This window comes from Mastacembelus armatus, chromosome 5, assembly GCF_900324485.2.
Source record: "Mastacembelus armatus chromosome 5, fMasArm1.2, whole genome shotgun sequence".
Taxonomy (NCBI): Eukaryota; Metazoa; Chordata; class Actinopteri; order Synbranchiformes; family Mastacembelidae; genus Mastacembelus; species Mastacembelus armatus.
The window spans coordinates 15,472,422-15,760,779 of NC_046637.1; the positions used below are offsets into that span (position 1 = coordinate 15,472,422).

Here is a 288,358-nt window from a genome sequence, read left to right on the forward strand (position 1 = left end):
TTTCTCATAGTCTGGGAGTCCTTCATGTGTTTTTTGGCAAACTCTATGCGGGCTTTCATGTGTCTTGCACTGAGGAGAGGCTTCCATCGGGCCACTCTGCCATAAAGCCCCGACTGGTGGAGGGCTGCAGTGATAGTTGACTTTGTGGAACTTTCTCCCATCTCCCTACTGCATCTCTGGAGCTCAGCCACAGTGTTCTTTGGGTTCTTCTTTACCTCTCTCACCAAGGCTCTTCTTCCACGACTGCTCAGTTTGGCTGGACGGCCAGGTCTAGGAAGAGTTCTGGTCATCCCAAACTTTTTCCATTTGAGGATTATGGAGGCCACTGTGCTCTTAGGAACCTTGAGTGCTGCAGAAATTCTTTTGTAACCTTGGCCAGATCTGTGCCTTGCCACAGTTCTGTCTCTGAGCTCCTTGGGCAGTTCCTTCGACCTCATGATTCTCATTTGCTCTGACATGCACTGTGAGCTGTAAGGTCTTATATAGACAGGTGTGTGCCTTTCCTAATCAAGTCCAGTCAGTTTAATTAAACACAGCTGGACTCCAATGAAGGAGCAGAACCATCTCAAGGAGGATCAGAAGAAATGGACAGCATGTGAGTTAAATATGAGTGTCACTGCAAAGGGTCTGAATACTTATGACCATGTGATATTTCAGTTTTTCTTTTTTAATAAATTTGCAAAAATTTCTACATTTCTGTTTTTTTCTGTCAAGATGGGGTGCTGAGTGTACATTAATGAGAAATAAAATGAACTTTTTTGATTTTGGCAAATGGCTGCAATGACACAAAGAGTGAAAAATTTAAAGGGGTCTGAATACTTTCCGTACCCACTGTATGTATGTCATCAGCATACAGACATCATTCTATACACATTTGTTGGCCATCCTTGCAAATGGAATTTGCAGTTGTCAAAAATAGATTGTGATATATTGCTGCAAAGCATCATGGGATAGATATGAAGTACATAGTTTTCGTTTAACAGTGTGGCGACTGACAAACGTATCATAGTTTTCTGCTGTTTATTTCAGATTTAATGGCAAAAAGAGGAAGAACAAAGATATCCAGAGCGGTTACCGAAGGGAACGTTCTTCATTCAATTCCCAAAGCCCAGAAGGATCCATGATGATTTGACTCAATGAGAAAGAGAACAGGACAATCTCAAGACTGAGAAAGCCAAGTGCTGTTTTTATGTGAGCTGATTCCCAAAACATGAAAATAAACATATACATAACATGGGTGCTCACTGTATTTTGTTTAAGGAAAAAGGCCCACATCCAGGAATGATAAACCAATATTAGCAATGCTTACAGATGAATAATCACAAAAGCATCAGGAGCAGAAACTGAAAGTTTAAATGTTTGACACGTGAATCATTAGTAAGTCATTTTTTTTAAAGTAGTAATTTTTATTACATGTAACAGTTTGTGTTCCTACATTTTAAATCAATGAATGTCCCCATGTTTCCAACAAACAATGTGGTTATTAAGACATCTTTGCCAAAAGTGTTTAGGAGGTTTAAGAATGTGAGATGCTCTGTGGAATGCACAGAATTTTGTCAGACTACTAGAGATTATGCCCAGCAAGAAAATGTTTATTTCTCTATAAGGATGACACCACAATGAAAGCACTGATTGCTGTCACCCTGAACGGTGCTGCATGCTATAACTCATGAAGTGTAAGTGATGTGGTGGAGATTTTTGAGAAATGTGGCATTCTAGAGCACACTGAACCAGGAAATGTTCTGCTTGTGGACAAAGCGTTCACTGTACTGTAAAGGATCTACTTTGCAAAGACAGGCTACAGTAAAAATTCCTGCATTCCTGGGTAGAAATGTAATGATGCATCATCAATTGGTTAAAAATCAATTCAAATGCGTTAAGATTTTAATCAATTTGAATTGAGATAAAAATACTCAGTGTAAATTTTAAAACAGTTTAGGCCATATTTTCTCCTGCTGTTTTGTCATTCTCCTGACAGAACTGTAGTTCCATGGGGACAGAGCTTGTTGCATGTATGATGTCACTATGTACGTCGCATTCAGTGTAGATTTCCGTCCAGACACTCACAGAACTAGAGAGAATGTCGGCAGCAAGCAACTTGAAATAGAAGATGCTCTGACCAATTTCAAGTCAGCAGTGTGGCAAAATTTCGGCTTCTCAGTATTGTAATTGTGACGACCACAAAAGTGTTGTATATGTGTATTGTGTATTTGTGTAAGAATATTCACAATTATTGTTTTTTATTTGAACACAAGTTATTGTATTTTATTTTGGAAGCAAAGTATCCCAAGGGTTTGCATTTCAATGTGATTTTCCTTCAAAGTGAATTGTGTAGTGTTTGCTTCATGCCAACAGGGGGCAGGGTCGGGTGACGGGTTAGCTGCGTGAATTGTGAATTATTCTCATCACTGCAGAGAGCTCGAACCTGACACGCTGTCTCCTCGTTTCTCTCCTGTGTTACAGGTGGGTAACTGTACAAAAACACCTCAGGGCTAGGATTTAGCAATGCTGAAATGTGTTTGGGATAAGAATAGACTGTTTTAGTGAAGCCGTTTTCGTTAGAGCCTGTTTTTGATTTTGTTGGTAACGAGTTTGAAACGAGAGGGCAAAGCCCGGCAAAGGAACTGTCTTCCGACAACGTACACATGACGTTAGAGAGCAAGTCAGCTCAACACACACACTTTCCCATGTGCATATGAACACAAAGATATTTTATGAGCTTGCAATGTTAACGGGCAACGGTTAGCTCACTGTGTGTTAGCTCCCCACCATCGTTTGGAAATGTTTTGTTACGCAATGAGTTTAGACAAAAATGGTAATAGTTGAAATGAGATTTGAAGGTACATGTGGAGTACTTAATGGTTCTGAGCATGATTTGCAGTACTGGATTAACGTGATATTGATAAAACATCGTGAATGGAAGTTTCTAAGTATCTTTAAACATAGCTGGTGAATATTACTATTGTCTTTATATTTCATTTTGACAGATAGAGTAAAATACAGGCACGAAGAGTAAGTGAACATGCATTTGGTGATTAGAGATTTATTTTATTATGGATTTTGTATGGACATGTACACTGCAATTCATTGAAATGTTAAAAGGACATTGAATATGTAATACGTGAAACATAAAATGACTCTTAACAATAGAGATGCATTCGCTGGAGAACAGTCTTAAATAAATCACTGCAGAGAGCTCGAACCTGACACGCTGTCTCCTCGTTTCTCTCCTGTGTTACAGGAGTCAATCTGTTCACCACGGTGCCGTTGCCACGGTACCCGCTACATAAAGCCTATAGTGTTGTTGTGCCTTGTTTGGGGTGTTCTTTGGGGAGTTGGAAGGGGGAGCTAGAGGGAGATGTGACGGGTAGGAGAGGAGAAGAAGGGGTGTGTGTGTGTGGGAGAGAGAGGGAGAGAGCTGTTCTGTTGTGTGGTGAGTTAGCGTGGCTACGGCTAGAACAGTAGCCTGTTACTTGGTCTGTCCAAAAAAAAAAGAGTAAAGAAAAGTTGAATGAAAGGGCGTCTGCCAGCTGTGAATGTAACAGGGCATTACATTGGTGTCAGAAGCCAGAGATGCGGTCCACGTCAATAGATACGCACAGCAGAGTGCTGCCTGAAGTTTGCTCCCTGCTACAAGCAGCCACATGCAGGTAAAGAGGGAAACGAATGACTGTTTGATAAGCATCCCTGAAGATTTTGTTATCAGGCAGCCCATTAAACCGCCGACACTGCCCAGCGGCCCGCCACATGGCCCTCAAGCCTGTGGGCAGATGACGGCTGAGCGGTTTGACCGTGTGGGTGAACGGAATGTTTGTGATTCAGCCCATCGTGACTGGCGCAATATCTCTGAAATTCTCTGACAAAGGCAGCTGGGATGCTTTCCAGGCGCAGTTCCAGCAACTCCAGGAGGCCCACTCCCACCACCTGCTGGGGGTGTGGCCAACCAGGCCACACTTTGCGCTACTGCCCGACCTCCAAAGAGAAAGTGGGAAACGGCTGTAAGGCGGATAGCACGGCCCCAGTAACCCTGGCAGTTGAACCGCATGTTCTGTTTAGTGGTCGACTGATATGGGTTTTCTCTAACTGATACCAATGCCAATATTTAGAAATCAGGGCAGCCGATAGCCGATATATGATGCTGATTTTTTTGGCTGATTTTAATTTTCCCCCTTCATCTCACAAGGTATAAAAGTGCCCAAGAATAAAAAGTGTATTATTGTTATGTTTGTAGTATTTTTTTTCCTTGCTTTTTCTGCTCCCATGCTCAGCAACTTCTGGCAGATATTGCACTTGGCCTTCCCTGATATTGGCTGAGTGAAATACTGCCATACTGGGTTCAACTTCTTTTCATTCTTGTGATTGGTATCAGAGGAACAGCGTTAAAATGGTTCCAATCCTATTTATCGGACAGATTCCAGTTTGTTCATGTCCATGATGAACCTTCCACACGCACAAATGTTAGTTATGGAGTTCCGCAAGGCTCCGTGCTAGGACCGATTCTGTTCACCCTGTACATACTTCCTTTAGGATATGTCATTAGGAAGCACTCTATTAATTACCACTGCTATGCAGATGACACATATCTATCTATTAAACCTGTTAACACAAACCAGTTAACCAGACTTCAAGCCTGTCTAACTGACATAAAGGCCTGGATGACCAGTAACTTTTTACTTTTAAACTCAGAGAAAACAGAAGTCATTATATTTGGGCCAAAAAATCTCAGAAATAACTTTTCTAAAATTATAGCTACTCTAGATGGCATAACCCTGGCCTCCAGCACTACTGTAAAAAACCTTGGAGTTATTTTTGACCAGGACATGTCCTTTAACTCACATATAAAAGAAATCTCTACAACTGCATTCTTTCACCTGCACAACATTTCCAAAATTAGGAGCTTCCTGTCTCAAAATGATGCAGAAAAACTAGTCCATGCATTTGTTACCTCAAGGCTAGATTACTGTAACTCATTACTATCTGGATGTCCCAATATCTCCATAAAAAGCCTCCAATTAATCCAGAATGCCGCAGCCAGAGTCCTGAAAGGAACTAGCAAGAGAGATCATATTTCTCCTATATTGGCTTCTCTTCATTGGCTCCCTGTGAAATATAGAATAGAATTTAAAATCCTTCTTCTCACATACAAATCCCTTCATAATCAAGCTCCTTCATACCTTAAAGACCTCATAGTACCATATTATCCCAATAGACCACTTCGCTCTCAGAGTGCAGGTCTACTTGTGGTTCCCAGAGTTTCCAAAAGCAGAATAGGAGGCAGAGCCTTTAGTTATCAAGCTCCTCTCCTGTGGAACCAGCTCCCAGCCTGGGTTCAGGAGGCAGACACTCTCTGTACATTTTAAGGCTAGACTTAAAACTTTCCTCTTTGACAAAGCATATAGTTAGGGCTGGCTTCAGGCAACCCTGAACCATCCCTTAGTTATGCTGCTATAGGCCTTGACTGCCCAAGGACCATCGGTGCACTGAGCTCCCCTACCCTAACCCCCCCCCCCCCTTTCTTTTCCCCTCCCCTCTCTTCCTCTCCTCCCACCTCATGTATATTCCACCATTGAATGTCACTAACCTTGTGCTCTCTCTCTCCCCTAGTTTGTGCTCTCTCCCTCTCTCTCTGTTCTCTCTGTACCTTCTGCAGGTGTCCCTGGTCCTGGAGCTGTATATCGCTGATGTGCAGTTACTGGTCCCACCAACCTGCAGTATCTATTTGTTGTTTATTGTTGCTGTTCTTTTTCTCTCTGCTCTATCCACTCACCCCAACCGGTCAAGGCAGATGGCCGCCCAAACTGAGCCCGATTCTGCTGGAGGTTTTTTCTTCCATTAAAGGGAGTTTTTCCTCTCCACTGTCGCCAAGTGCTTGCTCATAAGGGAATTGTTGGTTTAGTTTTTGTAAAGTGCCTTGAGATGATTTGTATTGTGATTTGGCGCTATACAAATAAAATTGAATTGAATTGAATTGAATTGAATTCAGCCATCAGACTATAATTTAAATTAAAAAAAACACTGCTATAATTCAAAGGGCCATAGTCTAAGAATATGTGTAAACAAATATGTGCAACAAGTCATTTGCATGTGAAAGTAGAAACGTGCAGTTCAGACAAAACTTCAGGCTAAGACATGCAGATTAACTTTCCTCATTAAAAGTGTATTTTTTCGTGGGAGCATCGTGCCTGTGTTGCGTGTCGGACGCACAGACATTTATTGAGGAACGTTATCCTGCGTGTTTTAGCGAGAATATTCATCTGAATTTCTCATGCGTTTCTACTTTCAGATTTGTTGCACACATGGCGGTCAGCGTCAATTCTAATACGCTATAATGTAATTATGCGTTGGAAACGAATGGTTTTCAACAGCCATCATTAGCTGAAGCCGTGTGTATGCGACGATATAAATTTAGCCGCTTGGCTTGTTAGCATGTTTTCGTACCCGTGCCTACAGCCTAAACTACAGCTCGCTAACAATACAGACCAGACTCGCTCTCCAAAAGTAGCTTCATATTCAACCAGTGAAATGTATAAGGCTAAATTAAAAACAAAAGATAAGTACTTTCATACCGTTTTTGGACGCTTTTCAGCTCACTAAACACTGGTGGTGACAATCTGCTTGTAGCAACACATCTTTACATGTTCCACAACAATGCTTAGCTGGTCGCAGATGTGCCTGCCTATGAATCGGCCAAATGTGCAGTGAATTCGGCCGATGCCGATTAATTAAAATGTGCAAAAAATCAGCTGATTAATCGGCTCTGCCGATAGATCGGTCGACCTCTAGTACTGTTAAGAGAGGCGGGTGGGGCTGGAGCCCCGCAAGTGGATGCTGCAGAGACTGTGGGCGGGACGGAAACGGGTTGTGGTTGCCACGTCCCAGTGCAAATTTTTTTGACTATTTTAGGTTTTACTTTTGACTATTTATTTGAATTTATTCAAATATATTGAAAAAGGAAACCATATTCTGAAAATATCTAATCTTAATCAATTTAATATTTGAATAAGGCTTATCAGCTTTGGGAAAATTTATTCCAAGACTGTGAAAATTTAACAGACTAATATAAATCAGTTTAAGATAAAACATTTTCCTTGTTACTTACACACAAAATTTAAAAAAAAACAAAAACCTCAAAATATAGGGCCCACATATCCAGATATGGCAAGAACAATTACTTGCTTTGCATTTCATATAGCTTTAGATACATAAGCTACTCTGAAAATGTACTAAACAGCATCCAACATAACCCATTTGGGAAGCAACAGGACTGAGGCTGAGAAGGATAGTTCACTGATAAGCTTAAACTTTTTCAGCCTTTCATTAAAGCACTGGCCACCCTCCTTGTATTCATCTCTTCTTTTTCTGTGAGGCTGGCCTATTTACCCAAGAATAGGGATGTAACGATTCACTCGACTTACAATTCAATATGATTCACAATTTTAAGCTCCAGCAGCTGCAGAGCTTTCTCTGACAGCCTGTGGAACACATACTGACGCTCGTTTTCCACTAGATGAGGAAGAGTGCGGAATCTGGGGTCCACTGCAGTGCACTCCAGTAGGTGGTTGCATTCCCCTGTGTGTCTGTCCAACAGGTTGCTCAGGACGGTTTTCTTCATGACATTGACACTGTGGTGGAGTATTCCTCATTAGGTAACATACTGAAATACCACTATGGCCACAATCCGTGAAAGGTCACAATCCGTCCACTGCGACCCATATGGCGTGACCCGGGGCACACTCACTCCTGCTTGAGTGGCCAGGTTTAATGTGTGGGCAAAACACTTAATATGCTGTGCCAGTCCAGCTTCCCTCACTGCAACGTCCATATTTCTCGCATTATCCATCAGACGAGCCCGCATTTTGCCCTGTCCAGCTCCGATTCAGCCACAGCATCCTTTAATACTAGCAATGTTGGCCCCTCTGTGCCTTGCAAAAAGAGTACATGTTTGAAGCACAAAGCTAACCATTTCCCACCCTGCGGTGATAACATGAGCCGTGATTGTAATGTAACTCTGCATGGCCCTGGATGTCCAGCAGTTGGTTGTGATAGCGATATGGTCTGCCTCTCTTAGGACTTCAACCACTTGGGCTTTGACTTCCCTTTAAAGTTCAGGGATCATTGTCTCTCCTCCTGTGCAGAACTCCTTTGTCCCGCGACCGGAACTCCCCTCCCTCTATACCGTGCTAGCCTGTCCCGATGAACAGCATCCTCCCCTTTCCAGACAGCTGCACCCTAAGGACTACCTCCACTATTTTCTCCAAGACCCTGCCCGGCCCAACCCAGTGGCAGTCCAGTTTCGGGCAGCGGCCTTTTTTTCACTTGGGGGAGTAGATCAGACCGGTGTGTGAATCTCCCGGTCCAACTTCAACAAAGTGGGTGTGCAGTCTGTTGCTGGTGGTTTGCGGTCAGATTGGCTAACTGCTGCTGAAGAGTGGGGTTAAAGCGATCCACTAGCCCGTCACTTTGTGAATGCAATGGTGTGGTGCGAGTCTTTTTTACAGCCAGCCGCTTGCACAGGGCCGCAAAGACCCTGGACTCGAAATTCCTGCCCTGGTCGCTATGCATGAGATCCGGGGCACCAAACCAGCTAACCATTCCCTCCAATAGGGCATCTGTCACCGTCTCTGCCTTCTGGTCCAGTATGGTGTAAGCCTCTGGCTATTTTGTAAAATAGTCCATTGCACAATGCACATAATTGTTTCCCCTGTCTGTCACTGGAAAAGGCCAGTGGATAATATCCACTGCTACCCTTTCCATAGGTGCCCCTACAGCTTGCTGCTGCAAGGGAGCGTGTGACCTGTCCCTAGGCCCCTTGTAGGCTGCATACTCATCACAGCACCTACAAAAGTCCTCAACATCACAGCAGTGCTGACCCCAGTAAAATCCCTGACACAGCCTGCATAGGGTTTTAGAGGCCCTGAAATGTCCTGACCCTACGCTTACATGGCAAGCCCCCAACACTGCATCCTGCAGGCCCTTGGGGTCCACCACTTGCCACCTCTCCTCCCCCATGGCGGGGTCCTTCCATGCACGCTCGAGCATCCCATCCCATCCAATCGCAATATCCGCACCCGGCTGCCGCACACGGGCACCTTGAGAGGGCATCCGCATTCGTGTGTTGGGACCCAGGCCGATGTGCGATTTTGAAGTTGTAGGATTGCAGCTCTTCCAGCCACCGAGCAATCTGTTCCTCAGGCTCTCTGAAGGAAATAAGCCACTGTAATACAGCATGATCAGTCCAAATAACCAAAGGCACTCCACACAGGTAGTACTTGAAATGTTGGACAGCCATCGCCACCGCCAACAGTTCTCTCCTTGTCACACAGTAGCAACGTGAAGACGGGACTGAAGTACGCCACCACCACCCTGCGGGCCAACTTGTGCTAACGCCGCCCCCATTTCAATATCACAGGCATCTGTGCCAGGGTGAATGACAATGCGTGATCCAGGGGCATCAGCTCATAAGGGTTTTGCTTGCTCATAAGGGATTGCTAGCTCATAAGGGATTTGTTGGGTTTTTGTTTTTGTAATGTGCCATGAGGTAATTTATATTTGATTTGGCGCAATACAAATAAAATTGAATCGAATCGAATCGAATCAGCACGGGGGCACTCACCAGGTCCGCTGCAGGGTGGAGAGTGCCTCCTGGCATCCAGCAGTCCAAGAAAACGGCTGATTCTTCTGAAGAAGCCAGAAGAGGGGGGCTCCAATGCAGGAGAATCTCCTATAATAAGACGCAAAGCCAAGAAAAAGTCTTAACCCTATGGGGTCGACAAATGCACCGGTGCGTTTTGTGGCAGCTTCTCCTGATAAAAGGCCGAAACAAACTTAAATTACTCCATCAATTTTGATCGTACAGATAAAAGCCATATATCATTCGAATCTGTAATGGATCTAGTTTTAGTTGTATACCCTCATAATAACAACAAAATGCTGTGCTTTTGTTAAATAAAGAAAGCAGACAGGGTGTGCTCTCTGTCTTCTCTCTCTGTCATCTCTCTTTACAGACACGTAAATAAAACAACCAGAATCTCAGCGAAAACCTCTCATAAAAATAAGAAATATATGGCTAAAAAGCTTGAAATGTCTTCTGTTAAATGAAACTATTCAAGTTGAAAACAAATCATCACTTTTTATTTAATCCATATGAACATAAGGAGAAGTACATTTTCTCCTGTCTCACCTCATTAAAGCTAATTTGAGCGCGCCTCGCACTGAGTGCACTGTTCATATGGACATAATCTGAGATGAGTCAGTAAATTCTGTGCACGCCCCCGAGAAATTACATAAAACGTCAAACGAACATTTGGATCCGCATTGTATTGTATTGTGTTGCAGTAATCCCTTCTCAGCCACATTGACTGAAAGGCTCATTATGCGTCTTTGAGTGCGTCTTTGTCTTCTTAGGTAAATCACATGACTATTCATACTCAGACACACCTTCCTGCATATGCCCTTTCTAAGCAAAAAGTGTCTTAGAAAATTTAAATCATTGTATTGTTTTCTATGAATGCGTGAACAAGATGACTTTCACATCATTGTGAAGCAGGCAGGAGTGCCTTGTGTATTTAGATGATGTTCTTATGCACGGGAACTCTTTTCAAGCTGCACTGGACTCTGTACAACAGGTTCTGGGAAAGATTGCCGCTGTGGGCCTGAAACTGTCACTTCACAAGTGCCACTTCATGCTGAAGGAAGTGGAGCTCTTAGGTCACAAGGTGAGCGGGGTACAGTGTACACTGCAGGAAAAGGTTCAAGCCATCCAGGACTGGCCGGTTCTGAGCAACAAAAAGCACCTTAAACTCCCATAAAGTTTGTTTTAGAGCTAACTGTTGCTGACCATCCAAACCCCGCGGTTCCTCTCCCAAATGCTCTGGACCGCCTCAAGATGCCTCTCAGGTAGTTGTGGGACTGCGACCTCAGGGGGTGGCGTGTCATACCTGTGTGCCTCAGGTGCCATAGTTTGCTTCTTCAGGTCCTAGGATGATGTTACCTCTGCAAGTCCTGCTGTAAGGGCAGAGGGCCAACCCAGAGGGTTCCCCACGTGGGGTGCAAACAATCCTCCCGGCAGCACAAGCACCCCTGCCTGTAAGTCTAGAATGCCTCCAATGTGCTTTAGGAAATCTAGGCCCAGGACACATGTGTTCCTAAAATCAGCTATCCAAGCCGGGAATGTTAATATTCCCCAGCGTAAAAGCAAAAGTTCATTGCCCTTTCATGGCAGCCTTCTGGCCAGTTACTGTCTGCAGTTCGACCAAGTTCAAGTCAACCATAGTCCCTTCCGGCACCATATCCGGTCTCACCAAGGTGACTGTGGACCCTGTATCTGCTAGGGCCATGCAGGAAATATCCCCACCCAGAGTTTCCATTAGATTCCCGCAGTAGAGCAAATCAACCCAAGATAAAACATATTATAAATATATATATAAAAAGACGATACATACCTCCAGCAGATGCGATGATATTGTGGAGAAGCCTCACCGCAACGAAATGGATGCGGTAACCTGACGGAGTCACGCTATTTTGAAATCAAATGTATTCGCTGCAGACGTCCTGATATACACGCTATTGAATCGAGGAACAACGACGCACGATACTGACGGAAAGATCATCATGGTTTTTCCCTACAATGCTGCTAATAAAACAAGCGTAGAAAAGGCCCTCAGCCGCCGTCTGCAGTAAATTTTACATACCGCTACAACATGACACAAACACCCTCACCCCAAGCATCGGCAAGCGCGTCCAACGCCACAAAACCCACAGACATAGGTATGACAATAGGAAAATTGCGCCGCCCGGTTGGTGGTGGAGAGCATGACGACGATTTTAATGGGTTAATTATCGTTATGACTGTCCCATAAATAACGGCCATAAAAAGTGACCCCCCCCCCCATTATAGCCCCCCGCCACAATAACCATTATATACTACTGTGGGGGATTTTTCTGTGATGGGGGAGAGGGTGAAGAATTGAATGTGGATTGTGGGCATTTAAGTATTAGGTTGGCTGGAGGATAATTTTTTTTTTTCCGGGCGCGCGAAGGGTAAAGTTTTGGTAGAGGTGGCACGGAAATGTCCCTGTGTGGTGAACGTGCTTGGAGGTGGTGGGAGGGGTGAAGGTGAGATTAAAAAGTTGCTATAAACTATATGTAAGCAGAGAGCATGGAGGGAAGAGGAGGAGGGAGGCCAGCGCTGCGGAGGTTTACTCGAGTGTTGAAGGGCAGAGTTTTTGTCCGGGATCAAGAGCGGGCTACAGCTTCAGACTATGGATCATGAAAAAGTTAAGCGGGAGAAACTGGAAGAGAACAAAGTGCAAAGAGGGCAATGATCCGGAGCCGAGTGCGGTACTTTTAGAGGGGGAAGGAAGACGGGGTTCGTTTTTATAGGGCTGGAGTAAGTGAGGCAGGAGGGAGCATATCTGCGTCGGATAGGAGATGAGGAGGGTGAGGTATTTTCTGATGCGAGTGGGGATTGGTGAGGGCAGTGCCAGGGGTTTGTTAACGACTCTTTTTAAAAAGCAGGGGGTGCGTGAAGGGGAGCCTTGGCAGAGCATATGTCGAGGCATTGGTATTGGTGGTTAAGAATCTTCCCGGGAGTTTGATGAGTCTGTAGTGATCCTGGGCTGTTATCGCCTGCCCGACGTAGCCCGGCGTATCGGACTTTAACCCGGTGTCAGGTCAGAGCGGAGACCAGAGTTGTTAAAACAGCCTAGATGTTTTTTTAATAACCCCTGATCCTAAATAATGGCAAGCCGCTGAGGTCCCACTCTTTTTAGAGGGTGGGGGGTTAGAAAGTTGGGGGGGATGTCATAAATGTGAAGGGTGCTTGGGCTGTGACGCCAGATTGTCTGCGGGATTCGGGTGCAGGATACCGGCGTATGGCACACAGAGCTAAAAAACGGAAATTTTGGAGATGTTGGAGAGGTGTGGTTGGCCGGGGGAGTGGGTAGACTTGGGGAAGAAGGGCGACCGCAGCGAAGACGGATCGGGAAGTCCCCGCATTTTGTGCTTGCACGTGTGGCCGGGACGCCTGCCCTGAAGGAGGCAAAGCTTGCTTACTGGTACAAGTTTTTGGTCGCCAGGAAGGTCAAAAGGCCAGCAGCGGAAGTGCACTGGGGGAAGGTGTTTGAGGGGAGGGATTGTACACGGATATGGAAGAATCTACACGGCACTCTGTATGGGCATCAGAACTTTAGCAACGATTTTAGAATAAGGCATAGGAAGATTTTTATGGGGATTGTGCTGCACCAGAACGACAGGGACAAGTTTGAGAGAATGTGCTCTAGGTGCCGGGTAGATGACGAAACTTTAGAGCATTTGCTGATGGGATGTTTGTCTCTACAGGGATTTAAGGGAAGAGTGAGAGTTCTTCTAGAGACGAGATGTCAGGTAGTAATGGAGGAGGAAGAGGATTGGGAGCGGATGTGGGCCTTCGGACTGACGGAGAGAACGAGGAAGCATAATGTAGTGTTGGTAAACTGCTTGCTTAGCATGGCGCGAAGGGCAGTCATGGTTGCAAGAAATTATGCCCTATTTGAGCAGAAAATGGTTAATTTGGAGGGGATTTATAAGTCAATGGTCACAGCTCATTTGGGGGGGGGTTTTTGAAAGGAGGGAATGGTTTATGGGAGTGTTTGGAGGGAAATCTACATTTTGCAGGGTGACACAAAGGCACAATTTGGAGTTGGATTTTGGGTTTTAGGGGGGGTGCACTGCTTTGGGGTATGGGGGGGTGGAATGTATAGTACAGGGGGGGTGGGCATACTGTTGATCGCATTGGGAGGATGGGATGAGGGAGTGGGGTGGGGGTTTTTGGTTTTTTCCGTTGTGTGCTTGGGGTTTTTGTACATTGTGTGGGTTGGGGTGGAGGGGGGGAATTTTGTGTGGGGGGGCGGGTTTTGGGGGGACGGAGGGGGGGAGGGAGTGGGGAGGGCCTGAAATGGATTGTTGAGGATGCTGTTGATCCTTGTGTGGTTTTGGTTTTGTATAATTGGGATTGTAAAGTTTGTAAATAGGTGTAATGCATTGTAATGTCCTTTTGATATTAAAAAACAACAAAAAAAAAAACAAAACCTGCACCCGATCCCGTCCGATCTCGGGAGCTAAGCAGGACCGGGCCTGGTTAGTACTTGGACGGGAGACCGCCTGGGAATACCAGGTGCTGTAGGCTTCTCTTCTTTTGGGTACCAGCTGGAAAAAGGCGGTGGTTGGGGTGGACGGGTGGGAGACACCGCTCAGGGCTTTCACCCGGGAGACCGGGGTTCGATACCCGCCTCCAGCAGATGTGAGAAAGGCTCTGCAGAGTAATTAAAAAAAAAAAAAACAGCAAACCAAAAGTACATTTTAATACTGGGAGACACAGCAGATACCCATCTGAAAATGTGAAGTGTGGATAAATGGATGAATTCCCAAGAAAAAACAACAACAAAAAAAATTCACTCACTTGCAGGCAAGCCAGTGTTTAAAATGTCAGTCTGCATGAACAATTACCGCCTACGGCCACACCGTTCTGCCAGAGCACGTGACGGTTTGGTGAGGAAGTGAAGTGAGCTGTCTGTGTTGACTGCGGGTTTTCAGATTTTGTTCCCGTTTGTGAGGAAACCAGAGCGGGGAACGAAATAGTAGGAGAGAAGCGGAGCCGGGAGTTGCGGCTGGCAGCCCCGGCCTGTCCCGGGGGGGGGGGATTTTTCCGATGTTTGGTGGCGGAGACGGACAAGGCGCCTATGTGACGGAAAGCGCGGAAATGGAGGTTCGGCAGGTGGATGGAGAGCAGAGTGGTGGAGGTCGTGCGGCAGGAGGAACAGCGGAGGGAAGCAGCAGAGGCGTAAGGAGTTCGGAGGAGTGAGGGAAAGGTGTGGCGGAGAGCACGGCAAGTGCAGCGTCTGTAGAGAAGGTGTACAGTAAAGAATTGACGGTTTTGGTGGAAATCCGCGGCGAAGAGAACGTAACGCCGATGGAGTTAATGAAGAGTATCAGAGAGCTGTGTAGAGGGATTTTGGCGTGCAGATGTAAAAATGCACGGCTGTATGAGGTTACTATGAGCCATCCGGTGGGGAAGAGGAGGCTGCTGGATGGTCTGAAGATTGGGAGTACGCAAGTGGTTGCAAAGGACATAACGAATGACGAGCTGGTGGTCTCTTTTCTGGAACTGCCGGCTTATATCAAAGACGAGGAGATTGCGGCGAAGCTGCAGGGGTGGGGTGTGACTGTCGCTTCACCGATTAAGAGGAGAATGTGGCCGGGAACAAATATAGCGGACGGGACACGATTTATGAAAGTCCGCTTTAATGACAGGGTACAGTCGTTACTGTACTCCACGAAATTCATGACGGCGGAGGGGGCGGAGTATTTCAGGGTAATTCACGACCGGCAAACACAAGTGTGTAGGCTGTGTATTCAGCCAGGACATATTTTCAGAGAGTGCCCGGAGTTCCTGTGCAGAAAATGCGGGCGGCAAGGACATTACGCGAGAGAGTGTCAAAACTGGATAAAGCGGTGTGAAATTTGCCACAATAACGAGGCAAATTGCATATGCAACTATAGTGAGGAGCAAGAGGAGGAGGAGGACGAGGAGCTGTTCGGAGGGCCGCGGGAAGAAGACGAGGAGGCAGAGGAGGAAGAGGAGCGTGCGGCGGAGGACGGGGAGGAGGAGGAGCAGTGGCTGGTTTCGACGGAGGTGGGGGCGGTGCAGCGGCGGGAGGATCCGGGAAGACGACGGCAGGAGGAGGAGGGGCTGGGATCCAGCCTGGATGCGGCATCTCTGGACTTATCGTGCGGTGCAGAAGCCAGCGCAGGGACCCAGACGGGGAAAGAATGGAGGGAACGGTCTGCAAGGACTGAGGTGCTGTCCACTAGTTGGGCGGGGTCGGGTATGGCACTGAGCCAAAGCCTGGATTCGGAGCTGGAGAAGGACGAGGGGGTGGTTGAAAGAGACAGGGGGAGAGGGGACTCGGGAGCTGAGATTGGGCAGCTGAGAAAAAGAACCACGGGCGGGGGGAAAAGGGGTAAAACTGATAAAGAGGAAGAAAGTGGGGGTGATAGAGACATGAATGGGGATGCGCTGTGGAGAATTCTTCTTTATTTTTTGTTGCAAAGTATGGTAGTGTCTATACTGTCTTGGAATGCAAATGGGCTGCAGAACAAAAGGAAGTTAAATGGGTTCATGACACAGCTGCGTAGTGATATGGTGTGTCTGCAAAAAACTAAGTGGGATGAGGGGGCGGTGAGGGAAATAGAAAAAGTGGCATAACAAGGTGTTGGTGGCAGTGGGCCCTCAGGGTAAGGCTGATGTAGCCATAATGGTCAAAAAAATGCAGGGTGAGTGAGGTGACGTGTGTACAAGGGGGAGGAGGGGAGGGTGTTGGTGGTGGATGTAATCTGTGACAGCCAGCGGATCAAGCTGATGTCAATTCATGCTCCGAATGAGGACTCAGCTAGGAGGGATTTCTTTACATCACTGGTGAAATGGTGCACGCACACCACAATTATTATGGGGGACTGGAATGTTGTTTTGGAAAAGCAGAATGTGGGGGTTCACAATAAATATGGGAATGATGTTAGCAGGAAGACAGTGTTGAACCTGATGTCAGCAGGGAAATTAGTTGACGTTTGGAGGATGCTGCACCCTAACATAACTGCCTTTTCTAGGCGGCAGATCATTTTGGGGAAAATGAAGCAGTCTAGGATTGATTTCAGCTTGATCTCAGATGACTTGATCAGGAGGATGGAGAGGTGTGGCTATGAATTTAATAGATGGAACGATCACGCGGCAATGACGTTGGTGATGGGGGAGGGGAAGGGAGCACGGATCGGGGGGCTGTGGCACTTTAACGTCAGTCTGTTGCAGGATAAGTTGTTTCAGGCTAGGATGAGAAAGTTTTGGTTGGATGTGGGTGTGGAAATGCACTATGTGGAAAACATGTCAGATTGGTGGGAGGGGGTCAAAACTAGGATAAAGAAAATTTGCATAAATTATAGCAAGCAGAAGGCATGGAGGGAAAGGAGGGAAGTCGAAGTGCTGCGAGAGCTATTAACGAAGGAAGCAGTGAAGTTGGGAATGGACCCGGATTATGGTTGCCAGGCTTATCTGGAACTGAAAAGCAAGCTGGATAAATATGAAGACAGCAAATGCAGAGGGGCGATGATTAGAAGTCGGGCGAGGGACATACTGGAGGGGGAGGGAAACAGGGGGTTCTTCCTAGGGCTGGAGAGGGTGAGGCAAGAAAGGGCTTATTTGCACCAACTCAGGGATGATAAAGGGGAGCTGCATTCAGACTTAGTGGGTATAACGCGCACGGTGCATAGGTTTTATCAGGGTCTGTTTCAGAGAGAATCTGTTTCCTATGAGGCAGTTGAGAAGGCGCTGGCAAGTCTCAATAAAACAATTAGTAAGGCAGGAAAGGAGGATTGTGATAGGGATATAACGCTGCAAGACATAGAACATTTTTTAAAAAAAATAAGAGCCCTGGGATAGACGGTTTGTCAAGTGAGTTCTACCAGGCATATAGGCAGCAGCTTGGTCCTATTCTGTTGGAGGTGTTTCTAGAAATGGAGCGTGCACAGCGCCTCCCCCTCCGTCCTTTACGCAGGGTGTCATCACACTCATATATAAAAACAGAGAGGAGAAAGAAAATCTCGAACATTATAGGCCTATCAGTCTGCTAAATTCTGATTACAAGATCCTGGCAAGGGTTTTAGCATCGCGGCTGAAGTCAGTAGTGGGGACAGTGGTGAGTGAGTCGCAATCTTACAGCATTCCAGGGAGAAGTATTGTGAATAATATCCTTACAGTGAGGAGTATTTTTGGGAAAATGACCGGGGGGGGGTGTCTTTCTCAGTATTGACCTGCAAAAAGGTGGAGCGGGGGTTTCTGCAACAGGTGCTGCGGAAATGTGGTTTTGGTGAGCGGTTCAGGGCCTGGATTAACCTGCTGTACAGTAATGCAAGTAGCTGTGTAAAATGTAATGGCATATTAACAGACAGCTTCCGACTGGAACGGTCAGTTAGGCAGGGGTGCCCTTTATCGCCGCTGCTATACGCACTGGCGGCGGAGCCCATGTCAAGCTTGATTGAACAGGACGAGCAGATTCTGGGGATAACAACGCCGTGGGGGCGGCAGGTCAAAATTGTCCAGTTTGCTGATGACGTAAGTGTGATGGTGAGGGATGGTAAGAGCGTGGGGCGGGTGTTGGAACTTCTGAAGGTCTACGAGAGGGCATCGGGAGCAAAAGTTAATATACAAAAATCTGAAATTCGGGTTTGCGGGGGGGTGGAGGGTGGAGTGGATTGGGGATTTAGTCAGACAGAGGGGAATATGAGATTGCTGGGAGTCCAGATAGGCCCGGACTGTGTAGCGGCAAGGGACGCTACATGGGAGGATGTAATAAGGAAGATGCAGAATCTATTAAATAGCTGGAACAGAAGGCAGTTAACAATTAAAGGAAAAGTTGTAGTGGTGAATACACTTATAGCGTCTAAAGCTTTGTACACAATGCAGGTGTATGATATGCCAGGGGCCGTTCTAAGGAGAATTCAGACTGCCATCTCGAACTTTCTGTGGATGGGGGAAAAGGGTGGTGGTGGCGCACGCGACATTGATAGCAGGATATGAGGAGGGCGGTTTGAAATTAATGGATTTTGAGGCTAAGAAGAGGGCTTTCAGATTGAAATTGATGCAAAACTTCTTGTACGGAGAGTTGTCTTATGGGTGGAAGGATTTTTTCCACCATGACATTGACTCTTGTGGGGGGAGTGGATTGTATAACCTGTGTGCTAATGCCTCGGTGCAGAAATGGCAACACCTCGAGCCGGTGTTTAGGGAAATGATGGAGGCTTGGGTACAGGTCATTGGTCATTGGTAAGCTGCCAAGTTACCTGTAAAGCACAGATTCTGGAGCAGCCTATTTTTAATAATTCGCGGATTTTAAAGGACGGCAGGCCGCTGCGAACAAGGCTGCTAGAGGGGTGGGGGATATGTAAGTTGGGAGATGTCATGACGCCGGAGGGAGTGTTTGATGTGCGGCAGGCGACTAGAAGTGTCAGATGGCAAGGGCCTACATATAACAAGTGGAGACTAGCTAATTTCTGGAGGGTGCTGGAGGGGTGTGTGCCGGTAGAATGGGTGGAAAAACTGAGGGCGGATGGCGGGGAGGGGGGGGGACCCTGGGGTCCCAAGGTTTGTGCTATTGGGGCTGCCAGGGGCACCGGCTATGGAAGAAGCAAAGACTTCCTATTGGTACCGGTTTTTCGTCTCCCAGTGGAGCAGGAGGCCGGCGGCAGAAGCACGTTGGGCGGCTGTGTTTGAGGGGAAGGATTGCAGAAAGGTTTGGGGGAACTTGCATTGCAGATTTAATGGTCACCAGTGTTTCAGCAACGACTTTAAAATATGGCATAGGAGGGTTTTTACAGGGATTGTGCTCCATCAGATGGATAAGAAGAAGTTTGCCAGGGCATGTCCCAAGTGTATGGTAGAGGATGAAACACTGGAACACTTGTTGATGCGCTGCAGGACTATACAGGGGTTTAAAGCGGCAGTGAGGACTCTTTTAGAAACTAGATGTGACCTGGTAGTGCAGCTGGACGGGGATTGGGACTGGTTGTGGGTTTTTGGCCTAACGTAAAGAAAACCAAAGTGCAACAACATTCTGGTTAATTTCTTGTTGAGCTCGGCAAGGAGGGCTGTTATGTTGGTAAGAAATTATGCCTTATTTGAGCAGAAAGGGGTGAGCCTGGTGAGGGTCTACCAAAATATAGTGAGAGCCCACCTCAGTGGATTATTTCAAGAAGACAGAGATTGGTTTCTGGGAGTGTTTGGTTGGTTTTCAACATTCTGTGGGGTGGGAGAGGGGAACGAGCTGTTATTGGATTTTGGGTTTTAGGGTGGGAGGATGGAGGGGGGGTTTTGAAGGTTTGTTTTGTGAGTTGATGTATAGGGTTTTTTTTGGGGTAGATGGGGTGTTGGCGGTTTCATATACTGTATGTTTTGTATCGGTTGTAAATGCAGTACTGAATTGTTGATAAGGGCTCTTTCGTTTTGGGGGGGTGGGGTTTGCAAAGGAATGGGGTTTTTTTTTTTTTTTTTTGAGTTGATGGGAGGGTTCTCGGGGGGGGGGGGTGTTAGGGGTGTTTGTTTGAATTCCATGTATATTGTATGTTTTATTGGTTGTAATGCAGTACTGAATTTTTGATAATAAAAAACAACAAAAAAAAAAAAACCTACGCCCGTTCCCGTCCGATCTCGGAAGCTAAGCAGGACCGGGCCTGGTTAGTACTTGGATGGGAGACCGCCTGGGAATACCAGGTGCTGTAGGCTTCTCTTCTTTTGGGTACCAGCTGGAAAAGGCGGTGGTTGGGGTGGACGGGTGGGAGACACCGCTCAGGGCTTTCGCCCGGGAGACCGGGTTTCGATACCTGCCTCGAGCAGATGTGAGAAAGGCTCTGCAGAGTAAAAAAAACAGCAAACCAAAAGTACATTTTAATACTGGGAGACACAGCAGATACCCATCTAAAAATGTGAAGTGTGGATAAATGGATGAATTCCCAAGAAAAAACAACAACAAAAAAAATTCACTCACTTGCAGGCTAGTACAAGCCAGTGTTTAAAATGTCAGTCTGCATGAACAATTACCGCCTCCGGCCATACCGTCCTGCCTGAGCACGTGACGTTTTGGTGAGGAAGTGGTGTGTGCGCTGTGTTTTGACACAATTTTCGGCGTTCTTGGTGGTTTTTTCCGAAAAAAAATCAGAGAGGGACACGAAGCAGCGGGAGAGAAGCTGAGTGGGGGGCTGCGAACAGCAGTCCCGGCCTGTTTTGGGAGGGGGGGGCCCTCCGATGTTTGGTGGCGCGGTCGAAGCGGCCTGTCATGTGAGGGAGACGGAGGAGATGGAGGCTCGACAGGCGTGTGGAGAGCGGAGGGGAGAAGGGCAGATGACGGGAAGGAGTGAGGACGACAGGAGACGAGAGGACGACAGTATCGGAGGACGAGGGAGAAGCGGAGCGGAGGGTGTGGCGGGGGAAACAACGGCGGAGAAGGTGTACAGCAAGGAGCTCACGGTGGCGGTGGAGATTCAGGGGGAAGAGATCGTGACGCTGATGGAGGTTATGAAGAGCGTCAGGGAGCTGTGTGGAGGAATCCTGGCGTGTAGGTGCAAGAATACGCGCACATATGAAATAACAATGAGCCACCCGATTGGGAAGAGGAGATTATTGGACGGTTTAAAGATCGTAAGTACGCAGGTCCTGGCGAAGGAGATAACGAATGATGAGCTGGTAGTTTCGTTTTTAGAGCTGCCGGCTTACATTAAGGACGAAGAGATCCTGGCGAAATTGCACGGTTGGGGAGTGGCTGTCACCTCGCCGATTAAGCGGAGAATGTGGCCAGGGACCAACATAGCGGACGGGACGCGTTTTATGAAGGTCCGCTTTAATGATAGAGTACAGTCGCTGCCGTATTCAACGAAATTTACGACGGCGGCCGGATCGGAGTATTTTCGTGTAATCCATGATCAGCAGCTCAAGTGTGTCGACTGTGCATACAACCGGGGCACATTTTCAGTGAATGCCCGGAGTTTTTGTGCAGGAAATGTGGACGACAGGGACACTACGCTAGGGAGTGCCAAAGCCGTGTGAGACGTTGTGAGATTTGTCACAATAACGAGGATAACTGTATATGCAACTACAGCGAGGAGGAGAAGGTGGTGGGGGGACCTGCGGCGGAGGAACGGGAGGAGATGGAGGACGAGGAGGAGAGCACGGAGGACGGCGGAGCGGAGGAGGAGCAAGTGTTGACTCTGGTACGAGGGGGAGGGGAGGGGGAGAGATCGATAAGACTGGAGGAGGAGGAGCTGGGCTCTAGCCTGGACACTGTCTCAATAGGGCTGTCATATGATGTGGAGGGAGGGGGGGGGGGGGGGGGGGTGAAGAAAGTGTGGCAGAGGGAGGGGGGGATTTTGGGAACTGCTGAAATAACGCAGGTGAGGAAAAGAGCTACGGGGGGATGGCAGGCAGGTCAGTCGGATAAAAGGAAGAAAGTTTTACAGCAATAATGGTGCTGTCTATTTTTTCTTTAAATGTTAATGGGTTGAGAAACGGGGGAAAGCGGAGGGATTTCATGGAGCAGCTGAAGGATGATATTGTGTGTTTACAGGAAACAAAGTGGGATGAGGGAATTGTCAGAGAAATAGAGGGGCAGGGGAAATATGTGGTGGTGACTGGGGAGGGGGGGAGTCGGGGGTGGGTGGATATAGCCGTTTTGGTAAATGCACAAAAGTTAGGGGAGGTGAAGTGTGTGTATAGGGGGGGGGGGTTTTAGTGGTCGAGATGGAGTATGCGGGTCAGAGGATCAGGGTGGTGACAGTGCACGCGCCAAATGAAGATTCAGATAGGAGGGGTTTTTTTAAATCTTTGGCAAAATGGTGCACAGCGAGTAGTATATAATGGTTTATGTGGCGGGGGCTATTAAGGGGGGTCACTTTTTATGGCCGTTATTTATGACAGTCATAAAGATAATAAACCATAAAATCGTCGTCACGCTCCCCACCCACCGGGCGGCGCAATTTTCCTATTGGTCATGACGTTACTCATGGGCTGTGTCAGTTACGTTGTATAAATGTAGGTGTATGTGGGTCATTCAGTATGATTTTATCTAAGTTCGACATCGAGCAACCATGGGCAGCAGCGGAATCTCTAGTGACGTCGTTATCAGGGGCGGATGCGGCGGTGGGCGCGTCGACGGAAACGGTGACAGGGCGCATGCGTCGTGTGACCTAGGTACGTGTCCCGCGATCATTCCTGGCGCGCCAATCAAACGTCGTAGAAGGCATGTGTCTGACGATGCTGCAGGCCCCCGCGTTTGGCTGTACGAGGGTTCGTTAGGGTATGTTTACGAGTTTAAATATAGTGAGGGGAGGGTAGTGTTTCTCGGGGAAAATGTGTGTACCGGGGAGCGGTGGGGTCAGGGAGGGTCGCGGGCTATGACTGTGGAGGACTGGATGATATTTCGCACTGAGATATGTACCGATCTCAACCACCGAGGCGCTGAGAACGATACATATGTCATACAGTGGGCCAGTCCTGACAGTCAGCAGTTATTCAGGGTATTTGCCAATCGTTTTGATGCGCACGCGTCAGATTTCATTCTGATAAGGGTGTGTGATGACAGAGAGCAAATCGTATCGCGGCGTAACCATACAGAGTGGGACATACACCCATATCCGGTGTGGTCTGGCGACAATATCTCATGGTTTAAGGACTTCTATTTTATCCAGTGGGCTGACTGGTGGGGTCTGCAAGATGTGTTCGCCAAGATTGACAATGCAATCGGTGAGGACGAGGGTATCTCAGATGGTAGTGGGGTTAGGAGATGCTTGCTTTATGATGACGTGGAATTTCCTGAGGAAATGTGTCTCTCGCCTGCTGAGCAAGGTGCGACCCAGAGCCTGTGAGACAGGACGGTAAGAATCTGCAGACCTATGCGGGGGTCAGGTGTGTGTGTGTGTGTGTGTGGTCAATAGTGTTTAACGTTGTATTTCATATTTCTAAAAAATAGAGATTGACGGGCCCATGACTCTGGAGGCGGAGCAGGAATTGTATCGCTGGATTCACCCAACATCAACGCCGCGCCCCAGAGATGAAGAGGAGTCAGCGGCCTTTGTAAAGATGATGGAGAATGGAGTGGTGCATTTGCTGTACAGAGCGCTAGCTCAATGCTGGATCGACCGGGAGAAATGGTGTCGGGCCTGCGAGGTTGACTGTCTGTCCCAGGAAAACCACGAGTGTCTTTACGGGTTCCCTGCAGAATTCATGGAGCGTCGTTTTGACTTTGTTTTGGAGAAGCTGTGGTCGGCCCGCTTCATTCCTGCTCTCGATGCATACCTGCGCAAGAATGGGATGGCTGTCGAAAACGCCAGGATCGCAGGGGCTGCTGAAGTTATTCTGCAAAACCAAAAGACCTCAGAGAAACGCATCAAACCTGAAGAAGTCTGGGGCTTCAAGAATTTTGCTGAAATTGAAAATCTGTCAGTCCTCGTGGACACCTGGGCCGCAGGGGTAGTGTGAAAACAGCATTGTACCATGTCTATCCGTTGTTATTGTGTTTTTTTTCATTAAACGCCACTGTATTCATTAAACACCTGTGAAGCTCTCCATCATTATATGTTTTGATGTTTGTTCATTCATGGTGTATGTTTTATCATATAATACTGTCTGATATTTGTGAAGCTCTCCATCATTAAACGCCACTGTATTCATTAAACGCTACTGTATTCAATCATTAACACTGTACCATGCTGATGATTGTGAATAAAAAACATGAGCATTGAAAAGAAACTAGTCATTATTTTACACGATGGAGGGGGTGATGCACAGAATTTATCATGATCCATCCCACCCCGGTGGACTATCAGGCATTAATAAGCTGCGCAATGCAGTTAGAGTAGACGTAGGGGCTAATCCTGCATTATCTGATGTCAAAAAATATCTATGGGGACAAGATGCTTACACTTTACACGCACCCAGCAGGACAAATTTCCCCAGGCGACGAGTGTTGGTGGGAGGGATAGACCGACAGCATCAGTGTGATCTTGTGGATATGAGCGAATATGCTGCAGAAAACGATAAAGTGCGCTATCTATTAATGTGCATCGATGTATTTTCAAAATATGCATGGGTTCGCTGTCTAACATCAAAGAGCGGGCCTGTCGTAGCTGACGCATATAAGACCATACTCGATGAAGGACGAGTGCCACTTAGGCTGCAGACTGACCATGGGACAGAGTTTCACAACCGTCACTTTAAATAGTTGTTGAAAAAGCACAACATTGTACTATTCTCTACATATAACGAAACTAAAGCCAGCGTCGTGGAGAGGTTTAACAGAACGTTTAAAGGGCGGATGTGGCGTTATTTAACAGATGTTAATTCACGAAGATATATTGATAAAATAGACGATCTGGTGCGGGCATATAACTCGGCATATCACAGGTCAATTAAAAGATCCCCAGTATCTGTGAATAGAGAAAATGAGAAAGAGGTGATCAAGACGCTGTACAGGACCAAGGATGAAATCCGCCCGCTACCATTCAAATTTGAGATAGGCGACACAGTAAGGATTTTAAAACATAGAGGGGCGTTCAGAAAGGGGTACCATCAGACATTCACAGATGAAATTTTCACTATAAAAGGACGCCGACCGACAACCCCCGCTGTTTACAGCCTTCAGGATTTATCTGGCGAGTCTGTGAAAGGGGGGTTTTATCAGGAGGAGCTGCATCCGGTGATTGTAGATCCTAACAAACCCTATAAGATAGAGGAAATAAGAGCCAGACGCCGTGGCAAGTTTCTAGTAAAATGGCTCGGATGGCCCGAGAAATTTAACACCTGGGTGGATGGCAGAGATATCCAGAACATCTGAGAGAGAGATAAGCACCATAGGACAGTGCGGTCACGCTGTAATCAAGAGCGATCCCGGCGCCATCACCCTACAGCACTGTCAACTATCAAAACCTGGGGGGTGGATTAACACCTACTGTGATCAGAGGCTTGAAGGATCAAAAGGAACATTTGTAAACAGTAGAGCGTCAGCATGGAGAAGCGTCGGGCTGAAAGCTTCCATGTAACTCTCCCAAGTAACGCATCGACAAAATTATATCCCAACAACAAGATTTGGTGTTACAGGGTACACTTAGCCAAGGCAATACAACTGGACGACACGTATGAAGTGGGGCTTTCAGAAATACAGTACCCCGCGACGTGGCGCAGCTTCCCCAAAGATGACGCATCTATTTTGATAAAAGCAGCAAGAACCGGGAAGGAAAATACCATCACAATTCCTGTAGGACATTATGACAGTGTGGACAGAATAGCACAAGAATTCAACAACGCGTGTGCGCTAGACCCAGGCACTATGTTTATAAAAATGCGCTACAATCAGATTTCACACAGAGTCCAAATATCTGGTGCTGAAGGGCTGGTGCTGAAATTTAAAGGCCGGCTTGCCAGGATACTGGGGTTTGATCCGGATGAAGCAGCCCATAGTATCCCGACCTGGGCGAGAATATTCACAGCACCACACCCTGCGGATATCCATGCAGGATTGTATAATATCTTTGTATATTCAGACATTATCGAACATCAGCTGGTGGGTGACACGTGTGCCCCATTACTCAGATGCGTTAATATAACAGCGGAGAAACGAGGGAAAATACACACAGTCCACTTTGACAAGCCAGACTATACACGCCTCGCCAAACACCGGATCGATTGCATAGAGCTGTCGTTGAAAAACGACCAGGACGAACACGTCCCTTTTCTCTTTGGAAAGGTTATCGTGAAATTACATTTCCGCCCTGTGAGACCATGATGAGGTGCCCATACACGCCCGATAACGGTGACAGGCTGCTGAGATATTATCAGAATCAGGCCGGTGGAGAGCTGCACGGGTTCGCGGGGGCCCACACCCAATACGGAAACGGGCTCGGTGGGTTATTTCGGAACCTGTTTAGATGGGCGGTTCCGCTGCTCAGAAACGGTTTTAACCTCGCAAAGCCGCATTTAAAATCAGCAGCAGCTAATATTGCAGGAGATGTAATGAGTAATATTTTACGCAAGTTGATGAATGGGAAGCAGGAGGGGGGAGGTGTTGCTCTGTATAAGCCTAGGGGCCTTAAACGACCTCCTGGGGAGCCGGCTCACAATCAGAGCAAAAAGGCGCGTAAAACAGCTAGTGGCTCTGTCAGACGGGGCAGAAAGGCTCCAGCTGTCAAGCGGCGCAGATCAGGATCTAACAGCAGAAGCGCGAGTAAAGACATATTTTAACAATGTTGCTCATTCACAAACAGTCCGCTGAATGTGTAAAGACTGAGCTGGATCTGTTCACGGTGCCATGTACACAAACGAGCATCGAAAAATATACATTCATTGAAATCCCCCCAGTCTCTGCGATCAACGACAACTCGCCTATTGATTTTTTCATCTCATGCAGCGGGGAAGATTACCTGGATCTAAATGATACTCATTTGTATTTACGCGTGAAAATCACAAATCCAGACGGGACAAACATTGGAAACGGTGTAGACGTGGGCTTTGTGAATTATCCAGGATGTACACTGTTTTCGCAGGTGGATGTGATGCTGGGTGACAGGTTAATCACCCAGGCATCAAACACATATCCTTATAGGGGTGTGATTGAATGCTTAATCAATTATGGCCGGGATACCCTGGAATCCCAGTTCAGCACCGCGCTATTTGTCAAGGACACCAGCGGCCACATGAATAACCACACCCTGGACGGTGAAAACAGGGGCTTAGGGGCCAGAGGCCGCTATACAGAAAACAGCAGGATTGTGGAATTAATTGCACCGGTGCATGTGGACCTGTTTTTTCAGGAAAAATTCCTGCTAAACGGACTCGACATTTCCATGAAATTCATAAGGGCGAAAGACGAATTCTGCCTGATGGCAGCGCCCAATACGCAATTCTGTGTTAAAATCCTGAGCGCCAGTCTTTTTGTGAAAAAGGTCACACTGTCACCTCAGATAAAACTCGCGCACAGCCGTGTGTTACAATACACAAATGCCAAATACAGCGTCGACAGAGTAGCGCTGAAAACACACTCGATTCCTCCCGGAACCCGGGTGTGCTGGCAGGACAATCTATATCTGGGTCAGATTCCTAAATTTGTCATCCTGGGTTTCGTTGACAATGAAGGGTTCACAGGGAGTTTCACCAGAAACCCGTTTAATTTTGAACATATGGACCTAGAGTATCTGTGCCTCTATGCTGACGGCCAGGCCCACCCCGCTAAGGCGTTTCAGCCCCACTTCCCCCGCGGTCAGTACGTGCGTGAATATTACCAGCTAATTCAGACAACCGGACGCCATCTTAAAGACAGGGAGCTGGCGATCACGCGTGAAGATTTTGGCCAGGGTTATGCGCTGTTCTGCTTTAACCTGGAGCCTGATGGCGGGAGTGGGGGAAATGTGTCTTTAATCAAAACCGGAAATGTCCGCCTGGAAGTGAGATTCAGGACTCCCCTGGCACGCACCGTTAACTTAATCTGTTATGCAGTCTACGATTCAGTTATTGAAGTGTCAAACAGCAGACAGGTGTTGGTGGATTATTATTGAGACATGAACACTATCGAATTGACTGGTGCTGCTAAAAAGATAATTGGCGACAGAACCTATTTTGTGGGCGTGAAGCCCTGTGACCATCTGACCAGGCTCAAAATAACCAAACGTCCTGCCGCTCTGATTGTAAACACCGATCCTTCAACCTTACCCGGAGAGCACTGGGTGGCCATATATCTGCCAAGTGGTCGGCAAGCATATTTTTTTGACAGCTTCGGACACGCCCCAGACAGATTCAATCCCCATATTGGCCGGTTTCTCCTGAAAAATGCCAGCAGAGTGCTTTATTCACGTAGTCAGGTTCAGGCGCCCTTCTCTGTGACCTGTGGGGAGCACTGTCTGTTTTTCTTGAGCCACATCCAGAAAGGCATGAGCTACAGCATGTTTATTAAAAAATATGGCAGCAACCTGGCTCGCAATGACCAGAGGGTCTCAAGCTTTGTCGCTGGAATTAGACCTGCATCTGTACACAACAAGTTTACATGTGTTCAATGTGTATTTCTGAGATGATAATAAGTGATATTAAAGATAGTGTGTGTGTGTGTGTGTGTGTGTGTAATGAGCCAGTACACTGCATGTTTAAATGTATTCAATGTGTATTTCTGAGATGATGATAATAAATGATATTGTTGTATATTGATTTGTGGTGTGTTTTTATTTTAACAATGAGATAAAATAAAGACCTTGTACACAGAAATACATTCAAAATGTTTGAAAATTTATTACAGGTCAGAAAATATTTCAAAAACACATACAGTAGGACAACAAATATTTCGTGAATACATTCAACAGGTCAGAAAATTTATTATGGGGTCACATTCAACAGATCAGAAAATATTTTCAAAAAAAAAATACATTCAACAGGTCAGAAAATATTTCAAAAATATTTCAAAAAATACATTCAACAGGTCAGAAAATATTTCAAAAACACATACAGTAGGACAACAAAAATTTCGTGAATACATTCAACAGGTCAGAAAATTTATTACAAACACATTCAATATGTCAGATCATCACCACCATCATTACAAATAACAGGCCAGAAGAGTCAGTATTGAGCCCAGGGCCCAGAGGAATGTTTGTGACGTGCAGCCCTTAGGGGCCTTGGTGATGGTGTGACAGTTCTGCTTTTCTTTTCACTGGTGTATGAGAAGCTAGATTCTAGCTCATCTTTACCTGTCTTATACTCCTGTATGACCCGTCGTGCCAGGGTGTTTGGTACTGCTGATAATGGCACATTCAGATCTGCAAGTGTTTTTAGAAACTGATCCCAACCGTGAGGAGTCAGAGACCCTGAGACACGATGGGGTGCAGTGACTCTTTTAATTAAATCGTATAAATGTGAGCCTCTGATCGTCTGATTGCTGATTCTAACCTCACCCTGGGCTGTCCATGAAAACACATCTGGTGATCTAGACAGTGCAGACATGATGTGCTCTGCATTTTTTCTCTGTTTCTTGGGGACATGTTTCAACACCTCATCAGCCACCAAATCACGCACCCTGCTCTCATCGCTGGGCGCTCCCACACTCTCATCACTATCTCCTGCAGACCCTTGCACGGGAGGAGGCAGTGACAAAGTCAACACACTCTTTTCACGCTCCCCCTGTCTCACAAGCGCAAGGTACCTCTGTAGAATCGCGGTGTACTTTTTGGCCTTGTCATGCACATCAAGCCCTTGGTCATATAAAACAGCAGTCATCTCCCTGTCAAGGTCATTCTGAGCAGCCTGCCTTATGTTACCGCTGGCATGGTTTTGCTTTAACATCTCCAGCTGTTGATGCGGTACAAGATACATTTTCTGAGCATGCTCCATATCTATCTATCTATTGGCGATGAGGCTGATGATTTCAGGTAAGGCTGCTCCTAACAGCGAGATGAGGAAACCTCCTGACTGATTGATAAGCTTCCTCTTCCTGATGCCTGATAGTTTCCTGTCAGCTACCCGTCTGATTACAGATTTGCGCTTCTTCAGCTGTGTATACTGCTTGTCGCTCAGAGGAATATTCCCCTTTAACACGTTGAGGGCAATCTCACACAGAGCGGTAATAAAGTCCTTGTCACAGCTGTTTATGATGGCCCTGCGTTGCCTCGGTGGTGATTTATAGAGGAGCTCCAACAATGGCAGATTTCTACGCATACGGTGAGACATTGTCACTTGCCCCGTCTGGGGATGTACACAACCTGCTGGGTAGAGAGCAGGTTTGTTCTAAGCCTCAGATGGTCAGGTGTCTTTGCTTTATAATCAATTAGTAAGTAGCCGTATGCCGCACTTGTGGCGTCACTGAACGCCTCTAAAAAGTATTTTGTATTACCAGGGTACATCTGACGTGCAATCAGTGACACCTGGTATCTGTCACGAGGGTTTTTGAACAAAACCAGATAATTGGTGTTTAAACTGATAGTGCGGCTGGCTTTACCCTGTATGAACAAATTCTGTACTAGATAGATGCAGCTGAGATTTCTGTGATGCACATATTTCGTGAATACATTCTGCACCTCCAAATTACCGCTGGCATCATTCATCAAATCATCAATAACCAGGAGGTTGTTTTTGTCAGGAGGCAAAAGGGTGTCATCACAGAGTGACTCAGGCAGACCGTTGACAAAATTTATGTCAACAATCTTTAGGAGTTGATCGTACGCTGCCTGCCAGCATGAATAGATATAGACAATATTATCAATTCTGTGTGAGATGAGACTCTGTGCATTCTCAATGAGCGTTTTGACAAAGACAGTCTTCCCGCTGTTGGAGGGGCCGCTTACGATTAGGCTGAAAGGGTGAATTAGACGCCCGTCAAATTCCATCTTAGTATCCATAAGGCAATGTTCTGTAGTCAGGCAGGACCCTGCGTTTGTTGTAGACTACACGAACTTTCTTTGAGACACTGACATTCTGCAAATGGAACTTTCTCTTATCACGTCTGATGGTGTCAGTCTCTGTGATGATGTGCTTGTCTGATTGCTGATCAGCCACAAATGATTTAACAAGACCGACTAGAGACTCCTGGGTCACAACAGATGCGTTATTTGAATTCAGAGTCACCCCTTTACATTTCACATGTCTCTTCCCTCTCTGAGTATGATAAGCGTAGCATTTGGGCCCCCCTGAGACAAACTCTGTAATGAAATCATCCTCCCCGTCACCACCCCCATCACACAGCTCGTCTGTCAAGTCACCTAGGTAAGGGCCTAGACTTGGCATCCACTCGCCTGGTCTAGATGTGAAAACGACAGAGTCAGTATCACAGTACAGCACACGCTCCTGCAACTTGTCCAACAGATCGTAGAGCATCAGTCTAGCATGGGCAGTTGTCACAGCACCAATAAACACATTCACATCACTGGCCCTGCCGTCTCGGTCATCACTATGACGCCACTGAACCATGGCTACTTCATCAGATATGAAGCAAAACTGTCTGACATCAAAATGATCACTAAACATTAGCTCTGTGAATCGCTCAGCCTCAGTGATCAACTCACACGTACCCATGTTGGTCCTCATGCTGAAACGCCCCCACAATGAGTTTAGCAGAAGCTTGTTACAGCTCCTGACGGCTTTATTGACCGTGATCTTGTCAGGATTTAGTCTTATACCTTCATGGGCTTCATAGTCCCGGACATACTCCTGCTTTTCCTCCTCTGTCTTGACATTTTTGGGGTACCCAGAGGCCTCCTGTTTACATTTCAAAAAGGTTTTAACATATTCCCGAAATAATGTGTTAGATTTTTTCGGAAAATGCCACACTTCATCAATGTACACAAGCTGGTAGCCCTTCTCAATAGCTTTTTCAAGCTCAAAGGACACCCACGTCCCCGTCAGCTGTCTCTCACAGTCGGTGTGACTGCAGACAGTGTCCTGATTCAGCTCCTCGCAGCACTTGCGACAGAGGGGGAACATGAGCTTGTGATGGGACCTGTATGGCAAAACAGGATGGTACAGGCCTCTAGGGGGGAGAACAGTACACTTGACAAAGCCAAAATAATTTTCAATGCTGTCAAAATTGCCTACAATTATCTCGGGATGGCCAATTGGATAATCTTTCTTAGCCTGCACGGTGGGATACAGGCTCGTGAAATCGTAGTAATGTACTTTTTCTCCCTCTGCGCACTCAGTCACATGCAGGAGCTTCATAGCATTCGTCCTCCCGCCAAATAGTGCATCCCTAGGATTCAGGCGCTCAGGCTTCTTGTAGTCTGCAAGAAAGGCCCTGACGTCTGGATCTGTCTGCTTTATCAGATTCCACTCACACTCCCACATCACAACCACACTGACACCATGACGGTCCCGCAGAGCTTCAACTTTGTTGTTAAACTGTGCGTACAGCCCGACATTATTCTCGGCTGCGGATTCTGGGTAGCATTTTATACAGCCGTGATAATAGCAGCCTGCAAATTCAAAACATGTGTTTGAGGCAGCATCAAATCCGTCAACACAGTAGGACCCAATCTTGTGTTCGCCACCTCTCAGAGCATGTCTGATCACCCTCTTTTCAGAATAGGCCACGTATTCGAGCCATTGCACAGACACATCTGAGAAAGCTTTATTACACTCAAGATACATCCCGTCATAGGTGAGGGGCAGTGTGTCCTGAGGCAGGAAGAGCTTCTTAAAAACACCCATACAACTTGATGCCAGAGTCGTGAACACAAAAGGGTCAGTCTCGGTACACTGGATGAAAGCTGTGCGGTAAATCTTGCAGGCCTTGCGCAACACCGCAACATCATTTCGACAATAATAAGCCAGCTCAGCCTGCATTTTAAAAGTACCATCTTTAACTCCATCATACCACTGCATGAATTTCACCTGCTCACTCTGAGGCATCTTGTCATACCCGTAATGCTCTGGTGTGGGGTAGGGACCTTCATAAAACTCATTTTCAACAGTGTTGAATTTGTGAGGAAAGTAGCCTTTAGCCATTTCTTCAAAGCCTAATGCTGCAGGTGTCTTAGCCAGACTCATAGGCAGAAAGCTGTATGAATCGATCCAGCGCTGGTTGTAGTCCTCGTCATACATCATAATGACCCGACTACCTTTCATGATGACTAGGGGAGTAATGCATTGTCTCACAAGATACTCGAGCACGACATAACTGTCAAAGCCAGCAGCGTTGTGCGCAATGAGTGTGTACCCTTTGTACTTTTTGCGTCTAAACTGGCTGATAAATGCAGCCACACAACCAACCCCTGTGTAACAAAATGGGTACGGGTCAGCCTGTTCATCCATCTCCATGGCGCAGACATAATTTGCTTCATGTCTCCCGTCATGGTATCTGGTTTCAAAGTCATACAGGATGTATTTTTCAGAGGGTTCCTCCTCTTCCTCTTTAGGCGGAAGCGGCTGGATATAACACTGATGTACCATCCCCCCTCTAAGAGCACCGCAGTGCACACACCGTGGGGCTTTACATTTGTGGGTGGGGCTCTGTTTACAGATCCTGTAGATTTTTCCACACTCCTCACAATATTTAACTGTAGCGCAGGGAATCATGTTGTGTTTAGGGTCAGGTAATCTGTGATTGTTGAAGCACTGCATTGATTTACAAATGCGATTGCATTGATCACATTTGATTGTGGGGCCTGATTGCTGTTCACATGTGGTGAAGCATACATTACACCTGTGTAGGCAATTATGCAGTAAGGGTGTCTCATATGTGTTATAGCAGAGTTCACAGACATACGAGCCGCCAAAAAAACCTTTTGGGTTGGTTATCAGGTAGTAGTGCTCAGCGTGTAGATAAAGCCACACGGTGCGCGGGTGTGGGGTTCCGTGTGTCTGGAAGCAGATTGGCCGTTTTCTAACAGCACCAGCGCCAGCACCAGCTCTGGCGTGATGAAAAATGATTATCTTTGCATCTATTTCCCTCTCAAATCTAGTGACATCACTAAAACCCACCTGCTGTGTGGTGGAAAGACCTACAGATTCCTGTAGTTCTTTAGCTCTGTGTAATATTTCCAGAGCCCCCATTGAGGGATTTTCGGCTCTGATAATACACATACTGAAACATAAATTGTTGTCTGAGGCGTCATTATCAGGATCATACAAATGCTTTCCCTTCCTAGCCAGAATTTCACTATAAGGCACCCTCCCCAGCTTGAGCCGTGTGCCTCCACCCCTCCCTTCTTGTGCCACACTGACCACAAACTCCAGGTCCCCGTCTGACAATGAATCATCATTGCTCTGGATCGCTTGAGCAACTTCATCAACAAATGTGTCGACGTCATAGCCATTACTGGTCCTCAAGACCGCTTGCACGTCACTAATCAAGGAGGGCCCCCTCAACACGACATTCAACACGCTACCAGCCCGTGATACTTCAATAGCCCTATTTATAACACCGGTTAGACGTTCCCTAACAAGCGCAGGAATCTGTTCAGGGTGAGTATCTATGTCAATGTCCCTAAAGTGTATGGGTTGTCTCAATTCTAAAGCGTCAAATGCCGGAATATCCCTGATTGTGATTAAACCAGCGCCATGCTGAAGACCATTAGGACTGGAGGGGGTGTTAACAGTAGACCCCTCTGTCAGAGGAGGGTCTGAGATCAGTGAACCAGCCACAGAGGCCTGCTCCCCCTGCAGCTGTCGAGGAGACTCTGAATCAACATCATCATCACATAGCACACCATGAGCAGCAGCATCATCACATAGCACACCATGATCATATGGAATCGCATCAGGTACTAGGGCCTGCTGTCCCTGCTCGTATGTAGGACTAGTGACATGCATCAGACAAGCAGGCTGTGAAACAGCATTACCAGCATCATCATCAGATACTTCATCATCATCATCATCATCATCTGCAATGTCACACACAGCCCTCTGATTGTTTTCTTGCTGAACAATGACTACAACACCGGGGACATCAGACGTCAGAGCAGGGCGTTTAGCCACGCCGCCCTGTGGAAGAAGGCCAATTCTTCTCTTGAGCTGCACAAACTTTTGGCGTGTGTTTTCAGCCCATCTGTCAAAATCTGTGGTGCTTAATGAGGCATTGAGATATTCTGTCTTTGGTGGCGGATGGATGTTCAACGTGTTCATTAACTGTGTGTTTTTGGTACGCATTTCAGCAGCCCAGCGTGAGAATTGATCATGTGTCATTGCCCTCATTGTTGTTGTTGAGCCATTATCAGCAGCAGCAGCCCCACCATACAGGTTATCACACCCTGCCATTTCTGTCTAGAGAGGTAGAATACAGAGTTTGAGCGTCTGTTATGCAGTCGGCTAAAACTGGTACAGCATGCGTGACATACGATTCTAGACGCGTGAGTTTTGTGTCATTGTGCTTCACTGCAGCACAGAGATTTGTCAATAGTTCTAACACAGCTTGGTTTACCAGGACCGTGTTGTCAGCACTGGCCTGTGTGCTAGCATCTGCTGTAGCAGCAACAGCAGCACCAGCAGGTGCTACAGCTGATGCACCACCACCAGCAGAATCAATATCTAGAGCTGACACACCGCTAATCTCTGAAGCCGCAGAATAACAATCACTGTCTGACTCGCTATCTGATGAAGAACAAGTCTCAGAGTCACTAGTATGCCCAAGATCAGCCGACCGCATAAGCATGGAAATCTGTTTGCCTCCCTTCCGGAGTGGTTCAACAGGAGCAGGAGAAGGAGCACTCTCAGAGTCAGAATCACTACTACTACTACTACTACAGCTATAAGCATCATCAGCTAGCCACTCAAGCATAGAAATTTGCTTCCCACCCTTCCGGACTGGATCAACAGGAGTAACATCAGGTGTATACAATAGCGACCTCTCACGCTCCACCTCGGCGGGTGGTGCGGTGTCCTGACTGTTCAGCAGCAAATCATCAAAGTTTATGGTAGGAAAACACACAGCCACATCACCTTGAGATGAAACAGCAGCATCCTCCAGCACACCCCGAGTTGAGTCAGATGCTGGGGAATCCTCCTGAAGATGCAGCGGCCAGGCTGTAGCGTCCTCCACCTGTTGTTGCTCCAAAAATAAAGCGGCGGCTGCAGTCTCAGCGATCCCCACCGATCCCCAAAGTTCACTCTCCTCATCGACCACCGGTGTCGCTGTAACACAAGAATCGGTCTTCTTCTGCTCCTCCTTCTTCTTCTTCTTCTGTGCAGATCTCGCAGGGGCAGCTCTCAGTCTCTTGGCCGGTTGAAAATCATCTAGATATAAAGACAGACAAACCGTTTAAAAACAGCGTTATAAACAACTCATTTATTTAAACGTGTTGAAATGCATTGTATATCAATCTCATACCCTCACTATCGTAATCCCAGAGCTGTCTGCTTATCACCCGCTCACGACACAGCTCGTCCGTCCTCTGCAGCCCCTCCAGCGGTCGCTCCGCGACTCTCGAACGGCCGGGTAGCACAGGGCCGCTGGGGCTTGGTCCTCCGCTCACCGCGCTCTCGACACCCTCTACATTACCAGATAGGATAAAAGATAATCAGCTACACACACACACACACACCATTACTATTTTTTTAATATAAAACCCCAGGCATCACATACATACTCACCCTGACTGTTTATTTCAGTTAAAATAGCATGCTCTCTGCGTCTCTTTAAAGACAGACGACCTCTTTGCGACCCTCCAGAATTTTCTGTGAAGCACACCAACATTTTGTAAAAACCACAACTTTCTGATCCTGCTTTAAAACAGGGATACACGTAAGAATAACTCTCACCTTTATCACTCAGGTATGCTTCGCCACGATCGTCCGACACAGCGAAGGTCACTGTTGAGCGGACCCATATTTCCATTAGATCCCCACAGTAAGAGCATCACCCAAGATAAAACATATTATAAAATATATATAAATGACGGATACATACCTCCAGCAGATGATGATGATGATTGTGGAGAATCCTCATCCACCAACGAAATGGATGCGATACCTGACGGAGTCACGCTATTTTGAAATACAATGTATTCGCTGCAGACGGTCTGATATACACGCTATTGAATCGAGGAACAAACGACGCACGTACCTGACGGAAAAAATCATCATGGTTGTTCCCTACAATTCTTGCTAATAAAACAAGCGATAGAAAAGGCCCTCAGGCGCCTTCTGCAGGTATTTAAATACCCGCCACACATGACACAGACCCTCACACCCACCTCGGCTGCGCGTCACCACGCCACAACCCACAGACATAGGTATGACCAATAGGAAAATTGCGCCGCCCGGTGGGTGGAGAGCGTGACGACGATTTTATGGTTTATTATCTTTATGACAGTCATAAATAACGGCCATAAAAAGTGACCCCCCTTAATAGCCCCCGCCACATAAACCATTATATACTACTCATCAACCCTGGCAGCAGGTCGGCTGAAGCAGGGGCAGAAGAATACAAAAGAAGAAATGGAAGAACAAAATAGGAAGAAGTTAATGGATTTGATTAAGGAAAAAGGAAGAAACCCACAGGATCGAGCTGCCCTGATGTTGGGTTCTTTACCTAAGGACTCACCACTCTTAAGAAAGACAGCAAATGTTTGCTTATTTCTTGCAGCAAGGAGAGTACCGACAGAGCCTGCACTTTACAGCGTCAGTCTCCCACAGCACTCTGTCGGATACTTCCCCTTCTCTGCTTTTTATTCACACAAGTTGAATGCACAGACATTACCAACCGATGACATTTCCTCAGATAGTTCATTGTGCTGACCTGAGGCATATCTTGGTCGCACACATCCTGCTATTGTAACATTGTGCTTAACCATCACTTACAACATTGAAGCTTGAGACAATGTGTTTCCTCTTAAAACCTGTAGTGCTTGTACATACTTTTAAACTGCAAAATGACAATTCTTCAACACAAAATATACATAAGTATTTTATCACTCTAACACCTGATCCCATGGATATGGGAGAAGGCACATGGACACGAGAAACGGGCCAAGGAAGCAGGAATGGAAGGAGAAAAAGCTTCCATGTTTCGTAAAGGTAAGTTCAGACAGAAAAAACAGGAAGAGGAGGCAGAGGCCAGTACCTGGATTAATACAGCCCTGCTGTGGTAGAGTACCCAGCATCTACACAAGGATAAGACATAGAAGACCAAAGAGGGAACCGACGAGAAATTGCCGCAACCTTATTTCGTAAGTAGTCCATCGGCACCCTCGGTTCCTACCCTATATCCAGTAATAGAGATCAAAATAGGAGAACTGCAAGTGCCTGATCTGCCTCAGCCTAGTCCACAGGTCCACCCACAGAAATCAGGCTATAAGGAGTATATCGATTGGGAAACTTTGAAGTTAACTCCCTCTGGAAGTGGACAAAGTTCCCCGGATCACGCAGCGAGGATGAAAAGGACCGACTGGAGGACGGGGAGGTAAACCAGCATCATTCTTTTCAAGCACCCTTGTTGGCCTCAGGAGGAAGAGTGAAGTATCGGCCGTACAGGCTCGGGGATGTGCAGGCGTTGGTGGATCAACTTCCCCCAGTGGCAGTGGGAGGAGGTTTGTGGCTTGGCAAATTGGACAAGCTGACCGCAGGGCAGAGATTGGCATTGGGAGACTTTAGGGCGGTTATTCAGAGGTGCCTGACCAGTATAGATGCACGAGACCTTGAGAGGGCAGCAGGGACTTTGTGCAGGATGAGGAGCCCTTTGCGCAATGGGCTGGTGACCTGAGCAGGGTGATTAGAGAAAAATATCCATTACCCACTTCATCCGCAGTGCCCAAACTGGCATCGAACTCGAAAGAAAATCCAAGGACCTTCTTGGATCAGACTAAGGAACTGTGGGTGCGTCATACTGGGTGTCATCCTGGCAAACCAGGGCCCCAGAGGGAGTGGTATAGACAGGCAGTGTTGGAGGGAGTACCGGAGAAGTTAAAAACTGCTATGTGTGACAATCCTGATTTACAGGGGGCCGACTCTGTAGTGTGGGAGAGACATCTGGTGCATCATCTGACTCGGGTTCAGCAACAATTGCAAAAGGAAGACGAGCAGAATCAGAGCCTCCAAACTCAGCTTTTAAAAATACAGCTGTCAGAGGTCCGGCAAAGGGTTAATTCAGAAAAAAAAAAAAAAGAAAAACGAGGAACCAAAGAAATTGATGTGGCAATGGGGAATGGATGCTCCGGAATCCCCGGACCTGTTTCCCATACCGTCCTGGGAGCCGAATCGCCGTCTACCGGTGAATAGGGTGGGCTACAGGGGAGCTCCAAGGGGGGGAAATGGATGGAGAGGACGCGGGGAGTGTGGGGGCCCACCTCGAGGCACTTCAAATGTATGCTTCCTATGTGGGGACACAGAACATTGGGTAAAAGACTGTCATCACAGAGGTTACTTCGTCCGAGGAAGAGCCCGGGGGGGGACAGGGTGCCGGTTCGTATCGTGGATGAGGTGGCCCTCCATCCTATAACATGCCAGTGATGGACTGGGGATCTCCCGTGAACTGGGATGATCCCTACCAAGAATGATACACCCCATCGAGAGGCCCGGACAGCGGTAAAACTATGGCAGATCCACTGCTGCCCGTGATGGTCAATTACATGAAGTTGTCGTTTTTGGTCGACACTGGGGCAACATGCTCCACTTTGAACACTACGTCAGAATCTACGCTGTCGACGCAGACTACCACAGTTATGGGCTTCTCGGGGAAGAAACAGACTCTGCCGGTGACACTGCCACTACTCACACAAGTGGGCCACCAGTGCGTCCGCCACTCCTACATCTACTCTCCGGGCACTCCTGTCAACCTCCTGGGCAGGGATTTACTGATCAAACTGGGGGCTACTATTCTCTGCTCCGTTGAAGGACTGAGTGTGACTCTACCAGATGGCACATGCTTGCCTTGTACCCGGTATTCTACCGGGGAATGTGCGCAGTTCCTACTTAGACCCTCTGAGGAAGAGGGAGCAGATATTTACTGGGCTAAACTTTGCCCTGAACCACCAGACCAGGGAGGCATCTGGTCAGCATATCAAAGGTGGCGCCCCTGGATCTCGCTCCTTGACCCCTACGTCCCTCCCCCGGACCCTCTCCATGTTACCCTCTTCTATGACAGGCTCCAAACTGATTGGTACAGGGAAGAGTTCGATCAGGTCATAGGAGATTCTTGGAGCATCGATACGGAAAATATTTATGTAGCACCAGAAGGTGTGGCGGCAGCGGTGAAGCTGCTCCCGGAACAACAACAGTGGTATCAAATGGAGGAGGACTAAGGCTAAGAATTGGGAGGTATCGTTAAGAGGGCATTGGCTCACTCAGACTGGAAGCCCACCTCAATACCGCAGGTCTTATACGCTCCCACTATACAGACTTTTATGTAGACGATCTGTTGCTGGCGGCGCCGTCTGCAACTGCCTGTATACAGGCCACTAAGACAGTCTTGATGCTTCTGGCAGAGAGGGGTTTCAAGGTTAGTAAACAGAAACTCCAAACCTGTAGAAGACAAGTCTCCTTCCTGGGGCGTTTGATCTCCCAGAAGGGGGCAGGATTGTCCCTTGCCCATAGGTCCACCATACTGCCAACCACCCCAAACCCCTGCTGGTAAAGGACATGCTCTCCTTCCTTGGCCTTACAGGGTACAGCCGCTCCTACGTCCCGGATTACACCAACCTCACGAGCCCCCTCCGACGGATGGTGAAAGACCAAGGTCTGAGGAACCTCTCTGCCCACCTTGTTTGGACGACGGAGGCAGAGCAAAACTTCATCCGCCTTAAACAAGAACTGGCTACAGCAGCTGATTTGGCCATTCCGGACTATTCACTTCCATTCTTTTTGGATGTTTCTGTCACAGACGCCGTGGCCAATGGCGTCCTGTTCTAGAAAAAAGGGGGAGAGAGGAGAATTCGGATGTATACCAGTGTAATGCTGGATACATTGGAGAAAAGACATCATGCGTGTATACAACACGTAGCAGCCGTGACAAAAATTATCCAAAAAACTGCTCACATCATGTTGGGACAGCCCAAATGTTGAAGAACCTAGAGCAATGGTGGCATCCATATCTCAAAGATATGGCCAGAGAGTTGGTCAGGGAATGTGACATCTGCACCAAGTACAACACCAGACCGACAGTGAAACCAGAGATCGGTAGGTATCCACTCGTCACCAGGCCTGGACGAGAGATTGTTATTGATTTCACAGATATGGGAACCACTGTTCGAGGGTACAGGTACGTACTGATGTGTGTGGATGCGTATTCAGGGTGGCCAGAGGCGTGGCCCGCCAAGAGGGAAGACAGTATCACGGTTATTAAATGCCTGATAAATTATTACATCCCCAACCATGGCTTCCCAGAGAAAATTAGGTCAGATAATGGGAGGCATTTCAAGAATCAGGATTTGCAGAACGTGGAGGCCATGATGGGGTTGAAACATGGGTTTGGAACGGTGTATCATCCACAGTCTCAAGGAAAGGTGGAATGGATGAATCAAACTGTAAAAACTAAATTGGCAAAAATCTGTGCACAGACCAAATTGAACTAGATTGATGCATTGCCATTGGCACTTATGTCCATCCGCTGTTCTGTTAACCAATCCACTGGGTTTACACCTTTCGAACTCCAAAAAGGGAGACCTTTTCCAGGGCCCCACACCACTACTCCAGTAACCACAGTAGAGAATGAGGGTCTGTTAGCCAAAGCATATTTTAACTTTCTGCAAGCTCTCGTTTCAGCTTTCTCCCATCAGGTGGCGGACCAGCAGGGCGACGGAACACAAACTTCACCCGACGCCGACTGGGTGCTGCTGAAGGTGATAAAAAGGAAGTGGTCAGAGCCACGGTGGACAGGACCCTATCAGGTGACAGAGAGAACATCCCACCCAGTGAGGTTAAAGGGGAAAGGAGATACCTGGTACCACTGGTCGCAGTGTGCACCAGGAGAACCGCCATCTAGATCTTTGACCAAGGTCCAGGAAGATCTCCAACAACATACCTCTGTCTCGGTTGAGGCAGAGAAGGACCCTCCTCAGAAAGGGGCAGAATAATCCCCGGGGAGCGAGTCAGGTACTGAGGTAGTCCACCCTCAGTCCGAAGAAAGAAGAAGCCGTCCGAAAAGGGAGGGGGTGAGAAAGAGCGCCCCTCTCCGACAAGGGGCGTGCCAAGCCTCCAGCCGACGAATCAGAGCGCAGAGGGAGGCAGCCTCAAGTGATTGTTAGTTGTGTTTTTGTGTGGTAGTTTTAGCCGTTGATTTATTTAGTTTATTGTGTATGTTAGCCATTATTAGATAGTTTAGTTAACAATTGGGGAGTTAAAGCGAAGATGTTTGGATTTGGGAAGGTATTGGGGGTCCTTACGACCCTGACTGTAATGATTGTTGTTTTGTGTTTGGTCTGTATTTGTAGGCATACTGGTCACATGTGGGTGTTGCTGCATTCCCTGTATGAAATCCCTGGCACGCCGGGTAATTTCATCCACCATAGAGAGGCAAGACCCGAAAATGTAATGTCTATATGTGCTGTAAAATTTTTACAGCACAAACGAAGCACAAACGATTGAGACTAGTTGTGGTAAATTTGGAGCATGTGGGGGGGCTGAGTGACCGGAGAATGACCTTTAAATAAATCTTTTATATCTAAAAAACCAAAACAGCACAAACGAAAATTTTTACAGCACAAACCAGCACAAACGGAGCACAAACGATTGAGACTATTTTTGCGAAATTTTGCGTTGGGTGGGGGGCCAACTTCACGGAGGTGAAAAGTACTGGTATGTAGGGCGGTGACCAAGTTACAAAGTATATACATTCTATAGATTTCGCCTAGAGCTCAGATCTCTTCGTGTGTCCCATGAGGGTTGATCTCCAGAGCGCTCTGTATAGTTTTAAATAAAACCTATAATCAGCTGAACCACTCCAGACGTCTTTGTGTACTTCCTCATCAACGGACCTGTGTAAAACATGTGAGTATTCAACACTAACATGACCTCTCCCTCTCTCACTCTTTCTTGCTCAGTGTGCAACATGTTTAGTTATTCCTCTGCCTCCTTTAGCGATAATGATACCTGTAATAAGTGTAAGGTTCTGTTAGCCTTGGAGGCGAGGATCACTGATTTGGAAGCGCGGCTCCACACCTTCGAACAAAAGCCAGCTAGCCTAGCCCTGTTAGCTGGTGTGGAGCCACCGAGCTCAGGGTCTGTTAGCGGTCCAAGGGCAGCTCCGGAGCAGCCTGGTGAATTAGCCTGGGCGACGGTCCGACGGAAACGTACTCCTAAGCAGAAGCCCACTGCTCATCACCTGCCTGTTCACGTTTCTAATAGATTTTCCCCGCTCAGCGACACACCCGCTGACAAATCGACTCTGATAATTGGCGATTCCATAGTCAGGAACGTGAAAATAGAGATGCCAGCGACCATAGTCAAATGTATTCCTGGGGCCAGAGTGGGCGACATCGAATCAAATCTGAAGCTGCTGGCTAAGGCTAATCGTAAATATGGGAAAATTGTTATTCACGTCGGCAGCAATGACACCTGTTGAAAAGTCAGACCTTGTGACCTTCACCCAAGTCCATTGATGGAGGGTTAAAAGAAGATGGAGCGAAAGTTAGGAATCGACATACCGGTTTATTGTAAAAATACAGAGACGTCTCCGGAGATCAACTCACACACGTAGGCTGAGAGATCTGAACTATAGGTGGAAACTATACCCTGTATATAGCTGGTGACCACCATACCAGTACTTTTCCACCAAAAGGAATTTAGTCTATTACCATATATGGAGTTGTTATTCCCTTGTTGTCTTTCATGTGTTCTGGGCGGTGGTCGCTGAGCAAGCTAAGGCCAGTTACTTCCTTTATCTTATATGAAGTCCCCATAGGTGCGTCTGCATTTCCACAAGTCCCCCTTTTGGGCTCTCCTAAGAGCCCATCCAAACAAATTAGAATTTTTGCTATCCCTCTCGATCTCCTTTAGGAGATCACATCTCTCGGAGCTGTACCCCGTCTGAGTCATCACTGTCATCATCTGAGCCCTGGGCCAATAAGGGCATCAGAACTTTCGGGTCGTGTTTCTCTAAAGTAGATGATATGAGTCTAACTGCAAGGGAACGCAGGCATGGAATGAAGCAGAACCCACAGTTGACCAGGATCCCCACAATCACAGCAATAGAAACTAATACAGACATAATGAGGTTTTTCCACTGACCAAACATACCCGCCATCCAGTCCTCCACGGGATTGTTGATACCAGAGTGTTCATGCATAGTTTGTGAGAGCGTGCGCAACCCTTCCAGAGCTTTGGAAACCGACCCATCTAGTGCCGTGTTGTTGGGAATGAAAGTGCAACACATATCACCAAACATGGCGCATACACCTCCCTTCTCGGCCAACAACATGTCCAGCGCCATACGATTCTGAACTGACATCAGGGAGGTAGGACCGGCCTGCTCCGCCAACCCCTCTACCGCATCCCTGGTCAGATTAGCCAATCGGAGTACGTTGTAATGTACGTAATTGATACGGTCAACGTTTTTGAAAAAAGAAAAAAAAGAGCTGAAATAATCGGGAGATTTTCAAAACCTGCTGCAATTTGGTCCACCAATTTATATTCGTTGGGCACCCCTCGGGGCACTCCGATTGCATCAATATACGTGGGAGAACCGACAGAAAGATCAAAATATTGAGAGGTCACCTCCTAACCCCCGGCCTTGAAGAGATCAACCGGTTTCCCACCAGTACCAACGGCGCACGAAGTCGCACCATAGCACATGTCCCTACACCGGCAGGGGAAGACGAACGAGAAGACGTCGGCCACCACAATAGTAGTATAAACCTGCTCGTGCCCATGACCCTAGGACGGATCCACTCAGGGTATGGTTACACCTTTCCCCTGGGATCTGTCCCAGAGCAACGGAGGGACTCGGGTGTGTGATGGTAAAACACATATAAGAGCCGTTCCCCTTATCTGGTGTAAAGGGGCCAGTTTTAGTCTTATTATCAATCGGCGGAAAAATACTAGCCAAGGTAGTACAGTTGGCGGGGGTGGCAACTCGAGTTAACCCTATTATACACCCATAACCCCATTTGTCCTCTGGGAAAAGAGGAGCTGGTTCAGTTCTTAAGTGGGGGCGTGCGGAGGCACAGGCCACACAGTCCCCTACGTGTTGTTCTTTGGCATTTTGTGCCATCCAAGACAACCACAGGTTCTCCTCTGAATATCCAGTAGCCAATTCCATAATGTCTAGGGGTTTGAGAGTGGAATAATCAACTGCTATCACTTTATCTGTAATAGTCGAATTAGGCTCACTGGATGGGGGAAGTACAGGGAGGGATAGAGGACTTGTAATCTTGTCGGGAGGAGGATCTAGGAAGTTCACCCTAATTAACTCTAGGGGGTCCCTTCCAGTGATGTCTACTCCCAAGAAGAAATACGCAACAGACCAATTGTATGACGAGTTGCTCAATTGGCCAAAAGAAAGGGACAGAGGGTTACTAGTAGGACTAAAATCTCTTTGAAAGTTGACTTTGGACCACCACTGCCTGCGGGTCAAATCCAAATAGGATAATGCCACCGTAGTGGGGTCCCAAAGACCTGTGTACTTAGTCATCTGTCCCCAATCACATGGTCCCCCTGTGTATCGCACGCCTCTCGCCTCGCAATCCGGCACTAAGGCAGGAGGGGCACATAAGTATACATCGTATTCACGCCAACTACTCGGATATCCGCCACAATTTATGACAGCGCACAGATCAAATTTGAATAGCGTCTCAGACCGTCACGTGTAGTTGAGGGTCAACTTAGGTTCGTAGTGATACCCTGTCGCAAACCTACGGCGATCCCTGTGAATGATAGTTGGGTCAGTGGAAAAAGAAAATATAACCAAACACAAAACAACAATCATTACAGTCAGGGTCCTTCCCAACTCCAAACATCTCCGTTTTAACTCCCCAGTTGTTAACTAAACTATCTGACAATGGCTAAGCATACACAATAAACTAAATAAATCAACGGCTACAACTACCACTCAAAATCACAACCAACAATCCCTCGACGTTGCCTCCCTCTGCACTCTAATTCGTCGGCTGGAGGCTTGGCACACCTCTTGCTGGAGAGGGGCGCTGCTTTCACCCCCTCCCTTTAGGGCCGTGTCGGCCGCTGTTCCTCTTATCTTCGGACTGAGGGTAGACTACCTCAGTACCTAGACCCAAACCTCGGGGATTATTCTGCCCCTTCGTGAGGAGGGTCCTTCTCTACCTCAGCCGAGACAGAGGTATGTTGTTGCAGGTCCTCCTGGACCTTGGTCAAAGATCTGGATGGCAGTTCTCCTGGTGCACACTGAGACCAGTGGTACCAGGTGTCCCCTTTCCCCTTTAACCCTCTGGGGTCGACGCACGCGCCGGCGCGTTTTGACGCATCTTTTTCTGATAAGGCCTAAACAAACTTAAATTACTCCGTCAATTCTGATCGTACAGATAAAAGAAGTATATCATTCAAATCTGGAAAGGGTCTACTTTTAGTGGTATACCATCATAATAAAAACAAAACGTTGTGCTTTTTTTAAATAAAGAAAGCCGACAGGGTGCGCTCTCGGACTTTTCTGTCTCTGCCATTTCTCTTCACAGACGCGTAAATAAAACAACCAGAATCTCAGCAAATACTTGGCTCATAAAAATAAGACTTATATGGCTAGAAAGCTTGAAATGTTTTCTTTTGAGTGAAACAATTCAAATCAAAAACAAATCATCACTTTTTATTTAATCCATATGAAGGTAAGGAGAAGTCCGTTTTTTCCTGTCTCACCTCATTACAGGTAATGCGGTCCCGCCTTGTACACTGTCCACTGTTCACATGTAAATAATCTCAGGTGAACCAGGTAAATATGTGCACACCCCCGAGAAATGACATAAAATATCAAACTTCATCATATAATTTACTCACTTTTTTGGCGCGTTTGGATGATAGAGCGTCACGGACGTGATGAAGCGCTCCTTGTATTCCACACAGAGACAAATAGTTTAGCTTGTCCTCAGAGTAAAAACACTGATTTTAACTCAAATGAGGATCGTTTGGCTCCTCATTGTTTTGTATGGTGCTGCACTAATCCCCTCCCATCTACATTGACTGAAAGGCTCATTATGCGCGTCTTTGTCTGGTCGTTCAGTGCGTCTTTTGTGTTCTCAGGTAAATCACATGACTATTCATCCTCAGACACACCCTCTTGCATATGGCCTTTCTGAACAAAAAGTGTCTTAGAAAATTTAAATCAGTGTATTGTTTACTGTGAATGTGTGAACAAGACATTCACAGCACTCTGAAGTAAACACTTTAGCCTACAACATGCAGGTCTCCAAAGTCTTGTGAACCAATGTTCTGTTTGTGTTTTATGGTCTTATTTCAGTGAGTAAAAAATTTTAGTTTTTCACTAACCATGCATAAACACTTTTTTCTCAAAAACACAATCGTGTAAATTTGCTGCTCACATATTATTGTAGCCAATTTTATGCTGATTACAGTGTTATCAGACTTTAGACATTAATATGTTTTAAAAACATTGAAAAAAGCACAAATGTCAGGACATGTCAAAATTTATCCAGGCCCCAAAAACCCCCTCAGACCCCAGAGGGTTAACCTCACTGCGTGGGATGTTCTCTCTGTCACCTGGTAGGGTCCTGTCCACCGTGGCTCAGCCCACTTCCTTTTGATGACCTTCAGCAGCACCCAGTCGACATCAGATGAAGTTTGTGTTCCGTCGCCCTGCTGGTTCGCCACCCGATGTGAGAAAGCTGAAACGAGAGCTTGCAGAAAGTTAAAATATGCTTTGGCTGACAGACCCTCATTCTCTACAATGGTTACTGGGGTAGTGGTGTGGGGCCCTGGAAAAGGTCTCCCTGTTTCGAGTTCGAAAGGGGTAAACCCAGTGGATTGGTTAACAGAACAGCGTATGGACATGAGTGCCAATGGCAATGCATCAACCCAGTTCAATTTGGTCTGTGAGTCACAGATTTTTGCCAATTTAGTTTTTACAGTTTGATTCATCCTTTCCACCTTTCCTTGAGACTGTGGATGATACACCGTTCCAAACCCATGTTTCAACCCCATCATGGCCTCCACGTTCTGCAAATCCTGATTCTTGAAATGCCTCCCATTATCTGACCTAATTTTTCTCTGGGAAGCCATGGTTGGGGATGTAATAATTTATCATGCATTTAATAACCGTTTTACTCTCTTCCCTCTTGGCGGGCCAAGCTTCTGGCCACCCTGAATACGCATCCACACACATCAGTACGTACCTGTACCCTCGAACGGTGGTGCCCATGTGTGTGAAATCAATGACAATCTCTCGTCCAGGCCTGGTGACGAGCGGATACCTACCGATCTCTGGTTTCACTGTCGGTCTGGTATTGTACTTAGTGCAGATGTCACATTCCCTGACCAGTTCTTGCTCCACCAATGCTCTAGGTTCTTCAACATCTGAGGTATCCCAACATGCCCCACCCCGTGAGCTTCCAAGAGGGCTGTCCTCCTGATTCCGGGAGGAAATATGGGACGACCATCCGGCCCCCTCCACAATCCTTCTACCTCAGTAGCCCCTCTCTCTTTCCAAAGACTTCTCTCCTGGGGGGATGCCCCCTTTTGCAGTCTTTTGAGTTCCTCTAAGTTTGGTCTTTCTTTAACCCTCTGGGGTCTGAGGGGGTTTTTGGGGCCTGGACAAATTTTGACATGTCCTGACATTTGTGCTTTTTTCAGTGTTTTTTAAACATATTAATGTCTAAAGTCTAATAACACTGTAATCAGCACAAAATTGGCTACAATAATATGTGAGCTTCAAGTTTATACATTATTGTGTTTTTGAGAAAAAAGTGTTTATGCATGGCTAGTGAAAAACTACAATTTTTTACTCACTGAAATAAGACCATAAAACACAAACAGAACATTGGTTCACAAGACTTTGGAGACCTGCATGTTGTAGGCTAAAGTGTTTACTTCAGAGTGCTGTGAATGTCATCTTGTTCACACATTCACAGAAAACAATACACTGATTTAAATTTTCTAAGACACTTTTTGTCCAGAAAGGCCATATGCAAGAGGGTGTGTCTGAGGATGAATAGTCATGTGATTTACCTGAGAACACAAAACGCACTGAACGTCCAGACAAAGGCGCGCATAATGAGCCTTTCAGTCAATGTAGATGGGACGGATTAGTGCTGTACAATACAACACAATGAGGAGCAAACGATCCTCATTTGAGTTAAAATCAGTGTTTTTACTCTGAGGACAAACTAAACTATTTGTCTCTGTGTGGAATGTAAGGAGCGCCGCTTCACGTGCGTAACGCGCCGTCATCGCCGAAAAAGTGAGTAAATTCTATGATGAAGTTTGATATTTTGTGTCATTTCTCGGGGGCGTGCACATATTTACCTGGTTCACCTGAGATTATTTACATGTGAACAGTGGACAGTGTACAAGGCGGGATCGCATTACCTGTAATGAGGTGAGACAGGAAAAAACTGACTTCTCCTTACGTTCATACGGATTAAATAAAAAGTGATGATTTGTTTTCGACTTGAATTGTGTCACCTAAAAGAAAACATTTCAAGCTTTCTAGCCATATAATTCTTATTTTTATGAGCCAAGTATTCGCTGAGATTCTGGTTGTTTTATTTACGCGTCTGTGAAGAGAAATGGCAGAGACAGAAAAGTCTGAGAGCGCACCCTGTCGGCTTTCTTTATTTAAAAAAAGCACAACGTTTTGTTGTTATTATGATGGTATACCACTAAAACTAGACCCTTTACAGATTTGAATGATATACTTCTTTTATCTGTACGATCAGAATTGACGGAGTAATTTAAGTTTGTTTCGGCCTTATCAGAAAAAGATGCGTCAAAACGCGCCGGCGCGTGCGTCGACCCCAGAGGGTTAAGCTCTTGTGTCACCTCCAGCAGCATTAATTTAACTTGGTATTCCGCTGCTTCCTTGGCTGCTTGGTCTGCAGCCCGGTTTCCTTTTGCCGTAGGGCTGTGTGGGATTTTACCTGAAGATAGTACCTGAACAAACGTGGAGTCTGTTCAAGATTAGTCCACCCCTTTCGTGTCAAACTGTATATAAACTGGTCTTGTAACACAGACGGCAGAGGATTTCTGCAAGGATGTCCTATCCGGGCCCGTGATTAAACCTGAGATGATTCATCATACTTGTGGTTGTTTTCTGAGAATTAGCAACTCTCAAACTTAAAGAAATTTCTACCCCAATTTGGCGATGAGGATGGGATGGACAGGCCACTGACCGGCGCTTGTTCTGGACCGAAGGAACCACCGGTGGTAAAATTTAAAGATGAAGGGAAAGTTCCGCTCCAACAAACGGAGGGCTGGAATCAGTGTGAATGAGAACTATTATGCGTGTGTTATAAGCCCAATGAAAGTGTAAGCACCATCCCCAGTGCTAAAATGATGGTAGATAAATGGGTTAAAAATTTGTGGTTATAGAATGTTGTTGAGAAGGAGAAGAGGAAGTGAAAGAAGGAAAACAAAGAAGGAAGAAATAAATTGGCACTCTTTTCAGGAGTGAGAAAGGGAGGCAGAAATAGAAGTAAGAAAAATCTGCTGCAGAATTAAGGGTAAAGGTAGAAAAGTGATGTTGAGGAGAATAAGAAGGTAAAATAGAAATGTAGGGTGAGAAAGTAGAAGTTATGTGTTGCAGGTTCGTCAAACTCCGATGGGGACACATCAGACCCACAACACGGCACCAGTGGGATCACAACAATTCACCGCTACGATGGACACCTTGGATGAAGCTGTGCGGACTGCAGTTCCTCTGAGATTCTGCTGGTTTCGCCCCGAGGATTTCTGCAAGGACGCCCTCTCCGGGCCCGTGATTAAACCTGAGATGATTCATCACACTTGTGGTTGTTTTCTGAGAATTAGCAACTCTCAAACTTAAAGAAATTTCTACCACAGCTGTTGGACTGATCGTGTCCCTTGTACTTGATCACTGCCACAGCTAGCGGTTCCAACAGGGCATCTGCTAGTTCTCTCATCTCTTTCTCATGTTTGATGGGCTGATTAGACACTGTTAGGAACCCTGCTCTAAGCCATTGTCCTAATTCAACATGTACGGCTCCTGTCGCATATGCTGAGTCTGTGTAGATGTTCACTTTTTGGCCCTTGCCCAATTTCAGAGCTGCCAGCACGGCCATCACTTCTGCCCTCTGTGCCGACTGTTGTCCTTCCAGCCTTTCTGCCACCCTTACCTGCAACTCCCCTCCTGTGTCTTCCACCACCGCATAAGCAGCCTTCAACCCCTCTTTCTCATCTCTGAAGCAGCAGCCATCCGTATAAAGGTCACGTGCGTCCTGGAGTGGCGTGGCCTGTAGATCTGGGCGCACTTTGTCCTCTTTCAGGACTTTTTCCTCGCACCTGTGGGCCTGTCCCGTCCCAATCCTGTCTGCCATGTTAATACCGTCATGTGTATATGAGATATGTGGTTCCTCCAGAATCCTGCTCAGCCTTTGTTGTCTGAGGGAGGAGAGTGTGAATATCTGGGAATTGACATAAGCCACCACACTGTGAGTGGTGAGCACCCTAAATGAGTGTCCCATGACAATGTGGGCTGTCTTCTGTAAGATCCTCGCCACTGCTGCAGCATGCTGTGTGCAGGCGTGGTGTCTTCTTTCCATGGTGTCCAATGCAGTACTTGTGTACATCAAGACTCTCCTGACTCTGACCCTTTTTTCTGGAACAAGACGCTGTTGGCAACTGCGTCCTTTACAGAAACATCCAAGAAGAAGGGCTGAGTATGTAGTTGTAGTTTAGATTTGCTGACCTTAAAGCCCCTCTCGGCTAGATGACGCAGCACGGACTCCGTGGCCTGGAGACAGGTCGCGACGGAGGGTGCGGTGAGCAGAAAGTCGTCAACATACTGGATTAAGGTGGTGCCTTCTGGCAAAGTGCAGGAATGTAGCACCTGTTTCAAAACCTGATTGAAAATACCGGGCGAGAGAGCGAAGCCCTGAGGGAGTCTGGTGTACCTGAGGTGGCGTCCCCGATAAGTGAAAGAGAAAATGTCACGACACTCCTCTGCCAACGGGACGCAGAAGAAGGCATTGGCCAGATCAATACAAGAAAACCAAGTCTGGCTAGGATCCAGGTTAGCCAGAGCCACATATGGGTTGGGAACTGGAACAGGGGAAGTCACTAATATATCATTGATGGCCCTAAGATCATGCGCCATACGGTACTCTTTTTCTCAACCGGTAGAATGGGTGTGTTCCACCGTGACGAGGAGGATTCTAGCACCCCCGCTCGTATTAAGCCTTCAATGGTATCCCTAATCCCCTCCTCTGCCTGAGGTTTATGTGGGTATTGGCGGATCCAAAGGGGAAGCCCCCCTTGGACCTGGAAGGTGACCGGGGCACAGTCCGTTAAGCCCATGTCCGTGGGAGACTGAGCCCATAAGAAGTCCGGCAGCTGAGATAACATGTCTGCTGCTAAGTGATGGTCAATGCGTGCCATGTCATGGTACCTGGACACCTCTCTATGTTCCAAAATAGCAGGGTCTGTGGCTGTCAGCTGAATGCAAAAAGTTTTAATCTGGGGAGCGTACCGGACCTGCGGTATGGGGGTGGTCTGGCAGTCTTTGTGGGCCAACGCCCTCTTGAGAATACCCCCCAGCACTTTGGCCTCATGGTCAGGATGTAGGGCGAGAGACACATGTGGTGCACTGTCCTCACCCATGCGAAACCAATCTTGTTGGGCCGGAAGAAGCTGCACTCCCGCCACCACCCCCTCGGGGGCGACATAGATATTCTCGGTGTCGATGCTCCAGGAGTCTCCCTCAACCTGCTCAAACGCCTCCTTGTACCAATCGGTTTGGAGCTTATCATAGAAGAGGGTAACATGGAGAGGGTCCGGGGGAGGAATGTAGGGCTCGAGGAGCGAGATCCAGGGGCGCCAAGACTGATACGCGGACCATATGCCCTTATGTCCCGGAGTCTCCGGGCACAACCTAGCCCAGTAGATGTCGGCTACCTCATCTGCCAGCGGCTTCAACAAGCATTGTTTTCGTTGCCCGTCTGAATATGTCCGACATGGCAGTTGCAGGCCATCTGGCAGAGTAACAGTAAGTCCCTCGGGGGCACACAAAGTAGTGGCCCCAAGCTTAATCAATAAGTCCCGGCCGAGGAGGTTGACAGGAGTTCCAGGTGAATAAATGTAGGGGTGGCGTACCTGCCGGCTGCCCACTTGGGTGAGCAGAGGTCGAGTTACTGGCAGAGTCCGTTTCTCCCCCGAGAAGCCCATGATGGTGGTCTTGTGGTTCGACAAGGTAGAAGCAGCGGTGGTGTTGAGAGTGGAACACGTAGCCCCTGTGTCGACCAAAAACGACAGATTCGTATGGTTCACCTTCATGGACAGCAGTGGATCTGCCATGTTCATTCCGCTGTCCAGACCTCTCGGCGGGGTGTGTCATTCTCGGTAGGAGTCCTCCGAACTGGATGGAGGACCCCAATCCATCACAGGCATGTTGTGAGCCGGTGTGGGGCCACCCCTACCACGTTGCAGGTGCACTCCCTGCCCTCCTCGAGCTTGGCCTCGAGCCATACAGCCCCTGTATGGACAGTCCTTAATCCAATGATCGTTTCCGTTGCAGAGGAAACATTGGGCTGAGTCCCTTCTAGGTGAGCCCGCACGACCACCGCATCCTCTCCACCCACGGCCCCCCCTCGGAGCTCCCCTCCTATTGCCTGGAGGGTGATGTTGCGGCCTCCAAGGAGGTACTGGGAACAGATCAGGAGTATCCGGAGCATCCACGCCCCACTGCCACATAACCTTCTTGGCCTCCTCTTTTTTTTCTTTGTTCTTTTCGGCATTCACTTTCTGCCTTGCTTCCGCCAACTGGAGCTTCAGCAGCTGGGTCTGGAGCTCCTGATTTTGCTCCTCTTCCTTCAGCATCTGCTGCTGGACGCGGGTGAGGTGATGCACCAAATGTCTCTCCCACACCACTGAATCAGCCCCCTGCAAATCTGGATTGTCAATCATAGCCGTTTTGACCTTTTCTGGGACCCCCTCCAATACCGCCTGTCAGTACCACTCCCTTTGGGGACCCGGTTTACCTGGATGACACCCTGTCTGTCGGAGCCACAACTCTTTACTCTGGTCTAAGAAAACTCTGGGGTTATCTTTAACGTTTCGAGTCACCTTTGGGACTGCTGCTGAATTTGGCAGCGGATATTTCTCACGGATTGCTTTGCTCAGGTCACCAGCCCACCGGGAGAACGGCTCCTCATCCTGGATGCGGAGGGTGCCCGCAGCCTTCTCTATGTCTCTTGCGTCCATGCTGGTCAGGCATCTCTGAATCACGGCTCTAAAATCCCCAATAGCTAGGCTCTGTCCTGCGGTCAGCGGGTCCAATTTGCCGAGCCACAGGCCTCCCCCCTCTGCTACTGGGGGAAGTTGGTCCACCAAAGCCTGCACATCCCCCAACCCGTAAGGCCGGTATTTAAACCCACCTCCGGTGGACATCAAGGGGAACATCAACAAATCATTCTGGGACCTCGGTCCCCCACCGCTCGGTCCTCCGTTCCCCTCATCCCAGTCTTCCTCCTCTTCAGATCTTACTGATAGTGCCTGGCTCGGCGGAGGCGAGCGCTGTGGTCTCCGTTCCTTACCTGTCCTTACCGGTCTCTTGTCCTGGAGGCTCACACACTCTGTGAGGAGACCAAGACAGCGTGTCGTGTTCATCTGCGTCCAAAGGTTACTCCTCAGATCTCCATTTACCTTCTGCCCATAGTACTATGGACCCAGTGGGTTGAGAGTCCTCCTGTGACATGAACCTTAACAACACTTCTCGCTTGCCTCTGTCTCTCTCTCTTCGTGCAGGCTTCGCTGACTGTGACTGCGGTGTAGGTTGTCTGGAGGGCTGTTCACGTCTGACCCGATTCTGGAATGGGTGACTGTCCTCTCCGCTATCATAGGCAGGCTTTTTGTCATGAGGAGGCTCTTCCCTTCCTCTACAGTCCCCATCCCGGTGATCCGGGGAAGAGGTTCTGGGCACAGAGGGCACATCCGACACCTGTAATTCTCCCCCGGAGATGTCCATAAGCGGATACAGTCCTGCTGGAGGGGGCGCAGTCGGCCTGCTCGCAAAATAAGGTGGTGGTGACTGCTTCTCTTCTGTTTCCACTGTTTTCTTCCATTCTTTATTCTTGTGCATGTGCTGAGTCCCCTGCCACCAGAGGGCTAGATTGGTCCATCGGTGTGCTTCAGTTACCTCTTTGTTTGCTCTCTGTCTCAGTTTGCTCCAGTAGAAAGGGGAGGCCTTGTCCCGATCCTTCTTAGCCTTCTCGGCACAACGCCTGTGCTGTACTGACTTCGCCCATAGCCATGGGATGACGGCAGTGTGATCCTTTAGAGTCTTACCTTTATCCTTTATAAGCTGCATCAGCATCTCCTTATACTTGTCCATCTCTGCCTGGGGATCCTTTTCCCTACATGTCAGTCTTCCTGCCTTTAAAATAGATTCAACTTGAATCCCCAGATTGACCCATTTTTCTGGTGGGCCCCATCTGTCATCATTCATCTCGCGATCAAATTCTCCGTCCATTTTGATCTTTTCCTTATTTGTTAGTATTTAGTTGTAGTTCGGTGTTTCCTCCACCAGATGGAGCAATTTTCCAATTCCTGTTGCAGTACCTCCTGCCTCCTGCGGGTGTCAGCAGCTTCTCCTGTAATTCTGCTCGGCGCCACTAGAGGGAGCCAAATAGTGGGAGGAGCAGCCTCTGAATCACTTTACCTCTACTTCCTGCTTCTCTGCTCAGTCTATTAGGGTCCCTCTCAGAGACACTTCCCTTTGGTACTTACCTCTTCTTTCGCCACGTGCCTGTCATAAATATTACTTACCTCTTCACATATTCCTATGTTATAACAGATATTATACTTATGCACCGTATGACAGTATCAATTTTAGTAGTAGTCAATTCAGCAGAATTTGATATAATAGGTTTCTGCCTTACCTTTTATTTGGCGCCTCAGAGACTGTCAATGTGGTCTTTCGGACAGTTCCTCAGACCAGTAACTTTCTACTTTTAAATTCCGAGAAGTTTTTGTATTTGGGCCTAAAAACCTCAGAAATAACTTTTCTAAAATTATAGCTACTTTAGATGGCATAGCCCTGGCCTCCAGCACTACTGTGAAAAACCTTGGAGTTATTTTTGACCAGGACATGTCCTTTAACTCACACATAAAACAAATCTCTAGGACTGCCTTCTTTCACCTGCCAAAATTAGGAACATCCTGTCTCAAAATGATGCAGAAAAAATAGTCCATGCATTTGTTACCTCAAGGCTAGATTACTGTAACTCATTACTATCTGGATGTCCCAGTATCTCCATAAAAAGCCTCCAGTTAATCCAGAATGCTGCAGCCAGATTCCTGACAGGAAGTAGCAAGAGAGATCATATTTCTGCTATATTAGCTTCTCTTCATTGGCTCCCTGTAAAATACAGAATAGAATTTAAAATCCTTCTCCTCACATGCAAAGACCTTCATGATCAAGCTCCTTCATACCTTAAAGACCTTCCCTTCCCTTCCAGTCCCCTCTCTTCCTCACCTTCCACCTCACATGTATATTCCACCATTGAATGTCACTAACCTTGTGCTCTCTCTCTCCCCTAGTTTGTGCTCTCTCCCTCTCTGTCTATTCTCTCTCTCTGTACCTTCTGCAGGTGTCCCTGGTCCTGGAGCTGAATATCGCTGATGTGCAGTTACTAGCCCCACCAACCTGCAATGTCTATTTGTTGTTTATTGTTGCTGTTCTTTTCTCTCCGCTCTATCCACTCACCCCAACCGGTCGAGGCAGATGGCCGCCCAAACTTATGACTAAACTTGGTAACATGAAACTCACATGCACAAACTAAGTAGCAACACATGCATCCATGCTCCCTATTGTCAGCTCAGATCACAGAACAAGCTTTGGCTTAGTCACTGCCCAAACTTGAGTATTTTATGCAACAGAACATATAATAATTACCCAACTCTGCCCACAGCTGCTTCAGTTCACCTCTCCTTGTGCCCATCCACGTATAGGTTGCTAATGGCTTTTACCCATTGATGTATATGAGACAGTAGTAACAGTGATCTATGGATGGCCAAGACATTAATATTTACCAGCCTTGAGGGGGTCAAGGCAGAATGCATTAGACATCAATAAAACATGCCACCACAAAGTGACCACTCCCTCATAATCTCTTCTGGGTTTGTGGCCTGAAATATGGCTGTAAAATTATCATTTTTATGCCTAGTGGCGTAAAAGCTTTGACACACATATCAACATGCTTTTAGACATTATATATGGTGGTAGTAGTATTTGTAGATGTACTTGTCACTAGACAGATGAAAGTGCAGATCAGAGCATTATTATTAACTTCACTCTGGATAGATGCAATAAGCAGTAGAATAATTTTTGGGTTCAATAAAGAAAAAACCTTTTAGTTAAAATCTCCTTCCTTGTTACAGTAAAATGATGAACACAGAGTTAACCCATGGTCACCCACGGAGCGGATCCGCTCTAAAAATTGTATGTTTATATTTTGTCACAAAAAGATTGTCGAAAAATGTGGATATGGTATAATACATTTTATGTCTAATAAAACCTTAAAGTCTCACGATTAAAATGGCATAAAGCAATTTAGGATCGAATAATCACAGCGACTACAGTTTCTTAATATTTAACAACAGTAAACATACAGTACAAAACGCCGCTCTTTACCTTTCTCTCGTGTAACTTCATATGTGTAGTCAAACATGGAGTGTCGCATATCGTTCTGTTTGTTAGAATCCATAGAAGAAAATGCACCCATATTTTAGTCCAAAAAGACGTAATATTGTACAGTAAATCCATAAATCCATCGTCCTCCTCATAATAAGCCGTAAACCGCTTCGTTTTGTCCGTTTATTCAATAAAGTTTGACATAGCAAGCTTCTGTGAATCACATGAGGCCTCAATCAAGCGTGTTGTTACGTTTCACAGCGTAACTAACGGTAAAACCAATAGAATTCACATCCTCAGAGAAAATCTCAGTCAGGGGGCATATTCTAACTTCGATTGACAGGAGAATTAGCCAGTCAAATTGTTCATAAATGGTGACTGACGCATCTTGTAGCCAATGATGAGACCTTTAAACCGACATACGGGAAGTCGTGCCAGATGGTGCAACAGTGGGCTTTAACGCAGCCCCTCCTTACTATAAATGTAGCCATGACAACACTGGGCAGGCAGCGCTCAACGCTAGAGGGGGAGGGGAGTCATGTTTCACATTTACAGCGCGCCGATAGAAAACTGGGACGCTTTTGCTTCAATCGGCACCAAGGCCGTCAATTTAACTCTTAAAATGTAAGAACAACAGCTAGTTTTATTTAGCTACGTGTTGTCGGCCATTTGCAAAAAAGGGGGCGGGGTGACTAAGAGGTTAGTTAAGGTGGTGCATAGATAACATGTTTCAACCTGGAACTGAACTCTGGCCTCCTGTAGGAGAGTCCTGTATTTTGTGATACATACATTCACCCTAACTTCCTCCTTGCTTTATATAGTATATCACCTTACTGCTTTATTTATTCATGTCTTATTTATGGTGGGGTGGTGTATTGGTTAGCACTGTCAGGTTTATGAGTCATTTCACTGAAAAGAGAGTTGCCACTGAACTTAGGTTGCCAGTGTTCCGAATCATTACAAGTTTTTGTATGAGTCATTACATGTCTATAATGATTTGCTAAAAAGGACTCCTAGTTCTCATCAGTGTGAAAAGACAAAGTGGGAATTTTTGTGAAGTGGATGGAATAGCTACCACTTCAGTGAGGAACTGGTTCACACTAATATACATGGCAGTGGTTAGCCCAAGGTCCATTTTACCAATCCTAGAGCCAAAGTCATTTTTATAAGCTGTAATAGTTTGCTACATGAAATTTATGAAGTTAATAGCCTGAATCCTGTTAACTTTTTTGCATTCACTTGCTCCATAGAGGGGGTATACACTAACAAGAAAACATTTTGAGTGGAAAAACTTTCAGGGGATGGCACAGTGGTACCCTGCAAAGCACTGAGCTCACAGCACAAAGGTTTGCATCCAAGCTTTACCTAGGGCCTTCATAGACCCTGTCTGTCCTCCAGGATTCTTTTAAGTGCTCTTACACCACAGTCTCCTCTGGAAAATAGCCTGTAGCTTCAGAATGGCGGTCTGTCAGCCCTGCAACAGATGTTTTGTTTTAAAAGTGACAGTCACTGTACCTTCCCTCACAGCTGCAAATGGAGAGTGGGCTATGAGGGGGTGCTCAGAAGTTTGCATTCTGGAATCTAATCACTAGAGCCGCTGAACTCATTACATTCTACACAATTGCACTTTTGTACAGTGGCCGACAAGGGCAAACGCGCTGCAACAGCCAAAACACATGCAAAAGAGAAAAGCTGCAACAGCCAAAACATATGCAAAAGAGAAAAGCTGCAACAGCCAAAACACATGCATGAGAGAAACGCCACAACAGCCAAAACGCATGCAAAAGAGAAACGCTGCAACGGAAGTGCGCCAGGCCCGTAGCAGAACCCCGAACTTAGGGATGCTATAAACAAAGTTTGGCTAACTTTTAGAGAGGTGACATAAAAAGGGCAAGTTTTCCGTTTATTTCTTTTGAAACACTTGGCCGTCATGTTTTACAGTATTATAAAAGTACAGTATTGTAAAAGATGATAGTCAATTGTTTAAAAAAAAATCAGTGGAAAGCGTACCTTCAGACATCCCACCATGCAAAAACTAATTTCAGTCCTTGTCCATGTCCCCGTCCATGTCTCCCAATGTTCTATGACACTGGGTAAGATTAAGTAAACAAATTTAATAGAACACTTTAAGCACATATTAGCGCATACTTCAGTTGCAGCGTTTCTCTTTTGCATGTGTTTTGGCTGTTGCGGCGTTTCTCTCCTGTGTGCGTTTTGGCTGTTGCGGCGTTTCTCTCTTGTGAGTGTTTCGGCCGTTGCGGTGTTTCTCTCTTGCATGTTCTTTGGCCGTTGCCGCGTTTCTCTCTTGTATGTCTTTTGGCTGTTGCAGCACGTTTGCCCTTGTCGGCAACCGTACTTTTGAGGCTACATTACGTTTTCATTTTCAGTCTTAACACCACAATGAAAAGGTGAATCACCTTTGAAAAAGATGACAAAAGCAGAGTAACAGAGAAAACCAGCAGACAGAAGGTAAAGAAAATGAGATAGCTTTACTATAAAGAAGGCTTTACTAGCAGAAGTTACATCTCATCATAAACGCATACATGGTGAATATATTTATGCAAGTTTCTATTGAGTAGATGTACCTTACAAAAGCTGTTATTTTGAATGTTGAAGCAAGACTTTGAACAGGTGGTACATGGTAAAAACAATAAGATGCTGAATTTATTTTAAAAAAAGTCAAATAGCTTGTGATCAAATATTTTAAAAAACTCCAGTTGCAAATCTCACATGTGCACCAGTCTAGACTTTGCACCTTTTTGAAATAAAGAAAAACATAAAGTTGCATATTGACATCTGCTGTCTCCCAATGAAATTGAGCTGAGATATTGCAGACATTAACAAGAGACACTCAGCATCACAATGTACTTCAAATTAACGTGGCCAAAGAAAAAACACACTGTGCATCAGCAAATATGCATAACTCTTTTCTTAGTTATATGGCCAATTTACAGCATTTCCCCACTGTAATCCACTTGGAAGAAAAGAGGAAGGCCATGTGGGAAGAAGGGTACAGGTTTCCAGGCCAGATCTGAAAGATACACTTCAACTAAGTCCAGTGAAAAATTTCAGACCTGTGTTCCAACCTAATGAGCTCTCAGTACTTTAGCTTTCTGCTGACTTCTATTTCAGCAAAAGACTCCTGTGTGTTTGTCATAATGTCTGTGTTTAAGCCTCAAACTAACAACCCCCTGTGGTCACACCAAGGTTAGAGAGAACAAATTGCATCACAGAAAACACACACCTGCTTCAAACTCAGAGCATGCTTCTTTCAGGTTCTGCAAAAAGACATAAGGAAACATAATTTTAAGTTCCATTAAGTGGTAGTAAATGACAGGAAGTTCTTGTTATTCTTGCTTTTCCCTCTCTCTCTTTGGAAGGGTTAACAAATGCCAGGTCAACACTGTTTTCAAAATGTGTGCCTCTCATGAAACATATTCTGTTGTTCAATTTCCCCATTGTAGCAAATGCAAATTGTAAGTAATTGGATCCACAGGATTGCAGTCTTCTTTTTGATTGAAGGTCAGACACACGTTGACATAAGCACTCAAGTGACAACAGCTAAGAGCTGGGAATAAACACCACTGTCTGTTCATGTATTAAAGTGATTTTACTCAAGTTTACCACCACGATTTACTGATTCTCACCCAAAATATGGATACTAATATCACAGAATAATTAGTTTCTTGTTTTTTACCTATTCTGTAGTCTATGAAGGGAAAACCGTACTGTGACTGTCTATCTTTACCACATGATAAGGACAGCAGTCCAATGAAAACAATACATCCAAGCATTTGCTGTTATTCACTTTGCTAATCTGTTTGTTTGCTGGAAGCCTTCTATTTGGACGTCCTTTAAAACGGAGAACATTCTATGATACATATTGGGCAATCTGTCTATCACAGCAACAAGATACAGCCAATTACATGCTTTGGTCAAGATGACTGACAGATACTGTAGTCAATAAAAATGAGTCTGATGTGTACAGCATGTCAAAGTTGTGTCAAAATCTGTTCCTTTCCATAAAGGCATTAGAATAGAGCTCACAATAGGAATTACCCATTACTCACAAAATAAACATGATACTTTTATCTAGTTGTCTTGATTTGCATCAAAATATATGGTATTTTATACATTTTAATTTAGATCGAACAGTTCTGAACACTTGGTTTTAGTACTTTCTGCACTGAAACTGAGTGTTGTGATCAAGTTGATGTGGAGTTGGTGACAGTACTGCATACTGTATACACAGACATGGAAACAATAATCTGGGCTTGACTGACTCAGTTTTGGAGGAACCAGCTCAGCCTTTACTCTGCTGAAGTGATACGTGAAATGGGACACGCAATAACATGTATTACATGGAGAAAGGCATTACTGGAAAAAGGAGTAGATGCAGCATCAACGAGAACCATATAAAGGGGAGTTCATTTCAAGACCTCAGTGAATGTATGTTTTGTAGGCCTTCTAGAAGTTTGTGTGTGACAAATGCTGCAAACAGTAGATTTCAGGAGCACTTATTTACATCACTCTAACCATATCCCCTTTCACAATATAGAGTCTAAACCATCAACAAACAAGTGACTGATATACTTGCCACAGCCATATACTACAATGTCAAAGCAAAGGGCAACATAAAGTGGGAAATTACACTAGATACTTTTTCAGAGTTCAAATGTTAGTCAAAGATACATTAGAAAGGTGCATGAGAAACTAAAGCTGCACCTGTCACATTTGCTTGTTAATACAGATTTGCGACTCTGGTTTTTGGGGGAAAATCAAATATTTACAAAAGATGAGATTTTTTTCAGGACCTACATGTACAGAATATATGCCAAATAAATAATAAGGAACAATATAAATTTTCTGTGTAGCAGAAGTGTTATGTTACATAAATCTGAAGAACACAGAGTAACAGTAATACAACATGAGTACAAGAAGAGCAGCACAATGGACAGACAATGATGACATTTTTCATTGTATTTTTTTCTTGATGTTTTTGTAACAGCAGAAAAGCCAGCTGCTTCAGACATAACATACTGTTGTGTTTAACACCTTTCAAAATGAACAATTCTGGATACATCTTTATTTTGTCTATTTCTGATGTGAAACAGCATAATAAATCGGTCAAAAACATTTATATAACAAATTTTAAATTAGGAACTAACATACTATTACCATCCACATAATCTAATAAAATGTAATAAATAGAAATATAAAATAAATATCTTAAATACAACAAGAATTCCAGTTGCTAACTGAGGTTAAAATCTATGTGATTTAGAGTTGGAGGGTTTGTTTTTGAGTAGCAGGTAACTACAGTACCACAGCTAAAATTATCTGCTGAAACCAATGAGCACTCAGTGAGCATAAATTAGAAAAATACAAACAAATAATTGACTGTCAGTCCATCAGTCTGCTAATACACAGACTACACGAAAAATAAACAATGAGCTTGCGTACCTATTCTGTAATCAATCCATTTTTTCTGCAAAAACAAAAAAGTAAGCTGATATATTTCATTTTAAAAGTGGATGTGAATTTTATGTGTATATTGTCATGCTGTAAATCTTGTAATCTTTGAAGTATTCTACATAGCCCAAAATGTGATCTTTTTTTCTTTCATCATGAATAACAAATTAATTAAGTTTATACAAAACTAGAGGGAAGGAAAGGTGTAGGTCTCTCTGAAAAGATGGGTTCAAACTAAAAAGGAAGCATTTTTCAAGCTGTGTAGGTCACACATGATGTCACAGAGGTAAGGGGTCCAGGGAAAATTAAACTTGAAGTTGGTGTGTACAGTACTAGCTACCTAATGCCTGCATCTAACTGTTGGGGATGATAGCTGGGCTGAATAAACACGGACTGTGATAACAATCATGTGGTTAAATGTGTGTGAGTAAAATTTTAGTTAAGAATCCCAGCTTCTCATGCTGAATTCATGTCCCATGGGAGTAAATGTTCACATCCAACCTGACACATTCTTTTCAATACAATTTACAGAAACTAAAAACTAAATGGCAACTTTGGGCTTTAGATTTCAGTGTTATGACCCTAAGTCATTATGTGTGTGATTGGTGTGGTTGGCTCTCCCCTCCCCCATTTCGTGTGTGTGTGTGTGTGTGTGTGTGGGACGGAGGAAGAAGTGGGCATGAACTCTGGAGGTCCGTGGGTTGGTCCATTCGGATTGGATTGGTGTTCCGGGATTGGTCCAGCTCTTCCGGAAGGAAGATAAGAAGCCCATGGACTGCTGTTCGAGAGAGCGATTCTCCCATCTCTGCCACTCCCAAACCAGCATTTGATAAAGACTTCGAGTTAGTTAGCTAGACATCGTTTTGTTTTGAGTTGAGAACATTTTGTATTAATAATAGTTTTTCGTTGATTTTGAGTAAGAATGTTTAGAAATCCTCTGCACTGTATATATTGAGCACAATTAGTTCGGCATTGTGAAATCAGCCTAGGTTATTTTTGTTTTATGTTTTCTCCTGTTTTGTTTTATGAGACCAGGGAAGGAAACCTGTGTATTTTGTGTTATTTTCTTTTAATAAGAAAGAGTAGGGCTAAATCTTGCGTTTTTGTTTGCTTTGAGCTTCTTGAGTTGTTTTCTGTATTTTGGAGAGAATAAATTTTCATTAAGTGTAATTAGTTTTCGTGATTTATTGAGAGTGGGGGAGTTTTGGAGGAAGACTCCACATCGTGTTACGCACAGGTAACCCCTAGGCTACCTGTGCGTAGCCTAGGGGCCTAGCCTAGCCTAGGGGCCTAGCCTAGCCTCTTTTTTATGAAAGAGGCCTTCCTCTTTCATAAAACTAACTTTTCTCTCTGCTGCCTCAACTACTACCATAGTCCTTTTTCAAAAAACTAGGAACGACATCAAGTAGCAGAGCTTGGCTTTTCTCAGGGCAGCCATTTTGAATATCTGTACTACAACACTGGAAAAACCTGTCTACCACACTGTACAAGGCAAAGTGAATAAAAGCATGTGGGTTTATCCTGTGAATGGTAAAGAAGGAACTCAAAATGTGTACTTTTACTAACCAGAATAAACCCAAAACAGTATGGAAGAGGTGATAGTGCATAGTTTTGCAGGGCACTAAAATATGTGCCAGAACTGTTTACAGCATTTAGTAAGATTCAATGACTCATCTACCAGCAGTGGAAAACTCAAATCTTTCACTGTGTAAATATCAATATGATAAACATATCTGCCAGCATCCTGTTGAGATTGATGGTTAGAAGCTGATATGTTACAGGATAAGGTGAGTGTGTGTATGTGTGTGTGTGTTTTTGTATGTAGCTTCTCTGTGTACCATACAGGGATGCTACAGAGGGGCATATCAGGAAAGAGAGCAGGGGCACTGGACATGTTCAGAGCACAAATGACTCAAATAAAAAATGTCTAAAGAACACTCGTTGATGTCTCCAAATGCTGAAAGCTGCCCTGAAGGCACACTACAAGTCTGTGTGAGTAAAGGTAGAGCAGAGCGCACAGAAGAAAAAAAGAGATGCCCACTTAATCCAAACTTCACTTCAAGTGGGCCATATTCTTAGAGCTGGAAATGTAAAGGCTTGCGGTCTAATTCCACTCCCATGATCCTCCACTTTTATCTACAGAGGAAAGCCTACCCAGTCTCCAGACAGGCCCTGCTGCCTTTCTTTTATGGTTTATATATATATATATATATATATGTGTGTGTGTGTTGTGTGTGTGTGTGTATGTGTGTGCGTGTATGTGTGTATGTGTGTGTGTGTGTGTGTGTTTGTTTGTTTGTTGTGTATGGTGCTGTGGTTTACCATAACAACCTCAAACCAGAAGGAACCACGGAGTCCCCTGCCTGCTGCTACAGGGCTATGCCAGCGAGTAGATGGCATTGACAGGTGAAGTCGCCTCGGAGCTCTCGTTGCCCTCCGTCTCATCCTTGTCCTTCTTCACCGTGTACTGGCCAATGAAAGAACCATCCTCGTTGAACTGGCCATCACCACCTTCACCATAGTCCACGAGGCTATCATCACTTTCCTTCACATTGCCATCCAGTGAAGTCTGGCTGCCCTGTAGAGGCTTGTTGTCCTCATCACTGCTGCAAAAGTAAATGAAGAGCAGAGTTAAAGGTTAAAAAAATGTGAGCATGGTGTTATTATGCAGTGTCAGTAAGAGATCAGGATCCTGTCATTGACATAGGTTAAAAAAGGGGAAAATGAAGAAGTTATGGTATTGCATATAAAAGAAAATGTGGTTAATTGCATATTTAAAGCTGTTAAAATATATATTCTGTTGACAACTCTTGGTGAAATTCACAGTTGTCAGACTCATTTTGAGGATTCATTCATTTTTAATTAAACATAAGGTTTAAATATTTTTAGTTCTATATTAGCACAATACTCATTTTTGAAAGCACTCATCTCACCAAATGATGTATAGCATGGTGGTGATAGCTATATATCATTCTGAAAGGTTTTCGATCTCTGTAGTCATTACTTTAAATCCAGACTGGTCATGAAGTGATTCTTTTGCAACTACACTGTGATGGTAACAACATCCACAGACCTCATTGCATGAAAGAATGCACCCTAAAGTTTAGCTCAACCATCTTTCTGATCAATATGTACAAGTGTATTGGTCTTTTGTCCCATTGAGTGTGTCACATAGCGTCTAGGGTCTGTTTGAGATTTCCATGCAGACTCCTTACAGACATCTGAAAAATTTTGACTGTGTGGGCTGAACACATCCACAAATTCAGACCTGACCTTTTGCATGGGTAAAACTAGTTTTGGGAGGGTTGTGATCATTTGAGCTATTTCTTGTTTCTCTATTTAGGTATTTCCAACACAATTAAAAGGTGTTAGTTATTCCAATGAATAGGCTCCTTGTCTCATTTGAGAAGTATGATTGTGATGACTGCTAACATAACATTCAAAAACAAGGCCCAGCTGATTACAGCTATCGTTGTAACAATTCAAAATGTCACACTTTTTACTGTGGTGTGTTTTCAATGCCAGTGGTTTTAACCCTGGACTAGCCTAAAAAATTCCAACATGCAGTTTTTCTACCATCAGGTGTCACAAAACCTTTTAGCCTATTTGTGGGTTTACAAATATACAGGCACTGCCACAGATAAGTAATTATAATCTGTTACACCAGGTTTCATGTACAGTCCACTCCCGCAAAGTTGCGGTTCAGAGTTCGTGGCCTCAGTCGTTCGCATATTTTTCCTTAGAACTTAACTACTTAACTAATAATTGCGGAAACCCCTGCAATTTTGCGGAAACCGCAAATATCCTCAACAATTTTTTATGTTTTTTTTCGTGGCAATATATAATTTTTCATGTGTTTTAGTGCTAAATTATTAAGAACAATATAATTTACTAATTTAGGTCACTAATTTATTTACTGATAATGTATTAAGCTGTTTGAAATGAAATTAAAGTGTTTAGGGAGCATATTCGGGGGGCATATTTACGGTTTAAACTATAAAAATAGGCATTTATAGGCATTTTTTGACCACATCCAAAACAATTCACAGATGCTCTAGAAACATAACTCCTGTGAATTGCGGGGGTTTACTGTATGTAGTCAAAGATCTATTACAGATGGAGCACACTAAAAGTTACTAAAATAGTAAACACAATGGTAAACACCATTAAATCATCTTCATGAACACTCATTTCAAATCTGATATATCACACAGCTGCTGTCAAAACCATATGTTGTCTGTAAATTATCAGCACAAATATTGTCAACTTTATTAAAACACAATAGAGGAGAGAGGGGACACCAGAAGTTTAACAGTGTATTACTGCACTGTCTATTATAAATCAACATTCCCAAATTACTATTTTATAGTCTAGTTTTTCAAGCACCCTGTGTCATTACAAAGAAAGAGCAATGTACAATCAAATGGGTTTCTTACACAACATATCTACTTTAGCAATTTAGTTGCACAGGAATGTGTTAGGAAAGAGGGTTGACCAATTGTCCACATGAAATCAAGCGAAAATTTCTAAAATATTAAAAAGAAATATCTACAAACAATAATCGGTTTACAGCAAACCCTGACCACATGTATGCGTTCATTATAGTATAGGCTACAGTTTGGTCTGTGCATGCGCAGGGTGCTGTACACGTGAGGGTCAGCTGATCGCCACCTACAGACAATAAAGTGTAAATGCCATGCAATGGTACAAATGATGAACAGTTGTGATAAAAGTGCCAACTTGCTGTGGGAGAGAGTGACACTGTGAACTGCTACTACTGTATACAGAAACCTGTTTTTTTATTACAATTGATATTCTGTGTTTGTTCTGTGATAAAGGAACACTTCTCAGTGAAAGACTTTTTGTATATTTTTACCAGGCTGTCACTGTTCACTTTTGCAACATATAAGACCTTGACAGTTTCAGCTTTAGCTTGTCCCATATCTTGTACAGTGTAGTCATGGAATCACATCATCATCAATTCAGACATATAAAAAGATTTATAAGTATGTCAACTACAGTACATTCTGGACACGTGGCCAAATTTTTGGTACCCTTCCATTAAAGAAGTAGTAATAAATAAGAAATTTACTGAAGATTAACTAATGAAAATCAGACATTGCTTTTGAATTGTGGTTCAACAGAAGCATTTAAAAAAACAAACTAATGAAACTGGCCAGGACAAAAATGGTACCCTTCATTTAATATTTTGTTGCACAACCTTTTGAGGCAACTGAAATCAATTTCTCCAACTCTCAATGAGACCTCTGCACCTGTCGATGTATTTTGGCCCACTCCTTGTGAGCAAACTGCTCCAGCTGTCTCAGGTTTGAAGGGTGCCTTCTCCAGACTGCATGTTTCAGCTCTTTTCACAGATGTTCAATAGGATTTAGATCAGGGCTCATAGAAGGCATCTTCAGAATAGTCTGTTTTGTTCTTAGCCATTCTTTGATGTTTGAAAGTACTCATATTCTCTACTCAGACCTCAGACCCCAGAGGGTTAAGTAGAAGTACAGATACTTGTGTGAAAAATGTATAAGTACTGACTCAACTCCTTTACTCAAGTAAAAGTAATAAAGTACAGGGTCTGAAATGTACTTAAGTAAAAAAGTAAAAATGTTTTTTTGCTGTGAATGATACATAATATATCTTTTGATAACTCCACAAAACTAAAAAAGTTTGACACAAAAAAGGAAATTCTTCTTTTATTAACAACCTGCACAGTGCTGGTACACAAAACACAATGCATTCACCATGAGCCGACAGCATTGAACAGTTCTTTTAAATACAACCATGGATGGGGAATGTTTAGCTTTTCCGAATCTGCTGCATCGTCGGACTCTGCAATACTCCCTGGATCCCTTTCATCCTCCATGTCGCACTGCAAATTTTCTCTCTATCCAAACCTGTCCACTCACTCGATTTTCCTCTGAAGTTATACGGTAAATGGTCATATACTTGTATAGCGCTTTTCTACACTCAAATGTACTCAAAGCGCTTTTACACTATTTGTCCATTCACCCTGCTCACATATTCATACACCGGTGGAAGAGCCACTGGGGTCAACTTGGAGTTCAGTGTCTTGCCCAGGGACACTTTGGCCTGTGGACCAGGGAAGCCAAGGATCGAACCATGGTCAATCTGCTCTAACTCCTGAGCCACAGCCTCCCACAGTTAGATAAGTCTTTTACGTCGTGTCGTCATCCGCGGAGGCTAAAAAAGTAACAAGCCTGTTTTGATAATGTAAGGAGTAGAAAGTTCAGATGTTTGTGTTTAAATGTAGGGAGTAAAAGTAAAACGTCGTCAGAAAAATAAATATCCAAGTAAAGTACAGATACCTAAAAAATCGTCATTATCCATTTTGTCAAATTCCGGTGTTGCTTTTTTATAATTTTCTTTCAACAATGGAGTCCTCCTTGGTCGTCTTCCATTAAGACCACTTTGGCTCAAACAGCAATGGATGGTGCAATCTAACACTAATGTATCTTGACCTTGGAGTTCACCTCTAAGCTCTTTGGCTACTATTCATATTATCCGTCTCTTCAGTTTGTCATTAATTTTTCCCTTGTGGCCATGTCCAGGGAGGTTGGCTACAATCCCATGGAGCTTAAACTTCTGAATATGTACACCTGTAGTCACAGGAACATCAAGCTGCTAGGAGATAGTCTTATAACCTTTACCTTTAACATGCTTATCTTTTCTTTCTAGTCTCCTGAGACAACTCTCTCCTTAGCTTTCTGTGGTCCATATTCAGTGTGGTACACACCATGATACCAAACGACTACTTTTCATGTGTCATTAGTTTTTTCAAATGCTTTTGCTGAACCATAATTCAAAAATGATGTTTGATTTTCATTACCTAAATTTCAGTAAATTTACCTTAAAAATTACCTTTGTCAGTTTCAAGTCATTTCAGTGACCATTGTGGGTTTTTCTTTCTTTAATGGAAGGGTACCAACAATTTTGTTCATGTGTGTATGCATGTAAATAGTTGAGAAATTCCAGATGTATTGTTTAAGAACATAGCTGCATTCGCATTTTTAAACAAAGGTATTTTCAGATTTACAGTACAAATTTTTACAAAACATTACAAGTTTGTCTTTGTCTTTATGTTTTAAAGGCAAGATAAATAATGTCATAAAAATTTTTAATTCAAAACATGTGCATACACATCCTAAATGGTTGCCATACTCTAACATGAGATCTAAGCCTGAAAATACTGCACCTCATTTGAAGAGCTGTGTTTGATCTCATTTCAGAACATGTGTTTTAATTTTGATTTTAGAGTGTATGAACCTGCATGCACAGGGAGGAAGGCTAGACTAGAATTAGCTTTCCTTTCTTAGGCCAAAGAGCAGGAAAAGTTACACATAATATGAAGAGTTGGGCATAAAGTAGATAAATGCAAAAATTTACTAAGTTTGGGGACAATTAGTTTTTTGTTTTGATTATTTGTTAAAGGGTCAATTCACCCAAATAACATCATAATTTGCACATTAATTGCATAATTTTGCTGTATTAATCAGTGAGAAGATTACCTCCATCCTGGTGAAGATAACCAGAAACGGAAACTGTTTTTTTCCCCTTAGAACTGTCTTAAGGAGGAGGTAGGGCAGAGTGGTTGGGCACACAAATAATTTACTCAAACATGTTTTTTTAAGCATGACTACAGTCTTTCCCAAACATTAACCAAGTATGTGTAAAGCGAAACAAATATTAACCGGATATGTAACCATTAAAAAAATGCTCAAAGTAACCTTTTTTGTCCCTTTTTTTTTTTTTTTAAAGAAAATGTAGTTCAGCTAGGTTTACTGGGTGGTTTATATGGATTTTAGGGAAACATGTTGAAACCACCCTCAGACTGAATCTAAATACAGCACCTCCTACTTATTTCCTGTACATAAACTAGAATCCAATCTTAAAGAATCCAAGTTGTTAATTCAGAAGCAGACTGCAGAAAGGTAAGCAGCACAGAATTTGTCTCTCTGGTTTCTCTGAGTGTGCCAAAAACATCTCTTTGTGCAGCAGTGTAATTGAAATGCTTCAAGATTACATATCTGTTACTGCTAATTAAAACAAATCTGGCCAAGAGTCAGAACCTTTATCAAAATGACTGAAATGACAAAATGACATTTGCCATTTCATCTGTTAACCACACTCCACTAGTAACTTCATTGAGCCAGAGGAATAAAAGAAAGAGTATTATTATTTCAGTGACTTTAAAATGTCTTTAGTATGAAAGTGGGCAGAGTCAGGAATAATTCAATTATCTGATTAGGTGATTTTTGGAGTAAAAGATCAAAGGTGGTGAAGAAACTTAGGAGATGGGATTGTGTTTCAGATAACAACAAAACATAAACGCACCAATCTGCAACATTTACAAAATATACTGAACATGACAGATAAACAGGACTATAGTGTCAAGAGGTCTACTCTGTATTTTGTCTTTTGTTTTCTTTCACCTTAACTTGACAGATATGAATTTAAAACATTGTATGAGTCTTATTCAATATCAGATTTTACATGCTTGGAACTGCTTTGGATGGACATGATAGATTATAATGTTAACAAGTTAAAATGGCCCCACAGATGTCAATCGATTGAAATGCCCTGGGAATGAGCAGTAGAGAATGAGATTTTCTTAGAGCAGGATTGAGGGAATTCAGGTGTGGAGAAAGGAGGTGTCTTATTGAAACTTAGGAGATGGGATTGTGTTTCAGATAACAACAAAACATAAACGCACCAATCTGCCACATTTACAAAATATACTGAACATGACAGATAAACAGGACTATAGTGTCAAGAGGTCTACTCTGTATTTTGTCTTTTGTTTTCTTTCACCTTAACTTGACAGATATGAATTTAAAACATTGTATGAGTCTTATTCAATATCAGATTTTACATGCTTGGAACTGCTTTGGATGGACATGATAGATTATAATGTTAACAAGTTAAAATGGCCCCACAGATGTCAATCGATTGAAATGCCCTGGGAATGAGCAGTAGAGAATGAGATTTTCTTAGAGCAGGATTGAGGGAATTCAGGTGTGGAGAAAGGAGGTGTCTTATTCTGATTGTGATTTTTTGTTGTAATACCTTTAAATGAGACCAAGGTTAAGAGTGTAATCAAAAGGGTAGAAAAACAATACATTTTTTTTTATTTTGGGTATATTAATTTTGAGCCTGTGCACAAAAATGTGGCGTGTCTGATAAAGGTTTAAGTAATATTGGTGCATTCACAGAACTCAGCAGTTGATATGGTTTATACAATACTGATGTCCAACAATGAAAATAAAGACTCAGCATGTAATAATTTGGAGTTCTCCTTTAGCAACTACAGTACAAGTAAAACTGTCTATTATACAGATCGTTGATTCAGGCAACTTTATGATGATGGTTAATTATGGTCCTGTACATTAACTCTGCTAAAGATCCTACTGAAACAAGACAGAATGCAAAACAAGCTGGAGAAAACTGAAGAAGGTAAGCACAGAAAAATTCTTATATCATGTGCAACTCATGGTATTTTGACTTTGAAACATTTTTCCAAGACTCAGTGAACCAAGGTCATAACATTTTTGATTGGATCTTGGTGGAGTGTTTGTTCTGGCTTTTTGTCCTCCAAATGTTCTCCAGTTGTTTGGTGCCTAAATCTGTTCTTTCAGGGTGTCAAACTGTGCCAAACAGACTGCCCTGCACCCCTGCCCTCACTACAACCCAAATTGATTTCCTCACCATCTCTCACCCCATGCATCTGGTGGTGGATGATGTCAGCCAGCAGAGGAAAAACAATGCAATTAACCTCTCGAAGGGTGAAAAACATGCCAGTGCCTTAGCTGGAACAAAAAGGTGCATGTTCACTCAGGCTGCTGTCAGGAATCACTATGTCACCTTGTACTGCCAGAACAGCCTGTCCGTGAAAAGAATGATGTGGTTACAGAGATGGATGTTTCTCTCTTACTTACAGGATGAAGTTCTAGAAAAGGTCTTTAGGCACTAAATAATCCGTATGCAACTTGGAGTAACTCAAATGCAACACTGTTTTATAACATTAAAATCAATGGGGTTGAGTGAGTCACCTGCAGTCACCTGCACTGAGCTCAATAAAATGCATCTTTGAGCCATACAATAAAAATTTTTGTACTGTTTGACAGGAGGCCATGGTCTATATGTTTTACTTGAGGTTTGAATGCTAATGTGTAATTTTTGTGTACCTGCAATAAAACACATATGTTTTACAAATGTATATTTTACTATGTATAAGTACTAAAACAGTTGGTCCAGAGACAATTCATCATAATCATTTGTATCAAAGATTTTAACAGGCAAGTTCTTAAAAATGCAGACTTATATTACTGTTATTTTTCTCTATTTTAATCTTTGCAAATTTTATATCTTTGGAGTTTAGCCATTTCTTCAGAAGATACAACAAGATATTCGGACTATCTTTGCTGCAGGAAATTTTGATTGTTTCAGTATTTACAGATATTTTAAAAACAATGAATTGTTTAATATGAAAAAAAAATGAAAACATATATCAACAAAAATGTTGTATTTTACATTGCATTTTCTATGGACAGAATAAGTATGCAATAAAAAAACTAAGATATTTATGGTGACTGAAGATATTTTAGGATTGATGTATTATTAATAGAAATGTATCTGTTTAAATATATTAAAAGCCTGTCCAAGTCTGTTTATTTAGCTTCACATTGACCTCACCTCAGTTAGATTTTTTTAGAAAATCATGTAGTATGGAATAGGATTGTTATCTTTTCGGTGAGATGGGAAGATAAAGACCAACCTCATTACGGTTACATCAACCGTAATGAGGTTGAAGTTTAACCTAGCTTAGAATAAGAACTGGAAACTGGAAGCATTTAGCCTGGCTCTGTCCAGAGGAACAGAACTATGGAAATGAGAATATGTGCTTTTAGGGGGAATAGATCGCTCTATTTGTTTATTAACACAGTCTGGACTGGATTGCACTGCATATGTCCAGCTTTCCAGAATATGCATCATCCCAGTGAGGTTGCAAGGTTTGGCGCCAATATGCCTGAAACATAGCAAAAGTTGTGCTAACCAACTGTGCTCAAGCTGTTGATGCAGAAATGCTGGTCAGATTACTAAGCTGTTAAACTTTTAAAACGAATAAACTTAAAATTAATTTTGTGACTGAAGTCAGAGTTATTTGAATATTTGGGAAATCAATTAAAAATAAGTATACATACACATGCCTCTGTTCTTTACTGTATTTCTGAGTGCATTGCTTGGAGGTCATGTAACCATCATGAACTGAAAGAATGCTCTAGGGTTAAGAAGCCCTGGCCTTGTTCATTAATTAAGTTTGGGTTGGTTTGACAGTTACCTTGATGACACTAACAAAATTTTGTTACTACTGATTATTAGGCTGACAGTTTGACACCCATAAGAACCAAAGCCTCAGATTCAGCTGCATCATGACAGCTGCCATGATAATCAGACCTCATAGCTATATTGTCAGTGACATCATCACAATGTTCAAATGGTGCTTTACAAACTAAAGCAGGCCAGCTAGACTGACAGAATAAATAAAAACACTTCACTCTTTGCAGACTGAACAAAGAGTCAACCATACAGGCTGATTGTCTTGTTCAGTCTCCCCAAATAGCTACTTTGTCCAACCCCCCACTCTCCCCAGTCTAGGGGAAACATCTTTTCCCTCCCAACATGCACAGGCCAAGAAAGAAGCCGTGCCGAAAACAAAGTACCTGTTCTCATTTTCGTTCCTGTCAGGGACAGATGACCCATTTCAGCATAGGGTAGAAAAAGGGATGTGACGTGAGGAAACAAAGAAGAAAGTAAAAGAGAAAGAGCAGAAAAAGAAAGAGGAAGGAAGACAAAGGATCTCCACATGATAAATGAATGTACTGTAAATCCTTGCATCCACACAATCAGACACAGAGTGGACTTGATGGATTGCCACCAGGGATGGCGTCTGGGACAGACTAAGAGTAAAGCCCTTGATATTGGTGTGGGGGGTAGAGGAGGGATTAATGTTACATTAATCTTAACTATAAATTTAATTAGGAAAAACAAGGATCTCATTCACTGGAGATAAATGAACCACACAGTATAAAGCACAACAGTGTAGCATCACTTGTGATTATGAATGCTGATTGCACCTTTTTCAAAATGTACACTTATATAGAGCCATCTTTTGAATTATAATGCCATGAGAATGTCTATGAAATACTGCAATTTCATATGTTTAGCCAAAACATTTTACACCTAAACTGAGTAAACAGAGCTACTTAATTATAATGATTTCATATGTTTGACATAGTCTGAATACTCTAAATAATAGGATCCTTGTTGTCATTATATGTGTATAATATTTAGGCATTTACAGTATACTGTTTTCTTTCTCATCAACAGGATCCAAGGACAGAATTAAGATTCTCTGGAATGAAAGAAGCATTCTCTCATTCCAGAGTAGCTACAATTGATAGTAAATGTTGTAGTATCACTCCACAGCCGAGTTAGAATATGAACATTTTAGGGTTAGAAAGGTTAAGTTCAGGTTTTACTCAAAGTGGACACATAAAATGACTCATTCCCCATTAAGAGAATGAGGCCACGGACGTCAGTGGGACCTGGAAGGAGCAAAAGACAAGTCACTTACCAATACATTCTGTACAGACTGTTCTACAGTGTATAGAGTGCATCCTCACATTACTGAAATGTAGTATACCATTTATATTCAGTATATTTTACTGCACAACACAGTACAGTATGTGCCTACTTCTAATGTGGTCATGTGAACAGCTGGACAGTTCGATGGCATTGTGGCCATTTGATTCTCACATACATATCTATCACGAAGATAAGTTTTTGTCTGTTGTTAGACCACTCTAATATAAAATGAGCTGCATATCAGAAATACTTGCTAACTAATGCTAACAGTAGCTCCTGGACAGCTGCATTAGGGCTTTCAAAATATAGCCACCGTTAAAGCATTAAAAAGCTTAGTCCTTGAAACCGGCTTTTTCAAACATATTAACTGAACCTTTTAAAGCCTTTGTCTTTGGGAAGAAATTTGCAATTTAGGAAGAAAAAGACATGTCTTTAAATGTGTCCACATAAGTGTTAGACAGAACAATATAGGACTATATAACTAAATAGTTCATAATCAATAGTAAGCACACTGTAGGACTAATCATTCAAACTGAATGCCTTCATAATTAAAGCACTGTCTCATCTGATCTGAATTTCTAGGGCAAAAAAAACTCCTCTTTGTTTGCATTACTTAATCCTGACAATGTTGCACCTGGCACCAATAATTATTATTTTCTAAACAGACAAAGGCTTTTTGCCACCTAATAAAAGATTGCATATCCACTACAATAATCTGAATACTTAAAAAGAGATTTTTTTCAAGTCATATTTTTTGGGCATTTTTCCTTTATTATAGAGGACATTAGCGAGATGACAGAAAATTAGGTAGACATGTGGCACAAAGGACCAGTGCCACCACATTCAGGAGCAGGCTTGCTCACCCTACACCATGCGCAATACCCGCTTCAAAACTGATTTGCTTTGAATTCAGCTCAACATGTTCTGTTCTACGGCTGTATCTCTGAGACTCTTATAAAGTATCTACAATAATAACATAGTTTTCATTCAGTATACAAGATGGGAGATGGCAGTCCTACTTAGTAGTTATAGAACATTAAATTTACCACCAATTCCCTTGACTGCTATTATGGACTATATTTTAAATTTTACTTCAGCTAAATTCAAAAGTCAGTGCTCAAATATAGACTATATGCTGTAACGTAGGTGGAGCAGTAGGAATGCTGAAACTGAGCAATATGTTTAATAATTGTACTTACTGGTAATCAAAGGATCCATCCTGGTCTTTATGGTCCACCGGGTCCAAAGGGAGATCTTTCTTGTCACGCACTGAGGACAGAATAACAAAAATCTTCAGCATTTCGCCAAGAGCCCCACTGATGTCATGGTTAGATTTGTTACACAAAATCATCCATACATTCACCCAATTGGAATGTTGTCATGCTACTGACCTATATATATAGGACTGATGTACACTAATAACGCTTATTCAATAGTAAGACAACAGTCAAATTGGCTGATACATTCAGGGGTTCAAGGAGTTAGTTTCAGCATATGATTTTGTTCCATATATTTGTCTTCACATATTAAACTGTTAACACTGTGTTCCAATTCCATACTTTTAATTCCATAATTTCTGTACTGGAAATGAATATACTCTGATATTTTGCATTAGTGCAATATGCTTGGTGGAAGACATCAGTTCAACATCAGTTCAATTGCTACTAAATTAAAATTTGAACACTTACAAAATGCAGAATAATAATATGCTTCCAATCATTTTTTTTTTTTTGTTGCTGTCATCTGAGCTTCTACCACAGTAATACGTGTATACTTTAGTATGCATTTGGAGCACAGTGCCCTTTATCAGAGACCTACAAGTCTGTTTTATAGCAATTGTATTGTACATTGGGGTGGGTTTGTATAGTGTTAGCATTTTAATTAGTACTGAAATCATGCTTCATTCTCAGTGTATGTGTGTCACCTCTTCACATCAGTCTTTTGTTAAACCTCTTTATCAGTGTTCTGTTGTAATCCTTACTGGATTTCATTCATTACTTGGTGTTAGATCTGAATCTTTACATCATCATACATCAGCACCTACCTAGATGCTTTGCAAAACCAGTCATGCAACCACCACCTAGACATTATAGAAACTGTAAAATATTACCACAACTTGTGTTGCCTTAAAACATAGTGTTTAGTCTGTTGTTTTCATTCAGTCACATAGATTTAAAAATAAAAAGAAGAACAAGTACTGACAATAAAATAGCTCTAATTAATATACCTTCATGTCATGATCAAGGAATTAGAGTAGTAAGCACAACTTAAAGTGGTTTGTAATGTAGCAGTCAATAATCCTAAATCGCATATACCAACAGATTATATTTAAAGATAGCTGGAAAAGTTTGTACATGAGTTTAGGAGAGGAATCAGCTGTGTCTGAATCACGACCTGTTTGCTACCTTGTTACCAATCTGACATGTCAATTTAGTCAAATTATTGCATGCAAAATAAACATCCAAAAGACTTCTTCAAAATGCTGTAGTAGACCATATAGAAGATAGTCTTTGTAAAACAGTCTGGATAAATTCAGTTATGAATTTTACAATAATGTTTTGAACAGTTCATCAAGTACAGTAGGATGTGTTTGTCCTAATTACTATAAGAAATATTACTTCTCTGAAACAAAACTGAAATGCAGTACTTGTCGCTAGTACTTTCAACATAACCGTTTCTGTTGGGAAGCATTGAGTTTATCTTTAAAATAATATTATTTTACATGGGAAAAAATATCTAGGAATCATTCTCTCCATCCAGTTCCTAATGTTCTCATTAAATGCCTGTAAGCTTTTATAAGATGACTACTTGAAGTTAACATGGACTTCTCATGGGTCTCTAAACGCCAGTCCCATCCCTTACCTGGATATTTGCCACCGCGACTCCTCTTGATGAAGCAGACGATGAGGAGAATCAGAATGATGAGGGCGATGGCACACATTAGGCCAATAAACCACCCCTGAGTGGCAATGTCTACCTGGTCAATGTAGGCTGGAGACACACAGAGAACATGGACAAAGGGTGGGGAAGGAGAAGAGAGAAGAGTGAAAACAGTGTTTTACTGGACCTTAATGAGGAAGATATCTCCCACAGCACTCAATATAAGTCAACAACTCAAATCCAGAATCTCATTTCCCCCAAAGCTCATATACAGGACGATAGTGTAAAAAGATTTTTGTCTCCTTTTCCATTACACAGTCTGTAAATCTAAAAAAGCATGAGAGACAGAGTTTTGTGATACACAAATAATCGCTACTTTCAATACATATAAAAAGGTTTCAGTAAAACCTCAGTCTCTTTGATATCAGCCCGAAATCAAAACTCCTTGTATATATTGACACTAAATATAGTGTTGAATAAAACAAATTGAAAGATTTTTACATCAATATTTCTAAACAGCCATCAAATATGTACAGACTAAAAAAGTCCAATAAAAGAGGTCTTATATTTTATGCCATCTCATGTTGTTATAAGTAGTACCTGGGGTTCTGTGGGAACACTGTTTTCATTTCACTGTACAGTGGGTACGGAAAGTATTCAGACCCCTTTAAATTTTTCACTCTTTCTGTCATTGCAGCCATTTGCCAAAATCAAAAAAGTTCATTTTATTTCTCATTAATGTACACTCAGCACCCCATCTTGACAGAAAAAAACAGAAATGTAGAAATTTTTGCAAATTTATTAAAAAAGAAAAACTGAAATATCACATCGTCATAAGTATTCAGACCCTTTGCAGTGACACTCATATTTAACTCACATGCTGTCCATTTCTTCTGATCCTCCTTGAGATGGTTCTGCTCCTTCATTGGAGTCCAGCTGTGTTTAATTAAACTGATTGGACTTGATTAGGAAAGGCACACACCTGTCTATATAAGACCTTACAGCTCACAGTGCATGTCAGAGCAAATGAGAATCATGAGGTCGAAGGAACCGCCCAAGGAGCTCAGAGACAGAATCCTGGCAAGGCACAGATCTGGCCAAGGTTACACAAGAATTTCTGCAGCACTCAAGGTTCCTAAGAGCACAGTGGCCTCCATAATCCTCAAATGGAAAAAGTTTGGGATGACCAGAACTCTTCCTAGACCTGGCCGTCCAGCCAAACTGAGCAATCGTGGGAGAAGAGCCTTGGTGAGAGAGGTAAAGAAGAACCCAAAGATCACTGTGGCTGAGCGCCAGAGATGCAGTAGGGAGATGGGAGAAAGTTCCACAAAGTCAACTATCACTGCAGCCCTCCACCAGTCGGGGCATTATGGCAGAGTGGCCCGACGGAGACCTCTCCTCAGTGCAAGACACATGAAAGCCCGCACAGAGTTTGCCAAAAAACACATGAAGGACTCCCAGACTATGAGAAATAAGATTCTCTGGTCTGATGAGACCAACATTGAACTTTTTGGCATTAATTCTAAGCGGTATGTGTGGAGAAAACCAGGCACTGCTCATAACCTGCCCAATACAATCCCTACAGTGAAACATGGTGGTGGGAGCATCATGCTGTGGGGGTGTTTTTCAGCTGCAGGGACAGGACGACTGGTTGCAACTGAAGGAAAGATGAATGTGGCCAAGTACAGAGATATCCTGGAAGAAAACCTCTTCCAGAGTGCTCAGGACCTCAGACTGGGCCGAAGGTTCACCTTTCAACAGGACAATGACCCTAAGCGGACAATGACCCTAAGCACACAGCTAAAATAACAAAGGAGTGGCTTCAGAACAACTCTGTGACCGTTCTTGACTGGCCCAGCCAGAGCCCTGACCTAAACCCAGTTGAGCATCTCTGGAGAGACCTGAAAATGGCTGTCCACCAACGTTCACCATCCAACCTGACAGAACTGGAGAGGATCTGCAAGGAAGAATGGCAGAGGATCCCCAAATCCAGGTGTGAAAAACTTGTTGCATCATTCCCAAGAAGACTCATGGCTGTACTAGCTCAAAAGGGTGCTTCTACTCAATACTGAGCACAGGGTCTAAATACTTATGACGATGTGATATTTCAGTTTTTCTTTTTTAATAAATTTGCAAAAATTTCTACATTTCTGTTTTTTTCTGTCAAGATGGGGTGCTGAGTGTACATTAATGAGAAATAAAATGAACTTTTTTGATTTTGGCAAATGGCTGCAATGACAGAAAGAGTGAAAAATTTAAAGGGGTCTGAATACTTTCCATACCCACTGTATATGGCTGGAATGACAAATAAAAACCCTCTTGACCTAATATATTTGAGCAAACAAAGCAAAGTCATCTCCTGATTAAAAGAAACACCACTTTTAAAAAGGCTAGTAAACACATTATACTTTGCTTTCGTTGGACGTTACTTTTCTAATATAGCCTTAAATTTCCCAGCAGCCAAATGTGGCAACATAGCAGCGTAATAACAGTCTCGTACTCTCCATATGCAGATTGCACAGAAATAAGAAGTTAATGATCAGACATGAATATAGTTGAAGAATGCAGAGTACATGTTGAGTAGAATTTAATCATATAACTTTATTCTACATGCTCTCTGGAGAGAATGTGAGAAGCTGTATAGAAATCATGAGAATCTGAATATTTCCACTGTAAAAAAAAATCCAACTACCTCCACTCATAAATTATTTATACTGCTCATAATGACAATCAAGTTGAAAACATGTCCAGATATAGAGGCAAAGTGTGTGGATTTCAGGTTGCTTTTGCAAAAACATGAACAAAGCATAAAAAAAATAAAGCATAATAACTCACCCAGTTTTACTGTATTAATACTGACAGGCTAGCATCAAGAGTAGCCCACCTGGCTGGAACCCCGGTTCCACAAAGCCAGGTGTGACCTCACCTGCTTTGGTCTTAAAGGTGACAGATTTGCTGCTGACGCTGTTGAGCTCATGGGAGTAAACCCTCAGATGGTACTTGGCGCCTGCGATCAGATCCGCCACTTTAATGGGGGGCTGTTGTTTCACAGGTACAACTTTCACCGTCTTGTCGCCTTGGAAACACAAGAAAGGGGCCAATCACACTCTAGGGGGTGCGGCCTTCATCCCATAGTAACAGCTGTGCTCACTAGCAAAGGTCACAGCATCGCAACGCTCACAGCAGTGCTTTCTTTTACTGGGTGATTGCAGGGTTGCTAAGTAAATTGAGACTTTTAAACAATGCAGTGCCCATGTCCATCTCAAAGAGTCATTTACACTATGAAGTGGCTCTGAGACCACAATAGGTGTCAAGGACATACTTCTCCAGAGATGTCTCATCTAAAAAATGGGACATAGAGGAGCAGGGAGGCACAAGGAGCAGGTGTGCCTTCATGCAAAACCATTACACTTTGTTCATCAAAGCCTCACACTAGTAAGCTGTCATGAACTGGCTCTACCATAACATCAGGTACTAAGGTGGCAAGGCATTGTTTGTCTCAATTATTCACAAGTCCACTTACGTCTCCATGAAGTCAAAACAAAACACAAGCCTGTGTCTTCCCAATCGAAAGATGTTGGTCATGACAAGGCCGAGTTATGAGCATGACTCTGAGGTGGCAGTGATAGGAGAAGGAAGCATGAGGTGGTGATGTCATGCACCATGCTATCAACCATTTGACAGCATTGATGTCATCCAAGATAACTCATTCCAAAGCCATGCTATAAATACCAGTCTTCAAACCAGCCAAACCAAGCCTTTGCTGCAGAAACACAAGAAGGCATGCCAGTCCTAGTTTACAGAATTAGTCAATAAAGTGCTATGAGAATGACCAATGCTGAGAATTATCATTACATATGGTGAGCTTTATGTTTTCAGGTTAATGCAAATAATCTAATTGCTATATTACTGGAGAAGATATGCTACGATGTAGTCCTAATACACGGGGAATCAGTTGTAAAGTCACACAAGTTTTATCTGTTCATCATTTAAAATAACTAGCTAATGTAGTTAAGTTTGGGAAAGTCAAACAACTTTTATATGAGATTTAATTTAGGAAAGCAAATTCTGTCCATTTTATGGTTTTAAAAAAAGTTGAATGAAAACCATGATTTATTTCACAAGAATTCCGCACAAACTGGTTAGAATATGCATGTACACAATTTAGCAGTTATTCCTGTTTTCTTTCCTCTTACATGGCACCACTTTATATGCCCTACTTTCCTTCTCTTGTGCCACCAAAGCATCATCTTTCACATCAACCGTCCTCTAACAGACATGCAGAGACTACTGAGATAGTCAGGATTACAGGGCAGTGATGGCGGGATGGCTAGGGCAGGTGGGGGAGCGTCAGGGGCTTCCTGCCACTCTTGCCACAGTTACAGCTTCAGATTTGACCTTGGAGAAAGTAGGAGGGAGAGATGGAGACCATTAACTCAGTTTCATCACCCTCCCACCCCCTTGCTCCTTTGTATTTACACTGCGATATCAGGAAGAATTAGAGCCATTGCCCCAGTACATTATATACATCCTCCCTTGTTTCCATTCTTGATCAGAGATCACAGAGTTGAACTGGTAGAAAGCAATAACAAAGACACTATAACCAATGATCTATCCAATCTCAACCAGGTCTGGGATTCCAGGAAAGGAGGGAGGATGTGTTTATGAAAGCAGGCTTCAAGGATCACAACCAATCCAAAACAAAAACAAGTGAATATGGAAGCATGGATAACCAAAAAAGTGACACATTGACAGAACAACTGAGAGGAAGCAAAGTGAACAGCCCACTCACAGTGCTTGCCCAACAAAAGGGACAAACCAGGCAGCGTAGTGAGAAGAGCAATCATGCTCTATACTGGAAGTTAGTAGTGATATGATATTTTTTGGCATATAAGAAAAACAGAATACATAGTGCACAAACAAGCGACACATAGACTGTAGTATGTTGTTCTGTCTGCTTTTTCCATACTGAGATGTCAACTCTGAATAAAATTTGTATTCAAATGATGATTAAAAATATTGGCAACACAGCAGCAGCTGCAGCTACAATTACAGGTTATCTCTCATGAGAGATGAGAGATATATTTTCTGTCACACATTTCCTGTTTTTGCTATTTCCTTTATGTCTGCTAGACTTGTTTTATTCAACCACTTGACTATTGTTTCAATATCTGTTTGTTAAATAGTTTTCTGACAGAGCTTCCAGTTTGGTTTGGTTTGCACTGAGTAAGGCAGCAAGTAACAAGGACAAACTTCATCCAAATCCTTCAGCAAAGAATTTTGGGGTAACAAGAACCACCCACAAGGTATAATTGAATTCTGTATGAAAATATAAGGCATTCAATATTTAATGAGATGAACACTTTATCATTCTGTAGTATTTTTATTATGTAAGCATAACCAACATTTGCTGCTAAAAATTTTACTTCAAAATTAATTTAGGCTTTGATAACTCAAGGTGGGCTTGATCTGGTTTCTTACTGTCCAGTGTGAACTCTAGCACAAACTCGCTGCTGCCGGCCGGGAAGTTGTGTCTCCAGCTGACGTTAGCGTAGTTACTGTTAGGCTCCACCGTCAGATTCCAGATCTCCCGCCCAAGGGCCACTACACGGAGGGGTTGGGGGTAAAGGATTAAAGGTCAGGGGCAAGGGGCACAAAGGTAACAGTTACAACAACCACACACAGCGCCTATGCATTGTGCTAGTACTACGGGAGTTTTCCTACAAAAATGTTTTGATCAGGATTGATTCCAAGCATGTTTTTTTCAAACAATTCACTATCTATATTGTGGTCTATACAATTTAGTTCCAGAAGACATTTAAATTTATGAAACACATAGCTGCAATATTTTAGAGTCATAATTAATGCTGAAAACAAAAGAAAATGGTGCCAATATTACAAATACTATTAACTGACACTGGCAGCCTCATCACTCTGCAGTGTAAAAGGTACTCTCTCCAAGACCTTTACAATTATCAATGTCAATTTATGAAAAAAAAAAAAGTTTGAATTCTCACTTCCTGACCAGGACCATAGCTGCTGGCTACATCCCAATACTCTGAAGTAATTCCCCACTTTTTGTGCAGCAGGTACAGCACAGCCTATCGGAATGCAGCCCTGATGTAGTTTCCTGTTTTGTCAGGTGGGAGAAGGCAATCATCTTTTGATATCCATGAATAAAAGTGACATTCGCTGTAATCTAAAACTCTAGAAAGACAGTAAAAACCACAGTGGGACAACAACATGTACCCAACACGTTCTGATCGGTACGCTTGGTGGTGACCAGCACAGGAGGTGTGGTAGGAGTAGTCATCTCAGTTGTAGTGGTAGTTGTAGGAGTGGTAGTAGTTGAGGGACTAATGGTTGTAGGAGCGATGGTAGTAGGAGGAAGAGGAGCAATAGGAGTAGGAGTAAGAGCTGAAGCCACAGAGGCGTCGGTAAGCTCAACTACAAGGGAGGAGGCGGGAGAGAGCAGAGGATTAATGATGAGGAAATGGGAACAGGTAGATACACACTAACACGCACAGGAGAAAGTCTATAAGAGCCCAGAGCTGAAACACACAAGGAATTCCCCATAAGCAATAATCATCACATGTCTGACTAAAGTCATCAGCGGTGAATAAATGGTCACAGATCATTTGTGTCATTTTCTGCTTCATCTCTGGACACACACTTCATTGTGCTGCATAGACCTAGATGCCACTGATACCAAGAGCACAAATGTTAATATTACAACATATTGGCCACACTGTGATTCTTCAAAGAGGACAAAAATGAGTAGTTACTGTTCAGAAAACCACAAATAAGTAATTTGTCATGGATTTGTTTTGGATTTGAATGTGCACTCACATTCATCATAGGGACTTTTACTTTGACAACAGTGGGTTCTAGAGGAGCCACATAAAATTGTCCTGAATTGACATGACAGTTCTATAAAATCAGAGAGAATACCTTATCCTTGGCTGAAAGACTATACATTTATAACAAAAGCCAGTTTACAACTTATGGGCTGTAGAGTTATGAACATGTGGGTCAAAGAAAAATGCTGATTGCATTATGGGAAATGTAGGATCCAGCATTTTCCAACTTGACCCATACTAGGAACTGCTGCACCTACTTTGACCACTCTTTTGGGCTGTCTTTCACAAGTCTTCTATATTAATGTCCATTTAAGTCCTCTGATTTCTTTTAAATACAGAGCCCCACTCACACCTTTACAGCCACCTCTTTCTCTGTCTTACACACACACACGTACAAAAACAATTTATTTATTTATTTTACTCAGTGTCTGTCATTATAATGATAATCTGCAATGATAATCCTTATAACTGCCTGATACTCATTTTCTTCTTTTTGATGTTTAACTATGACTTCTAAACTGGCTTTGATCCATTTTGTAGTGTCATGCAGATATATGCTATTTGGAGGGCCTGTATCTGCAGTTGTGTCCAGTGGCTTGGTTTTGAACCCTAATACTTTTTAAGTATAGTTAGGCCAAAAATGTGACAATAACACAGCATCCAAAACCCTAAAAGCTGGAGTTAAATTATTTTTTGGGTTCTTGGTCTCTGCATGTTTTGTTTATTTAGATTGAACCTGACTTAACGAATGATTTGAACACAGACTATACACTGTTTAGGCATAGTTCCTGAGTAGCTGCTTTTGTTTAAGCAACACTAATAAATTTCAGATTTTGGCTTCTTCTAGGCATGGGGAAACATGTTTACAATACATTCCTCAACTGAAACAATTTTAGCATCTGTAGTTAAACTCAGGTATTACACAGGTACCAGTATAGCAAAGGTCAAATACACAGTCCTAGACTTTTCCTTTCCTTTCCTTAAATTTAGAAAATGACACTATGGCCATCCTCAGGCTGAGAATTAGTGAATGCTTTTCCAGAGGTTTATAGTACTGTACACTTTGAATGTTACTTTACCTTTGTGTTGCTGTCATCTCCAGCCAATGAAGGATCGCATTATTGATACATCTACCCCAAGCAACTTCCTTAAACATCCCCAAACCCTGGCCAGCATGTTTGTATCACCAGACTAGATAACAAGCATGCCCTCAAACCACAGTGCAACGGAAAAAGAAAGGATGGAAACATCAGCATGTTCAGGAGCCATTACACCCTAGTCAGGTTGACCAGATGAGCCTAAAGCTTCAAGCCATCTTATCTGCAATCCCCAATATGTACTACTGACCCAGTAAACAAAGTGATAGATAGAGTGATGTGAGTTTTGAAAATGATCATAAGCAAGTCAATCAAGTCAGTGGGCAAATGAGTGAGCAAACCAATTGCTGATGGAGATTTGCTTGTTTGTTCATTCATAAAAATGTGTCCAGCACACTGTCATTGTGAGAGAAGGGTGTGCATTCCTTCCCATCCCACCACACTGCCAAAACATCAGCAGATTATATCCAATGACAGTGAGTGAAAAACCGTTCACACATTAACAGCAACACAAGACAAACTTGTGTCTCAGCAAAAAGAATAAGCAGCGATGCTGTCAGAATGCGTTGTAAAGGTGCACTATCAGGGATTGGTTCAAAAATCAAAGGTTAAAGGTTAAGGCAAAATCAAAGGGCTTGGAAGAGTCTACAGCAGCTAGGCTGAGTGACCTGATAGCTGATCTGTCCACCTAGATAATGATGCTGGAAATTTAGAATGCATTATATATGTAATGTAATGTATTTGATGTGTTATATTCTCATATAACAGGGTTGTATATCCCCTTCACTAAACATGTGAATCATAGAGAACATTCAAAGCCAATGCTGACCTAAGCATGTTGTGAGGGCTTATTCAATCCCTGTCACCACACAGTAGCAGACAAACAGCAGCTTTGCTCAAAGAGGAAAGTTGGATTGATGACAGGCTGACAGGCAGAAGGATAGATGAAAAAAGAAGGAAGAACAGAATATACAGCAGTTCAGTCCAATAGCAACAACAGTCCGGCCTGGTTTCACTTACAGCTTCTGTCTATTGGAGATCTTTATAATAAATGTAATTACTTGGACATTACTTATGATAACTTGTGTTGGGCATTACAACATTGCTGATGTAAACAAAGGTTTCACAAGCACAGTACTTATTCCTGATTTAGGAATAATTTGAAGATTCATTGATTAACATTTCTGGAGCTTTTCACTGTATTAGATGATCTGCATAAGAGGATACTTTGGTCACTTGCCATGGGAATGGATCTACAGTCCTACATGTCAACAGATCCTTGTCATTAACCAAGGAGACACAAACAACGTGATGTGACACAAACACAGCAGTATGTTTACATAATAGCTTGCATGTTAGATGTTGCATATATACAGTACATACTGTATGTTTTGAGGTTCACGTGGCAAAATAAAGTACAAGAACATTAGGCAAATATATTGTATGTTTTCCTAAAAACTGGAACCCCACAGGGACGACATATTTAAACCCGTTGGGTTTAAAACTAATTCAGCAGCTCCCTCTGTTGCCCACCAGTGTGAGCTGCAGGAGGGGGTAGAACCACACCTTACTGCACAGTACAATGGTAAATGAAGGTGGACTGAACTGCTGTTTTTAGATGGAAAGATTTAGAGACAGACATGGAGGATGAAGGTGGGGGAAGGCGACAGGCAGACACGCTGTGCTTCTTGTTCTCCATTACCTAGAACTGTGGCATCAGTAAAGTCTTCTGCCAATGAAAGGGACAGGAGAGAAAAGAAAAGTCTGAGAGACAGAGATAGACAACAAGAATGGCAGGAAAGTCAGGACAACTAATTCTCTCACTCACAATGAATGGCGTCTAACCATTAAATTAGCTTTTTTTTTACTTTGTATATCAGCCTATGTCAAAACGTTTTATCTGAACTATTTTTAGTAATTAATAAACACCAAAAAACTTTTCCACAGTAACAGGGACACATTCTTAAGAGAAACCAGTACATCATTTTAAAGCTATTCTCAATGCTGTGAGCACCACGAATAAATCCTTTTCTGACACCAGTACAACAGTTTATTGATGTATCTTCAATGCAAAAGTGGAGTTCATGTAACACTAGACGGTCACTGTCTGTGTCTATGATGTGTGTGTACCTTGTGTTACTGACACTTAGGAGAAAAACCTGTTTACATGCTCACAGTGTGTGAACATTGCCTTTTTTGGGGTGATGGCTTGGTTTAAGTTTTGGGTTAGAGGTTAGGCAAGTAGCAGTTATGGTTAAGGTACGTTTCCAGGAAATAAATGTAAGTCAATGTTATGTCCCCGCAAGAAATGGAAACATGTTTGTGTGTGTGTGTTCTTGCTCCCTGTCCTTCAATTTGACAAAAAGGCCTGTGTTTACTACAACCTTTCTCACCTTTGTCCCTGTAGTTGTGTTGAACACACAGGTTCAACAGACCACAAAACCAGTCTCACAATATAGGCAAACCAAATCCCATGTAGAGAATCCCATGTGGAAAAAAATTATATCATTACACATATGTGATAAAAGATTCAGTGCAGCAAAATAAAGTGAAGGTTAAGTGTCCTGTCCCATACTGGGAAGCATAATGCTAGACATATTGCAAATAAATAAAAATTCTAGTTGCTGGGTCAAAACTGGGTCAAAATTAGCCTACTGAAATTCTTGGGTCACCCATTTCATTTGTAGTAGTAGTGTAGTGAAATGTAAAAGAATAAGTCCCATATGCATTCTATATTTTTTCACTATGTTCTGGTTTCCAGCTTATTGATTGATGGGTATTTACTGTCTATGAGAATCCCTTGATTTTAATAAGAAATTGTGATTAGGTTAGAGTTCATATTTTTTAATATACAGTATGCAACACTATGGCCATATTCATTACATAATTGCATACATAATTGCGTACATAATTGCGTAATTTTACAGAAGCATTCAATATGAGATTTTTGGCAGAGAAATGTTCAGATGTTGAAACACTCACCCTCATTAGCAAACAGTGGGGACTCCTCAGCATAAACCTCCCCTGCTCCCACCTGTGTGAGTGCTGACAGGTAGAACTTGTAGCGGGTAGATCGGTCGGGCAGACGAAGGGTGAAGTCTGTCACATTAGGAAGCAAAGTCTCCAGCTGGGGTTGAACCACCCTGGAACCATTTACTACACACACATAAATATTCACAGAACAAAGACAGAGATGGACAGATGAGTTAGCTTTCTACCAAAAATATTCCCAACACATCTCACAGTTCACCAATACAGCCAAATGCAAGCGCACAGGTGAATTCCTTCTGACTGATAGCACTTTATAAAACTTCTCTACTAACGTTTGTTAGTAGCTTTTAGAGCTTTGCTGGTTTTCATTTGACTTACTTTACAAAAGTATTTGTGCACACAATTACAGTGGCTGATTACAACCTGAGAGCCTTCATTCAGTGTCACTTCCAGATAAGCAGATAACCTTATCCCTAAAATCTTGTGATACAAATGCTTAGCAAAACTTGAGATATTTTGAGTTTTCCCTAAATTCTTTAGTCCGAAAACCATCTACTCAAATAAAAACAAAGAACATACCTAAATCCTAAGACTCATGAACAGACAGGTAGAACTAGCAAGTTCAAAAATACTTCATGTTTGAAGGTTTACATTTTTTAAATACAGTAAATATGTGAAGAACCTGGATGATACTTGAGCTGGTATCCAATCAGAATACCATTGGGCTCCAAAGGTTTGTCCCATTCTAAGTAGATAGAGTCAAAACTCCTCCGGTTGATCTTGAAGAATCTCGGAGCATCAGGAACTACACACATACAAACAAGTAGATAAGTAAAGAGAAGGGAAAAAAAATAGATGTTATTATGCAAATGGCCACGAGATGCTGCCAAAAAAAGCCTCACAGACATCCACTTCAGTGCTGACTGCCACTTGTTTATCTGCCCTGCTCCATCCAGATTTATACCCTTTTTGCCTTAAATCTGCTTAAAAAAAGTTACCAAGACTACAGGCCAGACACCCAGATACTGGATTAACAACATCACTTTGAAACGTAGTGTATGTGTGTGTGTGTGTGTATATGTGTAAAAATCATGAAACTGGTGACTATGCTTATCTGTCTCTGAAACTACATGACATGTTAGTGTCTCCTGGATGTTTTGAATGAGTGGGCATCAGCCTCACCTCCCTCCTTGGTGGTGAATTCCACTGTACTGCTTGGAGGACCCTCAAAGTGACTGTTGGCCACAACCATGAACATCTTGTATTTAGAATAAGGCACCAGGTCAGTGAGGATGCCAGATGGCTCAGACATGGTGCTGTAGAAACCCTTGGTCTTCTTCTGTTTACTGACCATCAGATTAGTGACCAGACTGGAATCACGCCAATAGTACAACTGGGAGAGGAGGGGAGAAGAACCAGTAAGTAATGGGTGAGAATAAATAAAGAGGGTGAGGTTAAATAAACCAAAGCTGCAACCAGTCTCACTCTGTACTCTTTGAACTCTCCTTGGACCGAGTTTGGGTCAACAGGCTTCCAGTGGATGTTCACTTTTGTGCTGTTAACCTTTGACACCCGCAAATCAGTAGGCGCCTCAGTGGGCTCTGAGACACACCAAAAAGCACACAAAAAGGGAGAATGCATGTGTGAAAAGTTGGAATTTTTGGGTTTGTGCTGGAATCATACTGGTTGTTATTAGGTGGGCCTCGGGGGGGGGGCGTCCATACAGTATACATCCCTCTACATACATTCTTGACAATTTAAAATAATTTTTACATAGGTTTTATATAAAAATAACAAAAATATCTATTGCTAAACAACATTGATATAAAAATGTTTAAAATTCCCACACAACATGCTTAGGTCATCCTGTAGGCTATGACGACTTGTGTTAGGAAACCATTGTTTACTGATGTTATTAGGTTCTAATAATCAATGGCAAGCTGTGCCCACCCACTGATATCGATGGGCGTGGCTTTGAATTTGGATGGGGCAATATGGGTCTGGCTGGAATAGCAACAGACTGCCTTAGTACTGCTCTGCACTAATAAAATCTAAATGAAACAATTCACTGATGAAGTCATAGGCAAGAAAATGCCTACAAGTTGACACTGTTTATCAACATTGCTGTTGTCTGTAACAGCAAGTGTGTACTTACTGTCCTCTCCAGAGTATCCAATGACCATATTAGACTCAGGTCCTGTTCCAAACTCATTCCTGGCCTGGATTTTGATCTCATAAGGCACATATATTTCCGTGTTGTAGACAACATGTTTGGACCCCACCGTGGTCACATTACTCCAGTCTTCCTCCACATCCTTTCGTCTCCACCACACATTGTAGTGCAGGTTTGGGCCATTTCTCTCCAAATCAAGCAAAGGCTATATAAACAAAAAACTCACTGTGAATACACATTGAGAAGTAGATATTCGTTTTAGATGCTGATAGGATACCGTTAGAAAAAAACAAGTCATATATTCTGGTTGGTAAAAATTAATGAAATGAACAACATTATTATAGCATTTTTTTTTTTACATTTTTGTGTTGCATTTCTATCACAAATTACTTTTTTATTTCCCACTGGTCAAAAGGCATACATTTAGTGTGGCCCACAGAGTATATCCTCCGTACATGACCCATATTTCTGTAGCTGTTAAATTTTCTAAAACATACAAGGATGCACTTAATTTAGTACATTTACACAATGTAGTGTTTTGCCTTGTACATATCTTACCTCCCATGTGATCTCCATATTGTCCTTCTTAGAGCCCCACCCTCGCAGATCTCTGGGAATGGCATCTGGGGCTAGTTTAAACATAAAAAATTGTACTTATGTCAAACAATTACTCCAACAAAGTTTGGGTCTGCAGGTTCAGACTTATGATATTGGGGTCTATGGCTTGTGGCTTCCAGAGTCTGTCTTTCAAGGAGGAGTACGGACTCTTATCCCAAAAAATTAAACATCAACACCTTCCATCCACTAATATTCATAAAAATGTTTGAATAACAAAATTTTAATAATCTATCTTTAAATGTAGTAGGAAGTTGATGCCTTTGATTTCATGTAAAACACCTGATTATAAAGCAGGCACATACATTTAGGCTGCTAAAATGAGTTGCGTTTTATGCGTTTTAGTGCTTCTTACCAGCTCCGCTTGTCTTGTATCGTGGCGATGGGCGGCTGGGTGGACTCTGGCCCACAGAGTTGATAGCGATGACCCTGAACTGGTAGTTAACAAAGGGCGCAAGCTGTAGGATGACAGAGTTGAGGTGCCCAGGGTAAGTTGACAGATTCTGCCACCTGCCTGGTTCCCAGTGGTCCTCCTCAAACTGGACTAAGAACTCTGTAGAGAGACACATCTGGCTTGAGAAAATGCAGACCACAGACTGAAGGTCACTGATGGGGTTTAGCAGCTTTTCTAGCATTTCTACACCACCCTCTTGCTGCTCCAGTTATGGCTTCATGACATCATGTATCCTCATTTCATACTTACATACTATTTGTTAAAAAGCCTTATTGGATTAATATTACAAGAATTCCTGTAAATACTGCTTACAATTACTGTTTTATGAGTAATAGCACCCAAAATTATATTGCTGCTCTTCAGTGAGCAGTGTTTCTATTTCAGTTCAGAATTTTTTCCTAAGTTTGGCGAACCTGTGAAAAACTCTACCACTTCACCTTTTAGCTCTCATTTAATCACACAATGTAAGATGCACTTTACTTCTATGTCAATATTTCTCTAGTATCAATGAAGGTTGAACAACTTGCACATAAATAAATATAGCTCAAAGTGTAAGTTTGAGAGTGTCAGCTGTGTTTGATGAATGTAATAATTAAGGGCAGTTAAATGCTTTCAGGATGTCAAGCACAAGGGTGAGAGTACAAGTATATGAAGAGTGTGCGACCTGTGATAGGGCTCCTGTTGTCATTCCCGGGGATCCAAGTGAGGCGTACACTGCGGGCAGCTGGGTCTGACAGATCCAGATCCATGGGAGGGTCTGGGTGGCCTACAGAGAAAAGGGGAATGACCTGACCTTAGATATGTAAAACACACATAAGCACACATATACACATGGCATGCTCTAAAACATGTCACTCTTGCTGTACAGTGTCATTTGCTCTTATAATCAGTCCTTCAATCTTAAGTTAAAATACACTCTACAGATCACCTCACTATACTCACAGCTGAGCTTCAAAATCAGCTATATGAAAACTAATATGAGGAAACATGAGAAAAGACTACTACTAATACCATCAAATTAGAATGAGTAATTGTTTTGCTGCAAACTGCATATTACGAAACATTAATGAGTCAAACATATTCAGACTTAATGACTGACTTTGTCATTGTACCGACTTTGTAGGATGTACTGTAATGTGGTGCAAGCACACAAAAATCCATTGTGTATTAAAAGCGGTCTCCCTTCTCAAACATGAATGGAGAAGAAAATAATCTTTGGTACATTATAAAATAATACCCATTATAACAGCAATTTAATATAAGTATAATGCAACAGAGGCCCGAATTAAGGCAGAGAAAAAAGAAAGTCAACATTAACTTTGGGGAAAAAAAGCAGACGTAAAGAAAAGCAAAACAAAGATACCCACTGGAGCCAAGTGTTACCTGGAGGCAAGGCACTACTGAGTGAGGGGTTGAGAGATGCATCCTCTGTGAGACAGGGTCAAGAACCAGGAAGTGAGAATAAAGGTAAGTGTTTACAGGTTAGTCTACCAACCAATAAACAGCAAGGGAGCATGACTGTTAAAACCAGCATTTAGAACACACAGGTTATTCAGCTTGACTTAGCTCGAGTTTGACATGACTGTGGGAGAATTCTCAAAATGAGTAAACAGTATAGCTTCACTACAACACATTATACATCAGACTACAGAATGCTAATGTGCTGCATGCAAACTAATAATCAGTGGGAGAATGTACTGTAGAGTTAACACAAAACTAACTAGGTATTTAGTAAACTGCAACAATAAGACATGCATGACTTCCTTGGAAGTCATAGTGCAGAATAATAGTACAGCGTCAAGACAAAATGAAAACATTTACAGTATCTAAAGAAGATAATATAAAGCATTCACATAAAAATATCTGGTAAGTATAACAGAATACAATGACTAATACAGAATTATTGTAAGACAGTGTCAGAACATGCAAATTGCAAGTGAGTGTACCTAACACAATGAGGCGTGCTGAGGCTGAGTCCTGGTCAAGGTCAGATTTAACAGTGCACGTGTACATTCCTTGATCACTGTCTTTCACACTGGGGATGATGAGTGACTCCTCGTCCTTCTTCAGCCTGGGAGACACACACAGACAAATGATGGGATGTTACTGTATATAGTATACAGCAGCCTGATTCTGTATGTGCTAATCAGATTTCTACAATATTACAAGTGTAGTTGTTTTGTTGTTGTTGTGTATGTTTTGTTTTGGTGAAACATATGTGATAATTACTACCTTTAAAACTTATAACAAGAAAGTGATTTTATTGAATTATTATGTCAGAATTACCACAAAAAGACAAAGAAATTATCACTGTAATTAAAAGAGAAGTTGAACTGTGACTTGAGTTACTGGATTGTCAGGTTGTATTAAAAATGTAGCACTGTATATTCAGTTAAATACCTTGTGAAGAGAAAAGAGTTTTAAATTTTCATTTATAGCTAACATCAAGATTTACTAATATCAAAATGAAAATGATACTGTATGTTTCATAAGGCCAACTTAAGGTGCCATTACCTCCATCCCAGAGTGAGAGGCTTGTCATCCTTCGTCCATGTCACAGTGATAGGCAGACTGGGATCAGACTTCACCTTACAGTCAAAGCGAGACGTGGAGCTCCTGATGGCTGACTGATGCTCAGGGGCTCGAACTATTCGGGTTGGCTCTGAGTTGGAGTGAGGATGAAGATGAACACATGCCTACATGCACACACTACATGAACTTGCACTTTTAGACACATCCAGGAAAACAGGTGGAAGGTCAAACTCTGTCAGATGATGTAGAATTCACTGACAGCAATACACTCTGTAATGACTGTACATCACATAATAAATGTGCCACCGAAGCACCTCAAATCTCCCTCTTTCTATTAAAGCAAGTGAACAAAACCTGGCACCAGGGTGAGATAATTCTACCCCTGTAAAATTCAATGTGGTCTCCTAACAGTTACAGTACATGTAAATACAAGCTGATAATAAGACAAGATATGAATAATCCAAAATATCTTAAAACATTTAGACTATTACTACTACTACTCCAAAAATAAAATACAATACAATACAATAACTAAAATTAGCAAAAATTAACAAAACTTGCAAAACATATGGACAACGAAAATAGGATTAAAAGTCAATAAAAAAGCCAATGTAACTACTTTAAAAACGTGTTTTCTGCTTTGGGTCCTGGAACACAAACAGATTAAAAAGTAGTTGTCATGAAATTAATAGTTAGCAAACTCCACAAGATATTGTGCAATATAATAGGTCACACTTGAAAAAATGACTACTGTTCAACGCAGATAAGAATCCCCGTTACTTGCCACAATTAAAAAAATGGAATGAAAAATGAAAAGTTAGCTTACCACCTTGACAGTTTAGTTCACTTGTTTTAAATTTTACTCAGATAAGCTCTATTGTATATTGAATGATAGGACGGATATTTTTACAGCACATGCAGTTTAAATACAAAAGTATCCGTTAGTAAACAGAGGTTGAGGCACATTGATAAAAGGCACAAGAGATCTACATATAGTCCAACAGTAATAAAAGAAAAATTTCACACAAAATTCTGCAGTGCAACCATCTAAAAAGTCATAACCCCTTTTGCAACTCATATACATGCTGGCAGTACATGATGTCATAATAAATGGTTATAGACTATCCTGTTGTGTAAGTGCAAGATGATTATTTCAGGTTCATTTTGAATTTAGATGCTGAGTCATAACTGGACAGTCCAGATGAGTCTGAGTGCATGGATGACATAATGTCTGACCTTTGACTTCCAGGCGGACCTGGTTCTCAGCTTTTCCCAGGATGCTGTTGGCCACGCAGGTGTAGGTTCCTTCATCCTCTGGTCTGGCCCGTTTGATCTCCAAAGTGCCATTAATGTAAACACGGTACTGACCACCGTCCAATCCACTGCCCTGTCCATTCTTAAACCTACACACATAGAAAACACAAAGGTAAAAACCTTACAAACTAATTTGAATTAGCAGTGAGTAAAGGAGGCTGCCAACACACACACACACCAAAAAACAAAGAAATTCAATATTCACCAGCGTAGCTCCGGCAAAGGGGAACCAAAGAAGGGACAGTCTAGGAAGGTGCGGTTGTTCTCAATGACTTTAATCAGCCGGTTTTTAGGGCCCAGCATCCTGGGAGGCATGTCTACAGGAGAGGAGAAGTGGATTACACTGTTGCCACTTCACTCTGCAAGTCACAGAATACTTTAGCCTCTGTAAAGTGTGAAAAAATGTTTACATTTTAAAACTATTTTCTGTAACACTAGAGAGACTTGAATTTTAGATTATAACAGTCTTTCCTCTGGCAACACTTATACTAACTGCAAATATGGAATGTGACATAAACGTAAAGTGACAGAAATAGCAATGATAGTTTACTAAACTAAGGCTTACCAGCTATTGGTCTTTGTTAAAATAAAACAGTTTAATCCTATAAATAGTTTAAATAAATTATTGCAGCATTCTTGAAGAAAAAAATAAGTATCTAATGAAGAAAAATCAAAAGCTAATCATATAAAATACATGATTTATACTGTATATGAGACTTTGGGATCACACCAAAGTTTGGTGTAGTTGTAATCTGTTTGAAGGTATACAGACTACTACCCAATGTGAGGTACTGCCCTGGTGACATTTTTATCTTTTTGGTCAGCCTTTAATCTTTTGTCTCACCTAGAACACTGACAAAGGCATTGGCCAACAGATAGCCATGCTCGTTGGAGGCATTGCACTGGTAGACAGCACTGCTTCCCATCTGCACAGAGCGGAAGATGATTGTATCACCCAGCACCTGTCTGTTAGGGTTAATGGGAGAACCTACAATCGGACAGATGAGAAAAGAAGATGGATAACAGAGGGACTGAAAAAAGTATAATAAAAATTATGGAGCTTAAGGAGATTGTATCTGGAAAAACAATAATCAGTAATCAGACATCTACTTGAAGGTAGCTATTAGCTGGTCACATAGCAAACACTCCTGGGTCCTTGAATATACAGGTCATTCCCACCGATCACACTCACACTGAGATATGCAACAATAATACTGTCATTTCTATTATTTAGTAAATATCTTGCTGATCAAATTACCAAAAATTCAAATTTTAGCGTAATAACTAGACCCAACAAATTTTAATGGACAAACCTTTTAGCTTGTTAGTTAACAACAAGAACTAAAGAAAGCTGAAAGATTACAGCCTACATACTGTCTATAGGCTCTCCGTTCACCAGCCACTGGATGTTAGGTTTGGGATTGCCATTGGCCCGACACACCAAGCGTCCATTCTCATCCGGAGCTAGCACCAGGTCTGTGGGTTTGTCCAGCCAATAAGGAGCCGCTATGGAACATGAGGCGTCAGGTTAGCATGGTGGATGGTGTCACACTTTAACAGAACCATTATCATGACCTCCTCACCTTTGACCTGAACAAAGATGGAGTGGCGTATGCTGCCTAACTGATTGTTAGCCATGCATACATACTCCCCAGCATCCTCCTCTGAGATGTGAATAATCTTCAGGGTCTTGTTGTAGTTCTCAAACTTCACTTTCTGACTTGGCAGTTCCCTGCCCTTCTTAAACCACTTGATGGTGGGTGTCGGACTGTCAGGCAGAAGAGACACAGGCACAGGTTCTGTGTTTTTTTTTCACATCTCATTCACATGAATAGGAAAGCATCCTATCAACTAATTGTAGGTCAATATAAAGTCCCTTGGAGTGATGGAAATGTGTATGTCTATGTGTGTAAAAACTCACAGTCCAGCAGCAATACACTCCAGCAGCAACTGTTCATCTCGTAGCACCATTTTGGAGCTCTCACCCCCTGATGGTGAGAGGAAGGTTGGTGTGGACTGGGCTACTTTACGGCCTTTAGACAAGGAATGAAGAGGGGTTAAAATACACAAACACATTCAGAGTCTAATCCAAGAGCACTGTAGTTCATCTTTGTAGCATGATTCACATCCTACAAGGAGCTAAACATCCTCCTTGTGGGCACTGCTTCATCAGTCTAACACTATTATTCTGCTTATTTCCTTATGGCTGTGTTTTATCTCCACCAGGCTTTGGTTCTCTCTGCAGTCTGTGATGAGGTCAAAGCAGCCTGTAAACAGATCTAACAGCCTCTGGCTTTTCTCACAGGAAGACATTAAGAATTAGAGTGACAACAACAGGGTCACTGATCTAGCTTTATGTTTGCCAAAGGAATAGGAATGGCAAAGACTGCCTTTAAAAGTTTAAATAAAGCAGCTGATAACACTAGCTCATTTCTTTTGTAGATTAGTTTAACATCAAACTCAAACATGTTAAACCTCTCTATAGGGCTTAGCTAATGCATTAAGCTTATGTAGCAACATCTTGTTAAGTTGTTGCTTTGCCAAAACCCTTTAGAACATATCTCTGGTGTTTTTTGGAGGCAACTATTGGATTTTAAGTCCTTTTATAATTTACACATATCATGGAAAGGAAGCAGGATGACAAAAATCCATTAGTAGATTTACTGAAATATTATAGCATCAGTTCAGCTTCAGTTTGTTGAAAAAAACCATAAAACACAATGTGAATAGACTTTTGAGCACAAGTTAATCTGACATTCAGTTCAACTAATTGGGGTTGGGATGTGAGACAAGAGCTGCTGAGTGCTGTCTTTGTTTAGATACTACAACAGTCAGACATGTGGCATTTAAATCAAGCATGAAACTCACTCTAATTGCGTAAGATTTAAAAATCTTTTACTAATCTCAGTACTGGGAGTTTCATGTCACTTTTTGGTACACTATATTAGCACTTATTATAAGACAAGCTTCTTCAAAGAGATACAGTATTGTTCATATTACAATAATTAATTTTAGCTCAAACTTGAACTGTTAACAGTTCTGACACCTGACATTTGAACTGCTTTCATTTCTTTTTCTTCAGATGAGTTCAACTGTTGACATGCTACTGACCATTACTGACCATTAAACTGCCTACAGGGCTTAAATATGAATATAAAATGTCAAATGCTTCCTAACGTTAACAGATGCTTCAGAGTTATATATTAAATGACTCACTACAATGTCACTTAGAATTTCTTCAGAGAATTTTGCCTCATCTATTTGTAGTTTTGTTTTTTTGCTTTTGTTTTTCAGTGTATTTCAATAAATCAAAAAGCTCTGAGCATTCCCAGGAGTACAATGACCCCAATAATGTTAATACAAATGTTAACACTGCAAAAAAATTTGGCCAGTGAAAAGCCCCAAACTGCTGAAGAGTGTGTAGCATTGCATTAGTTTTAACCTCCTTTGTAATGCAGAGCTGTATGAGATTAAAGCATCTGTTAGCGGTTAGCTTCTCAAGTGGCTGGCAAAGAGAGCAGTGGGTGAGGAAGATCTAATATCATTAGTGACACTGGAAGGAGAAGAACAATAACAAGGGGAAGAAGAGTGAGTGGTAACAAAAGCCCCTGCTCTTATGTACACCATCACTAATGGACAGCTACAGCAGTGCGGTGTGAACTCAGGAAAAAACCTTCCACAAAGTACTGTAGCCTCAGTCAAACTAACACTTTGCTTTTGTGTGCATTCATAAAAAATTAGAAATAAAGTAGCGTGAATGTGAGTATGAGTGTGAATATTTTGACAACCTGCCAACCTCTTCTGTGACAGGAATCATTTCCCTCTGGAGGATATCCCATCTACCCTTGGGTTTCACTGCACCACCTTAGACAGTGGCACATACAGTGGGTACGGAAAGTATTCAGACCCCTTTAAATTTTTCACTCTTTCTGTCATTGCAGCCATTTGCCAAAATCAAAAAAGTTCATTTTATTTCTCATTAATGTACACTCAGCACCCCATCTTGACAGAAAAAAACAGAAATGTAGAAATTTTTGCAAATTTATTAAAAAAGAAAAACTGAAATATCACATCGTCATAAGTATTCAGACCCTTTGCAGTGACACTCATATTTAACTCACATGCTGTCCATTTCTTCTGATCCTCCTTGAGATGGTTCTGCTCCTTCATTGGAGTCCAGCTGTGTTTAATTAAACTGATTGGACTTGATTAGGAAAGGCACACACCTGTCTATATAAGACCTTACAGCTCACAGTGCATGTCAGAGCAAATGAGAATCATGAGGTCGAAGGAACTGCCCAAGGAGCTCAGAGACAGAATCCTGGCAAGGCACAGATCTGGCCAAGGTTACACAAGAATTTCTGCAGCACTCAAGGTTCCTAAGAGCACAGTGGCCTCCATAATCCTCAAATGGAAAAAGTTTGGGACGACCAGAACTCTTCCTAGACCTGGCCGTCCAGCCAAACTGAGCAATCGTGGGAGAAGAGCCTTGGTGAGAGAGGTAAAGAAGAACCCAAAGATCACTGTGGCTGAGCTCCAGAGATGCAGTAGGGAGATGGGAGAAAGTTCCACAAAGTCAACTATCACTGCAGCCCTCCACAAGTCGGGGCTTTATGGCAGAGTGGCCCGACAGAAACCTCTCCTCAGTGCAAGACACATGAAAGCCCGCATAGAGTTTGCCAAAAACCACATGAAGGACTCCCAGACTATGAGAAATAAGATTCTCTGGTCTGATGAGACCAACATTGAACTTTTTGGCATTAATTCTAAGCGGTATGTGTGGAGAAAACCAGGCACTGCTCATCCCCTGTCCAATACAATCCCTACAGTGAAACACGGTGGTGGGAGCATCATGTTGTGGGGGTGTTTTTCAGCTGCAGGGACAGGACGACTGGTTGCAATTGAAGGAAAGATGAATGCGGCCAAGTACAGAGATATCCTGGAAGAAAACCTCTTCCAGAGTGCTCAGGACCTCAGACTGGGCCGAAGGTTCACCTTTCAACAGGACAATGACCCTAAGTGCACAGCTAAAATAACAAAGGAGTGGCTTCGGAACAACTCTGTGACCGTTCTTGACTGGCCCAGCCAGAGCCCTGACCTAAACCCAATTGAGCATCTCTGGAGAGACCTGAAAATGGCTGTCCACCAACGTTCACCATCCAACCTGACAGAACTGGAGAGGATCTGCAAGGAAGAATGGCAGAGGATCCCCAAATCCAGGTGTGAAAAACTTGTTGCATCATTCCCAAGAAGACTCATGGCTGTACTAGCTCAAAAGGGTGCTTCTACTCAATACTGAGCACAGGGTCTGAATACTTATGACCATGTGATATTTCAGTTTTTCTTTTTTAATAAATTTGCAAATATTTCTACATTTCTGTTTTTTTCTGTCAAGATGGGGTGCTGAGTGTACATTAATGAGAAATAAAATGAACTTTTTTGATTTTGGCAAATGGCTGCAATGACAGAAAGAGTGAAAAATTTAAAGGGGTCTGAATACTTTCCGTACCCACTGTATGCTGCCACTCCAGTTTACCTAATCCCTCCAGCTATAGTAATGTGGTTGACATAATGAATATGCAGACTGAATTCTCCACTTGCAATATACTAGAATTAAGGGTAATTTGTGTGTTAATTACTGTATGTTAATTTATTATTATTGTCATTTAACAAAGATTGATTAAACAGATTATAGACTAAATGAGATGAGTATATATTTGGGTCAGTGGCACATTGGTTTGTCTTTTATTGGAAGTCACATCTGGTCAGGTCAGTCATCCTCCTCTGATATATTGGCTATTATGTCATTTGGTTACTGTCATGATCCGGGTGGAATTAAGACCAATAAATTGCCAACAACGCAAACTTAGGTGTAAAAGCTTTAATTCATTCTTTAGTGAAAGAGGTCTGGGTTCAGTGGATGAAGTGAACAGGATATGGAAAGGAAGCCGAAGTCTTTATAGTAGGCTAGGTTACTGTCACAGCCAGGACCCGGTAACATTGAGGGAGCCGAGACAGATGGGAAATGGAATCTAGATTGTTTTCCCACAGAGCAATATCTGGTGGTTCTGTTTTCCTTGGTCAAAGGTTTCCCAGTGATCTGGTATGACAACTCCACAGATTGCAATTAACAACAAAAAACACCTCCAACAAAAAAAGTACTAATGTCCTCGGAGGGAAAACTCAGTATGAAATGGCACCTCTCGACAGTGTAACTTGAGTTAGAACAAGACAAGAAGGCCTTCATGATCGGCAGTAAACATGGGCCAGACGGACAGGATCGGCGCAAGATAACCGATTTTGCTGCAGACAACTTGGCTGAGTGTTTCAGACAATCTGGCAGTTTGTCTGTGGCTGGGAGAAGGTATATAAGCTGTGAGCAGAGGAGAGAGAACAGGTGAAATCAGTTACATAATCAAGTGAGTGAAGATGAGTAGGAACCCAAACTAGACCTGGCTGGTTTCACTCAGGAATCGTGGAACGTGGGATGCATGCGCATCGTCCTGGCCAGTTTGAGTCTGACAGTAACAGGATTTATAATCTTGGTTATGGGAAATGGGTCAATGAACCGGGGGGCTAGTTTGGAGCATGTTGCCTTAAGCGGAATGTCTCTTAATGATAGCCAAGCCCTTTGTCCAGGTCTATATACTGGTGCTGGTCGCTTTCTCTTATTTGCTTGTAAAACGTAGCTGGACACTGACCTCAGGAGAGCTTGCCTGGCTCTTCTCCACACCAAATGACACCTGTGGAGCGCTGCTGCTGCAGATGGAACCATGGCCTGTGATATCTGAGGTTCGAACAGGGGTGGTTGGTAGCCATAAACAACCTAGAATGGAGAGAGTTCGGTTGCTGCAGATGGTAAACTGTTATGAGCATATTCTATCCACATGAGGTTACTCGCCTAGGAATTGGGGTCTCTGGAGCAGAGGATACGGAGGCCCGTCTCCAACTCCAAAGCCATCTTCCACTCATCGCCATCCCTGATGTGGACTAAATTGTAAGCATTACGGAGGTCTAGCTTGATGAATATCTTAGCTCCTTGTAATAATTCAAAGGAGGATGACATGAGTGGCAGGGGATATCGGGTATTTATTGTAATGCTATTGAGTCCTCGGTAGTCAATGCATGGCCTGAGCCCTCTGTCCTTATCAACAAAGAAGAATCCGGCTCCAGCTGGTGACTTGGATGGCTGGATGATTCCGGCGGCTAGGGAATCCTGGATGTATTGTTGCATGGCGTCTTTTTCAGGTCCAAAAAGAGAGTAGAGGTGTCCCTTAGGTGGATCAGTGCCAGGCAAGAGGTTTATGGCGCAGTCATATGGTTGAAGTTGAGGTAGCAAAGTGGCCTGGGTCTTGTTGAAAAACCTCCCTTAGATCATGGTAAACTCTGGGAACTTTGGACAGGTCTGGATCGTACACAACTTGTGGACAAGAGGGTGTGGGATTCAGTGCGGTGCGAAGACGTGATATGACATCTCAACACCTTACCGGTTACCCAATCCAGGTGAGGATTATGGAGTTGTAACCAGGGACCCAGGACCACAGATGGAAGTGGAGCGTCAATAACATGGAAAGAGACGAACTCTTGATGATTCTCTAAAGACATGAAGACTGGTTTTGTTATGAGTTTGACTTGATGCAAAATAGTATCATTAAGAGACCTCACCTAGAGGATTTGGGGCAGATGTTCGGTCTCCAGGTGGAGCAGATTAGCCATGGATTGGGACATAAAATTGGCATCTGCTCCAGAGTCGATGAGGACTTGTAGCTGCTGTTGGTCAGGGACTGCACCAATAGTTACTGTGGTGAGGGATCGTGATACCATGTCTTTAATCAACGTTCGGCTCAGCAGGGTCCTCACCTTCCCTACTTTTGACGGGCAATTCTACACCATGTGTCCCGGTGCCCCACAGTAAAAACATAATCGCATTATGCGTCTTTGCTCCCTCTCTGTATGGGTTAATTTTTTTGCGCCCTAGTTGCATAGGCTTCGGCCCAGGTGATTTGTTGTAGGATTCTGGAGAAGCGGACTTGAAAAGAAATGGTGTATACTTAAGTTGCCGGGATTGCTTCTGTTCGAACTGTCATTCTTGGAATCGTTGATCTAGATGTGAAGTTACTTCGATTAAATCTTCTAAATCACTGGGCTTGGGCTGATGGGCTAGGTCATCCTTCAGTCCCAAATAAAAATGAACATACAAGGTAGCCTTATTCCATGAGCTGTCTTCTGCCAATGTTCGAAATTGGATTACGTAGTTTAATAAGGGTCGGTTACCTTGTTTCAATTTTGCTAAGTTTTGCATGGCCTCTACCTCAGGTCGAACAGGGTCGAAAATTTGGGACAATTGTTCCACAAGCTCTTTCACTGATTTACAAAATTTACCTGTCTCCACCAAGCTGCTGTTCCACATACTCCTGCCTTACCTCCCAGTAAAGAGATAGGCGACCTTGGCGTCCTCCGTAGGAAAGCTGGATGGTTGCAGAGAAAAAAATAAGGTCACACTTTGTGAGACTGTTTGTCGGTCTGTATCTGTCCCACAGGATCTTAGCTCGGTCATTCTCCCTCACCTTTGGAGGTGTGTCCCATTTTGACCTTGGGACCTCCAGCCCATACTCGGCACAGATGTTCTTGTACATTATGCCGGCCACTTGGTTATGGCGTTCCATGTACGCTCTGCCTGCTAGCATCTTACAACCTGCTGTTATGTGCTGGATTGTCTCAGGGGCATCTTTGCACAGCCTGCACCTGGGGTCCTGCCTGGTGTGGTAGACCCTGGCCTCTATTGCTCTTGTGCTCAGGGCCTGTTTTTGTGCTGCTACGATTAGTGCCGCTGTGCTGTCTTTCAGTCCAGCTTTTTCCAGCCACCGGTAGGACTTTTCGATATCAGTCACTTCTTGTATCTGTCAGTGGTACATGCCGTGCAGGGGTTTGTCCTGCCATGATGGTTCTCGCTCTTCTTCCTCTGCATCGGGCTTCTGTTGCCTGAGATATTCACTAAGTATTCCATCGCTTGGGGCCATCTTCCTGATGTACTCATGGATCGTGGCTGTTTCATCTTGGATGGTGGCTCTGACGCTCACCAGTCCCCGGCCTCCTTCCTTCCTCTTAGCGTACAGTCTCAGGATGCTGGATTTGGGGTGAAGTCCTCCATGCATTGTGAAGAGCTTCCTTGTCTTGACATCAGTGGCTTCTATGTCCTCTTTTGGCCAGCTTATTATGCCAGCGGGGTATCTGATGACCAGCAGGACGTAGGTGTTGATTGTTTGGACCTTGTTCTTCCCATTTAGCTGACTTCTGAGGACTTGCCTTATTCTCTGTAGGTATTTGGCTGTGGCTGCTTTCCTTGCGGCTTCTTCTTGGTTCCCATTTGCCTGTGGGATTCCAAGGTACTTGTAGCTCCCCTCAACATCCGCTATGCTGCCTTCTGGGAGTTCAACTCCTTCAGTCCTGACAACCTTCCCTCTCTTTGTTATCATTCGACCACACTTGTCCAGTCCGAATGACATTCCAATGTCGTTGCTGTATATCCTGGTGGTGTGGATCAGTGAGTCGATGTCTCGCTCGGTCCTGGCATGCAGCTTGATGTCATCCATGTACAGGAGGTGGCTGATGGTTCCCCCATTTCGCAGTCGGTATCCGAAGCCCGTCTTAGTCATGATCTGGCTGAGGGGGTTCAGGCCTATGCGGAACAGCAGTGGGGACAGAGCATCTCCTTGGTAGATGCCGCACTTGATGGAGACTTGTGCTATCGGCTTGAGGTTGGCTACTAGGGTTGTTTTCCACAGTCCCATTGAGTTCCTTATGAAGGTTCTTAGGGTCCTATTGATGTTGTACAGCTCCAGGCATTCCAGGATCCATGTGTGAGGCATTGAGTCGTAGGCTTTCTTGTAGTCAATCCAGGCGGTGCACAGGTTGGTCTGCCTGGCCTTACAGTCTCGAGCAACCGCTTTACCCACCAGTAGTTGATGTTTTGCTCCCCTGGTGTCCTTACCCATTCCTTTCTGGGCCCCGCTCATGTATTGAGCCATGTGCCTACTCATCTTAGCCGCTATGATGCCTGACAGCAGCTTCCATGTTGTGCAGAGGCAGGTTATCGGACGGTAGTTAGATGGGACTGCTCCCTTTTGGGGGTCCTTCAGGATCAGGACTGTCCTGCCTTCAGTTAGCCACTCTGGGTGAGTCTCATCCATTAGCAGCTGGTTCATTTGAGCTGCCAGGCGCTCATGGAGGGCAGTTAGCTTCTTTAGCCAGTAGGTGTGGATCATGTCAGGCCCCAGTGCTGTCCAGTTCTTCATGTTTGAGACCCTTTCTCGGATATCTGCTGTTGCGATGGTTACTGGTTCCTGTTCAGGGAGGTTGCTGTGGTCTGCTCTCAGGTCTGCCAGCCACTGGGCATTGGTGTTATGTGATGCCTCCCTCTCCCATATGTTTTTCCAGTATTGTTCAGTCTCCAGCCTTGGTGGGTCTGCTCTCGTGTTACTGCCCCCCCACTGAGAGTACACCTTGGATGGTTCGGTGGAGAACATCCTGTTTATTCTCTGTGCTTCTGTTTCTCTGGTGTACCTCTTCAGGCGTGTGGCCAGGGCTGTGAGTCGTTGTTTGGCAGTCTCCAGGGCCTCTGGTATGGACAGCCTGCTGTATTTCTTACCCAACTTCATCCCCCTTCTCTGCAGTTCTGATAGTTGGCTAACTTCTCTCCGTTCTCACCCTTATTTTTGCCTTTAACCTCCTTCTCCATGCAGGGTACTGCTCCTTGTTGGTGGAATGTATTTTGTGGCCAAGCATCTCAAGGACCACTGTTGCCATGGTGTATATCAGCTTGTTGGCCTCGGTGATGGTCTCAGTGGGGATTGTTCGTAATGCTGCATTCACATCTTCTAGTAGACTTTCAGAGAGTACTTCAATTAGTCTTGTTAACTGGCTGGGGAGGTTCCAGGTGTCCATCTTGCCTACGATCTTCACTCTCAGGTCAGCTGCTCTTGTGTTGAGCGTGTTGGGGCTTGTTATTGGGGCTTGATACCCAATCTCGGGTGGGGGTGGTGTTGTTTCCCCCCTGACCTGGCATCCTGGCTCCCCCTTGCCGTAGCATTTGTGTTGTATTTCTTCAATCTCTAGTTGTGATAGCAGCTGCTGTTTGCGGATGTTGGAACACTGAGCTACTAGATGCTTTGGCCCTAGTGTGGATGGTGGATTTCGAAGTTTCCATAGGTCCCACATCCTCTTCATGTAGCCCCTATCGCTGGGGTTACTCATGTAGTAGCACTCCAACAGTTCTCTGTTATCAGCATCAGTGTCAGTGTCTTGTTCCAGTAGCCCATTTCTCATCAGGTTGCCCTGGTCCCCTAGCACCTGACGCGGACCTTGTTGACCCGGGCAACGTCCGAGCCGGTATGACTCCAGTATTTCTATCGCTCATTGTAATGAGGTAGGCTAGTAGCGTTAAGGACCTTGCCTAAGGGGGATTCGAACCCCCGACCATTTGGTCTCCCCGCACCGAAGTCAGTCAGAGACAGGAAGTAAAGTAACAGTTACTTCCATGCATGATGAATATATGATGTTAAAACAGCTTTAAAAGCACAACAACAATTTTTTTGTTTTCTACATGAAAGCACACAGTAAATTCTACAACTGCAGAGAGCATTTAGGAGGTTAGATTACCAGCAGGGTGTGTGCTAGCCATGTTAATGTGGGACATAACTAAGGAGGTGGACAGGAAGGGGTGCTGTTGTGACAGTAAATGACTCACCACCATAGGGGTCAGAAGCATTGTAAGATGTATCATTATACGTCTCCTCTGAAAACACAGGCACACAGTGGATCAGCAGTCCACACACAGAATACACGGAACGTGATGTCACATAGTGGTGTGGAAGACATACTGTATGAGCACAGCTGAACAAAAAATGTTTGCATTACATCCAATTTGTGCATCTTATGTCATATCACCTCCGGATGAAGGTACAGTGGGTACGGAAAGTATTCAGACCTCTTTAAATTTTTCACTCTTTCTGTCATTGCAGCCATTTGCCAAAATCAAAAAAGTTCATTTTATTTCTCATTAATGTACACTCAGCACCCTATCTTGACAGAAAAAAACAGAAATGTAGAAATTTTTGCAAATTTATTAAAAAAGAAAAACAGAAATATCACATGGTCATAAGTATTCAGACCCTTTGCAGTGACACTCATATTTAACTCACATGCTGTCCATTTCTTCTGATCCTCCTTGAGATGGTTCTGCTCCTTCATTGGAGTCCAGCTGTGTTTAATTAAACTGATTGGACTTGATTAGGAAAGGCACACACCTGTCTATATAAGACCTTACAGCTCACAGTGCAGGTCAGAGCAAATGAGAATCATGAGGTCGAAGGAACTGCCCAAGGAGCTCAGAGACAGAATCGTGACAAGGCACAGATCTGGCCAAGGTTACACAAGAATTTCTGCAGCACTCAAGGTTCCTAAGAGCACAGTGGCCTCCATAATCCTCAAATGGAAAAAGTTTGGGACGACCAGAACTCTTCCTAGACCTGGCCGTCCAGCCAAACTGAGCAATCGTGGGAGAAGAGCCTTGGTGAGAGAGGTAAAGAAGAACCCAAAGATCACTGTGGCTGAGCTCCAGAGATGCAGTAGGGAGATGGGAGAAAGTTCCACAAAGTCAACTATCACTGCAGCCCTCCACCAGTCGGCCCACTCTGCTTTATGGCAGAGTGGGCCGACGGAAGCCTCTCCCTCAGTGCAAGACACATGAAAGCCCGCATAGAGTTTGCCAAAAACCACATGAAGGACTCCCAGACTATGAGAAATAAGATTCTCTGGTCTGATGAGACCAACATTGAACTTTTTGGCATTAATTCTAAGCGGTATGTGTGGAGAAAACCAGGCACTGCTCATCCCCTGCCCAATACAATCCCTACAGTGAAACATGGTGGTGGGAGCATCATGTTGTGGGGGTGTTTTTCAGCTGCAGGGACAGGACGACTGGTTGCAATTGAAGGAAAGATGAATGCGGCCAAGTACAGAGATATCCTGGAAGAAAACCTCTTCCAGAGTGCTCAGGACCTCAGACTGGGCCGAAGGTTCACCTTTCAACAGGACAATGACCCTAAGCGGACAATGACCCTAAGCACACAGCTAAAATAACAAAGGAGTGGCTTCAGAACAACTCTGTGACCGTTCTTGACTGGCCCAGCCAGAGCCCTGACCTAAACCCAATTGAGCATCTGTGGAGAGACCTGAAAATGGCAGTCCACCAACGTTCACCATCCAACCTGACAGAACTAGAGAGGATCTGCAAGCAAGAATGGCAGAGGATCCCCAAATCCAGGTGTGAAAAACTTGTTGCATCATTCCCAAGAAGACTCATGGCTGTACTAGCTCAAAAGGGTGCTTCTACTCAATACTGAGCACAGGGTCTGAGTACTTATGACCATGTGATATTTCAGATTTTCTTTTTTAATAAATTTGCAAAAATTTCTACATTTCTGTTTTTTTCTGTCAAGATGGGGTGCTGAGTGTACATTAATGAGAAATAAAATTAACTTTTTTGATTTTGGCAAATGGCTGCAAGGACAGAAAGCGTGAAAAATTTAAAGGGGTCTGAATACTTTCCGTACCCACTGTATGTCATATTAAATTTAAATAGGTGTGTTTACTCACTAGTTTGAACTTTTAGTGTGAAGGGGTTCTTCTGCTGAATGGTGTGTGTGAAAAGGAAGCGAGCATTGCAGGTGTAGTCTGTGTGAGCATCTTGGGTGACCACGTTGGAGAAGTACAGGTCTCCGTTCAAACCCATGGACACTCTTTTATCCTGAGGGATGGGAGTCATAACTGGAAGACACAGGTGAAGCACAAAAGGAGAGATGAGAAAAAGAGATTTGCACATTAACTAACAGAAACTTCAGAATCACTAATGAGGAGTAGTTTCATGTGACTACTATTCCTTTTCTAACATCCCTGAGACATAGATTTGTAGTTTAAATATTAAACCTAACTTTAAATTTGAGTAATTTGTAAATCATTAATCTGGAAGACTAAAAGTTAGGATATCACAGCATCTACTACTGTTCTGATTTTGAATATCTTTAAGGCATTACACTACTACATCGCTTCAGTAACTCTTTACTTAAATGAACTAAAGCTTAATATTTAAGGTCATAGATTTTAGATTGGTGATTCCAACCACATAAATCCTCATCATTGATACTGTACTGTATCATGACTGTATCAGACTACAAGGTTCTTGTGTGAAACAAAGGAGATATGCATGTTACTATTCAAGTGATCTTTCTTATCTTGCATCAAAGATATAATAACAAAACGTTTAGGCCAGCCACTAGTTTGTAGATTTTAGATATAGAGAATATGTTTTCATATACTGTTAACTAAATGTCTGACCAGGCTAACTCCGACAACACTGTGGATGTGTCATCCTACAGTTCCTACAGGAAAATGTTAACTTGTACAACACCCACACAGATGCCCAGAGAAACCATCATCAGCACGTAGCAGTAATTGCATGTCTGGCAATGTCTGGGCTGCATGACAAGATTGTATGATGTATTGTGGCTGATCTGAGAGTATATGTTTTGTAACACTTCTTCAGTGAGTGTGGAAAGTTTACATACAGTAAGGTGATAGAAGTATTTACTGTAGCTGCACTGAATGTGCATTTATATTTTAATTTCAGCAGGACATGTTTTTTGTAATGAAAATACTTTCAGACCCACTTAGGGGAAAGACAAAAACATAACAAAGGAAAGAGGTGTATGCCAGAGTTGTTCAAGACTGAAAAGTCTCCTTCAAACTGCTAAAGCTCCACCTGATAATGGCTGACAGTGTCTAACAAAATGATGCCAGTGAAGAACATCAGTAGGATATAAAAAAAAAAACACATTCCATTGGGAAGCGGAAACATATTGTGTTTGCGTGTAACTGGTGCTTACCACTGTTCATCCAGAAGATGAACGGAGGGGGCAGACCTGGTGGGGGGTTGCAGGGTAGAACCAGTGGGGAGCCTTCACTTACCACCACTGGCTTCAGCACCTCCTTGGGCCACAAAGGAGCCTCTGGAGGATGGAGAGCAAGAGCGGAATAGTAGGGAAAAGAATTGAGGAGCAGAAGGGGGTAAAAGAGCAAAAGAGACATGTCTGTCATGTTCAATACTACCGACCTAAAAAATAAACACTCTGCAGACTACAGTGAGCACACTCATGACATTTTACTATTAGATTTATATTTGTTGTACCTCTGGATGTTAAAGTTACGATGTTACACCACATTAAAGTGGGATTGTGATATAACTCATTTTGAATGCTCTAGCCATAAAATATTTTTTAGCTTGTTTAGTTTCTAAACAAAAAAAAACAATAAGGAACGTCTTAGATGCATTTTCTGCTTTATGCATTGCAGTTATTCAATTGTCAAGCATATACACTGAAAAACTTGAAATATACATGAAGTGTGCATTGTGCAAATCTATTAGTAAGTATAAGTATCGGATTATGATTTGCTATTGGCAGATAATCAATATTAAATGACTCGGATTGGGGGAAGTAAAACCTTGAACAGGTCCCTATACTCAACAAAATAAAGACTTAATATCCTGAACATGTAGTCCTCACTCTACATGAAGGACATTTTGTGGCTTCTGATATTTGTTTGGCTTACTGGAGACCCGGAGCAGGATTTTATTAGACAGAGCTACTCCTAAGTCATTGCTGGCAAAACACTGGTATTCTCCTTCATAGTCCTCTGGTCGTCCTCCACTACGGAAACTGATCTCTAGGGTTCCTGAGCGTTTTCGCATCGAAACCCTGGGGTCTTTCCCGATGTTGAAAAACTTCCCATTCCTTCGCCATGAAAACCTGAGCCACAAAACAAAAAAGCCAGAGTTTCAGTCATTTTTTGTAACAAAAGATAGCATATAACATCAGTTCAACAATTTAAATTAGATCCGATTTGAAAAAGATGCATGGATTTTAAAATATAATAGTAATATGATTATCCCTGTTTTGCTTTTTAATGACAACATGAAAGTTTAAACAGGTTTCTTAAAAAACCTATTTAATATTACAACCTTATCAATAGCTCATTCCCACCCAACCCTGAAATGCCTGCAGGAAATGTTTTATCAAAGGCAACTTTATTCATGTTGGTTATTATTTGAGCAAATGTGAAAGTCCTTTGCTTGCTATATAGTTACCATCTTATATTACTGACACATGACGTACTGACGTACTACAACTAAATCCTGTTCCACGTGGTTGCTCCACGATTAATGAAGAACACCGAATATGCTTATATAATCCACCTCTATTTTTAGTGAGAACAGGATTTACAAAAGATGCTTCATGTCATTTTAGTCATGTTACAGTCAAATTGAACATGGTTGAGACACAGCACAGTACTGAACCTGAACACTGGGCCACTACTGAAGGCTGACTGAAGAAATGAACAATCCCTTTCAATGAATGTTTCATGAGCATGAATAGTCAACTAGGTGCATTATTGGAATACAATGCCTGTTCTGAGAAAGGGAGAGTCACTATGTGTGCACGGAAGAGAAGCTGTGAGTGCCTTGTCGTGAGGTTGTGTAATTGTGTGTGTGTGTGTGTGTGTGTGTGTGTGTGTGTCTGAAAGCAAAGCTGTTATAAAATAAACAATAGCGCTGTCATGAGCTGGTTATACCCCAATGATGTAATCACTAGAGACCTAGTGTGCATGCATGTGTTTGTGTGTGTCTGTGTGTATGTGAGTAGGCAGGAATTATTTGAACATTCAAATGTAGACTAAAAGTACATGTGCATTTGTGACTGGGTGCAAAACAACTTGTTTTGTCTTACTAGGGCTATTGCTAATGAGATGCCTCCGCTCTCTGCTTTGTTTTCCTTTCCCATGGTCCATGGTCCGCCTCTTTCCCCACCGAAGAACTCTCCAGCCAGGGTGATGAGTTCCAGCCTGTACTGCAGCTTGCCTTCGACCCGTAGTCAGACAACTCTGTCTCCTTATCTGACCATTTGCCAAGGGGCTTCCCGCCAGAATGCTAGCCAGGCTACCTATGCCAGCCTCTTCCACTGCCGTTGATAGACCAGCTCAAGTAGGAGCTTCCTGACATCATGACGACAGCAGCTAACAGTTGTAAGCTCGCCAATCCCCCGAGCTGGCCCAACCGCTGTCGCGTCCTGTATCAGTCTGGCCTAGATCTCCCACCTTCATGCTTATGTCTCTGCGATGGCATCGGAGCCTGACAAAGTGAAGGCACTGGTACTGACCTTTTCTTCCATCATGCAGATGGTCTACTTCATGGTGGGGGTTTTTCCCACTTTCCTGATGTTGGAACAGAGCCTGGCATCGCTGTTCGGGGCAAAGTGTATGCTACATGCCAGGAAGCGGCCCACCCCTTGTGCTATAAAGAACACTGCTAAGCTAAACGACAGATCTCACCAATGTGCCTTCCAGACTGCCACTGCGGTGAACAACATCGCCATCCTGCTCACTCCACCTCTGAGCTGGTGATGGACCCCAGGGCCCTCTTGCCTGATCATGCAGAGTCAACTCACTGTTATGGGCTCGTGTAACAGCAACGCACAGTACAGGATTCAATTCAATTCAATTCAATTCAGTTTTATTTGTATAGCGCCAAATCACAATACAAATCATCTCAAGGCACTTTACAAAAACTAAAAACCCAACAAATCCCTTATGAGCAAGCACTTGGTGACAGTGGACAGGGTATCTGCAGGTTTCTAAGAGCTAGATTTAAGACTTTTTAAGACCTTTTTAATACCACGCTGAATGAAATTTAAGACCAATTTTGTAGAAATAAAATAAAACATCCCACAATACAACCAATTCCCATAACACACTGTTTATTGATATAAACTGTTTACACACCGTTTGATTTATTGTGTAAAACAAAAATAAAATGCCAGGTGTTTTCCGACAGGTTTCCGCAGCCGCTTTGTCTTATTCACACTGCATGTGGGTCTCCAAAGCTTTCATACCCATTGTTCTGAGTTTTAAATTTTTTTGCACAGCCTGCACCGGACCTCGAACACGTTGCCACTAACTGAACTTAACCACGGCGCAAAATTAGGGTTTTGTAACCAATTGTCATTAAATTTACATTTACCCATGGCAAAAGACTAATGCTGAAACTTTCCCGCAGTTCACGCAGCTGCCGGAAAGCATGTGTTAAATAAACTCCCCTCAAACGCGTATTTTACTTGGTTCCGCCTATTTCGTTCTGCGTAACAAATACGCGAAAGGCTTTCAAATTGATAATAAAATCTTCTTTATGGGGTCGGTTAGATTTCATTTTAAGACCTTTGAAACGGCAATTTAAGACATTTTAATGCTAATTAAGGCCTTAGTTTTATAATATGGAATTTAAGACTTTTTAAGACTTTTTAAGGATCCGCGGACACCCTGAGTGGAGAGGAAAAACTCCAGCAGAACCGGGCTCAATTTGGGCGGCCATCTGCCTCGACCAGTTGGGGTGAGTGGAATCTGATGTGAGTGGTCCATGATGGTTCTTACATGGGAGATTGGTGTCTCCAACCAAGCTTTGTGGCTCATGGACGGAGCAGGTTCGGACAAGTGGCAATTGATGTTTTTGCAGCTCACAACAACGCACAGTGCGCACTGATTTTCTCCACGGTTGGAGGGCAACCTCCTGCTAGGGAAGTTTGCTCATCGGCCATGGCCTGATTGATTTCTCTATGCATTCCCTCTGTCTCCTCCGTTACTGGCACGGGTACAGGAAGAGGCTCTGGCAGTGATTCTGATAGCTCTGGAGAAGCCCAGACTGTCATCGTTTCTGCTTCATCTCCTCTGTGGAAAATTCAATAGAGAGAGGATTCTCTCTTGCAGCTGGGAGGAGTGATTCTCATACCCTCTGTGATAGGGCAGCCCCTGTAGATCGGGCTACTGAGAGGGACTGCTTAGAGCACTTGGGATTTTTCCCCAGTGTCATCACTACTATCCAGTGTGCGTGCGCTGTGTCTACTATGGCATCATATGTGGCAAAAAGGGCTCCCTTTCAGCAATGGTGCATGGAAAACTGCATTTCCTCCACTGCGTGCCCCTTCCCCATGGTTCTGTCTTTTCTGCAGTTACTACTAGAGAGGATTTTGGTGTTCAGCACTATCAAAATGTATGCTGCTGCTATTTTTTCATGCCACAAAGCAGTCATCCACTCTAAGAATTTTCTGAGGGAAGTGCACAGGCAGAAGCCAATCATATGTCCCCTAGGTCCACAGTGGAACCTCGCTGTGGACTTATGCACTCTGTTCAAACCTTTATATCAGGTCACTCTTCATTTTCAGAAGGAGGCTGCATCACATCTTCTATGCCTAGTGTGCTGCCTGACATATATGGAACGCACAAAAGAGTTACAGTGTTTGGAGTGCCTTTTTGTTCACTACAGCGAGTGTTTGCTGGGCTCCCCTGTCTGACTGTAAAACATCAGGACAGTTGATTTGAGCAATATTGTTATTCACACTCTCTTTCAGTTATGTTTCAGGAAAAAAAACATTGACATTAACATACCCTAACTTGTCCAATTATTTCAGAAAAAGATGTGAAAGTACTATAACAGAAAAACTAAGAAAGACAATAGGCTTGAATGAAAAGAATGAATGATAGAGGTTGGGAAGGAAAAGAAGAGGGGCACAATCTGCATCACATGAAACTTCCCTGGACTCATTTGCCTTCACTTGGGTTACATTTCCCTGATTCCACTCCAGCTGCGTCTGATCAATGCACACGCTCGTCACATTTGCAAGTTGTCACATGAACCTCAGCCTGTTTTCTGCACTACATTCAAGAGTTCCTAGCCCTCTGAAATCAAGTGGCAAACTATTCTGACTTCAACCGCTTAATAAGTGCAATTTAGTTTAGTTTAGTTTAGTTTAGTTTAGTAAACAAGCACACCAATATTTTTACTATAAAGGTCAATTTACACATCATGAAGATCATAACTGTATGTTTCCTGTGACTACTGACGAGCTTTGATGTCATTCTGGCGAATGCTTGGAGGCTACAGATGTTTTACAGAAAGCGGGTGTTGCAATTTAAGGACATGTAGTTCGCATAGTGTGCATTTAGTAAGTTGAAGTGGTTGAAGATGTTTTTAAGATGAAAAATGCAGGATCCAGTATTGTGGAGATTCCAGCATATTTTCATTTAAATGATTGATTTATCCAATCAGAGCACGATATTAATGATAATTGTGAATACTAATTATTTGGTATTTGTTCCAAGATGAAATTGGATTTATTTACCCAGTTTTGAGGATCAAAGCTAGGAAGACAGCTGGAGCAGATGGCATCAGTCCTGCGCAGATGATCTGTGTGGAGTTATGGAGCTATGGCTTCAATCTGAGCCTCAAGCTGAGGGTGGTACCACAGCTCTGGAAGACTTCCTGTGTGGTACAAGTGCCCAAGAAGTCAACAACTTCAGGCCAGTGGCTCTCACGTCCCATCTGAAGAAACTGTCTGTAGAGACTGGTCCTGGGCCACCTCCGCTTCGTGGGGAGCTCAGCGATGGATTCGGTGTAGTTCACCTACCAGCCTGGCATCAGAGTGGAGGATGCCGTCATCTTCCTGCTTCCTGGAGAAGGCTGGTGTGGACTTTGACCTGGCAGAGTGGATCCTGGCCTACCTCACAAACCGGCCCCAGCTTGTGAGAGCCTGGGACTGTGTGTCTGACATCCTGACCTGCAGTGTGGGGGCTCCCCAGGGGACTGTCCTGGCCCCCTTCCTCTTCACCCTCTACACTGCAGACTTCAGACACAACACAGATGGCTGTGTTCTGCAGAAGTTCTCCGACGACTCTGCAATTGTCGGGCACATCACTGGCGACAACAACACAGAGTACAGAAGACTGACGCAGGACTTCGTGGACTAGTGTCAGTAGAACCACCTTCTCATCAACACGGGGAAGACCAAGGAGATGGTGGTGGACTTCTGCAGACATCGGTCTACTCTCCCCTCGCCAGTGAACATCGAGGGAATGGACATTGAGAGAGTGGACACTTACAAGTACCTGGGGGCTCACCTGAACAACAAATTGGACTGGACTCATAACACAGAAGCACTGTACAGGAAGGACCAGGGCCAGCTCCACCTCCTGAGGAGACTGCGGTCTTTTGGGGTGAAGGGGGCACTCCAGCTCTGTCCTGGGCTGTCCTCTGGACTCAGGGAGGGAGGTGGGAGACAGAAGGGTCCTGGCTAAACTAACGTCTATGCTGGACCTTCCTGCATAGATCTTCCTGCTGCTGTCAGGCTCTACAATGAACACTACTACCACTGTACATTTGTCATCCATCTGCTGTAATCATGTGCAATACTGTATTATAAGGTAAATCACCATCAGTGGAATATACTGTAGTGACTTTACCTGATATTTATTTATTTATGCATTGATGTCCATACATACCCCTAGGCACATATTGTACACACTTATAGTTTTTGTAGCATTATAGTTTTATTCCACTTAGTATTTTTTTTAATACTTTTAATTTCTTGTTTATCTTACATCATAAGTACACTTGTACTTTGCTGTTGCAACAATGCAATTTCCCCATTGTGGGACAAATAAGGTTTTCTTATCATATCTTATCTTAGACCCACTTTACTTGAGACATTTCACAGAACTCACTGGCAAAAATTTTCTATTATAGAAAGTTCCCAAAAAAACTGGGCTATTGAATTGTTTCTCATTTTCATGGAAATGTATAATCTGCTTGTCTCTCCTACAGAGAAGTGAGTGCATTGTGTGTGTGTATGTGTATGTGTGTGTGTGTATGTGTGTATATGTGTGTGTATAATGCTTACGTTGGCAGTGGGTTGCCCTTGGCCTCACACTCAATGTAGATGTTATCTCTGGGGTCGACAATGTAGTCCTTTGCTGACTGACTGACTATAGTGGGGGGCTGCTTCACTGTGGGAGGAGAGGAGGTTACAGATAATGCACACACACACACACATGCAGTTTCAGTACTGCAGACAACAATAGGTGTTTCATAGCCTAATATACTGTACATTTCAATGAGGCATTTCTAAAGCTTAGCACAGTATACTGATTTCTGATTCTTTGGTACAGTAATTTAAAAGAAGCAGCTGATCTTTAAATCAAGTGTTCAAATTGGTGTCCTCTAAATTTGAATACACTACTGTAGAATTTAAGCTTACATTCCTCTACTTTAATTGCTTGTAAAGAACTGTTCAGATTCACAGGCCACCTTTTGAGATGAAACTGCTGTTCAAAGCCACATTTGCCACATTTTATCTTAATCAAATAGTTTCCAATAATACAAAATTTAGCAATAATTTGCAATAAAAACAATATTTTGGTTTCACATATGCTGTGACAAAGAACTCGTATATGTTGATTAAAAGAACATTTTACTAACCACCTTAAAAAATATGTGTTCAGAGGTGCAAAATTATTCCCGTATTATTTACTGTCAATAATAAAATTAAAATAAAGGTTAATTTCATAAAATGTCAAGTTTTGAGTTTTAGCTTTGTTAATTAGGGTGATATTCTTGTACTTGGTACTGATTTTTTTTTAGCTCAGACCCGAGCATATTTAGTTCTGCCAAAGCTTAACAAGTTAAACCTAGGTTACCTCTGAGGACACAGACTGATCTTGGAGTGAAGTAAAACTAATTACAGTGTCAGAGAGGGGGGTAGTGCTTTGGCAACGCATATGAAAGAGTTAGCGGGAGGACAATGCAAATTCACTGACTAGCAATCAGAAAAGCATGAAACATTCTGGTGGGAAAAACCCAGTCTTGAATATTTCAAGAAAATAATGAAGTTAAAGGAGAAAGCTAGCACACTAAACTGTGTGTCAACAAAGTTGACCAAAAGTTGAAACTCTTACAGACATAACTTCTGGTTGCAAAGCAAACAAGTGGGAGAATTTTCTGCCAGATGCAAGTTGTCCCCTAAGTTACACACACTGCTCTAAGAGTATTATTTCTTATACAAAAAATATTAAAATTTTAAGCACCTTGAAATGAGGCAAGCTAGTTGCTCAGTCAAAGTACAGTATGTTATCTTGATTTTTATCCGTCCATTATCTATACCCACTTATTCCTATTCCTATTTACTCCTATGGGCAATTTAGAGTCACCAATCAACCTGACACATGTTTTTGTACTGTGGGAGGAAACCAACGTACCCGGTGAAAATCCAAACTGCACACAGAAAGGCCCATGTAACAGGTAACAGTGCTAAACACCAAGCCACCGTGCTGCCCTATCTTGAGTTTTACATTCATCATATAGTGACTGAATTTGCAGTGCCTGAGGTGGAAAAAAGAAATTTAACAAAGACAAGGTAAATAAAACCCACTTTAGACAGCAATTAGCTCTCTGAGTGTGTATGAGTCATAACAGTTTTAATTACATTATTTACATTACTTATAAATGTAGGTGAAACCTTTCCAACCAACTGCTGCCTATCTCCTTCCAAAGAAAACATAAGCTCAGTCCAATCATGATTTAATTACTGATCATTTCACTTGCTAAAAATGGCCCCACCTAAACTCTCACACTTTCCAGGTCAACTTCCTGGATACTTGCTGTTTTTGTGGAAGCAGACTTCTTCTATACAATGAGGGATATTACAGGAACACTTTAGTTTGATCTTTAAATAAAATAATTCGTGTTTCTTGACCCATTGTACCTGTAGAAATGTCAGTCAAATTTAGAGCTGCTATCTAAAGACTGATACTATTTGAGGTATACAAATTGCTAAAAATTATTAATGTGACAATTTTTATACCTAAACAATGAAACTGATTTCCACAGATATTTTTTCTAACCAAGGTGGAAAAAGATAAGGACTGAGTAAAAATAATTTCATTGTGTATGTTCATGGTAATGAAGAAAATTGTCACTCATTTCAACAGAGATTTGATTTTCATAGTTTTGGACAATTTAGCTCTATGGCACAGAGGAAGAAGATATATGATGCTTCATTGACCCAGCACTTGTTAGTAGGATTGATCATGCTTTTAGTGTTTTTCTGACAATAATTTACAGCATATCACTACACAGACATATCCTTTCAATCATTTCCAGTGATTTATCCTTTTTTGTCTTGTCAGTGTCATGTATCAGTCTAAACCTGCTTTAGGTCAAGATGACAGGATAAATAGATCATAGTTCTCAACTCTCCAGCTACATCTTTCAGTCTAGCATGTTCAGTCTAGCATACATATTCAATGGCTCACTTAAGCCAAACCTTCCCCCCAACACTCCAGACACACCACACAGAGAACATTTCCATGCCCTTTTGCATTTCTAGCTCATTATGTCCTGCAGGGCATTGAATCCAACACTGTACACAAGTACACATGCTCCTACATTCTGTACAAACAACACAAGATAACAAGCAGTTCAGAGCCACTGCCGCCTGACAGATTAAAGGAGAAACTCAATGCTGTAAAGAAAAGCTCTGTTCCTGGACTGTGAGATTGAATTCCTAACAGAGAAAGAGAATTTTAGCTAATCTGATCCACAATGAAAAAAAGAACTCTATTACACACATCCCTCATGTTTCTATGGCAACCATAAGCATATTTTATAATATGCACAGGTGTGATAAAAGCCAGGCTATGATAATTAATTGGTATGAAAATTATTCCTCAACATAGGCTATTAGATTACACCAAATCTCCAACACTTATACTCTTCTGAGGTACAGTATGGATGCACAGTGTGTGGCGTTATTACCATATTTCACATTAATTACTTTTCTTACAACCAATCTGTTGTCTTCTCAACATCAAAAAGAATAATGAGATGGAGTCAGAGATGCAATTGCTCACCATTTACTGCAGAGCTTGACATTTTTTTCCACACTTCTGTCTAACAGCATATCAATGCGCAAACCAGGGAACTAGGGAGAAGTATCATTATGCTTGATATATATATATATGCATACTACACATTCAACAGTTATGTGCAGTGTTGGCGAATTTATTTAAGTGTCAAACATCTGTGACATGACACTGATTATGACTTTTCAAAGACAGAAAGGGAGAAATCACTGGAAATGATTGAAAGGATAAGCCTATGAAGTGATATACTTATTGTCATTACACCCCCAAAAAGACCAAAACCAACATCAATCCTAAATCCTGGGCTTGTACTAAAACATGTGATTACATGTGTGTTCCCTACACTATAAGTTGTTGGATGAATGGGTGTGCCACATCAGCAAAATAAAGTTATTGTTTATTCCATATTTTATGAGTGTGTTCAACCTACAGAGCAAAGGAGGAGAAAATGCAGTTAAGTGTGTTATTATCTTAATCGCAGTCTAATTAGCCTGTGCTATTGCAGCTACAAGCTACAAGGTGAGAAAAAAACACTTACATTCTTGCTGGATCTTTGCTGTTAGTCCGATGTAAACCCAAAGAAAGACAGGGAGATGAATGGAAAAATTGTAATCTGATTGTTAATGATAATAGAAGATTAAAAACATGTATGGTACTATGTTAAAACATATAGCATATCTATAAAGTTGTAATTTTACAACTCTGGTCCTTAAGTGGTGGTGTCCATTTTGAGTGGGTTACAATTGGTACTTCAAAAAAAATTCCTATGAAATATAATTAACTTCTAGGGCAGTGTTTCATTTCGTGGTAGAATTTCTTCTTCATGGAGAGTAATGGTAGTACTCTGTAGGACTGAACCACTTGGGGACCACTGCTATGACTTCGTTATGTTGTAAATAGTTTGTGTTAGAAAATATCTATGTTGGTAGTTATAATGAAAGAGAGTTGTGATATAGAATAAAACAGACAATGATGGTGACTAAGATGTCTGCAGACTCACCTGCAAGAAGTTCACGTCAGCAAGAAAAAGAAAGACAACACACAAGTAATGTTTTAGAAAATACATCCGAGAGTGTAATACAGTGTCATGCTCCACTGTTGATTTTTGAGTATAAGTAATAAATTTGCATATAAGAAATAAAAACAATTTTACTACTGCTGTTTTTCTATAGTCATGAAGCATTTGCAAACACTATTGAGAACTATGATAAAACAAGGGAAGTGTAGCTTTAACAATGATAACTTGACCAACCCATGGAATCCCTCACAAAATAAAGGCCAGCTGAAAGATCTAATGTTGATGATATCAACATTCCTGGACCGAGTGCTGAAGAGGAGTACAGTATGTCTTTCCTTCCCATGTCTTTCCTTCCCATGTGGAGAGCATGTGAAATCATTATTTTACACATGTAATTGTCATGATATGTAAAACTTGTGGGCTAACCCCTTTAAAGGCTTACTGGGTCAGTGGAAGAGAATGTCCATGTTTTCATGTTACAGTTGCTGGCTGTGGGTTGGCTGGTCTGACTTTCTAAGGACCCATGCTACTGTGCTACAAATTACTTCAGATTGTTGGATTACACCATTTTTAACTCACATTTTAAGGGATTGCAGTCTCAACCATACATGGAGTAGAAAACATGCCACAGAATGAGGATGCGTTCACTGCATGGCCTTGTCAAAATGCACCTCAGGACCAAAGTTCAAAAAGTTAATTTGCAGAAATGATCAAAAGTAGTGTAGATCTAAGTATGCTGATGGTCTACCAGAACACATACCCTACACCATGAACATCCTTTGTTGTATGTGTATTATGATTGTATTATGATACTATCAGAGCCATCAACCTCAGATGACAGATTCCCTTTGACCAATTCATATTCTAGAGTTATGCCATTTGTATCACCATTTGCTGTAACACACTGAGTTAAAGTGAATCTGATGTTTGCCTAGTAACTTACGGTCTTGTGGGACTTCAATAGGAGTTGCTTCATGCCACAAGAGCAGCAGTGATGACATGAGAGCCAGGACCACATGAATGCTCTGCCCCAACATCTCTCTCCCTCCAACTGGCCTGACTTCTCCTTCACTCTTCTCCTGGCTGGCTAGATGCTTCTCCTCACCGCTGTGCTGATGACTTGCAAGTACAAACACAGAGGCAGGATGAGTACAGTATAGTAGAATGTGCAGTATACAGTATGTACAGTATAAACTCTGTATGTGGGTATGTGGAAGTGTGTAGCCGTGTTGACTCTACATTCACAGCTGAGTCCCTGTTTGGCTGTCTAGACACAGGAGTTTAGAAACAAAGCAGCACTGATTTTTAAAGTGGGATCAGGATCTATCACAGACTGCTTCAAATGACAACACTTTCACATTAAAGCCAAATGTGGAACACTTCAAATTATTTGGACAGAAATGATAATGAAGACTTCATATTGGGATCATTTCACCATTCTAATCAATGTGTCTGCTAGGAGGTATATTTTTAGGCCCGAGCAAGGACCGAGGTCCCAGCGCAGGGACTATTATAATCGCTCGACGGGCAAGGGACGAATAAGCGGGGGGGGGCGGTTTCTGGCTTCATCTACCGTCTCCCCACACCCCACCATGACGTTACTGGGCGTTAGACCTTTCAGATAATGTATAGTGTGTCGCTGTCGCGCGGCCGTGGGCCTGGAAATTGCTAGGATTATTATTATTAGGCCCGAGCAAGGACCAGGGGTCCAAGCGCAGGGACTATTATAATTGCTGAATGGGCAAAAATGAATGAGCGGGGGGGGGGGTGGTTTCTGGCTTCCTCTACCATCTCCCCACACCCCACCATGACGTTACTGGGCGTTAGACCTTTCAGAAAATGTATAGTGTGTCGCTGTCGCGCGGCCGTGGGCCTGGAAATTGTTAGGATTATTATTAGGCCCGAGCAAGGACCGAGGTCCCAGCGCAGGGACTATTATAATCGCTCAATGGGCAAGGGACGAATAAGCGTTTACAGCCTTATTTGACCCCCTGAACGTGTGTGAAAACTCACCAAAATTTGCACCCCCCTCAGAATCGCGTCACAATTTGATATTTTATGGGTTTCATAAACGACCTCAAAAGAATGGCTCTGCGGCACCCCCGACAGAGGTCGAGATACATTGGGCCTATGGGAGGTCATGTGACACTTTTTTCATTGTACAGTCGCAAAACCTGGCACACATCTTCTTCATGTCAGGCCAGGCAAAAAAGCTTATTGTGTCCCGGTCGTGTGACCGACAGGAAGTCCACCAGCTGGGGGTTTATCTCGAGGTCATTGAGTTCGTTGATTTTGCTCACCTCGTATTCTTTCGAACTCCTCCTTGGGCTTTTGACCGATCGAGCTCATTTTTGGCCGGCGTCACCTAGACCCATGGGGCTGCAAAAGTTATCCAAATTCTTTGAATAAGTATTACAGTTTTCCTTTGGCGGGCGCTGCAATTTGGCCTAGGTTTTTGGCTCGCCGCCGTTTCCTCAACTTGTAATAACTCTCACACGCATGGTCGGATTGGAATGGGACCAATTGATGAATTGTAGTCCCTGCCGCCCTAGACCCATCTGATTAAACTAAATCGAAATAGGCCCTATAGCGCCCCCTGTATAACGATTTGAAAATTGCCATTCAAACCAAACCATTTACTTTGTCAGATTTGTACCAGATTTGGCACACACATCCTTTAGGGCGTCCTGATCGTAAAAGCCGATCAGACCCATGCTCTATTTTGCATGTGGTTGCCTTGGCGGTGACTGGATCTCGCCATTCGTTTCCAATGGGAATTTTGCAAAATGTCCAGCTTTTGTCAGAACGGTACCAGATTTGGCACAGATCTCCGTGGGGGTCCAGTGAAGGGCATGGTCTACTTGGAGGGGGTGTGGGGGGGGCGGATAGCGCCCCCTTTGCAGTTGCACTTACTTTGTCAGAACTGTATCAAATTTGGCACAGACCTCCGTGGGGCTCCAGGAGAGGACATGGTCTACTTGGGACGGTGTGGGGGGGGGGCGGATGGCGCCCCCTATGTTCTTGCACTTACTTTGTCAGAACTGTACCGAATTTGGCACAGATCTCCGTGGGGGTCCGCTGAATGACGTGGTCTACTTGGGGAGGTGCGGTCTCCTCGGGGGAGGGGTTTTGGGGGGGCCGCCGATTTTTGGGGGACGGTCGATTCGGAGGGCGGGGGCGCTTGGGGAGGCGTTTCGTTCGGGGAGGCCGTTCGCTGGGGGAGGCGGTTCGTTCGTGGAAGCGGTTCGCTGGGGGACGCGGTTCGCTCGCGGGGGCGGCGCGCCGGGGGAGGCGGTCCGCTCGAGGCGAGGGCCGATCATCGCCGCTTGCGGCTATATTTACATTTCTATCCCTTGACATATTAGTACGCATATACAGTAGGTCTGGGCAATAATAATCCATTACCACTTATCATCTGTCATGATGTGGAATTTTCTGTTCCGGTGTTTGGACTTTTATTTTGGTTAATTTCCGGTTGTCTCCTATGTTGATGATGGGTAGCTTTATATTTGTTAGTCTAGATTTATTTTACCTGTGTTAGATTGGTTGTGTTCTGAGTGTGTTTTCCTTTGTTCACTGTCGGAGCATTAATGTTTGTTCGTGTCTATGACGTGTGAGGGATTGCCCTTTGTTAGACACGTGGAGAATTATGTTTAAACGCTGAGCGGCGGAGTTATAGTTGCCTAGACAGCAATTAGGGTATGGTGTATATGCCTAAGCCTGGTGGATCCAGGAGAAATAAAGACATTGAGTGTCCTGCATTTGGGTCCTATGCCTCTCCTTCACAATCACACCACCCACTACGTGACATCATCTTAACATAGAGACATTTTGCTTCAACCAACCACAGGTCTCAGTACAAACTCAGTACAAATGTACATTCATGAATTCTTTGTTGCGTAGTACATTCATGAATTCTTTGTTGCATATATTTAAATTTAAAGTTAAATTTCACTTTCTTTAAAAATATTTAGCACTTTTTCACATAAAAATACAGCTGCAATTTTCATTATATTTTTAGAAAATTTGATTATTAATGCAGTGTTTCTCAAACTATAGCGCGCAGGGGCTTGCCAGAGGGGGCGCGACATCGCTCCTGGGTGTTTTTTTTCCCCTTTCATGCCAGAACATGTAGCAGGCAGAATTATTGTTTTGGGTCTGAGCACCCCGAACCCATTTTAGGGACGTACAACAACAAATCCACTGCCATTGTGATTTCTCACCGGTCACCGATTTCTCACTGACTAGACAACATGTCGGTTTGAACAATGGGCAAGAATCTCACTGGGGCGAAAAGAAAAACATGTAATGTGAACGATGATTCGCCACCAAAATCCAAGACGAGAAAACATGACGACGCGTCTTGAATTCACAGCGAATGCGGTAGGAGATGAAGAAAGATCACTCTGTGTGTTGTGTCTCAAAACTCTGGCAGCGGACAGTATGAAAGAATAAACTGAAGAGACAATTAAAGACCTTACACCCATCACGTCAGTGAGAGCCTCAGTGCAGCCACTAATACCCAGATAGGCCTACAGTTACGTGTCTCTTTATTATTACATTTTCATATTTGCACTTGTTTTTACAAAGTATGTTCTAAAAATAAGTGCAATGTATAACGGCTCATTGCACCCACTGATACTGTTAAAATATTTATCTTTATTTGCTAAAAATCTTTTTTTGTTTCTGAAAATATACTTTTTTCTTTTTATAATATAACAAGATAATTCCACTTTTCATATTTTTTGTTGTAAAAGTATTATCTCAGGAAACAATCTTTTTACATTTTTTAGGCAAAGAAATTTATGGTTTTTACTTCGCACAACAAATAATTCACAGAAAATTCAAAATAACAGTTATAATATTGATGTTTCTTTCAATAAAAGTTAGATTAGTTAGAGAGACATATTTTTCCAATTTTGCTGGGGTCGAGGGGCCCGGAAATTTTTCTCTCTGCAAAGGGGGTCCGACAGAAAAAGTTTGAGAACCACTGATGTAATGGATGAAACAGTTTCACAATTAAAAAGACTAGAAAAAATTATTCCAACAGTTTGGGTCCAATAAAATATAGCATAATAAATAAAAACAGTAATTTTGCATTGATAAAATATAGTTTGTGGCTTTACTTTAGAGCTCTGAACTAACTGCGTGGCTTTAATATATAAGAAATTATGATTTATTTATGAAATTATAGAACAATGCATTTTTTATATATTTTTTAACAGTGTGTACTGAGAAGATATAATAGCAGTGAAAGCTCTAAAGGGTCACTGTTTTTCTCCATGTGTGGAATCTTCTCAACCTCCTGCAGGTCATTACAAAACACTGTGATACACTAAGGCAGAGTGTACAGGCAGGGAAGAAACAGGGTCAGTGAATGTCACATCCTACATACTACACATTGCCTCACATGGCAGTAGGTTTTACACTGCAAACTGTGCAAACCTGGGGCTCATCTTACAAAATGATATGCAGCTACTTGTACAGTCTGATTTCAAATAATCCCTATCACATCCCACAAATGTTTATTCAATTCAATTCAATTCAATTCAATTCAATTCAATTCAATTTATTTGTATAGTGCCATATCACAATACAAATCATCTCAAGGCACTTTACAAAAAAACAAAAAAAAAACCCAACAAATCCCTTATGAGCAAGCACTTGGCAACAGTGGAGAGGAAAAACTCCCTTTAACGGAAGAAAAAACCTCCAGCAGAACCGGGCACAGTTTGGGCGGCCATCTGCCTCAACCGGTTGGGTTGAGTGGATAGAGGAGAGAGAAAAGAACAGCAACAATAAACAACAAATAGACACCACAGGTTGGTGGGGCCAGTAACTGCACATCAGCAATATACAGCTCCAGGACCAGGGACACCTGCAGAAGTTACAGAGAGAGAGAACAGAGAGAGAGGGAGAAAGCACAAACTAGAGGAGAGAGAGAGCACAAGGTTAGTGACATTAAATGGTGGAATATACATGTGAGGTGGGAGGAGAGTAAGAGAGGGGAAGGGAAAGGAACGAAAGGGAAGGGGGAGGTTAGGGTTGGGGAGCTCATTGCACCGATGGTCCTCGTGTAGTCTAGGCCTATAGCAGCATAACAAAGGGATTGTTCAGGGTTACCTGAAGCCAGCCCTAACTATACGCTTTTGTCAAAAAGGAAGGTTTTAAGTCTAGCCTTAAAAGTACAGAGAGTGTCTGCCTCCTGGACCCAGACTAGGAGCTGGTTCCACAAGAAAGTCGCTTGATAGCTAATGGCTCTGCCTCCCATTCTACTTTTGGAAACTCTGGGAACCACAAGTAGACCTGCCAACTGAGAGCAAAGTGGTCTATTGGGATAATATGGCACTATGAGGTCTTTAAGGTATGAAGGAGCTTGATCAAGAAGGGATTTGTATGTGAGAAGAAGGATTTTAAATTCTATTCTGTATTTTACAGGGAGCCAATGAAGAGAAGCAAATATAGGAGAAATATGATCTCTCTTTCTAGTTCCTGTCAGGACTCTGGCTGCAGCATTCTGGATTAACTTGAGGCTTTGTATGGAGATACTGGGACATCAGGGTAACAAATGCATGGACTAGTTTCAGAGTCATTTTGAGACAGGGTGTTCCTAATTTTGGCAATATTGTGCAAGTGAAAGAGGGCAGTTCTAGAGATTTGTTTAATGTGTGAGTTAAAGGACAAGTCCTGGTCAAAAACAGCTCCACGTTTTTCACAGTAGTGCTGGAGGCCAGGGCTATGCCATCTAAAGTAGCTATAATTTCAGAAAAGCTATTTCTGAGGTTTTTAGGCTCAAATACAATAACTTCTGTTTTCTCTGAATTTAAAAGTAGAAAGTTACTGGTCATCCAGTATGTCAGTTAGACACGCTTGAAGTCTGGTTAACTGGTTTGTGTTAACAGGTTTAATAGATAGATACAGCTGAGTGTCATCTGCATAGCAGTGGTAATTAATAGAGTGCTTCCAAATGACATTGCCTAAAGGAAAGGAAACTGCAGAGAGGCGTTTTAGACTGAGTCTCTGCGGCCCAGTCCCCACTCTCGATTGGCAAACTTTAGGTTGCTAATAAACTTGGCCAAATTTCTAGAGCTGAGAGCCACACCATCCAAAGTGGGATCAGACTGGGTTTTCCCCAGAAAGTGGCCCAATTGTCTATGAAGCCCACATCATTTGCTGGACACCACCTAGACAGCCAGCGACGGAATGGTGACATGCGGCTAAATATTTCATTGCTGGTCAGATTGGGGAAGGGTCCAGAGAAAATGACGGAATCTGACATTGTTTTGGCAAAATTACACACCGACTCAACATTAATTTTAGTGACCTCCGATTGGCGTAACCGGGTGTCATTGCTGACGACGTGAATAACAATTTTTCCATATTTAAGATTAGCTTTAGCCAGCGGCTTCAGATTTGACTTGATGTCGCCCATTCTGGCCCCAGGAATACATTTCACTATGGTCGCTGGTGTCTCTAACTTCACGTTTCTGACTATGGAATCGCCAATTATTAGAGTTGGTTTCTCAGCGGGTGTGTTGCTGAGCGGGGAAAATCTATTAGAAACATGAACAGGCAGGTGATGAGCCGTGGGCTTCTGCTTAGGACAATGTTTCCGTGGGACCGTCACCCAAGCTGCTCCGGAGCTGCCCTTGTACAGTTAACAGACCCAGAGCTCGGTGGCTCCACACTTGCTAACAGGGCTAGGCTAGCTAGCTTTTGTTCAAAGATGCGGAGCCACGCTTCCAAATCATCGATCCTCACCACCAAAGCTAGTATAATCTTGCACTTATTACAAGTATCATTATCACTAAAGGAGGCAGTGGAATAACTACAGGCTTTTGTTTTATCTGATGTCAGTTCATGACTGAACCTTCCACTTATTAAGACTCTAAGACATGGACATAAGACCCATGTCATACTTAACCTCTGTGTTTTTTTTGGCTTCATGCCTGTTTTTCCTTTGGTGTTTTTTTATCCACTGTTTCTGTGCAGAACGCCAAACACACACACACACTGCTGTTCTGATGACTGATGCAAGTCGCAGTGTGGATTAAATGTTTCTGTTTTCACATATAAACTCCGGACAATGTCATGAGAATCACATCCAGAGTCTGGAGTTGTCATTGTAAGACACAGCAGAGCTCACACAAGAGGGTGGACTGAAACACTGATTCAGGCCATGGATTTGACATCCCAGGTCACTTTGTAAATGCGAGCGATATTGGTGGATAAGGTGGACAGTTTCTATGTATTGTGGTTGCCATGCAGTGTGGTTGCTATGCACTATGGTTGCTATGTACCATCCATGGTTGCTATGTGTGTCACGCAGAGATGCTATGACCTTTATTGGCACCATGGAAGTTTGAGGGTTCGTCAAATTATCCTGCTGCATTATTATTGCCCACAGCCCACTGGGGAATGTTCTGGTGCTCCCTACGGTCTGTCCGCCACTGTCTCACACAACGAGAAGAGAGCTCTTAAGAGCAAAGTCCGACTAATATTCAGTCTATATTCCTCGGACAATTGCATTTTTACATGCAGCTCACCACGATAATGTCTAGCACTGTTCAAGTGAATTCTGAATCAGAGTCAGAAGCAGAATACTTTATAAATCCCTTGCAGGATCAAGGGTCATATGACACCATATAAGCTATAAAAAAGTATAGTATAGTAAAAAGTAAAGCTAAAAATAAAAATAAATTATAAAATACTATAGTAACAAACAAAATAGTCACAAAAAAAACTTGACATCTTTCAAATACAGAAAGTAGTACAAGAAATACAGAAAGACAATATTTAAATACACATATTTACATATTTTGGCTACAGGTAAGGCTTCATTTACAGATAGTACAGTAAAGATTTAACAGACTTGACGGATTGAAACTATGAACAGATGAATGGGTCAGGTTGATTGAGCAGATTGAACTTATGTACAGCCTCAATAATAGACAGACATTTTCAGAGGGAGGAGTTTGATGGCCACCAGCAGGAATGAATTCCTGTAGCACTCTATGTTGCACTGTGGGGAATGAGTCTCTGGCTAAATGCGCAGCTGTGACTGAGCAGTTTGTCACAGAGAGGGTGTGAAGAGAAGTCTAATACTGATGTTAACTTGGACAACATTCTCCTCTCTGGCACTGCTGTCAGAAAGTCCAGCTCCTCCCCCACAACATAGCTGGCCTTGAGAATGAGTTTATTGAATCTGTGGGCGTCCTTCACCCTAAGTCTGCTCCTCCAGCAGACAACGGCACTGGCTACCACAGACTCATAAAACATCCTTAGTATCATCCGGCAGATGTTGAAGGACCTCAGCCGTTTCATGTCATTTCATTAGGGTTAATGTGCCATTCACTTTTAAATTAATTGTGAAATTCTAATAAACAAGTGCCTTTTTTAATGTAAGGAAATTTGTTCAAATTTCATCACACATAAAACAGTTACTTTCATATTTTTATTACATGTGTAGCAAACTTGTTATTTCAGTTTCATATTTTGAAACATTATTTTTGATTAATTGAAAACATCAACTCATCATCGATGCATCCATTATCTATACCCGCTTATTCCTATTCATGGTTATGGGGATCTGCTGGAGCCTATCAGACAGATCACTAGTAAAGCAGGGCCACATATAGACGAACAACCACACACGCTCACACTCACTCCTATGGGCAATTTAGGATCACCAATCAACCTGGCATACTTCTTTTTGGACTCTGGGAGGAAACCGGAGTACCGGGAGAAAACCCATGCAAGCACAGGGAATAAATGCAAACTCCATACACAAAGGCCCCTGCTGGGTTTATATATATATATATATATATAAAACTGAGGTGGTGGTGAAGCAACTTTTCGGGACTGATACACTGAAGGACTCTTTTACCATAGACATAAGCACAAAGAACAGGTGAAAGCAGCTTTCCTGTAAATGTACTGACTTACTTTAACTCTGGTGGACACTTATCTTCGGTCTGTCCACCTACTGTGTCGTAACCACTTAAGAGACCTGATGAGACACAAGAAGTAAAAAAACACAATAATTTAACCTCTTGAATTATGTTTACCAAACAGTTTTGAAGGAAAGATTCACTTTAGAGTTATAAGATATGGAATCATTGTCCTCTGATACATTATTCCCAGCAAGCAATGGGTGTACAAGAGACTGTAGGTCATGCAGGTTGGGCCAAGATAAACATCAAGATAAACAGGCCAAGGTAAAGAGGGGAGAGAAAAATAATCCTTTTTCCAATGCATCGTTGTTCACTTTAAAATAATTCAGAATCAATGCGGAAAAGTTAATAATCAATTGTAATATTTAATTGAAAAAGGTCCGCTAGTCAGACACATTTTACCACTACCGGACTACAATGGCCGCACAACAAGCATGTTTAGGCTTGTATGTTTACATGTATGAGTTATGTGAGAAAATGGCAGAACAGTCAAAAACCATACGAGCAGCGCTTGCTTCATTAAAATCTAAAGTTTGGATACATTTCGGATTTTATGAAACTGAATCAGAAGGAAAACGGGACCTGGACAAGAGCCACAGGTTTCCAAGGTGTGTCAGATGAAGATTAAATATTTTGGCAACATGATAAACATCAGAAACCACCATTTAAATTTCCACCTCAAGCTGGATGAAAAGCTGCAGGCACTAATCAAAGGAGTATTCACGATGCACTCCCAGCTCTTTGTCTGAACTCAGAAGGAGTGAAAAAAAGTAAAGTTGCACATATAATTGTGAAACAGATTTCCACTACGCCGAAAAATGTATACCCAATTGAAACTAGCTGTTGTCCTTATATTTTAAGGGTTATATTGAAGAGCTTGATATCATTGGAAAGGAAACACTTTGTAGTTTATTCTGAAAAAGTCAAAATATAGCTAGGTCATACTGTACTAAGTGTACACATGAAAATTATTGAATAATCCTCACCTAATTTATTTGTGTTTTTGACTAGAACGCCCTAAATGCAGATTGTTCTGGTGAATCTAGTGACAAAATGGATTGAGTGTCACACTTGTGGACCAAAACAGGTCCAGATTTTGTCACAAAGGAACTAAAACTCAACTTTCTGCATTTTTTGTAAGACTATGCCCTTATTCTACCATTTGGACAGTCCAAAATTGGCACAATGTAACCAGATAACTTTATGGATGTTTAGAACTGTAAAACACCATATTTATTTTTATACAAATCAACAAAACTAGATAAACTACTTATAAAATTTGTTGTAGAAAAAAGATGCAAACCAGCCAATACAGCTGTACAGCGGCTGGTTGAAGCAGTTGGTTCCTCCTGTCTGGACCTTGGTCTTCTGTGTTCTTGTGTTATTTGGGTAGCAATCACTGCTTTATATAAATATTATTTAAAAAAACATGTTGACATAAATAAAAGTCTAATTTAGCCTCTAATTCTTCCTCAGAACAGCTTTATTCTGCCACAAGCCGACGCTAGCCTGCACAGTAACTGTTAGCTGTATAGCAGCTTCATTTTGCGCTGAATCACAAATTCAGACACTTGTTGTGATTTTTGTGGTTAATCACCTTGTTAGAGAACACCATGTTATGCAATAAGTACTGAAACATTGAACAGTTGGACATGTGCATTCAAAAGTTTAGAGAAAGTCAAATTAAGTTCAGCTGTAAAGGTTATAGTGCATTTTAGTGCATTTCATTTTCTGAAATTCTGAAAAAGTCAAATATCCCTAACTTTTTGTGAGTAGTGTATGTCAGTCATCATTGACAAACAATGCAACTGGCTGATTTTACTGTCATTAGAAGTTGTTTTCTCCCCCTAGGTGGTTTTGCCTGAATCATGACTCCCATTGATTTATGTACTGACTTACGCTGTAAAACGTTACAAGTTTGGTTTTGACCTCATGTGATTCACAGGAGTCTGCAGAATGTCTGTCTGTTTCTAGTGAACAAACAGCGAAATCAACTGTAAAACAAACGGGATTAAAACTTTTTAATGAGGACTGAAATTGAAGGATGGTAGTTTTATGGATTTTACTCAAAGATAATACGTCTTTTGGACTAAAAACCTGGATACATTGTTTTCCCTAGATTCTTATGAAAAAAATCATATGCAACACTTGCATATGATTGGGTATGATTGGCTTTTTTCTTCCCCGGGAGGCTGAGGAGTGTGATCCCTCTGTAGTTGGAACACACCCTCCAGTCCCCCTTCTTAAAAAGAGGAACCACCACCCTGGTCTGCCAATCCAGGGGTACTGTCCCCAAACGCCACGCGATGTTGCACAGGCGTGTCAGCCATGACAGCCCAACAACATCCAGAGACTTAAGGTACTAGGGGGCGGATCTCATCCACCCCCGGTGCTTTGCCGCTGAGGAGCTGCCGAACTACCTCAGTGACTTCGGCTTGGGTGATGGATGGATCAGCCTCCGAATCCCCGGCCCCTGCTTCACTTATGGAAGACATGTTGACGGGATTGAGGAGATCCTCGAAGTATTCTTTCCACCGTCCGACAATATCCCCAGTCGAGGTCAGCAGCTTCCCACTTCCACTGTAAACAGTGTTGGTAGAGCACTGCTTCCCCCTCCTGAGGTGCCGGACAGTTTGCCAGGGCCAACAGGTAGTCCTTCTCCATGGCCTCACCGAACTCCTCCCATACCCGAGTTTTTGCTGCCGTCACCGCCTGGGCAGCAGCATGCTTGGCCCTGCGGTACCTGTCAGCTGCTTCGGGAGTCCCACAAGCCAACCAAGTTCATCTAAATAGACTTCACAATTGTCCACACCTGACAGTACTATGTTCATCAGCCGCTGAAAAGTGGCTGGTGCATTTCTTAATCCAAATGGCATGACTGTGTATTGCAGAAAATGATCTGGAGTCACAAACGCAGAAACTTCTGAAGCACGAGGTGTCAAAGGAACTTGCCAATAACCTTTTAGCAGGTCCAGTTTTGGGACATATTTCGCGGCACCCACACGGTCGATACAGTCATTCATATGTGGCAACGGGAACGAGTCTGGTTTTATAACGGCGTTTACCTTTCGGTAGTCATTATAAAACCGAAACGTCTGATCAGGTTTAGGAACTAACAGAGATGGCGAACTCCAAGGGCTAATACTTGGGACAGCGAAACCATGGTCTAGAAGATAGTTTACCTCCTGACGCATTATTGCACGTTTTTCTGGGTGAGTACGGTAAGCATGTTGCTTAATGGGCTTATGAGTTTCAATATCAATGTCATGACGTAACACGTTAGTTTGGGTGGGGATATCATTAAAAAGTGCTAGGTTATTGTTAATGTCAGTTCGGGCGGGTTCTGGAAAATACGCTAAGTGAGAGTCTAACTGGTTCAAAATTTCCGACTTCTGAAAACGTACACAGGGGACAGAATCATGTTTGTCACTTTATCCGTCACACCTGGGTTTATATGATGGGCGGGTGACAGACACGGGGGTAACAGGAACTGGCTTAGGAGAAGAAAGTTCTTCCTTTCGACCAACATACTGTTTCAGCATGTTGACGTGACAGACACGAGAGGTTTTCTTTCGGTCTGGAGTCTGAATTACGTAGTCAGTTTCGCTAAGCTTCCGGTCAATTACGTAGGGGACAGAAAATTTTGTTTGTAAGCCGGAACCAACAACGGGCAACAGAACCAACACGCGGTCACCTGGCTGAAAAGTCAGTGTAACCGACTTTTTGTCATAATGGTCCTTCATTTTGGCTTGTGACTTTGACAATGACTCACGCGCTACATCACATGCGTGATGTAGTCTTTCTCTGAATGAACTAACATAGTCCAAAATATTCTTTTCAGGGCTTGGCTTCTCTGAAAGCCATGTTTCACGCAGCAAACGTAACGGTCCACGCACAGTGTGGCCAAAAACTAAGTCAGCTGGGCTAAATCCTAGCGACTCTTGGCAAGTTTCTCTCACGGCAAACAACAATAATGGTAAGCCTTCGTCCCAATCTTGACTTGACTCGGAGCAAAACTTTCGTAACATACTTTTCAATGTTTGATGAAACCTTTCCAGTGCACCCTGACTCTCGGGGTGATATGCACTAGACGTGCGGTGTGTGACTTTGAGCTCTGCCATGACCTGAGCGAAAACTTTCGACATGAAATTTGATCCTTGATCACTCTGAATGTGCTTTGGCAAACCAAATGTGGAGAAAATTTTCACAAGTGCCTTGACTATGGCACGAGCTTTTAATGTTCGGAGTGGCACTGCCTCGGGGTATCAAGTGGCAGCACACATTATGGTGAGAATGTATTGATTTCCGGATTTGGTTTTAGGCAACGGACCAACACAGTCAATAATGACGTGCTCAAATGGTTCCCCAATTACAGGAATTGGTTTTAATGGGGCAACAGGAATTACCTGATTGGGCTTACCTGACACTTGACATGTATGACAGGCACGACAGAATTTTACCACATCGGACTTGAGTCCTGGCCAGAAGAAGTAACGAAGAATACGATTGTATGTCTTTCGTATTCCCAAATGTCCTGCCATACTGTGATCATGTGCTAGGGTCAAAATTTGGAAACGAAAGGGTTGGGGTATTACTACCTGACAAACAGAGTCATGTACATTACCAGAGCTCGGAGTCCAACGTCGCATCAACACACCATCATTCACAAAGTAGGACACATCTCTTTTACAGTTTTCACTTTTCACAAGAGACATACAGGAAGACAAAGTAACATCAGCTTGTTGTGCCTTAATTAGCTGTTCTCTGTCCACCGACAGAGACAGTGTTTTGTCATCAGGTTGTAGTTCAACACACACAGATTCTTCTTTTTCACATTTTGTAGGTAGAACACTTGGCGGATCAGAAGTGCTCACGAAAGTATCACTGAGATCCACCAAGTTTCCAAACTTTCGTGCTTGAGCACGGGTTACAGCACACATGGGGAATACTATAGGTGAGTTTAACACAGAGTCATCTGACACACATGCGGAAGCGATCGGACTTTCGATCACTTCTGGCGACGGGAACACTTGTCCGCCAGCTAAATCATTCCCAAGGATAAGATCTATCCCTTCTATTGGCAATTCTTCTCTAATGGCAACTTTACACTTGCCTGATAGAAATTGGGATGACAGTTGAACAAAGTGTAATGGGGCACGTACCACATTCATTTCAACTCCCCACATTAAGATGTCGGACCCGCAGTAAGACTGGGCCGAGAAATGTAGTACGTCATTACGTAACAAAGACTGCTTTGCACCAGTATCTCTCAGGATAGTAATTGGTCCTTGAGTTGACTCATTTTCTAAGGAAACAAACCTTTTTGTAACAAATGGCTTAAATGCATTGTCCACTTTGTTATTTCCAACCATGCCCACAGGTGGCAGGGTAGGTAGCTTTTTGGAGAGGGATTTTTCCTCTCAACCGAGCTTAGCTCATGCCGGACTGGTGAAACAAAAACGCTCTTATGCGTTAGTGCAAACTCGTCAGCCATGACAGCAGCATTATCCAGAGATGTGACTTTCTGTTCGTTCAAATAAAGCACAATTTTCTCTGGTAACCGATTCTTAAATTCTTCCATTAGAATTAGCTCACGCAAATTGTCTAAGGTTGTAATTTTGCTAGCCTTACACCATTTATCAAAGAGAACACCCTTCTCTCGTGCAAACTACACGTCTGTGTAGCAGTTTTTTCTTTTTGTGGTGGTGGCAGCATGGAGTTTAAATTAGAGGATTTCACTATGAATCCTACTTTAGATAAGTTGGATAGGTGCCGCAAGGCCGATTTGGTGCTAATCGCCAACTTTTTTGACATGCATGTGCCATTAAATGCAAAGAAGGAGGAGATTAAACAATTCCTCATATCAAAGCTGACGGAAAGAGGGTCAGTTGGTGGGCCAACTCCTACAAATGGAGTCGGGCCGGGTGATGCAGCTGGTATTCCTACCCCACCTAAGGACCTCCCAGTCCAAGCTGGACGAACAACAGAGGAGCTAGAACTCACTCTACGGATTCGGGAGGTGGAACTGCAGAACAAAAGGTTGGAGGTGGAAGGGTTCTGGAGTTGGAGCAGGGAGCTGCTTTAGCTGCCAGTCCCTCCTTTCAGTCACCTGTTTCACGACCCCACGAAGGCTTTGATGTGAGTAGGCACATTGCTTTGGTACCACCATTTAGAGAGCTATTCTCCCACCTTTGCCATTCCCAACTATTTTGATAGAGATTTCGATTTAGAGTTAGTTAGTTAGAGATTAGGTTTTGTTTCGTTTTGTAGGTTTAGTGTTCATAGTAGTTTTCGTTGTTTTAGATTAGAAATATTTAGACACTTAGGTTACGTTTGTGTTTTGTTTTCTCCTGTTTGTTTTAGGAGTTTCCAAGCTAGCGACCTGTGATTTTGTGTTGTTTCTTTTGATTTTGAGATCGTAGGGCTCACATTTTTGTTTGAGTAGGGCTAAATTAGCGTTTTGTTTGTTTTGTACATTCTGTATTGTATTCTGTATTTTGACTGAATAAATATTCTTGTTAATTGTAGTTCGTCTAGTTCGTGTTTGTTGAGAGTGGAAGAGGTTTGGAGGAAAACTCCACAATCGTGTTACGCTGCGGCAACCCCTAGGCTGGGGCATAACAACACGACTACAAAGTCGATCATTGACCTCCGGCCTAGGGTGTCCTGGTGCCATGTGCACTGATGGACACCCTTATGCTTGAACATGGTGTTCGTTACGGACAAACTGTGACTAGCACAGAAGTCCAGCAACAGAACACCACTCAGGTTCGTATCGGGGAGGCCCAACAGTGAGAGACCTATCCCCGACCCGGTCAGGGATAGGGGGAAAACTCCAACAGGTGGCGGCTGAGCTGGGGAGCTATGAGCAAGCCCACACCAGCTCGCCGCCACTCACCACGAGCAACTCCAGAGTAGAAGAGAGTCCAGCCCCTCTCAAGGAGCTGGGTTCCAGAGCCCAGGTTGTGCGTGGAGGTGAGCCCGACTATCTCTAGCTGGTACCGCTCGACCTCCCTCACAAGCTCAGGCTCCTTCCCCCCCCAGTGAGGTGATATTCCATGTCCCTAGAGCCAGTTACAGCATCCAGGGATCGGGTCGCCGAGGTCCCCGTCCTCGACCACTGCCCGATCCACTATGCACCAGCCCCTTATGGATCCTCCTGCGGGTGGTGGGTCCACAGAAGGGCAGCCCCACGTCGCTCTTTCGGGCTTTGCCCGGCTGGGCCCCATGGGGGGAGACCCAGCCACCAGGCGCTCGCCTACGGGCCCGAACCCCAGGACTGGCTCCAGGGTGGGGCACCGGCTTCGCCATGCCGGGTGACGTCACGGTCCTCAGTTGTCGCTCCATAAAAGGTCACTGAACCGCTCTTAGTCTGGTCCATCACCTAGGACCTGTTTGCTTTGGGAGACCCTGCCAGGGGCATATAGCCCCGGACAACATAGCTCCTAGGATCATACGGGCACTCAAACCCCTCCACCACGATAAGGTGGCGGTTCAAGGAGGGGTGATATATAGATATATAGTTTGTCAGACTTTATTCAAATTTGTCCGACAATCTTTGGTAATACATCTGGAAATACAGCCCAAATACAGTTTTCGGACCACAGATGTCCCCAGGGTTAGGAACAAGTTTTTAAGAAAGTGCCGGTACAAAATAATTAATTGATTGTCCATCACAGATGTTTTAAAAGTAGCAAATATTTTATAAGGATAAAATATTTATAGAAGCATTTGATTAAAAAACGATGCATTGTGGGTCTCCAAATTGAAATTGAATTGTGGAATGCCTAAACATTCTCACCCCTAGTGAATAATGAATATGATTATAGCTAGATCTGCTGAGAAAGACAATAGAATACAGTAAGTCAGAATAGAAGATGTGCTGACTGCTCATTATTCTTTGTTAAAGCAGAGCAGACAGCAACAAACACACATGCCCCAGGACCATATGCATCACTGTTGTTTCTCCAACTCTGTGTTTTTGCACTCAAAGAGCTTTTCTATGTGCCAGCCCCATGCCCTTAAGATCGCAGTATTCTCTTTCCAGCTTTCTTTTTGTCTGCTATTGCTGCAAATATTACACATACACAGAAACTCACATTAACACACAGTCTTCCTTGAGGACACTGTGGGAATGTAAAACAAGCCAGATCGTACACTGTATCTCCAATAGTTTGTCCTACAGCGACAAAAATAATTAATTCAATACAGTGATAACATTAGATAAAAAAAATAACCAAGCCTGGTCCTTTTTAAAATACAGCATTAGTTAAAAGCTAATTTTGAGTTTTATACAGAGAAACAGATAGACTTTTCATTTAGGCATTCAGGAATATATCTTTCTGCTTCTTACCATGAAAGCACAATATACAGTAAGATTACTGTGAAAATGAACAGGTGGAGGAAACCTCTGCCTTCAATACTGCTCACTTACTGGATATAAAAGTTACATATCTGGTGAACATTGTTTAGAAAATAGTGTCAGTGTGTCCAATATTTCCTGAAAGAAAGACTTACAGCTTGTTTTGATACAGCTTTAGATTATTCAGAAACTCTGTAGTGAATGGGTTTCTCTGCAAGCTCAGTTGTTACCATGCATGGTGGCTCTGCTCAACCTCTGTCTGTTACATGGTTACATTTGTCAGTCGGTTTTACAGCTAACACTAACACACTGTATATATAGAAACAGTGTTCTCTACATGTATCTACTGAATAGCACACTATACAAAAAGGTAGAATGGGCCTCAAACCTAGAATCTTCTTTTTGTGTGGCCACACTGCTAACCACTTCAACACTGTGCCACCTACAAAGCACATTGAAAATAGATGTTTTTGTTACCTAATTTTATAAGTCTTTATATTATATGTAATGAATTTGTCATATCATGTACTTGGCTCCTTTGCTGTATAAAAAGTATACAGTGGGTACGGAAAGTATTCAGACCCCTTTAAATTTTTCACTCTTTGTGTCATTGCAGCCATTTGCCAAAATCAAAAAAGTTCATTTTATTTCTCATTAATGTACACTCAGCACCCCATCTTGACAGAAAAAAACAGAAATGTAGAAATTTTTGCAAATTTATTAAAAAAGAAAATCTGAAATATCACATGGTCATAAGTATTCAGACCCTTTGCAGTGACACTCATATTTAACTCACATGCTGTCCATTTCTTCTGATCCTCCTTGAGATGGTTCTGCTCCTTCACTGGAGTCCAGCTGTGTTTAATTAAATTGATTGGACTTGATTAGGAAAGGCACACACCTGTCTATATAAGACCTTACAGCTCACAGTGCATGTCAGAGCAAATGAGAATCATGAGGTCGAAGGAATCGCCCAAGGAGCTCAGAGACAGAATTGTGGCAAGGCACAGATCTGGCCAAGGTTACACAAGAATTTCTGCAGCACTCAAGGTTCCTAAGAGCACAGTGGCCCCCATAATCCTCAAATGGAAAAAGTTTGGAACGACCAGAACTCTTCCTAGACCTGGCCGTCCAGCCAAACTGAGCAATCGTGGAAGAAGAGCCTTGGTGAGAGAGGTAAAGAAGAACCCAAAGATCACTGTGGCTGAGCTCCAGAGATGCAGTAGGGAGATGGGAGAAAGTTCCACAAAGTCAACTATCACTGCAGCCCTCCACAAGTCGGGGCTTTATGGCAGAGTGGCCCGACGGAAGCCTCTCCTCAGTGCAAGACACATGAAAGCCTGCATAGAGTTTGCCAAAAAACACATGAAGGACTCCCAGACTATGATAAATAAGATTCTCTGGTCTGATGAGACCAAGATTGAACTTTTTGGCGTTAATTCTAAGCGGTATGTGTGGAGAAAACCAGGCACTGCTCATCCCCTGTCCAATACAATCCCTACAGTGAAACATGGTGGTGGGATCATCATGTTGTGGGGGTGTTTTTCAGCAGCAGGGACAGGACGACTGGTTGCAATTGAAGGAAAGATGAATGCGGCCAAGTACAGAGATATCCTAGAAGAAAACCTCTTCCAGAGTGCTCAGGACCTCAGACTGGGCTGAAGGTTCACCTTTCAACAGGACGATGACCCTAAGCACACAGCTAAAATAACAAAGGAGTGGATTCGGAACAACTCTGTGACCGTTCTTGACTGGCCCAGCCAGAGCCCTGACCTAAACCCAGTTGAGCATCTGTGGAGAGACCTGAAAATGGCTGTCCACCAACGTTCACCATCCAACCTGACAGAACTAGAGAGGATCTGCAAGCAAGAATGGCAGAGGATCCCCAAATCCAGGTGTGAAAAACTTGTTGCATCATTCCCAAGAAGACTCATGGCTATACTAGCTCAAAAGGGTGCTTCTACTCAATACTGAGCACAGGGTCTGAATACTTATGAACATGTGATATTTCAGATTTTCTTTTTTAATAAATTTGCAAAAATTTCTACATTTCTGGTTTTTTCTGTCAAGATGGGGTGCTGAGTGTACATTAATGAGAAATAAAATGAACTTTTTTGATTTTGGCAAATGGCTGCAATGACACAAAGAGTGAAAAATTTAAAGGGGTCTGAATACTTTCCGTACCCACTGTATTTAGAGTGGTTGAACGTTTCAAATAATTAACCTTTATAAACACAGAAATCATTAACACAAACAGTCTAAAGACCCTAAACAGACTTGTAAACTATGTAAATTGGACAATAAGAGTTGCTAGACCCACACTTCTAGGTGAAGTTAAGGAACTCTTCACATGTTAATCAGGGAGGACGTGCACTACACTCAGTTTGTGGATCAGAGGGGTCACAAGAGTCAACCATCAGATCATAATGACCTTCACCTGTGCTCACTTTTATTGTTCACCTAATAAACCTAATCAAGTGTGAAGTGAAACCAATCTCTAACCAATTTCCCACAGACTGAAGAAGCCACTTGAATGAAGCGTTCATCTTCTAGATAATTTCACCTGGACAACTGAAATTCTATCCATCCATTCATTATCTATACCTACTTATTCTTGTTTAAGATCAGAGGATCTGCTAGAGACTATCCCAGCTCTCTGTAGGTGAAAAGCAGGGGTATACCCTGGTCTTGTCACCAGTCCATCACAAGGCAACTGAGAATCTTCAAAGGCAAATTCACTAAAGCCTTGTTTGTAAAACAGTGACCCCCAATAACAACAGTGAAAAACAGAAAGTTCTAAGACCGTTTGGTTTTAATAGGCTTGCTGCACATTAGTCATGCTTTGCAAATCTATTCTCAGATATCAATACACAGGGCTTCAAATTACCCTGCAGGAGTATAGATTTTCATGCTACAATCTAAAAGTACATATTACAAACATTACATTAGACATTTACAATAAAACTACAGAACAAGTCCTGTCTAACTAAAATATCTTACAGTAAATTAGGTGTGTTTGCAAACAGGTTGAAAATAGTAAAGAACAGAAAATGACAGAGGTTGTTGATGCTCTCCATGAAACCCACTCCAGTTTAGCTGTCTCTGAACTGCTTTCAGCAGCCTCATGGGACATTAAAACATGTGTGTACTTAGGGGGGAGGGGGGCATGTACACTTTGATGTCTGGTCTATCACCTGCTATTCCCTGCTGATCTATAGGTCTAACACTCTAATGACTGTCCCAGATGTGGTGTGCATGTGTGTTATGTACATTTGGCTCACACATACACTATAGGGTCATGGATCATATACTAAAGAGGTTGTGGGAGGCATGCGTGTATGACAGTGACATCATTTCCTTGGTGTCAATGGTCCATGAAAGGGTTTCCATAACAACCACTTACAGGAGCCGCTGGGATAATTGGGAAATGATCCCGACTAGAAAATTGGGAAATGGGTGGTGTTGGGTTTGTGTGTGTCTAACAAAGCTGTAATCAGAATCTGCTTTATTGGCCGAGTTTGTGCACATAAACAAGGAATTTGGCTCCAGTTTGCTAAGCTCTAAAGTTAAACTTTTAAACAAGGAAGACAAGAGGTTAAAAAGAAAGCAAAAAAGCGGGTAGGTGACAGATGTACCTATATGCATACAGTGTTGTTGCACAGTGGTAATTTCTGCCACTTTTATGACAGGTCTGCAATAAGCAAGAAGTAGCTAAAATGTCAAAAAGACGCAGAGTATGCCTACCTGTAGTGTGGGACTAAAGAAAAATCACTGCAACAGATTCACTATAAATTCTATATCTTTGTTGTTGTTTTTGATATTGTTAGAAATGTGTGATTATTATTATCATAATTATTATATCTTTTATTAAATTATGTCAAAAGCAATATGTTTAGAATATATGCAGTACTGTACTCTGTTTGGGGCCACAGTGCTGCATACTGTATGTATGTGTGAATTAACTTTCTTTTATTGACAAAGCCATGCTCAATTGGCCATCAGCCCCTCTACAGGAGAAGAGCTGGGACAAAATAAACTGGTGTCAGATTGCAAAACTAGCCCCCTGCACTGAACACAACCTCCAGGGAAGGTAGGATGGAAGGAGAAGAGGATGGAGAGTGAACGCATGGTTGCTAGGCAATACGTCATGCTTGGCAGGAGCTGTGGCTCCATGATGCAGAATGACCTACTTTTAATCAAAAAAGAAAGAACAAACAGAAAGAGAAACTGTCAGGAGAGAGAAGAAAAAGAGGACACAGCAAGAAGATGAGCAGGGTCACTGATTTTAGTTTTCTAAATTGAGAGAGAGAGATGAAACGAGCAGGTGGGGAAGACAGGGATGAACAAAGAGAATAAGAGGTTAGAGATGAAAGAAAGAAACAGTAGGAAGGGGAAGCTGAAAAACGGAGGGGAGAGAATGGCAAGGGAATTGACTATGTCAATGTGTGTGTATGCATTTTATGCCCTGAGGAAAAATGCCCTACAGCTCAATCCCAGATAAATAAATCCCAAAGTTCCCAGAGTGATGCGAGTTGAAATGCTTCCTGTGTCAACACAGCCACATTGATGGAAATACACAAACACACAGATACCTGTAAGATCTGTCATGAGATCATTCTGTAATATAATTTGGACCATAACTCAAGCACAGATTGGTTCATACTGCACTTCATTTTCTTTAAGCCCTAATACAGTATGTCCTTTATATAAGGTCTGTCAGCCCAGCAGATAAAAAAAACATGATTTCCATATCGATCAGCTGTCTCAGAAACATCACAGGAGAAGGGGGAAAAGCAGAGAAGTTTTGGTTAAACTTAAACTTGTTGATCAAACATTTGAGGATCTCTCCCAGTAATGATATGTTGAAGTGTTTGGATATGTTCTAAATGGTCTAACAATTTAATCTATGTATTGAGGTTAATTGTTGTAAAGCACTTTGTATACAACTGTATTGTCTTAAAGTGTTATATAAATCAATTTGTATTTGATTTGATATAGTGCATATCAACTCCAGCTTCAATTTGTAAAAGGACCAAAAAAAAAAAAAAGCATTTCTCACAGCATACATGCTGACCTGTTAAACACAGGTCAATTAATAATAATTACTACTTTTATCATGACTGCATTTAGGTGTTTGACAGGATTCTGCTTCTGTTCAAGCTGGATAGGTTTGGATATATAATATCTAAATAGAACAGAGCTATCTTTTATGTTATTAATTACACATCCTTAACTTGCAATGGCAAGGTAAAATGGCCTCCATGAAAATAGCTACAGCTGATGATTCTAAACCACATCATAGTGGCATTAAAGGACAGCAGGAAATGAGCCAACACTAATTGCTGGAATGACAGACATATCTATTTTATCAGATGCCTTTTTTAATAAATACTGCATAAAATGAGCAACAGCACCTCACACCAGAAAAACAAGGCTATCCGAACCTGCTGCAGCTTGTGCAGGACTTTGAAGCAAAGAGAGCTCATGCTGTTTGAGCAGGAAATACAAGATGTGGGGGGACCCCAGTCAGCTCATTACCCCTGTCCATTTCCACCCATCACATCCACAAAGAAAGGTTAGAGGCGAGCAGAGCAGTGCGCGGGGGCTGGGGGGAGGAGAGGCTAGAGTAAAAGAGGTTAAAGATGTAGACAGAAAGAGATCAGCAAACAAAACAGAACAAAAAAATGTACAGACAAGATGATGTCGTATACAGAAACTAGATATTTACGATACACAATATTTAAACAGGAGCAACAAAAAGGCAATAAAAGCCAAAAATCACCTGGAACTTTTTGGAACAAAGCATTCTGACATTTGTCAATGTTTAATATACTAAAAAAATATATGACTTAATAAAGAACCCTGCTTCTCAATTCTTTATATAAAATACTGAAGAACTACTGCTGAGAGTCAAATCACACTAAAGACACCCCCTTTCACTTCTGTCTCGACATCATATATTCATTACATACAAAGAGGCCATTTAGTGATCCCTGCAGACACACTGTTCACAATCAAAAACCACACCCACCCATTGGGAGCTGGCAGCTACCCAAATATGTCCAGCGCCATAATAGTATTTCAGTATTGTTTAAAACAACATTAAGAGAGGGGCTGTGTTAAATCCACCAGACCACTGATGAGTACATTATTTATATATCTATCAATAATTTTTAAGTTTATAAGTCGCACTTTGTTTCTCCTCTGACTTGTAATGCAACTTATATAGCAAAGCAACTTATATGTGTATTTACAATTATTTTGTCAAGTAGTCACTAGCGTTAGATGGCACTCTTGACTGAATTAAAGAAAATATTGTGCCGCTGAAAAAGTACACCCTTTCTGTTCACTGATACATTCCCCCAGAGATGGATGTGGTAAATTTATGTGTGACAGCTCTGCAGGTTCTCACAGTCCTGCCTCTGCTGGCAGGGCAGGGGGCCTGTGAGCCAATCAGTGGACTGCTATAGGTTCTTAATCAGCAGCTGTTCTCCAGTGCCTTTTGGGCACACTGCTGACTTCGTATTGCATGCTGCCCTTGTATGAGCTGTCTGATTGCCCTGTTACTTGTATGAGCTGTCTATTAAGGCTATTGCCTCAGCTCCTGTGACTTGACCTGTTTTCTTTTCCTTCATTTTAAGTAATGTTGTTGATGTCATTTGATTCAGATACACTTTGTTAAACTTTGCCCTGTCAGTAATAAATAAGACACTCTCTCAATTGGAAACTGACTCTATCTTGCTGCTTTGTTTTGTGTTACCTCCTTGTTCTCCCCTAGACCCACCACCAAAGACAGAGACTTATGATAGGGTTGTTGCAGCTCTGCTCCACTGGAAGAGGCTTATTAAGACTGAATCCTCTCTGAAGCCTGCCTACCTCTGTGTATGTGTATACTTTGATTCTTAACAAGGAATTAATGTCCTTGCAGAAACAAAAGCAGGAAAACACAGCACATAAAACACTGGTATAGACTGACAATTATTTTTTAAGTTCATGGTGGGTCTTCATTGGTCTGTATTAAACAGAACAGGTCAGCACAAATAAAATGTTGCTATCACTCATCAGCTATACAACTTCATGGTTAAAGTATACTTTTCATAGGACTACATACTGTATGAACATGTTTCTGTAGTCAATAATAATAATAATTCATTATTATTAAAGACTAAAGCCAGTACTAGTTGACTTTGGATAGGGTGCCAAGAGTGCACATGGTGTACACAGGTAATTTCACTATTGATTAACCTGCAGACATGTTTCCTATTAGCTGCTTAATTATAATCTCATGGACTGTCAGAAAAGAGTGAAAAATGTACATTTCCTCATCATAAAGTGTCTTCAGATTTTTTTTACTCAAATTTTTTATTCAAGTGCTACACTGTCACGTAAAATGACATAAAAAGCAGAACAACATACTGTCTAAAATGAAACATTTAATAAACTCATCAAGTAACTGTTCCATCACTACTGTACAGTAAACTAATAAAAGCAAACTGCTGCTGTTTACCAGCATAGGGGTATGCTGTGTATGTGTATGGGGTAAAGATACATTGCATTATTCAAGAATCTGGTTTGGCTTCAAGATTAGAATTAGGAGGGTAGGATTTTAGCCATCAATAGTAGGCCACTTCCATAGAAACACAAGTTTGTGTGTGTGTGTGTGTGTCCAGAAGTAATGTCCCTTTCCAAAAAAAAAATTAACAGGACAGTCTGGCTTCCATTTGCTCCCCATTTATCTCCTCCTCCCTATCTCTCTTGCCTCCATGCCACCACTCATACTCACATCTTGTTTTAAATTACCCCCTCCTCTCCTTTATTCTCATCTCTGTAAATATTTTTTTCTCTTTGCCCACATGATCTCATCATATTTGACTTCTAATGCAAAACTTGTTTGGTCTTTCTCTTTTTAACTAATTTCATCCCTCCATCTTACTGAATAATTTCTAATTCTCCTCATCAATGTCCTTTGTCCTCTTATAGTATTGCTATAAGAGTATTATAGTAACACACCTAATTTACCTCTTACAGTATTACTTCTTCCCATCTTTCACTCATTCCTCCCCTATCTCTCAATTAATCTATGCTATCATCTTTTCCTCTGAGCCTCATTAGCACATCTGGATCTCACTTTGTGCTCTACTGCCAATCTTCTGTACTTCCAGTGGCCTACAGTACTCCCCCTTTCCCCCATCCCCCCCTCCTCTTTTCTCCTCTCCTCCACCGCTGTTGCTCTTTGTCCAATAAGAAAACTCCATGGTCACCAGGGCTCCTTAGCAACAGCCCCAGAAGGGGAAGATGGGATGGAGGTGGGGAGAGGAAGAAAAAAGAACATATGATTGGGTGGGGTGGTAAGAAGGGATGACGATGAAGAGGAGGTGAAGGCGAGATCAACCACAGTAGGAGTGTGAGGCTTGAGGTGTGTTTGCCATTATCAAAGTCTTGCATATATGAAGTGTGTGTGTATGTGTATGCATGTGTGAAGGAGAGAGGAAGAACATACAGAAAGGGAAGGGATAGAGCAAAACTGCAATCACTGTGTTTGCGTGTCGTTGAATGCAACAAAAGCATAAAAGTGACTGAGGGACCATGGTACATTCAATAATACCCCACAGTCATACTGAATTTTTTAGCTAACACTCTCCCTTTATCTCTCTATAAACACAAAAACAACCAAAAAAAGGCTGTTTATTAATAGTCCAACAAATTAAAAAACTGCCTAATAGCAAAGTCAAAGAGGGGTATGAAAAACAAGCAGGCTGCCCTATAAGCTCTCCTGTGACTTGAGACAGTGATGGAATAAACATGAATCTAACATGGTGTTGTCTATGAGAACCACCCATTGAGAACCACCCATTGAGGGAAGGGTAGAGGGAATGTGAGAAGTAGATGAGAAGATGGATATTCATATCTGTCCATTAAATACAAGGCTATAGCCAATAGCTCATTAGGTTGCAAAGTCCACCAGACATAATGCTGAAATGCACACATGCATGCATTAATATGATGTAGATAACCATGTGATTCATCAGCAAATAACAGGTGTCATTTACTTCTTTTAATACAGTATGAAGACGGTTTAAGCAGTCCTATGAAGGATACACCTTAATATCTGCATTGTAAATAAAATCACATTTACTTTTTTTCCTCTATGCTATTTCTGTTTTCCTAATATGCTCACTTCTGAATATGTTAGCAGCATCTCTGAATTTTATGGGTTTTTTTCATATTTTTAGCACAATTTATTGTAATGCAGCTCTGTTGAAATGTCGCATTCTTTGGTTTAATGGTTAAAGCAGAGCTGTCCAAGGGGTTCGTCTGTGAGAATATTTGGGTATTACTGAGTCCCATTGACTCGTGTTAAGCCCTTTTCTCTGTGACCATTCGAAAATGTTTCTTCATTCTTCCCCCTATTCAGTTTTGTACTGCTTTGTTTTATTCCTTGCCTTTGTTAACTGTGCATACTATACAATACTTCTTGACACTGGTTGTCAAGCCTGCAGTTAACTGTTAATGTTTTTTCTATTAGTGGACATTTAAGAGGGCTAGCATCAGAGCCAGAGATTAACAATAAAGGAGCTTAAATTCATGTGACACAGACAAACGTGTGTGCGCGTTGGTGCACGTCTACCAGGCCTAATTTGCCAGCACAGGCCCATCTGCCTCGAGGTTACCACGGTGATTAAACTTATTCCACTGAATGTTCTGTTCTACAGACTCACTCTAACACATTAAAATGGACACACACAAATACAGACACATTTGTCCTTTTCTATTTCTCTGTCATAATTGTACCAAATTTCCTCAGATCTCTCTCCCCTGCCCTAGTCTTTTTCTCCTCCTTTCTCTTCACATACAATCTGTAAAATGACATTAGGCCTATTATCACTATAGGGTCAGTGAACAGAAACCTCCCTGTGCTTCATCTCTTTTTTTCATTATGTAGGATGATATTACATCTATCCCTTATTGCTCCATAATCCCTTCCTAAAGATGACACAGCTGCTCTGAGTTCAGTCTTAAATATTTTTATGCCATTTATAAATATGAACAAATTTCTTTTCTTTTCTTTTCTTTAAAAGTCTTTTAATTACATGCCTCATCTTGCCATCAGTACCTTTTTTTCAGTTAGCTGATCTCTGCTTTGTAATATAGACACAGTATATAGAATATGTAAACTTCACTGTAGAGGAGATCCACCTCTTCAAATGCTCTCAGTTCCTTCATCTGGGCACAACAGATGTGTGTTTCTGTGTTGAAGAGAAAGCCTCTTCCCAGGGCCCATGTTGTTAAAAGGACTGACATGTCAGTGTTTGTGTAATGATTACTGCACTCACTCACTGCTAAAAGGTGTGATGAAGTGTCCCTCTGTATGTCAGTGAGTGGGGGTGTTTGTGGGTACTGTATATGTGCATGGACAGACAGAGAAGGGGATTAGGCATGATGATGTTGAGTGTGTGTGTGCTTATAAGAAGCATAAAGGCTCATCAAGTGTTTGATGCTGCTGACAAATCTAATCTAAACACTTTGGATCAGGTATATATATCAGGTGCAAAATACAGATAAAATACAATATTAATTAGCTCCCAGGTTTGAAACTGCAGAACTGTAATGACAATATAAAAATCATGCTGGTACTCTTGATCACAACCCTCCCTTACAAGAGGCAATGAGCTGTTTTACAGAAAGTATTTTATACACAAAGCCCATACATACAGAATGTAGTAATCAAATAACTACATTCAAAGTTACAAAGTGATGAACAAAAATTTGTGTCCAGATTTAGCAACATTGTTTACAATACACCAAAATGAAAAATGGATATCAAGATAATATATACATGGATAAAGTAATATTGAAGCATATGTCATTCCTATCCATACAGTATGTCATATCCTGGTAAGTATATAACCTGCTCCAGCAGCAGCATCAGTCACAAATTAGAGGAACCATTTCACGAATGAATGGAGCAATGGCCAATGGCAAGCTGAGCCCCAAGTCACAGCCAATCAAGAGAGTCACTCATGAGGAAATATACATGAGAACAAGTCACCCACAAATAAAATATTCATACAGAAGGCAGGCTGGATTTATGAAACATTTTAAAAGGAGCTACATGCACAAATACTCAGGGCTGATTTACTGTATTTCATCACTTACAGAGTTGATCAAGTTCCCATATTGGGATTGTGTTTGATTCTTCAGTCAAATAATTGGGTAAACTATCAGCAATTATTGCCATAGTGCTTTCCCACTGTAGTTCTTGAGATTGTGTTCTGTACCTGGAATCTAAGCATAAATTGGTTTCTAGACATTTAGTGTTTAAGTTTCCAGTAAGACCCTGCGATGGACTGGTGACCTGTCTAAAGTGTATCCATGCCTTTTACCCAAAGAACCCTGATTAGAAATAAGAGGGTAGAGATAATGGTATAATGAATGCAACCACAAGGGGCACAATTCAGTATCTACATGTGACATCTTCATGTTGAAAAAGGAAGAGTGTTGTGTGGCTTTCAGGGAGGAGCTGAAACAGGCTCTGGGAAGTCAGGAGGTTCTTCCAGATCACTGGACAGCTACAGCTAAAGTGATCAGGGGGACAGGTAAGAGGGTACTTGGTGTGTCATCTGGAAAGGGGAAAGCAGATAAGGAGACTTGGTGGTGGAATGAGGAAGTTCAGGAGTGTGTTAAGAGGAAAAGGTTAGCTAAGAAGAAGTGGAACACTGAGAGGACAGAGGAGAACAGACAGGAGTACAGGGAGATGCAGCATAAGGTGAAGGTAGAGGTGGCAAAGGCCAAACAAGGGGAATATGAGGATTTGTATGATAGGTTGGACACTAAGGAGAGAGAGGTGGATTTGTAAAGGTTGGTGAGGCAGAGAGAGAGATGGGAAGGATGTGCAGCAGGTTTGGGTGATTAAGGACAGGAATGGAAATGTGTTGACAGGTGCCACAAGTGTGATGGAAAGATGGAAGGAATACTTTGAAGAGTTGATGAATGAGGAGAGAGCACAGGGTGACTGTTGTGGAGCAGGAAGTAGCAAAGATCAGTAAGGATGAAGTGAGGAAGGCGTTGAAGAGGATGAAGAGTGGAAAGGCATTTGGTCCTGACGACATACCTGTGGAGGTATGGAAGTCTTTAGGAGAGGTGGCAGTAGAGTTTTTGTCTGGCATACTTAACAAGATCTTGGAGAGTGATAGGATGCCTGAGGAATGGAGGAGAAGTGTACTGGTGCCCATTTTTAAGAACAAGGGAGACGTGCAGAGTTGTGGAAACTACAGAGGAATAAAGATGATGAGTCACACAATGAAGTTATGGGAAAGAGTAGTGGAGGCTAGGCTGAGGTCAGAAGTGAGCATTTGTAAGCAGCAGTATGGTTTCATGCCAAGAAAGAGTACCACAGATGCAATATTTGCTTTGAGAATGCTGATGGAGAAGTACAGAGAAGGCCAGAAGCAGCTGCATTGTGTCTTTGTAAATTTGGAAAAAGCGTATGACAGGGTGCCGAGAGAGGAGCTGTGGTTTAGTATGAGGAAGTCTGGAGTGGCAGAGAAGTATGTTCGAGTGGTGCAGGACATGTATGAGAGCTGTAAGACAGTGGTGAGGTGTGCTTTAGATGTGACAGAGGAGTTCAAGGTGGAAGTGGGACTGCACCAAGGATTGGCTTTGAGCCCCTTCTTGTTTGCTGTGGTGAAAGGCTGACAGATGAGATTAGACAGGAATCTCCGTGGACCATGATGTTTGCAGATGACATTGTCATCTGTAGTCAGAGCAGGGAGCAGGTGGAGGCAAATCTAGAGAGGTGAAGGTTTCCTCTGGAAAGGAGAGGAATGAAGCTTAGCCGCAGTAAAACAGAATACATGTGTATGAGAGGGACTCAAGTAGAACGGTGAGGTTACAGGGAGTAAAGATGAAGAAGGTGGTGGATTTTAAGTACCTAGGGTCAACAGTCCAGAGCAACGGAGAATGTGGAAAATAAGTGAAGAGACGTGTGCAAAAAGGTTGGAACAGGTGGAGGAAAGTGTCAGGTGTGATGTGTGACAAAAGAATGTCAGCAAGAATGAAAGAAAAAGTGTACAAGACAGTGGTGAGACCAGCAATGTTGTATGGTTTAGAGACAGTGGCACTGAGAAAAAGACAGGAGGCAGAGCTGGAGGTAGCAGAGCTGAAGATGTTGAGGTTCTCTTTGGGAGTGACGAGGATGGATAAGATCAGGAATGAGTACAGTGAATGCATTGGTAAAAGGATGCTGAGGTTAGAGCTGCCAGGAAGGAGGCCTAGAGGAATACCAAAGAGGAGGTACATGGATGTAGTGAAGGAGGACATGAGGATAGTTGGTGTGGGTGAGGATAGAGGGGACAGAGTTCAATGGAGGCGGATGATTGGCTGTGGCGACCCCTGAAGGGAGCAGCCGAAAGGAAAAGAAGAAGAAGGTAATGGTATAATGATAAAATCTGTTGTAATGCTGCTTTGGAAAATAATTTTGGTCATGTGTTTGTGTTCCTCATATTTTTATTTTAAACAATAGAAGAGATAAGACAAATGGCTAAAATATGGCAGAGACAGGATAGAAAACAATTTTGCAATGAAATAGGAAATGGAGCACATAGCAATGACCTCAAAAAACCCATACACAGATTTGTGTTTAATTTTTAACATCTGTTTTCCCAACTGGAATCGCTTTACTTAACCACTTAACCTATTAACCAACAATTTTTTTTTACATACTGAAGCATCAGTAGCAACACACAAGGATTTCATTTTTTCACTGACAAGATGACAAAAAATTAGGCAATGTTTAAGTGCTGCCTACTCTAATCTGGTTGATGTCCCGCTGTTTTCAGCTGTCTTTGATCAGTTTGAACCCATATCTTTGTCTGCGCTATCAGAGGTGGTACAGCAAATGAAAAATTCTTAATGTTTTTCAGATGTAACATGCTGTGTTGGGATGTTTTTAAATCTGTGGGGTCTTGCTTTTTAGCATTTATTAATTTATCAATAAGTACAGAATTAGTCCCAGTGTTTAAAAGAGCTCTTGTACAGCCTCTGCTCAAAAAGACACATCTTTTGTGCTCTTTAATTATAGCAAAAGTGATTTATATGGCCAAGTATGGTGACCCATACTCAGAATTTGTGCTCTGCATTTAACCCAATTCCAAAGTGCACACACAGCATGTGTACACACATCCGGAGCAGTGGGCGGCAGTTTGGGGTCCGGTGCCTTGCCTAAGGGTCTCACCTCAGTAGTGGTATTGAAAGTGGACAGGGCACTGGCTGTTCACTCTGTGAATCCCTGAGATTCAAACCTGCAATTTTCAGGTTGCAAGTCCAACTCCCTAGCCATTAGGCCATGACTGCCCTTAGATCATGACTGCCCTTAGATCATTGTCCAGTTGCCTTTTATGTCAAAGGTCAAAGGTTTTAGAGAAGACTCAGGCACTTAGGTCATTTATTTATGTTTTATTGGTGCTTTTAGATCTCACTGCTGCTTTTGACACAATTGATCATGGAATTCTTTTATCTTGTCTAGAACAGTGTTTAGGAATACATGGTATTTTTCTTAACTGGTTTAAGTCATATCTCACCAATAGAAGCTTCACTGTTAATATTGATAACTACTCATCCTCTTCATGTCCCCCTGTCCTGTGGTGTCCCTGAAGGGTCTGTCCTTGATCTGCTTTTGTTTGCTTTGTACATGTTTCCACTTGGATACATGGCCTCTCTTTTCATTGCTATGCTGATGATATTCGGATTTATTTACCTTTACTGTAGAGGCCATGGGAGACATATCCTTCCAGTCAACTGCTTTTTACTACTACTGACAATGGTTTCGGCCCTTCAGCTTCTCACCTGAAGACAACCATAAAAACCCTGGGGATGATATTCCATACTGACTACTGAAAGTTGATAAGTACATTAATTCAGTTGTGAAATTGAGCTTCTTCCACCTTAGGCTGCTAAGCAAAGTCAATTCAGTTCCATCTTTTACAGATTTTGAAATAGCAATTCATGCATTCATTACGTCAAGACTTGATTATTGCAATGACCTATACTTTGGTGTCAATCAGTTGTCCAATGGTTCAATGGTCAGATGGTTCAAAATGCAGCTGCTCAACTTTTAACTAATACAAGTAAATTTGAACATATATTCCCCAGAATTGGCTTCTCAGCACTGGCTTCCACTTAATTAGAACTGATTTTAAATTGTTAATTTTTGTTTTTAAGGCCTTAAATAATTGTTCTCTCCTATCTCACTGATCTTGTGCAGTGACACAAACCAACTAGATGTCTTAGATCATCAGGTCAGTACCTTCTAGAGGTACCTACGGTCATCTATAAGCAATGGGGTGACTGTGCTTTTCCCATTGCAGCTCCTAAACTTGGGAATACTCTACCTCTCAATGTTAGAGCAGCTACAGATTTTTCTTCTTTTAAATCTTTGCTTAAAACCTTTTTATTTTCCTTGGATTTTAATACATTGTGAAGTTTATTACTTTCTTTTAATTCTTTAATGGTTATGTGTTATTTATATTATGTGTTATTTATATTATTATTATGTTATATTATATTATATATTATTACATTCTATTCTATTTTATTATATTATATTATGAAAGTACTTTGGTCAACTAGAGGTTGTCTTTAAAGTGCTATATATATAAATAAATTTTGAATAAATGACTTGATTTTGACAACACCTTCTGTAGGACAGCCAGCACAACACAAAATGGATGTAACATAGAACATTACTGTTCTATGTTACTGTAATCCTGTTTTTTAGATTTCTCACTTTTCCTGCTTTCACAACAATTTTTACATGGGTTTCTTCTGTTTTCAGTATATTAATTTCTTCAACAAAACATAGCACACTTTGCTTTGATGGTGAACAGAGGTAGAAAGCTTGAGATTTTTTTTTTGTTTCAGCAGCTCCCATTCGGGGTCACCACAGCAGACCAATTTGTCCGCATCATCGATTTGGCACAAGTTTTATGCCGGATCATTGGCGATCCTGACACAACCTCATTATCTGAGGATAGCAGCCCCTGGTCTTCCAAGTTGATCTCCCATCCAAGTACTAACCAGGCATTGCTCTGCTTAGCTTCTGAGATCAGAGGCTAATGTGCACTCGCACTCAGGTGCAGCTGCTAGGTAGAAAGCTTGAGATTATAGATGTAAAAATATTGCATCTTGAAATGTGAATTGCTTTGTATTACAAACACAAAGCATCTTCTGTTTTGTGCATGTGAGCTGGATCTTCAGCACCCAACACCCAACCTTCAGGTGGAATATTCATGGAAGTTTTGCTGCTTGTAGTGGTTTTATATTTGTATATTTATATTTGTATATTTGTACACCCATCTGGAGACACACATACAGTGCACACGCATACTTTAGCCCAACAGATTAACTGGACATGGCAGAAGAGGAGTCATCTGGGCTAAGTGTTGATGGTTACATAAAATATCATGGATGAAGTAGCAACAATGCAGAAAAAGAACAATGGAGGAACAAAGAGGATTAACAAAAAAATATGTTTCTGTAATCTTTTTTGCTTTTTGTTTTACATATCACTGATGCAACATTACAAATCATATATTTTAAGTTTAAAAATAACTACTTGCTACTGTAATACATCAAATGGGAGCTTGGCATAATATAAAAACTACAGGCATAAAAGGAAACATCTGTATTTGTATTTAAAAAAGTGAGCAAAATGTATATAAAATGTGCTATTGTGTGATAGAGAATCAAACTGACATGTCATGTAGGTTTAGATCAAATAATGGAATTTTGGAATCAGATAATACTACTGTGAAGTTATAAGGTAGACATTCATTCAGTAAAAAAGAAGGTGACAAAAATAATCAAGAATTTTTAAACAAATGTTAATCATTTTTATATAATTGCTAGTCTATCAGTTTCAAGAGCCTAAGATAATGTCTTCAACTTAAATTGGTTTGTCCAAGGAAACTCTAAGGCTGGCCACACAATGAGAGTGAACAGCTCAAAAACATCACCAACTGAATACTGTACAATTACAGCTCACAAACATCTCGTATCTGTGAAATCACCAATGACATTGTTGCTACAAACAGCAGGTATGTGGATTTCTGATCTGGTCAAATCATCTAGTGTGTTCAGAGTACAATGATGTTAAAAACTGGTTAAACCTGTCCATGTCTGTGGTCCCCCATGTTTTTAAACCCAATGAAACTTCTAAAATCCTCGTTTGTAGCCACTCTAAACTCCAAAATAAGTAATTAAAAATAGGTGTGTTAATGAGGCATTTTATTTTGAAATTGTACATTGCAGTATGCACTAGCAGTACATACTGATACTGAATATCTGAGCCATGCATTTGAGAAATCTGGTGAAAGCTGCATGCCTTCTCAGATTTGACCTTGTTTCTCTACAGAAAATATAATAATGTTGAATAATATGGTAATGATCACTAATGTCAAAACTATCAAGGCACCAACTTTTCAAATTCACATCTGTTTCTCTGCTCTTCAACAACAGCATGACTGGCACCAGATATATGGCCTTTCTAGGAAAAAAGCAGTCCAATATGGGCAGATCATATAGTGACAATTTGTTTTGATCTTTTCCCTTTGGCCATGAAGATAAAGGGGAGGAGAAAGAGGGGGACAGGGAAAAAGAAAAAAGAGAAAGGGGGATGGGATGGTTAGTATAAGACCTGGCAACCAAATATTTGTAGTGAAAGGCCCATCATTGTCCATTAGGGTCTCTCTCTCTCCTTCTCTCTCTTTCTCTGGGTGCATTAACCTCTTCTTCACAATGCTCCCCAACAAAGCAAGCACTAAATTTGTGTGCGTGTCTCTGTGCGTGTGTGCATTCAGTGCTCTGGCACTCCCACTATGGTCAACCCACCTACATCCCTTAACAAACAAAATCCACATCACAACACAGACACACACCTACATATGCAAAAAAAAAAAAAGAAACAAAAAACAAAATCCCCCTTCTCTTTATGACATTGAAACACACAATTACAAGCAAAGGCACAAAATAAACATCTGTGAGAGAGCTGTCTGACAAATGTGTGTAATCGTTCAATGTTCAAATCCTCCTACATGACAAACACACAGCTTGTTCAGATTGCCCTGCATCACACAGGCATTTTGGCCTCAAATACACACACAGCTACATTTATTGCATCCAGTATGGTTATACTCACACCATGTGATAAAGACAAGTTATACTGGAGAAAATCAGCCTGAAACCCCCTTTGCTGATTTCTACTAAACTAATCGGAACACAACCTGCTTTATTGATCTGTCTCTTTGACCTCAGAAAAGGTCACAGAAGTGCCCACATGGTGCCATTGTTGGAGAAGAGCAAAATAAAGAGTCTCATTTTTGTCATTGTACAGCTTACCACTGATTACCACAAGCAGATGTTCTTACAATAAAGTCGGACAGTTAATTCTTCATACATTTACGACACTCGATGGTCAAGTCTAAAAGCTTATTTATTCATCTGTGTGTGTACCAAAACATTTTTAAGTTCTGTGTCTAATCATAATATTTATTTCCACTGGACGTTAAGAAAACAAAATGTATTGGATCGATCAGTTGATGGCTATTAGATTCTACTTTATAAGGAAATCAAATGTTAATAAGCTAAGCAGTGAAATGCATTTGTTGATACTACTTTGGCAATGCACAAATATCTTTTGTAATATATAAAATCAAGAATCAAAACTGAATTTTACAAAGAAATACTACAATTTTGGTTTTGGATACAGGTTTTTAGTGTGGGAACCTGTTCCAAGATTTGACTAAAGCCAGACCATTCAATACAAGATCAATCAAAGAAATATGAAGAACATTTGTAATAAATGCACCCATAATTCCAATTTTATCGTTGTTGGGGAAGATTTGAAAATATATCCTGAAAGTTGACACATACAAGTTTTGAATCATGAAAATGATAGTTCGGTGAGTAGTGCGCCCAACCAGTCAAGTGTCGGGAGAGGCATTATTGTAACCCACGTTCACTGGGACTAATTCATGACATGTCTGTTGAGCCCTGCCAGACCACTTAAGTCAAATTAAAATGAGTGCCAGGCTGCAGTCATTCAGGATTGGTACAGGAAATTAAAGGAAAATGGAATTTGTTAGCAGGGTCAATACAATCTAGATTAATAGTAGGCTATTTTAGAAAAGCAACTTTCTGCTATGTACATTAGCTGTTGTTTGAGTATTAGACACTTCCATGGCTACTGGTTAGCTGGCAAAGCCAATATTATCAATCAAAAAGAGCCAAATGCATCAGACAGTTTAAGAGAAACTGGCCAGTGAAGTAACATTCACACAAAGACATAATCAATATTTTTCCAGTCAACTGTGGCAGACAGACTAATCAGAGTGTGTGTGCACCTAGAAGTACAGACAGCTATAATAACACTGCATTTCTCATCATTTAACAGGCTGAGTGGGTATGTAGCTACCATACAAACTCTCTACAAGCCACAACAAATTTAGTAAATGGACTCTAATTAAACAGGCATATGGGGCAACTGGTTTATGAATGAAATAAAGTTTAACAATTGTATAAGTTAAGTAGTAAGAGCCAAAGGCTGCAAGCTAGGGGGATACAAACCTATGGTAGAGCAAGTACATTGTATTCTTTTACAGATATCAACAAATTGGTGTATTTCAGAGGCACAATCATATGTTCATACAGAAATCATTTCCTCCACACAGTATATCAGTACCACTTGATCTCAGTGCTATGTAAAAATGGAGTTCACTGTAAAAGTGACATTTCTGCTTGAAAAGACAGCCGAAGCTACCTCCCTTCAGGAAGTAAAAATGGTAAAATGAAAGGAGGCTAGTTTATTCACCCCTACACAAACACACATGCAATTGTGCAGAGATTATGTGTATCAATACCTTTGTCACTGCTGCTCTTGCATCCAGGTGTACAGCAGTGTTTGGTGAGTATGTTGTAGTTCCATCTCTATCAATCCTTCTGCATCCAAGAAGCCAATGAGAAAATATCAAATACTATCAGTCAGATCCAGCACAGAGACACAAAGACTACAGAAAATATCTACTTTTGTTCAATCTATTTTCTTCTTCCTCAATCTCTCAATCCCTTTCTCTCTGTGCTCTCGCTATTTGTCAGACCAGTACGCACACACACTGATTCTCCATCTGTCACCACCCCCTCTCCTTCACCCCTCCCTCCTCATACATTATTAATTACCTCAGATACACAGATACACGCTCCACTGCTGTCAAACATGCACACAGACTTACACAATATGAGCTATGCACATGCAAGTCAAATACTGCAAAAAGCAGCACAATCCACTGCTATGTCTGAATGACAACATAACAACACAAAAATGTGTACTTACTCAACTGAGGGTTTTTTTTTACAGTGAATAAAATCATGAATCAGACCGTGGTGAGACAAGTTAGTTTTACCCTACTGATGACGTGTTGTTGCAATAGTAATCCTGTTAAATTCCAACAACATACGGCCAAAAGGAGAAATGTTGCTGTCTTTTTGTGCTCAAAAATAGACATCAAATAACAACCCCTGAAGTGCAAAAAAAAACTATTTTACAAAATAAGCTTATGATGCTTAAACTGGAAGTGTGTGAAATTAAATTTTGGAGTGACATAATAATAATACACAGAACAGCTCTGGTGGTGGAGCAGGTCAGCCATGAAAGGGTTGGTGGTTTGATCCCTGGCTTCACTAGTCCACATGTTGACGTGTCCTTGGGCAAGACACTAAACCTAAAGTTTCCCCCTGTCTGTTCCAATGGTGTGTGATTGTGTGTGTGTGAATGCATGAATGGGCAAAAAGACTTTACAAAGTTAAGAATTTCTTAAATCTCATTATAACGTTCGTATTACTTATTGTGTAATATGGGGAAATAATAAAAAGCAAATACATTTTATATGCTTCAAATGACAGTAATTGTAAACAAACCAACTATTTACAGACTGGTGTGTCTATACATTTATAAATATAAATTTAGATTTGAGGGTCAATTTAACACAGAAATAGTGGAAAGTTTTAACTTTTTTTTGTCTTTCATCCTTATTTTTATTCTTATTCTTATTTTTTATTCTATTCCACTAACGTCTGGTGCTGCACAAATCATTGATTCAGATTTATATACAGTAAATCAGTGTTTAGCAAACTGCCAGAAAACAAATCAATGATTATTTCATAAAATATATTATTTATCACCATTGTACATCAGATGCAGAGTATCTTGCCTTATAGAAAGCAAACAGTTTTTTGTATTGGCTTTGGTTTTCTGTATTTAAAGATTTAGACACAGTTTTCCTCCCACACTTTTCTCATATGTACAGTACATGTAACAAATAAAAGGTCAAACAAACGTCAGCCACACATGAATACATTCTTACACGAACACATACAGGTCACATATAAAGACAGAGCACATCATGCATGAATGCAGAGCATGCATGAACACACACTAAAATCTGTCTCACATTCACAAAAACGCACAGAGTTTTCCATGCATGCAAAGCAGACGAGGAATCCTCCTTAGCTGGAGGCAATCTTAGTATTCTCATTGATGAGACATAACTGGAAGGGGGGTCAGTCAGAAGAGACTGTGTGGGATGAAGCAAACAGCACAACTACATGGACACATATAGTAATATAATAGTACTACTCTTTTAAATACAAGTGACAACCTATATAAAGGAGCACTAATTCCACCATGGAGGAGAATACATGTCTTTTCTGTTTCAACCACAGTGAGATGAGAGGCTTTAGATCCTGCTAGATACTAAACTGGCATTTAGTCCATTCCGGAGTCTGCTGGATTGTCTAGATTTGTCTACATTTAGAAAGTAAGAACATAAGGAAATTTTACCATGAAGACCTCCCAGTGGCCTTGGAACCTCTTAAACATGTCCATATGTGTCGTTTATGATTGATTGCTGAGTAAGACAGCAAATACTTATTAAAATGTTTGCAGCCATTTCAGCACTGTTGACAGCACGTTGTTACACAAACATAGTTACAGTAAATGGATTTTTTGATATTTTAAATACCTTGTTTTAAATTCAATTTTAACTTTCATGAGACAATTTTTACTAAAATAGTTACATTAGACACAGACATAGGACTGGACTTGCCCCTACCAACAACAAGATGCTTCAAAGTTTTTAATGCATGTTTGTTACTATCACACTTCACTTACAACAACAATTTGGACAATGAGCCCTTATATAAGTATCACAACAGTTTGGAGTATTCTACCTACAGTATGAAAAGAAATGACCATGCAACAACCTGACTAGGCTAAAAACCTACTGGGCCATGTAGTCAAAATAAATCTAATGGAAATCAAGCACAATCAGCGTACCCAGTCAAAAAAAAAAACTTTGATATTTCCTTTTTCAAAATATGGGAATGTACATAATGGATACAGAGCAAGAAATCTAGAGAGACTGAGTAGGTCAGTGGGAGGAGGGGAGCTGGATGGATGGATCTGGAGGCCTTCAGGGCATGTTAAAGAGAACCCCGCCCCTCCTGCAGAGTTTAAACTGACCCAAGGGCCATGTGTTGGTGGGTTGTGTATATCTCGGCTTCACCTCCTTACCCCAGCCAGCATTTTCAGCTCCTTTCTGTCCCCAGCCAGAACCCTGTACAATCAATAACCCCCTCATTCTGTGACATGCAAATGACCCCTGCATAACATTAAAACATATGCTCTGACAACAATAAGACAGCTCCCAACCCCCCTCTAGACATCAACCAAGACCATACATGCACACACACACCCATGCACACTTGCCCACACAAACAAAACCACAAACATCAGCTCATGCACAGATGGACTCCAAGCAGTTGACCTGTCCTCAGACCTGCAACAGACAAACAGACATTGAAACAACTGCATGTACAGTGGGTACGGAAAGTATTCAGACCCCGTTATATTTTTCACTCTTTGTGTCATTGCAGCCATTTGCCAAAATCAAAAAAGTTCATTTTATTTCTCATTAATGTACACTCAGCACCCCATCTTGACAGAAAAAAACAGAAATGTAGAAATTTTTGCAATTTATTAAAAAAGAAAAACTGAAATATCACATGGTCATAAGTATTCAGACCCTTTGCAGTGACACTCATATTTAACTCACATGCTGTCCATTTCTTCTGATCCGCCTTGAGATGGTTCTGCTCCTTCATTGGAGTCCACCTGTGTTTAATTAAACTGATTGGACTTGATTAGGAAAGGCACACACCTGTCTATATAAGACCTTACAGCTCACAGTGCATGTCAGAGCAAATGAGAATCATGAGGTCGAAGGAACCGCCCAAGGAGCTCAGAGACAGAATTGTGGCAAGGCACAGATCTGGCCAAGGTTACAAAAGAATTTCTGCAGCACTCAAGGTTCCTAAGAGCACAGTGGCCTCCATAATCCTCAAATGGAAAAAGTTTGGGACGACCAGAACTCTTCCTAGACCTGGCCGTCCAGCCAAACTGAGCAATCATGGGAGAAAAGCCTTGGTGAGAGAGGTAAAGAAGAACCCAAAGATCACTGTGGCTGAGATCCAGAGATGCAGTAGGGAGATGGGAGAAAGTTCCACAAAGTCAAGTATCACTGCAGCCCTCCACCAGTCGGGGCTTTATGGCAGAGTGGCCCGACAGAAGCTTCTCCTCAGTGCAAGACACATGAAAGCCTGCATAGAGTTTGCCAAAAAACACATGAAGGACTCCCAGACTATGAGAAATAAGATTCTCTGGTCTGATGAGACCAACATTGAACTTTTTGGCGTTAATTCTAAGCGGTATGTGTGGAGAAAACCAGGCACTGCTCATCACCTGCCCAATACAATCCCTACAGTGAAACATGGTGGTGGGAGCATTATGTTGTGAGGGTGTTTTTCAGCTGCAGGGACAGGACGACTGGTTGCAATTGAAGGAAAGATGAATGCGGCCAAGTACAGAGATACCCCGGAAGAAAACCTCTTCCAGAGTGCTCAGGACCTCAGACTGGGCCGAAGGTTCACCTTTCAGCAGGACAATGACCCTAAGCACACAGCTAAAATAACAAAGGAGTGGCTTCGGAACAACTCTGTGACCGTTCTTGACTGGCCCAGCCAGAGTCCTGACCTAAACCCAATTGAGCATCTCTGGAGAGACCTGAAAATGGCTGTCCACCAACGTTCACCATCCAACCTGACAGAACTGGAGAGGTTCTGCAAGGAAGAATGGTAGAGGATCCCCAAATCCAGGTGTGAAAAACTTGTTGCATCATTCCCAAGAAGACTCATGGCTGTACTAGCTCTAAAGGGTGCTTCTACTCAATACTGAGCACAGGGTCTGAATACTTATGACCATGTGATATTTCAGTTTTTCTTTTTTAATAAATTTGCAACAATTTATACATTTCTGTTTTTTTCTGTCAAGATGGGGTGCTGAGTGTACATTAATGAGAAATAAAATTAACTTTTTTGATTTCGGCAAATGGCTGCAATGACACAAAGAGTGAAAAATTTAAAGGGGTCTGAATACTTTCCGTACCCACTGTATGTGAGTCCCCCCCACCCCTTTCATAAATCCTTAAAGTGAAGCTTGTAGCTTGAAGTCATGCTTCTGTCTAATAACAGTAATGATGATGCCGATGATGACACTAACGATGATGACATTAAAATGGTTCCAATCCTATTTATCGGACAGATTCCAGTTTGTTCATGTCCATGATGAACCTTCCACACGAACAAAAGTTAGTTATGGAGTTCCACAAGGACCGATTCTGTTCACCCTGTACATGCTTCCTTTAGGATATGTCATTAGGAAGCACTCTATTAATTACCACTGCTATGCAGATGACACTCAGTTATATCTATCTATTAAACCTGTTAACACAAACCAGTTAACCAGACTTCAAGCCTGTCTAACTGACATCAAGGCCTGGATGACCAGTAATGTTTTACTTTTAAACTCAGAGAAAACAGAAGTCATTATATTTGGGCCAAAAAATCTCAGAAATAACTTTTCTAAAATTATAGCTACTCTAGATGGCATAGCCCTGGCCTCCAGCACTACTGTAAAAAACCTTGGAGTTATTTTTGACCAGGACATGTCCTTTAACTCACACATAAAACAAATCTCTAGAACTGCATTCTTTCACCTGCGCAACATTTCCAAAATTAGGAACATCCTGTCTCAAAATGATGCAGAAATACTAGTCCATGCATTTGTTACCTCAAGGCTAGATTACTGTAACTCATTACTATCTGGATGTCCCAATATCTCCATAAAAAGCCTCCAATTAATCCAGAATGCCGCAGCCAGAGTCCTGACAGGAACTAGCAAGAGAGATCATATTTCTCCTATATTGGCTTCTCTTCATTGGCTCCCTGTAAAATATAGAATAGAATTTAAAATCCTTCTTCTCACATACAAATCCCTTCATAATCAAGCTCCTTCATACCTTAAAGACCTCATAGTACCATATTATCCCAATAGACCACTTCGCTCTCAGAGTGCAGGTCTACTTGTGGTTCCCAGAGTTTCCAAAAGCAGACTGGGAGTCAGAGCCTTTAGTTATCAAGCTCCTCTCCTGTGGAACCAGTTCTCAGCCTGGGTTCAAGAGGCAGACACTCTCTGTACCTTTAAGGCTAGACTTAAAACCTTCCTCTTTGACAAAGCATATAGTTAGGGCTGGCTTCAGGCAACCCTGAACCATCCCTTTGTTATGCTGCTATAGGCCTAGACTGCCCAAGGACCATCGGTGCACTGAGCTCTCCTACCCTAACCCCCCCCCCTTTCTCTCCTCCCACCTCATGTATATTCCACCATTGAATGTCACTAACCTTGTGCTCTCTCTCTCCCCTAGTTTGTGCTCTCTCCCTCTCTCTCTGTTCTCTCTGTACCTTCTGGAGGTGTCCCTGGTCCTGGAGCTGTATATCACTGATGTGCAGTTACTGGTCCCACCAACCTGCAGTGTCTATTTGTTGTTTATAATTGCTGTTCTTTTCTCTCTGCTCTATCCACTCACCCCAACCGGTCGAGGCAGATGGCCGCCCAAACTGAGCCCGGTTCTGGAGGTTTTTTCTTCCGTTAAAGGGATTTTTTCTTCTCCACTGTCGCCAAGTGCTTGCTCATAAGGGAATTGTTGGGTTTTTAGTTTTAGTTTTTGTAAAGTGCCTTGAGATGATTTGTATTGCGATTTGGCGCTATACAAATTAAATTGAATTGAATTGAATTGAATATCACATTGGAACTTGGGTGGCCTTCCGAAGTATACTGTGTGGGGGTGTTCCACCCAAGTATATTTGCCCATCCTTTTTAAAATCTGTCAGAGATAGCGGCTAACTAGTAGAGTTTGGAGCCATTTGCCATTTTGAAGCATTTGTACTAAAAAAAAAAAAAAAAAAAGAAAACACTTTCAGTGCTTGCAGCAAGGAGAGGATCTCTCGCTTCATACCTCCAGTCCAATGGCTCTCTGATTCGATTAAATTCAAAAATTTGTATAGCACCAAATCACAATACAATCATCTCCAGGCCCTTTACCAAAAAAAAAAAAAAAAAAAAAAAAAAAAAAAAAACCCAACAAATCTCTTATGAGCAAGCACTTGGTGACAGTGGAGAGGAAAAACTCCCTTTAATGGAAGATACCTCCAGCAGAACCAGGCTCAGTTTGGACGGTCATCTTCCTTGACCAGTTGGGATGAGTGGATAGAGGAGAGAGAAAAGCAAAAACAAACAACAAATAAACACTGCAGGTTCGGTGGGCCAAGCAACTGCACATCAGCAATATACAGCTCCAGGACCAGGTAGGGGTGGGAATCTTTAGGCATTCCACAATTTGATTTTGATTCAGAGGCCCACAATTCGATTAGAAAATTATGCATTGATGCACACTTTTTTAATCAAATCTAATTGTTTCTATACTTGCTAACTGTTAAAACCCCACCACCCATAATTTGAATCAAGTCCAACAAACTATGTATCATGTGGAAAGCAGAAAACGTCACAATTCAATTAGTATAAACCATTTTATGTTTTAATTATCACAGACACAACAGTTCCTTAATGTTTAACAAGATTACAAACAAGCAAGATGGTAATTCTTACCTTTGCTGATGTGTAGATCCACACATACCGAATCGAAAATGTTGTATGTCAGTTTTTTCATAAGAGTGCGATGAACAAAATGCCTCCCAAGTTTTTAGTTTTTAGTTCAGTGCACCGACAGAGAGTCGTCAGGCAGTCTAGGGCTATTGCAGCATAAATAAGGGATGGTTCAGGGTTACCTCTGACAGAAGAGAGAGGCACAGTATCAGGGGTAAAAGTGTAAAATTGCAATAGATGCATAGCATTACGCCTTGGTAATTGCAGTCAGTTAATTTGAGATTAAATTATAATGACAGTCAAGACAGGTGAACAAAGACCAAAACAGATTCAAGCTTTACGTCTCATTTCCAGTTGGTCAGTTAAATTACTGGCCCAAGTAGTGAGGGTACTGAGAAAGAGACAGCAGCAGCAGTAGGTCACAGTGTGGTACAGTCAGGTACAGGTGACCAAACAGCAGGGTTCCAAGCATCTCATGCACCAAGGAGACACTAAATACCATAATACTAATGCATCATTTTCAGATTTCAAGCATTGCAATTCAGAATGGAACCCAGACTGGCTCTAAAGCCCACGCTTAAAGCATACCTTATCAAGCATGATTCAGGATATTTAAGGTTAGTAAATTATTTTAGTTGACTTCTGTTTCATCTGTCTTGGCAGTTAGATTTTTTTTTCTCTAAATGTTCCAATGCATTGCATGCTCTTGTATATCTTTGCTAATCTCTGAAGGACAAGACACAAGCTCAGATCATGCAGCTCCTGGCCAGTGAAAATGATGACTGGAAAGAAATTTACATCCCCGTCTCCAGCGCTAACTGCGAGAGAGATTTTTCAACCATGAACAGAATAAGTGAAATTGAAATTTATGCACTAAATATACAGTATTTTGGATCAAATATCGAAGATCACTTATACTTAATTTAAACACTATTTTTAGTGGTTTTCATGTTTGTCATGTCAAAACTGAGCTGAGGAATGGGCTGAATGAAAGGGGAGGACGTAGTTGCATGCCTGCAAAAACTGATAAATGGACCAGCACCAGAGGTATTTCCATATGTGCAGGCATTGGAGCTCTTGTTTGAAAAGCCCGTAAAACAGTGCCATCTTTGTACACCAAAGAATGTTTAGTACTTATTTTTTTACTTCATCTTACTCTTCCCATATGGGTAGATAGAGGGGAGGATTAGTAGGTTGGATCTGTGAAATGTGAAATTATTAGATATATGGAATAAATCAAAATATTGTGTTAAGGGTCAGGTGTAGTTGTTGTTTGTCAAATGTAGTACGTAAATGTAGTAAGACCACTTTGGTGCCAGCACGGTAATGCCGGCCTGTTCCGCTGGCTACCACTGCAAGTATATTTCAGATCTGTGGGGACCACAATGGAGTTCATATTGAAAAATGAAAAATAATGAGACTTAAGTAAAGAACAGAGCAGAACAGAAAAGTTAAAGAGAAAGGACAAAAGAAATTAGGGCAGCTTCATAGCTAACTGGACTCGTTACAATAATGCCACAGGGGGCAATGCGTTAATTAACTCTGTCATTGACCCCTAGACAAGCACACACACACACGTACACTCCCCAGACATGACCTCTACACAAGCACATGCACACACGCACACACACAAAGACACAGACACACACACACACACGTACAGTCTCGGCATCTGATTATCTGAACACACCCATGGTTGAGGGGTCAAACAAGTCATGTAGATGGAAAATCACTGTTTAGTCACTAGATTATGGAATATTACTGTTATAGATGGCAATGAATGTGTGTGTCCTCTACCGGCATTCAACAAACTAAGAACAGCAACATTACAGTAGTTTACCAAGGTAAGCACACAGTCCCTTCTTTGTTAGGTTTGCATGGGTGTGAGTTCTTTCTAATTTTCACTCAAATATGTAAAAATTTCAGTACTTCCCATTCTGATTTCAGGACTATGTTTGCGTGTGTATGTGTGTGAGTTTGCCCATTGCTGGTTTATGCTAAACAGATACAGTATGTGGGCTACTATCAATACGGCTTTGTGTAGTGGATTGTAGATTGATCCAAACAACACGGAGGAGGAACAGACTGCAACTGTTGCACAGTGTCCCCCTCCTGTCTCAAATGACACAGAACACTATTACACTGTACCACGGAGGACAGGTCTGCCCCCAAACATGAACTTTAAAGAAAAGCTTCAGCGAGAGAAATGCACTTATTTTTATGTTCAAATCATGAAAGTAGATAAACAGCAGAGAGGCGACCAACTCTAACACATGTTCAACAATACAAATGGCAAAAAATCCAGTGTCTTTCCTGGAAAACTACTTACTGTAACATACTCAAAAAAATAAAAATTCTTGCTGAAAAACACATTCCCTAATTTTGAAAGTACAGTACACATTTTCCAAGAGAATCCTTTTTCCACACAACACAATTAGGAGTTTTCACACCTTTGCAGGCCTTTAGCCTAATAGCTACATGTCTAAGATGTTTTCAGAATGAGTCAGGCTACTTAAAGGACATAAAAATAATTGCTTGAAAGATTAAGTCACTTTGATTTCAGTAGTGACTTATGAAATCAGGCAAACTGTATCACTTGGGTTTGAGTGTTGTCCTTCCATCCATCCAACTTATCTATAGTTGGGTCAGGGTGGCAGTAGGTTCAGCAAGGTAATCCCTTTGTCCAGCTCCTCCTGAGAGGTACCATGGTGTTCCCAGGCTAGATGAGATATGCAGTCTCTCCAGTATATTTTGGATCTACTCCAGAGCGTTCTACCAGTTGGATTGTGCTCTCTCTCTCTCTCTCCCCTAGTGTGTGCTCTCTCCCTCTCTCTCTGTTCTCTCTCTCTATACCTTTTTCAGGTGCCCCCAGTCCTGGAGCTGTATATTGCTGATGTGCAGTTACTGGCCCCACCAACCTGCAGTGTCTATTTGTTGTTTATTGTTGCTGTTCTTTTCTCTCTCCTCTATCCACTCACCCCAACCGGTCAAGGCAAATGGCCACCCAAACTGAGCCCAGTTCTGCTTGAGGTTTTTTCCTCCCTTAAAGCTTAAAGGGAGGTTTCCTCTCCACTGTCGCCAAGTGCTTGCTCAAAAAAGATTTGTTGGGTTTTTTTGTTTTTGTAAAGTGAGATGATTTGTATTGTGATTTGGCACTATACAAATAAATTGAATTGAACTGAATTGAATTTTCCCAGAAAGCTTCCAATAGACGGCTCCAAGGAGGCATCTGGATCACGTGCCTGAACCCTCCCAACTGGCCCCTTTCAATACAAAGGAGCAGATGCTCTTCTCCAAGTTTCCTGAAGGTGTGGAAAGTATATTGAGTGGTAAACTAAAAGATCTGTCTTCCAGCCCAGCTCCCTATTCACAACAGTCCAGCAATAAGCCAGTAGTACAGCCGTGGCCAAAGGTTTTGAGAATGACACAAAAAGTAATCTTCACAAAGTTCGCTGCTTCATGGTTGGTTGATCTTTTTGTCAGATGTTACTATGGTATTATCAACTATAATTAGAAGCATTTCAAAAGGCTTTTATTGACAATTATATTAAGTTTAAGCAAAGAGTCACTATTTGCAATGGAATTCCTAGATGGTGCCATTCCCAGGACTCCACCCTGAGTCTCCAAGATGATCTGATACTCTGATCTGTTGATCAATGTGTGAACAGTCTGACTTCCTCCAAGAAACTTCACATGGAGAACTCCAACACAGCAGCTCTCAGCTGGGGTTCATGAGTATTCTCACCAAGCCCCTCTCTGGGAATTTGTTTTCACATCCAGTGCCAGTCAAGGAGGTGAGCCCAACTTTATCTAGTTAGAAACTTTCCACCTCCCACACCAACTCTAGGTTTTTCCTCACCAGAGGTTACATGCCAGCTAGCAGCTTACATTGCACTTAATCTCATTGAGTTATAAAGAAGCAAATGCATATTTATTCAGTTTGATTTTGTTTTTGCTTGTATGCAATGCCTGTAAAACATGTTATAATCTGAAGTTGAATCTTCACATAAAAATGCCACCATATCTGGCAACACAAATATTTGAATCAGAAAGACAATGCCTCTGAGACCCAAACACACAGATGCATGGTCACACATGAACAGCACCTTTTACCAGTATCAGGTAGCTCACTAATTGAGCTGTTTAATAATGTATAATGACACAAATAAAGGAAGGGAGGCCAATGGTTTCATGAGATTAAAATTATTTGTTGGGCAGGTCAATATAATATTCATAGAACACACAGATATGTTGACTGAAAGAAAATGAGCAGAGCAGAGAGAATTAGAGAGGTTTATATGAAAGAGAAAACACTGGAGAGGGTTCTTTAACCTCATGCAGTGCAATACATTGAAAGTAGTACAGAGTGAGGACATTTTGAACCTTCCCACAGTTCTCTGTTGTTGATTTCACTCTAATCAAGCAGCTATGGACATACTTCATTAGAACAACAACATGGAGTTTAGGATGGGAGCCAAAAATGTGTTATCATAGTGTGTGTGTCTATGTTTGCAACTACTCATACTGTGCAGATTGAAACCTGTTTCCACATACATTTTGATGACTTGTGTGGTATGTATGCTGATTACAACCAGGTACACCATGGAATTGCAGGGTGATGACTTATTTCAAGATTAGGGATAGGTTAGGGTTAGGGTTAAGTACGAATTGGTTATGAATAAGGTTAACCGTCTGGGGTCTAAGGGTGTTTTGGGGCCCTGGACAGGTTTTGACATGCCATGACATTTGTGCTTTTTTCAGTTGCTTTTAAACATATGGTTAGTGAAAAACTAAAATTTTTAAGTCACTGAAATAAGGCCAGAAAACACAAACAGAACATTGGTTCACAAGACTTTTAAGAAATGCATCTTGTAGCCAAAAGTGTTTGCTTCAAAGTGATGTGAAAGTCATCTTGTTCACTCATTCACAGAAAACAATACACTGATTAAAATTTTTTGACACTTTTTGTTTAGAAAAGACATATGCAGGAAGGTCTGTCTGATCATATCATGAATAGTCATGTGATTTACCTGAGAAGACAAAGACCTGCACAAAGAGCCTTTCAGTCTGGAAAGTCTCAGAGGGAATTGCTGTAATATAATGCAGATGCAAACGTTCCTCATCTGAGTCGCGTTTTTCCTCTGAGGACAAACTAAACTCTTCGTCACTGTCTGGAACATATGAAGCGCTTCTTCACCCGCGCAGTGTGCCATCGTCCATACCAGTGTTAATTTCGTTGACTATAGTATTTTCGTTATAATTTTCGTCAACGACAAGTTTTCACTGACAAAAACGAGACGTTAACTAAATAACAATTAAGTGATGACGACGAAAACTAAATAAAAATATACTGACATTCTCGTTGTCTAATAAAAACGAGACGAAAATGTGAGTGAGGAACTTTTGAAAAGTAACTGATCCACCTAGTGACGCGGGATGTGCGAGTACATGACATCATCTTGCATAGTCTACACTGGGTTTCTGTCTGACTTAAACTATAATGAAATGGAAACAGCTGGGAGAAAACAAAGAGAAGATATATGGGTCAGTTTCACGTTTGATGCAATGGCATTTCTGCTAAATACAGAGTTGCTCTTTTGCTTTAAAGAATGAAGAATGTCATACACAAGTTATAAACAATGCATATCTAATTTTTGGTCTTTTATGGAAAGGCCATATTCCATATATATTTAATGAAACTTGTTTTTTATTTAATTTTAATTTAGACTATTTTGTATATTACAATAGTTTAACTAAATTACACTTAAATTAAACCCAATATATTTTATTTTTTATTTCTAAAATCTTATGCTATTTAGTCGACTAAAACTAGACTAAAACTAAAACAAAGCAGATGACTAAAATATGACTAAAAATAAAATTGCATTTTAGTCAAAAGACTATGACTAAAACTAAATTAAAATCTGCTGTCAAAATTAACACTGGTCCAAACGCACAGAAAAAGTGAGTAAATTCTATTTCCTGGGAACAGATAAAAGGGCAGCCTGGTAGATTGAAGACAGATTATGTCTGAGCCCTCCACCCCTGTTGAGAGAGGGTTTTTACACTTGGACATAGATAGTTTACTGACCCCTCTCTCAAACCATCTATCTTCTCTGTCCAAAATGTGTACATCACTTTCTTCAAAAGAGTGTCCTGTTTCCTTTAAATGGAAGTGCACAGCTGACTGTGGTCCTGAGGAGCTGCTCCTCCTGTGCTGGGCCATCCTCCTGTTGAGTGGTTGTTAGGTTTCTCCAATGTAGAGTTCTGAGCCTTCTTCCTTACACTGCACAGCATACAACACATTGCTCCTCTTTTGTTTTGGTGTCTTGTCTTTAGGATGAACAAGTCTCTGTCTCAGTGTGTTGGTGGGTTTGAAGTGGACTGGTATCTGATGTTTCCCAAAAATCCCTTTAAGCCTGTCTGAAACACCTGCTACACAGGGAATGACCAGGTTTTTCCTCTGTGGATCTTGAGGCTCCGCAATGACTCTTATTTTTCTGCCTGATGTGGATGTTGCCTTGTTGAAGGCCCACTTGGGGTAGCCACAGATTTTGAAGGCTGTCTTCAAGTGAGTGTCCTCCTTTCTCTTGGCCTCCATAGAGGTAGGGATGTTGTTTGATCTGTTTGTTTGGTGTTGGTGACTCCTAGTTTGTGTTGCAGTGGGTGATGGGAGTCAAAAAGAAGGTATTGGTCTGTGTGTGTGGGTTTCCTGTATACTTCTATCTCTAGGTTACCATCAGACCCGATGACGACCTCACAGTCCAAAAAAGGCCAGCCTGTTCTCTTTAGTGTCCTCTCTGGTGAATTTGATGTTTGCGTCTCCTGCATTGATTTGATCTGAGAAAGCTTGAACTTCCTGGGTTTTGTGGATTGTCATCCACATATCTGAACCAATGGGTTGGTGCTATTCCTGTGAAGTAGGGGGAGGGCTTTCTTTTCCACTTCTTCCATGTACAGATGGAACAATGGGTGACACAGGGAAGCCAATGGCACATCCATGTTTCTGTCTGTAAAATTCAGCTCTGTATGAGAAGTACAGTATTGTTCAAAATAAAAGCAGTACAATGTGACTAACCAGAATAATCCAGGTTTTTAGTATACAGTGGGTAGGGAAAGTATTCAGACCCCTTTATATTTTTCACTCTTTGTGTCATTGCAGCCATTTGCCAAAATCCAAAAAGTTCATTTTATTTCTCATTAATGTTCACTCAGCACCCCATCTTGACAGAAAAAAACAGAAATGTAGAAATTTTTGCAAATTTATTGAAAAAGAAAAACTGAAATATCACATGGTCATAAGTATTCAGACCCTGTGCTCAGTATTGAGTAGAAGCACCCTTTTGAGCTAGTACAGCCATGAGTCTTCTTGGGAATGATGCAACAAGTTTTTCACACCTGGATTTGGGGATCCTCTGCCATTCTTCCTTGCAGATCCTCTCCAGTTCTGTCAGGTTGGATGGTGAACGTTGGTGGACAGCCATTTTCAGGTCTCTCCACAGATGCTCAATTGGGTTTAGGTCAGGGCTCTGGCTGGGCCAGTCAAGAACGGTCACAGAGTTGTTCCGAAGCCACTCCTTTGTTATTTTAGCTGTGTGCTTAGGGTCATTGTCCTGTTGAAAGGTGAACCTTCAGCCCAGTCTGAGGTCCTGAGCACTCTGGAAGAGGTTTTCTTCCAGGATATCTCTGTGCTTGGCCACATTCATCTTTCCTTCAATTGCAACCAGTCGTCCTGTGCCTGCAGCTGAAAAACACCCCCACAACATGATGCTCCCACCACCATGTTTCACTGTAGGGATTGTATTGGACAGGTGATGAGCAGTGCCTGGTTTTCTCCACACATACTGCTTAGAATTAACGCCAAAAAGTTCTATCTTGGTCTCATCAGACCAGAGAATCTTATTTCTCATAGTCTGGGAGTCCTTCGTGTGGTTTTTGGCAAACTCTGTGCGGGCTTTCATGTGTTTTGCACTGAGGAGAGGCTTCCGTCGGGCCACTCTGCCATAAAGCCCAGACTGGTGGAGGGCTGCAGTGATAGTTGACTTTGTGGAACTTTCTCCCATCTCCCTACTGCATCTCTGGAGCTCAGCCACAGTGATCTTTGGGTTCTTCTTTACCTCTCTCACCAAGTCTCTTCTCCCACGATTGCTCAGTTTGGCTGGACGGCCAGGTCTAGGAAGAGTTTTGGTCATCCCAAACTTTTTCCATTTGAGGACTATGGAGGCCACTGTGCTCTTAGGAACCTTGAGTGCTGCAGAAATTCTTTTGTAACCTTGGCCAGATCTGAGCCTTGCCACAATTCTGTCTCTGAGCTCCTTAGGCAGTTCCTTCGACCTCATGATTCTCATTTGCTCTGACATGCACTGTGAGCTGTAAGGTCTTATATAGACATGTGTGTGCCTTTCCTAATCAAGTCCAATCAGTTTAATTAAACACAGCTGGACTCCAGTGAAGGAGCAGAAGACGGGTGATGGGGTGCTGAGTGTACATTAATGAGAAATAAAATGAACTTTTTTGATTTTGGCAAATGGCTGCAATGACACAAAGAGTGAAAAATTTAAAGGGGTCTGAATACTTTCTGTACCCACTGTATTTTTTATTGCTACATGGCAAACAAGTTACCAGTAGGTGCAGCAGATTCTCAGAAAACAAACAAGACCCAGCATTCATGATATGCACGCTCTTAAGGCTGTGCAATTCGGCAATTAGTTGAAAGGGGTGTGTTCAAAAAAATAGCAGTGTGGCATTCAATCAGTGAGGTCATCAATTTTGTGAAAAAACAGGTGTGAATCAGGTGGCCCCTATTTAAGGATGAAGCCAGCACTTGTTGAACATGCATTTGAAAGCCTGAGGAAAATGGGTCGTTCAAGACATTGTTCAGAAGAACAGTGTACTTTGATTAAAAAGTTGATTGGAGAGGGGAAAACCTATAAAGAGGTGCAAAAAATTATAGGCTCTTCAGCTAAAATGATCTCCAATGCCTTAAAATGGAGGGCAAAACCATAGAGACGTGGAAGAAAACGGAAGACAACCATCAAAATGGATCGAAGAATAACCAGAATGGTAAAGGCTCAGCCAATGATCAGCTACAGGATGATCAAAGACAGTCTGGAGTTACCTGTAAGTACTGTGACAGTTAGAAGAGGTCTGTGTGAAGCTAATCTATTTTCAAGAATCCCCAGCAAAGTCCCTCTGTTAAAAAAAAGGCATGTGCAGAAGAGGTTACAATTTGCCAAAGAACACATCAACTGGCCTAAAGAGAAATGGAGGAAAATTTTGTGGACTGATGAGAGTAAAATTATTCCTTTTGGGTCCAAGTGCCATAGACAGTTTATGAGACGACCCCCAAACTATGAATTCAAGCCACAGTACACAGTGAAGACAATGAAGCATGGTGGTGCAAGCATCATGATATGGGCATATTTCTCCTACTATGGTGTTGGGCCCATTTATCGCATACCAGGGATCATGGATCAGTTTGCATATGTCAAAATACTTGAAGAGGTCATGTTGCCTTATGCTGAAGAGGACATGCCCTTGAAATGGTTGTTTCAACAAGACAATGACCCCAAACACACTAGTAAACGAGCAAAGTCTTGGTTCCAAACCAACAAAATTAATGTTATGGAGTGGCCAGCCCAATCCCCTGACCTTAATCCAATCGAGAATTTGTGGGGTGATATCAAAAATGCTGTTTCTGAAGCAAAACCAAGAAATGTAAATGAATTGTGGAATGTTGTTAAAGAATCATGGAGTAGAAAACAGCTGAAAGGTGCCACAAGTTGGTTTACTCCATGCCACACAGATGTGAAGCAGTTATAAAAAACTGTGGTCATACAACTAAATATTAGTTTAGTGATTCACAGGACTGCGAAATCCTAGAAACAAAAACGTTTGTACAAAATAGTTTTGAGTTTGTACAGTCAACGGCAGGCACTGCTATTTTTTTGAACACACCCCTTTCAACTAATTGCCCAATTGCACTTAAGAGCGTGCATATCATGAATGCTGGGTCTTGTTTGTTTTCTGAGAATCTACTGCACCTACTGGTAACTTGTTTGCCATGTAGCAATAAAAAATATGCTAAAAACCTGGATTATTCTGGTTAGTCACATTGTACTGCTATTATTTTGAACAATACTGTATGTGGTGTTCAGACACAGGTCCAATAGCAGGCAGATTTGGTCTGGGATGAGGCTGCTCCTGGTAGAGAGAGTGCTGTCTCCTTTTTTGTCTCCACTGTCGCCAAGTGCTTGCTCATAAGGGAATTGTTGGGTTTTTAGTTTTAGTTTTTGTAAAGTGCCTTGAGATGATTTGTATTGTGATTTGGCGCTATACAAATAAAATTGAATTGAATTGAATTGAATTGAATTGAATTGAATTTTAGTCTTCTCCTAACATCAAAGGACACCATAGTTTCAATTCTATCCAGTTTTAGTTGTTTGACTCTGGAGGCAAATTTCTCTGAATTCCAGATGTGGTGGCCTGTGTGACCTACCAGTGGTGCTAAGATGGTGGCAAGATGTATGGCAATGTTATATGTCACTGAGTTTATGCTGCTGACGGGGGCTCCTTCTTTGTGTATCTTAGGGAGCCCATAAAGACAGGGGGTGGTCTCCCCTGGAAACAGTGTAGTAGGTGGTCCTTTCAATGGAATTGTTCTTTTCCAGTTGTTTTAAACAGTCAATCCCCTTTTTCTTGTAGGTGCTGGTGGGGTCCCTTCTTAACTTTTCGTATGTCTGTTGGTCTTTCAAAAGAGAGGTTACCTTTTCATAATAGTCTGTTGTGTTTAAAACCACTGTGCATCTCCCTTTGTCTGCCGGCAGGATGGTAATAGACTCGTCCTTAGACAGGGATGACAGGGCCCTGCTCTCCTGGGTGGTGAGGTTGGGTGGTGGTGGCTTAGAACCAGAGAGTGCTGCAGTGACTTTTATATCTGCAATTACATGATCAAAACCCAGCCAGTCAAATGTAATAGTAATGATGATTTTAACTCTTTAACTCTTGCTTTCAAAGAGCTAATGCACCCCATGACCCTTGAGGGGCTGAACTCATCTATTGGATACACTACAGCAGCGCAGTGAGCAGTGAACAGTAGGTCACATTGAAGGATGTGTAGAAATGGCTGGAGCCTCTTTGTTCTTTTAACAAAACAACAGCTAATGTTAGTGTAATTCTAATACAAAGTAACATTTTCTGCAGATAGACCATGGATGTATATAGAACATCAGGGAGTGAGTCACAGATCACAGACCATAGGAGGAGTAGACATTACACACGTGACTTGAGGAAACAAATCCATTTACACATCAGTGGTCACCTCTAGAAGTGTATTTTAAACCACCTTGCATGTTTTCATCATAACCCATCCAAGACTCATAAAGTGATTCAATCTAAAAGGGGTCCCAGTGCAAATGATGCACACATGGACAAAAGTAAAACTGACAAAAGTAATAAATAAAAATGTACTGAATATTAACAAATGAAAATTAGACATTGCTTTGGAATTGTTCAACAGAAGCATTTAAAAAATAAACTAATAACACTGGCCTGGACAAAAATTATGGTACCCCAAGAAAAAATTAAAAATAATTTGACCATAGGGACATGTTTAACTAAAGTGCATCCTGTAATTAGCATCAAATTAGTATCTTCAAACTTGTTTTCCTTGTCAGTTTCAAGTTATTGCAGTGACCGCTGTGGGTCTTTCTTTAATGGATGGGTACATAAAAATATATAAAAACAAGTGAAAATAAATCTAGAGAATACACACAATCATGAAAAGTTTTGAGAAGTAATACAATGAGAAGGCAGGGACAACTGAGTTGTGACTAGACTAGACGCAATGATAGCAGGACATGACAGCAGTGCGTGTGTGTGTGCGTCCAACAGACATAAAACACATCTTCCCTTATTGTCAAGTCAAATAAAGTCTGCCTTGCGGCAAGTCTGTTGTCCACACTCTGACCACCACCCAAAAAAACCCTGCCTAACTACCGTGCATCATCCCCCAAACACACACACGAATGCACACATGCGCACACACACACAAACACACACACAACAACAGCAACAGGAGGTGTGGTCGTTTTTCGACAGTTAATGAGTTGGCAGGGCCTTAAGGGCCAAGCGGAGGCACGGGCCATTTATTCATTTAACCCTTTAACCGTCCTTAGCCCACTTCCCCCTTAACACACATTCACAGATTATACACATCATGGCATAAAAATAATATTATTAGCACTGTCTAGCACTCAAGGACACCATATAAAAAGTGCAAAACAAACAATAAAACCAGAAAATTATACAAGATATATAAGAAAAACAGGTTACAAGTAGATAGTGTAATTGTAATAAAAGGGAGAAAGCAATCCTAAATACATGGGTTTTAAGTGTTGATTTAAAGAGTGGAAATGAGTTGATATTTCTGAGCGCAGGTGGTATTGAGTTCCAGAGCCGGGGAGCACAGCGGCTTAATACTGTGCTCCCCATGGAGGTGAAACAGACAGAGGGGACGACAGTCAAGAGGATGAAGGGGGCTGAACTGAGGGTACGAGAGGCAGTGGGAACATGGAGAAGGTCGGATAGATATGGAGGGGCAAGGTTATGAATGGCCTTGAATGTTAATTCAATTTCAATTCAATTCAATTTATTTGTATAGCGCCAAATCATAATACAAATCATCTCAAGGCAATTTACAAAAACAAATAAACCCAACTAATCCCTTATGAGCAAGTACTTGGCGACAGTGGAGAGGAAAAACTCCCTTTAACAGAAGAAAAAACCTCCAGCAGAACCAGGCTCAGTTTGGGTTGCCATCTGCCTCAACCGGTTGGGGTGAGTGGAGTGAAGAGGAAAGAGAATAGAATGTTAACAGAGGGATTTTGAATTCAATATGGAACTTAACCGGCAGCCACTGGAGCTGCTGCAGGAGTGATGTGGAGAGTAGAGTGTTCTGGTGATGATGCAGGCAGCTGAATTCTGAAGTGACAAAGCTGCGAACGAGGATAGCAGTGGCATGGGGTGGTGATAAAGTTTATATCATATTTGCGGAAGGTATTGTCAAGAGGAAGGAGGAAAGTGATGAAGAGACAGAGCTCTGGGGCACACCTGAAATGGAGGACTTAATTCAATTCAGTTCAATTCAGTTTTATTTGTATAGCACTAAATCACAATACAAATCATCTCAAGGCACATTACAAAAACAAAAAACCCAACAAATCCCTTATGAGCAAGCACTTAGCGACAGTGGAGAAGAAAAACTCCCTTTAATGGAAGAAAAAACCTCCAGCAGAACCGGGCTCAATTTGGGCGGCCATCTGCCTCAACCGGTTGGGGTGAGTGGATAGAGGAGAGAGAAAAGAACAGCAACAATAAACAACAAATAGACACCACAGGTTGGTGGGGCCAGTAACTGCACATCAGTGATATACAGCTCCAGGACTGGGGACACATGCAGAAGATACTGAGAGAGAACAGAGAGAGAGGGAGAGAGCTCAAACTAGGGGAGAGAGAGAGCACAAGGTTTGTGACACTCAGTGGTGGAATATACATGTGAGGGGGGAGGAGAGGAAGAGAGGGGAAGGGAAGGGAAGGGAAGGGAGGTGGGAGGTAGGGGAGCTTAGTGCACCGATGGTCCTCGGGCAGTCTAGGCCTATAGCAGCATAACTAAGGGATGGTTCAGGGTTACCTGAAGCCAGTCCTAACTATACGCTTTGTCAAAAAGGAGTCTTTTAAGTCTAGCCTTAAAAGTACAGAGAGTGTCTGCCTCTTGAACCCAGACTGGGAGCTGGTTCCACAGGAGAGGAGCTTGATAGCTAAAGGCTGCTTGACAGTTCCTGTCAGGACTCTGGCAATGTTGCGTAGGTGAAAGTAGGCAGTTCTAGAGATTTGTTTTATGTGTAAGTTAAAGGACATGTCCTGGCCAAAAATAACTCCAAGATTTTTCACAGTAGTGCTGGAAGCCAGGGCTATGCCTGCTTCCTAATAACATTGCCTAAAGGAAGCATGTACAGGATGAACAGAATCGGTCCTAGTACAGACCCTTGTGGAACTCCATAACTAACTTTTGTGCATGTGGAAGGTTCATCATGGACATGAACAAACTGGAATCTCTCCAATAAATAGGATTGGAACCATATTAATGCTGTTCCTCTGATACCAGTCACATGCTCCAATCTCTGTAATAAGATGTTGTGGTCAATACTGTCGAATGCAGCACTAAGGTCTAGGAGGACAAGTATAGAAACAAGTCCATTATCTGAGGCTAAGAGAAGATCGTGAGTGACTTTTAACAGTGCTGTTTCTGTACTATGATGTGCTCTAAATCCTGATTGAAAATCTTTAAATAGTTCATTCCTGTGTAAGAGGTCTGATAGCTGCTTAGCAACAGCTTTTTCAAGAATTTTAGAAATAAATGGTAGGGTGGATATTGGTCTATAATTAGCCAAGACTCCTGGATCAAGACTAGGCTTTTTGTGTAGGGGTTTGATTACTGCATTCTTAAAGGCCTGTGGTACATAGCCAGATGCTAGAGATATATTTTCTAAATCTAATAATCTTTATTAGACTTAATAAATTTATCGCTAGTATCAGGCTACAGTTAATTAATGGCAGGGTGTCTTTAAGCAGTCTAGTCGGGATAGGGTCTAAGAGACACGCTGATAATTTAGATTTAGATAAGCAACTACTGATGTGAATTCAGATCTATGGGAGAGAAGCAGTCTAAACATAACTGAGGTCTTACAGATGATTCAAGAGCTACTGTAGTAGAAGATTCATTTATTGCATGTATAGGAAGCATCTGCTGAATTTTATCTCTAATAATTGTGATTTTATTTGAAACTCATAAAGTCATCACTGCTGAGAGCTAAGGGAACACTGGGCACAACAGAGCTGTGACTCTTTGTCAGCCTGGCTACTGTGCTGGAAAGAAACCTGGGATTCTTTTTATTTTCCTCTATTAATGATGAATTGTATGCAGTTTTGGCTTTTTATATGTTTTTATATGTTAATAGACTGTTTTTCCAGGCTAGAAAACTTAGAGTTAGATGAGAAAGATTTAAGCTGAATGAAAGTACAGTGTTGTAGAAATTTCTTTTATGTTTATAGAGTTGCTAATTCTCAAAAACAAACAAGTATGGTGAATCATCTCAGTTTTAATTCATGCGCACAGAGAGAAGACCTCTACAGCATTTCTTTGTCTTCTTCCTCTAAAATACAAGTTTATATAGCTGGAAAATGGGGTGGACTCATCTTGAAAAGACCCCAAGTGCTTTTTCAGGTGTCCTTCATCTTCAGGCAGCACTAAAACAGTTGGCAGTTATTTACAGGCATCTAAAACACTAAAACCCCCATACCATGCATTCTTTAACCAACACATCTGTGTAAAACAGCCAAAACAGCCTGAGAGATAAGATTTTAATCAGTCTAGTGAAGTGCTATGGAGGGGCAGAAACCAGACTGGAACTGTTCATATAGATTGCTGTGAGATAGGTGGGAGTGAAGTTGAATAGCTACTGCTTTTTCAAGAATTTTGGAGATGAAGGGTAGATTAGAAATAGTTCTGTTATGGGAAGAGAGGCTACTACATTTTTTTTTTTTTTTACTTTCGACTGCTCCTGTCACAGCAAATCAATTGATCAGCACAACTGGTTTGGCACGAGTTTTATACTGGATGCCCTTCCTGACATGTTTTCCTTCCTGACATAATTTCGTTCATATGCGTACTTGTGAAATGAATGACAATAAAGTTTGAATCTGATGCAACCCTCTTATTTACTCAGGCTTGGGACCAACACTAAGACCACACTGGCTTGTGCAACCTCAGTGGCTAAGTCTAGCAACCCCTGGTCTTCCACAGCAGTCTCCCATCCATGTACTAACAAGGCCCAGCCTTGCTTAGCTTCTGAGATCCAACTAACCTTTCCCTAAACTTACACAAAGACATCACTACACAATTCAGTGATTTACATGGTGAGGACCAGTTCACCGCACCATAACAACCAGCATCTGCTCCACACACACACACTCAGAATCATGCAGTCCTGGTATCTGGTGACACAATAGCTTCTGGTAGCAGCTGGTCAGCAGTAGCCAGAGGAGTCATGCAGACACCAATACACACACGCAAACATGCAACATGTACAAGCCCTTGCTTGTCTAATACATGCAAAGACGGCATAAGAACAGGAGAAGACGACTTGCCATCTGTGGCACAAAGGCTATACGGAATATCTGTGGAAGTCAGTAACACACTCACTCCCACATTTACACATGGACACATGCATGAGTGAACACAGCCAAAATGGATCAAAACCTTGCTACATTTTAAATCTGAGGCGTGAACTGAATGTGCAGGTGTTCCCTTTGTCACTAATCTATTTTTGAATAGCTTTGCACCACTGTGATGTGCATATAATTAGTCTGTACAGTTATAATAACAGTAATGACAGTAATAAACAAAGAATTCCATAAAAAATTTTGTCTTTAAATAAAATGGCAGGAGGATGGCCCAGCACAGGAGGAGCAGCTCCTCAGGACCACAATCAGCTGTGCACTTCCATTTAGAGGAATCAGGACACTCTTTTGAAGACAGTGAAGTACATGTTTTGGACAGAGAAGATAGATGGTTTGAAAGAGGTGTCAGAGAAGCTATCCATGTCCAAGTGGAGAAACCCTCTCTCAACAGGGGTGGAGGGCTCAGACATAACCTGTCTTCAATCTACCAGGCTGCTCTTTCAACTGTTCCCAGGAAATTAAGGATCAAACCCAATGTTTCTCAGGAACGACAGACTCTGCAGGTTCTGCAGACTGTTGGGGAATCAGAATGAGTCCATCATTAGACCTTAACGACCCTCTTCTGAGCTCCCCCTTTGGTCACTTAACGAGCCTATTCAGACCAGGTGTGAAGTGAAACCACCTCAGGGGTGTGGACTAACGACACTCACCTGTTTTGCTTAGATCACTTAGTGAGCCTATTGGGCCCAAGGTGGAGTGAAACCAACCTGGGTAATATAGTTAGAGGTTCCTGTCCAGCCTCTCTCAGACTGATGAAGCCACTTGGATGGGTGGCGAAACGTTTCACCTTTAAAGAACTAAAAGTCCAGTTGCCATGACTCAACCTCTAGACATATTTTGAGAGATCATTGCAATGGAATTTAATGTGGTAGAAATCTGACTTTTATAAGAGTGAATATGAATAAATTGTCTTTATAATACAGCACTATACTCATATAATCACACTTGAAGTTATCTGAAAAGTGTGTTGCTGCTGCTTAGATTTGGTGAACAGTAATTGAATTGCATGTGCGCGTGCGCAAACACACACACACGCACACACACACTCATTTGTACAGCTATCTATGTGAGGACATCCATTGACATAAGGCATTACATAGAGTCATACCCTAACCTTAACCATTACACCTAAGTATCTACTCTAACCCTAACCTAAACCTGGCTCTGCCCTTAAACGAAAACCATCAAGCAGGCCTTTGAAGATGTGTTAGAAAGTGAGGAGTGGCCAAAGTGTCCTTACTACACACGGGTGCATGCGCGTGCACACACACATACACACACCTCTCCCAATTCTGGGAAACACCTGCAGCCATGCTTGTTATAATGGGGAACAGAACACATGTGCCTGAACACAGTTCCTCAACCAATTACACTAGAGACTCACACACACACACAAATCTTATCAAAGATATTGCTTATCTGGCTTAACAAGACATGCATCTAAACGTCAAATTGGGAGGCTCACTCTATTCATTAGAACTTAAGGACTTGAGAAAAGGCAGCTGACAAGGACACAAAAACATTTAAGATGCAGCACTGCTGGTTCTGGAAAATACTTCTAACAAGAAGTGCTTTGTGGTATGATTTATAATTATAATTATATGATTAATCATTTAAGGAGAACAGTTTTTACTATTATATTTTGAGTAAATTAATATTCTAGCTGTAGTAAAATAACAGTCGGAGAACTAAGGTAAACTAAGTTTACCTTACTTCAAAGGGCTCCTACTATGCAAAATCAGCTTTTTGGCCATTTTGGTACATTTATATGGCTGCATTTGTAGAGACACACCAAGTAAGATAGAGGTGCGCCGTCTCCATTTTTTCCTTTTTCCATTTAGTGAAAGGCAATGGCCAAAAGGTAGATTTTACACTTCCTTCTCTCATATACATATACAAGACAGATAGCTCTTGTATGGCTCTGCCCAAACACTGTCCAGGGAAACCTTTGCTAAAACTCTACTCTCAATATTGTGCACTCTCTCCACCAAGAGGATAAACACAGTACAGAGACAAGCTGCTCTGGTGTTGACTGTAACAACAGGAGTCTGTTCTCAATACCTTCAGCACAGGACAAGAAGGCACAGTGGACTACTTTCATTTACAAGAGACAGATGGCAGCAAATCTCCCAAAACTTTGTTTGGAAATCCAGGGACCTGCTCTACACTGGATTCACTTCACAGCTAAGGTTGATACCAGGATCTACACTGACAACCCGTGTACGATCCAACAATCCTTCAGTGGTGAGTTTTTATATACTTTTATTTCTGTTTTCTTATAACATCAATGTGTTGATGTGGCCAAAAGAGGAGATTGAGGCCACCGATGTAAAGACAAAGAATGGACTAAGAACAGGCCCTGAGCACCAGATCGATAGAGGTTGGAGTCTACCACACCAGGCAGGACCCCAGGAGTAGGCTGTGCAAAGATGCCCCTGAGACAATCCAGCACATAACAGCAGGTTGTAAGATGCTAGCAGGCAGGGCATACATGGAACGCCATAACCAAGTCGCCGGCATAGTGTACAGGAACATCTGTGCCGAGTATGGGCTGGAGGTCCACAGGTCAAAATGGGACACACCTCCAAAGGTGGTGGAGAATGATGGAGCTAAGATCCTGTGGGACTTCCAGATACAGACCGACAAACTGGTGATGGCTGACCAACCGGACATAGTAGTGGACAAACAGCAGAGGAAGGCCATAGTGGTAGATGTAGCAATCCCAAGTGATCCCAAGTGATCCCAATCCCAAGTGATAGCAACATCAGAAAGACAGAACATGAGAAGCTTGAGAAATACAAAGGGCTGAAAGAAGAACTAGAAAAGATGTGGAAGGTAAAAGCAACCACCCGTGGTAATCAGCACCCTCGGGGCTGTGACTTTAAAAACTGAGAGAGTGGCTCCAACAGATCCCAGGAACAACATCAGAGCTCTCAGTCCAGAAGTGCGCAGTGCGAACATAGGAACAACTAAGGTACACCAAAGAACCCTCAAACTCCCAGGCCTCTGGTAGAGGACCCGAGATTGAAGAAGACACACACACCACCCATAGGGGTGAGAAGGGAAATTTTTTATCCTAAGGATACCTGTCCCACCAACCCTCTTTGCAGACTAACCAGCCAGACAAAGATGTGTCCAGGTTCAATCAACCAGGGGTCAAAATCCAGCATAGCTGACTTGTGCATCAGCCACCCCCAACTGTATGCATAGAACCACACAGATAGAAATGACCACTCAGATCCTTCATCCTATGAATCCCGAGGGCCTGCTTACAAGGCTTTTGTAGGTTAGATACCTGTAACATCTTCCAAAAGCAGCCCTACCATGCATTGTTACTTAGCTGGCTAAAAAAACGCAGCACATTTTTAAACAGGTAACAACAGACATTACATTTCCATAGATTACTACTGTTGCACATACCATTGACTAATAGCAGTAATAACTAGTAGCTACTTGCATTATCTAGCACTTGTCCGCCAGTAATTTTCAAATATCTCTTTACAACTGACAGATGAACAAATGCATTAAAACACGTAACAAGCAATACCAAATTCTGTGCATGTTGTGTCACTATCTTTGATGAAAAACCTCTATTATTTTACATTGTTTATTCCATCAGTACTCATAAAGATGAAAGACAAACTAGCAATTACTGTCTAATAATGTGCTAGTCGCCTTTTTTTTAAATACACAATTATGAAATAATACCAAACAGAAAAACAAAATGTTAACTAATCATTCCGATATGTCTTGTTGCATTCAAGACAAATCTAAGGACTTTAACTCAATGAATAAAAACTCAATAAATTATGGGAGAAAGAAGTCAACATAGAAATTTCTGAGGCATGGCTCCACTTGGGGTTAGTGCATGGCATTAACCCCAAGTGTGCTGAAACACATAAAGGCAGCTCTACCAACCACCCTGGATCCCCACCAGTATGTATATAAATCCACACTCATAGAGGACACCATCTCTAATGCACTTCACAATGTACTACTCCATCTGGAAAAACCACACACGTATGCAATACTGTTATTTGTGGATTACAGCTTAGCCTTTAACACCATCCTATGAAGCAGACTGTTCCACAAAATGTTAGTAAAATGTTAATCTCACCTCCATCACAATATCTGCTTATGTACGCTAAACTTCTTGACCAGTCTCCCATAACGTGTGAGAATGGGACCCCACCTCCTCCCTGTGCCTTTGCACAGGAGCACCACAAGGGTGTGTGCTGAGTCCCCTCTTATACTCCTTGCACACCAGCGACTGCGTGCCCACCAACAAGACAAACAGAATCATAAAATTTGCTGACGACACAATGCTGATTGGACTAATCAGCAATGGAGATGAGACAGCGTACAGGAAGGAGATCAAAAGGCTGACAGACTGGTGTTGTGCAAACACCAGGAAAACAAAAGAAGTTATCGTGGACTTTAGAAAGAGGAAGAACAACTTTCAAACCTTTGGAAATAAATGGAGAAAGCGTTGAGAAAGTGTCAACATTCAAATTCTTGGGAAATCATAATTTAGAGGACCTCAGCTGGGCATACAACACTAGCTGCCTGGTGATGAAAGCACAGCAAAGGCTTCACTTTCTGAGGGCTCTCAGGAAGATCAACTTGCCACAGCACCTACTGCTGTCTTTCTACCACTGTTCCATGGAGAGTGTCCTAACCCACAGCATATTAATCTGGTTCAGCAGCAAATCCTCTGCTGACAAGAATGCACTGCAGAGTGATCAACACTGCACAGAAAAAAAACAAACACACAACTACCTGCCCTCAAAGACATTTTTACTTCCAGCTGCCTTCTAAAAACAAAAAACATCTAGGACCCATCTCATTCAGCCCACCATCTGTTTGAACTGTTGCCATCAGGCAGGCACCACTGGACTCAACAAACAAGGACAAGCAGACTTCTGAACAGTTTCCACCCTCAAGCCATCATCACACTGAATGCTGACTTAAAATACAATGCAATATATGAGTGAATGCCGGGTGTACATTTGTGAGGTCGCATATGTGCGTGGGTGTTTGTGGTTTCTGTATATCTGTGCAAGTAAGTGCAATAACCACAATATGTACAATGAAAAATGAAGTTCACAGCATGCACAAGTACTTTTGCCTTCATTGTACTATTAAGGACTTTGGATCTTGCCTATTCATTTATTTATTTTTTTTATTATTCTATTGTTAAGTTGATTTTTTTTTAGAGATGTATCTTCACCTTATGCCTAAAAATTTTGTTGCATTATATCCAATGACAATAAAGGAATTCTATTCTATTCTATTTTGGGTTGGTAAATCAGAATGTTAAGAAAGTAGCTCGTTATTTTGACTTGCTAAGTCAGAATATTGAGAAATTATCTCGTTATTTTGACTTAAGGGGTCCTTTTATTTTTCATCCCAGTGGCGGAAACGGGCTTCCAGCAGGGAGTGTGGATTAGTATCAGTGGATCACACCTATATGTTTTGGTTCTGGTCATCTGTTCAGCCTTCTTCCCCTCCAGTGATCTTGGGGGTGTGGCCTGATTCAAGGCTTTAAGGCTATTTGTTGGATGTTACATACTTTTATAGCTCATAAACATGGCAGCGCTTCGCAATATATTGTGAGCCAAACAGATAACTGAAAAAGAAGACAAGTTTGTTGAATTATGGCAGCAACACGAGTGTGAACTGTTGTGACAAGTACACTGAGAGCCACTGTACCAGAGTCATAATATGGATGAGCTGCTGCTTCTCAACACCAAAAACTCTCAGGCCTGCGTCAAGGCAACACAACAGCTGGCTGAGCAGGTAATGAATGTGGAGAAAAAACATTCAGACACACTGCTCTTCATTCTGGGTGTTTCAACAGAGCAAACTTAACCCATGTACTCATCCCAACCTACAAGCAGAAGTAAAATTCTCTAAGCCCTCTCTCTCCTAGTTTGTGCTCTCTCCCTCTCTCTCTGTACCTTCTGCAGGTGTCCCCGGTCCTGGAACTGTATATCGCTGATGTGCAGTTACTGGCCCCACCAACCTGCAGTGTCTATTTGTTGTTTATTGTTGCTGTTCTTTTCTCTCTCCTGAGGAGATCCACTCATACCAACCGGTTTAGGCAGATGGCCACCCAAACTGAGCCTGGTTCTGCTGGAGGTTTTTTCTTCTGTTAAAGGGAGTTTTTCCTCTCCTCTGTACCCAAGTGCTTGCTCATAAGGGATTTGTTGGGTTTTTTGTTTTTGTAAAGTGCCTTGAGGTGATTTGGTGCTATACAAATAAAATTGAATTGAATTGAATTGAATTGAATGACTATGAAGAAATGGACAGCCCAGTCAAAGTTTGACTCTGCAGTCAAAGTGATTGGAGAGTCTTTGAAGCAGCAACCACAGACCTTAACAAACTCACTGAACCTGTGACATCTTACATCCATTTCTGTGAGGATGTGTGCAGACCAAGACTTTCTGTGCATACAGCAACAAAAAACCATGGTTCACACATATCCTCATGAAATTGCACCAGGCTAAGGAGGAGGTCTAGGGAAATGGGGACTGGGTCCAAGCAGGCCAGTAACAAGCTGACAAATTTGATCAAGGTAGCTAAGAAGAGCTACAGCCTCAGCCAGAGACTGCATCAGTTTGAGAGGACTGTAGCACATTACCAACTACAGGAGACCATCCCCCCACCCTCAGGAAAACATTAGCCTGGCAGAAGACCTGAACAGCTTCTATTGCAGGTTTGAAAACAGTCCCTTCACATCTCTCACCCATTTGAATGTACTGCCTGCAACCCACATCCCTCTACTGTCAAAGCTATACTTACAGTATAGTTAAATCCTTGCACTCGTATTGCACTAGTTCACAATAGTAGATTTTGTATATAAAAATATTTTTTCTAGCCTTTAGTTTTTGTATTTCTTTTGCTTTCCTTCTTTTTTAACTTTCTATCTTCCTTTTTTAAAAAAGGTTAATTCCATTTTAATTCTTGTACATAGAGTGAACAAGGTCAAATTCCTTGTTTATGTAAACAAACTTGGCCAATAAAGCTGATTCTGATAAGATGTAGTTTTTAAAAATGCATCATTACAGAAAAAATCATTTATAAAATTCATTATATCCAATATTTTCCCATACCATCGGAAATGAGGAAACCAGAGTACCTGGAGAAAACAGGTCTCCCACAGGCATATGGAGACCATGCAAACTCCACACTCCTCCAGTCAGACTGCATGCTGAACTAGGTAGATGCACCAAAAAAAAACTTTCTGTGTTGTATTTATAAAAGCAAAAAAAGGTATCACAGTATAGCAAGCAAATCATCACAACCAGACATTTGTTCTCGACAGGCTCCTTAACATTATTGATATGTTGCAGTAGTTGTTTAAACTTGATACCAGCCTACAGTTACCAGCCTAATGTTTCCATCTAGAGGCTCAGTTCACTTACATTTTTTAACTGTACTCCTCTTCAATTATTTTATCCAACTATCTAAATTCTTTTCATATGGTTGTTATGACAATTTAAAACATAAAACAGTTCAGCATTGATGTTCATTTGCTTTTTAACAAATACACAACAAATAAACAATCTATAGTAAAATGTCTTAAATTGCTTATTTCCACTTAGTGCAGCATTGTTACAGTAAAACAAAAACTTTAAAAATGAGTTATATCACAAACCCACTTCAGTTTTGTATAACAGTGTAACAGTAACAGTAAATGGTTAACAGTAACAGTAACTGCAAATATAAATCCCACAGTAAAATGTGCAATGAGCATCCTCTCTAGCACATCCTTGTGATGGACTGGTCAATCAGTTAAAACATGCCTTGATAAGCAATGACCCCAGTCTTCAAAATCCATAATTAACATCCCTAATTCTAATTTCAAATGTTTACTGAAAATAATCTTAAATTCATTTGTCAACTGTTGCAAAGATATGACATGTTGCTTAGACAAGAATGTCAAGATTAATTTCCAGGCCAGCACAATGGCATTTTGTTCTCACAGAACAAAGATATGGAGCCCAGTCATTCAGCTTTACTTCAAACTGTAAAAACATTGCAGCTGTTCTACATATCATGTCCATTCAGGAAACTGGAAAATTTCTGCTAAGCTCTCGTCTGAATTCATACTACCTTTTATATCAATTGGCTGAGGAACATGGAGATATTACCCAGATCTTTTCCTGAAAGCTCCCTTGTAAAAAGTCTGAGTAGTGGTGAGGTGTGAGCTCCGCTGTGTCTCCTGTATACTCTACAAAGGTAACACTGCCCCTCTCTGAAATCAACTAGATTTTCCCCCCACATGAGGATGTGTGTCACTCTGACAATCTCCCACTGTGTGCTGCATGTATTAAAACGACAACTCTGGACTCTCTCTAGATGTGATTCTCATGACACTCCAGAGTTTATATGTGAAAACAGAAACATTTAGTTTACACCAACACCGATCTGTGTTCAGAGTCAACAGAACAGCAGATTCACTAAATGTGCCAGAGGAAATATAGACATTAAGCCTGCATTGACAGTAGATAAATCTGAAGTCTATCTGCTCTGCTCAGTGAGATGTGCAAGTTAATGTTCGATTTTTTTTCTTTTGATTTGTTTTGTAGTTCTACATCCCATGGAGTATAATCTATTCCATTTGGAATATTGCAGGACTGTTATTTTATTTTTCAAAATTTTCTTGAGGGTTCCATGTGCTCTAAGCATGTATGTAAAGTTATGGCACATGATATTTGTAGGTTTTTTTCCACACATGTTCCATCTGTACATTTTACTGAACAATGGTTATAATAGCACAAATACAGTGCTTTGAGTGGTGCACAACACATTACATTACACGTCTTGCTGAATGCTGAATGGCACTGGGTGAAGGAGTCTATTACGTCTGACCTCTATGACTCATGCACTGTTAACCTGTCACCACTGAGCCATTCCAATGTACAAGTGTGTACGTATGTTTAAGGTCACAAGCTGAAGCGATTGTATGGTTTAATATCCTTGCCTCCTCTCTAATCCCTTCCTTGACATTCAATTCTGTCCTGCCATGCTCCATTGACTTCAGATTACTGTGCACACACACACATACACAATGATGTTTGAAACCTTGTATCTATATTACTGGAGCAGTTGAACATGTACTGTATCTATGTATTTTTTACTTTGAGTATGCCCTTCAAAGAGATGCAGTCTGAACTGACAAAGGACATGTACAGAACACTGAATTAATATATCATTTGAAGAGTTGTTGTAAATATACATCATAATAAACACACATTCTTGCATAGCTATCTTTGTGAGGACACTCATTGATATTATGCTTTTCCTAGACCCTAACCCTTACCATCACAACTAAATGCCTCACCGTAACCCTAACCTAAACCTAATTCTAATCCTAACCCTAAAACCAAGTCTTAACCCTCAAACAGGAGTCTGAAAAAAAGTGAGGACCTGAAAAATGTTCTCACTTTGTCAAAATGTCCTCACTTTGATAGAAATATGCTAAAAATAGTACTCACAAAGATGGCTATACAAGTACACACACACACAAATGGCTTTGTAGAGTTACAGTGGGTACGGAAAGTATTCAGACCCCTTTAAATTTTTCACTCTGTGTCATTGCAGCCATTTGCCAAAATCAAAAAAGTTCATTTTATTTCTCATTAATGTACACCATCTTGACAGAAAAAAACAGAAATGTAGAAATTTTTGCAAATTTATTAAAAAAGAAAAACTGAAATATCATATGGTCATAAGTATTCAGACCCTTTGCAATGACACTCATATTTAACTCACATGCTGTCCATTTCTTCTGATCCTCCTTGAGATGGTTCTGGCTCCTTCATTGGAGTCCACCTGTGTTTAATTAAACTGATTGGACTTGATTAGGAAAGGCACACACCTGTCTATATAAGACCTTACAGCTCACAGTGCATGTCAGAGCAAATGAGAATCATGAGGTCGAAGGAACTGCCCAAGGAGCTCAGAGACAGAATCCTGGCAAGGCACAGATCTGGCCAAGGTTACAAAAGAATTTCTGCAGCACTCAAGGTTCCTAAGAGCACAGTGGCCTCCATAATCCTCAAATGGAAAAAGTTTGGGATGACCAAAACTCTTCCTAGACCTGGCCGTCCAGCCAAACTGAGCAATCGTGGGAGAAGAGCCCAAAGATCACTGTGGCTGAGCTCCAGAGATGCAGTAGGGAGATGGGAGAAAGTTCCACAAAGTCAACTATCACTGCAGCCCTCCACCAGTCGGGGCTTTATGGCAGAGTGGCCCGACGGAAGCCTCTCCTCAGTGCAAGACACATGAAAGCCTGCATAGAGTTTGCCAAAAACCACATGAAGGACTCCCAGACTATGAGAAATAAGATTCTCTGGTCTGACGAGACCAAAATTGAACTTTTTAGCGTTAATTCTAAGTGGTATGTGTTGAGAAAACCAGACGCTGCTCATCACCTGCCCAATACAATCCCTACAGTGAAACATGGTGGTGGGAGCATCATGTTGTGGGGGTGTTTTTCAGCTGCAGGGACAGGACGACTGGTTGCAATTGAAGGAAAGATGAATGTGGCCAGGTACAGAGATATCCTGGAAGAAAACCTCTTCCAGAGTGCTCAGGACCTCAGACTGGGCTGAAGGTTCACCTTTCAACAGGACAATGACCCTAAGCGGACAATGACCCTAAGCACACAGCTAAAATAACAAAGGAGTGGCTTCAGAACAACTCTGTGACCGTTCTTGACTGGCCCAGCCAGAGCCCTGACCTAAACCCAATTGAGCATCTCTGGAGAGACCTGAAAATGGCTGTCCACCAACGTTCACCATCCAATCTGACAGAACTGGAGAGGATCTGCAAGGAAGAATGGCAGAGGATCCCCAAATCCAGGTGTGAAAAACTTGTTGCATCAGTCCCAAGAAGACTCATGGCTGTACTAGCTCAAAAGGGTGCTTCTACTCAATACTGAGCACAGGGTCTGAATACTTATGACCATGTGATATTTCAGTTTTTCTTTTTCAATAAATTTGCAAAAATTTCTACATTTCTGGTTTTTTCTGACAAGATGGGGTGCTGAGTGTACATTAATGAGAAATAAAATGAACTTTTTTGATTTTGGCAAATGGCTGCAATGACACAAAGAGTGAAAAAAAGGGGTCTGAATACTTTCCGTACCCACTGTATAGATAAAACTCCAGCCACATGGATCTGTTTTGCCATATGATTTATTATTAACCATATTAACCTTATTAACCAAGCATATTTTTCTTGTTTTTGTTTACCATATTTCAGCATTAAAGTTTAATTCTGGAAATCAAGAAAAAATATTTGTTTTGCTATTTTTGTTTTGCTGTCTGATGAGCTTTCAGACTCAAGAATGTATTAGTCAGACTGGACATTCTGGATCAGATCTTTTTTTTTCACACTACATCTTTCAGTATAAATCAGGGGGCCCAACTCCAGTCCTCGAGGGCCACTGTCATGCTTGTTTTCCAACTATCCCTGCCCTATCCACTGCTGATTACCTGGTGTTTAGTCAATCAGAAGCTAGAAGATATTATCTCAAATGAGGGTGGAAGGAGGGGAAAGACATAACATATTGGCAAGTTAGAAAACAAGCAGGACAGTGGCCTTTGAGGAACACTGTTCTCTGGAACTTCCCAGCTCTTTAAGTTCATTACTAGTTTTGTTGACTTATATATATGTGTAATGAGGTATATAAAATGGTCAAGAACCATCACTCACAGCTGATTTAATTTCTTGAAACTTACCCAAACCTTAACCCTAGACACATATCTAACCCTAACCTAGTACTAACTTACTCTAAACCAGATCATCACTCTAAAATCTGTTGGTTTCCTCATGGGGATCAGTATCAGGTCCCCACAAGTATGTGTGGTCAAATCTGTGTCCCCACAATGTTAGTAATACCTTGTACACAAACACACACAACACAGCATTTCGTCATCTCCCTATCTTGTATTCATAAAATCTGACACCTCCTCCCTTCCATCTTGACATGGTAATTTTCCTTTCTCTCTTTCAGCACTTCTGTTATTCTCAATCATTCTGGCCATCTTTCTCAACCCCCAGTCCCTTCTGTCTGCTGCTGCCATCTTTTTTAACCCAGTTTCAAGGCAAAATAATAGAAACAATGGGGAGTGAGCCCCCAAGGCAATGGGAGGGGATGCAGATTGCAGGGCCAATACGAGTATCAAAAGACAGTTCCCCACTGAGAGAAAAAGACAGAGACAGAGACTGTGTGACAGAGAGGGAGCACTACTGCCCATCTGCTGAGGTGCTGAAAAGATAGAGGAGGGTTACTGAGGGTGGTGACAGACTGCAAAGAGGTGAGGAGGTTGTGGTCTGTGCAAGCACAGAGAGATAGTGCCTTCTCTATGTTGTCTCTTACTGTCAATGTCTACTTTGAAGATGTGCTAAAATACATTAATGGTTTTTACCAGTTTGAATTGCCAATTCAGGGTATTTTTTCCCCTCATTGTTTCTCTACATAAAAACACAGTAGTTCTGGATACAACATCATCGCTATATGTTATGACATACAGAAAAGTGACACCACATGCTGCCAGAACAGCTTTGATGTACTTTGGCATTCATTCTACAAGTCTCTGAACTCTACTGAACAGATCAACACCTGTCTTCCAATAAATATTCCCTTATTTGGTGTTTTGATGGTGGAGAGCACTGTCTATCAGTCCAAAATCTCACAAAGGTTTTCAACTGGGCTAAACCCTGTTGATTGTGAATGTCACAGCATACAAGTCACATCATTTTCATACTTATTAAACCGATACGATTATGAAACAGAAAAACATATCAATGGCAACGCCTGTATTATGTGATCAACGGTACTGCAACAATTTATTACTCCGAACTCTAAAAAATAACCTGTCATTAAGTAACCCTTAATATAGTTATCATATTGTAACTGCAACATAACTACAATATGTTACAATTTGATAACTATACTAAAGCATTTGATTGAGGTGGAAATTCCTTCCATAATTTTATTACATTCACCCAAGAGGTTATTCAGTGTATTTCAGTGTACTGACACTGAACATAGTATCCATATACTTAGTCCTTTTAAAAGCACTTCATATTTTATAATAGCCATATTTTATTTTCTTCAAAAAAACTCTTTTTAATAGTCCCTTAGTCCCTCCCTCAGTCGTTCACAGATTTTTCCTTAGAACCTAACTAATAAATATAATAATCTAATAAACCCCCGCAATTTTGCAGAAACCACAAATATCCTTCATAATTTTGGGGGTTTTTTTCATGGCAATGTATAATTTTTCATGTGTTTTAATGCTAAATTATTAAGAACATGTTATGTCGTGGGGTGGGGTGAGGTGAAGGCTCGAGCAGGACCTAAATGCAGGACACAGTCTTTTTATTAATTCCTGGACACACCAGGCTCAGGCACCATGGCGAACACTCTCTGACACAAGCACTATAGCAGCCATGAAGACAACTCCGCCACTCGGCGTTGAAACAAAATAAACTATTAAATGTCCATAAGACACTCCGCCACTCGGTGTACAAATAAAACTCTCTCCTTCCTTAACTCAGGCATAACATGAACAAACATTAATCCTCCAGCAAGGAACAAAGGAAATCAGGACGTATTTATACATTAAAACAAAAGATTAATAGAACGCAGGTGAAACATACTGATAATTCAAATAATGTAACATAAAGTAACTTATGACTAACATAGGTGATCAGGAAACAAAATAAAAGTCTATAACCGTAAACATAATTCTCCCATCAAAACAGAACAATATAGTTTGCTAATTTAGGTTGCTAATTTATTTACTAAAAATGTAATTAAAGTGATTTGGGGTCACGTTTTGGGGTATATTTAGGGTTGAACTATAAAAATAGGCATTTATAGGCATTTTTTGACCACATCCAAAAATTCGCGGGTGCTCTTGAAATGTAACCCCTGTGAATTTCGGGGGTTTATTGTAAACAACTTCCATGCAATTGTTATTTATGGAGTATGCCACACTAGTCTGTGCAAGTGCCCACTTTTCTCTGTATTACATGGTTCTTCTTCACTGCACTGATTGAAATAAAAGGCCACATTATGCCTTGGAGATCTGATGTATTATGCATCTTGTACTGTGCGTATATTTGCATTCTATGCATGTGTGTATTATGACTGTATGTGTACTATAGCGTATCAACACAGTGGAAGCTAGCACAGGCCTGCAGATACAATGAATGTGGTGTTTGTGCATGCAACAAGACTTTCATTGAATGTAGACACTGACAGTTTGTTGACATTAAAGAAAACAGCAGGAACACAGGCTGAAGTGTTAGAGGAGAACAGAGCTTTATGTCCAGGATGTGCCCTCCTCTGTCCATAATCTTAAGGTATTGTGGTGACATTTGGAATTTGGAATATTGTTAGGCAGTTCAATTAGACAGTTAAAAGTTGAAAATTGCTGTTGAGTTTTAAATGAAAACTCACAAAAATACAATCTTACTACTAGTCTTAATAACGTTTTAGCACAGTTTTTGCTAGCTGCTTGTAACAATGTAATGAAACAGGATCTATCAGTAACCCAACATATAGTGAGTATCTGTAGTTTGATAGAAGAGAGCAAAGAGCAGAGAGCAAAAACCAAAAACTTTGGTGTGTGTGTCACACCAAACACATATTTGCTCTCTGCTAACACATGCTCTCCGAATGGAGAAGAGGATAACCTCTGACCTTATCTCATCAGCATTAATGCCTACTAATGGCCTCTGTATTGCAGTAGTAGTGGTGGGTCTACTGATTACGGTCATCTCAGATGTACTTTATAATGCAAAAGAACAAATTAAACCTTTAACCATTTTTGCATTATTCCCATTACAGGAGCTTATTTCTGCAACCTCCAAAATAGTTTTAAATAAAAAAGTTCAAAGTCCTTTAAAAATGAACTGAATTGTCATTGTCAATTGCTGGACAAACTGGTCTTACATCCAATGTAAGGTGTGTGGCACAGCTTCGCTAAACTAAAAGTAATAATGATTACCACCTTTTTGTATGTTTCTGTAATGGTTGACCGACCATGTGCAAGCTCTCACAATAATATTTCTAAGCTAGAAGCAAGAGGTGGCATTGTTGGTTTCCTGTGTTGGCACTGTTTCCTGTGTAAGCAAATTCACTTCTAATGACAATGGACTCGTATCTATACTTGTCTACACTATCAAACACATCATCTTATTAGGAAGACTTGAGCATGTGAGTAGGATTAAAGGAACAGTGTTTTGCTGATATTTATGATGAACCTTTCACAAACCCAAAACTTAGTCAACATACTGTGCAAGGATTGATTTTCTTCATCTTATACATGCTTACCTTAGGCAATGTTATTAGGAAGCACTGTATTAATAACCATTGCTATGCAGGTGACACTCAGTGGTATCTATCTAAGAAACCTGATGAAACAAGCCAGTTAGCTAGACTTCAAGCATGTCTTGAGGACATAAAGGCCTGGATAACCAGTAAATTTCTACTTTTAAATTCAGAGAAAACAGAAGCAGGCCTATTGGGGCCTAGAAAGCTCAGAAATTTTCCAACAGTATAGCTACTTTAAATAAACTTTACTGAGGTCACTACTTTAAGAACCGTGGTGTTATTTTTGACCAAGACAAGTCCTTTAATTCACACCTAAAACAAATATCTAGAACTGCCTTCTTTCACTTGCGCAATACAGGTATTAGGAAAAGTCTCAAAATGATGTAGAAAAACTAGTCCATGTATTTGTTACTTCAAGGATAGATTACTGTAACTCATTATCAAGATTTCCCAATAACTCCATAAGAAGCTGCAGCCAGAGTCCTGATAGGAACTAGAAAGAGAGATCATATTTCTCCTTTATTAGCTTCTCTTCACTGGTTCCCTGTAAAATCCACAATAAAATTTTAAATCCTTCTTTTCACACACAACTCCCTTCATGATCTAGCTCCTTCATACGTTAAAGACCTCATAGTACCTTATCATACCAATAGAACACTTTGCTCTCAGAGTGCAGGTTTCCTTATGGTTTGCAAAGTGTCCAAAAGTAGAATGTGAGGCAGAGCCTTTAGCTATAAAGCTCCTCTCCTGTGGAACCAGCTCCCAGTAGGGGTTCAGGATCCTTTCCTTTTTTGACAAAGCATATAGTTAGGGATGACTCAAGTGACCCTGATCCACCCCTTAGTTATGCTGCCATAGGCCTAGACTGCCCGAGGACTTCCAATTGGTGAGCTCCGCTCTCCTCTTCTTTCCCTCCCTCTGTGCTCCTCTTTCTATCGTTCTCTCCTCTCCTAATTCTCTCATCTCCTCTCAAATGTATATGCCTTCATTGAATGTCACAACCTTTGTGCTCCCTTCCTCCCATAGTTTATCCTCTCTCAATTCAATTTAATTTTATTTGTATAGCGCTAAATCACAATACAAATCATCTCAAGGCACATTAAAAAAACAGAAAAAAAACCCAACAAATCCCTTATGAGCAAGCACGTCAGTGGAGAGGAAAAACTCCCTTTAACGGAAGAAAAAACCTCCAGCAGAGCCGGGCTCAGTTTGGGCGGCCATCTGCCTCGACCGGGTGGGGTGAGTGGATAGAGGAGAGAGAAAAGAATAGCAACAATAAACAACAAATAGACACTGCAGGTTGGTGGGGCCAGTAACTGCACAGCTCCAGGACCAGGGACACCTGCAGAAGGTACAGAGGGCGAGAAAGCACAAACTAGGGGAGAGAGAGAGAGCACAAGGTTAGTGACATTCAATGGTGGAAAATACATGTGAGGGGGGAGGAGAAGAAGAGAGGGGAAGGGAGGGGAGGGGTAGGGGAGCTTGGTGCACCGATGGTCCCATGAAGGGATTTGTATGTGAGAAGAAGGATTTTAAATTCTATTCTGTATTTTACAGGGAGCCAATGAAGAGAAGCTAATAGGAGAAATATGATCTCTCTTGCTAGTTCCTGTCAGGACTCTGGCTGCAGCATTCTGGATTGACTGGAGGCTTTTTATGGAGATACTGGAACATCCAGATAGTAATGAGTTACAGTAATCTAATCTAATCTCTAAGCCTTGAGGAAACAATTGCATGGACTAGTTTTTCTGCTTCATTTTGAGACAGGATGTTCCTAATTTTGGCAATGTTGCGCAGATGAATGAAGGCAGTTCTAGAGATTTGTTTTATGTGTGAGTTAAAGGACATGTCCTGGTCAAAAATAACTCCAAGGTTTTTCACAGTAGTGCTGGAGGCCAGGGCTATGCCATCTAAAGTAGCTATAATTTTATAAAAGTTATTTCTGAGGTTCTTAGCCCCAAATACAATAACTTCTGTTTTCCCTGAATTTAAAAGTAGAAAGTTAAACAGAAACAGACTTAAATTACTCCATCAATTTTGACCGTACAGATAAAAGAAATATATCATTCAAATCTGTAAAGGGTCTAGTTTTAGTTGTATACTCTCATAATAACAACAAAATGCTGGGCTTTTGTAAAATAAAGAAAGCCGACAGGGTGCACTCTCTGTCTTCTCTCTCTCTCTGTCATCTTTCTTCACAGACACGTAAATAAAATAACCAGAATCTCAGTGAATACTTGGCTCATAAAAATAAGAAATATATGACAGACAGCTTGAAATGTTTTCTTTTAAATGAAACGACTATTCATCCTGAGACACACCTTCTTGCATATGGCCTTTCTGGACAAAAAGTATCTTAGAAAATTTAAATCAGTGTATTGTTTACTGTAAATGAGTGAAAAAGATGACTTTTAGATCATTGTGAAGTAAACACTTTAGCCTAAAAGATGCAGTTCTTCAAAGTCTTGTGAACCAATATTCTGTTTGTGTTTTATAGTCTTATTTCAGTGACTAAAAAATTGTAGTTTTTCACTAACCATGCATAAACACTGTTTTCTCAAAAACACAATCATGTATAAACTTGCTGCTCACATATTATTGTAGCCCATTTTGTGCTGATTACCGGTCTGCTGATTATCAGACTTTAGACATTAATATGTTTAAAAGCAACTGAAAAAAAGCACAAATGTCAGGGCATGTCAAAATTTGTCCAGGGCCCCAAAACCCCTCAGACCCCAGAGGGTTAATAGAGTGCTTCCTAATGACATAGCCTAAAGGAAGCATGTACAGGGTAAACAGAATCGGTCCTAGCACAGACCCTTGTGGAACTCCATAACTAACTTTTGTGCACATGGAAGGTTCATCATGGACATGAACGAACTGGAATCTGTCCGATAAATATTGGAACCATTTTAATGATGTTCATCTGATACCAGTCACATGCTCCAGTCTCTGTAATAAGATGTTGTGGTCAATAGTGTCAAATGCAGCACTAAGGTCTAGGAGGACAAGTATAAAAACAAGTCCATTATCTGAGACTAAGAGAAGGTCGTTGGTGACTTTTAACAGTGTTGTTTCTGTACTATGATGTGCTCTAAATCCTGATTGAAAATCTTCAAATAGTTCATTCCTGTGTAAGTGGTCTGATAGCTGCTTAGCAACAGCTTTTTCTAGGATTTTAGAAATAAATGGTAGGTTGGATATTGGTCTACAATTAGCCAAGACTCCTGGATCAAGACTGGGCTTTTTCAGTAAGGGTTTGATTACTGCAGTCTTAAAGGCCTATGGTACGTAGCCTGATACTAGAGATAAATCTACTAAGTCTAATAAAGATGAGTTATTTAATGGCAGGGTGTCTTTAAACAGTCTAGTTGGAATGGGGTCTAAGAGACACGTTGATGATTTAGAAGAAGCAACTACTTATGTAAATTCAGAGAGATCTATGGGAGAGAAGCAATCTAAACATAACTGAGGTCTTGCAGATGATTCAAGAGCTACTGTAGTAGAAGATTCATGTATTGCAGGTATAGAAAGCTTCTGATGAATTTTATCTGTAATAGTTGTGATTTTATTTGTAAAGAAACTCATGAAGTCATCACTGAGAGCTAAGGGAACACTGGGCTCAACAGAGCTGTGACTTTTTGTCAGTCTGGCTACAGTGATGAAAAGAAACCCGGGATTGTTCTTATTTTCCTCTATTAGTGATGAATAGTATGCAGTTCTGGCTTTACAGAGAGATTTTTATATGTTAATAAACTGTTTTTCCAGGCTAGATAAAATTCCTCTAAATTTGTGGAATTCCACTTCCTTTCCACTTCTTTTTCAGAGGGGCCACAGTATCAAGCGTTTCACGCAGTGAGGCTACAGCACTGTCAACAATTTGATCAGTTTGGTAGGGAGTGGAATTGACGCAGCTGCCCTCCACTGTGTTGGTACATGGCATAGATGGAAATAAAGATGGGATCATTTTCTTAAATTTATTAACAGCGTAGTCAGATAAACATCTGCTGTAGTGGAATTTTCTTCCAAATGCTGCATGATCCATCATCTTAAATTCAGAAGTTATTAAAGAATGATCTGACAAAATAGGATTATGGGGGAAAACTATTAAATGTTCAATTTCGATGCCATAGGTCAGAACAAGATCAAGGGTGTGATTGACACAGTGGGTGGGTTTATTAACATTTTGAGTGAAACCAAATGAATCTAATATTGAATTAAATGCAGTGCTGAGACTATTATTTTCAACATGTACATGAAAGTTAAATCTCCCACTATAATGACTTTATCTGAACTAAGCACTATGTCAGACAGGAAGTCTGGAAATTCAGTTAAAAACTCTGAGTAACGAACAGGTGGACGGTACACAATTACAAGTAGAACTGGTTTTTGTGTTTTCCAGTTTGGATGTGAGAGACTAAGAGTGAGGCTCTCAAATGAGTTATAACTGTTCTGAGGATGAAAGTTTAATAATAAGTTTGAGCGGAAGATTGCAGCTACTCCTCCACCTCGACCTGTGCTTCTGAGGAAAGAATTTTTATGACTGAGGGAGGTTGATTCATTTAGACTGACATATTCATCCTGCTGTAGCCAGGTTTCAGTAAGACAAAGTCAATTTGGTGATCAGTTATCAAATCATTTACTAACAGAGATTTAGATGAAAGAGACCTAATATTTAATAATCCACATCTGACTGTTCTGTTTTTCTGTTCGATAGGAGAAGTGGTCTTAATTTTTATTAGATTTTTATGAATAACTCCTCTTCTGTTAACTTCTGGTTTATTTGATTTATATGTTCGAGGGGCAGACAATCTCTATGTGGTTTGAGGGTGGTGACGGCTCTAAGGAAATTGCAGAGAGGCATTTTAGACTGAGTCTCTGCGTCCCGGTCCCCACTCTGGATTGTCAAACTGTAGGTTGGCTAATAAACTCGGCCAAATTTCTAGAGATGAGAGCTTCCATACCTCCACAGGTATGTCGTCAGAACCAACTGCCTTTCCACTCTTCATCCTCTTCAATGCCTTCCTCACTTCATCCTTACTGAGCTTTGCTACTTCCTGCTCCACAACAGTCACCTCTTCTACTCTGTGCTCTCTAACATTTCCTCATTCATCAACTCTTCAAAGTATTCCTTCCATCTTTCCATCACACTTGTGGCACCTGTCAACACATTTCTCATTCCACCACCAAGTCTCCTTATCTGCTTTCCTCTTTCCAGATGACACACCAAGTACCCTCCTACCTGTCTCCCTGATCACTTTAGCTGTAGCTGTAGCTATCCAGTCATCTGGAACCTCCTGACATCCAAGAGCCTGTTTCAGCTCCTCCCTGAAAGCCACACAGCACTCTTCCTTTTTCAACTTCCACCACTTGGTCCTCTGCTCTGCCCTTGTCCTCTTCATCTTCCTCACCACCAGAGTCATCCTAAACACCACCACCCTATGCTGTCTGGCTACACTCTCCCCAGCCACTACTTTTCAGTCACTGATCCCTTTCAGGTTGAAACATGTGCACAAGATGCTCCTGCCTCCATTCTGGCTACAAAGGGGAGCGGAACCAATAGGGACCATTCGTCTCCAACCAGTAAAGAAACCAACCACACCCAGGGGAATTAGGTGATTGAAGAGTAGAGTGACCTGGGGAGAAGCTTGCTCAGAAGTACATTTTGCTATGGAGGGTCCACTATATTGACCCTGGTACCCCTTCAGACTATTTAGTGGGATGAGACTGAGAATAAGCGTTTTGACTGCCATATCACTGAACAGTTATATCAGTTTTGTTTGTCTTTTGAGAAGGAATTCCAACAGCCAGTAATATCATGCAACACAAAAACAAAGTCTAGGACAAAGAGAGTTAATGATGTGCCCCTTTTTGTCTTTTGGAGTGATGGGACTGTAAAGTAGTTAACTGTGATGATGTGCGACAGGAACAGCTAACACGGGCAGACATGTATATCTGTGTCACTGAAGTACATAGAAAGAGGCTGCATTGATAAGACTTAATCCATACCATGATCCAACAGGCTTGAACTGTTCACTGCAGCTGATTGCTTCCACTTAAGGGAGAAAAGTGAGGGATCTCCACTGGTTCAACTCTACTACCAATGTAAATATTTTAGGGGAGGGCTATGATCCTTCCAGCCATGTTACTGCACGTGCTGACCTATGGTGGTATTGTGGGGAAAACCAGTTGAGACCAGTGCTCCCACCTGATTGGCAGGAAACCTGTGCTATTATAAAACTGGCAATGTCATTTTATGTGTTACCTCTATCTGGTTCTTCCCTAGACAGCCCACACCATGTGAAAAGAGAAATTAAGGCAGCCAGCAGTTTTGATAACAGAGTGTACATTGATGCCATCGGAGTGCCAGAGGAGATCCCGATAAGTATAAAGTTAGAAACCAAGTTGCAACAGGGTTTGAATCTTGTTTTGGTGGTCAATCATCAATAAAATTTTTATTGGCTAAACTATTTGTATTATAACCAGCAGAGATTATAGATTATAAAAGAGATGAAGTTAAAGCAATAGCTGAAAAGTTAAGTAGGACTAATTTCGTGGCATGGTAGTATTGGATGGCATTAGACATGTTGCTGGCTAAGGAGGGAGATGTTTGTAAAATGTTTGCATTTGCCTGTGTACCCTTATTCAAAATAACATTTCCCCAGATGGATCTGTCACTTGACCATTACAAGAACTGCAAGTCTTATCTGAAGAGCTCGCAGAGAATGCTGGTGTTGACAACCCCTTCACTTTTTGGCTGTGGGGAATGTTTGGTAAATGGAGCGGTCTGGTCCAGTCTATACTCATTTCAATGGCTGTGATGATTATTTTAGTTACATGTGGATACATTTCATGTATTAGTGGTCTTTGCCAAAGATTGACTGATACGACCATAAAAAACCAAATGTATCAGTCCCTTGAAGATGAGGACCTTGAAGTCCCTCAAAAAGCAAACAAATTTGGAGACATGTATTTTTACTGAATCTGACCAACTTCTGGACTGTAAGACATAATGACTATCATTTTAAGATTCTTACAGAAAGTGATGTTTGGTGAAGGTAATAAATTACAATAATATTTTTAGTTGTAAACATGTTTTCAAACTTTCTTAAAGTATTTGTATTTTCTCTATTATGACTGCTGGACTAATTAATTTTAAGCACTGTGTGTGTGTGTATATATATATATATATATATATATATATATGTACACACACACACACACACATACACACACAGATCGATAGAGGCCGGGGTCTACCACTTCAGGCAGGACCCCAGGTGCAGGCTGTGCAAAGATGCCCCTGAGACAATCCAGCACATAACAGCAGGTTGTAAGATGCTAGCAGGCAGAGCATACATGGAACGCCATAACCAAGTGGCCGGCATAGTGTACAGGAACATCTGTGCTGAGTATGGGCTGGAGGTCCACAGATCAAAATGGGACACACCTCCAAAGGTGAGGGAGAATGACCGAGCTAAGATCCTGTGGGACTTCCAGATACAGACCGACAAACTGGTGATGGCTAACCAACCGGACATAATAGTGGTGGACAAACAGCAGAAGAAAGCCGTAGTGGTAGATGTAGCAATCCCAAGTGACAGCAACATCAGAAAGAAGGAACATGAGAAGCTTGAGAAATACCAAGGGCTTAAAGAAGAGCTAGAAAAGATGTGGAAGGTGAAGGCAACAGTAGTCCCCGTGGTAATTGGCACCCTCGGGGCTGTGATCCCCAAACTGGGACAGTGGCTCCAACAGATCCCAGGAACAACATCAGAGATCTCAGTCCAGAAGAGCGCAGTGCTAGGAACATCTAAGATACTGCGAAGAACCCTCAAACTCCCAGGCCTCTGGTAGAGGACCCGAGATTGAGGAAGACACACACACACCACCCATAGGGGTGAGAAGGGAATTTTTTATATATATATATATAGGAGGGATGCATGTATATGTATCTGTTTATTCATGTCTGTATGCCCTTTAAAGTGAATCATATCAGGTAACAGACTAGATGGTTCAAGTGTGATCAGTACACCAGTGACAACTAGTCAGAGAGCAGTGGGAAAGCCCTGCAGGATTGCTGCATCAGGCATGAAGCCAGTCCTTTGTTAACAGGTGTAGGTGGTTCAGCTTCATAATGACGAAAGCCTTTTGTGACAGACACACCTCACCTGCCTTCCAGATGCAATCAGAGGAAGACAATGATCAGTGACAGATGGGATGTATAGTGGGAACACACCTTTAGGCATCCAGCTTTAGTTACACCAATCCAGGTTTGGGAGGATGATGTGAAAATTACATGCTCTAACATAAAATTATGTTTCAGGCTCATTTCCAGTGAAAAGATGACCTATTGTTATAAACTCTGGCACTCGGCGTGCAGGCAAACATCACATACATGTACAACTTTAATCCTCCAGCGAGGAACAAAAGAAATCAGGAGGTATATATGCACTAGAACAAAAGACCAATTGACCAGGTGAAACAAATTGAAATAATAGAACATAAAGCTAACTATGATCGGAAACCAGAAAAAAAACAGAAATCCATGACCAGAAACTCAAAATACCGAACCATAACAGAGCCCCCCCCGCGCAAGAGCACAATTGTGAGAGCACAATTGTCCAAAAGAAGAGTCCAGGTGGGTGGAAGTGGGTCTTGGAGGTGGGTTCCAAGAGGGCATCCTCGTCGGCGCGCTGAAGTCCAGGAAGCAGGCACTCAGTCTCAGCAGTGACATCATCATCTGAAGTTCTGGAAACTGGTGAGGAGCCTCAGCAGGGACTCTGGACTGGGGAGCCAGGGGTTCATGCATTGTCACCAGGGATTTGGGCACTCTGGCATGGGGTTTAGGCACTCTGGTCGAGGGTCCAGGCACTCTGGCTGGGGGTCCAGGCAGCAGGCTAGCCGAGGGTTTAGGCACTCTAGCCAGGGTTTCAGGCAACAGGCTAGCCAGGAACACTGGTGAGCTAGCCGGCGACAGAGGCACTGTAGCTGGGGTTTCAGGCACCCTAGCCGGGGTTTCAGGCAACAGGCTTGCCAGGCACGCTGGTGTGCTAGCCGGGGACACAGGCTCTCTAGTTAGGGATTCAGGCAGCAGGCTAGCCGGGAACAGAGACTGGGAAGCTGGCGTCGGGGTCTGGAGCTGAGCTAGGCACCACTGCCTAGCTTCATGGAAGCGGAATTGCTGGCCCCTACACGTCTCCAGCAGTGCGTGTAGGGAGGAGAAAAGGTTGATTTGAGGGTTTGATCTCTCCGCACCAGCTGGGTGCACGAAGCAACTACCTCCAGGTAGTCATCGGAGGCTTGGAGGACAACTCGAAAGGCGCAGAGTGACCCCGAAAAAAACATCTCCTCGAGCATCCTCCTGTCTGTGTCCACTGGCTCCATTACTGGCTGGAGGATTCTGTTAAGATGTGTGGGATGAAGGAGAGGAGTAGGCCCCAAATACAGGACAAAGTCTGAAGTCTGTTTATACTCCTGGATCCACCAGACTTGGGTACACAAACACAGCCGTCAAGGCAACTCTGCCATTCAGCGTCTAAACAGGTAAACTCCGCCACTCTTGCTATGCAGGAAAACATCACATACGTGTGTAACTTAACTTTAATCTTCAAGTGAGGAACAAAAGAAATCAGGAAATCAATAATAGAAACAAATACTAGAACCTAAAACTACCTATGACTCACACAGGTGAAACTGGAAACCAGAAACCAAAACAGAAGTCCATGACCGGGGACTCAAAATACCAAACCATAACACCTACCAAGATCCAGGCATAACTTAATTATTGAAATCTGTTCAGATTCCTTTTTCCTGTGTATTTGACCTGATGTTTTAGCGCACATGAACATGAACATATAAAAAAAACTGCCTATTCTCTCTGATTATGTAAATCAACATGGTAGCTACTATACCAGTTACATTAAAGCTTTCTTCCACAGTAGGTGAAAATAATGTAATAACATGCAACATTATGCAAGAAGCAATGAAGAAAAATGTATAAAGACCCCTTCTAACTCCCTTTAGAGACTGAAAGTATTCATTACACCCCATACTACAGTAAAATTAACCCTGACAGTAGTAGTAACCTATTAGAAATGGGCTAAGATATACCACAATTTTGCTCATCTTAAAACCACAGTAATTAAATTTTAATAGTAGATTAAAGCCCACAGCTAAATCAAAAACAGTCCATCCACTGATGAGCATGAATATGCTGAGTACATCACTGTTGCTAGAAAAATAATTTTTCAATATGGAGACATCCTTTCAGGATAAATGGAACCTATAGGGAACACTGGTTGTACTGTATGTCATGAACTACTGTTGCCATGGCTCTCGACTGCATCTTCTAGTTTACTGTAACATAATCCAAAACATATTCCATATTCATCTCCTCCGTTTCATCAATCAAACGAACACGCGGAACTGAGGGAGAAAATACCAGTTCCAACAACTTGGTGACCCCGACGTGACTGATCACGGAGGACTGGTCGGTGAAACAGACGGACGACTGCTTTTGACTGCTTTTGACACTACTTAGAAAGGTAAGCAGACGCCTGTTTTCTTTCAAAAGTCTGCTATTGAACAAGCTAAATTGAACGGTGTCAATAGTAAATCACACGTCTGTCTAAATTTTAAAACACTGAATAAATTAGTAAAAACCCCAAGACGAATAAGAGATTAAAAGTAAAAGGAGAAGTATATAAGTTTTAACTATAAGAGAAAAAGTGATGTGAAGAATAAAGAAAAAAAGAAAAAAAAAATTAATTAAACTATTACCCTCCAGCGTGGCTGCCATCGAATCCGACGGGAGGAGAAAACCGCTGGGTTAAGTCCCTGGTGGGATAGGGTCCACCTGAATTTTTAACTAGGACCGTAAGGTTGGAGTCCATTCCTGTAGACGTACAGGATAAAGTCCCGAGGAAGGGTGCCTCTGGGGAGTGTTGGTTCGCCCCTAAAGACCCTAGTTGAACACGCTAAAAGCATAGTATTTACGGCTCCATAAGAGCTGGTAAGTGGTGAAGGTAAAGTAAAGGCATAAGAAAATATAAAGATTAAAGGTTTATTTCAATTTCTTGGTAAGTATAAATAAGTAGTTGTTGTTTGTTTTTGGGTTTTTTTTTTTTTTTTTTGGTGTATATGTATATGTACCGTGTGTATTGTGTACAGTGACAGTGTCCTGAGTACGAAAAGCCGCCTGAGATCATTTGTGGAAACCTAACGGTGCTAACGAAGCAGTGGTCTCGTGGTCGAGAGAAGTAGTACTCAGTTGGGCCGGTTGCTCGGGTGTACTCCATACAAACCGGTTGGCTGTCACTGCTGTATATAATGGTGGATGACGAAAGAATTACAGAATGTGGAGGAGAAGGAGGCTGGTGTGTCACTCTTAAGTGGCAATGTAGGTAGAGGCACGTAATCAGTTATTGAGTGGTATTCCCGAACAGGAACGGAAAAAACAAAAAGGTAAGTATCAGCAGAAATATGAGGAAGTGATCAGTAAGTACGGATTACATGACGAGGATTTTGCGGATCTGGCCGCCATCCTGATGCAGGAGGATCAGAGAGCATTGAGGGAAGTGGAAGAACTAAAGAAGACAACAGCAAGTGGAATAATGATGACGAGGAAGTGGAAGAAGGAAATGGCGGAAAAGGAAGCTCACAGACTGATGGTGCATAATATGGCACTTGCGGTGAGAGCGATGCAGGCTCGGACAGCAGTAGGTGATAAGAAGGAGACAGGTAAGTGTGCGAAAAACAGAAAGAATACGGAGGCTCGTCCGTCCCTGCCTGAAGCGCCCCCACCACCGCCTCCTGTCCAGGCCCCGGTCTGGCGGATAAGGGGAGGAGAGTTAGATGTGGAGGAAGAAAGGGAAGACACTGGGTATTTATTGGGAGACTTAGAGCAGTGGAAGATGGAGGCAGGGAGTCAGACATCTACACCGTTAGAGACGCAGAGGGAGTGAGAATAAGGCCAGTTTAAGGGACGAGGGAACAGTAAGTCAAAAGAAGGTGGAGCCATTTCAGGTGAGACAGGATAGGGAACGTAAGGAGAGACAGGATCAGTGGGATAGAGAGGGAGAGACATTGATTGACTTAGGGATAGATGAGGAAGATGTAGTGGAGAATGAGAATGGGCAAGATGGGGTGGGGGTCACCCTGAGAGGTCAGCTGCAGGTGCATGAGCCACAGCAAGCACCCAGATATCTGTTGAGAAGCCATGCTCCAGCCCCACCCATACAAGCGCCCCTCTTGATAAAAGGGGGAAGGCACCAGTACAGACCATGGTCATTTGCGGATATGAATGGAATAGTGGAAAAACTCCCACATCCTACAGAGGAAGGAGGTAAGTGGTTAAATAAGTTTGAACAAATTACACAGGGACAAAAAGTGGCCTTAGGTGACTGGAGAGCTCTGATGGGACAGGTACTCTCAGTTTGGGATGTCAATCAAATTGAAGAAAGTGCTGGATGCATCCACTCACCAGACTGCACCCCATTTTTTGAGTTGGCCACTCAAATTGGGAAAGCAATGCGTGTAAAGTTCCCAGCCCCGGCGCGGGCTACGCACCTTCTCACATTTGCCCCTAAAGCAGGTGAGAGGCCAACTACATATCTTAATCGATGTAAAGACGAAGGGACTAACTCCGTGGGGGTTCATCCACATTCAGAGAAAATTCAGGAGGAACTTTTCCGGAAGGCGGTGCTGGGAGGAGCCCCTAAGTCCGTGAGAGACAGCATGGCAGATAATCCTGATATACCTGGGAGTAACTCAGCTGTCTGGGAAAGGCATTTTCTCCATCACCTGCAGAGGGTGCAGGATAAGGAAGATCAGGAGAATTTGGAGGTCGAGGAGCTGAAAAAGCAATTGTTGAAGTTACAGCTGGGAAAAGCCAGGCAGGAGGTTAATCAGGAGAAACACAAAGACAAAAAAGCCAAACAACTGCTCCAGTGCATGCTGAAACTCCTGACCAGTTCCCAGCTCCTCCTTGGGTTCCATCACCACACCACCACCCTCCACCAGTAAATTATCCAGCAGTGAATTATCCAATAAATTATGGCTACGCACCGCGTGGGGGATTCGCGGGAGGATACGGGGGCGTCCCAAGAGGATGGTTCATGGGCGGAACAGGGCGAGGCAGTGGCCTGATATGTTATGGTTGTGGCCAACCCGGTCACATCATCAGAGAGTGCCCAATGTATTACCAACGTCCTCCAGGCGGCCCGCAGAGAGGAAACAGAGGCTGTGGGCGTGGAGGTCCACCCAGAGCTACACATCAGGCTCCTAACCCGAACATGGCACCACCTGGTCCAGTAGGACAATATCCCCTCAGCCAAGGGGAGGGGAACCTGTATTGATGAGGCCCACAGAGAAGACCTCACATTGGGAGGGCAGACCCAATGATCACAGTCCAGGTCGAGGATAAACAGCTGCCTTTTTTAGTGGACACAGGGGCCACCTACTCCACCTTAAACACTAAGGTGGAGCATACGGAGATGTCATCAGAAGCTGTCGACCTAGTAGGTTTCTCTGGGGTACCAACAAAGCTGCCACTTACCATTCCTCTTTGTGTCTCAGTGGCGACACAGACACACACACATCAGTTTGTCTGTTCTGAACACTCCCCCACTAACCTGCTGGGAAGAGACTTGCTTATTAAATTGGGAGCTTCAGTTTTGTGCTCCCAGGAGGGAGTGGTTGTGACTTTTCGAAATGGTGATTCACATAACTGCTCTGTGAATGGATTGATGAGTAATGGACAGTGGCTATTGGCGGAAGACCGGGCCACACAAGCGCCCCATCCAGGGGCGGACATATATTGGGGCTTATTACGACCTAAAACCCCAAGGGGGTGGACTATTCTCCCTGTTCTCGTCCTGGAAGCCCTGGATCTCTCCAATAGCGCCCTACGCTCCTCCAACGGACCCCCTGCATGTGACTCTTTTCTATGATCGAAACCAGACGGATTGGTATCAGTCCATTTTTGACTCCAAGTTGGAAGGTAAAATGTGGGATATTAACCCTCTGGGGTCGACCCACGCGCCGGCGCGTTTTGACGCATCTTTTTCTGATAAGGCCGAAACAAACTTAAATTACTCCGTCAATTCTGATCGTACAGATAAAAGAAGTATATCATTCAAATCTGTAAAGGGTCTAGTTTTAGTGGTATACCATCATAATAACAACAAAACGTTGTGCTTTTTTTAAATAAAGAAAGCCGACAGGGTGCGCTCTCGGACTTTTCTGTCTCTGCCATTTCTCTTCACAGACGCGTAAATAAAACAACCAGAATCTCAGCGAATACTTGCCTCATAAAAATAAGAATTATATGGCTAGAAAGCTTGAAATGTTTTCTTTTGAGTGAAACAATTCAAGTCAAAAACAAATCATCACTTTTTATTTAATCCGTATGAACGTAAGGAGAAGTCCGTTTTTTCCCGTCTCACCTCATTACAGGTAATGCGGTCCCGCCTTGTACACTGTCCACTGTTCACATGTAAATAATCTCAGGTGAACCAGGTAAATATGTGCACGCCCCCGAGAAATGACACAAAATATCAAACTTCATCATAGAATTTACTCACTTTTTCGACGTGTTTGGATGATGGCGCGTTACGCACGTGAAGCGGCGCTCCTTACATTCCTCACAGAGACAAATAGTTTAGCTTATCCTCAGAGTAAAAACACTGATTTTAACTCAAATGAGGATCGTTTGCTCCTCATTGTGTTGTATTGTACAGCACTAATCCGTCCCATCTACATTGACTGAAAGACTCATTATGCGCGCCTTTGTCTGGACGTTCAGTGCGTCTTTTGTGTTCTCAGGTACATCACATGACTATTCATCCTCAGACACACCCTCTTGCATATGGCCTTTCTGGACAAAAAGTGTCTTAGAAAATTTAAATCAGTGTATTGTTTACTGTGAATGTGTGAACAAGATGACATTCACAGCACTCTGAAGTAAACACTTTAGCCTACAACATGCTGGTCTCCAAAGTCTTGTGAACCAATGTTCTGTTTGTGTTTTATGGTCTTATTTCAGTGACTAAAAAATTGTAGTTTTTCACTAGCCATGCATAAACACTTTTTTCTCAAAAACACAATAATGTATAAACTTGAAGCTCACATATTATTGTAGCCAATTTTGTGCTGATTACAGTGTTATCAGACTTTAGACATTAATATGTTTAAAAAACACTGAAAAAAGCACAAATGTCAGGACATGTCAAAATTTGTCCAGGCCCCAAAAACCCCCAGAGGGTTAAAACCACGTCGATTTTGGTGGGAACAAAGGGTGTGGTTGGAGTGGTGGAGCTTAACGAGGACCAAAAGGTATGGTATGAAATGGGGCATGAGGCTTGCCCACATGTGTCTCTCTTGCTGCATCCCGAACATCAGGCTAAAGATTTGGGCCCAATGACTAAAACCCTGCTGTCGGCCATGGACTGGGCTCCCACCCAGTTGCCGGACGTGTGGTTCTCTCCATCTCACAACGCTTACAAAATTAATCGGGAAGCCAGAGATCAGGTCTTATTGGAACATCAAACCATCACTCGCCATCATGGCAGGGAAAAATCTGATCATGAATTCGTTCCCCAGATGTTACAGGAACTGCCTGTTTCATTATGGTCGACGGGTCCCACGGACGTGGGTTTCTGTCATGAGTTGGAGCCTATCTCCTTCTCAGTTAAAGACACATTTCCCATTTGGCAACCTCAGTATCCGCATAAACCAGTTGCTGAAGAAGGTATCGCCGAAACGATTGATGGGTTAAAGCGTGTTGGAGTATTGGAGCCTTCCACTGCGGCCTGGAACACCCCAATACTCCCGGTAGAAAAACAGGGGACAGGTAAGTTTCGAATGGCACATGATTTGCGGAGAATTAATGCGTTAGTGACGACACCAACTGTCCCTGTTCCAAATCCTTACACTGCCTTGGCATCACTATCTCCCGAGTATCAGTGGTTCTCTTGTATTGACTTGGCAAATGCCTTTTTCTGTTTGCCATTGGCAGAAGAATGTCGTGACATTTTTTCATTTACGTTCCGAGGCGAACGGCTGCGATACACCAGACTCCCACAGGGTTTTCTCTTGTCACCTGGCCTTTTCAATCATGCGTTGCGTCAGCTCATGGAAGGTCTGCAGCTTCCACCTAACGTTGTTTTGGTTCAATATGTTGATGATTTGCTTTTGGCCGCTGCCACTCCTGAGGACTGCCTGGAAGGCACGCGTCGCGTGCTGCTTAAGCTCCATGACATTGGCTTTAAAGTCGGTAAATCTAAGTTGCAGTTGTGCCGCCGACAGGTTTCTTTTTTAGGCCGTTTGATATCTGCGTCTGGCTCAGGGTTGTCGCCCCAGCATCGAACTTCCATTCTTCATCATCCCAAGCCCATGACAGTTAAACAGATGTTATCCTTTCTGGGCCTTACGGGGTTCAGCCATCATTTCATCCCGGCATACAGTGAGCATACGGCTCCTTTGCGTGCTATGGTCCAGCAAGCGGGACCTAAAAATTTAACAGCACCCCTTGATTGGAATGAATCTGCCGAACGCTCCTTTATTGACCTCAAAGGAGCTTTGTCACGTGCTGCTGATTTGGCTATTCCAGACTACTCTCAGCCGTTCTTTCTGGATGTTTCTGAAGCTGAACACACGGTAAACGGTGTTCTGTTCCAGAAACAAAGGGGGAGTAGAAAAGTACTTATGTACATCAGTATTCTGCTTGATAACATGGAAAAAACGACATCCACCATGTACCAGGCATGCGGCAGGAGTGGCAAAGGTCATCCAGAAAACTGCACACATCGTAATGGGACATGCGCTTACCGTTTTAACGACGCACAGTGTGGTCTCATTTGTTAATTCGGCTGCCTTCACCATGACATCTTTGAGACAGAATAGGATAGCGAAAATCTTAGTCAGTCCACACATCACCTACACACATGAGGGCATCAACATGGCAGAACAGATGATGGAGGGTGAGCCCCACCAGTGTGAGGAAAGAATAATCAGGGAGATCAAAATCAGGCCAGATCTTAGCAGTATAGAGTTAGAAGGAGAAGCGGAGACAGTTTTTACAGATGGATGCTGTTACAGGCATCCCACTGAGGGACTGAAGGCAGGATATGCAGTTATCAGGGAGGCAGAGATTCTTAAGGCAGAAAGGCTCAGGGAAAGACCATCGGCCCAGTTAGCTGAACTGAAAGCAGTGATCGAAGCACTCAAATGGGGAAAAGGGAAAAGGATTAACATCTACACAGACTCAGCCTATGTGGTAGGAGCAGCCCAGACAGAACTTAAGCAGTGGGTCCGAGCAGGATTTCAGACAGCTTCCCAACAGCCTATCAAACATGAGGAAGAAATGAGAGAATTGGCGGAAGTACTGTTGGGACCACAAGCGGTGGCCATCATCAAATGTAAGGGACATGACAGGGCCACAACCAGAGTAGCGTGGGGGAATCAGAGAGCAGAGGAGGCTAAGAGAGTGGTAGGTTATCAAGCACACATGATGGGTCTCACTTCAGGGAGGGGGGTAACGGACATTCTGCCCCCGCTGACCAGCGCCCTGATTGAAGAAGCACAACAGGAAGCCTCCCCGTTGGAAAAATCAGTATGGAAACACAGAGGAGCAACAGAAAATGGAGGACTATGGAGAGCACCGGATGGAAGACTGGTTTTGCCACCAAAACTAAAAGACAGCATTTTGGCTGAAGCACATCTTTTCTTTTCTTTCTTCCAGACATGACTCGGCAGTACGTCCAGGCTTGTGACATCTGCCGAGGACATAATGTAAAGCCTACAGTAAGACCACAGGAAGGCACTTTTCCCATTAATACAAGACCAGGAGACGAGGTAATTATTGATTTCACAGATATGGGAGAACGAGTGGAAGGTAAGAGATATTTGTTGGTCCTGGTGGATGCCTACACAGGTTGGCCAGAGGCATGGCCGGCAAAGAGTGAAGACAGCAAAACTGTTATCAAATGTTTGACTAACCATTACATTCCACAGCATGGGTTTCCTAGCTGTCAGGTCTGACAATGGAACTCACTTTAAAAATGAGGACCTGAGAAGGGTTGAAGCAATGCTAGGCTTAAAGCATGCATTTGGCACTGTGTATCATCCACAATCGCAGGGAAAAGTGGAGCGCATGAACCAAACTCTGAAAACTAAATTGGCTAAAATCTGTGCACAGACAAAACTTAATTGGATACAAGCGCTCCCTATAGCCCTACTAGGCATAAGGGGGGCTGTAAATCGGGTTACAGGGTTCACTCCATATGAATTGTTGACAGGGTGCCAGCTCCCGGGACCAGGACCTGGACTAAGGTTTGAGGAGCCTCCTAGGAGAGGCTATAGGCCGTATTATGATCAACTAAAGGCTCTTGTCTCAGCTTTCTCCACACAGATCACAGAAGCAGCAAAGGAAACAGGAGACGCAGGAGCAGGGCCTCATACGGCCGAGTGGATGTTGCTGAAGGTCATCAAACGCAAGTGGTCGGAACCACGCTGGACGGGACCGTTCAGAGTGGTGGAGAGGAAATCTCATGCAGTGAGGCTGCAAGGGAAAGGTGATGTATGGTATCACTGGAGTATGTGCACACCAGCAGAGGAGCCAGGTAAACAATTAAGTGACATCAAAGAGGCTCTTGGTGCTGAGGCAAACACAGAAGGGGACTCAAAATCATAGGTGAGAAGGTTTGAAGTTTGTTGTTTCAGCGACGGACAGAGACACGGAGTGAAATAAGACTTTGAGTCCGGAAAGACTGTTTGCTAAACCATACCGCCAGCATTTTTATTCAGATTTTATGGTTTTATATCTTTATACTTTTATATTTTTTGCTACATTTGTATTGCCTGCTTTTTCTATAATCGAATCAGTGTGTTTTTATTAATCTTACAGTAGGGCAGCATGGATCTGCCATATAAGAAAATAACCATAGTTGCCGTAGTAGGTCTTAGCCTAATGATAGTGTTGGGAATATTTTCTTGGGAGAAACATGAGAGTGACCAGACCACTGAGACGAGAGGTAAGAGATCTGTGAAAATTAGTGATTACTGTTTGCTCAATTACGGAGGGATTGAGCTGACGTATGTCAGGGGCTCTCCGACTACTTTTCAATTTGACCTGTGTTCTGTCATCTCCTGCGGCAGGTACCCGGCGGCGTGGAGAGGGTATGATCTTTATCTGTGTGGCTACTATGGTTTTAATGATATGTGTCTTCGTAATCAGGATTCTCCTAGCATGTGTCCAACTTGGGGGGCGGTAGCAGCTTCCACTGATCCACATTGGTTACCCTCCACTCCCCGTGGCATGGATCCACGGTGGCAGATTTTTCTGCAATAACGAAGCCCACGACAAAAATCCAGTGGGGCTCACTATTGGCCAGTCATTCACTTACCCCTTTTTAGAGCACCAGGGACAGAGATATGTCTATTTGGTCCTCGGAGTGGATGTTTCTGGCACCGATCCAATGGGCGTCATCAAAATTAATCTGATAGACCCTCCTCCACTTAACCAGGCCCACATCACGACACCGGCAGTTCCATCAGGTAATACTTGACACAGAAATTGAGGTACCAGGTACAGTTCTGCCATTAGATTACAGTAAAATTACCACTACTGATGTAGTCCAATTGGCAACTGGGTATGGGGATAAAAATTTATGGTTGGATTGGTTAATTGGTACAGTTAAAGAAAGAGGGATGGGGGATTGTGTGGCCTGTTCTGCACCTAGTCCAATTCTTTTTACAGAGCCAGCACCTTTGTACCCAGATGTTGACCAGTGGGGCTTTCATTGTATGTTGGCACTCACTAAGGAGGCCTCACCCATTAAGTGCTCTACCCTAGCGGCAATCTTTCCACCTATTTTGAATGATACTAGGGCACCGACTTTCACTCCAAAAGCAGCTAATTATACATGCTTTGTTTCTAGTCAATCAGGAATTCCATTGAGTCATCTGCCGGTCTCATGGTGTGGGAGGAACATCACGGTAAATGCTACATTGTTGGGGTCATGGGCCCGAGGTGACTTGTACTGGTTCTGTGGTGGAGGTAGGTTACACGTCCGTTTGCCCTCATCTTGGCAGGGCACCTGTGCTATGGTTCGTTTAGGGGTTCCAGTAGCACTAATTGGACATGTTAATAATGCTTCTAAGTTTCCCCTAGGTCTCACTCACTCACGTCCAGCGGCACTCACCCAGAGACGACAACGAAACGTCCTCCTCTCTGGGCAACGTATGCCTGACTTCGATCTCACCCAGGGCAGCCCCACATACATTGATGCAATTGGGGTTCCAAGGGGGGGTACCTGATGAATTCAAATTGGCAGACCAAGTGGCGACAGGGTTTGAAAATTTACCTATAATTTCAGCATTCTTTCCAGTCACCCCCAACAAAAATGTAGACCGCATCAATTATGTACATTACAATCTGCTACGATTAACTAACATTACCAGGGATGCGATTGAGGGCCTCGCAGAGCAATTAGGTCCCACTTCCCTGATGACAGTACAGAACAGAATGGCACTGGATATGTTATTGGCTGAAAAAGGGGGTGTATGTTCTATGTTTGGGGGTCAGTGTTGTACTTTCATTCCTAACAATACAGCTCCAGATGGATCCGTTGCTAAGGCTCTGGCGCGCTTGAGGGCCCTGTCGAGGGAGATGCAGGAACAATCAGGTATTAATGACCCATTGGATGATTGGTTCAGTCGCATGTTTGGTAAATGGAAAACTGCAATAGTTTCTGTTCTTCTTTCTCTCACTGGTATGGTCACTGCTCTGGTATTGTGTGGCTGTTGTTGTATCCCCTGTATTAGATCTCTTTGTCACAGACTCATCGTGACTACCATTGAGGGCCAGCAGGTGGCTCACCAGTTGCCCCTGCTTACTCCGAAGGGGGAGGTGATGATGTTTGAGGAGGAAGACGTCACAATGGCTGTACAATAAAATTTCCATATTTGTGGGTTGGTCTCTCGGAGGAGGAGAGACCAAAAGGGGGAATTGTGGGAATCGTTACTTCTATTACATTACAGCTTAAGGTATAACTTCTATTATATTACAGCTCAAGATTCCTTCTATTACATTACAGCTTAAGATATAACTTCTATTATATTACACCTCAAGGTACAAGGTAGTATTAGCTTACATTTTGGTAGTATTAGCTTACATTTATCATATTATGGATTTTAAGGCATCATTACAGTATAATCATGAAGCATTCTAGTAGGTGTGAAACAGTAGTAGTTTAGACATGGACTTGTTTTTCAGTAATTGCAAGGTTTCCCACGGGATGAGAAGTAAATTAGACATAACATCAAATAGGATGTGCCTGGTGTTTTTGTTGTTGAACTCTGTCTTACAGGGCAGGTTGACCTCTGCCAGGAGGCATAGCAACAGGGGGATACCTCGGGACATCCCAACGTTTTCAACTTATGGGAGAAGAACACGCCAGCTTCCTAAAGATTGCACATTTCATTCTGTAATATTATCACCGGGTTAAGGGAAAAATAGTTAGTCAGACTTCGTGCCCTGACAGAGACTGTTATTGGCTAGGGAAAGTTTGACCCGGAGCTCTGTAACTGCTTTATTCAGTGTGTTTTATTAAACGGCTTATTTGAGACCATATTCATCTCCTCCGTTTCATCAATCAAACGAATACGCGGAACTGAGGGAGAAAATACCAGTTCCAACATATGTTAGTGGCCACAAACATGTTTGTGTTCTTCAGAATGAATATGAATTTTCAGCAGTTTCATACATCAGTATAAGAATCACAATTTTCAGACATACTCTCCTGCCTTTTCTGATTTTTCTGTTCATATAGTCTGTGGTCTCAGTGGAGACTGAGGCCTGGAGCAGTACCAGACTCCTGGATGCTTCACTCACTCCTCTGTTCTCTCTATCCTCTTTTTATCCTCTCCACCTGGCAGCCTGCCAGACAGCTCTGTGCCACGGGCTGTCACCCCAGACATTTCCAATCTTTAGTTTTCTATTTTCATCCTTACATCTTCGCATGTCGCTCTTTTCTCTCTCTCTCTCTCTCTTTTCCTTCTCACCATTCATCTGTTCTCTCTCTCTCTCTGTTTCTCTCTCTCATTCCTCCCTGCCTTCTGAGGAAACAAGACTTTGTGAGAGGATTTTAAAAATAGAAGCTGCTGAAAAGCAAAACGTGATGGACACATATGGCACAGCCCAGATAACCTAAGAGGAACAGCAGACAGAGGGGGAAGGAAATGAAAAGATTGTCTACTGAAGAACATCTGTAGACTGGAATAATGTAGTCCCTTCACCAGAAAACACATTTCACTTACTTTGTTTCTAGAAACAAAAACTAGTAACTATAAAAATATATAACATGACCAATCTGGGTCTCAACAGCTTTCAATATATGAAAAAGAGCCAAGAAACAAAAGCAACCTGAAAAAAAAAAAACTCACAAAAATGGAACAGTATGATCTTCCCATTGCTACCCATTTTCTTCAGGGAAGACATTTAAGAATGAATGCATGCACACAGTTGGACTAAACTGTATTGCAGCTTTAGTAATGGGCTCATTATAATGCAACCACAGAGGGGCACAATCCAGTGTCTTCATGTGCTGGTCCCAAGTCCAGGTAAATGCAGAGGGGTGTGTCAGGAAAAGCATTCGATGTAAAAATTTCAGCCAAATCAAACATGCAAATCACAAATATGACTTCCATACCGGATCGGTCGCGGCCCGGGTTAACAATGACCGGCTCTGGTGCTGTTGACCTACACGGTGCCAGTGGAAATTGGACTACTGTTGGTCGAAGAAGGAGAGGAGGAAGGCGTGTTCGTGGGCAAAGAGAGAAGAGGAAGGGCAGGAGTGTAGGACTTAGAGTAGGGACTTTGAATGTAGGGACTTTGTCAGGGAAAACTAGAGAGTTGGCTGATATGATGGAGAGAAGAAAGGTGGAAATCTTGTGTGTTCAGGAGACCAGGTGGAAAGGTAGCAAGGCCTATAAATTAGCAGATTTCAAGCTGTTTTATCATGGTGTGGGTGGAAAGAGGAATGGAGTAGGAGTTATCTTGAAGGAGGATTTTGCTAGGAATGTTCTGGAGGTGAAGAGAGTGTCAGATAGGGTGATGAGTCTGAAGCTGGAAGTTGAAGGTGTGATGTTGAATGCTGTCAGTGGTTATGCCCCACAGGTAGGATGTGAGTTAGAAAGAAGGGGAAATTCTGGAGGGAGATGGATGAGGTGATTCGGGTATCCCTAGTGGTGAGAGAGTGGTGATTGGGGCAGACTTCAACGGACATGTTGGTGAGGGAAACAGAGGTGACGAGGAAGTGATGGGTAAGTTTGGTATGCAGGACAGGAATGCAGAAGAACAGATGGTGGTAGACTTCTCAAAAGGATGGAAATGGCTGTAGTGAACATATTCTTCCAGAAAAGGGAGGAGCATAGGGTGACATATAAGAGTGGAGGCAGGAGCACACAAGTTGATTACGTCCTGTGCAGATGTTCCAATCTGAAAGATATCAGTGACTGCAAAGTAGTGGCTGGGGAGAGTGTAGCCAGACAGCATAGGATGGTGGTGTGTAGGATGACACTGGTGGTGAGGAAGATGAAGAGGACAAAGGCAGAGCAGGGGACCAAGTGGTGGAAGTTGAAAAAGGAAGAGTGTTGTGTAGCTTTCAGGGAGGAGCTGAAACAGGCTCTTGGATGTCAGGAGGTTCTTCCAGATGACTGGACAGCTACAGCTAAAGTGATCAGGGAGACAGGTAGGAGGGTACTTGGTGAGTCATCTGGAAAGAGGAAAGCAGATAAGGAGACTTTGTGGAATGAGGAAGTTCAGGAGTGTGTTAAGAGGAAAAGGTTAGCTAAGAAGAAGTGGGACACTGAGAGGACAGAAGAGAACAGACAGGAGTACTGGGAGATGCAGCGCAACGTGAAGGTAGAGGTGGATTTGAACAGGCTGGCGAGGCAGAGAGACAGAGATAGGAAGGATGTGCAGCAGGGTTAGGGTGATTAAGGACAGGGATGGAAATGTGTTGACAGGTGCCACAAGTGTGATGGAAAGATGGAAGGAATACTTTGAAGAGTTGATGAATGAGGAAGTGTTAGAGAGCACAGAGTAGAAGAGGTGACTGTTGTGGAGCAGGAAGTAGCAAAGATCAGTAAGGATGAAGTGAGGAAGGTGTTGAAGAGGATGAAGAGTGGAAAGGCAGTTGGTCCAGTCGAAATACCTGTGGAAGTATGGAAGTGTTTAGGAGAGGTGGCAGCAGAGTTTTTGACTGGGCTACTTACGGATGCCTGAGGAATGGAAAAGTGTACTGGTACCCATCTTTAAGAACAAGGGAGACGTGCAGAGTTGTGGAAACTACAGAGGAATAAAGATGATGAGTCACACAATGAAGTTATGAGAAAGAGTAGGGGAGGCTAGGCTGAGGTCAAAAGTGAGCATTTGTGAGCAACAGTATGGTTTCATGCCAAGAAAGAGTACCACAGATGCAATATTTGCTTTGAGAATGCTGATGGAGAAGTACAGAGAAGGCCAGAAGGAGCTGCAGTGTCTTTGTAGATTTGGAAAAAGCGGATGACAAGGTGCAGAGAGAGGAGCTGTGGTTTTGTATGAGGAAGTCTGGAGTGGCAGAGAAGTATGTTCGAGTGGTGCAGGACATGTATGAGAGCTGTAAGACAGTGGTGAGGTGTGCTGTAGGGGTGACAGAGGAGTTCAAGGTAGAGGTGGGACTGCACCAAGGATCGGCTTTGAGCCCCTTCTTGTTTGCTGTGGTGATGGACAGGCTGACAGATGAGGTTAGACAGGAATCTCCATGGACCATAATGTTTGCAGATGACATTTCCATCTGTAGCGAGAGCAGGGAGCAGGTGGAGCAAATATCTAGAGAGGTGGAGGTTTGCTCTGGAAACGAGAGGAATGAAGGTTAGCCGCAGTAAAACAGAGTGCATGTGTGTAAATGAGAGGGACTCAAGTAGAACGGTGAGGTTTACAGGGAGTAGAGGTGAAGAAGGTGGAGAATTTTAAGTACCTAGGGTCAACAGTCCAGAGCAACGGAGAGTGTGGAAAAGAAGTGAAGAGACGTGTGCAAGCAGGTTGGAATGGGTGGAGGAAAGTGTTCAGTGTTGAGATGGTTTGGACATGTTCGGAGGAGGGACAGTGAATACATTGGTATAAGGATGCTGAGGTTAGAGCTGCCAGGAAGGAGGTCTACAGGAAGCCCAAAGAGGAGGTTCTTGGATGTAGTGAAGGAGGACATGAGGATTAGTTGGTGATTAGTTGGTGTGGGTGAGGAAGATACAGAGGATAGGGTTGAATGGAGGCAGATGATTTGCTGTGGCGACCCCTGAAGGGAGCAGCCGAAAGGAAAAGAAGTAATGTGTTCATGATAATGGTGTAACAAAAAGCTAATCAAAAACAGGGCAGTTTGTTTTAACAGTACAATATCAAAAGGCACCCAAAACTTGGCCTTAGAACAATTTATACACAATATTAAATATTAAACGCCAATATTTACAGAGTTACCACACACTGCCACGTTGCCTGCCATAATAAACGATTACAAGTTAGAGCAATTACTTATTTGTGTCTTTTGTAAAAACTGATATATTGTGGGGCACAATTACATACTTGTAAAAGGAGCGACACTGGTGTATAAAGGTGCTGCATTTGGGTGACTACTGCTTGATTCATGCACTCAACAGTTTGGAAAATGTCCTTGCTTTCCCTCATGCCCAAGGCTAGATGAGAACATTATAAAGACAGATTTTATACAGGTTAGTTAGACAGACAGACAGACAGACAGATAGACAGATAGACAGATAGACAGATAGACAGATAGATAGATAGATAGATAGATAGATAGATAGATAGATAGATAGATAGATAGATAGATAGATAGATAGATAGATACTTTATTCATCCCCCATAGGGGAAATTCAGGTTTGGTTGCACCTTAAAAATGGAAAACCGCCTAGATACATATTATGTTCCGATTGAGGCCATGGTGATTCTCTAAACTACATACTGACCTGTGGTTCGTACTACAATAGCGCCAGGCAAAGAACTGAAACTCACCCAGGAGGGGAGTTGTTCTAAATCCCATGGCAAGTTAGCAACACACACATACCTAAACGACACACCATGCCAGACGATCACAGTGATGCCAGTGGGCTTCCCTAATGCTGAATTAATTTACTGTACCTATCTCTGGGCACTGTCCCATTTTACCCACAATCCACCTGGCCTCGTTATGTCCCATCTGTACTGGCTGTTCCATTTAACTGAACAGGAGCCAGGAAAGGGAATCACTATAGAAGCAGCCACACAGTGTGTTGTTGATGGTGTATACTACAAACAATGTACTTTCTGTACTGGGCTTTGATTAATAAAGGGGTTTAAAGGCAGATATCCATTTTTGTAACAATATAACATGTGTAACTGATCTGTAGTGATGCATTGAGTGTGTTGTTGTCAGAATGGAACTGCCTGTATGAACCATCACGGAGGACATGTATTATATGTTACAACACTAGCATCTGCTGGTCAAATACCTGAACTGCAGCACTGCATAATACAACTTTCAGCAGGAACCTAGAGCTTTTAATAAGAAACTTTAGGAAAATTATTACAGGATTATAGCTACTTAGACAATTCACAGATATACAACCTCTTTTTTTATATATGTTCTTTATGAAAAGTTACAAAACGCTGTTTGGTTCAAAGGTCCAACTTAAAATTGCTCTATTGCCATGCCTCGTAACAGAAATAAAACAAAACATTTCTACACTCATACGCAGCAACCTCTCAGCTTACAATAAGCATGATAGAAAAACAATTTTAACTTTTAAAATGACTAACCTTACATTTTCCATTACAGTTGTAAAAATCTTCAATCCACACATACAGTACATACATTGCACCTGTGTCAGGAACTGTATGATTGTGTGAGTGTTGGAATAGGCAAGCCTAAAGTTGTATGATCTTCAATAGGTCTTTGATATGGAATAAAATGGCCTCATCATCCATCACATGGCAGAGTGTGCCCAGACTACATTCTAAGATATTTTAACTGTGTAGCCATACTATTTTATATGCAGACATCTACAGCAGCACACAGTAGAACAGCAGTGACCTACAATTATTGTGTTAAGACAATGAAGCCATGCTTGTGGGGGAGCAGTGGGTTGCACATGTTATGACACATTATAGAACATTTTTACTGATGCCATTAGTGTCCCCAAGTGAAAAAAATATATATTTTTGTGTATTTTCTAAAAGTAAGATGAAATCACTTAACATATCACATTCACATATCATTGTGTACTTTACAAGAAATTTTAAGCACTGCAATATTTAATGAGTTAGTGAATTAGTGGGCTCATTTTCAGAAAAAATACAAAAAGACTTTTTTCAAATTTCAAACAACATTCTATAGTATTTCATACATACTTAAAATGAGATCAGAGAATATTTCAAGTACATCTACTTTGGCTTAAAGTGAATTTGTAATACACTGTAAGTTTAATGTTAGTATATATTTTTTATTTTTTTATTTTTATTTTTTATTTGCAACAAGTATACCTGAAATGTTTCAAGTATATTTTAAAAGTAGTGTACTATTTTGGTAAGCAAAATAGCCAATAATACATGAAAAATATTCTTTTACTGGACTAGATTTATAGTGCAGCTTGGAGTGTATTAAGTGCAACTTAAAGCAACACTATATAAATTTGCATAGTGTTGCAGCCTATGCAAGCCTGCACAGGCTGCAGCGGCGGTAGAATTCGTCTGGTTAAGAGTTGTTCTACCACTGAAATAATTTTAGAGGAGATCGAAAAACTATATAGTGTTGCTTTAAGTAATGATGTCATTTCAATATACTTTGCAAAGATTTACTTTGAATAAGTTATTTTTGTATTAGTAATTTAACATACTTTTGGAAAATATAATTAAATATACTTACAAATATGTTGAAGTGGTCTCTGGAAATATCTTCAAATGGGTATCCAGCCTGTGCACTGCTTCCTCTCCTGTCAGTTATCAGATGAAGTCAGTCATACTGCTGATAATTGACACTTTTGGGTCAGATTTCTCTGGACAGGAACACAAACACCTTCTTCTGCATCTGGTTATGACTTTATTGCATTTTTAAGCATCCTGTGTACATCTTCCATCATAACCCACAAGATCAATGTCGTTACAGAACCCCAATGACAATGAAACATCTGTTGACAGATGGCACAATCCCACTGAAACATACAAGATTTGGCTCCAGACCATGGTAACATGGAAGCTATTTTGACTGCCATGGCATTTTTAATTCATGGTGGAAAAAACATATTCTCTTCAGAATCTACTCTAGATTTGCAGCTGTCAGGGTATTGTGGCCCATGTTCAATAAGAACTTCAAAGGCAGACAGACAGGAAAGCAGGTAAATAATTTTGAACATATTATATTTAAATCTCCAGTTTTATAACATTGACATCTGACAGCTAACCAGACGACTGTGGTTATACTGGATGTAAGTGTGTGGAAATGCTGTGATCAGGGCAGTCCTGCAAAAGAGTGCCCCAGAGCTTTCTCAAGCTTGTGGTAGAAATTTCTTTAAGTTTGAGAGTTGCTAATTCTCAGAAACAACCACAAGTGTGATGTATCATCTCAGTTTAATCACGGGCCCGGAGAGGACGTCCTTGCAGAAAGTCCTCTCCCGTCTGGGTTACAAGAGTAGTTTATATACCATACGTCAAACTAATCCTGAACAGACCCCCACATTGTTTGTTCAGGTACTATCTTCAGTCTTCTTACCATCAAAGAAACAAATTGTTGGCAGTTATTTACAACTTCCTACCCTAAAACACTAAACCAATAAAACAGACAGAACCACATACCATGAAAGGGTCAAGCAAACATTCAACCCCCACATTGGTTTAAGTTAGTGACCATTTGCTCTGTCGTAAAATCCCACAAGCTCTGTCAAACTGGATATGAAGCTGTCATTTTTAGGACTGCGTGCAGGTGATTTCATGGGTCATGTATTGTCTACCTGAAGGGTTCAGTTTTTGTCTGCTCAGAGCAGAGGATCGTTTCCTCCTGCTCTCAGAGTAATTTAAAAGGTGCCTGGTAAACCCCAAGCAGACTGTCATATAGCTTTTACTCAAATTGGCTTTCTTCTTTCATCATCTTTACTTTTGGTCACAGAGTCATACAGGAGACTGTGGAACCAAAAACAGAGAAAGGAAAAACCTGCAACCTCATGTATATAGGGTGTCTCTGTAACCACATGGTTATGAGGGTGCACCTCTGCAGGGAACTTCTGAGATTCTGTTACAGGAACCTTTGGGTTCTTGGTCACTGTACTGTATGAATATGAAACTACTTCATCAAGTGTAATGATAACCCTCCCTAGTTCACCGGTGTGCATGGATTGATATACTGTTGAAAAGAGGTGTGTAAAAAACTATCAAACTCTGCAGTAAATGGTGAACAATTGCATTTACATGTCCATCTCATTATTCTTTTTGATGTTGTAAAGACACAACAGGTCCTACATGCAAAAGGGTGTTAAGAAGCGTCACCTGGCTGCAAAGTACAGTTGGTATAGACGGGAGTGGCGCTCGGTCGTGAGAAACAAACTTTCTCAGGATATTGAGTTTTAAAAAAAGATTGTCTGATTCTCTGGCATGCATAATCAAAGCACACAGAAGAGGTTGATATCAGAAAAAGATCTCACATTGGAAAGAGCATTGTCTGCCTTGATGTCAGAGGAGACAGCAGAGAAAGAAGCTTTGGAGGTACAGAAGAGGAGTGTGGATGGTATGTATAAATGTCTCTGAATGATAAAAACGACAGATGTTACAGATGTGGGAAAACCTCCCATGGTGCAAGTAACGGTTGGTTTCAGGACAAGAAGGGCACACTGGGAACGTGTGTAAACAAAAATCAGCAAACACAAAAACAAAAACTGCAGCAGTCCAGAAAAACAAAGAACAGGGCTACTAAAATGTCCAGTATGTCACTAAGAGTGAAAGTGGATCAGAAACAGGCACAAATGGACTGCCTAGTCTACAGTTGCACAGTATAACTAAAGAAGGAAACTCTGAGTCACTCCAGAAGTGGCTGGTGTAAAGTTAAAGAAGGAATTAGACACAGGATCAGCTGTATCTCTTATTTCCAGAGCTGATTACAAGGAAATATTCCCCACAATAGAACTAAATCACATAAGGCCCATCTAGTACCATATGCACTGCACCCAAAAGTGGAAGCTGAACTCAAAACTTAGTGGACTCTCAGAGGTTACAATGGAGTGATTCGGTTACACCCATTTTTTCTGTTATCAAGAAAGGAAAGACTGAAACTGCTTGTATACTGTATGAGGTGACTTTAAGGTCAGCATCAATCCTGTGCTGCACATGGTGTAGTACCCCCTGCCATGTATAGAGGACATCTTGGCTTCATTGTCTGGAGAAGAGAAGTTCTCCAAGATTGACCTAGCACACGCTTACCTGCATATGGAAGTAGAGGAATCAAGCAGGAAGTTCCTTACCATCAACACATATGCTGTAGCGCAGGGGTGTCAAACTCATTTTAGATCAGGAGCCATATGGAGGAAAATCTATTCCCAAGTGGGCCGGGCCGGTAAAATCATGGCATAATAACTTAAAAATAACGACAACTTCAGATTTGTTTCCTTTGTTTTACTTTAGTCCAAAATAGTACAAGCACATTCTGAACACATCACAAATAATGCTCTTTACAAAACACTTCAAATTAGTTGAAAATTCTGAAAATAATTGGTGCAATTTCAAGAACACAATGCCTCAGTGATTGGAACTTAAACTTCGTCTCATATCTATCTACTATCTACTCTATCTACAAAGGCATACAGCTTTAAGTCACAGCCTATCTGGGATTGAACAAAATACTCTTCTAGTATCAAATACCGCATTCGTCATTTCCACATCTTAATCCTGAGCTAACTCACCACACCATACAAACGGAGGTAAAAACTATTGAAGCGCGTAATGTTCGAAGTAGAAGATTTAATAGGCAGAACGACAAGGCAGCTAGCTCCAGGCCAGCTGACAAGTATAGGCCTACTTGCTCAGCACCGGTATAAACAGTTTGCCTGCTTAACATAATTGCTATTGCGACACCCAGTGGACACATTTAGAACAGCAGTTTCTTTCATTGAAAATTTTCAGCTAATTTAAACTTCAAATCATCCCCGCAGGCGCCGTACGTTTGACACCCCTGCTGTAGCGTATGTACTTGGTATGCCATGTAGCACCTATGTACTCAGTACTCAGTGTTACCTTGACAAAATAATTGTGACAGGCAGAAATGATAAGGGGCATCTAGAAAATCTCCACAAAGTGCTAACCTAAATGAGTGAGTATGGCCTACATGCAAAAAGAAGCAAGTGGAATTTTTTCAGAAGGGAAATATCTATAAATAAAAAATATATATGCTAGTCCATATTGCATTGGATGTGTCTTGTCATACATCATGGGGGATGGATCCAAACACCCCATTGTGTCCCAGAGTTCTGAGCCCAACCTTATCAGCTCTTAGTATGTATGCCACCTTCTTCACCTCTACCCCCTGTAACTTCACCATTCTACTTGAGTCCCTCTCATTTACACACATGTACTCTGTTTTACTGAAGCTAACCTTCATTCCTCTCCTTTCCAGAGCAAACCTCCACCTCTCTAGATATTTCCTCCACCTGCTCCCTGCTCTCACAGCCCAGTCAAAAACTCTACTGCCACCTCTCCTAAACACTTCCATACCTCCACAGGTATGTTGTCAGGACCAACTGCCTTTCCACGCTTCATCCTCTTCAACACCTTCCTCACTTCATCCTTACTGATCTTTGCTACTTCCTGCTCCACAAGTCACCTCTTCTACTCTGTGCTCTCTAACACTTCCTCATTCATCAACTCTTCAAAGTATTCCTTCCATCTTTCCATCACACTTGTGGCACCTGTCAACACATTTCCATCCCTGTCCTTAATCACCCTAACCCTGCTGCACATCCTTCCCATCGCTGTCTCTCTGCCTCGCCAACCTGTACAAATCCACCTCTCCCTCCTTAGTGTCCAACCCGTCACACAAATCCTCATATGCCCTTTGTTTGGCCTTTGCCACCTCTACCTTCACCTTGCGCTGCATCTCCCTGTACTCCTGTCTGTTCTCTTCTGTCCTCTCAGTGTCCCACTTCTTCTTAGCTAACCTTTTCCTCTTAACACACTCCTGAACTTCCTCATTCCACCACAAAGTCTCCTTATCTGCTTTCCTCTTTCCAGGTGACACACCAAGTACCCTCCTACCTGTCTCCCTGATCACTTTAGCTGTAGCTGTAGCTGTAGCTGTCCAGTCATCTGGAAGGACCTCCTGGCCTCCAAGAGCCTGTTTCAGCTCCTCCCTGAAAGCCACACAACACTCTTCCTTTTTCAACTTCCACCACTTGGTCCTCTGCTCTGCCCTTGTCTTCTTCATCTTCCTCACCACCAGAGTCATCCTACACACCACCACCCTATGCTGTCTGGCTACACTCTCCCCAGCCACTACTTTGCAGTCACTGATCTCTTTCAGGTTGAAATATCTGCACAACATGTAATCAACTTGTGTGCTCCTGCCTCCACTCTTATATGTCACCCTATGCTCCTCCCTTTTCTGGAAAAATATGTTCCATTTCCATCCTTTTTGCAAAGTCTACCACCATCTGTCCAAATACATCACCAAAAGTCTTTCAGGATGTCATAAAAGTCAGAGTGAGCCATCGCAGGCCCCTCTTCACTCATTGGAATGGTCTTCTGCACCGTGGCAAGAAGTATATATTGCGTAAGTATATTGTTTGCCCCGCTGTTGAGGCCCACTCAAAATGGGCAGAAGTAATGCCAATGAAGTCAACTACATCAGAAAACACTATAACTGCTTTGAAGGTCAAACAAAATGTGAGTGACACTGGACCACAATTCACTTCTGAAGAGCTGAATCTGTTTATGAAGACAAATGCCAAAAATTTGGGGGGTGTATATAGCTATATAGCCATATAACCTGTAACTTTGCTTTGAAAAGTGGTGGGGACAAAGACAGGTGGTGGTTATTAGAACTTAATATCAAATTGATCATGACAGAAGCATTCAATGGTGCCATAAAATAACACGTGAGATAATATGAAGTGCTGTTATTGTTGATGTCTTCCTTTTATCACTTTCTCTTTTGTATTTGGCAATTTTTGAGAAGGCCACTGCGAGAGGACATGAGTTGAGTATACACGATGGATGATATGAGCGGAGATGGTTCTGGAGATTTGAAGTGTTTACCCTTTATACAAATGTCTTCATCCTAATTGTTTGGTTTGCCTTTCTAGTTTGGCACGAATCCAAAATGTTCCCAAATCGGCGACATAACATTTGATTTTCCATGGCTGAACTTGAATTTGCTTAATCGTGCCAAAACTCACCAGTCTAACGCCAATGTAACGGAAATTTGTATATTAACCTTAGAGCATGTGACATCATGAGCACTACCGCCGGTGGAAATAGACAACCAAGTTGCAACTCTGACTTCACTCTGACTGTAAGAGACTTTGAAGTTTGACAGAAAGTCCTGGCACATGACTACAGAGAAGAAAAGTGGACACCAGGCAAGATAGAAACAAGTACTGAACTTCTCAAAAAATCCCTGAGGGCAGATATCAGACCAGATCTTAGATACACAACCAAAAGCCAAAGCTTCACCATCTTAAGACATGCCCAGCAGTGCTGATCCAGGTACTGCTGTGGATGAGATAACTTCACGCAGCTGACCAGGTCTCTCAGAGACTGCTCCATAGTTCCAGAGGTGCTATCCTATGAGGCACACAGCGCTGACAAAGAGACTGAACTTGTGAGTCCCTTATCTGTTAATCAGAGTACAGTTCAAAAAAAGAGAAAAGGTTTAATGGAATGATTAATAAAGCAGAAAATGTGCTATTTATTTTTTTATGCAATTTTCAGATACATTTATTTAAAAGGGAATAAAGTGTAGTGTATTAATATGATATTCCTCCCTAGTTCCCCAGTGTGCACACATTGATATACTGCTGAAAAGAGGTGTGTAAAAAAAAAAACCTTTCAAGCTCCGCAGTAAATGGTGAGCAATTGGATCGCCAAATCTATCTAATTATTACTTTTTATGTTGTAAAGACACAACAGTCTCCCCACTGGCTAAGGCCCGCCTTGTCTAGTTACTCAGTTTGAGCGGATGGCCGACTCTAGCAGAGATTCCTGGTGATTCCAAACCTCTACCATTTCACAGTTGCTGTTTTATCCATTTAAAACAAAACATAATAATGTATCAAAAGCAAAGGGGTCTGAATACTTTAAGACACCACTTTAAGCATGGAAGATATGTTTGTCAATAACATTTTGAACATGAGTTGGAGTCCTGGAGTCCAGAAAAGTAAATCATTAATCTTATTTTCAGTGAACTACTAATTCGCCAAAAATAGCTGTGCAATATGTGTAATAGGAATTTGTTCAATAATTAATAAACTTCGCAAACTAAACTTAACTTCGTAAACTATGTATTAATTCAAAGCAACCTGAAAGGAAGCTCAAAATGATATTAGGCATATATATATACTATAAAAAGCATTTTAATGCATTTAACGTTATGCACCTCTTGAAAAGGTCATTCAGCAAAACATAGCTATTTTTCATATAATATTGAATTTAATGTCAATTACACAATTCTAAATAGTGAAAAATGCAACTGTTGACTTACAAGTAATTTATAGCACCTTCAGAATTTCCACACTTTAACTGCGAATATTGAATATTTTCTCTTTTAAGGTTAATCAATGTCATCATTCCAAAATTTTTCCACTAGAGAGGTAAAATGCTTTGAAATCATATAAAACTTAATGTGTTAACTTTCCTTCTTTATTTTCATTATTTATGTCAATGAATGCAATATTTTATACATTTCCCAGAAATTTCAATGTTTTACTGTATGACGCATTTTGTTTTACCAAATGACGTATTCCAATTGCAATATGCACTGCATAAATCTATTGATAACATAAATATACATAAATCTGATACTGAATGAATATAATTCTGAACAACTCAAAAGATACAAAAATGTCAACCTTTTATTGACTTTATAACATTTTCTAACATTTTCCTCCATCTTACAAACAAAATGATTATACTTCTAAGTTTTAGCATTTTAGATTCAGTTCTTAAGTAAAACAGTCCTCACTTAAAGTTAATGAAGACAACTACTAGTAAAATGATAGAAATTATTAAAAATCATTAGGTTTTCTCTTCCAGCTCACATTGGCATATTTTTTAAAGTCCTGAGATAAGCATGTAAAAGTATTTGCATGACCTTTTAAAAATATTTAAATATTTATTTTAATATTTTGTTCCGCAAAGATCTATTTCCTTTAGTGTCATTTGGCAAAACAAAGATAAGAGGCCATTTTGAACTATAGTCTCTCAGACACTCTTAGACAGTCACATTGAACAGTGCATACCCCTCTACATTGCTGAGGACATGCATTAGGCTTTCATTACACAAGTCAATAAGGAAACCTTTCTATACAATTACACAGTCACAGCAAAACACATACAGGTCACAGTCCCTATATAAGAGCACTATAGGAATATTAAAGTCGTACAATAGCAGATTAATGAGTTCTTCAAGTACTGTGTAATAGGTCGTGCAAGTTCTTATTTTATCAACCCATTCAAGGTCAAATACTTAATTTATTATGATACCAGAATCTGTCACATAATTTATTAGAATCCAGTTTAATTTTGTTTTTGAACTTTAAGCATTGTACAAATCCAAAAAGAGAATCAATTATTTTCTATACATACAGGTTGTATGGCAACAGTGGTGGATAATACGGGGAAAGCCAGTATAATCCAGTACTGTACTTAAACATTTTGCAATATTAAATTTTAGTAACTGTAAAGGTCATTATTACAGTAGTCAACAAAACTATGAGGTTAAAAGAGGGAACCCCATAAAGTAACATTCTTTAATGATAATCCCCTGTGGAAAGTGACTGTACTGCCAGAACTACTGATAACACGCACGACAATCAATCCTTATTTCATGATTTAATAATATGACTAAACTCACACTGAATCAATCACAATGAACACTGGGACTAATATAGGACTGAGGCAGTCACTAGTCATCATATAAGGTAATAGAATATCATAAGTACATTAAGGCTGTGTTATTTTATTATATTAGACACATAGTATATTAACAGTAGTGGAATAGACTTTTTGTGAAAAGTGTCTGTCATCTACTGGACATCATATAATTGACTATATTAATTTGCACATTTAGTTGTGCTCTGATCCACCTCTAATGCTGAGAGACAGACCTGACTCACTCTGTGTACAGCCCAGGCCGCAGCCCCAGGGCTTCCAAACAAGCTCAACTTCACAACCCTTCTAAATGTTCCCGTTCACTTGTCCTCGGCAATGACACTTCTCCCTACATATCATACCTCCGCAGATGCAGCCGGGGCCCGCGGGCCCAGCCATTTCTTTGGACTTTGGTACTTTGGTACCTCACGATTTGCGCAGAGCAGCAAAAATCCCACAAAACCGCAGCATCATCCAGGAGATGCGCAGAGAGAGGCGGGGGCCTATGAGCTCGGGTTGCCCGGAAAACACTGCAGAGAGACCGGGCAGCACCGTCCAGGGCCTAGTAGACTGTACTCGTAGCATTTTTCGCTGTGATTTTTCACAACCTCATCATAGGGTACTGACACCACCAGCTGCGTCAGTAGCTACAGCTACAGAGGATCACAGCAGAAAACAGAAAGTGTCCGCTTACCTGCGCTGGTCCGCCGCTCCGCTCCCCGCTGCTGCACAGGCACTGTCAGCTCCGCAGCGGCATCAGGAAACTATCCACCTCCTCCTCTGTGTTGTCTGCGTTACCGGAGCTCTGACTCCGTGTTTCCCGTCGATGTGCTGCAGGTTTCTGTCTCTGCACTCCTCCCCTCCTTCAGCTGTTTTCTCAATGGTCTTTAAGCGCACCCCCGGTGTAGCTGCGTGCACGCGCTCCTCACGTAAGCAGTGGTTGTCGACCAGGTGGGGGGCGCACACTTTAGCTAGCCTTGAGTTTGCCTAAGTGCAGCCGTTGGATCTTGGTTTCACGTGGTCAAAAAGCAACCCAGTTAGAAAATATGAAAACATTGTACAACATTGTAAAGCACTGTAAAATCATTCTTTTTGTCCACTATACCATATTTCAAGCAGTCATATTTCGTCACAATGCTCTCGAGAGAGGGTTGTAGCCAAAAGTGTGGTCCGTCCTGTCGGTGGCACGGACCATTACAGGGACCGAATCTAGGGGCGTTGTTCTGTAGTCTGAGTGGCACGGACCACTGGCCGGTCTGGTCCATACCTCTGGGCTCTCTCAATGATGTGAGGTCTGTGTCGTGCTATCTGTATTCCTGGTGGTTTGTGGCATCTATCTACATGCATGTCATTGTATTAAAATCACAATACAATGTCACACTAGGCAGTATTTTACAGACTGCCCAAAATAAAATAAAACATATATTCAAGCCAATATGTTAAGAAAGTTTTTTTCGTCTTAAGCCATTTATTTGTTTATAAATGTTTTAAAATCCTTTCACATTGTATGGGAGCAACAAGATTAATGAATGTCCCAGTTGACTTCTGTGGTTCCTTGGCTCACAGAACCAAGAAAATGCTTTGGATATAAGAGATGGTAGGATTGAGTCTTAGTTAGGTATGAGCTTTTTTTCATGAGCATGTCAGAATTTATTGGAGAAATTAATTTTATTATTAGGTAAGTTTACATTTAAATTAGCAATAGATACATTGATTTGTATCAATGCACGATGATAAGGCAGCAATTCATACCCTGCTGTCTGTCCTGCCTGTCAACACAGCGAGTGTGGAAACTGTGCTGGTCGGCTTCATTTAGATTTGCACTGAGCTGGTTACAGTGGCAAAAAGCCGATTAAAATGTTACAAATAGCATAGATAGCATGACAGCCAGCAAATACATGCAAAAAAGCTGGTGAATGCTGAATGAAGCTGCCCAACAATGCTGAAAATAGCTGAAATGCATTGCTGAATAAGCTGATGGCTGAAATACAATGCTGAAGAATCCTGGAAACTGAAATGTAAAACTGGAGTTGGAAGCTTAACTTACTTAGCTAAAAAACTATTCAACAACAAGGGTGAAAAGAAGGCTTTTATTTTGAAAGGACAAAGTGATGCAGGAGACTCACGTGATCTTAGATAACAATCATAACTTTGTTTTGAATATTCATAATACTTTACAAAGGTGCAATAACTTGCTACAATTAACTGTACACTTTTATTGTGAAAGGTCGGACATGGCATGACATGACATGGAAGACACCATGCCTGATGTTGAAAACATCCTAAGTCAGTGTCTAAAGCTGTATGCCAATAGCCAAAGTCCATTTTAAGCTCATTTTCTTATTTCCTGGCTTTAATTTTGAAAGAATACAGAACAAAGACTGTATTTTATGTTGAAAGTGCAGCATGCTGTGGTGCACTCACATGATCTTCAATTAAATACTGAAGTTTAATTTTGAATACTCACTATACTTCAGAAAGGTGCACTCACTTCCTGTAAATGACTCCAGACTTTTATTGTGAAAGTGTTGTCACATCCTGCTTGGAGAAAATAACATGCCCACAATGAGAATGGTCCCCAGGTGTAACAGCAGTGGAAATTAGGCAGCCAGTCAGTCTAATTACCAATCACAGGCAGCTGTTGTCCTGCTACTATTTTGTGAGTTGTTGCTATGGTGACCTGAGCCCAGAGTGGTTTTTGGACTGTGGGAGGAAACCGTAGTACCCGGAGTAAACCCACGCGGTTAGTGACATTCAATGGTGAAATATAAATGTGAGGTGGGAGGAGAGGAAGAGATGGGATGGGAAGGGAAGGGAAGGGAAGGGAAGGGAAGGGAAGGGGGGGGGGGTTAAGGTAGGGGAGCTCAGTGCACCGATGGTCCTCAGGCAGTCTAGGCCTATAGCAGCATAACTAAGAGATGGTTCAGGGTTGCCAGAAGCTAGCCCTAACGATACGCTTTGTCAAAAAGGAAGGTTTTAAGTCTAACCTTAAAAGTACAGAGAGTGTCTGCCTCCTGAACCCAGGCTGGGAAGCTGGTTCCACAGGAAAGAAGCTTGATAGCTAAAGGCTCTGCCTCCCATTCTACTTTTGGAAACTCTGGGAACCACAAGTAGACCTGCACTCTGAGAGCGAAGTGGTCTATTGGGATAATATGGTACTATGAAGGAGCTTGATCATGAAGGGATTTGTATGTGAGAAGAAGGATTTTAAATTCTATTCTGTATTTTACAGGGAGCCAATGAAGAGAAGCTAATATAGGACAAATATGATCTCTCTTGCTAGTTCCTGTCAGGACTCTGGCTGCAACATTCTGGATTAACTGGAGGCTTTTTATGGAGATACTGGGACATCCAGATAGTAATGAGTTACAGTAATCTAGCCTTGAGGTAACAAATGCATGGACTAGTTTTTCTGCATCATTTTGAGACAGGATGTTCCTAATTTTGGAAATGTTGCGCAGGTGAAAGAAGGCAGTTCTAGAGATTTGTTTTATGTGTGAGTTAAAAGACATGTTCTGGTCAAAAATAACTCCAAGGTTTTTCACAGTAGTGCTGGAGGCCACGGCTATGCCATCTAAAGTAGCTATAATGTTAGAAAAGTTATTTCTGAGGTTTTTAGTCTAGTCGGATGGGGTCTAAAAGACACGCTGATGATTTTGATGAAGCAACTACTGATGTAAATTCAGAGAGATCTATGCGAGAGAAGCCGTCTAAACATAACTGAGGTCATACAGATGATTCAAGAGCTACTGTAGTAGAAGATTAATTTATTGCAGGTATATGAAGAATTTTATCTCTAATAGTTGTGATTTTATTTGTAAAGAAACTCATGAAGTCATCGCTGCTGAGAGCTAAGGGAACACTGGGCTCAACAGAGCTGTGACTTTTTGTCAGCCTGGCTACAGTGCTGAAAAGAAACCTGGGATTGTTCTTATTTTCCTCTATTAGTGATGAATAGTATGCAATTCTGGCTTTATGGAGAGCTTTTTTATATGTTAATAGACTGTTTTTACAGGCTAGAAAAATGTCCTCTAAATTTGTGGAACGCCATTTCCTTTTCTTGTAAATGATACCATGGGGCTAATCTCTGATTCACTAACTTCTTTTTCAGAGGGGCCACAGTATCAAGCGTTTCACGCAGTGAGGCTATAGCACTGTCAACAATATGATCAATTTGGTAGGGAGTGGGATTGAGGCAGCTGCCCTCCACTGTGTTCGTACTTGGCATAGATGTAAATAAAGATGGAATCATTTTCTTAAATTTATTAACAGCGTAGTCAGATAAGCATCTGCTGTAGTGGAATTTTCTTCCGAATGCTGCATGATCCATCATCTTAAATTAATCTACATGAATGTGAAAATCTCCCACTAGAATGACTTTATCTGAACTAAGCAGTAAATCAGACAGGAAGTCTGGAAATTCAGTTAAAACCTCTGAGTAAGGAACAGGTGTACGGTACACAATGACAAGTAGAACTGGTTTTTGTGTTTTCCAGTTTGGATGTGAGAGACTAAGAGTGAGGCTCTCAAATGAGTTATAGCTGTTCTGAGAATGAAAGTTTAATAATAAGTTTGAGTGAAAGATTGCAGATACTCCTCCAACTCGACCTGTGCTTCGAGGAACATAATAATTTTTATGACTGGGGGGGGTTGATTCATTCAGACTGACATATTCATCCTGCTGTAGCCAGGTTTCAGTAAGACAGAATAAGTCAATTTGGTGATCAGTTATCAAATCATTTACTAACAGAGATTTAGATGAAAGAGATCTAATATTTAATAATCCACATCTGACTGTTCTGTTTTTCTGTTCAATAAGAGGAGTGGTCTTAATTTTTATTAGGTTTTTATGAATAACTCTTCTTGTGTTAACTTCTGGTTTATTTGATTTATATGTTCGAGGGGCAGACAGTCTCTATTTTAAGATCATGTTGCCTTTTCAGGGCTTTTATTTTGAGAAAATGTCATAAAAAGACTTTTATTTTGAAAGGACAAAGAGCTGCAGGAGACTTCCTATAAATAACTGTAGACTTCTATTGTGAAAGTCTGACCATGTCTTGGTAGTAGAAATGATCATTGACATTGAAAATGGCTTCACTTGGTGCCTGAAGCTGTATGCCAATAACCAACGTCCAATTTAATATTGAGTTGCTGTAATGTAATATCTTCCTATAAATAACTGTGGACTTTTATTGTGAAAGTCTGACCATGTCAGAAAATCATGGCTGATATTGAAAATGGCTTCACTTGGTACCTGAAGCCATATGCCAATAGGCAACATCCGTTTTGATATTGAATTGCTGTTTCAGGACTTTTCTGTTAAGAAAATGCTATTTCAAGGCTTTTATTTTGAAAGGACAAAGTGCTACGTGAGACTCATGGGGCGTTATACAAAAATCTGGACTTTATTTCGAATGTTCCTTTTACTTTACGAAAAATGTAATATCATCCTATTAATGACTAGACTTTTATTGTGAAAGTCCAAAAATAACCTGCTGGGAGACAACACCATGGCTGACATTTAAAACAGCCACGGAGTAAATTGCTCTAAATAACTGAGAATGGTCTGTGTAACAGCAGTGGACATTAGGCAGCCAGTCATTCTGAGCCTTCTGACCCGTTTAAAGGTCGAATGGTGTTTCTAGCTGAAAGTATGCTGACAGTTAAAGCTGAAAGAGGACAAAGTTAAAGGGGATTTTAATGTTCTCTCCCTGAGCAGCCCCCCTGAATTGACTACCCCCCAAAAATTGGCTGCCCCCCAATACCCCCCCCCCCAAGTAGACCACGTCATTTAGTGGACCCCCGCGGACGTCTGTGCCAAATTTGGTACAATTCTGACAAAGTAAGTGCAAGCACATAGGGGGCGCTATCCGCCCATCCCCAAGTAGACCACGTACTTTAGTGGACCCCCGCGGATGTCTGTGCCAAATTTGGTACAGTTCTAACAAAGTAAGTGCAAGTACATAGGGGGCGCCATCCGCACCCCCCCACACCCCCCTAAGTAGACCACGTCCTGTAGTGGACCCCAGTGGAGGTCTGTGCCAAATTTGGTGCAGTTCTACAAAGTAAGTGCAAGTACATAGGGGGCGCTATTGCATCTATAGTGATTTTCTTAAGTCACATGGGTTCAGGCCAGTGGGCTCTACAATTCATCAATTGGTCCGATTGAAATCCGACCATGCTTTGGTGAGTTATCACAATATGAAGATGGCAAAACATAGGTCAACTTCTGGGGTCCGGCAAAGAAAATCCGTAAAAGTTAGCAAAAAAATTTGGATAACTTTAGCTGCCCCACATGTCTAGATGATGCTGACCAAGAATCAGCTCATTCGGTCAAAAGCCCTAGGACGAGTTCGCTCAAGTACAAGGTGTGCAAAAACTGGACATTTTGCAAAATTCCCATTGGAAATGAATGGCGAGATTTCATCATCGCCAAGGTAACAGCATTGAAAATAGGGCATGGGTCCAATTGGCTTTTATGATCAGGATGCCCTAAAGGATGTCTGTGCCAAATTTGGTACAATTCTGACAAAGGAAATGTTTTGGTTTGAATGGCAATTTTCAAATCGTTATACAGGGGGTGCTATTGGGCCTATTTTGATTTAGTTTAATGAAATGGGTTCAGGGCGGCAGGGACTACAATTCATCAATTGGTCCGATTCAAATCCGACCATGCTCGTACATCGGCTGGGAGGCGGCATCAAACGAAAACCGTGAAAGTGAGCAAAAAAATTTGGATAACTTTTGCAGCCCTATGGGTCTAGGTGATGCTGACCAAAAATGAGCTCAATCGGTCAAAAGCCCTAGGACAAGTTCGAAAGAATACGAGGTGAGCGAAAAACGGCAAACTCAATGACCTTTAGATAAACTCCAGGCTGGTGGACTTCCTGTCAGTCATACGACCTTGACATGATAAGGTTTTTTGCTTGCCCCGAAAGGAATAAGAGGCGTCCCAAGTTTGGTGAGTGTGCGATGAAAAAATTGTGGGTCGGCCTCCCATAGGCCCAATGTATTTCGACTTTTCTCGGGGGCGCTGTAGAGCCATTCTTTTGACGTCGTGTGTGAAACCTTTAAAAAACAATTTTTTTTTCTGTCTGTCTGTATAAGAGAATAAAAAATAATGAAATGAAATAATCAGTGAATAAATTCCCTGAGCCTTGGCAACAGATTACGCCACAGAAGCATCAGTAGCGGGAAAACACACGCGCGTGCCCACATTCACAAATGTAAACACACACACACAGATGCAGTAACACCATATCTCTAGCACCAACGAAATAAACTGTCTTCTGGCAAGAAAGGTAAGGACCATTTTCTTAAAAAGACTATTACAAATTTTCTGTAGGCGTATTTAAAGCCTGTCTAATTATATTTGGTGACTTTATAGGCTATCTGTTTTACACTAAAAAACTTCACATCACCCGAACCTTTACTTAAACTATCTATCGTTACGTGAATTGTAGCTTAAACTATACAAGAACAATAAATGAACAGGAATTAGGCTTCAGAAAACAGGATAATCATAATAGTTAATCCCTCATCTTTTAAGTTACTGTGAAAGAACTGATTGGATTTAAATTTTAGAAATGGTGAGAGCTTTTTTGCACACGTTGTACTTTAACTGATTTGGCTAATTACTTGTTGTTTCATGGGTCTCTGTGAGGACAAAACCAATTATAATTCATGGTCTCTGTGAGGACAAAACCAATTATAATTCTTCCAAGAATTTCAACTGATATGTTTAAAAAGTAACTTAATAAAAAACTCAGTGTTTTAATACTGTTTAACGTATTATTCAGCATAGCTGTAGCTGTCTTCTGATGTTCCAGCAAATCAATACAGGCTTATTACAGGCCACTACGGAACCCCTGACCCTCCCGCTACACAGACCAGCGAATGATAGCCCTTAACATAGCCTTGACAACAGATGACGTATCAGTGGTGCGAAAACCTCGATCCTCAGTTAACAGTAGAAATAACAGGCTATATACCTAATATTACTAAATACATATCCATTCCTACATGACTAAATGTTAAAGCACCTCTTAATTTTTCTGTCACAGACATATGCAAGACCTTAATTTGTGAGTTTTATGTCACTAAAGTTTATCTAAAGCTGTTTTCTAGTCAAATAAATGAAGCACAGCCATAGTGGCTCTCTCAACCACTTATGAACTGTGTTTTTGGACTGTGGGTACAAAGAGTCGTATAGATAATACTCTCCACAGCGAGACAGAGAGCTTCATGAGTGTAGTTTCTCCCTGTTGAGCACGATGCATTCAGTAGTATAGCAATAATCATCATATTAACATAAATAAATAAATAGATTACACACATACATATATGCACCTTCATAAATACCCATCCATCAATCCATCCATTATCAATAACCACTTATTCCTAACTAGGATCACAGGGTTCTACTAGAGCCTATCCCAGCTCTCTTTGGGTGAAAGGCAGGGGTACACCTTGGACAGGTCATCAGTCCATCACAGGGCCACATAAATACCCAGATAGCTAATTAAAAATGCATGAATAAATAAAAAATATGCACACATACCTACAGAAGCTTATATGAATATATTTTGCTATTTTTATAAAATATTTAAAACTTATCTTTTCATTTTAGTATGGCTCTGCGAAAAATCCAGTCAATGAAGCCGGACACCCCCTTCTACCGGCCTCCACCTGTTCATATTTGTGTGATAATGATGGCAAACCAGCTTCGGACCCTCTCCTGGCAATTCAACGAAAGCAGTGACACAACGCCATTTGTCAAAAATAATAAGGTGGCTGCTATTAGTGACGGACACTCCGTCACAAAACTCGTCGGCAAACTCTTCATAAAAAGTATTATGAAGAGTTTGCCTCTAAAGTCACCCCTGGCCAAAGTTATGTGATGAGGGGCTACTCACTCCGGGGCAACGCCCCTCCATATCTCCTGAATATAACTAAGGAGACCCGGTTCTTTAAATCCTCGCCTCTGGAGGTAAGGCAGGAGCTGTGTTGAGAAGCTGACGAACTCATCAACCCATCATCTAAAGTCACTGAGCTGACAAAGATACGGGAGACAGGTGGGAGTAGTATATAATGGTTTATGTGGCGGGGGCTATTAAGGGGGGTCACTTTTTATGGCCGTTATTTATGACAGTCATAAAGATAATAAACCATAAAATCGTTGTCACGCTCTCCACCCACCGGGCGGCGCGATTTTCCTATTGGTCATGACGTTACTCATGGGATGTGTCAGTTACGTTGTATAAATGTAGGTGTATGTGGGTCATTCAGTATGATTTTATCTAAGTTCGACATCGAGCAACCATGGGCAGCAGCGGAATCTCTAGTGACGTCGTTATCAGGGGTGGATGCGGCGGTGGGAGCGTCGCCGGAAACGGCGGGCGTGTCGACGGAAACGGTGACAGCGCGCATGCGTCGTGTGACCTAGGTACGTGTCCCACGATCATTCCTGGCGCGCCAATCAAACGTCGTAGAAGGCATGTGTCTGACGATGCTGCAGGCCCCCGCGTTTGGCTGTACAAGGGTTCGCTAGGGTATGTTTACGAGTTTAAATATAGTGAGGGGAGGGTTGTGTTTCTCGGGGAAAATGTGTGTACCGGGGAGCGGTGGGGTCAGGGAGGGTCGCGGGCTATGACTGTGGAGGACTGGATGATATTTCGCACTGAGATATGTACCGATCTCAACCACCGAGGCGCTGAGAACGATACTTATGTCATACAGTTGGCCAGTCCTGACAGTCAGCAGTTATTCAGGGTATTCGCCAATCGTTTTGATGCGCACGCGTCAGATTTCATTCTGATAAGAGTGTGTGATGACAGAGAGCAAATCGTATCGCGGCGTAATCATACAGAGTGGGACATACACCCCTATCCGGTGTGGTCTGGCGACAATATCTCATGGTTTAAGGACTTCTATTTTATCCAGTGGGCTGACTGGTGGGGCCTGCAAGATGTGTTCGCCAAGATTGACAATGCAATCAGCGAGGACGAGGGTATCTCAGATGCTAGTGGGGTTAGGAGATGCTTGCTTTATGATGACGTGGAATTTCCTGAGGAAATGTGTCTCTCGCCTGCTGAGCAAGGTGCGACCCAGAGCCTGTGAGACAGGACGGTAAGAATCTGCAGACCTATGCGGGGGTCAGGTGTGTGTTTGTGTGTGTGTGTGTGTGTGTGTGAGGGTGTGTGTGTGTGTGTGTGTGGTCAATAGTGTTTAACGTTGTATTTCATATTTCTAAAAATAGAGATTGACGGATTGACTCTGGAGGCGGAGCAGGAATTGTATCGCTGGATTCACCCAACATCAACGCAGCGCCCCAGAGATGAAGAGGAGTCAGCGGCCTTTGTAAAGATGATGGAGAATGGAGTAACGCATTTGCTGTACAGAGCGTTAGCTCAATGCTGGATCGACCGGGAGAAATGGTGCCGGGCCTGCGAGGTTGACTGTCTGTCCCAGGAAAACCACGAGTGTCTTTACGGGTTCCCTGCAGAATTCATGGAGCGTCGTTTTGACTTTGTTATGGAGAGGTTGTGGTCGGCCCGCTTCATTCCTGCTCTCTCAGCATACCTGCGCAAGAATGGCATGGCTGTCGAAAACGCCAGGATCGCAGGGGCTGCTGAAGTTATTCTGCAAAACCAAAAGACCTCAGAGAAACGCATCAAACCTGAAGAAGTCTGGGGCTTCAAGAATTTTGCTGAAATTGAAAATCTGTCAGTCCTCGTGGACACCTGGGCAGCAGGGGTAGTGTGAAAACAGCATTGTACCAAGTCTATCCGTTGTTATTGTGTTTTTTCATTAAACGCCACTGTATTCATTAAATATCTGTGAAGCTCTCCATCATTATATGTTTTGATGTTTGTTCATTCATTCTTTCATTGTGTATGTTTTATCATATAATACTGTCTGATATTTGTGAAGCTCTCCATCATTAAACGCCACTGTATTCATTAAACGCTACTGTATTCAATCATTAACACTGTGTGGGTACCATGCTGATGATTGTGAATAAAAAACATGAGCATTGAAAAGAAACTAGTCATTATTTTACACGATGGAGGGGGTGATGCACAGAATTTATCATGATCCATCCCACCCCGGTGGACTATCAGGCATTAATAAGCTGCGCAATGCAGTTAGAGTAGACGTAGGGGCTAATCCTGCATTATCTGATGTCAAAAAATATCTATGGGGACAAGATGCTTACACTTTACACGCACCCAGCAGGAAAAATTTCCCCAGGCGACGAGTGTTGGTGGGAGGGATAGACCGACAGCATCAGTGCGATCTTGTGGACATGAGCGAATATGCATCAGAAAACGATAAAGTGCGCTATCTATTAATGTGCATCGATGTATTTTCAAAATATGCCTGGGTTCGCTGTCTAACATCAAAGAGCGGGCGTGTTGTAGCCGAGGCATATAAGGGCATACTGAATGAAGGACGAGTGCCACTTAGGCTGCAGACTGACCATGGGACAGAGTTTCACAACCGTCACTTTAAACAGTTGTTGAAAAAGCACAACATTGTACTTTTCTCTACATATAACGAAACTAAAGCCAGCGTCGTGGAGAGGTTTAACAGAACGTTTAAAGGGCGGATGTGGCGCTATTTAACAGATGTTAATTCACGAAGATATATTGATAAAATAGACGATCTGGTGCGGGCATATAACACGGCATATCACAGGTCAATTAAAAGATCCCCAGTATCTGTGAATAGAGAAAATGAGAAAGAGGTGATCAAGATGCTGTACAGGACCAAGGATGAAATCCGCCCGCTACCATTCAAATTTGAGATAGGCGACACAGTAAGGATTTTAAAACATAGAGGGGCGTTCAGGAAGGGGTACCATCAGACATTCACAGATGAAATTTTCACTATAAAAGGACGCCGACCGACAACCCCCGCTGTTTACAGCCTTCAGGATTTATCTGGCGAGTCTGTGAAAGGGGGGTTTTATCAGGAGGAGCTGCAGCCAGTGATTGTAGATCCAGACAAACCCTATAAGATAGAGGAAATAAGAGCCAGACGCTGTGGCAAGTTTCTAGTAAAATGGCTCGGATGGCCCGAGAAATTTAACACCTGGGTGGATGGCAGAGATATCCAGAACATCTGAGAGAGAGATAAGCACCATAGGACAGTACGGTCACGCTGTAATCAAGAGCGCCCCGGCGCCATCACCCTACAGCACTGTCAACTATCAAAACCTGGGGTGGATTAACACCTACTGTGATCAGAGGCTTGAAGGATCAAAAGGAACATTTGTAAACAGTAGAGTGTCAGCATGGAGAAGCGCCGGGCTGCAAGCTTCCATGTAACTCTCCCAAGTAATGCATCGACAAAATTATATCCCAACAACAAGATTTGGTGTTACAGGGTACACTTAGCCAAGGCAATACAACTGGACGACACGTATGAAGTGGGGCTTTCAGAAATACAGTACCCCGCGACGTGGCGCAGCTTCCCCAAAGATGACGCATCTATTTTGATAAAAGCACCAAGAACCGGGAAGGAAAACATGATCACAATTCCTGTAGGACATTATGACAGTGTGGACAGAATAGCACAAGAATTCAACAACGTGTGTGCGCTAGACGCAGGCACTATGTTTATAAAAATGCGCTACAATCAGATTTCACACAGAGTCCAAATATCTGGTGCTGAAGGGCTGGTGCTGAAATTTAAAGGTAGGATACTGGGGTTTGATCCGGATGAAGCAGCCCATAGTATCCCGACCTGGGCGAGAATATTCACAGCACCACACCCTGCGGATATCCATGCAGGATTGTATAATATCTTTGTATATTCAGACATTATCGAACATCAGCTGGTGGGTGACACGTATGCCCCATTACTCAGATGCGTTAATATAACAGCGGAGAAACGAGGGAAAATACACACAGTCCACTTTGACAAGCCAGACTATACACGCCTCGCCAAACACCGGATCGATTGCATAGAGCTGTCGTTGAAAAACGACCAGGACGAACACGTCCCGTTTCTCTTTGGAAAGGTTATCGTGAAATTACATTTCCGCCCTGTGAGACCATGATGAGGTGCCCATACACGCCCGATAACGGTGACAGGCTGCTGAGATATTATCAGAATCAGGCCGGTGGAGAGCTGCACGGGTTCGCGGGGGCCCACACCCAATACGGGAACGGGCTAGGCGGATTATTCCGGAACCTGTTTAGATGGGCGGTTCCGCTGCTCAGAAACGGTTTTAACCTCGCAAAGCCACATTTAAAATCAGCAGCGGCTAATATTGCAGGAGATGTAATGAGTAATATTTCACGCAAGCTGATGAATGGGAAGCAGGAGGGGGGAGGTGTTGCTGTGTATACGCCTAGGGGCCTTAAACGACCTCCTGGGGAGCCGGCTCACAGTCAGAGCAAAAAGGCGCGTAAAACAGCTAGTGGCTCTGTCAGACAGGGCAGAAAGGCTCCAACTGTCAAGCGGCACAGATCGAGATCTAACAGCAGCAGTGCGAGTAAAGACATATTTTAACAATGTCGCTCATTCACAACCAGTCCGCTGAATGTGTAAAGACTGAGCTGGATCTGTTCACGGTGCCATGTACACAAACGAGCATCGAAAAATATACATTCATTGAAATCCCCCCAGTCTCTGCGATCAACGACAACTCGCCTATTGATTTTTTCATCTCATGCAGCGGGGAAGATTACCTGGATCTAAATGATACTCATTTGTATTTACGCGTGAAAATCACAAATCCAGACGGGACAAACATTGGAAACGGTGTAGACGTGGGCTTTGTGAATTATCCAGGATGTACACTGTTTTCGCAGGTGGATGTGATGCTGGGTGACAGGTTAATCACCCAGGCATCAAACACATATCCTTATAGGGGTGTGATTGAATGCTTAATCAATTATGGCCGGGATACCCTGGAATCCCAGTTCAGTACCGCGCTATTTGTTAAGGACACCAGCGGCCACATGAATAATCATACCCTGGACGGTGAAAACAGGGGCTTAGGGGCCAGAGGCCGCTATACAGAAAACAGCAGGATTGTGGAATTAATTGCACCGGTGCATGTGGACCTGTTTTTTCAGGAAAAATTCCTGCTAAACGGACTCGACATTTCCATGAAATTCATAAGGGCGAAAGACGAATTCTGCCTGATGGCCGCGCCCAATACGCAATTCTGTGTTAAAATCCTGAGCGCCAGTCTTTTTGTGAAAAAGGTCACACTGTCACCTCAGGTAAAACTCGCACACAGCCGTGTGTTACAACACACAAATGCCAAATACAGCGTCGACAGAGTAGCGCTGAAAACACACTCGATTCCGCCCGGAACCCGGGTGTGCTGGCAGGACAATCTGTATCTGGGTCAGATTCCTAAATTTGTCATCCTGGGTTTCGTCGACAATGAAGGGTTCACAGGGAGTTTCACCAGAAACCCATTTAATTTTGAACATATGGACCTAGAGTACCTGTGTCTCTATGCTGACGGCCAGGCCCACCCCGCTAAGGCGTTTCAGCCCCACTTCCCCCGGGGTCAGTACGTGCGTGAATATTACCAGCTAATCCAGACAACCGGACGACATCTTAAAGACAGGGCGCTGTCGATCACGCGGGAAGATTTTGGCCAGGGTTATGCGCTGTTCTGCTTTAACCTGGAGCCTGATGGCGGGAGTGGGGGAAATGTGTCTTTAATCAAAACCGGAAATGTCCGACTGGAAGTGAGATTCAGGACTCCCCTGGCACGCACCGTTAACTTAATCTGTTATGCAGTCTACGATTCAGTTATTGAAGTGTCAAACAGCAGACAGGTGTTGGTGGATTATTATTGAGACATGAACACTATCGAATTGACTGGTGCTGCTAAAAAGATAATTGGCGACAGAACCTATTTTGTGGGCGTGAAGCCCTGTGACCATCTGACCAGGCTCAAAATAACCAAACGCCCTGCCGCTCTGATTGTAAACACCGATCCTTCAACCTTACCCGGAGAGCACTGGGTGGCCATATATCTGCCAAGTGGTCGGCAAGCATATTTTTTTGACAGCTTCGGACACGCCCCAGACAGATTCAATCCCCATATTGGTCGGTTTCTCCTGAAAAACGCCAGCAGAGTGCTTTATTCACGTAGTCAGGTTCAGGCGCCCTTCTCTGTGACCTGTGGGGAGCACTGTCTGTTTTTCCTGAGTCACATCCAGAAAGGCATGAGCTACAGCAAGTTTATTAAAAAATATGGCAGCAACCTGGCTCGCAATGACCAGAGGGTCTCAAGCTTTGTCGCTGGAATTAGACCTGCATCTGTACACAACAAGTTTACATGTGTTCAATGTGTATTTCTGAGATGATGATGATAATAAATGATATTAAAGATAGTGTATGTAATGAGCCAGTACACTGCATGTTTAAATGTATTCAATGTGTATTTCTGAGATGATGATAATAAATGATATTGTTGTATATTGATTTGTGGTGTGTTTTTATTTTAACAATGAGATAAAATAAAGACCTTGTACACAGAAATACATTCAAAATGTTAGAAAATTTATTACAGGTCAGAAAATATTTCAAAAACACATACAGTAGGACAACAAATATTTCGTGAATACATTCAACAGGTCAGAAAATTTATTATGGGGTCACATTCAACAGGTCAAAAATCATTTCAAAATACATTCAACAGGTCAGAAATCATTTCAAAATACATTCAACAGGTCAGAAAACATTTCAAAATACATTCACCATATCAGAAAACATTTCAAAAAAATACATTCACCATATCAGAAAACATTTTTAAAAAAATACATTCACCATATCAGAAAACATTTCAAAAATACATTCAACAGGTCAAAAATCATTTCAAAAATACATTCACCATATCAGAAAACATTTCAAAAATACATTCAACAGGTCAGAAAACATTTCAAAAATACATTCACCATATCAGGAATTTATTACAAACACATTCAATATGTCAGATCATCACCATCATTACAAATAACAGGGCAGAAGAGTCAGTATTGAGCCCAGGGCCCAGAGGAATGTTTGTGACGTGCAGCCCTTAGGGGCCTTGGTGATGGTGTGACAGTTCTGCTTTTCTTTTCACTGGTGTATGAGAAGCTAGATTCTAGCTCATCTTTACCTGTCTTATACTCCTGTATGACCCGTCGTGCCAGGGTGTTTGGTACTGCTGATATTGGCACATTCAGATCTGCAAGTGTTTTCAGAAACTGCTCCCAACCGTGAGGAGTCAGAGACCCTGAGACACGATGGGGTGCAGTGACTCTTTTAATTAAATTGTATAAGTGTGAGCCTCTGATCGTCTGATTGTTGATTCTAACCTCACCCTGGGCTGTCCATGAAAACACATCTGGTGATCTAGACAGTGCAGACATGATGTGCTCTGCATTTTTTCTCTGTCTCTTGGGAACATGTTTCAACACTTCATCAGCCACCAAATCACGCACCCTGCTCTCATCGCAGGGCGCTCCCACACTCTCATCACCACCATCACTATCTCCTGCAGACCCTTGCACGGGAGGTGGCAGTGACAAAGTCAACACACTCTTTTCACGCTCCCCCTGTCTCACAAGCGCAAGGTACCTCTGTAGAATTGCAGTGTACTTTTTGGCCTTGTCATGCACATCAAGCCCTTGGTCATATAAAACAGCAGTCATCTCCCGGTCAAGGTCATTCTGTGCAGCCTGCCTTATGTTACCGCTGGCATGGTTTTGCTTTAACATCTCCAGCTGTTGATGCGGTACAAGATACATTTTCTGAGCATGCTCCATATCTATCTATTGGCGATGAGGCTGATGATTTCAGGTAAGGCTGCTCCTAACAGCGAGATGAGGAAACCTCCTGACTGATTGATAAGCTTCCTCTTCCTGATGCCTGATAGTTTCCTGTCAGCTACCCGTCTGATCACCGATTTACACTTCTTCAGCTGTGTATACTGCTTGTCGCTCAGAGGAATATTCCCCTTTAACACATTGAGGGCAATCTCACACAGAGCGGTAATAAAGTCCTTGTCACAGCTGTTTATGATGGCCCTGCGTTGCCTCGGTGGTGATTTATAGAGGAGCTCCAACAATGGTAGATTTCTACCATATAGGTTTGTTCTAAGCCTCAGATGGTCAGGTGTCTTTGCTTTATAATCAATTAGTAAGTAGCCGTATGCTGCACTTGTGGCGTCACTGAACGCCTCTAAAAAGTATTTTGTATTACCAGGGTACATCTGACGTGCAATCAGTGACACCTGGTATCTGTCACGAGGGTTTTTGAACAAAACCAGATAATTGGTGTTTAAACTGATAGTGCGGCTGGCTTTACCCTGTATGAACAAATTCTGTACTAGATAGATGCAGCTGAGATTTCTGTGATGCACATATTTCGTGAATACATTCTGCACCTCCAAATTACCGCTGGCATCATTCATCAAATCATCAATAACCAGGAGGTTGTTTTTGTCTGGAGGCAAAAGGGTGTCATCACAGAGTGACTCAGGCAGACCGTTGACAAAATTTATGTCAACAATCTTTAGGAGTTGATCGTACGCTGCCTGCCAGCATGAATAGATATAGACAATATTATCAATTCTGTGTGAGATGAGACTCTGCGCATTCTCAATGAGCGTTTTGACAAAGACAGTCTTCCCGCTATTGGAGGGGCCGCTTACGATTAGGCTGAAAGGGTGAATTAGACGCCCGTCAAATTCCATCTTAGGAATATATACATATATATATATATATATATAATATATATATATATATATATAATATAACATAAGGCAATGTTCTGTAGTCAGGCAGGACCCTGCGTTTGTTGTAGACTACACGAACTTTCTTTGAGACACTGACATTCTGCAAATGGAACTTTCTCTTATCACGTCTGATGGTGTCAGTCTCTGTGATGATGTGCTTGTCTGATCGCTGATCAGCCACAAATGATTTAACAAGACCGGCTAGAGACTCCTGGGTCACAACAGATGCGTTATTTGAATTCAGAGTCACCCCTTTACATTTCACATGTCTCTTCCCTCTCTGAGTATGATAAGCGTAGCATTTGGGCCCACCTGAGACAAACTCTGTAATAAAATCATCCTCCCCGTCACCACCACCACCATCACACAGCTCGTCTGTCAAGTCACCTAGGTAAGGGCCTAGACTTGGCATCCACTCGCCTGGTCTAGATGTGAAAACGACAGAGTCAGTATCACAGTACAGCACACGCTCCTGCAACTTGTCCAACAGATCGTAGAGCATCAGTCTGGCATGGGCAGTTGTCACAGCACCAATAAACACATTCACATCACTGGCCCTGCCGTCTCGGTCATCACTATGACGCCACTGAACCATGGCTACTTCATCAGATATGAAGCAAAACTGTCTGACATCAAAATGATCACTAAACATTAGCTCTGTGAATCGCTCAGCCTCAGTGATCAACTCACACGTGCCCATGTTGGTCCTCATGCTGAAACGCCCCCACAATGAGTTTAGCAGAAGCTTGTTACAGCTCCTGACTGCTTTATTGACCATGATCTTGTCAGGATTTAGTCTTATACCTTCATGGGCTTCGTAGTCCCGGACATACTCCTGCTTTTCCTCCTCTGTCTTGACATTTTTGGGGTACCCAGAGGCCTCCTGTTTACATTTCAAAAAGGTTTTAACATATTCCCGAAATAATGTGTTAGACTTTTTCGGAAAATGCCACACTTCATCAATGTACACAAGCTGGTAGCCCTTCTCAATAGCTTTTTCAAGCTCAAAGGACACCCACGTCCCCGTCAGCTGTCTCTCACAGTCGGTGTGACTGCAGACAGTGTCCTGATTCAGCTCCTCGCAGCACTTGCGACAGAGGGGGAACATGAGCTTGTGATGGGACCTGTATGGCAAAACAGGATGGTACAGGCCTCTAGGGGGGAGAACAGTACACTTGACAAAGCCAAAATAATTTTCAATGCTGTCAAAATTGCCTACAATTATCTCGGGATGGCCAATTGGATAATCTTTCTTAGCCTGCACAGTGGGATACAGGCTCGTGAAATCGTAGTAATGTACTTTTTCGCCCTCTGCACACTCAGTCACATGCAGGAGCTTCATAGCATTTGTCCTCCCGCCAAATAGTGCATCCCTAGGATTCAGGCGCTCAGGCTTCTTGTAGTCTGCAAGAAAGGCCCTGACGTCTGGATCTGTCTGCTTTATCAGATTCCACTCACACTCCCACATCACAACCACACTGACACCATGACGGACCCGCAGAGCTTCAACTTTGTTGTTAAACTGTGCGTACAGCCCGACATTATTCTCGGCTGCGGATTCTGGGTAGCATTTTATACACCCGTGATAATAGCAGCCTGCAAATTCAAAACATGTGTTTGAGGCATCATCAAATCCGTCAACACAGTAGGACCCAATCTTGTGTTCGCCACCTCTCAGAGCATGTCTGATCACCCTCTTTTCAGAATAGGCCACGTATTCGAGCCATTGCACAGACACATCTGAGAAAGCTTTATTACACTCAAGATACATCCCGTCATAGGTGAGGGGCAGTGTGTCCTGAGGCAGGAAGAGCTTCTTAAAAACACCCATACAACTTGATGCCAGAGTCGTGAACACAAAAGGGTCAGTCTCGGTACACTGGATGAAAGCTGTGCGGTAAATCTTGCAGGCCTTGCGCAACACCGCAACATCATTTCGACAATAATAAGCCAGCTCAGCCTGCATTTTAAAAGTACCATCTTTAACTCCATCATACCACTGCATGAATTTCACCTGCTCACTCTGAGGCATCTTGTCATACCCGTAATGCTCTGGTGTGGGGTAGGGACCTTCATAAAACTCATTTTCAACAGTGTTGAATTTGTGAGGAAAGTACCCTTTGCCCATTTCTTCAAAGCCTAATGCTGCAGGTGTCTTAGCCAGACTCATAGGCAGAAAGCTGTATGAATCGATCCAGCACTGGTTGTAGTCCTCGTCATACATCATAATGACCCGACTACCTTTCATGATGACTAGGGGAGTAATGCTTTGTCTCACAAGATACTCAAGCACGACATAACTGTCAAAGCCAGCCGCGTTGTGCGCAATGAGCGTGTACCCTTTGTACTTTTTGCGTCTAAACTGCCTGATAAATGCAGCCACACAACCAACCCCTGTGTAACAAAACGGGTACGGGTCAGCCTGTTCATCCATCTCCATGGCGCAGACATAATTTGCTTCATGTCTCCCGTCATGGTATCTGGTTTCAAAGTCATACAGGATGTATTTTTCAGAGGGTTCCTCCTCCTCTTCCTCTTTAGGCGGAAGCGGCTGGATATAACACTGATGTACCATCCCCCCTCTAAGAGCACCGCAGTGTCTACACCGCGGGGCTGTACATTTGTGGCTGGGGCTCTGTTTACAGATCCTGTAGATTTTTCCACACTCCTCACAATATTTAACTGTAGCGCAGGGAATCATGTTGTGTTTAGGGTCAGGTAATATGTGATTGTTGAAGCACTGCATTGATTTACAAATGCGCTTGCATTGATCACATTTGATTGTGGGGCCTGATTGCTGTTCACATGTGGTGAAGCATACATTACACCTGTGTAGGCAATTATGCAGTAAGGGTGTCTCATATGTGTTATAGCAGAGTTCACAGACATACGAGCCGCCAAAAAAACCTTTTGGGTTGGTTATCAGGTAGTAGTGCTCAGCATGTAGATAAAGCCACACGGTGCGCGGGTGTGGGGTTCCGTGTGTCTGGAAGCAGATTGGCCGTTTTCTAACAGCACCAGCTCCGCCGTGATGATGAAAAATGATTATCTTTGCATCTATTTCCCTCTCAAATCTAGTGACATCACTAAAACCCACCTGCTGTTTGGTGGAAAGACCTACAGATTCCTGTAGTTCTTTAGCTCTGTGTAATATTTCCAGAGCCCCCATTGAGGGATTTTCGGCTCTGATAATACACATACTGAAACATAAATTGTTGTCTGAGGCGTCATTATCAGGATCATACAAATGCTTTCCCTTCCTAGCCAGAATTTCACTATAAGGCACCCTCCCCAGCTTGAGCCGTGTGCCTCCACCCCTCCCTTCTTGTGCCACACTGACCACAAACTCCAGGTCCCCGTCTGACAATGAATCATCATTGCTCTGGATCGCTTGAGCAACTTCATCAACAAAGGCGTCGACGTCATAGCCATTACTGGTCCTCAAGACCGCCTGCACGTCACTAATCAGGGAGGGCCCCCTCAACACGACATTCAACACACTACCAACCCGTGATACTTCAATAGCCCTATTTATAACACCGGTTAGACGTTCCCTAACAAGCGCAGGAATCTGTTCAGGGTGAGTATCTATGTCAATGTCCCTAAAGTGTATGGGTTGTCTCAATTCTAAAGCATCAAATGCCGGAATATCCCTGATTGTGATTAAACCAGCGCCATGCTGAAGACCATTAGGACTGGAGGGGGTGTTAACAGTAGACCCCTCTGTCAGAGGAGGGTCTGAGATCAGTGAACCAGCCACAGAGGCCTGCTGCCCCTGCAGCTGTCGAGGAGACTCTGAATCAACATCAGCATCAGCGTCACGACCATGAGCAGCACCAGCGACATCATCATCATCATCATCACATAGCACACAATGATCATATGGAATCGCATCAGGTACTAGGGCCTGCTGTCCCTGCTCGTATGTAGGACTAGTGACATGCATCAGACAAGCAGGCTGTGAAACAGCATTACCAGCATCATCAGATACTTCATCATCATCATCATCATCTGCAATGTCACACACAGCCCTCTGATTGTTTTCTTGCTGAACAATGACTGCAACACCGGGGACATCAGACGTCAGAGCAGGGCGTTTAGCCACACCGCCCTGTGGAAGAAGGCCAATTCTTCTCTTGAGCTGCACAAACTTTTGGCGTGTGTTTTCAGCCCATCTGTCAAAATCTGTGGTGCTTAATGAGGCATTGAGATATTCTGTCTTTGGTGGCGGATGGATGTTCAACATGTTCATTAACTGTGCGTTTTTGGTACGCATTTCAGCAGCCCAGCGTGAGAATTGATCATGTGTCATTGCCCTCATTGTTGTTGAGCCAATATCAGCAGCAGCAGCAGCCCCACCATACAGGTTATCACACCCTGCCATTTCTGTCTAGAGAGGTAGAATACAGAGTTTGAGCGTCTGTTACGCAGTCGGCTAAAACTGGTACAGCATGCGTGACATACGATTCTAGTCGCGTGAGTTTTGTGTCATTGTGCTTCACTGCAGCACAGAGATTTGTCAATAGTTCTAACACAGCTTGGTTTACCAGGACCGTGTTATCAGCACTGGCCGGTGTGCTAGCATCTGTTGTAGCAGCAGCAGCACCAGCAGCAGCAGGTGCTACAGCTGATGCACCACCACCACCACCAGCAGAATCAATATCTAGAGCTGACACACCGCTAATCTCTGAAGCCACAGAATAACAATCACTGTCTGACTCGCTATCTGATGAAGAACAAGTATCAGAGTCACTAGTGTACGCAGCATCAGCCGGCCGCATAAGCATAGAAATCTGTTTGCCTCCCTTCCGGACTGGATCAACAGGAGGTGGAGTAGGAGAAGGAACACTCTCAGAGTCAGAGTCACTACTACTACTACTACAGCTATAAGCACCATCAGCTAGCCACTTAAGCATAGAAATTTGCTTCCCACCCTTCCGGACTGGATCAACAGGAGTAACATCAGGCGTATACAACAGCGACCTCTCACGCTCCACCTCGGCGGGTGGTGTGGTGTCCTGACTGTTCAGCAACAAATCATCAAAGTTTATGGTAGGAAAACACACAGCCACATCACCTTGAGATGAAACAGCCGCATCCTCCAGCATGCCCCGAGTTGAGTCAGATGCTGTGGAATCCTCCTGAAGATGCAGTGGCCAGGCTGTAGCGTCCTCCACCTGAGGACTAGTGAACTGTGGCTCCACCTGTTGCTGCTCCAGAAAGAAAGTGGCGGCTGCAGTCTCAGCGACCCACTCCGATCCCCAAAGTTCACTCTCCTTATCGACCACCGGTGTCGCTGTAACCCAAGAATCGGTCTTCTTCTTCTTCTTCTGCTCCTCCTTCTTCTTCTTCTTCTGCGCAGATCTTGCAGGGGCAGCTCTCAGTCTCTTGGCCGGTTGAAAATCATCTAGATATAAAGACAGACAAACCGTTTGAAAACCATTTAAAAACAACTCGTTTATTTAAACGTGTTGAAATGCATTTTATATCAATCTCATACCCTCACTATCATAATCCCAGAGCTGTCTGCTTATCATGCGCTCACGACACAGCTCGTCCTTCCTCTGCAGGCCCTCCAGCGGTCGCTCCGCGACTCTCGAGCGGCTGGGTAGCACAGGGCCGCTGGGGCTTGCTCCTCCGCTCACCGCGCTCTCGACACCCTCTACATTACCAGATAGGATAAAAGATAATCAGCTACACACACACACACACCAATACTATTTTTAATATAAACCCGGCATCACATACATACTCACCCTGACTGTTTATTTCAGTTAAAATAGCATGCTCTCTGCGTCTCTTTAAAGACAGACGGCCTCTTTGCGGCCCTCCAGGATTTTCTGTGAAGCACACCAACATTTTGTAAAAACCACAACTTTCTGATCCTGCTTTAAAACAGGGATACACGTAAGAATAACTCTCACCTTTATCACGCAGGTATGCTTCGCCACGATCATCCGACTCAGCGATGGTCCCTGTTGAGTGGACCCATATTTCCATTAGAATCCCACAGTAAGAGCATCACCCAAGATAAAACATATTATAAAATATATATATATAAAAGACGGTTACATACCTCCAGCAGATGCTGATGATGATGATTGTGGAGAATCCTCATCCAGCAACGAAATGGATACGGTACCTGACGGAGTCACGCTATTTTGAAATACAATGTATTCGCTGCAGACGGTCTGATATACACGCTATTGAATCGAGGAACAAACGACGCACGTACCTGACGGAAAGATCATCATGGTTGTTACCTACAATTCTTGCTAATAAAACAAGCGATAGAAAAGGCCCTCAGGCGCCTTCTGCAGGTATTTAAATACCCGCCACACATGACACAGACCCTCACACCCACCTCGGCAGCGCGTCACCACGCCACAACCCACAGACATAGGTATGACCAATAGGAAAATTGCGCCGCCCGGTGGGTGGAGAGCGTGACGACGATTTTGTGATTTATTATCTTTATGACTGTCATAAATAACGGCCATAAAAAGTGACCCCCCTTAATAGCCCCCGCCACATAAACCATTATATACTACTGGTGGGGTCTTAACAGTCCAGGGACAGATTGTGGAGGTCAGTTAATACACCTCTTTCATAGTTACAATTTCACATTTGTTGTTTAGGAATATAAAATACAAAATTGGCTATATATTTAAAATATCCTACATTCCTACACTTAAACATTCATTCTCCTCAGCTCTGCAGCATGAAAAAAATCATGTTGGGAAAGAAGTAGTACCTCTAAAGTCCATTACGTTACTGCAGATAACCAAACATTTCATGCCCAATAGATAATCAAAATTAGTGTATTTTAAAGGGGAAGTCTTTGCTTTTACTGTGATGCATTTGCATGTTCATATTGACTATGCATCCATTATCTATACCCATCCATCCATCCATTTTCTATACCCACTTATTCCTAATTAGGGTCACGGGGATCTGATGGAGCCTATCCCAGCTCTCTTTGGGTGAAGGGCAGGGGTACACACTGGACAGCTCACCAGTCCATTGCAGGGCATATTGACCATAATTACTTAATTGCCTAAGTAATGCTGGGACAGTAAAAAAAATAAAAAATTTACTTTTCTTTCTTCCTCTCGTTCTTCTTATTAAGGGCAACACTAGAGTGGTCATTAATCTGTGGAGAGAAGCAGCTACTGCCATCTCCCCCCAAGTTGGATCCCAAAGCCAAATTATACACCTGAAAGGTGTGATGTCAATATATGGTTTTCAACTACAGTCCACTACCTTCACAAATTGTGTGTCTTCACATTGTGTTGGCTGCTGCTGGCTAATAGGCTCAAGTGGGTCCTGTTTAGCTCTTGCTGGAAAGTTACTTGTAACTGGATTTTTTAGAAAGCAATATATGCATAACTGCTCATAATAGAAAGAGCTGAATCACTGAATGCATAAAAGAGAGTAAAGTAAACTCTTATCTAATGTCACATATCACAACATGTATCACAGGACATAAATGCTGAAAAATAAATTTAACCTATGACAAAACTAAACAGAATCTAGTTTTATTACTAAGATAATTTAATGGTGTTTCTTAAAATATTTATATACGAAAAACACAAATAACATCACATCTTAATAAAAAACAAAAACACAACATGACAGACTCTTGTATGCAATGTTTTTCTTTTTCTATTTCTTTTTTGAAATCTTAGCTGTCTTTAAATTTTTGTCAAGTAGGCCAGGCTAGAAATAGAGTTGTATCTGTGATTGCCATGTGTTAATCATAAGGAACAGATCTGTAGCTGACAAGTTTTCTACCTGCAGGAGGTCAACGATATCATCACTGCCACTGTGGGGATTTTGGGAGGCACAGAAGACAAGCCGGGAGTTTGGAACATCCTTCTGGAGGATGACAGCTGAAGAAGCTCTTTGGCTTCCAGTAGAAGAAAGACTGAAAGAGGTTACCATCCTTCCACTAGCAATGACCATAAAATACTGTGGGAAAAAAATCCAGGAGATTCATTTCATTGGGGAATAAGCTGGGGAGTGTGTGTGTGTGTGGGCAGTTCTTTCATGTTGTGCTTGCTATGCCCAATATTCTTTTTTCCATTTGCCAAAGTTCAGATTTGGTGTTGAAAAATGAGAAGTAAATGTTTATGATTTACTTGGCCAGTTTTTAATGTCAATAAATAATTGTCATTTTATTTGCTGTTATTTAAAATAAAATAAAATGAAGATAATATTATATAAGATATCCCTTTATTAGATAAAAGTTGATATAGAAACAGTTTTCAGCAACACTAATGCTGAAAACCGTTTCTATATTAACATATTTCAGTTAATGTACAGTGACGTCATGGAGCAGCTCAGTTGGCGGTGGCTGACAGCTGCAACTCACAGATGTAACAGATAAAATGTCATTGTTATATGGAAAAACTGACAGTTACAAGAATATAGATTGAATAGCAACCACTAAAATGTTGTTTCCTTTCTTAGACACACAGAACAGTGATCTAGCGCAATACATTGGCTGGTAAGTATAGAAATATGGAGAGTGAATTCACCATCAGACCACATTACCTGAGTACCTATAAATGTGTAGAATCTTTAGATCATTTTGTTATTGTTAGAAAACTGCATTTCACATGATTTACACTAGACAACGGTTCATTTATTGCTGGTTGGCATACTAACAGATAGCATTGATAATTAATTATTAAATACATTGAGTGTCAAAAAATATATTCATTATGAAAAACAGTCAAGGGTTAAAATCTCCACTCTTCTTGCTGTCTGTACCATTGCTACCCATGATTCCAGGTAGCCTCTGAACTTCAATACATAAATTAAGACTTCATTATATCCATCCATCCATCCATCCATCTTCTACCGCTTATCCGGGGCCGGGTCGCGGGGGCAGTAGCCGAATCAGGGATACCCAGACTTCCTTCTCCCTGGACACTTCCTCCAGCTCTTCCGGGGGGACACCGAGGCGTTCCCAGGCCAGCCGGGAGACATAGTCCCTCCAGCGTGTCCTGGGTCTTCCCCGGAGCCTCCTCCCGGTGGGACATGCCTGGAACACCTCCCCAGGAAGGCGCCCAGGAGGCATCCAAAACAGATGTCCGAGCCACCTCAACTGACTCCTCTCGATGTGGAGGAGCAGCGGCTCTACTCCGAGCTCCTCTCGGGTGACTGAGCTCCTCACCCCATCTCTAAGGGAGCGCCCGGCCACCCTGCGGAGGAAGCTCATTTCAGCCGCTTGTATCCGCGATCTCGTTCTTTCGGTCATGACCCAGAGCTCATGACTATAGGTGAGAGTAGGAACGTAGATTGACCGGTAAATCGAGAGCTTCGCCTTCCGGCTCAGCTCCTGCTTCACCACAACGGACCGGTACACCGACTGCATTACTGCTGCTGATGCCCCGATCCGTCTGTCAATCTCACGTTCCGTCCTTCCCTCACTCATGAACAAGACCCCGAGATATTTAAACTCCTCCACTTGAGGCAGGATCTCTCCCCTGGCCCGGAGATGGCAAACCACCTTTTTCCGATTGAGTACCATGGCCTCGGACTTGGAGGTGCTGATTCTCATCCCAGCCACTTCACACTCGGTTGCAAACCGCCCCAGCGCACGCTGGAGATCCTGGCTCGATGGACCCAACAGGACAACATCATCTGCAAAAAGCAGAGATGAAATCCTGTGGTCCCCGAACTGGACTCCCTCCGGCCCCTGGGTGCGCCTAGAAATTCTGTCCATGAAAGTAATGAACAGAACCGGTGACAAAGGGCAGCCCTGCCGGAGTCCAAAGTGTACTGGGAACAGGTCTGACTTACTACCGGCAATGCGAACCAAGCTCCTGCTCCGTTTGTACAGAGACCGGATAGCCCCCAGCAAAGGGCCCCGGATGTCCCACAGGATGTCACGAGGGACCCGGTCGAATGCCTTCTCCAAGTCCACAAAACACATGTGGACTGGTTGGGCAAACTCCCATGAACCCTCGAGCACCCTCGAGAGTGTGTAGAGCTGGTCCAGTGTTCCACACCCAGGACAGAAACCGCATTGTTCCTCCTGGATCCGAGGTTCGACCACCGGCCGGATCCTCCTCTCCAGCACCCTGGCATAGACCTTCCCCGGGAGGCTGAGGAGTGTGATCCCTCTGTAGTTGGAACACACCCTCCGGTCCCCCTTCTTAAAAAGAGGAACCACCATCCCGGTCTGCCAATCCAGGGGTACTGTCCCCAAACGCCACGCGATATTGCACAGGGTTGTCAGCCATGACAGCCCAACAACATCCAGAGACTTGAGGTACTCGGGACGGATCTCATCCATCCCCGGTGCTTTGCCACCGAGGAGCTGCCGAACTACCTCAGTGACTTCAGCTTGGGTGATGGCTAGATCAGCCTCCGAATCCCCAGCCCCTGCTTCCCTTATGGAAGACATGTTGACGGGATTGAGGAGATCCTCGAAGTATTCCTTCCACCGTCTGACAATATCCCCAGTCGAGGTCAGCAGCTCACCACTTCCACTGTAAACAGCGTTGGTAGAGCACTGCTTCCCCCTCCTGAGGCGCCGGACGGTTTGCCAGAATTTCTTCGGGGCCAACAGGTAGTCCTTCTCCATGGCCTCACCGAACTCCTCCCATACCCGAGTTTTTGCCTCCATCACCACCTGGGCTGCAGCACGCTTGGCCCTGCGGTACCTGTCAGCTGCTTCGGAAGTCCCACAAGCCAACCAAGCTCGGTAGGACTCCTTCTTCAGCTTGACGGCATCCCTTACCTCCGGTGTCCACCACCGGGTTTGGGGATTGCCGCCACGACAGGCACCCGAAACCTTACGGCCACAGTTCCTAGTCGCCGCGTCGACAATGGAGGTGGAAAACATGGTCCATTCGGACTCAATGTCCCCAGCCTCCCCCGGGATCTGGTAGAAGCTCTCTCGGAGGTGTGAGTTAAAGACCCCTCTGACAGTGGGTTCGGCCAAACATTCCCAACAGACCCTCACAATACGTTTGGACCTGCCAAGTCTGTCCCGCTTCCTCCTCCGCCAGCGGATCCAACTCACCACCAGGTGGTGATCAGTTGACAGCTCTGCCCCTCTCTTCACCCGAGTGTCCAAGACATACGGCCGAAGGTCCGATGACACAACTACAAAGTCGATCATTGACCTCCGGCCAAGGGTGTCCTGGTGCCATGTGCACTGATGGACACCCTTATGCTTGAACATGGTGTTCGTTATGGACAAACTGTGACTAGCACAGAAGTCCAACAACAGAACACCACTCGGGTTCGTATCGGGGAGGCCGTTCCTTCCAATCACGCCCCTCCAGGTTTCACTGTCGCTCCCCACGTGAGCGTTGAAGTCCCCCAACAGAATTATGGAGTCCCCGGTAGGAGCACCTTTCAGCACCCCCCCGAGAGACTCCAAAAAGGCCGGGTACTCTGCACTGTTGTTTGGCCCATAGGCTGAAACAACAGTGAGAGACCTATCCCCGACCCGAAGGCGCAGGGAAACGACCCTTTCACTCTGGGGGGAATACTCCAACACGTTGCGGCTGAGCTGGGGAGCTATGAGCAAGCCCACACCAGCTCGCCGCCGCTCACCGCGAGCAACTCCAGAGTAGAAGAGAGTCCAGCCCCTCTCAAGGAGCTGGGTTCCAGAGCCCAGGCTGTGCGTGGAGGTGAGCCCGACTATCTCTAGTCGGTACCGCTCGACCTCCCGCACAAGCTCAGGCTCCTTCCCCCCCAGTGAGATGACATTCCATGTCCCTAGAGCCGGTTTCAGCATCCAGGGATCGGGTCGCCGAGGTCCCCATCCTCAACCACTGCCCGATCTACTATGCACCGGCCCCTTATGGATCCTCCTGCGGGTGGTGGGTCCACAGAAGGGCGGCCCCACGTCGCTCTTTCGGGCTTTGCCCGGCTGGGCCCCATGGGGGGAGACCCAGCCACCAGGCGCTCGCCTACGGGCCCGAACCCCAGGACTGGCTCCAGGGTGGGGCCCCGGCTTCGCCATGCCGGGCGACGTCATGGTCCTTGTTTGTCTTTCCATGAAAGGTCACTGAACTGACTTCATTATAAATATATGTAATTGTATTTATTACAAGTTTAGAAAGACGTCCATCACAGTAATCTTTAGCAACATGAATTACACAGGCCTGCTACATTTCCCCAAATGAATTATTTTTATTTATAATCACCTGTCAAAAATATGATTGAAATGATCTGCAAGATTTTAGATTTCTGTAAATAAAGAAAAATCAATATTTTGTCTTTTATCTTTTTAATTGATATTTTGTTTTTTCGCTCCTCTCTTTCCTTCTGACCCGTTCCTACTTGTCTGTAGCTGCAGATTACCGGCACTGGTGGTGACTTGACAGTAAGTTCACACATACTTAAGAAAACTGAATTCAGTGATTTGATATACAGAAATAGTAGTCACACTAGTTATAATTATGTTTTTACAGTCTGTTCATATGAAAAAATCTATAAAAGCCATCCAAAAAATACTTGTGGTTTGAATAGATTTCTTAATTGTATTTATATTGAAGCTGCTGTCTCATACATGTTTTCATTTTGTCTTTCAGGTTTGCTGCTCAGTGTGTTTATCTCTCCTCTGCCTATCCCATTTTGGTTTCTCCCACTATCCATTTTGGTGATTTAGAGTCTTTCCCCCCCTCTCCTGTTAATTCTACAGCTCACCCCTTAATTCAGAGTTTCTATCTCTCCTATCCCATCTTCTCATTTCTATCTAAATTACCGATATTCTATCTTTCTGACCCTGTCTATCCACTCTACCTAAGTTTTGGGTCAACCTATTGTTTGGTGCTAACAATTTATTGAGACAAATATTTTTCTGGATACAACAGGTTTTTGGGACCTTATCTCTCTGTTTTTGGTTCAGTGAGTTTCTCTGTTCACAAGCTCTCCCTACATTTCCTCTATCTCACAGCTGGTTTGATCCAACCAATTAATCAGCAACAGATTTTCTAAATAAATCTAAAAAATCCAAAGTCAAATTTTAAATTTGGAAAAAGTAACTGATGAAAGTTTTTAAGTTCAATTGAAACTCTCAAAAGAGAAAGTGCATACCAGAGAAATGAAATTGTTTTGTTGTAATTAGTTGACACAATTTGCACTTTCATAATTAACATTTGACTGCAGAAATTTGTCATTTGAAAACTGAATTGTATACATTTGTATACAAACAAAGTTTTGAATTAATTTATTCTTTGTACATAAAGACTATAAACATTATAACTGATTATAATAATATAATAATAAATTATAATTAATAGTCGCATTGAAAATCAAATTCAGGACAGAGCTGCAGTTGTTCCTGAACTTTGTTGGTGTTGCAGAGTTTTGTATACAAAGATTTGTTGGTGTGAAAATATTTGCAGATAATCTGTTTTGCTTCCTCAGCTACAAGTATAGAAGTAATATAAGGATATACATTGCATTTATTAGTCTTGTTTTACATATAAACCTATGAATAATCTAATCTTTTGAGATTGTTTAAATTAGTAAAAATGTGTGGTTGTTGAATGTGATAAAGTACAATAAAAACAGCAATGAACAGGAAGTTGATTTTTTTGGAGTGGTTGTTTTCTGTCTGCAGACCCAGTTTACATGGTTTTGAGAGAAAGCGAGGTGAAGTCCTGCCTTCCAGAAGACGCAGTCATCTGTCATCACACTGCCAGACCGGTGCTCCTGATTTTACATATTGACCTTTGTAAGAGAAAATCAGTTTGTGTCTCCCACAGCCTATAAAGCATTTAATTGTAATACTTATTAGCATTCAGTTAATCTCTGCTGATAAGTGAACGATACTATATTATTGGCTGTTTATTGGGCGTGGATAATAATACAGTATTCTGGTGTGTATTTATATACAAATCTAAAAAGTCGAAATCTGAAGTTAACAGCACTTGAAATAGCCTAAAATATTCATTTCACCTTTTCCAAACACCTGACAAGGTTTTGTCTTAATTTAAAAAATTCAAAGCTGGATCAGTTTGAAATTGCAATATTCTTTTATTTTACCAGTCCAAAGTGCATTAGACTTGATATTTATCCCTTGGTCCATATTGAGAGTGAGTTGAAATTTGTACATTATATAATTTAGTATTCTGTTGTAAATATTTTTATTGTGTCTTTTGTGAATTTAAAAGTTTACAATTCATACATAGCATTGGAATTACCATAAACCAGTTTTTAAGAATATTTTTGACAGGCTTGACAGAATTTTAAAAAATTTGCTTTACTAATTTATTTGAGGACTAATATTATTACAGAAAATCTTTTTGTGAGTTAAAAGAAAAACGAAATAAAATTTTCATTTGTATTGGTTGACAAACTAGCTGTATATAGTGTAACAGTTGTTGTTTTGGAGTACAGTAATAATGCCAAAGAAAGGTAAGAAGTCTGAAGCTGCAAAGCTCCACTGGCAGAGACTGACTGATTTTTCAGTGTGCAGCAACAAGTGACCAAGCAGAACCAGAATGATCCTCAGAGCTGCGGTTAGGTAAATGTGTCTGCAAAGTCTAATGCTGAACATGTACAACAGAGTCAACCTAAAGCTGCATTCATACCATCTGAATCCTATGCTGTCATTGTAAAAAGATGTCACAGTTTCGCTCCAAGTGTAGCAGGAACCTTCTCATGCAGACTGTGCAACCCCAGGAGACCAGCCCTCTGAAACACATTTGTGCATCCAGACTTCTCCGACTCCTCCTTGAACCGCCACCTTATCGTGGTGGAGGGGTTTGAGTGCCCGTATGATCCTAGGAGCTATGTTGTCTGGGGCTATATGCCCCTGGCAGGGTCTCCCAAGGCAAACAGGTCCTAGGTGACGGACCAGACTAAGAGCGGTTCAGTGACCCCTTATGGAGCGACAATTGAAGACCGTGACGTCGCCCGGCATGGCGAAGCCGGGGCCCCACCCTGGAGCCAGGCCTGGGGTTCGGGCTCGTAGGCGAGCGCCTGGTGGCTGGGTCTCCCCCCATGGGGCCCAGCCGGGCAAAGCCCGAAAGAGTGATGTGGGGCCGTCCTTCTGTGGACCCACCACCCGCAGGAGGATCCATAAGGGGCCGGTGCATAGTGGATCGGGCAGTGGTCGAGGACGGGGACCTCGGCGACCCGATCCCTGGAAGCTGAAACTGGCTCTAGGGACATGGAATGTCACCTCACTGGGGGGGAAGGAGCCTGAGCTTGTGAGGGAGGTTGAGCGGTACCGACTAGAGATAGTCGGGCTCACCTCCACGCACAGCCTGGGCTCTGGAACCCAGCTCCTTGAGAGGGGCTGGACTCTCTTCTACTCTGGAGTTGCTTGCGGTGAGCGGCGGCGAGCTGGTGTGGGCTTGCTCATAGCTCCCCAGCTCAGCCGCAACGTGTTGGAGTTTTCCCCCCAGAGTGAAAGGGTCGTTTCCCTGCGCCTTCGGGTCGGGGATAGGTCTCTCACTGTTGTTTCGGCTTATGGGCCGAACAACAGTGCTGAGTACCCGGCCTTTTTGGAGTCTCTCGGGGGGGTGCTGAAAGGTGCTCCTACCGGGGACTCCATAATTCTGTTGGGGGACTTCAACGCTCACGTGGGCAGCGACAGTGAAACCTGGAGGGGCGTGATTGGGAGGAACGGCCTCCCCGATACGAACCCGAGTGGTGTTTTGTTGTTGGACTTCTGTGCTAGTCACAGTTTGTCCATAACGAACACCATGTTCAAGCATAAGGGTGTCCATCAGTGCACATGGCACCAGGACACCCTAGGCCGGAGGTCAATGATCGACTTTGTAGTCGTGTCATCTGACATTCGGCCGTATGTCTTGGACACTCGGGTGAAGAGAGGGGCAGAGCTGTCAACTGATCACCACCTGGTGGTGAGTTGGATCCGCTGGCGGAGGAGGAAGCGGGACAGACTTGGCAGGTCCAAACGTATTGTGAGGGTCTGTTGGGAATGTTTGGCCGAACCCACTGTCAGAGGGGTCTTTAACTCACACCTCCGAGAGAGCTTCTACCAGATCCCGGGGGAGGCTGGGGACATTGAGTCCGAATGGACCATGTTTTCCACCTCCATTGTCGACGCGGCGACTAGGAACTGTGGCCGTAAGGTTTCGGGTGCCTGTCGTGGCGGCAATCCCCAAACCCGGTGGTGGACACCGGAGGTAAGGGATGCCGTCAAGCTGAAGAAGGAGTCCTACCGAGCTTGGTTGGCTTGTGGGACTTCCGAAGCAGCTGACAGGTACCGCAGGGCTAAGCGTGCTGCAGCCCAGGCGGTGATGGAGGCAAAAACTCGGGTATGGGAGGAGTTCGGTGAGGCCATGGAGAAGGACTACCTGTCGGCCCCGAAGAAATTCTGGCAAACCGTCCGGCGCCTCAGGAGGGGGAAGCAGTGCTCTACCAATGCTGTTTACAGTGGAAGTGGTGGGCTGCTGACCTCGACTGGGGATATTGTCGGACGGTGGAAGGAATACTTCGAGGATCTCCTCAATCCTGTCAACACGTCTTCCATAAGGGAAGCAGGGGCTGGGGATTCGGAGGCTGATCCATCCATCACCCAAGCCGAAGTCACTGAGGTAGTTCGGCAGCTCCTCGGTGGCAAAGCACCGGGGGTGGATGAGATCCGTCCCGAGTACCTCAAGTCTCTGGATGTTGTTGGGCTGTCATGGCTGACACGCCTGTGCAACATCGCGTGGCGTTCGGGGACAGTACCCCTGGATTGGCAGACCGGGGTGGTGGTTCCTCTTTTTAAGAAGGGGGACCGGAGGGTGTGTTCCAACTACAGAGGGATCACACTCCTCAGCCTCCCGGGGAAGGTCTATGCCAGGGTGCTGGAGAGGAGGATCCGGCCGGTGGTCGAACCTCGGATTCAGGAGGAACAATGCGGTTTCCGTCCTGGGCGTGGAACACTGGACCAGCTCTACACACTCTCGAGGGTGCTCGAGGGTTCATGGGAGGTTGCCCAACCAGTCCACATGTGTTTTGTGGACTTGGAGAAGGCATTCGACCGGGTCCCTCGTGACATCCTGTGGGAGGTGCTCCAGGAGTATGGGGTCCGGGGCTCTTTGCTGGGGGCTATCCGGTCTCTGTACAAACGGAGCAGGAGCTTGGTTCGCATTGCCGGCAGTAAGTCAGACCTGTTCCCAGTGCACGTTGGACTCCGGCAGGGCTGCCCTTTGTCACCGGTTCTGTTCATTATTTTTATGGACAGAATTTCTAGGCGCAGCCAGGGGCCGGAGGGAGTCCAGTTCGGGGACCACAGGATTTCATCTCTGCTTTTTGCAGATGATGTTGTCCTGCTGGCTCCATCGAGCCAGGATCTCCAGCGTTCACTGGGGCGGTTTGCAACCGAGTGTGAAGCGGCTGGGATGAGAATCAGCACCTCCAAGTCCGAGGCCATGGTACTCAACCGGAAAAAGGTGGTTTGCCATCTCCAGGCCAGGGGAGAGATCCTGCCTCAAGTGGAGGAGTTTAAGTATCTCGGGGTCTTGTTCACGAGTGAGGGAAGGACGGAACGTGAGATTGACAGACGGATCGGGGCATCGGCAGCAGTAATGCGGTCGGTGTACCGGTCCGTTGTGGTGAAGAAGGAGCTGAGCCAGAAGGCGAAGCTCTCGATTTACCGGTCAATCTACGTTCCCACTCTCACCTATGGTCATGAGCTTTGGGTCATGACCGAAAGAACGAGATCACGGATACAAGCGGCTGAAATGACCTTCCTCCGCAGGGTGGCCGGGCGCTCCCTTAGAGATAGGGTGAGGAGCTCGGTCACCCGGGAGGAGCTCAGAGTAGAGCCGCTGCTCCTCCACATCGAGAGGAGTCAGTTGAGGTGGCTCGGGCATCTGTTTCGGATGCCTCCTGGGCGCCTTCCTGGGGAGGTGTTCCGGGCATGTCCCACCGGGAGGAGGCCCCGGGGAAGACCCAGGACACGCTGGAGGGACTATGTCTCCCGGCTGGCCTGGGAACGCCTCGGTGTCCCCCCGGAAGAGCTGGAGGAAGTGTCCAGGGAGAAGGAAGTCTGGGTATCCCTGATTCGGCTACTGCCCCCGCGACCCGGCCCCGGATAAGCGGTAGAAAATGGATGGATGGATGGACTTCTCCGAAATATGGCAAATCCAGAAATCGTCAGTACACCTGTAACTCTCTAGCATTTCTTGCCTTCCTTCATGAGGATAAAAACATCACTAGAGCAGACCTTGATCTCGTAAAGGTGATGTGATGTATAAAGAGGCCAGGAAACGTTTCCCTAACAGTATCCATTTGACCACTGATGAGCTGCTTGACCAAGTTGCTGTCTGCAGGTATAGGTATTATGTGGACAACGCACAACTTTCCTGCTATGGCATATTTGGAGACCCATTAACCTGGACCTGTTGATAGCTTCCTCGATCTAGAGGCAGGTCATAGCTGTTTGTTATCTGATGTGCAGGGTTATGTATTGCAGTATTCAGAACCCGATCAGGCAGAAATGGACTCATCTGTAGGACCTCAGTTATGTTTAGACTGCTTCTCTCCTATAGATCTCTCTGAATTTACATCAGTAGTTGCTTCATCGAAATCATCAACGTGTCTCTTGGACCCCATCCCGACTAGACTGCTTAAAGGCACCCTGCCATTAATGAACTCATCTTTATTGGACTTGGTAAATTTATCTCTAGTATCAGGCTACGTACCACAGGCCTTTAAGACTGCAGTAATCAAACCTTTACTCAAAAAGCCTAGTCTTGATCCAGGTGTCTTGGCTAATTATAGACCAATATCCAACCTGCCATTTATTTCTAAAATCCTAGAAAAAGCTGTTGCTAAGCAGCTATCAGACCACTTACACAGGAATGAACTATTTGAAGATTTCCAATCAGGATTTAGAGCACATCATAGTACAGAAACAGCACTGTTGAAAGTTACCAACGATCTTCTCTTAGCCTCAGATAATGGACTTGTTTCGATACTTGTCCTCCTAGACCTTAGTGCAGCATTCGACACCATTGACCACAACATCTTATTACAGAGACTGGAGCATGTGATTGGTATCAGAGGAACAGCGTTAAAGTGGTTCCAATCCTATTTATCGGACAGATTCCAGTTTGTTCATGTCCATGATGAACCTTCCACACGAACAAAAGTTAGTTATGGAGTTCCACAAGGTTCTGTGCTAGGACCGATTCTGTTCACCCTGTACATGCTTCCTTTAGGATATATCATTAGGAAGCACTCTATTAATTACCACTGCTATGCGGATGACACTCAGTTATATCTATCTATTAAACCTGTTAACACAAACCAGTTAACCAGACTTCAAGCCTGTCTAACTGACATAAAGGCTTGGATGACCAGTAACTTTTTACTTTTAAACTCGGAGAAAACAGAAGTCATTATATTTGGGCCTAAAAATCTCAGAAATAACTTTTCTAAAATTATAGCTACTCTAGATGGCATAGCCCTGGCCTCCAGCACTACTGTAAAAAACCTTGGAGTTATTTTTGACCAGGACATGTCCTTTAACTCACACATAAAACAAATTTCTAGAACTGCATTCTTTCACCTGCGCAACATTTCCAAAATTAGGAACATCCTGTCTCAAAATGATGCAGAAAAACTAGTCCATGCGTTTGTTTCCTCAAGGCTAGATTACTGTAACTCATTACTATCTGGATGTCCTAATATCTTAATAAAAAGCCTCCAATTAATCCAGAATGCCGCAGCCAGAGTCCTGACAGGAACTAGCAAAAGAGATCATATTTCTCCTATATTGGCTTCTCTTCATTGGCTCCCTGTAAAATATAGAATAGAATTTAAAATCCTTCTTCTCACATACAAATCCCTTCATAATCAAGCTCCTTCATACCTTAAAGACCTCATAGTACCATATTATCCCAATAGACCACTTCGCTCTCAGAGTGCAGGCCTACTTGTGGTTCCCAGAGTTCTCAAAAGCAGAATGGGAGGCAGAGCCTTTAGCTATCAAGCTCCTCTCCTGTGGAACCAGCTCTCAGCCTGGGTTCAGGAGGCAGACACTCTCTGTACTTTTAAGGCTAGACTTAAAACCTTCCTCTTTGACAAAGCATATAGTTAGGGCTGGCTTCAGGCAACCCTGAACCATCCCTTAGTTAGTTATGCTGCTATAGGCCTAGACTGCCCGAGGACCATCGGTGCACTGAGCTCCCCTACCCTACCCCCCCCCCCCCCCTTCTCTCCCACCTCATGTATATTCCACCATTGAATGTTACTAACCTTGTGCTCTCTCTCTCCCCTAGTTTGTGCTCTCTCCCTCCCTCTCTCTCTCTCTCTCTCTCTGTACCTTCTGCAGGTGTCCCTGGTCCTGGAGCTGTTTATCGCTGATGTGCAGTTACTGGCCCCACCAACTTGCAGTGTCTATTTGTTGTTTATTTTTGCTGTTCTTTTCTCTCTGCTCTATCCACTCACCCCAACCGGTCGAGGCAGATGGCCGCCCAAACTGAGCCCGGTTCTGCTGGAGGTTTTTTTCTTCCGTTAAAGGGAGTTTTTTCCTCTCCACTGTCGCCAAGTGCTTGCTCATAAGGGAATTGTTGGGTTTTTAGTTTTAGTTTTTGTAAAGTGCCTTGAGATGATTTGTATTGTGATTTGGCGCTATACAAATAAAATTGAATTGAATTGAATTGAATTGAATTTGATCCACACTCCAGAAGAGCCAATGGTTTCCCCCTACCACTGAGTTCACACACTGCTGGAACTGCTGTAATGGTGACATTCACGTGTCTCAGTGACATGATTGACAGGCTCCAAAAGTGTCACAAGATGTTTGGCACACTTCTGTAACTATGAGCTGAAGCCTGTGGTGTTTTACAGCGTGGACAAAGTGGATCTACAGACACTGCTGTCCAATCTGCTCAACCACTGCACTGGATGAAAATGAATTAAGTGCATCCACTAACATCAATTCTGGATCATCTGTGAGACAACAAAAGGTTCATGTCATCCCTGATAACCAAACTGAACCTGAGCCATCAAACAGATTCAGTTTGACTTCAGTCCCATCACATGATGCTTCTCACATTGAATCAAGCTCATCTATGCCAATGACAATTATTGCTGACAGTGACTACTCTGAAATTTCCTGTAAACTGTCAAAACTTAGTAAAAGTCAGAGGAGAAAATTTCAAAGGAGACTGATGCTTTCACAAAAAGCCCCACAAAGAAAAGAGAATCAAAAAAGGAAAGAAAGTGAAAAGTATGCTTCAAATGAAACATATAAAGCAAAGAAAAAATCTTACTCAAGTACAAAATATCAAAACAATTCAGAATTTAGACAAAAGAAAAGAAATAATATAAAAAAAAAACAATTACAGAGACAATGTTGACTTCAGGCAGAGGCACAAACAGTATGTGAAGAACTGTTACAGAAACAATGCTGAATACAGAGTAAGCAAGTGTGTATGAATAATTACTATAAAAATAGCAATGTAGAAATTAAACAGAAAAATAAACAGCACATGACCAACCGTTACAGAGATGATGTTAACTTCAGGCAGAGGCAGTGATTTTACTTCACTCAGTGTTACACACAATCAAGAATTCAGAGACAGACACAGACAACTCATGAAACAACTAATGAGAAACAGGTATAAAAACAATCTCGCTTTTAGGAGTATGCATAACATGAGATATGCAAAGAAAATAAAAAGGAAATATATCCGCAAGCGGCGATAAGCGGCCCTCACCTCGAGCGGACCGCCTCCCCTAGCGCACCGCCCCCGCGAGCGACCCGCGGCCGAAGCTGAGCTCAAACCGTGCAGCCGACCTCAAACAGCAGCAGTTGTAAGCACAGCTGCACATTTCCAGATGTACCGAGACACAAATGCACACAGATACACATATTAACACATCAACAAACATATTCAGCCACACAAAATGTTGCACACACCCGTGGACACACGCAGACCAGCAAACCTGCACATGTACCATTGTAAATGTTCATTTGACTGGACGCAGAATTCAGACCACATACAGCCACACATACAGGCACACATAAATGCAGGAGCAACAGCAGGAGACATTTATTCAGCATTGCACCTTTAAGTTTAAAACTCCCTTTGAAAAACAATCCTGGATATCAGACATTGCCACACAAACAACGTGGATAATAGAGCTTTACTGCCACCTGATGGCAGAACTGAGGATGTGCTCCCAAACAACACTCAAGTCAAGTCTGTTGATTCATTGTCACAGAAAGAATGTGGTAAATAGAGCTCTACTGCCATCTTTTGGCAAAACTGAGGATGTGCTCCCAAACAACACTCAAGTCAAAAGTCTGTTGTTCAAAAGAGTAAAACCGCTGCAGAGACACTGACAGTGCAACAGTTGTAAACACACATTTCCAGATGTCCTGAGACACAAAAACACACTGACACACATATTAAGACATTAACAGAATAAGTCCCCAGGCCACAGTACAGATGAAAAGGTCACATTTTTTTCACATCACAATGAAAAGAGTATTGTCTCTCAGAAAACACAAGATTTATTCAATGCCAAAGTCAAACTGTGGATCCACTGGGAGCCTTTTAAGTGAGAGGAGAATTTGCACCCGGAAAGGTAAGGTGTGTGGGATTTTAACTGCTGCAGAGGTCACGTCTCTGCGGCCACAGTGATACAGGCACATACAGACACACATACAGACACACAGAAATGCAGGATGGCAGCAGCATTAGACATTTATTTAGAGAATTTGCACCTGGAAAGGTGAGGTGTGTGGGATTTTAACTGCTGCAGAGGTCACGTCTCTGCAGCCACAGTGATACAAGCACATACAGATACACATTCAAACTTGAAGGCCCTTACAAAGGCAGCGCCACTTCGCCTATTGTGACTTTGATCGGTCATGTGGGTTCAGGCCTGCGGGGAGTGTAAGTGATTCAAATGTGACAACACAGCAGCTGTAGATCATGCTGCAGCATTTGCATCTTTAAGTGTAAAACACCCATAGGAAATGAATAGTGGGTGTGTGTCATCTCCAAGGCAAGAGCGTGGAAAATAGAGCATGGCTCTCATTGGCTTTTTTGCTCAGAATGCCCTAAAGGATTTGTGTGCAAAGTTTGGTCCATTTCTGACAAACTAAATGTTTATCTCTCAATACAAATTTTTGCAAATTTTCACATTGTTATATAGGGGGCGCTATAGGGCCTACAGTGATTTTGTTCAATCACCTGGATTCAGGCCCCCGGGGTCTATAATTCATCAAAAAAAAAATAATAATAATCCTAACAATTTCCAGGGCCACACCCGCCTGACACCCACATATTAAGCACTTTTGGAAAGGTCTAACGCCCAGTAACGTCATGGTGGGGTGCGTTTAGACAGTAGACGATGCCTGAAACCCCCCCCCCCCCCCCCCCCCGCTTATTCGTCCCTTGCCCATTCAGCAATTATAATAGCCCCTGCGCTTGGACCACCCTTGGTCCTGCTCGGGCCTAATTAATTCAATTCAATTCAATTTTATTTGTATAGCGCCAAATCACAATACAGATCATCTCAAGGCACTTTACAAAAACTAAAACTAAAAACCCAACAATTCCCTTATGAGCAAGCACTTGGCGACAGTGGAGAGGAAAAACTCCCTTTAACGGAAGAAAAAACCTCCAGCAGAACCGGGCTCAGTTTGGGCGGCCATCTGCCTCGACCGGTTGGGGTGAGTGGATAGAGCAGAGAGAATAGAACAGCAACAATAAACAACAAATAGACACTGCAGGTTGGTGGGACCAGTAACTGCACATCAGCGATATACAGCTCCAGGACCAGGGACACCTGCAGAAGGTACAGAGAGAACAGAGAGAGAGGGAGAAAGCACAAACTAGGGGAGAGAGAGAGCACAAGGTTAGTAACATTCAATGGTGGAATATACATGAGGTGTGAGGAGAGAAGAGAGGGGAGGGGAAGGGGGGGGGGGGGGGGGGAGCTCAGTGCACCGATGGTCCTCGGGCAGTCTAGGCCTATAGCAGCATAACTAAGGGATGGTTCAGGGTTGCCTGAAGCCAGCCCTAACTATATGCTTTGTCAAAGAGGAAGGTTTTAAGTCTAGCCTTAAAAGTATAGAGAGTGTCTGCCTCCTGAACCCAGGCTGGGAGCTAGTTCCATAGGAGAGGAGCTTGATAACTAAAGGCTCTGCCTCCCATTCTGCTTTTGGAAACTCTGGGAACCACAAGTAGACCTGCACTCTGAGAGTGAAGTGGTCTATTGGGATAATATGGTACTATGAGGTCTTTAAGGTATGAAGGAGCTTGATTATGAAGGGATTTGTATGTGAGAAGAAGGATTTTAAATTCTATTCTATATTCTACAGGGAGCCAATGAAGAGAAGCCAATATAGGAGAAATATGATCTCTCTTGCTAGTTCCTGTCAGGACTCTGGCTGCGGCATTCTGGATTAATTTTATGGAGATACTGGGACATCCAGATAGTAATGAGTTACAGTAATTACAGATGGATGAATAGGCAAGTACACAAGATTGACAACCCTTTGATGCAACAGGCCATATCTGTTTTCAGATCAAGTATAAAAGCTGGTCCAACTTATGTGTGCACTGTGTGTCATAAGGCATCGTTCCCAAACCAGGTCCGACCCTGTATGAGGTCATATTACACCAAACATCCTGATATGGTGGAAGCATGCATAACAGGAAAATATGTTCATATTTGTAATGACATATGCAGAAATGAACAACAGTGTAAGGTGCCTGATGAGAGAAGGAAAGAATGGATGTCACACCTACCATAATCACCTTAAAAATGGAGCCATGCCCTCACTTGCTGTTGCAAACAACTTGGATGTTGATGAAATTCCACCTGAACTGTCTAATCTCAACATACTGGAGAAACATCTCATAGCAAAGTGCATACCATTTGCTAAGATCATTCCTTTTACCAAAGGCAGACAGGACAGCAATACGTGGTAATGTGATCTGTGTCCCATCTGAGGTCCAAGAAACAGTGAATGCTCTGCCCAGATTGAGAAGTGACTCACAGGTCATGAGAGTGAAACTGAAGAGACAATTGTGTTACAGAAGTCATCAACTGTTCCAGACTGTAACCTGGTCTAACCTTGTACAGGCTCTGCATAAACTGAAACAGATCCATCCACAGTATGAAGATGTAAGTATCAGAGATGATGCTGAGTTATGTGACCCAACACTTCCTGATGAAGATGATGATGAGGATGAAACAATGAATGCTGATGAATGTGGGGAAGATGATCTCATGGAGATAGACAGATGTGAACATAGTGCACAACATGAGACAGAAAACAATCCTGAACATGAGCAACAAAACTCTGACATGCTACATGATGATGATGAACCTGAGCAGCAGAGAGATGATGAAGAACAGAAACGTGACATGTTCAATGGAGGTTTTGCTCTAGACTCATGACTTCAGCCACCTGATGTTGCAGAGGAAATATTATGTTTTAGTGAAGGAATCTACTCTAATGCAACCACAGGGGGGCACAATTCAGTGTCTTCATGTCCCAAGTCCAGCTAAATGCAGAGGGGTGTGTCAGGAAAAGCATCCGATGTAAAAATTTCAGCCAAATCAAACATGCAAATCACAAATATGACTTCCATACCGGATCGGTCGCGGCCCAGGTTAACAATGACCGCCACTGGTACTGTTGTCCTACACGGTGCCAGTGGAAATTGGACTACTGTTGGTCGAAGAAGGAGAGGAGGAAGGCGTGTTCGTGGGCAAAGTGAGAAGAGGAAGGGCAGGAGTGTAGGACTTAGAGTAGGGACTTTGAATGTAGGGACTTTGTCAGGAAAAACTAGAGAGTTGGCTGATATGATGGAGAGAAGAAAGGTGGAAATTCAGGAGACCAGGTGGAAAGGTAGCAAGGCCTATAAATTAGGAGCAGATTTCAAGCTGTTTTATCATGGTGTGGATGGAAAGAGGAATGGAGTAGGAGTTATCCTGAAGGAGGATTTTGCTAGGAATGTTCTGGAGGTGAAGAGAGTGTCAGGTGATGAGGGGTGATGAGTCTGAAGCTGGAAGTTGAAGGTGTGATGTTGAATGCTGTCAGTGGTTATGCCCCACAGGTAGGATGTGAGTTAGAAAGAAGGGGAAATTCTGGAGGGAGATGGATGAGGTGATTCGGGTATCCCTAGTGGTGAGAGAGTGGTTTTTGGGGCAGACTTCAACGGACATGTTGGTGAGGGAAACAGAGGTGATGAGGAAGTGATGGGTAAGTTTGGTATGCAGGACAGGAATGCAGAAGAACAGATGGTGGTAGACTTCTCAAAAAGGATGGAAATAGCTGTAGTGAACATATTCTTCCAGAAAAGGGAGGAGCATAGGGTGACATATAAGAGTGGAGGCAGGAGCACACAAGTTGATTACATCCTGTGCAGATGTTCGAATCTGAAAGAGATCAGTGACTGCAAAGTAGTGGCTGGGGAGAGTGTAGCCAGACAGCATAGGATGGTGGTGTGTAGGATGACACTGGTGGTGAGGAAGATGAAGAGGACAAGGACAGAGCAGAGGACCAAGTGGTGGAAGTTGAAAAAGGAAGAGTGTTGTGTGGCTTTCAGGGAGGAGCTGAAACAGGCTCTGGGAGGTCAGGAGGTCCTTCCAGATGACTGGACAGCTACAGCTAAAGTGATCAGGGAGACAGGTAGGAGGGTACTTGGTGTGTCATCTGGAAAGAGGAAAGCAGATAAGGAGACTTTGTGGTGGAATGAGGAAGTTCAGGAGTGTGTTAAGAGGAAAAGGTTAGCTAAGAAGAAGTGGGACACTGAGAGGACAGAAGAGAACAGACAGGAGTACAGGGAGATGCAGCGCAAGGTGAAGGTAGAGGTGGCAAAGGCCAAACAAAGGGCATATGAGGATTTGTATGATAGGTTGGACTCTAAGGAGGGAGAGGTGGATTTGAACAGGTTGGCGGGGCAGAGAGACAGAGATGGGAAGGTGTGCAGCAGGTTAGGGTGATCAAGGATAGGGATGGAAATGTGTTGACAGGTGCCACAAGTGTGATGGAAAGATGGAAGGAATATTTTGAAGAGTTGATGAATGAGGAAAATGTTAGAGAGCACAGAGTAGAAGAGGTGACTGTTGTGGAGCAGGAAGTAGCAAAGATCAGTAAGGATGAAGTGAGGAAGGTGTTGAAGAGGATGAAGAGTGGAAAGGCATTTGGTCCTGATGACATACCTGTGGATATATGGAAGTGTTTAGGAGAGGTGGCAGTAGAGTTTTTGACTGGGCTACTTAAGATCTTGGAGAGTGAGAAGATGCCTGAGGAATGGAGGATGTCAGGCTATGAAAGTTGGAGGACCAAAAGTGCCACAAAAAACCTTGACTCTTAAAGGAAAGTTTATTTACAGGAAGGAACCAAGGAAAATGCAGTCTTAATGTAGATGACCGTGGATAGTGGAGAAAAGAGTCCAGAGTTGAATCGTCAGGAGGGTGATTCACACCTAGGCCCACACCAGGTAACTACATAGGGAGTCTAGGCTGATGAGGCGATGAATCCATGTTTGGTCCGCAGAGCAACATCTCACGGCTGAGTATTCTGGTCAGGAATCCAGATTTATGGCAAAATACCAAACTAAAGCCAGTCTGTCAGTATGCAAACGAAAAACTCCTCCGAACAAAACACAAGTAGGTTAAGGAGGGCAAACACACAGAAAAGTCACTTTCCTCAAATCCCTCGCGGGTTATGGTGGATGACGGCAAACAGACGCTGGACCATTCAGTGACGTCCGAAGAAAACAGTCACTTGCGTTACTGGCAGGAGCACGTCTTACTTGACCGGAGCAACCCTTGATCTGGGTCGTAATTCCCTCTGCGTAGCGATCTCTCCGCCGACTCGCGTGATCAAACGTGAAGCAGTCCTCCGTGGTGGCGAAGCAGACAATCCCGCAACCTATCTGTGACTGAGGAGGAGAATATATGCCGTGATATCCAGAGAAACAAAACAGGTGAGTGGTGTTGCCTAATGATTACCGGAAGCCCTGGGGTAACTAGACCCACGGGGAAAACCTTCAGAATAAAGATCGCCACCGGAACTCTACGTGATCGGTCGTGACATTACCCCCCCCTTAACGGCCGACCCCTGGCGGCTACCAGGCTGATCGGGATGGGATCGGTGGAAGTCCGTGATGAGGTCGGGGTCTAGAACGCGACTCCCCGGCACCCAGGATCGCTCCTCAGGGCCATAACCCTCCCAGTCCACAAGGTATTGCAGGCCCCGGCCCCTGCGTCGTGACTGGAGGAGACGGCGGACCGAGTATGCCGGGCCGCCGTCGATGAGCCGGGCGGGCGGGGGGAGCGCGTGGGAGGGCAAGAGGCTGCTACTGTGGACGGGTTTGACACGAGAGACATGAAAAGTAGGGTGAATCCTCAATGCTCTAGGTAACTTTAATTTAACTGCTGCCGGGTTTACTACCTTGGTTATAGGGAAGGGACCAATGAACCTGGGAGCTAATGTGGCACAGGGTACCTTCAGAGGAACCTCCTTGGTAGACAACCAAATCCTCTGTCCCTGCTGATAGTGGGGGGCCGGTCTCCGCCTCCTATTCGCTTGTCGTACGTAACTGGTTCCCGAGGCTAGGAGAGCCCGCCTTGCCCGTCTCCACGCCAGGTAGCACTGGCGAAAGGCCGCGAAGGCCGAAGGTAACCCTCCTTGGGGTAACGGTGGATCGAATACCGAGGGCTGAAAACCATACACCACTTGGAAAGGGGAGAGTTTAGTGGAAGTAGATGGAAGGGTATTATGAGCGAACTCCACCCACGCCAGGTTTCTTACCCATGAACCAGGGTCCTCGGCACAAAGGATGCGCAGGCCCTTCTCCAACTCCTGGTTGAGTCTCTCGGCCTGCCCATTGGTCTGAGGGTGATAACCCAAGGATAGACTTAAGGTAACGCCTAAGAGCCGGCAGAACTCCCTCCAGAACCTTGCGACAAACTGTGGACCACGGTCAGACACGATCTCCTGTGGTATCCCATGCAGGCGAACAACATGATCAATGAGAGCCTGGGCGGTTCGGGCGGCCGAGGGTAATCTGGGTAGGGGAATAAAGTGTACCATTTTGGAGAACCGATCAACAATAGTTAAAATGGTAGTATTACCCGAGGCAGGTGGGAGGCCCGTTACAAAGTCCATTGCGATGTGAGTCCAGGGACGCCGGGGTATAGGAAGGGGCAGAAGGAGTCCAGGAGGCGCCTGGTTTGACGCTTTGAACCTGGCGCAGATTGGACAAGCCCGAACATAATGATGGACATCCCCTCGTAATCCAGGCCACCAGAAGCATTGTAGGACCACTTTGAGGGTTCGTCTAACTCCGGGGTGGACATGGAGCCGGGATGCGTGACATAGATCCAAAATCCTGGAACGAAGCTGAGGAGGAACATAGAGACATTGAGTGGGACACTGAGAAGGAGAAGGGTTACCTGCGTTGGCTTGAAGGACCTCCCGTTCCAACGGAAGACGAGCCGCCCCTAGTCTTGCTGAGGGCGGCAGGATAAACTCTGGTTCCACCTTTAGATCAGGAGGGGAGTGAAGACGGGATAGAGCATCGGCCTTAGAATTCTTGACTCCGGGGCGGAACGAGAGCGAGAAGTGGAACCTGGCGAAGAAACCCGACCAGCGGGCCTGGCGGGGGTTGAGGTGCTTAGCTGTCCTGAGATGCTCTAGGTTCTTGTGGTCAGTGAGAATGGAAAAGGGGTGCCTTGCTCCCTCCAACCAATGCCTCCACTCCTCCAAAGCCAGCTTTACCGCTAATAACTCCCGGTCCCCAACGTCATAATTCCTCTTGGCAGGGGAGAGCTTCTTAGAAAAGAAGGCGCAGGGATGGGAACAAGAGTCCTCTAGATCCACTTGCGAGATGACCGCCCCCACCCCAGTGTCCGACGCGTCTACCTCCACAAGGAAGGGTAAGTCATGGTTAGGAAGCGTTAGGATTGGTGCAGAGGTAAAATGGGACTTTTGGGGTATTAAAGGCTTGTTGGGCCTCGGCGGTCCAGGAGAATCGAACCTTTACAGAGGTGAGTTGGTGGAGAGGGTGGGCTACAGAACTAAAGTTTCTAATGAATTTTTGATAAAAATTGGCAAACCCTAGGAAACTCTGTAACTGTTTACGGGACTGGGGTACTGGCCACTCCCTAACTACCTTTACCTTCTCAGGATCCATGGCAATCCTCCTGGGCTCTATTATGAAGCCTAAGAAGGAGGTTCTCTTGGTATGGAACTCACACTTCTCTACTTTAGCAAACAATTGGTTCTGGAGGAGCCTCTGAAGAACGGCCCTGACATGGTGAATATGTTCGGTCTCAGAACAGGAAAAAATGAGAATGTCGTCAAGGTATACAAAGACGAACCTGTTTATCATGTCTCCAAAAACATCATTGATCAGATTCTGAAAAACAGCAGGGGCATTAGAAAGACCAAACAGCATGACCAGGTATTCGAAATGGCCGTTGGGAGTGTTGAAGGCCGTCTTCCACTCATCCCCCTCTCGAATCCGAACTAAATGATAGGCATTACATAGATCTAATTTAGAAAAAATACTAGCACCCTGAATGAGCTCAAAAGCTGAGCTGAGAAGTGGCAGAGGATAAGAGTTCCTTACAGTGATGTTATTTAACCCCCGATAGTCGATACAGCGTCGGAAACCCCCGTCCCACTTCTTTACAAAGAAGAAGCCGGCTCCTGCTGGAGACCTTGAAGGTCGGATAATGCCAGCCGCTAATGACTCTTGGATGTATGTTTGCATGGCCTCTTGTTCCGGTCCCGACAACGGATAGAGACGTCCCTTTGGAGGGATGGTGTCAGGTAGGAGTCTAATAGAACAGTCGTATTGGTGATGAGGGGGAAGCGAGGTGGCCCTCTTCTTATTAAAAACCTCACGAAGATCATGGTACATAGGAGGAACCCTGGCCAGGTCGGGCTGGTACTGATCCTTGGATACCGGAACTGAAGGATTATGAGCGGAGCGAAGACAAGTGGTATGGCAGCCAGGACTCCATTCCAAAACCTCCCCCGACGTCCAGTTGATACGGGGATTGTGCTTTTGTAACCATGGAAGTCCTAAAACACTTGAGGATAGGTGAGATTCAACCACAAGAAAAGTGACGTATTCCTGGTGATTTGCAATGGACAACAAAACGGGTTTGGTTCTAACCTTGATTTGATGCAGGAGTCGATTGCTGAGGGCCTTGACCTGGAGTACCTGGTTCAAGGGTTCAGTGTCCAGGCGGAGAACCTCAACCACAGCCTGGGAGATGAGATTGGTGTCGGAACCAGAGTCGATGAGGATTGGGAGCAGCTTCTGATGCGGAGCAGATCCAAAGAGGGCTTTGGTAAGGGGGCGTGAGAAAACGAGTTCCGAAGACGGCTGGCTCAGCAAGGATCTCACTCTCCTTACTGAGCCGAGTCTTTTCCCGGACACCGGCGAGCCTGATGTCCCGGTCTGCCGCAGTAAAAACATAACCTTAGGACACAGCGTCGGTCTCGTTCCGCAGGAGAGAGCTGACTTCGGCCGAGCTGCATCGGTTCCGGGTTTGAGGACCTGACCTGGTCCCTGGCGAGCTGGAAACTCGGGCGATGACTGCTGGTTAGAGACCTGGTCGAGTCCTCCTCAAGTAGGCGTTCCATGAACCGTTCCTCCAGGCAAGTGGTAACCTCAATCAGCCCTCCTAAGTCTTTAGGCCAAGGTTGATGTGCCAAATCATCCTTAAGTCTAGAATTGAGGCCCAAGTAGAAATGGTCGTAGAGTGCGGCAGCATTCCAGGTGCTATCGTCTGCCAGTCGTCGAAACTGAACCACGTATTCAGCAAGCGGTCGATCTCCCTGAAGTAGTCTAGTGAGGTGGTTCTGGGCTCCCACCTCAGGTCTGATGGGGTCGAAAATACTAGATAGTTGGTCACCAAAGTCCCTTTCCGATCTACAGTAACTCTCCTGCCGCCGCCAAGTGGAAGTTCCCCATTGGGCTGCCTCCCCCTCTAGCAGGGATATGATGTAAATCACCTTAGACTCCTCTGTGGGAAAGGCAGAGGGCTGAAGAGAAAAAACGAAGTCGCACTTGGTGAGGAAGGAACGACTGCGTCCCACCTCTCCACTATACGAGGTGGGCGGGGGAAGTCTCGGTTCCGAGATGGCAGGGCTCCTGGCGGTAGGAGGGGAGGCCGGTAGAAGAGTGTCTGAGGCCTCACGAGAAGGTAAGACTGAAATCATCTGTTGAAGTTGGTTGGAGATACGCTCCATGGACTGGTTGATGCTATGGAATCTGGAATCGTATGAACATAAGGAGAAGTCTGTTTTTTCCTGTCTCACCTCATTACAGGTAATGCGGTCTCGCCTTGTACTCTGTTCACTGTTCACATGTAAATAATCTCAGGTGAACCAGGTAAATATGTGCACACCCCCGAGAAATGACATACAACGTCAAACTTCATCATAGAATTTACTCACTTTTTCTGCGCGTTTGGATGATGGAGCGTCACGGACGTGATGAAGCGCTTCTTGTATTCCACACAGAGACAAATAGTTTAGCTTGTCCTCAGAGTAAAAACACTGATTTTAACTCAAATGAGGATCGTTTGGCTCCTCATTGTTTTGTTTTGTGCTGCACTAATCCGTCCCATCTACATTGACTGAAAGGCTCATTATGCGCGTCTTTGTCTGGTCGTTCAGTGCGTCTTTTGTGTTCTCAGGTAAATCACATGACTATTCATCCTCAGACACACCCTCTTGCACATGGCCTTTCTGGACAAAAAGTGTCTTAGAAAATTTAAATCAGTGTATTGTTTACTGTGAATGTGTGAACAAGATGACATTCACAGCACTCTGAAGTAAACACTTTAGCCTACAACAGGTCTCCAAAGTCTTGTGAACCAATGTTCTGTTTGTGTTTTATGGTCTTATTTCAGTGAGTAAAAAATTTTAGTTTTTCACTAACCATGCATAAACACTTTTTTCTCAAAAACACAATCATGTATAAACTTGCTGCTCACATATTATTGTATCCAATTTTGTGCTGATTACAGTGTTATTAGACTTTAGACATTAATATGTTTAAAAGACTGAAAAAAGCACAAATGTCAGGACATGTCAAAATTTGTCCAGGCCCCTTTTATTGGACTTTCACAATAAAAGTGTATAGTCATTAATAGGAAGATATTACATTTTTGTTAAGTATAAGGAACATTCAAAATAAGGTCCTGATTCTTCAGGATTTCATTTCAGCCTTCAGCTTATTCAGCAACGCATTTCAGCCATTTTCAGCATTGTTGGGCAGCTTCATTCAGCTTTCAGCATTCACACGCGTCTTCCGCCGGAAATGCAATTTTGTAGTTATTATTATCCTTTTTTTCAAATTTTATTGCCTGTTTTCTTCTCTTCTGGTGTCAACCTTCAGCTTTATAAACAATTAATTTAATTTATTTATTTTGGTAGGTCTTATAGTTTTTCTGTAGTCCTCCATTTTATGAGGTGAAGTTTTTACAGCTTTTGTACTGTGCGTGTGTAAAGCACTGTGTCACTGTCACTCCCCTTCCCACTCTGGGCTTAGGTCACCATAGAAACAGCTCACAAAGCAATAGCAGAGATCATGGTCATAGTCAGACTTTCACAAGCAGCATTTTGTCCTTTCAAAATAAAAGCCTTTTTATAACATCATCTTCAAACACCGTTGCATTCAGCTCGATGAGGAGAGGGTTGCTTCTACTTTTTTCAGAAATATCTTTTATATTTTCCGAGATATTCCAGGTTTTGTCGGAAAATTTTCCCGTAGAATTGAATGGGGGGAATGTTCATATCCTCTTCAACTTTGTCCTCTTTCAGCTTTAACTGTGTCAGCTAGAAACACCATTTGACCTTTAAACGGGTCAGATGGCATTAATCTATTAACATTGTATTCAGCTTTTTGATATCTTTTACGGTTTTTTGTTAATCGCAGTTCACGTTTTATGGTTTTTTTAGGCTTTTTCTGAATTTGGTGTGTATAGCAGAGAGCCAGAGTGCATGATGTCACTGATGACAGTAGAGATTTTTGTCTTTTTTCAGGTAATGCTGTTCTCATTTTGATAGGACCTACGGTTTTTCCACCAGGTGGCCAGAGCCACAGAGAGTGGCTACTCAGCCTCTCATTCACTACAATTACAAAAGAGGTCCCGGAGCTCTGGTAAAAAACACAAATGAAGGCTGTTTCAACTCACCAGCAATCCTTCACTTTTGGAATATCTTCACAAAAATCTGTCTCTTCAGTGAAGCCTCTTGGCTCTGTTAGTGACAGAATTTTGATAGGTTTTATGTTTTTTCTGTAATCCTCTATTTTGTGAGGTGACGTTTTCTCGGCTTTTTCTCTATTGTGTGTGCTTGAACTGGTGTGTCACTGTCACTCCCCCTCCCACATCACTTTGCCGTCACTTTATTCTTCATTCACGTTGCTTTCATTCCTTCATTTCTTCCCTTTTTTCAGTTATCCCTCCTTTTTACTCTTCTAAGAAAACATTCCTTCAAATACTCCTGCTTTGGTTACACATCATCTACCTTACCCCCTTAAACTAGCTGTTGTTCTTACATTTTAAGAGTTAGGGTCATATTGATGACCTTGGTGTCGTTTGAAGCAAAAGCTTCCCAGTTCACTATCGGCGCGCTGTAAAATGTGAAATATGACTCCCCTCCCCCTCTAGCGTCGAGCGCTGCTTGCCCAGTAAATGTTGTCAAGGCAACATTTACAGTAAGGAGTGGGGGCC

The 288,358-nt window shown here is 42.9% G+C and overlaps 1 protein-coding gene and 2 long non-coding RNA genes across 12 annotated transcripts; 1 reads left to right on the forward strand and 2 right to left on the reverse strand.

The window, feature by feature from the left end:
• Nucleotides 1-36,479: 36,479 nt before the first annotated feature.
• On the reverse strand, nucleotides 36,480-36,854 carry LOC113129786 (uncharacterized). Its single transcript, XR_003295643.1, has 3 exons — nucleotides 36,791-36,854; nucleotides 36,623-36,706; nucleotides 36,480-36,521 (listed from the first exon to the last, which is right to left on the reverse strand). It is a non-coding gene; the product is annotated as an uncharacterized LOC113129786 (long non-coding RNA).
• A 23,464-nt stretch (nucleotides 36,855-60,318) lies between these two features.
• nfasca (neurofascin homolog (chicken) a) lies at nucleotides 60,319-236,733 on the reverse strand. 10 transcript variants are annotated; one of them, XM_026307142.1, is made up of 30 exons: nucleotides 236,612-236,715; nucleotides 160,911-160,989; nucleotides 132,628-132,691; nucleotides 123,626-123,801; nucleotides 122,203-122,220; nucleotides 118,646-118,751; nucleotides 112,476-112,672; nucleotides 111,752-111,874; nucleotides 110,466-110,636; nucleotides 108,556-108,603; nucleotides 98,731-98,842; nucleotides 98,393-98,577; nucleotides 98,184-98,315; nucleotides 97,654-97,797; nucleotides 97,015-97,126; nucleotides 96,732-96,898; nucleotides 95,478-95,625; nucleotides 94,910-95,034; nucleotides 94,347-94,391; nucleotides 93,628-93,729; nucleotides 92,865-93,062; nucleotides 92,453-92,523; nucleotides 91,877-92,099; nucleotides 91,207-91,322; nucleotides 90,904-91,114; nucleotides 90,404-90,526; nucleotides 89,713-89,886; nucleotides 78,756-78,884; nucleotides 77,093-77,162; nucleotides 60,319-65,824 (listed from the first exon to the last, which is right to left on the reverse strand). In XM_026307142.1, the coding sequence occupies exons 4-30, from the start codon at nucleotides 123,717-123,719 to the stop codon at nucleotides 65,596-65,598; spliced, it is 3,573 nt and encodes a 1,190-aa protein (XP_026162927.1). In that variant the 5' UTR covers nucleotides 123,720-123,801; nucleotides 132,628-132,691; nucleotides 160,911-160,989; nucleotides 236,612-236,715; the 3' UTR covers nucleotides 60,319-65,595. The 10 variants fall into 10 exon arrangements, with proteins under 10 accessions (XP_026162927.1, XP_026162928.1, XP_026162926.1 ...); XM_026307143.1 differs by lacking the exon at nucleotides 160,911-160,989 and having other exon boundaries at nucleotides 236,612-236,733; XM_026307141.1 differs by lacking the exon at nucleotides 236,612-236,715 and having other exon boundaries at nucleotides 160,911-161,110.
• On the forward strand, nucleotides 230,392-238,522 carry LOC117152654 (uncharacterized). Its single transcript, XR_004463079.1, has 3 exons — nucleotides 230,392-230,527; nucleotides 231,555-231,558; nucleotides 238,512-238,522. It is a non-coding gene; the product is annotated as an uncharacterized LOC117152654 (long non-coding RNA).
• Nucleotides 238,523-288,358: the final 49,836 nt, after the last annotated feature.

Bases quoted from the DNA above. Each gene is read 5' to 3' on its own strand.
- nfasca (XM_026307143.1), bottom strand. From the start codon at position 123,719: ATGTTGGGGCAGAGCATTCATGTGGTCCTGGCTCTCATGTCATCACTG. The intron at 98,316-98,392 runs GTGAGGAGGTCA...CATGTTCCATAG, and splicing joins CATCTTTGTTCAGGTCAAAG to CGGCTCCTTATTGGCTGGAC. The intron at 97,127-97,653 runs GTGAGACAAAAG...CCTCTCCTGTAG, and splicing joins TGCCTTTGTCAGTGTTCTAG to ACATGCCTCCCAGGATGCTG.